Source organism: Rousettus aegyptiacus, unplaced genomic scaffold (genome assembly GCF_014176215.1).
Source record: "Rousettus aegyptiacus isolate mRouAeg1 unplaced genomic scaffold, mRouAeg1.p scaffold_m13_p_2, whole genome shotgun sequence".
Taxonomy (NCBI): Eukaryota; Metazoa; Chordata; class Mammalia; order Chiroptera; family Pteropodidae; genus Rousettus; species Rousettus aegyptiacus.
Window position 1 is genome coordinate 105,381,034 of NW_023416295.1, and position 288,358 is coordinate 105,669,391.

The 288,358-nt window shown below is 31.7% G+C and overlaps 2 protein-coding genes and 1 pseudogene across 14 annotated transcripts; 2 read left to right on the forward strand and 1 right to left on the reverse strand.

Annotated features, from left to right (window-relative positions):
* Positions 1-10,204: 10,204 nt before the first annotated feature.
* On the reverse strand, positions 10,205-199,112 carry LRRIQ1 (leucine rich repeats and IQ motif containing 1). Of its 10 annotated transcripts, none has more exons than XM_036236955.1 (27): positions 199,047-199,112; positions 195,577-195,721; positions 194,336-194,447; positions 190,615-190,706; positions 188,674-188,791; positions 187,948-188,171; positions 184,542-184,616; positions 178,367-179,998; positions 172,121-172,273; positions 170,036-170,186; positions 153,504-153,697; positions 152,845-152,972; positions 147,852-147,925; positions 143,332-143,425; positions 130,987-131,169; positions 128,262-128,708; positions 123,430-123,640; positions 116,970-117,089; positions 100,447-100,536; positions 99,679-99,800; positions 99,056-99,151; positions 98,705-98,787; positions 91,492-91,593; positions 39,480-39,612; positions 37,058-37,118; positions 29,594-29,714; positions 10,205-10,756 (listed from the first exon to the last, which is right to left on the reverse strand). In XM_036236955.1, the coding sequence occupies exons 2-27, from the start codon at positions 195,718-195,720 to the stop codon at positions 10,614-10,616; spliced, it is 5,103 nt and encodes a 1,700-aa protein (XP_036092848.1). In that variant the 5' UTR covers position 195,721; positions 199,047-199,112; the 3' UTR covers positions 10,205-10,613. The 10 variants fall into 10 exon arrangements, with proteins under 10 accessions (XP_036092848.1, XP_036092847.1, XP_036092849.1 ...); XM_036236954.1 differs by having other exon boundaries at positions 91,465-91,593; XM_036236957.1 differs by lacking the exon at positions 10,205-10,756 and adding an exon at positions 21,106-23,923 and having other exon boundaries at positions 91,465-91,593.
* A 3,614-nt stretch (positions 199,113-202,726) lies between these two features.
* On the forward strand, positions 202,727-217,773 carry TSPAN19 (tetraspanin 19). 4 transcript variants are annotated; one of them, XM_036237025.1, is made up of 10 exons: positions 202,727-202,939; positions 205,440-205,532; positions 205,617-205,689; positions 207,137-207,235; positions 209,295-209,419; positions 210,673-210,747; positions 213,178-213,288; positions 215,219-215,362; positions 216,281-216,364; positions 217,581-217,773. In XM_036237025.1, the coding sequence occupies exons 2-10, from the start codon at positions 205,467-205,469 to the stop codon at positions 217,647-217,649; spliced, it is 846 nt and encodes a 281-aa protein (XP_036092918.1). In that variant the 5' UTR covers positions 202,727-202,939; positions 205,440-205,466; the 3' UTR covers positions 217,650-217,773. The 4 variants fall into 4 exon arrangements, with proteins under 4 accessions (XP_036092918.1, XP_015999171.2, XP_015999201.2 ...); XM_016143685.2 differs by lacking the exon at positions 213,178-213,288; XM_016143715.2 differs by lacking the exon at positions 207,137-207,235.
* Positions 217,774-226,545: 8,772 nt separating this feature from the next.
* LOC118614644 lies at positions 226,546-226,664 on the forward strand (annotated as a pseudogene).
* The last annotated feature ends 61,694 nt before the right edge of the window (positions 226,665-288,358 follow it).

Sequence of the window (288,358 nt, forward strand, 5' to 3'; positions counted from 1 at the left end):
CCACTCTCCAGACCTTTTGAAGAAAGCGAGGTTTCAGACTGACTGCAAGAGGTATCTAGCGGATACGTTAAATGCCAGGCAGCGGTCCAGTCTCTTCTTAAGATCTTGTTTTACAGTGAAAATTTATTAACCTTTCTGGATTTTTATGCCTTGTTTGTTAAACAGAGCTACTACTTGCAGGGTGGAGCCCATCGCATTCTAAGATATCTGCTTAAAAAGAATCTTCAGGATATCAGTGCATTACGTCATTTTCAGCTGCCAACAGATGCCTCAAATGGACTTTTAAAGTCAGAACAATTAAACACTTTTCGCCCTCACAGCTCATTCTCTGAGATCACGAAACCTCATGCACGCGAAATTTATTAATAAAGTTCAAATATAACAAGCAGTTAGAACATTTATTGATATTTTACTAAATAAGTAAGCTACCAAAAGGAGAAAATGGTTTTAAGTATTTTATTTATATTAGATTCTTAGTGAGATTTCAACCACTTATGCAATATCAAAAACATAATAAACTCAGTTCTTAAGCAAGATTTTAATTTTAAAAGGAACTTGTTTGGGGGAAAATCTCTGTAATTCAGTTATTTATATAGAATCAAAATATTTCCAATAAAATTCATTAATCATTTAGATTAATGTAATGAAATTATTTCTTTTACACTGTATTTGATTCACATGTACTACTTTGGGAGAGAGGAGTTTGCAGTCATTCTTTTACTACATTAAGAATTGTTCAATAATTTAATTGAATTAAGCAAAAGCTAAGAAACTATTCTGCTTTGAGTAAGAATGCCCTTTGATCTTGTATTTTTTCTAATGTTAATGAAGTTTGAATACTGTCTTAAAGTTTAAAAAGAAATATAAACCTTGGCAAAATAAATAAAGAAAAAAACTATTGGCATAATTTTTATTTTTCATGAAGTAAAATAGATCTATGAGCAATGTCTTATTTGAGCTATAGATGATTCTTTGAGTATGTCTGATTGCTTGATTACAATTGAGGCACAGTCTATAGGATATGAGCTTGTCTAAAATATCTCATGCAATTTTTTAGCTCTAGATGTGACCACTGTGGAATCCTATAAATCATTTTTTTAAATGTCCTTCAAGTATTAGTCATTAATGGAGACCTTAATTCTTTTCAACATTTTCACCAAATATTCAAATATGATATTGAACTTACAAAAGTTTTACAAAGTATGCATTCTTAGGAGAGCTAGTCAAAGCTTTAGAATACAAGAAAAATTGGGAGGCAAATGTTTTTGGAGAAGGTAGAATGATGGAGTTGAACCGATGAAGACAAACATAAAGTTGCAAATTAAGATTAAAAACTAAAAATAGATAAGGGGAAAAAAGCTTATGAGGTTCCATACATTAAAAATCTGAGAATATTTTTAAGTATATATCATGCCTAAGTTGCTAAAATGCTAAAATAAAATTAACTTAAATTGCATAACAAAAGCAGACTAATGACACATCAAGAAAGATCAGATCCTCACTATACAGTGTATTGTAGCAGAAGTCTAGGCAACTGAGACGTACTTTGGAAACTACTTTTACAGAGAGAACTTAATAACTTTTAGCTTTTCTAGTGTGCAGTGGGTGAGTCAAAGAGCATTTGGAAACCATGTCATAAAAGAATGGTTAAAGGAATTAGCCATTGTTAGTTAAGAGAAGACATGTAAAAGAGTGGTTAAATTTGTTCATTGTATCCCTAGTGGTGGAACTAAGTGGATTGGCTTCAGCTGGAAAACCAAGTGTTTATGTAAAAATTCATCTCTTTAACAAAAAGTTCTCTATGATTAAAGTAGGCTAATCATCAAGGCTGCATGCTCCTGGACAAGAGATATTACAGACATAAATCTGTGTTGTTCAAGTCTCTTCCAAATCAAAGCTTCCAGATGATGTCCTTAATGCTTACAACAGCATCACATATCTGAAATTTCCTTCACACAAAAATTACAGTGTTATTAATTTCTAAATTATGATTAATTTTCTCTAAGTAGAAAAAATAACTTTCTAAAATCATATTTTGCGTTAATTATGAATTGAAATTAAAGGCTACACTTAGAACGAAAGTGCTTTCTGTCAAATAACTGTAGTATCATTCTGGCCTGACTATATTTTTATTATCTAGATAAACTTTTTGATTATCCATGAATAGCAGGTTTGGCTAACCAGTTACACACAAATTCTATGAAAATATTTATGTATACATATCTATTTCATGCATAACATCAAAAAGGTAGTAAAGGTATGGCTGTATGATTCTGATAAAGGTATAAAACCATTCTATGACTTATTAACATCTTCTATACAATGGGCTTGAAATAGTACCTGTCTGAAAGAATGGGAGTAAATATAAAGACAATTAATGTATCTAAAGCATTCAGGACAGTGCCTGGCCATATTATAAGCACTATAACAGTGTTGACTATTATCATGATTTTTTAAAAATTCAGAACAGAGTATGAACATACTAAAAATAAAATAATGGTGCTATGAAATGAAAAGTGACTTTAAAAATAGAAAATTCAACTGTTTAAGAAAATATATAAGTATCATTATTTAAGGGACAGAAAGAGGAGAAAGGATCACATACAGGGAACAAATCTCCATAAGGATTCTATGTCCTGAGGTATGTGTACTAGTTTAAAGTAAGTGTGCCTGCCCCAAACCACTATTGTTAGTCTGTAAACATAGATATTACCCCTAATCATTTTTTTTTTAAAAAAACTTTTGTGACTTGGGAGACCGAGGTCCTACTCCCAGTCCTGTTATTAATACATCAGTCTATGTAACCTAAAACAAAGTTACATACTATGATCTCAATTTCTCTTGTTAAAATATTCTCATTGTAATCAATGTATTGAAAAAAGACTATATTGAAGTTATTAGAAATATGATTCTTAAAATTAAACTGTGGTTTCTAGGAGGCTATTATGAACTGAATGTAAGAATTCTCTCAAAATTTATGTGTTGAAACTTTAATTCCCTATGTGAGGGCATTTGGAGGTGTGGTCTTTGGGAGGTAATTAGGGTGACATTAGGCTCCTCATGAGAGTGAAGTCCTCGTGATGAGATTAATGCCCTTATAAATAGATGAAGAGAAATGGGGTATCTCTCTCTACCATGTGAGAATAAGGCTAGAAGATGGCCATTTGTAAACCAGGAAGAAAGCCCTCACCAAGAAATTGATCATTTTGGAACCCTGATTTTGGAATTCAAGTTTCCAGAACTGTGGGGAAACAAATATTTGCTGTTTAAGTAACCCAACCTATGGTATTCCATCAGAACAGCCCAAACAAAGACAAAGATCTTTCAATTTTTTATTCTAATATACTCCAAATAAGTAATATTAGGAATGTGCTTTTTCCGGCCATTACTAGACTTAGAAGACTTAGCATAATCTTCCTGAAAGCCTAATAGAACTCACTCTTGGGGTGGACCAGCTTGTTTAGGAAATCACTGTATCACTATCCTTTTGAGGAAAACATTTACACAGATCTGCCAATGTCTATACTTGGAAGCAGCTTTACTCAGATTTAAGATGTATCAACATATATAAATCAACTTGCAACAGACTCTGAAAGACTAATACCTCTGTAAGTCATTCATTTTTTTCTCTTACTTAACATTAAAATAATAATAATAATAATAATAATAATAATAATAATAAAACAAGTAAACAAATAAAATACAAATGCAAAATCAGTGTACCCATTAATCAGGGACTTTGGTGTAAGTAACTTCACTGTTATTTCATATTTTAATCAAATCAGTATTTTCCCTGATCATGTCTATTTTCATTTAGACATAATTATTTGTAATAGCATTATCTAATAACACTATTACTTCCTATTTTTTAAAACCATCACATAGCAGTATTACACCTACAGACCACACTTATAGCCTAAAAGTCTACAGGCTGGACAGGACTCAGGGTACTTTATCCAATCCTACTTCCCAGTCACATTTCCCACTACTTCTGGGTCTCTTTCACCAGCTCTCTTCCTTTTGTCCAGTAATCCAATCCCCTGATTGTTCTATTCTCCATTCCCTGGACATGTCCCTGTTATCAATTCCAGGTATTTATCTAGGCTGTATTCTTCACCTAAAATTCTTTCCTCAACATCTACTAATTCAGGTCAGTTAAATAGACATGAAAACACCCTTTCCTTGGCCATTCTCATTTGAAACTAATACTTTCCATGCCCTGAACATTTTTTTTATCCCCTTTAGGATGCTAAAATAAAGTTCCTTATAGTGATAGTTATTGAGTCTAGGTTAATTCCTATCTTTTAAAAGATTTCAAAGATAATTTTTTTATCATGAAAAAATATTGAATAAAGATTAAGAAATTAAATCAAGCAATGAATATCCTTCTGTCTTCCCAGAGAGAAAATGAGTCGATATTTTTCTTCGGAGAGAAAAGGATGAGAAGTGGGGAGTATGACAGAAACAGGGAATGTGAGCCTGACTAGCCAATTACTTGGCATCTACTCTGGGACCTGGTAGTGGAAACATTTTATGAGTTTATTTTAAAGTATAAAGCATTGCTTACAGAGTTCTGGTGTTGACATTTCAGCCTATTTTCTAGAAATATATCTTTTACTGCTGTATGTGAAAAATTAAGTTAACATGCTGTTAGAAATGTGCCATTTACATTTCCAAAGTATTCTGCACATTTTCAGTGAAGGATGCTCGATATGTATGCATTTGAAGCATTGAATTCCACTGTCATTTCAAGGAAAATTTAGAGAATCTATTTTGAAGATCTTTTACAAATATTTTTCCATCCTTTTATGGAAATATTTCTTAAATAAAGTATGCAGAATTGATCCAATTTGGGAGTTAATTTTGGAAGACTGGTCTAGAAAGAGTTTCTGTGTCAAGTCACTATTGAGTCCTTATGATACACCCAAGGTACTGAGCTTGGCACTTTCCATATATTTTGTTATTTGATGTCATAGCACTCTATGAGTTACGATCTTAATTTAATGGTAAGCAAATAGGTCCATAGATGCTGGTTGTCCTAGATGATATATCAGTGAAGATTAGAATACAGGACAGTTAGATTACAAAAAGCATGTTCTTTTCACTTTCTCCCACATACCTTATATCAAAATATGTACTGAGTACAACAAAATTGCTATGCTGACTTCTCCCTTTGTTCTATACATTATATTGACTTATTCTAAACACTAGTTTCATTTTGAAGTTAAAAGAAAGTACACATGCAGTCTAAAAATAAAATAAAGTCCATGGTTAGTCCAAATCTGAATGGGCCAGAGGGATGAGAAACAGAACCACTCTTATTATCTCTTCTTGTAATTTTCTGTTGATGCATGAACTTTGTAGAGAAATCTTGAAACCAATAATGTGGGAGAAAACCTCAAATCTACATCAAAGAGCAAAGCAGTAATCTTAGCATTTATTTATTCATTTTGGAATATGCATAATTCATTATTATTAATAGTGACACATTTATAGATATCAATCAGAAATCATCTTATTTTTATACCTTTTTATTTTTCTTCCAGATGTAATTTTAAGGAATAGTGTAGCTGAAGTTTTCTCATATAAGATAATGTCTTTATAACTCCATTTGATAAAAATAGTATTGGATATATTGAGTTAAATAAAATATATTAATTTTATCGATTTCTTTTTACATTTTGTGATGTGGCAACCAGAAAATTTTAAATTACACATGTGGCTGTCATTACATTTGTATTTTACAATGTTGATCTAGATCAATTCTCTGAGGATCATAAAAGAAGTTTGAACATTTCTGTTACAGGCTTTAGGAGACATTTTTCAGAAATTCGAATGACATATTTATTTAAATTTTTTTTTTTTTTTTTTTTTTTTTTTTTTTACTCACCTGGTTACCACTGGTAGATGCAGTCAGGCCTCCAGAAGGATAGCATAGGCTTAAAGTGTTTTCTCACCTTTGCTCTTGCAATGTAAAAGTGATTATATCAACGCCTTCTAAAATGTGGAGATGCTATGCAGATTATACTCAGTCATGGTAAAAATAAGCCTTGAAATAAAAGGAAAGCTTTACCTGTTGTAATGTTAATTTAATTGGTTCACTTTTCTCAAAAGCTTCATAGAAAGGACTTGTCTTTTTGTAGCACCTTGGCTAGTTATTGTCCAAAAGCAAAGATGACAAGTACCAGAGAAAACCTCACCTAACCTCTCAATACAAAGCAGACATTACCATTTGTGAAACTCTGTCATGCTGCTTCATTCATTCTTTTTTACTGAGTTCTAAAGAGTCCCCATGATCCCTTTATACAGGTGGCCAATTCACATCCACTAGAGAGGGCTCTTGCCCTAAAGTGCAGGCAGGGATATAAGTTATAAATGAAAAGTCACATGAAAACTTTCACCTCAATTTCTGATTCGGGTAAAATTCTGGCTCCTAGGAAAATGAGATGAACTACATGATATTTGGAGGTGAAGGAAGAGTGGGGGTCAGGCTGTACTCCATAAAGCATGTATCAGTTATATGTTTTTAGAAGTTATAAATACGCCATATTTGTTATTTTCAACTGTATAATGTTCATACATGCAACTGTTATTGGCTTTTATGTTTTATGTCTTAGATTAAAACTGAATTTATAATATAATAGGATACCAAATATAATATGGCTCCCATTAAAAGACTCCCATCAATGTCATTGTTCAAAACAGCTATTCATATGTAAAGGCTGATATAACATAGACTACAAGGTGGGTGCTAATTCTATTTCTTACTACTAGTAACATAAAAGATTTCAACCTGACTTTATAAGATGGTTATTAAAACCAAATTAAATAAATATATGTACACATATATTTCACTAATGCAGAGTGAAATTAAATTATGCCATCTTAAAATCTAGATTCAACCATAATGAAGGTCCTTTTTCCTTTTTATATCGTAACATTCACTATGTTAAACAGAATCAAAGTTCCCTTTTCTTATAAAGTAGGATTTTTGTGCCCTATTTGCTGTAGTCACTATCTTTTATCTACTTTCTTACCAATTATTTTCTGCATCAATACACCTTACCTCAGTTATCTCACAGAATAGCCTACAGATCACTGCTATCCAATAGAAATACAATGTTAAATATACATGTAATTTAAATTTTTCTAGCACATTTAAGAAAATAAAAAAAATAGATAAAATTATTTCATATTTATTTAAGCCAAAATACTACCGTTTTAACATAATTGATATAAATTAGGCAATTTTTTCTTTTTTTATGCTAAATGTTTGAAATCTGCTGTTTTACACTTCATGTCTTAATTCAGACTAATCGTATTTAAAAATACCTTGTAGCTACATGAGGCTAGTGGCTAATATTTTGGACAGCATAGATATAGGTGATAGTTATTCATCTGCTGGAAAGAGAATTTCTCTAAATCTCACAATCATCGGTGATAAAAAATTTATCACCTAGGTAAGCAAAAATATGATGGTAAATAGTGAATTTTATTCCATACTGAAATGGACAGTAGAATTAGGTGTCTTATTAGTGATTAGTTAGAAATTAGCCTTAACAATCATGATTCTTTAGAATGTTTAGGGGTCTTCTTCCCTAAATTAAAGTATATTTAATAGATAACTCACTTTCCTCTAGTACAGTCATGAATACCATAAATCCAGATAGCGAATATATTTCTCGCCTCTAAGATAATGGAGACTGCATCCAGTAGACAAGATGATAACAAAGGAAATATAACAATAAGGGAGAACTAGATCTTATATATTTAATTTTACTATTCTAAACTTTAGATCAATGCTATTCATATTTTTAGGAAAATGAGAGAAAATACGAGTAAGTTATGAAATAAGAGAAATTCATGGCAATGACCGATTCCATAGCTAAACATAATAATCAAGAACTATAAGAAACAAAGCTTATTATGTTGATAATATAAGGATTTAAAATTAGACAAGATTCCTTAAAACACTGTTATTTATTGTTCATTTGCAATTTCAGTTTCAAAACCTTTCAGTCCCTGTTTTTGCCTTCCAACATATTCATCTAACATATTCTTAAATGCATTCTCTCTTGTTTTCTTCAAAAAATAAAAACCAAAAACTAATTTCCAAGAGTCTTGGTGTATTCTTTCTTTTGCCTTTAAGGCAGAACAATTCCTATAATTGTGCTTTGGCTTTTGTTACATTATTCTGATCCCACTCTCCCTTTTTTAAAGTGAGTGTTGTGCCTCTAAGTAATTTATGAGCATGATACCAAATTAGGGTTTAGACAGCTTCCGAGAACACTAATAATATCTCTTATAATGCGCTATGTGCACGAAGATCTTGTTGGCAGATCAAACCTTGGGAAGGTGATATCTCCATAAACCTATAAGTGTTAACTCCCAAATTAAGACATTCTGGAATTTCCAAACACCTAACACTTGTATCAGTGTTTTTGTGATTAGTGATTCACTTTACCATTCTTATTAGAAGTGACTGATGATGATTACTTGTGATAACACTGGGGGAGGAGGACAGGTAGGAAGGTGAAGATTGAGTGGTGAAGAGGTTGGAAGTAGGACATAGGGTGCAGGAAAGGACAAATGTCATTTTAGGCCTTTTATTTGAATAGTAGCATTGCTTAGGTCCATCACTGCTAATCCATAATTTAGTTAACTAAGTGACAGTTAAGGCTCATATTTTTACCTCCCCAAATCTTAAAGACAAATATTTGTCTTAATGTCTCCCCCAAGACACAGGGGAAAGACTCTCTCTTGGTTTGATTTCTTTCAAGTTTTATTAAATTTTTAAAATTAAAAATACTTAAATAAAATTTGTAATTATTCAATTTTAAAATTTACCTTTTTAATTTTTATAAACACAAATAAACTGATATTAAAATGATACATTTGAACTCTAAAAGATTTTTTTTAACTGATAATTTTAAGGCTGGACACAATAAATAACACTACAAAGAACTTCCAATATAACACCATAATTAGGAAATTTTTATTGACATAAATATCAATCATTACCTAAAATTTAAAGACCATCAACATTCATCATCTTCCTCAACATTAATATTATGAAACAATTATACACATCACAGTATACAGAAACTATAGATTAAATTATTTTTAGGCACTAAAACAGTTTAATCATAAGCATCTCACTTCTCCTACTAGCCTTTCTGCTTCATTGATTTGAGCATAGGAACCATAAAACCCCATCAATATCAGCTTTAATGTGGCTTTCTCCTGGAGGGTTCACAATAAGCCGAGATAAAATATTTTTCATCATTACATTATGTTGGTTTGTGGATGCCGTTAGTAACAGGATGACATAACAACACGCTTATAAAGCAAATACACATGGAGCTTACATTCCAAAGCTCAATTTCTAGGCCACAACATATGAATCTATGTTTTCTTTATTGATTGAAAGTTTAAGGCTCATTAACATTTCTATCTCAATCAAGCTAAAAGAGATTTACAGGTTTGAAATGCAGTAGAGCTCCACAAGTAGATGGGGGAACATAAACTAAATAAATGCATCTCTAAATCTGCTTAGTCATTTTTAGATAAAATATTTCTATAAAGAGTAGAAAAAACAAAAGGGAAAAAAACCACTAAAGCTCACTGGATTCTATTACACAGCAACACACTGCAAAGTCACTGGAGAATTTAGATTTGTGAATAAAAGCTCCAGACTCAGGAGAGTAAAAGATCCTAAGGAATATTAAAGGTAAATGCAGCATTTCACACATTGTATTTACTATGATATACAGAATAGTAATTCCACAATAGTAAGAGCTTAATAAAATGTGTCTGTTATTTTAGACATTATGCTAATATTACAAAATTATAAGGTTGAACCTTGAAAATATTTTAAAATAATTCTAACGCACCTTAATACATTAAAACGAGAGTAATTTTGAATCAGTAGAACAATGTTAGTGATCTAGAATTAGGCATGTAATTTTTATAAATGATAAAAAGAACTCTACCTGAATGAGATATTGCATATAGAATATCCAATTCATTAAATTGATACTCAAATTTATATTTTATTTTAATATAAATGGAATGTGTATTTTCTTAACATTAATCTTTTCAAGATGACTTAAAGTAAAATAAATGAAGGCCATTTTCATTGACTATTCTGAATTACTTTACATATTAATTTATCTTTGAAATCTAATTATAATAATCTGGTCAAACAAAATGTATTGATATATTAATTATCAATACTATAAAGTGTCAATATAATGTTTTCATATTCTCCTAGTGTATAGTATTAGAATTCGTTATTCAGGACAAAAAACCATTTTTAATACATGTGTCATAAAATTTTAAACAAAAGAAGAAATTGAATATGCAAATTCCATTCAAATATTTCAAGAATTAATTCTGGAAGCCCTTCCACATGAACACAGGAACAACAGCAAAATTTCTGTTTTACAAATGGGATATAAGATAATTTCACCATAAAACAAAATTGTGAAATATGGATAATAATACAAATGAATATACAGAGCTCCAAAACCTTCTATCCAATTGGTAACATGACCAGATATCCACAGATCTCTTGAAAAGAAATCATGTGCCATATGCTGAAGCTTGAAGAATTAGTTTGGAATGTTTGCCTTCTTTTTGCCACTTCCCCATCCACCACTGAGTTGTACAGGATTGTCACGGAATGATATACGTTCTTTCTTAGAAGGTCCTGTATTTGTTATCATTGGAGCAAGTATTCCTTTAATTGAAAAACCTAGACAGTGATATCAAATGTACATTTTCATTTATTAACTTGATCCAAGTAAACTTAAACTTTAAAGTAAAAATATATTTGTCAATAACTTGCATTTTAGAACTATAGATCTTTGAGTTTAAAAAAGTATATCGAGTTTCCTTTTTGTTTCCAAAATAATATAATCAAAGTTTTGTGTAAATAATATTTAGGTTAAATTAAAGGAACTGACTAAAAAAAATAAATAGATACAGCAGTTTCCTTCCATCTACAATTCAAATATCTCTAGTATTTCAAGACAATGAGGTGATATATCTTCTTAGTATTTAGATATCTATTTTTTAAAAAATATTTTCATAGTTTAAATTTTGTAATTACTTAACATTTTCATAAATAATGAACATGTTAAAATTAGTGTTAGAAATAGTCCAATTAAATTAAAAACTTCAAAAAAATATTCTAGGTAAAATGGAAAGCATATTAGATCTAGAATCTAAAGATATTTATGGTTCTAGTTGGGCTCCATAAAACACTGCTTTGTGACTCTGGACAAATCACAGCCTTTCTGAATCTAAGTTTTACAAATGAGAGAAATAACCTGCGCATTACATGGTTGTTGTGAAGATTGCCTTTCTGATTATACTGCACTGTTGGTAAGATATGAGAGAGTGCTTTGTAAACAGGTGCTATAAAACGGAATAAATTATTATTTATATTCAACGAATTGGAATTTCTCCAGAGAAAAGTAACAAAAATTGTTAGAGGTTACAAATAGCAGTTGACAGAATGGTATAGTGGATTAGAAATGTTTTACTCGGCAAGACCCCAAGATGCTGTATCGAAATACTATTAAAGAATTATAATCATCTGCTTTAAATCTCCTGAGGATTAAGCAAGCACACAGGGCTGTGCGTGGGGAAAGGGTTTGAAAGCAGCAGAGTGAGGCATTCCAGAGCTCCCTCCGTACTGGCTTGAGGCAAAGGTTCAAGCCACGTGACTCACCATTGTGATGCTTTTGTGCTTTAAATGAGTTTAGAGGAAAAAATATCTAATTCTTTTTTTTTTTTTTTGGAATTAATTCTTTTCTAAATAAATTTTTAAATATTTAAAAAATATACATTCAAATAGATTAGGAAACATTAAACTCTGTGGAAATTGGTCTGTAATTTCAAATTTGGTGCAACATGATGGTGAATACTGATTTTAAAAGCCCATTTTATATTTAAAAGCTCTTCTAAACAGACTATTGCTTTTTGGTTTTTAATCTTAAAACTGTTAAGGGAAACAAAATCCAAAGGAGTTAATGAGCCTCTATAAAGGGAACATATTTAACTTTTAGTCTACAAAGAGAACAGTACTGAAAGGCAGGGAAAAAATTAAAAGCTATTGTTTTAGGAAAGGTATGCTAGATGGAAAGAGGCTAATGCCTATGGCTGTAGGGACAAATCCATAATGGAGTTAGAGACAGAACATAGCTCAGGAGTTTAGAGACCTTCACAGCTGGCACTCGTGAAGACAATCTCAGTAGAGAGAGGAACAGCTAGGAGATGCCAAGTGGAGTTGGCTTTCATGTGTCGGCCACACTTAGCCTGCATTAGCTACTCCCTGTATGTCAGTCAGTAGTCCTTTGTGAAACTAAGAACTCTTTCAAGCAACAGAAATATTACTGGTGCACAATAGCAAGAATTTCTTAATGATAAAGTAGTAGCCTAAAAAACATAAAAAAGGCATGCTAAAAGCTTATCTACTTTCTGTTTACTAGTTGGAAATATATATTTTTTCCAAATAACAGAATAGAATGTCTACTTTTGTCTCAAAACAAAACAAAACAAAACAGTAACAGTAAACTCTCATTTTGCCCCAGTTGTAAAAATTCTTTGATGAATAAACTATATCCTGAATAGCAAGGATATATTTAAGAGAATGTATTATTTAGGGAGAATACTGGGGCTGGAGGAACAGGGGAACAGGGAGGTCTGAGAAATGAAGAGCTAACAGGATACCTTCAGAATTCGGATATATATATAATATATATATATATATATAATTTTTTTTTTTAAAATAGAGATTAATAACAGAGTAAGAGAATTTCCACAAATGGCTAACACAAAAAATGTTTGGTCCAATAGAGAAAACTAAGTCGAGTTTCTGGCAAGTATTATTCAAGGTAATAAGTGGAAATAAGTATGTATTTTAAAATATAATTCAATAACATAGTTCATTATTGGTTAATATTTTTGATGAAAGAATCGTAATAGTTTAAAGCTGTATTATTTAATGGCTTTATTCTTAATAGTAGCATTTTATCAAAGATGACAAATAATATTAAGAAGGGTGGCATTTCCTGTACAAAGCATTGAAATATTTATAGGTAATTTCATATATTTCTCAAATAATTATTTCAAAATGAAATAAGTTGAATTACAATGAAAATATAGCTTTTTTTTTTTTAAAGACTAAGTCCTAATTCTTTACAGTGTCTCTGCATTCTAAGGATTTTTCCATTCACCACAAATTTACATTATGGTACAATTTTTTATTTTAATTTTTCTTAAGATTGTTGTTTTCTTTATTATTTTGAAGCTGCTGTTGAATCCTCAAGTCTTTTTTAACTTACCCAAAATGTAACCCTACATTTAAAAGGCAGTTTGTAAATATTTCATTGTTTAGTGTAATTCCTTCAGCAAATAATAATTACAATTTGAAAAACATATTGTGATAGTACAAGACAGCTTTATAGCAATTTTGAAGTTTATTTTCAGTGAAATAAAAATACTGTAGAAAATTAGTCTTTAAAATTACATAAACACTTATGTGCATATTTTTTTAAAAATAATATTTTAGATGTCCTTAAAAGCTTGTCTTTTATTGTTTTACTATGTATAAACAATTTGAGCCATAATCAATATAGCTTATTTTCTCATTACATTCAGTGTGATTCTTTTTGTTATCATATAAATTCTTGAACCACCAGATATATAGAAAATTAATTGAGGAATAAAACAACACATCTATGAAGGAACCACATATTGGCATTCATTGCAAAGCTATTACTTTGTCCTATGATTACTCTAGAAATGAAAAAAAAAAGCAATTTAATACAGTCAATATATAATTATTCTAAAATTACTTACCCACGTGAAAATACAATAGTGAGTGAATCTTGCTTCACAAAACTGACATTAGAGCTAGACCTACTGATGGGTTTCTGGAATAAAAAAATTATGACTAAAGGACATTTAACAGTTTTTTTCTTTTTTTCTGCAACATTCTTTTTATAGATTTTATGTTTCCTTAACAATAGTCTGCTGAATATTTGCAGGTGATCATACAAATCAACCAATTGTCTCTTACATATATGCTGAAAGTATGTCTTGATAAATATGTTGTATCTTTCAAAAAGTCACTTCTTTGCCACATAATCTCTGTTCTGCTAAAGATTTGTTCTGGTTCTATAAATTCTTTTTTTTTGTTGTTAAATCCTTGGTTCTTTAACAAATGTCAAGGTCTATATATGCTGTGTTTTGATAAGTAATTCAATATGTAAAATGCTTTGAATGACTCTCCTGGTATGAATAAAAAAAAAACAACTTCGTTAAACAGGTCAAAATAGAAATTTCATGATGTATAGTAATACGTCACTGGATTTTCATTGATACACTCAACACTATGTGTCTGGATATAGAAATCATTTCAAAGCCCTTCCCATATTGTATTGCTTAACAGCAGATACAGCATAAGTAAAGCATGGAGAAAAAAATTTAACATTTTAATGAAAGTGACCAGAACAAATTTTTAGCAGCAAAGCGTTTACATCAATTTAAAGTGCTATGAATGAGTTACACTTGGCAAGTTTGAAGTTGAGGTAGATATTACAGCGTTCAAATAATAGTTGCTTTTAAAGGCCATTGCTATATCTAATCTTGAATTATAGTGATCATTTATAGTGACTTTCAGGTAGATAGTTTAAAAACTTAACACTGAAAATGAAAATAAAACAAATAATAAACAGATTGCTTATATCATATTCAAATTTCCTCAATGTAACATGGTTATTTTGCTTGTTTTTGAAATTGTTTTCAAGATTTTTCAGTCACTAAAAGTTTTTTTTATCTTACTTATATAAAAAATAATAAAATAACTTTCTCGAAATCTCAACTAAACATTTACAGTTATTATTCTTACACAATATTTAAGAGACATGTAAATAAAAAAGGTTTTATACGTTTGTCAGTCACAAAAATATCTACAGTATTTGTTATTGTTGCTAAAAATCACAATGCTTGTTATTTCTTTTTAGATCAATATGTGTGACATACGATTAGCTTTGTCTATGTACATTTATTTTGAAAAGAGTTCTTAATGACAAAAGCTAATACATGGAGAATTTTATTTTGGTAGATATTGTATAGATTTTTACTTTTATATTTTGTTTATTTCTTGATATAACAGCTGCTATTCATATTTGGTCTATGATCTTTGAAGCCTCCTTATAATATGAACTGCTTTTCCAAGATTTTGTTATTTTTAACACACTACTGTTTTTATTTCTTTTTAAAGATGCTTTGTGGCTATGTACACACAGACAAGGATGGCTAGAATGTGGTGCTAAAAACAGTCTCGTTTCTATAAATTCTGTGATTTTTACACTAATATTGTTCAACATTTTTTTCCTAAATAAAAATTTTTTTGAGTGGTTTATTTTTGGTTGTAAAATCTAAATAGATTTTGTGTTTTTTTTTTTTTCCTCCTAGAATTAGATTTGCCTTCTGTAATGTGGCCCTTAAATTAACTAAAACTTTTCATTCTATGTAACTCTGGTTACTGCGGTTTTCTAGTTTCTCACAAAACTAGTAGATACTTACTGGGTACAGTAGTCCCCCTTTACCCACGGGGGATATGTTCCAAGACCCTCAGTGGATGCCTGAAATAGCAGATAGTACTGAACCCTGTACTTACTATGGTTTTTTATTTTTTTTTTCTTTTTCATGTACATACATACCTTTTCATGCAAAGGAAGTACTTATGACTTCTCTTTGGAGTATCTGATTTGTCAGCATCACTACTCTTGTACTTTGGGGCCATTACTAAGTCAAATACGGGTTACTTGAACACAGGCACTGAGATACCACCACAGCTGATCTGATAACCAAGACGGCTACTAAGTGATTAATGGGAAGGTGGTGTATACAGTGTGGATACTGGATACTCTGGACAAAGGGCATGATTCATGTCCTCAGCAGGACAGAGAGTGAGATTTCATCATGCTACTTAGAATGGTTTGCAATTTAAAACTTATGAGTTGTTTATTTCTGGAATTTTCCATTTAATATTTTATATCCATTTAACATGATAAATATTATTTATGAAATAGAAAAACTATCTCTCTTTACTTGATTGCTGTGAGAAGTTAGTGACGTAGTATAAGCTAAATGCTTAGCTCAATTCCTGTTTCATGTCTGGTACTAGTAACCTAATTAGAACAACATTTAAAAAATAAATAAAACTTCTGAATTGTTTATTTCTGGAATTTTTATTTAATATTTTCAGACGGTGGTTGATCACTGGTAACTGAAACCATGGGAAGCAAAACTGTGAATGAAGGGGAACTACTGTATTTAAACTTCTAAGTTGATTAGGCGATAAAAAGTGTAACTTAATAAGAAGTTAAGAATGAAATTTAACAATCTATGAGATACCTAGGTATCCATTTTCTACAGAATACAGTTGGTTTTAAAATCAGGTCATATATCCCCTTATTCTTGTCAATTAAGGGAAGATCTGTTCCTAACTTCTCCAATATATATCTTTTTAAGTTCTCTTTAGGACGCTATTCATTTTCATTACATTTATAATTAAATGTCCACAAGGATTTGTAATTAAAGAATAATGACATAAATGATGCTAATAATAGAGAGTGTGTTTTACCCTTAATTGACAGGCATGGTCTTTTGAAACAACCCAGTTCTTATATAACATCATATTTTAATTTCTAATGGTCTTTACTTATCCCCATTTTCCCATGTTAATTTTGCCAAAGTAAATGTTTAGCAAAAATATGCATTTTAAGTAAATTCTTAAATGTTTACCACTGAGTTTACCACTGGGCAGTTATTCTTTGGAATTTAAACATTGAAAACCTGAATTAGATTTTCAAAATCTCTTGGGGTCTTTGAAAGCTTTAATTAAAAATCTTTTATTTATACATTCATTCAACATGTGTTTATTTAGTGTCCATTATGCAGCAGGCACCGTTCTCTACTGCCTTTCAATGGAGCTTCCTTGTCATTTTTCTTCCATGTGCCAAAGAATATTAGTAACTATCACACTGTAGTTGCTTTACATTTGATTATTCTCATAATCCCATCTTTACAGTCCTCATATGGAACTGGTATAAAATAAATACTTATTTTCGCATTCCCAGATAGTGAAGATTTGTGGATAGGTTTCCCAAAATCTTTTCATGGAAACTTTCATTATCCCTTTTCATGCTTATTAGTTCTTAGTAGGGAGACATTTGGCAACAATAAACATGACTAGCCTGAGGAGTTATTATATTATTGCACTTCAGTTTCCTTCATTTGACAAATGCATTTCACATTTGACCATACCCATTTATTTTCGCACCATGTTAGCTAGTATAAAAAATTGATTTGAAAGCAACAACAATACCACTCCCCCCCCCCAAAAAAAAAAGTCAAAGTAAAACAGTTCATGTAAGAGAGAAAATGATCATGAAAGAAAAGGGTAAGAACTGAAATATTATAGTTAGAAACATAATGCTTTAATGTTATCAATAAAGCATACATGGAAATGGATCCTGTCCTCAAAAATTTTTAAATTTTTTAAATAAAGAATAAATGTAGCTGACATATGTGCAACTAGTTCTCTCACACAAATACAGTTGAAATTTGTCTTTCTTGATAATGTGAAGTATTGGTGAAACTAACTACTGTTTTAGATTTATAAACATTATCTTGTGGTTACTAATAAGAATTATATTTAATTGTGTCTGGAATCATTGTTGACTGTTTCATTAAACTATCTCAGAGCCTGGAAATAGGCAGTATCAAACTGTTAAAGGACATTTAATCAGCAGCTATATTATGTGTCTACTCTGTACTAGGCTTTTAATATATGTCTATTACTTGGTTCCACCCTCCATGTAAATATACTTTCAATATAATAGTAATTAATTTTGACTATCCAGTTCTGGTTGTAGGAGTATTTTAATAGTTAAAGTGTTAATGTGTTTGTTTAATTAATCATCAAAATTTGGGGACAAAATATAAAGACCTACAAATCTGTACTCTTGAAGCTCCTGTCAAAAACCTTGAGACAGAGAAAAATCAGAGTTAATCTCTTAAGCGCTGATAAAAAGAGCCTTAAAGTTTAAAAACTGAGATTATTAGAGACCAATTCTTGTTGAAAATTAAAAAATTAGTTCTATGCTCTAACTTCTTTATTGATGTTACTTTAAATCAAACACTTCAGATTAAAAAAAAAGAATCAAACAAATCAGATTTCATTATACATAGAACAAAGTTTAACTGTGCCACAATTGTTTATAAAATCTTATCTTTTTTTAAAAAATTCTTTCTTTTTTTTAGGCGAGGCAACCATTGCTTGACCTCACAGATTGCAAGAAGCTTGTCAGCTTAAAATCCCTTATTTATTTATTTTTATTTTTTACACCTACAGCACCTGGTCTAGGTGGTCTCCCATCCAGGTACTAACCAGGCCCAGCCCTGCTTAGCTTCTGAGATCAGACAGAATCTGGCATGCTCAGGGTGGCATGGCTGTAGACACAAAGTCTTATCTTTACCTTTACTTTTATCAGGGGACAACCATCATGTCTAGAGTGAGATTAAATTTTAAATCTCTTAAATAGGAAATCAGATAGGCCATTTTTACTTCTTTTATAATGAAGTTTTGCAGTAATTGGCATACATAGTATTATCACAGAATTATTTTATTAGAAGATTTTGTAGGCAGAAGACCACCATTTATAAAATGCCAGTTAATCAAAAGTATGCCAGTTAATTAAAGTTTAGCATCAACAAAATTTTTGCTTGAACACAACTATGTTACTTTTTTCCCGCAAATCTGTTAAAAGAGTATTATGTGCCATGGCCCATATTTTCTCATCACCCATTTGTTCTTCAGTTCTCTGCCAACGTCAATTCACTCATAATTTTTCCGAAAATTCACATTTAAGGAGTAGCAAGAATTTAGGAGTCCACTATGTCCCAAGCCCTGCCTCAGCACTTGATATCCACCATCTCTTTTAATTCTTCTTACAAGTCTGCAAGATACATATCACCCTCATTTTCAAAATGTGGAAATTGAGGCAAGGCAGTTAAATTATTTGTCCAAAGGAAGTGATAGTAATGCAATTGAAATTTGACTTTCACTTGACTAAGAATTCAATATCTTGTATAGTATTCAGAAATAAAGTATGCCATAAATTTAATAGTACCATAAAGAAAATAATTAGATAGAAAATGTGACATGCATATCTGTTTTTGCATGGCTTGGAATGGAAAAGAATTGTCTATTACTTGGAAATAAGGCCTATGAAACTAAAAATGAGTAAAATGTATCAATAGAAACTAATACTATCCTTAATTTCTGTAAGCAAAGAAACACAATAGAAAGGTATTTCTATATTCATATTCATATCTATATTTACCTATATCTACGATATAGGTTGTGATCTCATAACTCCTAATATGATTTTTAAAATTTAAGAATTTATTTTAGCAAAAGTTTTTTTCAGATTTTCTTATTCTTTACTTAGGTCACTGTTTTTCTGTTTACCTTTCAAGATCTTTGTAAACTAGGTGTTACTACAATTTCTGATGCTGTTCAAAGAATACTTTCATATTTGATTGATTTGGGTTGAACATGAACATATACTTTAATAAAGTAATTTTATTAAGTAGTGTCTCCTTTGAACTTTGCAAAAATAAACACGAAATACTAGAGATAGTATATGAGGAAATATATCCAAAATACATAATTACCTAGATTTTCTAAAGGCCAAGTAAAACCAATATGCAACTTAATTAGTGGATAACTAAAACAAAACTCAGTTTATTCTTTTTGTATAGAGTTTGTCTATACTGAAAAATATGATTAAACATAATTTTTACTCAACTTTTGACAACTCTATGAAAGAAAATTAAGTTAAATGTAAAATGTTTCTAACCATCAGTGAGGAAATTATTGATTTATAAATTTAAGTTAAAGAATATAAAGGATCAATAGAAAATAGCAAAGCTGCTAAAACTGTCAAAATGCTAGAGATCTTGGAGCCTTGAAAATGAGAAATTTCCAAAGAAAATAAAAAATTAGGAGTGAAGTGGCAGAAGACTTAGAGAGCATCTAAATGACAAAATGTGGAGGAAAATCCACCAATGAAGTATCAGCATTATATTTATAAATAAAAATAAAATAGAATTTATAGCTGTAAAACTATTACTTATGATATTTTAAGTTTGAAAACCATGCTTATAACTAAATGTAAATGGTAATGTGGCAAAAATAAGAAGGTAAAGTTGTATGTGTGGTCTGTCTATCTATCCACTATCTATCATCTATCATCTATTTATCTATATCTATCATCTTTTTTGTGGGGCTGGTATTTTTTGTAAAATTATAAATATATGATTCAAGTAAGAAATTTGGTAGTATGGCTGCCAGGGGACAATAAGGGGTGAATATTTCCACATTCATTGTGTTGAAAAATATTCACCCTAAATGGCTTTGAACAATAGGAGCTGGTCCATTACCAGAGCTATGATTCCTTAAAAGATACCAGGGCTCTTAGTGTTGAGAGCACTGTATGGTACACAAATGGGCAGTCTATTTCAAATATTCTTAGAAATAGTAACTGTAGTTACTCAGACTGTCACTTACTAAAGGTAAGTTCCTAAGGAGGATGGCCTAGAGTAAGCCATGTGCTTAAATTCAGAGGGGTCTCCTTGGAGAATAAACAGTTTTTCTTACCCAATCAAATTTTCTTACTGTAGGAGTGGAAAGAGCCAGCTGGTAGCAATGGATGTGGGTCCTCCCACATTAAAAATTAACTCTGCAATTAATTAACATATCTTTGCATTGGATGGGGTTTACTGCTGATACTTTCAGAGAGAAAAACCCAAACTATTTCACATAAGAGATATTACTTATATTTTTGAAACACCAAGATAATTTTGAAAATAAATTTAAACTCTAAATAATAATTTGCAACCTTTACAATATTAAGTGTGATTATATGGTACAGAGCTAACCTATATTTTTTTAAAGTTTAGAATTTTGACATTTGTTGAATTTGAAATTATCTCTACAATATAAAATAGCACCTAATATATATTAAGTGCTCAACAAATGTTCATTGAATAAAACAGCCACAAATACCTTCAAAGGTACGATTTGAGGCTGGGTTTAAAGTATTATTAATCTTAACCTCAAAAAGAAAACCCCTTTGTTTCCTTTCAGTTTGGTCCCATAAATATACTAGAGTTCTCTTCAAAACAAGCATTGCTTTCTTCAAGAGGGGCTGCAGGCCTGGTTCTCTAATTAATATTCTGTATGAGAATAATCAGATTTAAAAACAAGGCCATCTTTTACACAGTCCTATAAGTTGAAAAACTGAAATTTCTCTTAAAGAAGATAGTTGTTTAATATCTTGTTCCTTTGTTTTTTTCTGTAATAACATTTTATATTTGTACAAAACTTCATAGTCTTTACTAATTACTTTCAGGATTACTGAAAGTAATTAATTCTTTATTAAATTACCTTTTACCTATATGTCTATACCTAGCTTCCTCTTTAATATCTTAAATATTAAATTTATAAGAAAATTCCTTTCTAAAAGTAAATATCTAGGTAGAAACTATGCTAAATATCATTTCCAAATGCCACCCTATGAAATGTTGACTGTGTTCTCAGTAGGAAATTGCTTTCTTTTTCTTTTTTAAAAATATATTGGGACATTAAGATATCAACTACTAAGTGTTTATAGTAGAATATTCTTAAGCCAAATTATTTCAGTGGGACTATGACTTTCAGAATCACTTCAAGTTTTTAAAAAGTTGACTCGATTTTATAAAATAGCTGTCATTTCTTACAGATGGTGAAATTTTCTAATCTTTATGTGGAAAGCATTTAAAGGAAATATTTCTTTTTACCCCATGTCAGTTGACTGTACTTAGCTAAAGTAATTAGAAATAATTTTAAAAACATTTAAAATCAGGATCATTTAGAAGTATTTTGGCTAGGAGAAAATTTTCACTTACAAACATGATTTTCATACTATAATACATAAGAAATAATAGTTTTTGTTGCTTTTTAATTGGGAAATTGTTATGCATAAATTTTATTGTTCTAGTTGTAGAATATGGGATTTTAAAGCTATAAGAACTCTTGGATCTCCTTTAAATTTGTTTTGCTTTCTTTACACTTTTTCTCACAAGAACACAAAATGTATATCTATATATTCACTTAATTTCCACCATAATATTTTCTAAATTGGCAAACCAATCCTGAACTATCTCATCCAAGCACACAAAAACATAAGTGTGAGAAATGGATTTAAATTCAAAACTGGCCTACTCCAAATTTCTTTCCACTATCCAGGCTGTCTTTGACTTACTAAATTTATAAAGGAGTTGTAAGTGACTTAACCAAGATCATAAACAAGCTGGTGAGCAATCAAGTCAGAACCAGAAATTGATTCCAAAATCTTTTAAGACATATTCTTACCAATACCACACTCTCACTGTGTTTAAAAATACAAATCTCTCTTACTTCTCTACTTCAAAACTCTAGTTTATTGAGGGCTATACTATAATTTATTAAAAGTCATTCCCTAGTTAATTGTTTCCTCGTAGATGACATGGCTCTATAGGTTGGAAGTAGCATATAAAACAGAAGAAAGAGAAACAGAATGATGGAACAAGGCATTTTCTAAAAATCTGAGGTTTTTCTTTTATGCTTTTCCTCAAATTTTCCCAGCTGTGATTTTTTTCTTTGCATTTTCTCTCACTCAATCACATTTCCTAGCTTAAAGATGCCATGAGTAAAATAGTACTAAGCCTTAAGTTGATCCAAGCTGTGAATATCTTCTAAATAGAAGTGAATCCAATTTACTATTATAAAGATGTTTTTCATACATATACCTATAATTTATATATATATATATATTCATAGAAATTTAGTGCATGCATATATGTCAGTTATCAATTGCCTTTTAGCAATAATACACTCTTCATTACATGTTTTATGATAAAATAATTCCTTTAAGCATTTCTCCTTTAAAGTGAGAAAAAATGTTATGCTTTCTCAGTAGAGGGTGCTGAAGGGACACTGCCAGAGGAAGCTTTGCAATTTCTGTCATAAGTTGGGCAGGGGTTGGCCTTGTGGGTTTGAGGATGTCTCTGATGCAGCCTGCTTGAGCTCCATGCCAGAATGTGATCCCTATGCAAACTGCAGCTTCCACCTGTGCTATCCTTTCCACAAGGAAATCAAAGCCTGCTGTATCTTCTTCCCTACCAGGGCCCACTCACACCGCACGCCTATGCTATTGATTGCTCATCACCTGTTCCCCATTCCCGCACCGCCTAGAGTTGCCTATTGTTTGCCTCATAACTCCTTATTACCTCTGGTCTGGTCAAAGTAGGGCACTTCTGTGCTATCTGGTGGCTAAACCACACCTTCTCCAACGAGAGGTCTGAACCCCTTTCAAGTTCGTTCTTTCTTCGGTGCTCTCGCTCAGCCCTACGGTACCATAGTTTCCTTATATTTTTATAGGTGCTCCTTTGATATAGATAATAATACTTATACTTTGCCTGTATTACTTGCTAAAAAATAGCTATCTACTGATTGGACCCAGACTGTCACAGCCTATATTTACGTCTATTATAAACTCCAAGAAGGCTGGAAGTATGCTGTTGTTCTTGGCTTTGTGTAGGCTGGATCCATGGAAATTTGCATCTCATGACTGGGTTGTTTGAAAGACTCACCTGGAAAGAAACCGTTACTATTTGGATACACTGTACTCTTTAATAATAATACCAGGGTTTTGGACAGGTCAGGTGCTCTTAGAAGCTTCGGCAGACACTATTGAATGTCTACTAAGCAATCAGTCTGGTATTCCTCTTCTTTGTCAGTACAGCTTGTCTTCCACTATAAAGCATGAAAATGTAACACATTTCTTTCCAATTTCTTACTCAGCTAAAGGATGGTCATAGTCTTTCATTTATCCATTAATTCATTTATCAAATATACATAAGAGGGCCTACCACATGACAGTTAGTTGTTCTCGGTACCTAAGGTACTTCATTAAATTCCCTGCTCTCCTGGAACATTACATCCTAGCACTGGCGAAGGAAAATAAATAATAAACATAAAAAAAACTAGTTGTGATCAACAGACTCTGAAAGGAAGTCTGTTTAGCATTTCTGAGAGAGATTTTCCTCCCCGAGAGGCCAAGCCCTTTAACAGCTCATCTTCATGTTCGTTGAATGCCTTAAAAGAATGTTATGTATAATATCTTACAAACTTTCTTTAATATCTGTAACTATATATCAGCCTGAATCTCATAAATACAGTTTGGAGACAAAGCCATAGAATGTTAATGGAAATGTTTTCTCTTGTTCTGGAGAGGACAATAGTCATTGAAAAATAAGATGATATGAATATACGCCATAGAGAAAAGCGACAATGACTGATAATATTCATTGATTCTATTCATTTAAATGCCTTCTATACTCTAAGCACATACAGTTTGTCTTCATACATTCTTCTTCTTTTTTAAGAAATCCAAATTATAATAGTGTTGTTTTACTCCATCTTTACATTGAGATAGAAGCAAAACATTTACGGTGCAGAAAAATTCAATGGGAAGCAAGTAACATCTTTACAGTAGGAATCAGAAGACCTAGGTTGGAGTCTCAACTCTACAGCTTTCTGTCTCCTTAACTCAAGGCAATTTACATTTGTAAAATTAAATTCTAAATCCTACCTATTTCAAAGTAAATCTCAGGTAATAGCTGGCAAGAAACCTCCCTTCTGAGCTTTTCTTTTCCCCTTTTTTTCTTTTCTCCCCTCTATTTTTTAATTAAGACGATTTTTTTTTTTTTAGAGCAGTTTCAGGTTTACAGCAAAACTGAAGGGAAAGTAGTTTCCCCACCTGCACCTGCCCCCACTCATGCATAGATTCCCTCGTTATCCCCATCCTCTACCAGAGAGGAACCTTCGTACAATTGAGGAAACTAAACTGATGCGATATAACCACCAAAAGTCCATAGTTTACATTACCATTTACTCTTGCTTTTGTACAGTCTATGGGTTTGGAATAACGTACAATGAATGACATGTATTCATCATTATGGTATTATACAGAATATTTTCGGTGACCTAAAAAGCCTTTGTGCTCAACTCTAGTAATCTCACCTCACTCCAAACCCTGGCAACCACTGATATTTTTACTGTTTCCATAGTTTTCTCTTTTAAAGAATGTCACTTGAAATCATATGGTAAGTCGCCTTTTCAGATTGATGTCTTTCTCCTCGTAATATGCATTTAAGTTTCCTCTATCTTTTATGGCTCGGTAGCTCATTCTTTCTGGTACTAAATCATATTCTATTATCTGAATGTACTATAGATTATTTAGCCATTTACTTACTAAAGGATATCCTGGTTGCTTCTAAGATTCAGCAATTATGATTAAAGCTGCTATAACATCCACGTGCAGGTTTTTGTGTGGACATAAGTTTCCAACTCCTGACATTATGCAATGTTTCCATATATTGATAAGAGCTATAAACATTACTTTGTCAACATATTGGAAGCATTGCATAATGTTAGGATTGAATCAGAATACTGTTCTTCAACTGATCTTAGGCTTTCAAAAACACTAACATATTTTCAGAAATTTTTGTTAGTTATGCATTATAAGTTAGAAAGTCCACTTCTTCCTCCACTTTACTTTCAAACTTACCTAAAACTAGGCTTCATTTTAATCCAACTTTATTTTGCATTACTTAGTATGTGGAAGCTCTGGACTGATTCTTCAATGTTTCACAAATACATATTCATATTTTACCCTTTGCCTTTGTTTAGATGATTTTCTTTTCTTATTTAAATCTCAAGTGTTATTATAGGTACAAAAAAGAAGCCTTCCTTAGTCCTTTTAACTACATTAGCTGCTTCATTTCTTTAATATTTTTTCCTGTATTCAGAAAATTCAGTATTATATTAAAAGGACTTACATTTCATGAAAATTCAGATATGCTCAAAGAAGTTGACTTTGGGATGATTATCTACTATTAAAGAAAGATTCTGAATTCTTAATTCCTGGCTAACTTTGAAAATGGAGTATGTCCTGGAAAGTGCAGCGATGGTTAGAAGGAGTCAACTCGAAACTTAAACGAGGTAAAGAGTAAGTAGTGATCATTCAGTATATGGCTCATGAATGAATGAATGAATGAATGAGCGAATCAGGACTATATTAATTATGTCCTACTGTTACCAACTAAGTTATATACTTTAGTCCATAGAAAAATAAAAAGCAATACAACATTGGGTTTGGAACAAGAAAAGATGAGTGCAAATTGCTGCCTTCCCTTAAGATTTTTGTGCCAAAGGCATATTAATTAAACTCTCTGAGTTGTATTTATATTAGCTGTCAAAGAAAAATAATCACTATAGATAATAAAAGTTAATGAAAAGAAATTCGTAAAGCTATAAATCCTATAGCAATAAAATTATTATTATTATTGTAATATAGCCTTTATTTTAAGCATTAAATAAGAAAATTAATTGAGGAAATCAGAGTCATTTAAAAAATTTCAAATACCTTTTTCTAAATATTGTTTAAATGAGGAAGCATCTTGGCATATTCATTTTACAAATGGCGATTTTTAAATAATAATGTGACTTATTACATCTCTCTTGAAACCATAAGGTAAATTAGAAAACTAGGTAGCAGAAGATTGCCGTGGCTTCTGTAAGAGAGCAGTAAGAACTAAAAGTAAAGAGACAGAAAATTTAGGAAATTCTCTAAGTAGAGACAAGATATATTACTTAAGATGGCTGGCATGCTGAAAGTATGTTGGTTCTGGTATTATTTGACACACAGATAAGGAAGACAATTCTACCTTGAAATTGTTTAAAATTATGCAACAGCAACAACAAAAAAACACAACAATAACAAACAATATAAATAACAAGTATTATTCTTTAAGCCCTTACTACATTTTAGGCAATATATTACATATTTTGCGTATATTTTTACTCATTTCCTTTTCCCTAAAACTCTATGAGATAAATATTTTTATTCTAATTTTTCAGATAGTAAATTCATTCTTAGAGGATAAATAATTTACCCAAGGTTATGCAAGTTATTGAGATTTTAAACCTGAGTTTATCTGATTTTAAAGAATACATGTTACAAACATTATAGCAACATTGAAAGAGAACTATCTAGAAAAGTTCAAAGGCTGAAAGAGTTTTATAGCTGCAGCCCATAAACTACTCTCTAGATTTGGCTTGCAAGGCTAAAAGAAACTTAAGCTTTAATAAGGTGACAAGTTTTTGAGAGAGACAGAGAAAGCTGGGGGAAAAAAAGAGCTTTCAAAATACCAAAATTGTAAGTGGTTGGCCCAGGGCCAAGGAGGCCCAGGACCTAACAACTTTGAAGGATAAAAGAATTTTATTAAAAAAATAAGCTATGCCAAGTTTGTTTTTAGTCAAGCGACTATTAAGAATAGGTTTCTTATAATCTGAGCTAGTTAGTCCATGTGCCTAGATTCTAGAGACTTCAATATCTTACCTCAATTGAATCTTTACAGCTATATGTAGGTCGAAATTATAAAGAACATTTTTATTAAGCTCTTATGATGTGCCAAGTATTGTTCAAATGCTCAACATTTGATCCTGAAGACAGTTCTACAAGGTAGGTACTTCCAATATCTTTCCCACTTTAAGGATAAGGAAATTAAATCATGATTTATGTGCAGGCAAATTTATGTCAGAGCTCACACTCTTTTCTATTATATTATACTGATGTTACAGTAAACTAGTAACTACAATAATTAAGTAAGTAATATTCTGTTATTTAATAAAAACTATTTTCTAAAATGGCTTGTCTTAAATTGTCACTTAGTAAACATTTTAGGGATCAGTAGTGTTTGCCATAATGTCACTTATTGATAACTACTGGAATTACAGTGAGAATAGCCTTATTTCACTTTCTTAGAGAATATATTAAGAAATGAATTCTATGTAATAATCTCATATACTCTAAAATCTATGATTCATTGTTATATAAGTAAAAGATAAATACTGTGTATTTCAAGATTGTTGCTGATTTATTGAGCTCTTTATATTTTAACATTCAGATGATACATTATGAATAGAAACTTTGATATTCTGTAAAGTCATAAGGCAATATTTTTTGTTTTTGTTTGGTTTGTTTCTTTTAACCTACACTGCTCCAAAGTGATATATGAGCCTGCAATATGCAATGTTTAAAATGCATATAGTATTATTCGTTATTATGCATGATACATAATATATGTTTGATTCCTTCTGAAATGTAATATATATTTGAAAAATGGATGTAATTTATGTGTTAATAATGCAAAAAAATTATATTAGATGAATAAACCTAAACTATTTATTTCTTAACCATATTGACTTGAGCAACCTTTTAGTGTCCAAATTGTATAATTAGCTAAGAAAATTCAAGTACTCCAAAAACTTTTAAGTCTGATAAATATTTTTACATTAGACATAGTAAAATTATTATTTAAAAAGCAAATTAAAATTTGTCAAAATGAACTTGCATGATAAATAAATTTAAATGACTAAGATCTAATAATGCCAATTACCTGGGTGAAAGGTGAAAGTCAAAGAATAACTTTGAAGTGTTTATTTATCTAGATCATTGAATTTTTACATTAATTCAAATATTGACTTTGTATATACATAAATAAAATATCAATAAGTAGAAAACCTTTTTTCAAGAATAACTTAATGCTTATAATGAAGTGTAATCTAATGTATTGACTTTTGAGGTTCACTATACTTTGGGGAAATTAACAAAATATGATATCAAATAAAACATCTTTTCTACTAATATACCATAATATTTTAGGAGACATTTCAAGACCCTTGAGGTATAAGTAAAGTGAAGAGTTTGAAAAAATTAGGACCTGTTACCTCCAGAGACCACAGATGTATTTTTTAAATGTTTATACTTTTTTAGCGCTGACTGCAATGCAATTCTTATTGAAACCATAAAGGCAATAGATGAGTGTGACAGGTTCACAAGTGTAAAAAGCCATCATTAAAAAACATAAACTGTCATCTATTTAATGAAAATAGTTTTTTAAAGCATGGTTTTGACAGAATAATATTATCATCTAAAATCTATTTTTAAAAAGTTTTCTTTAAAAATTAACTTTACCTACAACTTCTATTAAATCAATGACAGAAGTCCAAAATATGCTACTTTGATATATAAACCCAACTTTTTATAATTAGCCTAAAAATTCTTTTAGAACTAAATGATCAAAGAATTCAATATGATCCAACAGGGGGTGGGAGAGTGGAGCATTGAGTCACAGAATATAATTAAAATAAAAACTGATGCTGTTAATTTTAGAAATAATTTAATTTTGTTTATATCAAAAGAAGACATTTAAGGAAAAAACATTGCAATACACATTTTTGGACAGTTCTGGTTGCTGGCATTCTACCCCCCTGTATGTAAAAGAATGCTCGTTGGCATTAGGTTCCATCAATTCATTTGTGATTTCTAAATTAATTCTGAAGGAAACCACAACTTACTTGAAGATCCCGCTGAGTGTCTGTGTGCCTGATTTTTTTTTTCTCTCTTCACAGACAAAGCACTTCCACTGGTCATGGAAAAAAGTTCTAAATCCGTGTCTTCTCTGCTTACAAGTCGTGCCTGGGAGCAATGGGAGAGAATGTATACAATCATGAAACAAAATATGGCATTTTCTGAATGTAGCTCACATTACCCCAAATAAACAAACAGGCTCTGTCAAACAACCTTCTTCAAAATGATACCACAATCCTTTATTGCTGCCCAGGCAGAACAAATGCACTATGTCAAAGCATTTTTTGCAAATAAGAGCCGATTTTGAAATTGAGGTTTGCTATTTGAGTCTGTACAACAAAAGAAAACATTTTAGTACAGTAATTTTGATGAAAATCAATCTTAAAGGCAACTGATGAAACTTTATACAGCTTAACATCACTTATTTGCCAAGAACATTATTTAATTCTTAATTGAATGTTGGAAATGCCATATAACATTATTTTCTACTTATAGTTTACCATGTATAAGTATTAGTTTTCTCAATAAAATTCCGTGAAATATTTTTCATACCACAATTGTATACCATAGTCACAAAAGATCTATACATTCTCATTATAATAATTATTGATGTAAAAATACTGTATATTACATCTCATTTGGGGGATATTGGTAAATATGTAGAAATTTCAAGATATATTATTTTAAGGACACAAAGATTAGATAATTTATTTTACCTAAAAATACCATCTGATTTTATTATTATATTAGGCCTAAACTAAGAGTTAAAAGAATAACTTCTTGCCTATAAAATATCGTTTTACATAATGTCTAATACCATTAAGTAATGATCTATCAGGGTTCAGCCCTGAAGTGGGGGAAAATGACATAATGGAAAGCAAAGCAGACTTATAGTCGTTGGGGTTTAACCCAAACCACAGGATGTTTAAAAAAATCCCGTGAGAAAGCATTGTCCTTAATTTTTGATGTGAGAAAAATTTCAATAGAGCGAAATAATGCCATAAACTCATCACTGTGGTTAAAAAAGCTGTCCCATATGATGAGCTAGAAAAACTCATGAAACAGGAATCTAAAGATGATCCTCTTTCAAATTCAGATGTTTGCCCTTCTTTGCATCCCCCTTCCTACTCTTAAGTGCATGAACTTATCATTGTTAAGTAAGCAATTTGCTATTACTGGACTCAAGATAAAAACCATTTTGTAATGTCAGTCACCTTTTCATGTACCTAGCTAAGTGATAAATTGCGCTGGCAAAAAAATTCTCAGTAGAAAACTGTTGAAAATGAAATAAGGAACAACTGGCTCCCAATTGTGATTAGTTTGAAAAGTGCTACACATTTTTTCTGAGTTTTATTTCAATGAGTATACAAGAGTAGGTGTCTAATGTTCCCGTTAGAATAGCTTCATCAATACTAAGACTTAAAAAGAACCAGCCAAGAATAACAAAGCAACACCACAATTTTGGTGAGACCAGTTATAAAATAAAGAAAAACATGTTAATCGCATAGGGGATCTGCCTGGGGCTAAAGAGGATTTAAGTATAAGTCTCAAGATTTTAAAATCAGGTATTTGATTCAATTCAATGACATAATTTCACTATGCCTAAATAGGAAGTAAAAATCCTACCCTCTCCAAAAAAGACAATACCTACATGTCAAGAAAATATTTGTGAACATATGCTTTCCAAAAATCTTGTTATCATCTAAGCCATTAACCTCCAAAAGATAGTTTCTTACAAAATAGAAAACAATTAATGTCAGTTACTAATTAGGCGAGATTACAATAGGAATTCAAATTTAGAAGTGAAATTTAACAGTGATCCCACCTAGCTGGTTAAATGTAAACCTAGAAATTTTATAAAGTGTCTAGTTATAGGCCCATTAGTACATATGACATAGACACATATGCATTAATATTCAGACTCTATTTTTGAAAACACTGGCTTTCAAAATGAACATCATTCCTTCTCTTACTGTTAACGATAGAGACACCATAAAGAAAATACACGTGTTCTATATCATGCAAAATGAATATACTTAAAAACAATATAACAGACCACAATTTCTAACACTAATTTTACCAAAAATATGTTTAATTCTAAAACACTGTAATATTAAACCTTTTGTATGGTTATAACACAAACAAGTTCAAGTTAATGTCAGGTTAAAAACTTTCTTATGTACAATTCAATCGTAGATATTTATTAAATAGTAATTTTGCAAAACTGCTTTAGGTGTTTGTTTCTTTAATACCCCATATCTACAAGGTTTATAATACTTTTTCTCCATATTTTCACAATGAAATGAGGGGTACGAATTTTGGAACTTGGCTTCTAAACATTAGGATCCTGATTCACATCCAACCCAAGTGACTTAATTAAAAATAGAGAATCTCTCATTTAATAAAGAACAGGGAGTTTCTTTTTGTTTTCACAAACAAGTTTTTATTAAATATTTATTTGTAAAATTTTGTATTTTTAGAAGTTAAGGCATACTAAGGCACATATAAAATAAATAGGTATTTCTACATATAGGTTTTCAAAGAATTTTAAAGTATTTCTAGACACGTGAGTGATTTGAAACCATTTTTTATTTTTGGTTGCAGAAAGCTGAGTTACAGATAGCTCTCCATTTATAATACATTATCATCATTGCACAAACCTCTTTTCTTATATAAGGTAGAGGCTTTGTTATATAACGTATGTGGGTACATGCAAGGCACTTTAAATGTTTTATAGAGCTATAATTTATATAAAGTGAAATGCACAGAGCTTAAATGTAAAGTTCAACCATTTAATTATTTTTTTAAATTTCAAAATAATTTAAAACTCCCATAGAAACTGCAAATTTGGTATTGAGAATTCTCTGTATACCCTCTACCCAATTTGTCCTAATGATATCTTATATATCCAAAGTGAGATTAATAAAACTAGGAAATTGACTTTGGTGCAATACCATTACTAAAGCACAGACCTTATTAAGACTTCACCAGTTTTCACATGTACAATTTTTTTGCATACTTCTATGACATTTTATCGCATGCATAAATTCATATAACTACTATCGTAATCAGAATACAGATCTGTTCCATCTTCTCAAGAAACTCCCTTGCTCTCATTTTAAAATCATACTCTTTCCACCACAAATTAACCACTGGAAGCAACTAACATGTACTCCATTACTATAATTATATGATTTTGAGTATATTATGTAAATGAAATCATACAGTATATAATCTTTTGAGATTGTCTTCTTTTCACTCAGCATAATGCTCTTGAGATCCATCAAAATCTTTGGATATAACAAAAGTTTGTTTATTCCTTTTTATTATTTTTTTGTGTATATATATATATTTTATCTTTTCACTTACTGAATGAGATTTAAGTTGTTTACAATTTTTGGCCATTACAATTAAAACCAGTATTAATATTTATGCATAGGTTTTTGATTAAACTTAATTTCTTTATGGAAAATGCTCAGAGTAGAATTGTTGAATTGTATGTTAATTGGTATTTAATGTTATCAGAAATTGACTACTTTTTTTCCAGTGCTTGTACCACTCTCAGTAACAATGTATGAAAGATTCAGTTGATCCACATATTCATCTGCACTTGATATTGTGATTATTTTATTTTATTTGTTGCCAGAATGACTGTACCAGGTTCTACTCTCACCACCCACACATAAATGTTTCCACATTGTTGACAGCACTTGCATTAACCCACTTGTCTAATTTTTGCCATTCTGATGAGTAGAGTTATGCAACTTCTAACTTTTAATTTTTATTCTTCTGGTCATATAATGGAGAATCTCTTTATTTACATTTATGCAATTCGGCATCATCCTTGCAAATTGTCTATGTATATTCTTTTCCTATTGTATTTATATTTCTTTTTTGTTGAGTTATCTGACTTTCTATTGTTTGTTTGTAGAAGTTTTTATATTTAGATATTAATCTACTGCTAGTTTAAGGCACTGAAAATAGTTTGTCCATGTCTATAATTTGTTAACTTTTTCTATAAAGTTCTTCATAGAAAGGAATATTTAATTTAACACAGTCAATCAATTTTTTGCCATATAATTTGAACTATTTATATCTTCTTAAAGAAGACTTTTTTCGCTGCTAAGTTGCAAAGATATTCTTTTTTATTTGATCAGTTTTATAACTTTACCTTTCACATTTGAGCCTTCAAACTGTCTGAATCCCATTTGACTACTCTAGAGGGTGTAAATGGTCAAAATGTAGGCCTGATATTTTTTAATGCTAGTTTACTGAATGCTGTTAACAAAATGATCTGACCTTTCCTATCTTTATTATACATTACATTACAATATAGTCATAGATCTATTCTCGAACTTACTATTCACATCCATTGGTCTATTTACGCATGCCTGTGGCAGCACCATAAAGTTTACTTTAGCTTTGTATTGTCTTTATATCTCATGACATCAGCTGCTCCACTTTTTCAAAGCTACTTATATAATCTTGGGTTTTTATTTATCAACACACATATTGCAATGAGATTTCTCAAGTTCCTAAAAAAACCCAGCTGTTCAGAATTGCTTTTAATTTATATATTTGAATACAATTGACGCACTGTATACATTTAGTTGTTGTATCCATGGATGGTGAACACACTGAGTATAGTGATTATTATGATATCCACTCAGATCACTTTTAACAACTGAATCAGATTACTCTTTCTGCTGGGAAAATTGAAACCTGGTAGCTCTCAGCTGAATCCCTCTCTGGAAATTGTCCTTTGCTGAAAAGAGCTGCTTTGCCCAAGTCACATTCTCTCCTGAACCAATGAAGGAGAGTAAAATACTGGTCCTCTTGCCTCAACCTGGAGCAACTCATAAGGGCCTTACCACCACCAGATCTCACAACCTCTGCTGCAGCTCTATTGCAGTTCACCTTTCCTGCCCTGCACTATTCTGTTTCTTTCTTTTTCCTTTTTACACCTACAGCATCTGGTCTTCCTAGGTCAACTCCCATCCAAGTACTAACCAGGTCTGATCCTGCTTAGCTTCCAAGATCAGATGGGATCCAGCATGTTCTCTATCCTGCTTCTTTTATCTCTCAAAGGAGTTGTTCCTGAAAGTCTCCAGCAATAAATGTCCTATACTTAAATATCAAAATTTCAGAGTGTGTTTCCTGGGGAACCTGAACTATCACTGTCTCTGTAGGAAAATCCTAAAGTATTGGAGGATAAGTTTAATCAGCAATACGATAATCCAGATCAATAACACACCTAATATATATTTGGAAATAAGTAACATGGCATTTTATTTTCATTTTCTCATTCTTTTAAGTTACATAATATGCTTTGATCTTATTTGGAAGACAAATATGTTATCAAAACTCACAGTTGAATGTTTGATCATCTTTTATTCTGTCCTCACTCCTGAAAGCTAGTGAAGTAGATTATATATATATATATATATATATATATATATATATATATATATATATATATAAAATGTTAAGAAATAATTCCATTGTCTTTTGGTATGCAGTTTCTGATCTGATGTCAGCTGTCAATCTATCGTTTGTAGATAATCCTTCAATTCACTAATTGTCTTTTATGGTATCCATTCCAGAGTTTATTTCAATGATAATATCTATCATTGATACTATTCAATGATAATATCTCACACACACACACACACACATATTATAAACTCTGGAAATAATATATATATATATATATATATATATATATATATATAATAGAGTCCCATGCATATTAATCTGTCCTCTAATTAAAATTTAATTATTTTTGCTTTATAATTTTTGTCCTTTTATTATGGATATTATTTTATGTCTTTGAAGATTGTATAGTAGAGGTAGTTGCAACTTTAAAAAATTTATTTTTCTCTTTCTTGTGGCCCTTCCCAATCATGCAATTATCTGTGTCCAGTCCCCAAGCACAAGTTGGGTGCTTTTATTCCCTAACACTCTGCAAGATTTCTACTAAGAGCCTTCAGTTAGCCCAGTATCCTTTTGGCATAAGTCCTTGCTTAATCTCTTCTCCTGTCTCCATCCCCTTTCTGCACACACACACGCACAAAATCTGTGGGTTTATGTTCTACCATTTAATGTGTTTTTGTGTTCAGTTGTGCATCTTCAATATAAAAAAAAGCATTTATCATTGTTATGCATTTGTCATATATTTATATGTAGTATAATATAGTGGTATTTGGAAGAAGGTGATTAATGTCAGAGCATTAGTCTCAAAGAACTATTTCGATTAATAATCTACCCAATCTCTTTTCATTCATTTTTAAGAGTACAATAATACTGCTTCCTTTATCCTGGCATTCTTTGGCACTTTTATATTCCCCATTCTTGCTCCAAAAAAGTGGCCATTCAACAACAGGTGGGAAAGTGTTAGTCAGTAATATGTATACTGTTAATAGAATGAAGTACCAATTTTCCTGTGGCAATTCCCATGCCACTCTGCCAGAGAAGTATCTATTAAAATGAAAGGAAATATTTGCAGAGTGATTATTTCAAATCTATATTCTCTAAATATTTTCAAAAACACATCAATTTTCACTATTCCTCTAATTTTGCTCCTCTTTCAGGAAAACTCCTTAAATGAGCTGTTCATGAGAATGATGAATGTAACTATTCTGGATAACATTAAAAAGCACATTATCTTTTCATACTAAATGCTGCATGGCAAACTAAATTATAATCAGTTTTCTTGGTGAATATAGAATCTGACCAAGGAGTGTTAGTTGGTTGATACAAATGGAGAGTGTCATAAAGTTAGAATCACCTGATGCATCCATTTTCACTTGCCAACTAGGCCACACACCTCTGTCATTGGTCAGGGTACCCTTTTCTCTGAAAATTTCTGGAAACATACTGAAATTTTCTTGTTTTGTGGGCTTCATTTCTCTAGATTCCATAGTGGCCTTCTCTTGTTAACACAGTCTTCCTTCTAACAGCATATAGCACAATCGAGTTTAGCAATAAACATAGTTATACTGTCTAGAGCCTACGCTCTAGTCACCATGTTAAGAACTGGTTTTCCTAAATCTCTGATAATTTATACTTTATTATTTAGAGTGGTTGAGTTCACAATTACTTGTTAATTTTTATCTAGTTTAGTTTTCTGAGTTGTGAGGGTACTTTGCTGTTTCACTCAAGTACTCTAAAAAGTAATTTCATCATGCAATTTCCTGTCTAGAATAATATTATTTTGAATACTATAGAAAGATAATATTTAAAAATCTGCTATGTGGAAATAATATTTTATAGTTATATTACAAGTGGAGAAAACATGTTATTACTTAATACATAGTATTTTGATATTATCCCAAATAATTACGGTTGTGATATTTTCATAATTGACACTAATTTATAGACATATTTTAAAGCGCCATTTATTGAGTACTGGTATCAACAATGGTTTCTGTAACTTTAAATACATTTCTTACCACAAGCTGAACTCTTCCACCATTAAGTACATCTGGATCTAACTCAGGTAAGAAATGGTTGCTGCATAGTGACAAAAACAGAAATCATATTATTACATAAATTTAGAGGAAGAATATGAAAAAAATGCTAAATAAAAGATTTGTGAAAAATCAATAGTTTACAAAATGGGAATAATAGTTTTCTTAAATTTGGTTACATGCAAATACATATAAAAATTTATATCTTTCCATAGTCATTTTATAATTATTTTTAACATAAAATTTAAATTTCTTTTTAACACTTTAATGCTACCCCTTTTGCCAAACATAAACACATACAATATGCAAAAAATTTGAAAGTACCAATAACAGCTAAATTATAAAAAATTATAAAAAGTAAATATTTTATTTACATTTGCTTATGCATATTTTACTTATTTAAGGCAAAGCTTTTTATTTTTAAAATAGCTCTAATGTGTTTAATACATTATACTAATGCTCACAATTAACTTCTGTTTAAAATTAGAACATTAATATTTGGCTTTTCAAGAACTTCCATTCTTGAAAACAATATTTCATAAAATTTCGTAAAATATGAAGGACTACCTAGGTAGTCCTTTATATTTTTTCAAAAACTTCCATTCTTGAAAACAATATTTCGTAAAATTTCATAAAATATAAAGGACTACCTAGTCCTTTCAAAAGAGAAAATCCATCAATGATTGCTGTTGTATTATATATTTAAATATAACTTATTTAGGAATAAGGGATATCATTAAATGTGTAAGCATATCTAAAGTATATCCTAAAACATTTTGCTTTTATTTTTCACATTATCTATACTAATGTTTTAAAATCTCTAAACCAGACCTCTTATACCTGGTTAATATAAGTAGTAAGCTGTGGGTTACATTATATTTGTTTATGGTTCTAAGGATTGCATTTAATGAATTACACTAAATCGATTAATACTAACATAAGGCATTAATTAGAATATTCAGTAAAATAAAAATTCTCAAATGTCGATACCTTCATTCCTACTTTCTCTGCTTACAACGAAATAGAACATAATCAATCCAGATTATAAAATATTTTAATTTTACTTTCAATTTTCACTTTCTTTTCCATATTAAAAAAAGATTTATAAAATTGACCAACTATGAAGGTTTAAATTTATATGTATTATAAAAAATGTTTCTTTTTATATACTTTAACTTGCTGTTAAATTACTTTTTAATTCTCATAATTATAGAATTTTGTTTGTTCATGACTCATTTAAATAGTTATTATCCACAATGCCTAGAAAAATTTCCAAAGTGTCATCTACATTCAGATTCAATAATGGTTTACATATTTAATAAATGCTTAAAATAGCACATTTTTTACTGTTTTGTGAATATATGTAGCTAAAATGAAAGTTTTAAAATTTATGTTAAAAATATTATCTCTGGGCTTTTTCTTTTTTATAACTTTCATTCAGTAGTTACACACATATATGTTTTATATTACATTATCAGCTGAATTTTGTTCCTTCAAAATTCATATATAGAAATCCTAACCCTCAGAATTAAAATCTCAGAATGTGACTGTATTTGGAGATAGGGTCTTAAAAAAGATAAATTAAAGTAAAATGAGGTCTCATGTGTGGGCCCTAATTCAATAAGACCCATATCCTTACAAGAAGAGATTAGAACACAGACAACACAGATGGAGGGATCATCTTATACGGACATACTGAGAAGGTGGCCATCTGCAAGCTAAGGAGAAAGACTTCAAAAGAAGCCAACCTTGCTGACTCTTTGATCTGGGACTTGTAAACTCCAGAACTGTGAGAAAACAAATCTCTGCAGTTTAAACCAACCAATCTGTGTTATTGTTATTGCAGATCTAGCAAACTAGTACCTACATTAATGTAACTAAAATTACTTGACCTTGTTGTTGCTAAATAAAACATTTAATATGTTCAGCCTTGTGAGTTTGCCTCTATATTGAGATAGATAAAATATTATCATCTCACTATGAAAAAGAGGAAACTGAGCACTGAGATACTATTAAATTACTTACATGAAAGGTAAAGTGGCAGCATTAGAGTTGAATTATATTTTTAACTGCCAAACATAAATGACAACAAAAATAACAAAAAATAAAATACAATCTCCAATACATTTGATATTTACAAACAGTTAATGAATACCATGCATTTTATTTTATAAAGTAGAATTATTTGTATAGTTCATCTGTTGTTCTTAAGCATTAAAGAAAGAGTTCTCAAACATTTTAGAGTAAAAATATAAAGAATGATTAAATTTATTCTATATGAGAGGCCTTTTAATGAATTGGCATTTTGGTTATAAAGTCATATTTATTTTAGCACAATTAATCTAGGTTTCACTTTTCAAGATATGTTTACAGTACAAAAATCTAATTAAAAAAATGACCTCACCATTCCATATTTCTGGAACTAGTTGTTTCATGAACTCCAACCTGTGTGTGAAGCCATTGGTATGTATATTCTTTACTCCTTTCTAATTTTTCATGTGCCATGGTGTCTTTGTAGGTAAATTCTTTTTCCTTACCTGGGGAAAAAATATGAAAATTGTATTTGGTATTTAAGGAGATCAAATTTTGTCAATGCAGTTCAGCCTATCACAAGAAAAAAAAAATGGCTAAGTCATGGGAGCTAAATCTGTAAAAAATGTCAGTAATTTACAGATCATTTTTCCTGCTTGAGTCAAACCCACCTATTTTGAAAATCAAAGGAAATGTTTTAATGCAACCAATATTTTATGAGTTGTTTTTTATTTTTATAATTATAAAATTAAAATAATTTTTTTTTGATAGACAGTTGAAATGTAGTGCAAAAAGAATATTTCTCCAATATAGTACCTTTTCAGGTTTACTTTAAAGGGCAATTGTTCTTATACTAACTTTATTTATTTTTTAAATTAGATTTTATAAATGTAGAATTTATAAATTATATTGAGGGTATGTTAATTTTAATTTTACATAAAACTAAGTGTGGTTTGTATAAGATAATATACTTTTTAAAGCTAGGAATACATTTATATTAGTATTAGGAAACCTGTGCTTATGCCATAACAGTTATTTCAAAGATAGAAAGGAGGAAGCATAACATGCTTTCCATAAAGATGTTTATGAAAAATATGCAAGAAAAGAAATAAAAGAATAAAAGAAGGTAAAATTTTAAAAGAAAAGAAATAGCAAAAATAAATAAAAAGGAAAACCTAATCCTTACATTCAAATGTAAAATTTGTTCTTTATATGTGTATATTTGTATTTTTTTAATCTGCAGGCATTACAGCTACATCAATGTTGTGCATTTAAGAGTTACATTGAAGATCTGTTGTTTTAGAGTCTTTCTCAATGAAATTGATCTTATAGGCTGTTCTTATTTTGGTGCCATCATTATGTTTAAGGACTTATTAACTTTATAGGGTTGATTGACAATACATCAGGGAAAAGTACCTCTTGAAAATGGTACTCATGGTACAAGAATGCTATAATTTAAAACCTGATACTTAAAATGTCAGTTTATTAAATTGAACTATTCTTTCACCATAGATCTTTGTACGTAGAAAATCACCTTATATTTGCAAATTGATCGGAAAACAAATGAAGCATGGTGCAAAGCCTATTTTGAATAGTTGATGCATGTGCACACATACACATCCATACACAAGCTTAGCATTTGTCATTCTATTTTGAGAACGATATATATATCATGTCTTTTTTTTTCCCTTAAAAGTTGCTCTTATAATTAGTGAAATGACTCTAGTTTTCAATCAAAGATGATATTGGAGCCAGTTTCCAGAAAAACTAAAAATCAGAATGTTTACTTCTCTAAATTCTATGTTACTTACTAAGGTTAACTTTCTGTTACTTCTCATGGCACCTAATGTTTCTAAAACAGCCACACCCTTTCCATCCTGAGCTTAAGCCAACCCACCCATAGTTGTTATATTGGAGGAACAATTACTTCATATGCAAGGGCTGACCACTGAACACATGAGCAAACACCATCTAGATAAATGACCTTATACGAAACTGTAAAAGGCACTCAGATAGGGAAGAGATTTGGCATTGCCATACCCATCCACTATACGGAGTTCAGTCTCTTCTCCAGCAAAGTACCAGCCTTTTATCTGCCTTTCTTGGCCGATCAGTCCAGATGTTGAACCCATGAATGCAGTGAAAGAAAATAGGATTCAACTGAACTCAGAGCTGGAGACTTACCTACTCTTAGCATGTAGAGAATCTCTGTAACTAGTGCACTTTTAGCTAAAAATAAAAATTATCTCTGTATCTTTCCGTTTTTTTAAAATAGTGATGCTCGAGTTAGTCACACTTTGCAGTACTCATTTTGCAAAGTTTTCCTCAACTCTACAATAACAATCCATAAATCTTAAGGTTTTACATCAGAACTCAGCCACAGTTCTAGACAACAATCCCTGAGTAAAATGAGAGAATTCACTGTAAAGGTCCAATTCATATTAACCATTTTAACACTTAGGTATAGATTGGCATACTGGCATGAGCTCGTGTAAGAAACAGCAAATGCAGTGACGAAATTGGCTGGTTGTACATGAAGATACTGCAATTCAAATGCTGGAGAAGGTGATTCTGTTTTGGCTAAACCATTTCAGGATCACGCCTGTCACCGAGAAGGAAAAAGTAAGATTTACTCTTTTAAGTTTGCAGAAGTCCTGCTTTTAGCATCTTGAGGAAGAAGAAAAATGGTGACCTGGATTACTTAACAAATCCTTATCAGTATCTAGGCAGGCTGTCCAATAAATCTTGTCTTTCAGTTTAGAAGAAGCGTCATTCTGCCCTCAGAAAGTAAAACACTTTACCTACTGTGCTTTCTACTTCTCTAGGTCTTGCTTCCTTAATTTCTTGTATCATCAACCTAAGAAAAAGGTTTTCCTTTGATTCTTGCTGTCTCCTAATTATTGCTGTCTATATAGTCTTCTTTAATTTGAAACACAAATTTGTGTGATTCTATTTAAACTAATTGTTAAACTTTTTATTATAAAAATAATTCTCATTATTGACAATTTAGAAAATACAGAAAAGTAAAAAGTTAAAAATAATACACAAAAATCCCATTATCTAAGGACAGCCATTGGATAACATTTTAAAGGCATTTCTTTGTAGTTATTTTTTCATAGAATTGTTTTGCTTTGCTTTTTTTTTTTTTTACACAAAATTGCATGTATTTTACATATCCTACTTTTCAGTTAGTACTATAACAAATGAATTTCAGGTATTGTGAATCTTATCCCAAACATAAATTTAATGGTTATACATGATGATGTACTGATTTGTCACATGACAGATTTTTAATTAGTCCACTTAATTTATAATTTCAGGTGAAATTAAAGATAACATATCTAAAAATATAAATATTTTGAGGAACTCAATATAATCTCTATTGTCAAATAGTTTTAAAAGCTTTCATCAATTTACCACATACTATATACAGTTACTCATTTCACTGAGGTCCTACATCATCATTGGAATATTACATACTTTAAAGCTATTGATAATTTTACAAAGATATTGTATAATATGGTTTTAATTTACATGTCTTATGGCTAGTGAGATTTAACATTATTTCACATGATCATTTATTAATTATAGGTCATATAACATAAAATATCTTTTTCTCTTCAATTATCTGCTGAATCATAGTATTTCCTTTTTTATTTTCAAATGACCATTCATAATCCTTTATCTGTTTTCACTGGCGCACATATTTTCTCCTGCTAATTGTTTGATTTTAGTGTCTACTAGGCAAACGAATGTATCTACTTGCTAAATATATTCTAAACTGCAAGCCCTTCCCACCTCCCCAATAGTTTATAAATTTGTGCCTCCCAATTCGATAAACTCATATAAAATGAGATATAAGATTTCAGGAACAAATTTTATACTCTTGTAATATGTTATCTTTCACACTAAAACATATTGCCTAATAGCTGTTTTTTTTTTAAAACAAGGTCAATTCTCTGTCTCTATTTATTTACTTTCTATTCTCTCCTTAATTTATTGCAATCTGATTTTGTGAAATCAAAATTGTCCTTACCAAGGAGTCTTTAAACTGTCCTCTCTAACAAACACTTTTATTCTTTATCTTCATTGACTTCTCTGCTGAATTCAACTACACAGGCCATTTCCTTGTCTTAAAACTCTCTTCTCTTCAAGACTTTGCAACACCATTTTTTAGGTACTCCTTTTCATGGTCCTTTAAAGATTCCTTTAAATGCTGCTGCTCCTTGTTCTGCAAGTATCTAGGAGTCCATCCCTTCTACTCGATACCTGGCACTGTGCTGGCTTCTAACGATAGTCAGCTAGACAGACACCGTATATGACTTTATGGGGCTGACAGCCTAGAGGACTAGGTATCATCAACCTTTATCTTATTTATGTTCTCATATCCAGCTGAACTTCAGAGTCACAACGTGTTTAATATTATCATTCCACTAAGTCTGTTTTTCCTCCTGAATTCCCAAGTCATCCAGATAAGATATTCTGGAGTCAATCTTGACTGTTCACTTCTTAAGTACCAATATCTAATCAGAAACTAAGTCTAATCCACCTGATAGGTATCTCACTAATATCTGGTCCCTTTCCATTTCACTGCACCCATTTCTTCAGGCTTACTTTTGAAACAGTAGTGAGCAGATGCGTGTAGTGACTGACATATGTGTAAAGGTACCTTTCTTATCTATCACAATAGAAGAGGCACCACTCCTCCTAAGCCCAATGCCCTCAATGTGCTCTGGATCCCAAGCATCCCATATAATTTAGGCTCTCTTGCCATTAGTATTTTCTTTTCTTCTGTATTTCCAGCATCTGTCAAAATGACTTTATACCTTTCCCTCTGGCTCCTCTTCTCTTTTCTTCTCAAATCAGATAAAGTTTTTGAAATAGTAGACAAAGCCAAGTCTCTGTTGACTTATAAACATTTGTGCTTCAGCCCACTACAATATGGCTTCCTCCCTACAGCATTTCACTAGAACTGTTCACAACGAGATAACTAACATGGTTAAATCTTTGGTACTGTTTGAAGTTATTATCCTATAGACTCCTCTGTAATATTATATACTGTTGTCCACTCCTTCCTTCTTCAAAGGTTTATTTCCTTTGCATTTTGTTTCAAAGCACTATCCATGTTTTTCTCTGACCTTTTCTTAACCTTAGACTTCTTCAAGGGCTCCTTTTCCCCTGCTATCCCTTGTAATTTCAGGATTCTTCTCTGGGGATCTATCCTAGCCCCATCTTATTCTTAGGTTATACTCTTCCTGAATGAGAATATTTATTCGTGTTTTTAAGTCACTTTCCTTATCTACTTATGAAACATATCCATCCACAGTCTCTCCATTTAGGTCTCCCACAGATAATTTAAACTGAGTACATAAAAAGGCTGAACTCATGTATTACCCCATCTTTTCCAAGTTCTTATCATGTTACCACTACCAGTGGTGTACAACTCAAAAACTAGAGTGCTATATTGAACTATCATTCTTTACCTTCTAACTGCATGCATATTTACCTTCCAAATTCTTTCAACCTGTCAAATCTCCTGTATTATCATTGTCACTATTTTAATTTAGGCCACCATCATTTCTTATAAATTACTCTTGACAGCCCCTCACTGGTCTTTTTGTTTTTGGTCTTGACCCTATGTGTATTGCAAATGGTCTTGCTAAACTACGAATCCAATATTACTACTTTATAAGTTAAATGTCATTATCCAGTGCCTTTGAATAATATCTAAAAATTTTTTCATAACACTTAAACCTTGCATATACCTTCAGACACATCTGTTAGGTTTCTGCATCAATTACTCAGATACATTATAATTACTCAAAATGACCTGTTGCCTATAGATCTTATACTTAGGATTATCTGCTTTACTAGTGATGTCCTTGCTTCAGGTTTTCAGGTCTTAGTTAATAAATTACACTCTTTGGGGTAAGCCCCTGAGCTTCCAACACTGGGATCCTATAGCGACCCCATGATAGCACCTATTATATTATATTTTACTATTCATGTATCTGTTTTGCCTATTAGAATATAAGTTATCTAAGTAGTGCATAGTAGGATGACACTCAACAAATATTGGTGAAATAAAGTACTTGTCATAGTCGCTTAAAGTTCTCTCAGTGTCCTGAGAAACGCAGAGATGGAATTGAGACTTTTAGCATGTAGACAAACCTGTGCATTAGGAAGTATAACACATATCTAAACATGATTAACTTAATTATTACAATAGAAACATCAGCTCTGAAAGTCTGAAGTAGATTAGAATAAAAATTGACAACTAAAAGTATCGAATAAAAAAACAAACAAAAAACTACTCTGTCATATAAGGCTACTTTATAAAATGTTCATAATGTATGTAATCCTAGAGAAAAGTAGTTCAGCTTTAAGAAATTCACTAAAAGAAATAATGTCTTTTTAAAAAGTTAATGGAAATATTATTTCTCTCTTCCTGAAAAGCAAAATAAGTGTTTAGTAAACCCATATGCTTCAAATAAATCAGTTTTCTAAATTTTCAATATAATATAATATCCTCTACAGAGGAAGATTAAGATTCAATTGTCATTTGGGGCACATAAAAAGAAGCTAATTATTTATATTTTTTATACATATGGTAATTTTCCCATGACTATTTTATTTTCCCTTAATGGCTTCTCTCTGTAATATAATAATAAAATACTCTTGCTTTTATGGATGGAGATGAGTTCATTTCTTTACCAAAAGCTTTTGGAGGACATGGTTGCATGCCGAGCAAAATGCTTCATGTGATGGAAATATTTTTGGTAACTTTGATAAATGGCTGATTCTATGGATCTCGTGCTGAAAATGGTAAAGATATTATTTACATTATAAAGTTTAAGTGGTCTGTATGTGTTTATTAAAAGAAGTAATTGCATCATACCTCACAAATAAAGCACAAAAAATTGGAGTTTGGCACAAATGTTACACTAACAGAATTTTAAATTCATTAACATCTGTATAAATACTTGTTGATAGGCTGTTTATGGCTTCTTCCTTAACCAATCCAATCTGTTGGTGGAATGTTGACAGCACTGGCATGAAACCAATAAGTCTCTAAGAGCCACTTGTGTGTGACAAGCAACATCCTCATTCTTTTAAAATATATTTAAATATATATGCAATTGATCACTAAGGAAAAATGACCTCATGGATAAAGAGGAGGATTGTTAGTACAAAAGTTTAAAAGCAGAAATTTTGGGAAAAAAGCCAAAGCTATATGTAAGGGTGAAAGGCTAACTGAAGCACTAGTCACTCCTTTACATATTTCACTATATTTTATGGCAAAGAGGGTAAAAAAAAAAAAAAGTACTAGAATGAAAAATACTTGCTTCGTGTCTGACATTTGACTTAATTTTCAAAATTCATCTGTTTTGGGGGTTGGATAGTACATCAAATATGTGGATGTCCTTTATGAAAGCAGAGAAAAACAAAAGTGAATTATTAAATTATATCTTTTAAAATACATGAATTTTGCAGACACAATTTTCAATATTATAATATTGCTATATTTTTGTGAATCTATGGAATAACAGAAACATCCTTTTACAAAGTGAACGTGGATGTGCTTATAAACCAATTATAATGTGTTCTGTATTCAATTTATATACAATACTATCTAAAAGTACATGTTTTACCATTTGTATTGTTCAGTGGATCTCTATCTCTTTATTATATCTTTATAGTGGAGTATCAAATACTACATAAAAAGTGGTTCTTTGGTCTCTTCTCTGAGAGGTACGTAACTAAAGAAAATCACATGTTGGTAAAGTCATATAGATATTAATGTATAATGTGTCTTCATGTTTGCTATTAAGCAGGGCTAGGACTAGGGTAAGTCAAGTTGAATAAGTGAGATACTTGCCTTAGACACGAAATTTAAGGTGGTGACAAAAAAACTGCATTTTAATGAATTATTTAAAAATCAAAATTGATGCTAATATCTATGATAAACATAATGTCAAAGTTTTAAATGATTGGGACTGTAATAGTGCTATGCCAAGCTACATTGAAGCCTGAGGTGAAAGAAAAATATCTGTGTCATGGTATTGGCAGATTTAGTCATTTCTAAGTAACACTAATATGTGTCAATAGGATATTTTTTAAAATTAAATTTATTAGGGTGATTGACATTGGTTAATAAAATCATATAGGTTTCAAGTATATAATTCAATGAAACACCACATGTGTATTGCATTGTGTGTTCACCAAAGTTAAATTTCTTTCTGTCACCATATATTTGACTCCCTGTATCCTTATCTACTCCTTCCTCCCTCTGGTAACCACTGTTGTCCATATCCATGAGTCTCTGTTTGTTTCGTTCATTTGTTGCTTTCAGTTTTATATCCCGCATATAAATGAAATCATATGGTTTTCAACTTTCTCTGACTTATTTCTCTTAGTGTGATAATCTCAAAATTCGTCCATGTTGTCACAAATGGCAGTATTTCATCTTTTCTTATGGCTGAGTAATATTCCATTGTATATATGTACCACATCTTCTTTAGCCAATCATTTATAGAGGATAACTTTGGTTGTTTCCATGTCTTGGTTACCATGAATAGTGCTGCAATGAACATCAGGGTGCATATATCTTTACAAATAAATGTTTTCAAATTTTTGGGGTACTATGATAAGTCATATGATAATTCTATTCTTAAGTTTTTGAGGAACCTCCATAATGTTTCTCATAGCAGCTATACCAATTTGCCACCAGCAGTGTATTAGGGCTCCTTTTTCCTCACAATTTCTCCAACAGTTGTTATTACTTGTCCTGTTGGTAGCCATTCTAACAGATATGAGGTGGTATCTCATCGTGGTTTTATTTTACATTTCTGGAAAACCCTAAAGACTGCACTCAAACACTATTAGAAACAATAAAAAAAATACAGTAAAGTTTCAAGATACAAAATCAATGTACAAAAATTCATAGTGTTCCTACACACTAACAATGACTTTTCAGAAAAATAAATGAAAAAAAAATTTCTTTTGCAATTGCAACAAAAACAATGAAATACCTAGGAATAAACCTAATGAAGCATGTGAAGAATCTATACACTGAAAACTATAAGACTTTATTAAAAGAAATGGAAAGCTATTCCACGTTCATGGATTGAAAGAATCAACATAGTTAAAATGATCTTATTATGCAAAGCAATATACAGAATTGATGCAATCCTCATGAAAATCCCAAAGGCATTTTTATTAAAGGAATAGAACAAAAAGCCATCAGATTTGTACGGAAACAAACAACCCCAACTAGTCAAAGTAATCCTGAGGAACAAAAACAAGTCTGGAGGTATCATTCTTCCTGACTTCAAATTATATTATAAAGTGACAATAATCAAAACAGCATGGTATTGGCAGAAAAACAGACACACAACCAATGGAACAGAACTGGGAGCCAAGAAATAAACCTTCGTATACATGGGCAAATAATTTTCAACGAAGGAACCAAGTGCATACAATGGAGAAAAGCCTCCTCAAATAAATGGTGCTGGGAAAATTGGAAAGCTACATGTGCAAAAAAAAATGAAACTAGACTGGCATTTGTTACCATACACAAAAAGTAACTCAAAATGGATCAAAGATCTAAATATAATACAGAAACGATAAAGTGCACAGAAGAAAACATAGGTACTAAATGCATCGATCTCAATTTTAGAGAAGATTTTATGAATTTGACCTCAAAGCAAAGGAAGTACAAGCAAAAAAAAAAAAAAATGACTGGGACTGTATCAAACTAAAAATCTTCTTCACAGTGAAAGAGTGAAAGAAACCATCAACAAGGCAAACTGACAACCAACTGAATGCAAGAAGATATTTGCAAATAGCACCTTTGATGGGGGGCTATCAAAATTATACAAAGAACTCAAACAACTCAACAATAATAATAATAAAAAAAACCCAAACAATCCAATTAAAAAATGGATGGAGGACCTGAACAGATACTTCTTCCAAAAAGAAATACGAATAGCCAACAGATGTATGAAAAGATGCTCAATTTCATTAGTTATTAGGATATTGTTTTTAAAACTACCATTGTCTAAGATTGCTTTCTACTGTTTCCTATGAATTCGGCACACTTAATTTTTCATTAGAAAAAGCCTTGAAATTGTGATATAGGAAAAATTAAGGATAATTTAATTCAGTCTTTAAAGGAGATGTTTCACTTTAGTCATCTTTCCAGATGCCTAGTAACTGCACATAGTGAAGTTGGCTTTTTCAATTACTAGCTGTGTCATGCTGGACAAATTATTTACCTCATCTCTGCCTCAGTTTTCTCCTCTTAAATGTATTTAATAATAATATAAAATAATAGACCACAGGTAATACTTAATATATTGTCATGATTTAATAACTGTACCCATTTTGCTATTTTTTAAATTTTATTATTCATAGTCTTAATGCTATCTTAGTTGCCACAGGCAAAACTTAACTACCCTGAAGGCGAGACTATATGTAAACTACCCTGAAGGTGAGACTATATGTAAAGTCTCTATATCCAGGTTGAGAACAAGGTTCCAAGGGGTCACTGGCAGGAGGGGCAGATTCCAAGATTAACCACAAAACTAGACAGCACAATATTCTGGGGGTGAATCCAGGAAGTCCTCATCACCAGAATTCTAAATATGTAACAAGTATTTCTTTTAGTGTATTTATTTCACAATATATAAGGATTTTATTGTCTTTAATAAAAAAAAATAATTTCCAAAAGAAGGGTACACAGTCCTAATTGATTTGAAGTTATTTCAAATAATTTTTAGCAATTGCTCAGTAATAACCATGACAGAGGTTCCAGCGACATGATTCTCTCCTGTTTCACTCTTTCAATTTAATTATTCTTGGAAAATATTCCTCTATTCAACTTAGACTCCCTCAGGGAGTGTTAATATAGTGGGTCATCCAAATGAGGGCCCACTTGATAGAATAATGTCCGATGATAAAAGTAGGATGGCTTTCAAAATAGCATGGTCACAGTGGCCATGTACATTCTACTACCACCTATTTTTGTATGTTATTTGGTATAGTTTTAGATTGCAGGTCCCTGACATATCTAAAAGTTTCTACTTTTTGGTAAAAAGACATCCTTAATTCTACTCATTCATGTTTATTTATTAATTGAATGCTAAATAAATGGTTCATTTCCTTTACTAGTTTTATTTCAAAAGAAGCCAATAAATGGTATTATGTTGATACATTAATATAGAGGCTTGTAGAGCAATTAAACATTTAAAAATATTGTAATCATTATTTGTAAGACAGAAATGCTCATAGCATATATGCCTATACATTCATAATGCACTCCTCAATGTCAATTAATTTTCTGCATCTGATGATTTCTATATCTGTTGAATGTAAAAATACAAATATGCTTCTGTTACAGAGATAACAGCAAATGAAATACTAAATAAATATTAAAATATTGCTTGCATTATAAAAAGTAATAAATAAATATAAGTAAAATAACTTTCTTTCACAATTTGAGTGACAACATATTAGAGACTAATATACTTGGTCCTAAACCTATTTTTTTCCATAGCTAATAATTTAAGCACGTACTCCCATAGCCTGATGAAGATGTAAGAGCTTTCTAATACTCCAAAATTTTAATCTTTTATTATATTATTTTTAGAAAGAGAATTTTACTTTATGTAGCACAACTTCATTAGTCAATGAATCAGGGCCTCCATTCATTAATTTCACTTTTAATTAAAAAGATAGGTTCAAAATATTACTGATCTTCTCACACACAAATAGAGAAAGAAATCAAGGTACAGCATTATAGGTCTTCACTACAAAGTTAATTTTGAACTTTAAACTATTTACGTAAATATATTTTTCTTTTAATTAATTTATTTTTTAAATTTAAGTACAGTTGGCATACTTTTTTTTCTTTTCTTTTTTTTTCTTCTTCTTCTTTCTAGATTACAATGTAGAATAGTCTAGATCAGTCTAGATTACACAGTGGATCACAGACTGGTAAGTCTGTGCTGATATTCTGCAGAAGACTGAGTTTGGAGCAGGGTGACTGGCACAGTCTTAGAGAAGTAGTTGCTGAATGCCATATGCTCAGGAGGTACACACAGGGCATCAAGCTGGGGGACAATTGGCTGATGTCGAGTGTCTTCCAAACTCTGGCCGGAGATGCACTCAGCTGATGGGTATGGGATTCTACTTGTTTTAGGCAGGTTCCTGCCATGTCACTGAAGTCCTTAGAAAGGGTTTATCAATCCTTTAGTACACCAAACACATCATCCTGAAATTCTCACATACTTATTTCATTTGGCTGCAAAAAATGAAGCCATGTCTTCTGTACCTAATATCTGAGTTACAGTTACAATGTCGCCAGGGCCACCTCATTTAATGCTCACAAGTTATACAATAATTATTAGGCATTGCATGTGCACTGGCACATTGCAATGAATAATGAGAGAAATCTGATATCCAGGGTACCTGGGATGAATGTAGGGCAGCTGCCTGGTCAGCTAAGACACATGCCATTCCTGTAAACTTCTGGCCTTTTCACCTGTGTGACTCTGTCAAAGACTGAGCTCCTGCCCCATCTTTGTGCTGTGTCATTTCATTGGCTCCTTACAAACACCCACGTAGGGGGGCCCTATTTTGGCAGACAAAGATCCTGGAGTCCAGAGAGGTTAAGTAACTTGCTCCAGGTTGCACAGCCACTTAAGCCAAAGTTCATTCTCTTCATGCTGCACTTCAGGGCTTCTGAGTCTGATGCCATAAAATTTTCACAATATTCTCTTGCTGCAGTTTTAAGTTATATCATTTGTCATCCTACCCTGTTTTCATTACTGATATTAGCTATTTGTAATTTCTCATTTTATTTTCTTAATCAGACTTGTCAGTATTCATTACATTTCTTTTAAAAATTTTAGCTTTATTGATGCTAAAATTTTTACTTTTACTTTTTTTACTATTTTCTTTTCATTAACTATTGCTCTTATGCTATAATATAGTTATTTTGTAATTGCTCATTTTTTTTTAATTTCATTATGATTCCTTGACTCAGATTTTTTTCGGTGATTCTTAATTTCCAATAAAAATAAAGATTTCCTAGGTATCTTAGTATTATCCACTTATAGTTTATCAGCATTATATTTAGAAAACACACTAAACATGATTTTAATCTTTAAGAAATTTTTGAGACCTTATTTAAGCCAGTATATGTCAAGTTTTGTAAATGTCCTGTATGTACTTGAAGATAATGTGCATTTATTTTCTAGTTGTTAAATGGTCTATATATGTCTTTTAAGCAAATTTTATTAAATTGGTTTATAAAATGATGTCTTTACTGATTTTTTTTGAATGCTTGTTCTATAAATTATTAAGAAATGTGTCTTAAAATTCTTCCACTGTGATTTGGAAGTTTTGACTTCTCCTTGGTACTTCTGGAGTCTTGCCTTACATTATTTTTAAAAAGTTTAGTTAATAACAATTCATTTTTAAATGTAGTTTTAAGTTTAAAACAAAATTAGGTGGAAGGTAGAGAACTTTTTCATGTACTTCCTGCCCTGACAAAAGCAAAGCCTCCCTCGTTATTAACATAGCCCCCTTCCCATCCGGTGGTACATTTGTTATATTAGGGTTCACTTTTTGTACTGTACGCCCTATGGGTTTGGACAAATATAAAATGGCATGTATCATTTTGATATCATACAAAACAACCCTAGCAATACTGATTTTTTTTTTATTGTCTCCATAGTCTTATCTCTATTTTTTAGAATGTCATATACTTAGAATCAAACAGTACATAGCCTTTTCAGATTGGCTTCTTTCATTTAGTAATATGCATTTAGGTTTTTTTCTATGTCTTTTCAATCTTTTCAATGGCTTGGTAGCTCATTTGTTTTTAGCACTAAATAATATTCCATTGTCCAGATATGCCAAGTTTATCCATTCAACTACTGAAGGACGTCTTGGTTGCTTCCAAATTTTGTTGATTATGAATAAAACTGCTATAAACATCTGTGTGCAGGTTTCTGTCTGGACATAAATTTTCAACTCATTTGAGTAAATATTAAAGAGTGTGTTTGCTGGATCATTTTGTAAGAGTATATTTAATTTTATAAGAAACCTCCAAATTGTCTTTCAAAATGGTAAAACCATTTTGCATTCCTACCAGCAAAATGAGAGTTCTTTGGTTCCATATCCTCACCAGCATTTTATATTTCAGTGTTCTGGATTTAGGCTGTCTACTAGGTGTGCAGTGGTATCTCATTGTTGAAAAATGCATTTCCTTGATTAAATAGAATGTGGAGAATCTTTTGTTTATTTGCAATCTGTAACTCTTCTTTGGTGAAGTATCTGTTAAGGTCTTTGGCCCATTTTTTTAAATCGGGTTTCTCATTTTCTTTTTGTTGAGACCTAAGTATTCTTTGTATGTCTTGGATAGCAGTTCTTTATCAAATAAGCATTGCAAACATTTTCTCTCAGTCTGTGGCTTGTCGTTTCATTCTCTTAACATTGTCTTTAGCAAAACAGAAAGTCTTAATTTTATGGAAGCCCCGCTTATCAACTGTTTCTTTCATGCATTGTACCTCTGTGTTATATCTAAAAAGCCAAAATTATATGCAAACTTATCTAGGCTTTCCCCTATACTATCTTTTGGAGGTTTAGAGTTTTTCATTTTACATTTAGGTCTGTCATCCATCTTGAGTTAATTTTTGTGAATGGTATAAGCCTGTGTCTAGATTCATTTTTTTGTATGTGGATGTCCACTTGTTCTAGCACCATTTATTGAAAAGACTGTCTTTGCTCCATTGTATTGCTTATGTTTCTTTATCAAAGATCAGTTGACCATATTTGTGTGGGTCATATTTCTGGACTGTCTATTCCGTTCCATTGATCTATTGTCTGTTCTGCCAATACCACACTGTCTTGGCTGCTGTAGCTTTATAGTAAGACTTGAAGTTGAACAGTTCTTTGTATATTTTTAAAAAATCTACAAACAGTTGTTTTCTGCTAACTCAGTTATTTAACCATTTACATGTATTGTAAATGCCGATATAGTTGAGTGCATATATCATCTTGCTTTGAGCTTTCTATTTGCCTAAGTACATCATGTTCTTTTTCTTTATTAGCTTCATTTTGGATTGAACATTTCTTTTCTTTCTATTGTTTTATTTCTATTAGTATGGAAATAATAATGTTCATACATATTTAATTTAGCTTTGCCTAGAATTATAACATATGTAGTTAACATAATCTAAAATCAACCAAACTTTCCTTCCTCCTATGAAATATATTATAAAACATTTTAACTCAATTTAGCTTCATTTTATCATATATATATATATTCTTCGTATTTTACTTACATTTAATTTCACCAGACATTATTATTGCTATCCATACAGTCAATTTATGATTGATTTTACCAACATATTTTTTCTTTACACTTTTTTAATCTTCTTGTGACATAGATATTTCATCTGGGATTTTCTTGTGAAAAGGACTGTCCATTTAAATAAATTTCTTTAATGAGATTCTGATAGCAACCTCAGTTTTGGTTAACATGAAAATGTATTTTGTCCTTATTCTGGTGAATTCCAGTTTGGCTGTAATTTACATTCACATAACTTTCAGATCATTGAAGATATTCTAATTGCTTCTGTTTTCTATTGTTGCTTTTCAGACATTAGCTGTCAGTCTAACTGCAACTTTGTTGAAATAATGTCTCCTTTTCTTCTCACTACTTTAAGATTTTCTTTTTTCTGTTTTATACAATTTTACTCTGATAAGTTTAGCTGTGGATTTCTTTTAAAAATTATACTGCATATGATTTACTAGACTTTGTGAATTTATGAATTAATGTCTTTCATCCAATTTAGGAAAAATTTCACTCATTACCTTATTAGATATTGCCATAACTCATTCTATCTTGTCTATCCTCCTGGAACTCTAATACACATAATTTAAACCTTCTCTAACTTTATATATTTTTCATTTCTTAAAATTGTTATCTCTTTGCTTCTCGGCAATAGATTCTAGATAATATATTATAACACATTTCAAAGTTATGCTTTCTTCAGCTTTGTCTGATCCTCATATAAACCCATATGATAGATTTTAATTGCAATTATTTAATTTATAAAATTTATATTGCATTTTCTCAAATGTGTTCTCTTATAGATATTTCCAAGATAGCTTTTATTCCTTAAAGTATATTTATCTTATCACCAGTGTCTCATAACAATTAATATAAATTAATCATATATTTTTTCCAGTATCTATTATTTCTTATGGACTGACTCAGGGTGTCTTATTCCATTATAAATAAAAACGTATTTTTCCAGAGATGATATGTTTTCAATTCTGCCACATATATAGAGTTACCATCAGTTTAGAATAGCATGTTACATTAAATTCATATCTTAAGTTTGCTTTTTAAATATATTCCTAATTTGTGTTGGTTTCCTCAGAAGAATTTATCTACCCCTCTTTATTTCCCCAAATGGAAGTTTTGTATCATTTGTTAGCCCTTCAATTATTTAATTTCTTTCAAAGTTTACTCCTCTATCCCAGTATCATGAAACTCACTTAGCCTTTCTTTGCTCAAAAGTATTTCTGCACTTTACATTTGACCATTTCTTTTACCTGTTGTTTTCCTTCTTTGTACTCTCCTAAAGTCAAGGGATCATATACAATTGAAGGATTCTCAGTTTAAATAGAAAATTAGTAACCAGAGTTGGCTTTCAATGTATTTCACAATTTTGGAAAAAAACATTATTAAAACATTATCTATCTTTTTTGAATGGCACACATTTAATATAGGTTGGTGTTGTGGAGAGAGAACTAATTTAAGGAGCAGAAAAAAGTCACTACCACTTTAAATCTTAGTTTCATCAGTTGTAAAATGAGAATAATACGTAACTTGCCAAATTGTGAGGCAAACTAATGTAATCATTTGAGACTATAAGTAAAAATATATATATATTATTTTCTTGTTTCTGGTGTATACAAACCTCAAACATGGTAATTTTGATTTTTGAGGCAAGGTCTGTGTGATTTCAAAACATTTTTCTTTCTCTGCTATGAAAAATGAAATGTTTTCTAGAATAAAGTTTGTGTGTGCTAACTCTCATTAACAGCTGTCTTAAAGTCATACCCTATAGACAAACAAATTAAATACATTATTATAGTCTAAAATATTGTGCGTTCCTTAAAACTACTATAGTTTTTATTATTTTTTTTAGCAATAATTACATAACCATGATTACTAACAGCATTCCTCAATGCAAATTAACCAAAAAGATGGGATAAAATATACACAAGCTTGAAGAACAGGTCATAAAGCAAGAATGAGTCATTATATAGTTACATGTACCCATTTGTCTGTATCAAGAACTCTGTAGATTTGAGATTTGATCCCACTTTCAGGTAGAAAGTTAGCCTGATGTCTTTTATGCATTTTGGCAGGAGAAAGAAGACTCCTAGGTCAGGGACAAAGGGCTTTATTATTCACAGCACCACAAGCAGCATAAACGTAGGTATATTTGTGTTGGTTCTCTTTGCCCCTCAGTTTCCACGGGGGCTAGGAGGAGTCTAGGTGGATAATGAGCTCATGGCAGGTTTCTGTCTCAAGCTTAGGGAGCACAAATACTATAGTGCCATCATTCTAGGTTATTCAGAAATGCAAGAGAATTATCTCGCAACACTAATACCAGGTCAATTTTGAATGCAAACCAATGATCTATCTTTCCTTTCCTTCTATTAGAATTCAGACTAAAGTAACCCGATAGAGGTAGTTAATTTAATCAAAACATTATGCCGTATTTAGTGTCTATGATTTTGACTGTTCAATTTATATATATATAAAAAATCTCTTTAAAAAGTTGTTTAACTAATTTAAAAACATACTAAAAAACAATGAAGCCAATCATTTACATTTAAATTTAAAAAGAGAAAACAAACAAGGAAAGGAAAAAAATCAACCAATCCTATATTTAGGTCAAGATATGCCATTTTATAATTCTATTGTAGCATAGAAACACATGTAGCTAAAAATTATTTTAGTTTTTCAGTGAGTACAGATAAGAAGTATCCTTTAAATAGCCACAAAATTCATTTATTCTCCAAATACTAGAAAAAAGTTATTCTTTAGAAAGCATTTACTATTGACAAAGTACAGAGTTAGAGAATACTGTGGGTTTTGACCAATTCATGTATAATTTCCTTATGTATGGCTACAATGTTTAATGTACTTATTCATTCCCAGAATTTAACAACTAAGTAAGTTTAGTAGAAATTTGAAAATACCTCTGTGATTAAATATGAAAATTTTTATTTAAAAATTATTCCTTATTTTCTAAAAGTTATTCACAAGAGAAAAAGAAATTCTGTGTTATTAATTACAGCTGGTATATTAAGAACATTTTAAATGTCATTCGTTTCCAAATTCAGAAATATGACATTAAGGAAAATTTTGTGGGAAAAATTGCTTCCTGACAAAGTGGGCTTTGGAATCAGCCAGATGAGGATTCAAATCCATACTTCTTTTATATTAGTTTAAAACCTTAGTTGCATTCTTCAAAAATATGGGTACGATTACATTTTTCTTACAAGGATGGTGTAAAGATCAAATGAAATCTATAAAGTCACTAGAGAGTACTCTGGTTGCTCAACAAATAGTATAGTATTCTATCATCTTTTCTCCTGAGGTAATTACCTCAAAATATTGATATTAGACATCAACTTTTCAATATACTAGTGCTCCTTATCATATTGTTTAAGTACTAGCCTACGACTAGGGAATTTGTCTTTATGTATTTACTATAGCTACCTTCATAGATAAATATACAAATGAAAATATATTTCTTTCATTAAAAATAATACACAAAATTAATCTTTTTATCTTCAAATGAAAAAACTGAGATTCAGAAAAGTTAAAGATTTACCCAGGGTGCAGCAACTAGCAAGTGACAAATCAGAAGTCTTCTAAGTCTTCTTATACTTGTGACCTTTACTTTATTGCTAATACTGAGGCTACCGGTGAGTTTAGACCACAGATGAGTGCTTTCCATGTTTACAGGAGTCAGGAATACCTGGTAATATATTCTTTTGAGTTATATAACCAGAGGACAGAAATATAAATATATATATATTTGTTTACACCTACAGTATCTTGTTTTTCTAGGCGGTCTCCCATCCAAATACTAACCAGGTTTGACCCTGCTAAGCTTCCAAGATCAGATGGGATTGGGCTTGTTCAGGATGGCATGGCTGTAGACCAAAAATAATTTTTTAAGTCTCTACAGAAAAATGCTAGTACTTTAGGTCATGTGAGTTCTGAGTAAATCTTAGCTTTATAATATTAGGTAACTAAAATAGAATGTGCTGTCTTTGAAGTTTAATAGCTAATTATATAGATAATGCATACTAACAGTAGACCAGGTTCACTAATTTTTTCTTCAATTAATCTATTTTTATGTTTAATCCATCTACTGAGTTTGAATATTAATTATAGTTCATTTTTATGATTATTAATCACATTTCATTTTTAGAATTGCTATCCAGTTTTCTCAAAGCTTCCTTATTTCACTAACTTCTTATTGTTTCATTATATTTTCAAATACATATTTATGTATGTAAATACATAATGTATAATGTTTTTCATTAAACTAAAGATGCTTATTTTTTATTCTATAGCTGATAAGTCAACTACCTTCATGATTCAATGTATTGATTTTACATTTATTTTGTTGTTGTCGATTCTCACTACAGTGGCTTTTTGTCCAAGGTAATTTTATTATTGTTTTAGTTAATGTTCTTCAGATTTATATTAATGGGAATTTTTGATATATAAATTTAAACTATCCAACTCAGAAAGATTTTTGACTGCTTCTGCTAGGTACTTGAAGGGTACATTCCCACTTACCCTGGAGAGAGAACTCCTAAGCAATCACTTGCTACACCCTATATATTTGTGTTTTCTTTCTTATAATTTTTATAGATTTGTTTTTCTTTTATTTTTAATAAAAATATATTTAAGGTATACAACCTGATGATTTGATATACACATACACAGTGAAATGATTACTATAGACAAGTGAATTAACATACCATATCCTCATGCACTTACTTTGTGTGTGTGATGAGAACACACGGAATCTACTCTCTTAGCAAATTTTCAGTATTCAATACAGTGTTACTAACTATAGTCATCATGCTGTACATTAGATCTCTAGACTTGCTCATCTTTAAATGTGTGTTTTATTGACATTTCTGACTTTCGGGGCATTCTCTACCTTTGTTGCTAGGGCGGGATGAAGAGGCAGGGTATAGAAGATTTTTAGAGCAGTAAAAACTATTCTGTATGATACTATGATGTCATCATACATTTTTTTCAAACCCATGAAAATAAGTGGATACCAACAATAAACCACAATGTCAACTATGGGCTTTGAGTGATGACATGTCAATGTAGGTCATGGATTGTGATGCACCATTATGGTAAAGAACGTTTATAGCAAGTGAGGCTGTGCATGTATGACATAGATAGGGACTCTGTATCTTCTGCTCAATTTTGCTATGAACCTAATCCATTTTAAAAAATAAAGCCTATTTCAAATATATATATTTTTAACTTCAGTACTTTAGGTGCTCTCTGCATAAATATTTCGTTCACCACACTGCCGGAAATAGAAATCTCTTTAACAATTACTGTGGAAGCAGAAGCTCAATATCCCGAAGCCAACAGGTGATAAATTTTGGTGAGAGTATGTCTGATATGACTGGTGGGATATTTGGAAGTAGAGATTCTAGCAGCAGTAACAGCTGCAGTTTTCTTCTGAGGACATATATGCTCAGCAATGGTCCACACGCTTCTGTACATTATCTCACAAGGACTCTGAGAGGTGCATGATAATATTGCCGTTTTAAAGATAATAATGCTTCAGCTCAGAGAGATTACGTATAATATCACATAGTAAGTGGTAGGGCTCAGAATTTAAAATTAGTCTGAAACTCCCACTAGAATATTTCTTAACTATATTATTATATTTTTTAAATCTTCCTACCAGAAAAGAAAGTCCAGGTTCCAATTTATCTACCTTCATATGTAGAATTTGAGAGCTAAGAATTACTTTTAAATTTTCCTAGCAAAAGTTAATTTTTGATATAGTCACTATATATATATTCCTACTGTGCATATCTTTCTGAGACTGGATAGTATTAGGAGAAATACTTTTATAATTCTTAATAACTGATAGCATAGAATTTTGTTCTTTAGCTTTTCAAGATTTCTCTTAATTCTTTGAACACTGTACTTTATCTTAACTCATTTTTTATTTTTCTTGACTTTACTTATATTGTCTCTTTTTCTCTTCTATATTTTCCTCAATACTCACATTATGGTAAGAATACAGACATCTCTGACTACAGTTAAAGAAGTTTAAGTTTAATTTATAAAAGTATTCTCGGAGGGGTGATTTCATTCACGGAGTAATGTCAGGGCTATCCGGAGAGTGTTGATATTCAGTGTGTCCCCTCACTATTGAATCTAGCTATTTGCTTTTTCTTAGCTTCATTGTAAACCCCAAGCTAGCCTTCTTGGACATGAGCTACTTCACTTTCAGGAAGCATGCTCTGGGTGAGGGAATACTTTTGAATTAATTGTCTGTTTATCTTTTACTGGGATTTTACTTATTTAATTCTTTTTTTTTAATTTAAATATAGTTGGTATATAATCTTATATTGGTTATATTAGTTTCAGGTGTACAATATAGTGATTTAACATTTTTATGCCTTGCCATGTGATCTGTTACCATGCATATTGATCACAATATTGATTATATTCCTCTTCTCCTTTTCACACATCCCCAACTCCCGCCCTTCTTGTAACAATGCCTTTAGTCTCTGTCATATATCTGTTTTGTTTTGTTCTGTTTTATTTTGTTTCATTTTTAGATTCTACATATACATGAAACCATTTGGTATTTGTCTTTCTCTACCTGACTTATTTCACTTAATATAATACCCTCTAGATCCGTCCATGTTATTGAAAATGGCAAGAATTCATTCTTTTTTATTGCTGTATAATATTCCATTGGAGATCTCTCTCTCTCTCTCTCCCCCCCTCATCTATCTATCTATCTATCTATCTATCTATCTATCTATCTATCTATCTATCTATCTATCTATCTATTATAATCTTTCTATCTATCAATCATCTTTCTATCATCTATCATCTATCACATCTTCTTTATCCATTCATATAGTGATGAACACCTAGATTGCTTCCATATCTTTGCTAATTGTAAATAATGCTGCAGTGAACATAGGGGTGTATATACCTTTTCCAATTGGTGTTTTCATAACTTGATCTTTCAGTCTCACAAATTTTGTGCCTGTTCTTGCTCAGATTAGATATTCTCTGCCTTGTTCTGTCTCTAGTAAGGCATCAATCAGTTCAGAATAAGGTTTGCAAAACTGAAGAGGTGAACTTGATGGGTCTTACTTTTTCATCTTTAAAATTTGGGGCTCACAATAATTCTTTTGCCTTACTCTCTCTCAGATTTGAATTATATTAAAAGACTGATGTGTTTCCTTCTGTTAACAAACATTTGACCCCCTTTACCTCTATCTACCTTTGGGTTGTAAACACACAATGCAATACACATATGATGTATTATTGGATCATACACTTGAAATCTATTTGGTTTTATTAACCAATGTTATCCCAATGATTTTTATTAAAAAAGACTGATGTGTAATAGGACTGTTAAAGCTTTAGGACATGGTATTGACCAATTAGAAAGGACACTGGCTTTAAACTAGAGCAGAGTTCTGGAGGGCCCCTATGGCACAGGACATTAATCTTTTAGTTTCCGAATATCATAGACTTAGGAGGGGATTTCCACAGGAAATAGCTGATAAGAACTAATTCTAGTCATACTTAAATATGCCAGTCCTATATCAGTTCTATTTAAATGCTCTCCAAATTTTAGATCACTATATTATTTTAGAGTATCTATGATGATTGATCTTGATTTTGCTGGAAAATGACAGTTGAAGGTTTTCATATAATGTGTCAACTACCACCTGGTTGACAGCAACTTCTAAGATTCTATCAATTATAAGATACATTCTGAGATCAGAGAAGATAAAATGAGTAACTTGAACTCAATGAAATGCTAAATAAGTTATCAATATTTTTATTAGCACACTGTATTCTATAATATGAAATATAATTATCCATTAACAGTCAATCTTAGATCATTAAATTAGCCTACCCCAAACATGATTTATTTAGTATGATTTTAGATTGTTACTCTAATATAACTTTGATACATTTTGTATGAATTGCTTACATTTTTATTGATTGACTACTATTGTCAAAAATCAGTCTAAGAGCTGAGGATCTAGCAGTGAATCAACAGAGTCCCAAACTTCAGCAGCATGCAAAATAAAGACATTTCAGCAATAGTTACTAAACATATACTTCTGCACATGATTAAGTACCAAGGAAAAGTAAGTAGAAAGTCCTAGGTTCAATGGGAGTGTGTAAAAATGAAATTATTCTTTTGCAAAGTCTAATCAGGTATACTGTTTTTAAAATGTGCTTTGTGAAGCCCTATGAAGCCTTGTAGATACATCTCAGTAGCTCGAATGGGAAGTAGCCAGCAGATCAGACCAACTTCCTAAACCAGAGCAGATGTACTCTTAGCTGTTTTACATACTATATTAAATTTTGGGTAATATTTCATTTAAAGAAAGAGGTTTTATGCTAAAATATAAAATTTGAAAATCATTCATCTGACGGATAAAGCATAATCTCAGCATGAAAATGTTTAAATTAAATTTCCAATTCTGCCGCCCATTTATAATTTGACTTCAAATAACCAAACCACGTCTAAACACATGACTGACAAACAAATGATTCCAAATGATTCTGATCCTAGCTTTCAGTTAAACTGTGTAGAAAGCTATGCAAGTTATTCTATTTGGGCTGCTGTGCATGGAACAGCCTTCATCCAATATTACAATTATAAGAATTGTGGAACTATCCTGTATCCATTATGTGTAAGGGATATTCATGTTTTTCCCATCTTTGGGAGGCATATACAAAATGATATCATCATCATCATAATGATTGCATCATGTGCTGGGAGTTGTGACATGCTTTTCACATTACATTAATTTTCATTAAATTCTTAAATGGGATACTCTCATTTTTAAGGTGAGAAAATGGAGGTTCAAAGAATTAAGAAGTTTGCCTTAGTGGCAACGATGAAGCTATGATTAAAAGCCAGTAGTCTGCCTTCTCTAAGCCTTATCTTCACTACACTACGTCATGCTACCTCTCTACATCAACTTTCAATACCCTAGACAGGGTTAGATTGGGGAGAGGGGTAGGGTGTAAATGGTGTGTTTTCTAAAGTAGGTAAAAGTATACAGGTAAAAAATTATTACATTTGTAAACTTTAAAAATGTACTAAACCTGCTTAAAAATAAAGGAGCATTTGTTATAAAACTAATAAATCAAACTAATAAAATTTCTCCTTATTTGAAAAAAGAAGTTTCTGTGTATTTCACAAGTTGTAAAATGCTATTAATCAGACAGATGTATGTACACAAAATAACATAGTTTTACACCGTAGCAGGGAAGACAGCATGTGTAACTTAGACTAAGGGAGCTGAGGAATCTGTACAAGCAGACCAACCTTCCTGGCTAAGAACCAGGAGTTACGCTTGTTACACAGAACTCTCAAGGGTACCATGCAATCAGAGGTCACAATCGAGGCAACAGAAGCAATGTCACCATATCAGAGAATGGGCCAATTCAGATCTGGTCTCTGACAGTCACTGAGGTCAAGGCTTGCGGCAAATAATTGTATTAAACAGGAATATTCCCTGCACACTTTTAGAATTGTCATCTGAACAAACAAGTCCAGGTCATCTGTAGGTTAAATCTGAGTTCTTTTTTTCTGGTACTTAGAACTTACTTTCTAGTCTTAATCCCTTAGTTTTTAAACTTACAACTGCAATTTTCTTTTGATCAGGTAAATGTTCAATAAATTTTTTTTATTTTCTGACCTTAACAACAAACTTCATTTAAATGCATGCATTTGTCATTTAATTCCATTTTATTATTTGTTCTCAAGTATAATTTTAAAATTACAATTTAATACAATTTAAAAATTTTATCTTTAATGTATAAAGTGCATTATATTTAAAACAGCAAGAAAATAGTCTTGAATTCAAATTAAATAATCAGAAATTTTATCAATTTATTACCATTTATATATCATTGCATATACCTTATAGAAAAGCAATTAAATTCAGAATAGTAATTGTGGGTTCAAGATATAAAATTACAATAAGCAATTAATATGAACAAAAGGTATATTTATAAAAAAGTAGCTGAAACATGCATTTAAATCAAATAGTAATAAAATGTATGTGAAATAGTGTTACATTCAAGTTTATATGAGATACATAATGTATAATATTCACATTTTTCTCAAGGGAATCTGGAATTTATGAATTCTTACCACCACCTTTTAAGAAAACTCAGATCACATTTGGAAATCTATTTTTAATTTTAGTCCATGTTTTTCATTTAATGGTGAATGTTTAAAACATCTTTAGTTACACTGCTATTTTAGTGTTTGCTTAATTTAAATAAAAATCGTTGAGATTATTTTTAGTATAAATTTTATTTCTTTACATATTTTCCATAAATCATGCTTGAGAAATTATAGAGCTCTTTTCTGTTCACATAGATTCCAAGAAGAAAATCACGTTTAATGCTTGATTTTATTTTATATTAATTTATATTTCACTCTTAAAAGTTATTATATTTAGTATTAAATTATACATACACACACAATTCCATAATAGTTACAAATGAAGCACACAATAAGCCACATGATAAAACTGTAAGACTAAAACTGGCAATAGTTCAACATTAAACTGAATAAGAGTAAAACTTATTGGTAATTAATACATTACCAATAGAAAAGTGTGCTCCTTATGAGTGATATGACACACACATTCTAAATGGGATCTAAGATAATACTTTTATCCTGCTTAATAAACTCTAAAGCTTTTGGTTGCTTATTTTAAAATTATTCTTCAGAATATATGAGATCAAAACTGAGAATTTATATTGTTTGATAAATTATATGATCCCTGTGAGAAGTGTAAATCTCAGCTTAGTTTAAACAGCTCAGATTAACTGTCAATTTTAGAGACTTTTCTCAATATTTACTTTTTTAAAATTATATTTTTAAATTTAGTGCTGATATATTTTTAATTCATAAGTTTATTAATTGTACAAGGAGAAAAAGTATCAAATGTATGTTAAACATTAAAACTGTTATTTTAAGGAAACACTTCTTGACCTCATTAAAACAATTAACATTTCATAACATTATATTTCACATCTAAATTATGGAAAAGCCAAAAAAATTATCAAAATAAACTACAGTCAATTACATTTTTAGATCAGCAAAATGCACTTGTAAGAGTCTTCCTTCCCTTAATCCAATTGCCAAAGGCATTTTACCAGCTCAGATAGGTGGTTAGAAACATTCTTGTCATACTTTCTGAAATGTATAGGTGGTTTTTTAATTGTTGCTGTTATTCTTTCATGATTTTAGTCTTTCTGTAGCTATAAATACTAATAAAGACAAATTAAACTCTCACACACATACATACACACATTCACATATATACGTAAACAAGTAATTGGAGTTAATTTTTAAAATCCATTATTCTCAAATTATTCTGGCGAGTTACTGAAATAGTATTATTTGTGATTTATTTACTTAATTTTTTGTTTTATGATCTGAATTACCTTAGAGGAATAGAAATGAGGAATTTATTGCAAGTTAATCTTTTAGAGACACCTGGTGATCATCCTAATGGGCAATAAAAATCAATGATTTTGGTAGTTTTAAACATGATGAACAAATAAAAGATAATACATTTTATTTTCATTTTTTAATATTTAAGATACATGATTCTACTTTGAAAGGAAGAATTTTAGTCAAACTGTCACTCACTTCTTTACTTCTACGGCATTTGACTTGTTTCTAAAATTATCTGAGTTTCACACTCTAAGACCTGGGTCACAACCTTATTTAGGGACAGGAAATAGTTATCAGGTCACTGAGTGGTCAAATGAAAAAGGATTTGAAATGCTTCAGCACTTAGGACTCTATTCATTGAAATGATTGACTCTTATGTTGTTGAAAGGTTGAACTTTCTTTACTGGAATAAGTCAGCTTATGCCTGTATAATTACAGCCATTTAAAAAATCTACAGAGTATATAAACAGATTATGAGTATAAGTGAACAGCCTTATACATCTACAAAAAAAAGTGATCTTTAGGATATGCATAGATGTTTCAGTTAACTACTTATCTAAGTCCAAGACAATATAACTCCTTTGGCAGTTAGGCACAATAAAACAGGTAAAAGCAAAGGGAATTTAAACATTATTTCAGTATGCTATTTTTCTTTTTTTGTAGACTCAAAACTTGTCATGCTAATTTAGCCATACATTTTGCTATCATATGGATAATAACATATGAAAATTCCTATACATCAATGATTAACCCAAGCCCATGATAGATTTTTTCCTGTTTTTATATTCACCTGATATTATTTCAAGTGAATACAATCTACTTATGATGATGAAAATAAGCAAAATAGGGGGAAGTTGGGGCAAAATGAGTAAATATTTTATTTGAGTCATTTAGCACTAGATCAGTTTCCCTAGAGTCCACAGGCATTACTAAAAATCAAAATTATCACTTTGTACAGTCTCCAAGGCATGTGAGTGTCAAGGATTTTATGCAAAGAGAAATGTATGGTTGGAAACAAATATTTAAAAAATGTACGAAAAGTGATAGAAGAGAATTAAGCCAAAGTATTGTTTGAACAACTCACTTTCCAATGTTCGCAAGGCTAATAGGATGTTATGAGAACTGCACCAAATAAAGGTATCCCATATTTACATAACTTTTCTATATGATCACTAAAACTGAAGAAATAGATGTTTTATTCCACAAATGTTAAAGGAAGCAATCCTACTGATGGACAGAAAGCTGGAAAATTAGGCACAGATTTTATTTTTAAGTTTTATTTTATAATAAGAAACTGGGCCATTAAAACTCTGTAACCAAAGCTGGAGTGCGTGCACTGCAAGGCCCCTGCAGTCTTTTACAACTTTTCAGAGGCCTCGGTTGTGAACTGGGTTTGCACTCTGCCAGCAGAGCCGCTCTGACCCATGGAGAGCACTCCTTCAGATCAACACTGCCTCGGGCCTTTCTGCTTTCTCCAAGAAGTCTTACATTTCAGGCATCAAGTTGAATTTCTTCTGGAGATGATTAACCCAAACCCATGACAGATTTTTTCCAAGATATCCAACTCCTTATGTTTATTTTATCCTGGTTCTTTTTTGGATATACTGGACACAAGTAACTTACTCATTTTACATGTTAAAGGGTTGGTGAAGAGCCATTAATTCCCTTAAAAAATGAAAAAAATATTTCAATGTGCCAGGCTCTTTTGTGTGAGTTAATATCAACTATATATCTTAAAATTTTAAGAAAGATGTTTCTCCTCTATTGTAGAATTTTTTAAAGCATTTCATCACATTTCAAGATAAGGATCTTATCCTTTTTGGGAAATGCATTTTCGTGGTGTATTAAAAATCACAATGTTAGAAGGATCAGTTACTGTTTCCATAAGCCCAGTTTGTAGGGGGTTTCAACTAACCTAAATCTTGGCACACACAATTTTAGTTAATAGTCAAATAAAAATACATAAAAGGTTCTATTGTCCTTATATACAAACTCCTGTCATCGTTTTTATTTCGACAGCATTTTCTTCTTATCATAGGCGAGACAAGTTGCAGAGAAATTATTCAGGTGTTGCTACATCTTTCCTAAAATAAAATATTTCAAGCTCAGGGTAACTGGATGACTTTTTTGGAGATAACTGTTAGTATTTTTTGAACATGAACATTTTTTCTTCTTTGAAGGAACAGTGCAAAAGGGTAAGATTTTTATAGGTTTATTTGGAGAATATATTTAATTTACTTAGGACCCAAGGTTTCAAATGCAGTAGGATTTTTTATTATAAATATTCAAGTTATTTTTCAAAATATTTTAAATATTAAAATACTCAAATATATAAATTACTAACACATAGCAATGGAAAGCTTATTCATAATAGATTTGAACATTTCCTCTTCTAAAATTAGCAGAAATACATCAAAGGAAAACATTAAATTTAAGGCACATTTTAAATGTAAAGTCTCATTTTCAATATAGTATCTGCTAAGACATTAAAGAAAAATGTGTGAATTCCAATTTAACACTGTATGCCAAGAATAAGCACTCATTTTATCAGATGGAAGTCTGCACATATGTACATGTGCAGATACATGAGAATGGACACGAAGCACAACATGAGATTGGAAAGCAACTTCGAGGTACATGCCACCACAAACAAAATTCCATTTGAACACAGGCGTGTCATTTATCAGTGACAATTCTGAGAATCCTGCAACATTGGGTTTGATGTAAACTTTGACTTTAGCATTTAGGTGATGATAAATGTTGACTATGATAAATGGTTTAATTTCTTAAAATTAAGTCTAAATATTACTTGTAATAGTAATTCATTTAGCTAACTTGCAAATAGTATTTGATATATCTTTTTGATTTAAATATGAAGCTTTTTTGCTTCCTATACAATTGAAGGTCACTGGTACAAAGAATCATATATTTTAGAAAATGTCAAGGGATAATTTTATTTCTATATAATATTGATAAACACTGCAAAATTGTTAAAAATGATGAATTCTAGAATCACAAGAATTATATAAAATCAATTCACTGTTCCAGCTTAGTAATTCTGGAAGTATTAGTATTATTTCTATTTTTGAATAAAATTCAAAAATAAATTTTATCTTATAAAACATATCAATATCTAAATCAAAATATTTTATCTCTAAGTGGGGGATAAAAACTAAGTTAATTTTTATAATTAGATTTATTACTGGAATGTTTAAAGATATCAGTTTCTCCTTTAATTCATGCTTCAATGGGCTACCTAGGTTCAAGACCTTATATACAGTGAAGAAAAGAAATGAAAGGAGATAGCATATACACTGGGGGCTGTAGGTTAATGCCAGAAGTGTGACTGATTGATTGATTGACATCACTTTTAGAAATCTGGATTAAAGCTGCCCATCAAATTTGTTCAGCTAAAATTTAGAGTAGAATGGATCATTGACCAGGATCTGTATCTTGTCAAGTCATCCAGATATATGCATTAATCTTTATCTGGAAAATCCCTTTGAATAAATAAAAATGATTGACTGAGAATAATAATTTTCTCAACACACATACACCATATTTTAAAATATATTTCAAAAAGTATCCAGTTACTATAATCAAATTCTAATTTGTACAAATTTAATTGTAAATGGCTACTATTCCTGATAATAGCAACAGCTAAAATGTATTGAGCTTACTATGCGTTAGGTACTATTCCCAGCACTTTACAAGTACTTATTCATTTACTCATCTGCGCAACCTATACATTATTTTAATGTAACCTATACATTATTAATAATATCTTATTTTATTCCATTTACCAATTTTATAAATGAGAGAACAGATACAAAAAGGCTAAGTAAAGGCAGAGTTGGGATTTAAACCTAGGTAGTCTGACTCCATAGCTCACTCTCTTAACTGTTAGGTTGAGAATCTTTTTATTTATTTATTTTTTTAATTTAAAATAATGATCTTGAAAAGTCTTGCAGAAGGTAGTGAAGCTTTAGGAAAACACATGGGATCTCACAGTTCTATTAAACTACTATAAAATCTTAGTGGAAAATAGAAATAATTTAACTTTCTGAGAAGCATAAAAACATATATTAACTTTAATATATTACTCATCTCTACCAAAAAATGTTTTAAAAACTATGAAACCTTAAAATGAAGGGACACTGTTTATAATGATGAAGTTTTTCAAGATCCAAAACCTCACAGCTGGTTGAGCTTAAGTAGGAAATGATTAAATGAATTCCCAAGTTTGCTAAATAGATCTAAGGGGTAGTTGAGACAGTGGGACCTAAAGCTTGAATGTGAACATTGAATGGGTTGTAAGTTTAAGTTGGGAATAGGCCAATATCTGACTTTGAGTAATAGCAATTGGCAGAAGGAGTGTTTCTGAGAATCCAAAGATTTTTTTTTTTTTTTTAGAAAAGGTCAGAACTGTTTATTAATTCAACAAATACTTATTGAGTGCCTAGTATGGATGAATCTAATACTGTTGGTAGGTTCTGGGGATGGGAGGAAACAGAAATATAACTAAGATTTGACCCCTGACCTTGGAAAGATTTATAGTCAGAGGAAGATAGAAACATTCAGTCTTAGGACAGTATTAAAGAGATATGGACAAAGGCTGGTGGGAGGCTTGGTAGTATTAGGAATGACTTACAGATGAAATCACATTTATCTGAGTAATAAAGGATAAGTAGAAGTTGAAATTGAAAAGGTGAAGAAAAGCACTAGAGATAAAGGAAATAGTATAAAAATATAAAGGGAAGGACATTTAGGGGGAAAGAACAAGCAGGCCATTATAGTTGGGAATATACTGAAGTAGTTCAATATGGTTAGGGAATACTTTGGGGCTGGGGAGAAATGGTACAAGGTGGTGCTGGAAAATGTAGGTTGGGAACAGTAAGTAAAGGGCATTGTATGTTTAAGTCTTTGTTGTTTGTACTAGAGAAAACAGAAAGACATTGCAAGATTTTAAACAGGGGTGTTCTGTATGCAGAATTATAGTTTAGAAAGACACTGCAGTGCAGGTATAAATGATAGATAGCATTTGCAAGATTGAGAGGTGTGTGGGTATTAGAAAAGAGGCTATTGAAATATTTCATGGCAAGTTATAGTGCAGGCAGTGGCTCATGTGGGAATAGTGCTTATATTTAGCAAATGAGAAAAGAGAATTAAGAATGATTCTGATTTTTCTAGGTTAAGTGAGTGAATGGCTAATAATACTATTAATAAAAACAGAAAATCAAAGATCTAGGCAGAGTGGAATAATGTAAGCACTTCATGTTAGACATGTGGAGTTCGAAGTGCCTAGGAAAAAAATCTAAGGGAGAAGGACAGAGATAGAGATGGAGTTGTCATTGCTTGTAAACATAAGTTACATGAGAGAATTAGGTGTTATGTCATGATCTTTTTATCATGCCATCAGAATAGATCCAATTTGGACTTCTATAATGTTTTCTTTTACACTGTCTCCTCAATTGGACTCAAGGATAGTTTCTTAAAGACAGAGATTATGTCTTATTCATCTTTGTATCCCTAGATCTAGTATAAGGTTTGGCAAAGTAAACATGTGCTGTATGAGCAAATAAATATGTGGATAGAATACAGAATAAGGTCAGAGACAAAATTCTACAGAATGCTTATATTTAAGTAACAGGAATAGGCAGAGAAGACAACCAAAAAGGAATAGCCAGATAAATAGGAGAATCAGAAGACAGTAGAAATAAAGATGTAAAGGGAGAAGATAAATTCTAGGGAGAGAAATTTCTGAAGAAAGGGCAAGTAGAATGAGGGCAGAAAAAAGATTCTTTAGCAATTAAGAGGTTAACACTGAATACTGTAATGAATGTAATTTTAGTATAATGATGGGATATGACCAGCGTATACTGTATAACTTTACAAAAGAATTGTACATGAGATTATAAATTTCAGTTTATTAGTTTGTCTCTTACTAGGCTGAAGATCTGAAGTAGGAATTGTTTTCTTAGTTGTGCCTCCAGTCTCAAATACAATGAAGGAAAATAGAAGCTCAAAAATGCTTTTTGAAGGAATTAAAGATGTAGAAAGAACAGAAGTTATGGAATAGAGACACTGATTAGACTGCCTAAGGAGCTGATAAAGAAAAAGAGAGAGATGGGGTAGTAGCTTGAAAAGGAGGTAGAATCATAATTTCAATGGCAGAGATGCAGCTTACTCAAATGTTGATTTTAAGAAGTTAGTAGAGTCTAGCAGACAAATTTAAGAAACAAAAGACAGGGGATAACTAAACATGCAAAATATCACAGGATCAAGCAGAATAATATCTAAAGCAAAGATGAAATTTTTAGCTTTGAAAAAGTAGTATGTCATTTACTAAGAGTGAAAGTTATAGTGAATTTGGAATGTTAATAGAAACAAACAAAAAAAATGATTGCTGCCTTATAATGAGCACTATACTAAGCGGTGATTTCACTCCTCACAACTAGTCTATGGAACAGGCATTATTCTTCTCATAATAGGTGAGGAGTAAGTTAAACATTTCCAATTTATACTCTTAAAGATAACCACATTTAGCCTTAGTAGTCATTTTTAGTCATTTCTTCTACTATTGGCGTATATCTTGATATCTTTATTTTTGGAATTTTTAAATATTATCTATTGATGTCACAATATGAAAGATAAAGATTTGGCCCTTTTATTTTTTTAAATTAAAAAAATATTGAGTTTATTGGAGTAAAATTGGTTAATACAATTATATAATTCTCAGGTGTACATTATAATTCGACATCTGTATATTCTATTGTGTGTTTACCACCCAAAGTCCAGTTTCCTTCAGCTACCATATATTTGATCGCCTTTACCAACTTCACTCTCCCCCAATCTCCCTATATTTGACCCCCTTTATCCCGTCTACCTCCTCCCTCCTCCCCACCCCACTGGTAACCACTAGTCTATAATCTTCTGGTAACCACTATAGTACATGTCTATGAGTCTCTGTTTGTTTGTCCTGCTCATTTGTTACTTTTAGGTTGATATCCCATATATAAATGATAAGATTTGGCCCCTTTATAACACCTCTACCACATATGCATATGACTCTTATCACTTCCTAAACAATTCATAATTTTTGGTTAGATCATGAATTAGTGTTTACCTTCTTATGACTATGAAAGTATCACTTACAATTGAGCCCCATAGGGTACTGGAAGGGAAGGGTTAATAGCTTGTTCTATGATTTTCCTCTGGCTGAAGGTAGGTATGAAGATTTGATCCTCAGGTCAAGAAATTGTTAGAATTTAACCTATACTGAATCCAAGAATGCAGCTGTACCAGACCTAATTGGTGAGATTGTTTATTGAGCAATAAGTAACCAAAATCAATGAAATGCAACTGAACAAGAGAATAGGAGCTAGTTATCTCCCTTTAAGTGGACTGGGTTATTAGCTGGTCATGTATCTGAGGAGACTATATGACTAAGTGATTACAAAAGCTGCTGAGATTTCCAGAGACAGCTTCCTTGAACTGAGATTGTCCCCACATTTACATTCTCATCTCCCATGCCCATGCATTTCTGAAATACAGAATACTAGGACACCAGATGCTGTGTCCTGGAACACATGGCTGCTAATAGAAAAAAGTGCCACAGAAGTTACTGATTACGTTTCCTTTTTATATAACTTGTTTTCTCACATTTTGTCATCTTACTTTTTATGTTTAATTAGTTTTCTAGGTACTATCATTAGTCTCCAAATTCTCTGTTAGCAGGACACATCTACCATACATTCATATGCATTAATATTCTATATACAAATCTATAGGTCACCCCAAAACTTTCTTCCTAGAGTATAACTCCTATCGGTTATGTTCCAGCACATCAGACAATCAGAATTTTTTTTTTCTCAGAAAGATTGTTTATGATGTTGTCTGTCATCACAGAGTGCCAATTCTCTAAGCGCGTGTGAGCTGTCATCCTGGGATTCCCCTTTACCATCATTGTAAAGATTCCTTTGTCTCTTTTCCTTGCTAGATCTCATGTATTCCTTTTGCATAGCTGACTTTTTCACTTTTGCGGAGTGGTTCCTCCATTAGCTTCCTGAGTAAGGTTGCAATGGAGATAAATTAAGACGGTATATTTTCAAGTTTTAAAATTTTATTAATGGTTTGTTTGCCTGTTTACAAAATCGTGGGTTGAAATAACTTTTCTTAAAAATGTTGCATATACTGTTCTATTATCTTCTAGGTTCTAAGATTAATGTTGGAAAATTCACTGTCTTTCAGATAACTGATTCATTGCAAGTGATCTGTTTTTCTTTTTGGAGCACTTTTAGGCTTTTTCTATTGTCCCTGGTTTTGACATTTTTCTAAGATGTGCCTGCCACAAAGATGGGTAAATTTTTACTAATTTTGCTAACATTTAAAGGGCTTTCTTGATCTAAAAACTGATATTCCTTAACTTGGGGGAATTTTTTGGAATGTTTCTCTGATATGATAATTTCCTTCAATCTGTGTGTTGTTCTTTTTCTGGATCTTTTATTATTTATCAAGGGTTGAACCTCCTGCACTAAGTCTCTCCTCTTGGTGTTCTTTCATGTTTTCTATCACTCTGTATTTCTTCTCTAGTTTCTGGGAAATTTCTTTACTATTATCTTCTAACTTTGTCTTCTGCCAAGTTTTTATGTCTGTTACCATGTTTATATTTTCAAAGAGATATTTTTTGGATCTCTGAACTTTCTCATTTCATGGATGCAATCTTCACTTATGTCTTTAAGAATTTCCATGGTTTTTTTTGAAGTTTTTTCACCTGATATGGTCTATGTCTTTCAAGTTGATTATTATGTTACTTTTCTCTCCTACTTTTCACACTGTAGATTTCCTTTAGGTATTTAAGAATCTTCATTTGTGTGCTTACATTTTAGAGTTGTGGTCTATGAAGTTGATAGGAAACTACACAAGTGGGTGAGGCCTATTATCTTAGAGCCTCACCTTAAGGTGACCTACCTGAGTTTTATATTGAAAATACCTGATGTCAATGTTTAGATGTTTCCTCTTAGAATGATAAGAATCTCCAGAAAGACTTTTCCAATCTCTTTCCTGGCATTTAAAGACATGGTGCTATCGACTGAATGTCTGTGTCTCTCTAAAGTTCCTAAGTTGAAACTCTAACTCCCAATGTGATGATATTTGGAGATGGGCTTTTGGGGAGGTAATTATGGTTAGATTAGGTCATTAGGTTGGGGCCCTCATGATGAGATTAGAGGCCCTAAAGGAAGAGAAAGGTAGATATCTCTTTCCCTGTGCATACACCTAGAAAAGGTCATGTGCATACACAGCAAGAAGGCGGCTCTCTCTAAGCTACAAAGAGAGCTGTTACCAGAAACTAAATCAGCTGGTGAATTGATCATGGACTCCCCAGCCTTCAGAAGTGTGAAAAATAAATTCATATTTTTTTAAGCCATCCAGCCTATGGCATTTTGTTATGGCCACTCAGATTGACTAAAAAACATGATTATCAGCATTCAGAGAGCTGAGCAGAAGAGCTTGGGACTTTAAGATTTATTGTGTGTATCTATACTTACTCTTCTTAGTTTTAGCAAGGTGCCAAGATTCTCAAATAAGTCTGGTGGTTTTTGAGTTCAGAGACTCTGTTTTAGCCTATCTAAAGAATTAAATTCAAGAATCTTTCTTTCTTTTCTTTTTTCTTCTCTTCTCTTCTTCTTTTTTCTTCTTTTGTTTTGTTTTGTTTTGTTTTGTTTTGTTTTGTTTTCTTTTCTTTTCTCTCTCTCTCGCGCATGCTCTCTCTCTCTCCCCCCTCCCCTTTCTCTCTCTCTCTCTTCCTTCCTTCCTTCCTTCTTTCCTTCCTTCCTTCCTTCCTTCCTTCCTTCCTTCCTTCCTTCCTTCCTTCCTTCCTTCCTTTTTCCTTCCTTTTACTTATTTTTATTATGGTGACATTAGTTAATGAAATCCAGTAAGTTTCAGATGTACAATTCAACAGTAAGGAAAAAAATTCAAGGGTAACACAGACTTACTTATTTTGATATCCTATTCACTATCAATTCTTGGAACTCTGAGTTTGAGATAGTTCTCATATTTCACTGCTGGTTTAAGCTTTTGCTTCATCATTACTACTTATATTTTAATGTTCTAGACTAAAAAAATTCTATTGTAGCTGTCCCTTCCTAATCTTTCCATTTGTTACAATGTGTCAATAATATCTCCACTGAAGTTTTGGTGAGGGTTTTCATATACATCATCTTTATCTGGAAGCCCTTAGGTTATCATTTTGTTTTCAAAATATCATAAGATTGGTGTTCTCAATTACAGTTGAGAAAACCAAGACATGGATCATACAGTGAGTGTCTGTACAAGATTTAAACCTAAAGTCTTCTTAGTCCAAATCCATTGTTACTTCTTTATGTCATTTGGCCTTCTTTAGATAGAAGACTAGATAGATAGTTCGCAATAATGACCTTCATATAAAGTTTCGTAATAATTCTCTGACACCTTGATAGGATCATTGGCTGTCCCAGAAGTATAGAAAGTGTCCTTGGTAGCCAGTATGCAGGACTCTAATGCAGGTGGGTAGAGACGTTTCTATCAGAGGCAAGGACAACATAGATAAAGCAAGGGTACTATGGATTTCTCCTGGAACCACTGATCTTTCCCAATTTCTCTGTGTCCTCTTCATTTTCCTTGTGGCTGTACAGAGAAGCAGCAGGTAGGGAGCTGGGTGGCAGAAGTGCCTTGTTTTCATTTTTGAAAGAGAAAGTTTTCCTGGACACTTTCATGGAGGAACTTATTTTCTCTTGGCACTTTGAATGTGTCATCACATTCATTCGAAACATGGGCTGCCATAAGAAAATACCACAGACTGGTTACTTAAAAATAAGAAATTTATTTCCTCATAGTTCAAAAGCTTGGAGTCTGAGATCAAGGTGCTTGTTAACAAGTTTAGTCTCTTCTGAGGCCTTATTCCTTCGTCACTTTCGTCTTGTATCCACATTTGGCTCTTTTTCCTCTGTGAACATGCTTTCTTGGTGTCTCTTCCTCTTCTTATAAAGATACCAGTCCTAGTGGATCAGGAACCCACTTATCTGACCTCATTTAACCTTAATTACCTCCTTAAAAGCCTTATCTTCAAATATAGTCACATTAAGATTTATGGCTTCAACCTATTAATTTTGTTGGGGGGGGCACTATCAATAACAATTGTCTTTTGTATTTCATGGTTTCTATTAAGCAGTTGCTTTATTATTGTTGCTCCTTTGATGAAAATATAATTTTTTTTCACTATGGTTCTTATTAAATTTTTTCTCTTGTGTTTGGTTTTTAGCAATTTTTTTCTGATGTGTTATGGTACTAGTTTTCTTTGTATGTATTTACTTTGTAGTTCGTGGAGTTTCTGAATCCATAACTTGAGGTTTTTCCTTACTTTTGGTAAATTCTCAACCATTAACTCTTCAAATATTATTTAAACTCTTCATTCTTTCTTGGTCTATAAATACATACATGCTAGACATTTTTCTGTATCTTTTCTTTTCTGCATTTTCTATTCTCTTTTATTTCAGCTTCAATTTGGATATTTCTTTCAGAGCTATTTTCCAGACTAGTAATTCTCTCTTCAGTTCTGTAGTTAAATCCACACACTGACTTCTTAATTTCAGTCATCGTGCTTCTAAGTTATACACTTTCCATTTGGACATGTTTATAGGTCTAACATTTTGTTGAAATTCTAAATTTCTTCTTCTATATGCCCTAAATTATTATATACATTTCCTTTAAACTCTCAATTATCTGAAATTTGTTGGTTCTATTTCTATTGTCTATTATTTTTTTGTGGTGTTCAATGATGTTGTCTCATCTCCTTCTATGCCTATTTATTATTTTATTGCTTGTCAACTATAGTATAGGAAGAATTATAGAGATAATTTGAAGCTTGTTATATTTTTTTGGAGATGGTGTATGTTTATTCTCGGCAAGAGATTTGTAGAAAGTCTATTTCAGTTCACCTAAAATGGTGACATCAAAGCTTTACTCAGCTTCTCAGCAATCTGGATTTCCTTCTTGACTCATAATTCTTTACTTACTTAGTTCTTCAATGAATTAAAGTAGATTTTAAAAAATAAAATTTCTAACTTTTGTAGTTGTCCTCTGTAGAAGAGTGGTCTGAATTAAACAGTCCTCTACTATAAGAAGAAAAAGTCTCCTTTTATTTTTTAATGAAAAATAAGCTAATAAAATCTCACAGGCTACATATCATGGTTCATTGTTAAAAACTCAGCTCTGTAAAAATCCTTTTCTGTTTTTAACAACTATATATATATATACACACATATATATACACACACACACACGTACATGAAATATAAAGTATATATAGAGTATATAGCTATATCAATTATATATTATATATTTATGCATAATATATGAAAATCATACATACATAGTTATATATGACTTATATGAATATATAAATATACACTTTGGAGTAGAATATGTACATTCTACTATGGCTGAATTTGGGGGAAATTAGAAAATTTAAATTATAACCGATGTGGATAAAGAAGAGTTTAATAATGTACTCTTTAACCCTAGATTGTCATTCCCTGAATCCCCCTTATCGAGAGGTAATTTTTAAAAAATTATAGTTTGTTTTATCCTTCAGTGGACTAAATTCCCTAACAACACATTTTTTTTTTCTGTAGAAACTTTAAATGACTCCAAACTTCATATTACTAAATGGCATGATAGTGTCTAAATATATTTAAAAAGTTATAATTATATGCATGTCATATACACTTATTTTCTTCCCCATTCAAATATCTATTGAGTACCAACTCTGTCCCTGTCTGTAGTCTAGGTGCTGAGAATATAAGAATGAATAAGAATATAATGTTTCTCCTTTCAAAAGTCTATTGGTGAAAACACAACTTATAAGTAATAGTTTAAGTTAATATATAAGACAATAGCAGATAAAAACCATGAATGCAGCAGGTGTCATGACAGAGAGTGGCTGGGTAGAGAGGAAAGGGCTCCTTTAGGATTTATTGTAAGGGAGAGCTCTCTCGTGGGGCTAGAAATGCACAGTAAACAATGAGAAGAGCCATTTGTGTCAAACATAGATGGCTGAGTTTCTAGGTAAAAAGATGCGGTACGAAAGCCCCAAAGTAAGAAAATGCTTACAATATCTGAGGAAGTTGAAAGAAGAAAATGCCTTCATATACCCTATGGTATTTCCTATGCCAGGTGGGCCAAGATATATAGATTTTGCTCTAATGCAATAAGAGGCCGTCCAAAGATTTTAGATATAGTTATATAAAAGGTTACCATTAAATTAAAAAAAAAAAAAAGAAATTAAAATATAGCTCCTGATCTTCAATAATTTCTAAGTTGGGCCTCCAACTTATTTTTCAATTTTATTTAGTTTTGCTACTGATGCTTTCCCTGGGTTCATCTCTATTAGTCATGCTGAAACATACAAAAAAAAAAATGATGTGGATTCAGGCAGAAACATGGCATAGTGACAGATGTCCCCAGATCTCTCCCCTTGAAACAACAAGCTAAAAAATTAAAAACACCCAAACAGCACACCAGCACGTCTGAGAGTGAGATCTGTGCATAAGAGTTACCACAGGTCAGAACCCAGGGTGTCAGGTGGTGGAGTGGGAGAAACAAAGAAGCTGCTCTTGCAGCCACTGGAGCTTCTTGCAGGAGGAGGGGGAGGGGTGAAGGTATGGGAACTTCCCTGGACAGCCTTGACAGGGGCTGCTGTGAGCCCCCACATGGGACATAAGGGCTCAGTCATCAGGGCAGAAGACAGAGAAGCAAGATAAGACCGCAGGGAAACAACAGTTGATTTTTACTGGCCCCGGTTGCAAAACTGAGTTTAAGCCGCAGCCCCCAACTCCCAAGCCAGAGGGCTCCTCCCCTCATGCCCTTTGAGACCGATCACCATGGAGCCCCAGGGGAATCTGAGCAAATGCTGCCAAGACTGCCACTGACACTGACAGGGACTGAAACTGAGGGTAGCAAGCAAGATTAAATATTTACAAGAAATTTTTTCAAAAAGGTATTTCAAGGCTTTATATAAAGCAGGGATCCAAGAGGCTTAGACATCACCTATTGGAAACCAAAAGAAAAGCACCTTCTTTATTTGCAACAGGCTAAAGAGAGACCTTTATATTACAGACCTTCTTTCTGGAAAAACAGCAGAATATACTTCCATTAATGCCCAGGTGGAGGAATAGTCCATTAAACACCATGAACAACCAAGGTGACAAGGCATCTCAGAAAGAAAGAGAAAAATCTCCAGAAAATAAGCGTACAGACATAGAAATATGCAACTTAAATGACAGACTTCGGGTTGGTGCTTCTGAAAAAACTCAATGAATTCTGAAATGAGTCATATCAACAATTTCAGGAATTAAAAAAAACAACTAGATGAGCAGAGCAAGGAGATAGAAACCCTCAAAAAGAATAGAACAGATGTTCTGGAAATAAAAAACACACACACACACACACACTGTAAGAGTTGAAAAATAAAATAGCAAGCTTGGAAAATAGAGTCAACCAAATAGAGGAAAGGATCAGTGATATCAAGGACAGACCTAAAAATAAATCAGAAAGAAGAGAGAAGCCAAAGAATGAAAAATAAAGAAAGAGAACTTGCTGATACCATCAGGAGAGAAAATAAGAATAATGGACATTATCAAAGGCAAAGAAAAAGAGCAGGGACTAAAAAGCATTTTCAGACAAATAGTGGATGAAAATTTCCCAAATTTAAGGAATGAGCTGGAGCTTGGAATTCAAGAGGTCAACAGAACACCCAATTATCTCAACTCAAAAAGGCCTTCACCAAGACACATTATATTAAAGTTATCAAAAATCAATGACAAAGATAGAATTATCAAGGCAGCCAGGGAGAAAAAAAATGGTAACTTATAAAAGTAAACCCATTAGGTTATCCTCAGACTTCTCAGTGCAAACCTTACAAGCAAGAAAGGAATGGAATCAAATATTTAAACTTCTAAGTGAAAGGAACTACCAGTCTCAAACAATGTATCCAGCTAAGCTCTCCTTTAGATATGAAAGAGAAATTAACTTTTCCAGAAATACAAAAACTGAGGGAATTCTCCACTATAAGGCCTGCAGTACAGGAAATAATGAAAGGGGTCAGTTCATCTAAAACAAAATGACAAAAAAAAAAAAAAAAAAGAAAGAAAAACATAATTAGGAGTAAAGTGACTATCAGGCAATTAGAAACAGAAGGGTGCAAATCTTACTAAGAATAGGGTATTATAAGCTTAAATAAGAGAATTGTTGTAACAAGATAGTAATGAACATTCAGCATACATAGGAACAAATTGAGATAACAATGACTGAAAAGGGGGTGATTTAAAGATCCAAATTTGCAAAGGGGAATGGAGATAAGGCACCTGCAGAAGAAAATGGATGAGCGTATATATATAACTATCCCTTTCATATTCGTAATGGTAACTACACACCAAAGATTCAGAACTGAAGTATATAACATAAAACAAGAAGAATCAGAGGGAAAACCCACAAAACCCAACCAAAACAAACAAACAAACAAACAAAATCCCCCAGAAACATAAGAACAAGGAAGCAATGGAAACACCAAGCTACCAGAAAGGAAAAGATAAAATGGCTATAAGAAGGCCTCATATTTCAATAATCACCCTAAATGTAAATGGACTGAACTCACTAATCAAAAGGTACAGAGTTGCAGAATGGATCGAAAAACAAAACCCAACATATGTTGCCTCCAGGAAACACATCTCAGCTCCAAAGACAAATATAGACTCAAAGTGAAAGGGTGGAGAATGATATTTCGAGCATATGGCATTCAGAGAAAGTAGGAGTAGCCATACTAATACCAGATGAAATAGACTTCAAAATAAAAAAAGGGAAAGAAAGATACTGAGTGACACTTACTAATCATAAAGGGAATCATGCACCAAGAAGACATTACACTTGTTAATATTTATGCTCCCAATCGGGGAGCCCCAAATATGTAAAGCAATTGCTAGCAGAACTAAAGGGAGAAACAGACCAAAATATTATAATTGTAGGGGACTTAACTACCCCCACTGTGGTAGATGGACAGATCATCCAAACAGAAAATCAATAAGGAAATAACATCCTTAAATGACACATTAGTTCAACTGGACATAATTATTTACAGAGCCTTCCATCCCCAAATAGCTGCTTATACATTCTTCTCTAGTGCACATAGAACATTCTCAAGAATTGACTACATAATGGGACACAGAGAAAGCCTCAACAAATATAAAAGGGTTGAAATCATACCAACCATATTCTCTGAGCATAATACTTAGAATTGGACATCAACTGCCAAAAGAAATCAGGAAGAACCACAAATATATGGATATTAAACAACATGCTACTGAAGAATGACTGGATCAGAGAAGAAATAAAAAAAGAGAGAGATGAAGAGATGCATAGAAACAAATGATAATGATAGCAAAAGCAGTCATAAGAGGAAAGTTCATATCATTATAGGCCTACCTCCAAAATCAAGAATAAGCCCAAATAAACAACCTAATGCTTCATCGAAAAAGAAGAACAAATGGGGCCTAAAGACAGCAGAAGGAAAGAAATAATCAAAATTAGAGCAGAAATAAATAAAATTGAAAAGAAAAACACCATAGAAAAAATAAATGCAACAAAGAGCTGGTTCTTTGAGAAAATTAATAAAATTGACAACCTCCTGGCTAGACTCACTAAAGAAAAAAGAGAAAGGACACAAATAAACAAAATCAGGGATGAAAGAGGGGAAATTATGACTGATATTGCAGAAATACAAAAGAGCATACAAGAATATTATGAAAAAGCATATAATACTAATTTAATAACCTAGAAGAAATGGACCAGTACTTAGAAAAATATAACTTTCCTAGACTGAATCAAGAAGATCTGGACAATCTAAATAGACCAATCAGCAGTATGGAAATCGAAACAATCATCAAAAACCTACCAGAAAGTAAAAGTCCAGGACCAGATGGCTTCACCAGTGAATTCTACCAAATGTTCAAAGAAAATTGAATACCTATTCTCCTCAAACTCTTCCAAAAAAATTGAAGAGGAGGTAATACTTCCCAACTCATTTTATGGGGCCAATATTATTCTGATACTAAAACCTTGTAAAGATAACACAAAAAAAGAAAACTATAGATGATATCTCTCATGAACACAGATGCTAAAATCCTAAATAAAATACTAGCAAACCAAATACAGCAACATATTAAAAAGATTATACACCACTATCAACGGGGCTTCATCCCAGGGGCACAGGGATGGTTCAACATACACAAATCTATTAGTGTGATACAGCATATAAACAAATTAAAAAATAAGAATCATATAATCATATCAATAGATGCAGAAAAAGCATTCAACAAGATACATCATCCATTTATGATCAAAATGCTTAACAAAACTGGTACAGAAGGAAAGTACCTTAACATAATAAAGGCCATCTATGACAAACCCTCAGCCAACATTATACTTAATGGTGAAAAATTAAATCCTTCCCTCTAAGATCAGGAACAAGGCAAGGCTGTCCACTATCATCATTGTTATTCAATATAGCATTGGAGGTCCTAGCAAGTGCCATCAGGTGACAGAAAGATATAAAAAGCATCCAAATAGAAAATGAAGAAGTCAAACTGTCACTTTTTGTGGATGACATGATTCTCTATATAGAAAATCCTAAAGATTCCACAAGAACACTACTAGAAACAATAAGCAAATACAATAAGGTTTCTGGATACAAAATCAACATTCAAAAATCCATAGCGTTCCTGTACTTTAGTAATGAAGTGTCAGGAAAAGTAAAAAATAATTCCTTTAGTAATTGCAAAAAAAAAAAAAAGAATAAAATACCTAGGAATAAATTTAACAAAACATGTGAAGGACCTATATAATGAAAACCATAAGACCTTATTAAAAGAAATCGAAGAAGCTACAAAGAAATGGAAAGACATTCCATGTTCTTGGATTGGAAGAATCAACGTAGTTAAAAATATCATATTATCTAAAGCATTATACAGATTTAATGCAAGCCACATCAAAAACTCATCAGAGTTTTTTAAAGAAATAGAACCAAAAAACATTAGATTTTTATGGAAGCACCAAAGACCCTGAATTGCCAAAGCAATCCTGAGAAAAAAGAACGAGGCTGCAGGCCTCAGTCTGCCCAACTTCAAACTGTACTATAAAGTGACAGTAGTGAAAATGGCATGGTATTGCAGAAAAACAGACGCACGGACCAGTGGAATTGAATTGAGAGTCTAGAAGTAAACCCATATTTATATGGGCAAATAATTTTTGACAAAAAGTGAAAAAGGAGAAAGGAAAGCCTATTCAATAAATGGTGCTGGGAAAACTGAAAAGCCACCTGCAAAAGAATGAAACTAGACTGTTGTCTATCACCACACACCAATATTAACTCAAAATAGATTAAGGACCTGAATATAAGACAAAAATCAATAATATGCATAGAAGAAAACATAGGAACTAAACTCAAGAACCTTGTACTTAAAGAAGATTTTATGAATTTGTTCTCAAAAGCAAAGGAATTAAAAGCTAAAATAAATGATTGGGACTACATCAAACTAAAAAGCTTCTGGTCAGCAAAATAAATAGTCAACAAGGTAAAGAGAACCATCTGAATGGGAAAATATATTTGCAAGCAATGCTTTAGATAAGGGCCTAATATCCAATATATACAAAGAACTCATATGACTCAATAACAACAAACAACAAATGATCCAATCAAAAAATGGGCAGAGAACCTGAACAGACACTTCTCCCTAGAGTACATACAAATGGCCAACAAACATATGAAAAGATGCTCAACATCACTAGCTATTAGGGAAATGCAAATCAAAACCACAATGAGATATCATCTCACAACTGTTGGAATAGCTATAATCAACAGGGCAAGTAATAACAAATTTTGGAGAGGATGCAGAGAAAAAGGAACCCTCATGTACTGCAAATTGAGACTGCAAATTGGTTTAGCCACAATGGAAAACGGTACGGAGGTTCCTCAAAAAACTAAGAATTGACCTAACATATGATCCAGCAATCCCTCTGCTGAGTATTTACTCCAAAGACTTGAAAACCCATATCCAAAAAGATACTTATACACTGATGTTCATAGTACCATTATTCACAGTGGCCAGGACATGGAAGCAACCAAAGTATCCTATGAGAGATGATTGGCTAAATAAGCTGTGGTACATATATACAATGGAATATTACTCAGTCATAATTAGAGATGAAATACTACCATTTGTGGCAATATGGCTGGACCTCGAGATAATCATGCTAATCGAAATAAGCCAGATAGAAAAAGTTGAAAATCACATGATATCAGTTACATGTGGGATATACACCTAAAAGCAACAAATGAACAGAACAAACAGAGACTCATGGACATGGACTATAGACTAGTGGTTACCAGAGGACTATAGAGTAGTGGTTATTAGTGAGGGAGGGGAGGAGGGGAGAGGTAGACAGGGTAAAGGGGTTTAAATATATGAGGTATGGGGAGGATGAAGTGGGTAAAGGGTATCAAATGAATGGTACCTAAGGGAAGCTAGACTTTGTGTGGTAAACACACAATAGAATATACAGATGTCAAATTATAATGTACACCTAAGAATTATATAATCGTATTAACCAATGTTATCCCAATAAACTTATAAAAAAAAAAGTTCATACAAAAATTAGACTACAAAATTTTGCTAGTTGTTCTTTAAGTTATTGTTAATACAGATTTTATGTTTTCTAAGAAAAATGAAGTTTTGTATCCCACCTCAAAAGGTCGTTGTGAGAATTCCATTAGTTAATGTAGATAAAGCACTGGGAACATTGACTTATACAAATGGTAAGTGTAGTCAAGAGTAAAGAGTTATTAATTATATCATATCACATTACATTATTTATAGATAAAAGCTTATTCAGTATACTGTAGGAACACAGTGAGTGGTGTTCCAAGCTAGAATCAGAGAAGTTTCCTTAAGTGATTAATGCCTGAAATAACAAGAAATAGCCAAGTGAAGAGATTTTCTGCAATGCTTAGGTCAACGAGCCAAATTTTTCAAAGGAAGCAGCATATTCAAATACATAAAAACACGTTTCATTTCCACTTATATTTGAAGCTATTTAAGGGTAATGTCCTGTTTTTATTTCTTCATTACAAACATTTATTAAGCATTGATTATGCATTAGGCGCTAAGGACCATAGATATTAAGGAGATACACGCAGCTTAAAATTTAGTGGGAAAATAGTAATACCAAGTTATAATGATTATTGGCAACTGAAGTATCAATGAACAGATCATATTTTATAAGTATACATATCCATGTCTACTTTGACTAATATTGGGTTTTGCTCAATAAAAATGCTTATGACCATCTCTTCTTAAGAGCATGTCTTTGGTTGTTTGCATGTCTGTGGCATTTAGTCTATCAGCTCTTTATATCTAGTTATGTTGGCACTATTAGCAAGTACTCTACACAGCTGTGGAAGTACAAGACCTATTTCAAAACAATTTATATAATATGACTCTCTGCTCTAAGCTGGTATTTTATTTTTTGGAGGGGGTGAGAGAATTTTAATGTATTCACCAAATTAAATGGAAGGATAAAAACACACTGTAGATAGAACTTAAGACAATTTAGAATCATAAACAAAATGTGAGGTAGACTAGTGAAATTCACCAAATTTTATTTAAGAATATTTTACAGTATAAAGTAACACAGGTGCCTCCTTTTCTAAAAATTACAAAAAAGCAATTGTATAAATTATGACCAAAAAAATACAATTCTCATTCTAATTTTAGTTTATATTCAGTATTAACCTGTGTGAACTTCATACATGGTAAGGTTCAACAGGTCTACAGGTCTATAGGAGAAAACTGGAGAAGAAAATGCTTATAATCATACAGAAAAAAATACCACAAAAGAAGGTGATTTAATTAGAAATGCTCCTATGTAAAAATTAAGAAATTAAGGGTCTTTTAATGCCTTTAGTACTTGAAAGTTTAATACAAAAATATTTGAACATCTATGATGTATATGGACCTATGGTAAGTGTAAATGCTTAGTTTTATGAGGAAAAATAGAAGCATGTTAGTGATGACAACTGTGATGATAACACTAACTGGGAATTAAGAAACTTGACTTTAAAATCAAGTAAAATTATCCTAGAGAATGGAAGAACTAAGGTTCTCTGAGAAGGTTGTTGGGCCAGATCCAGTTATTTTCCTGGCTTGTCTAGCTTCTTTCCTTGGCCAAAGCCAGAAGTCTGAATTTGGCATTAGGAAGAGTAAATTAATAAATTTTAGCATATTAAAGCAGAAAAGTCATTTAACTTATGTATAAATAAAAAGAGGAATAAATGAAATCAAAATGTGGTGTTAACTTTTGGCTGTGTGGAAAGGTTCTCATCTATCTGAAAATTAAAATAGGTGTTTGAAAATATGGTTACTCTTTACATAGAGCCTAATGGATTTTGTACTTAATTATGCTAGGTAATCGTAATAATAATTAATATTTATAATGAAGTAGTAGCTAATTATCGGGCACAGATCAGATATCTATCACCATGTTGGCACTAACCTGTTTCTTAATTTATATTAATGAAAGCTATGAGAAAGAGATAAAAAATTGGTTATAGTCTCCTAGAGTTTTATCTAATTTAAAAATTAGTCTTTATTTCTTTTTAAAATATTTTAATTCTAAGTTTGTATACATTTCAGGATTACCTAAGAACCTTTTTCTTCATTTCTGCATTTTGTTTGATTTTTGCTAGCTTTGTTTTGATAGAGAAATTATCCCCATTTCACTTTAGCCACTTACTCTCTATGTGACTTTGGACAAGTCATTTATCAAACTCTGTAAACCAGTTTCCTCATTTGTAAAATGCTGACAGTCATACTACATTTTTTTTAGAGTTTCTGAGAAGATTAAATAAAGAAGTAAAACTTTTGCATAATACTTAGCAAGAAATACAATAAATACTACCAATTGCAAACAAGAGAAAAAAATAAAGCTATACTTTGAAAATGATTGACCATTGCTAATGATAAGTTTTGAGCACTTAGTATGTATTTATACTGTGTGTTGCAAGCATTTCACAAGTAGTATCTCATGTAATCCCAAACAACTAGGTACTATTAGTATTCAATTTCACAAGTGAAACATGATGTTAAACAGAGAAGTTAAATAACATCTCAAGGTCATGAGGCTAATAAATGGTGGAATTAAGCTTCAAACTTAGACTAACTCCACACTTATATTAAGCTATGCTTCTTTTTCTTCTTCTTCTTCTTCTTCTTTTTTTTTTTTTTTTTTTTTTTTTTGGTATGCTTCTTCTTATACCAGTGATAGCTATAGAAGAGAATGGCAGGGTAGGAAGATCTTTAAGGTAATAAATAAGTGATAAGATCAGATATTGAAACCCAAATAGGGATTATGGGTGATCAGGATAAACTAAGACAGGTAGCTGACACTAAATAAATATAAATATTAAAAATAAACAAATAAATCAAGTAAACCAAAGTTGAATCTGTAAAGCCCCAAGGCACTTAATTGTGTATCATAGAAAGAACTCACTAATATCTGACACACTGCATATGTATGAGGTACAGCTGAAAATAGGTATGGTCAAAGGTTCCTTCTGCCTTGATTGAGTTAAAGGTCTAAATACAGCAGCTAGAAAAATATTGCCAACATTATCACAATGGTAAAATATAAGGATATTTTGTAACACATAGTCTTTAAAAAGAGTGTAATTATTTACTTTATATCATTTAACTTAATTTGATATTCATATTATTTATCCTAGACCAAGCGTATATCTACCATCTTCTTTTTCCTGCTAGTACAATTTATGGAGGAGAGAGGCAGATAAGGGTAAAGGTGGTCAAATATATTGTGGCAAAAGGAAATTTAACTTCGGGTGGTAAACAAACAATGCAATATACATATGATGTATTATTAAATTGTACACTTGAAACATATAATTTTATTAACCAATGTCACTCTAATATATTTAATTAAAAAAAAGAATAATCAAGAAATCTCAAATAGACAATATTGCAAAGTGAAAAAAATGTTTTTCAATTTAATTTAAAACATCAGATAATGTTATTGTTATTATAAAATAAATGGTCATGATAGAAAGAAATTGTCAAATACTATAATCTGACTTCCAGAAAACCAAGGAAATTATTAGATAGTGCCAGCATGCCTTCGTGCTGACATACTATTCCACATAGAATCATTCAATCTAAACCTCCAGCAAAATTTAATTCTGATTGCCCTCATTTATGGGAGAGTAAGATGCCCAAATACTAATTTTATTTGAATTTTTAAGAAAAAAAAAGTCCTTCTAATATTCTGTAATTAGATTGCGATGGTTGTGTAACTGTAAATATATAGAAATTTACTGAATTGTACAAAAATGGGTGGATTTTATACTGTGTCCATTTTATCTCAAAAAACTGGTTTAAAAATGCATCCTCTACTGGGAAGTTGGGGTTAGTCAGGCTGCTAATTTGGAAGTTTGACTGACCTTTGTGGTCACTCAGAAAATAAGAGTCTAGGAGGTGGGTGAGGCCAGAGTAGCGGTTAAAGATAACATGGGGTTCAACCTGGCCAGCACTGATCAAATTATCTTTGCCTCATTCTTTTCCCCTTAAAGTGGGGGTGGGGCAGAAATAAACACATTAATAAGGGAAATAAAGTTCTGCCATGTACAACATTTTGCCAAGCTCATTTTTTTTAAAGCCTTAAAATAACTATTAGTCACTAGAATCTCTAGTATATACATAAAGGCCATTCGGTGAAATAGTGACATTAATGAAATGCAATATGTACTTGGAGTTGAAAAAACGGTAAACTAAACGCATTTCATGTGGAAAAGGAAACAAAAATACACATCATATCATATAGCAATATTTCAAGTTCTATGAGCCACTTTATCACTATTTAAACTATTCTTAGTATTTTTATATTAATACACATATTAATAAATATACCATACACACATATATACTATTCTTGGTGTAACCGATCTTCACATTTCATAGTATAAGAGAAAATGTAATAGAATGTGTTAGGATAGATTTTTCCATTTTGATTATGAAGTACATGCTAATTTAAATGGCAAAAATGCCCCAATTATCTTTCTTCCTAGGCATCTCCTTTCTAAAGTAACAATGCGTCTATTTAACAGGTAATATCTGTGAAATTGATATTGATTTTAGCAGAATTCCTACTTTTCCTTTTAAAATAGTGAATGATGAAATTAAGACTGTAACAAGAAAATGAATCTTGATTAAAACTGAAGCCTTATTTTATATTGGAAACATTTTAATTCTATTAAAATACTAATCCATAAATATTTTAAAAATAATATTGTTTTTTAACACCATCAATGGCCACCAAATCTATAAAATGTTGTACTATGGAAAATTTTAAATATTAAAAAAAATAAAGGTAAGACAAACCTCCATACACCATTATTTATTGATCCAACAATTTAAATAATTTGCCACACATTCTTTACCTGTCTTCCTATGTATATATTTATTGCTATATGTTAAAGAAAATTCTAGACCCCATGTCTTCCAGCTATAAATACTTAAAAGGAATCTGTGGAAAAGTATAAAATTGGTGGTTATTAACTTTTTCTTTAGTTCGAGATATTACTGAATAGAAATGTAAAACATCTATTTTCAGTGATGCTATGACAATACATAAATTTTAAGATTTATTTAAAATGTAAAAGACAATACTAAAAATTCTAAATGGTTCACTTCTATTCAAATATATTTGACTCTATTATTAGAAATTATAATCCAAAAGTAAAATTATGATCATTTTAATATCAAAAAGAAAGTAATGGCAAACTGTTTTGGGTCATGTTTGCTACTCTGTTAAATTAAAGTATTTCTGTTTAATAAAACACAAGTCCATAATTTTTATGAATGCTAAAATCAGAAATATAATCAGCCATTTAGATGTGCCAGTACTCCACCCAAAAAGTGTGTTGGACAAGCTTCAAATACAGTAAATTCTTTAAAACTCTAGAATTTAATTTTGAATTTTAGTGCAATTTGTATATATTAGCAGTACAGTAAATATATTAGAATATCATTTCAACATGTGATCACCTACATTGATATTGGCTAATATTATCCATCAGTGTAAAATTTAAATAAACTTAGTAACACTAATGATTTAGTATTATAAAACTTTTGCAAAAAAATACAAAGAATCATAAACATTGACACAAATACTAACTACGTAGCTAATGAATCAATACACTAAATTAGTATTTTAGCTCTAATCATCATATTTCTATATTTAATTATATTTTATATATAATTTTAATACATGTACATTAGGACTATTGAGGATTTAAAAAAATTGTTTTAAATACAATTTTCCATCTTTATCTTTTTTACCTTCCTACCTTACCTTTTTTACGTATCTTTTTTACCATACCTTCAAAGTAACTATCTCTTCTGGGTTGTGTCTTCTTTGACAATTTTGTAACAGAAACTTTATTTTCATTGCTTTTGAATAATGCTAGGCGCACAGTGGGATCTAGACCAAAGAGCAAGATAAGACAAAAGTTCAGCTCTGGCTCACTACTTCTCTGAAATAGCTATATATTTTTTATAATATTAAAAAATGATACCCACCCTATAAAACTGTGATATTGATGATCATATTTTTAAAAGACTCATAACATGAAAAGATAATGAAGTATTTATTATTTTTGGTTATCACATAGCCACTACTTAATACAAAAATAAAAATACTGATAATGTGAAAATATCTACATTTAAATTTTCCAGTTTTGACATTATATTTTTATTTGGGGAGTTGCTGCACTATTTATTATTTTAGCTTCTTTATTAAATTCCTGATATTTCTGCTGAAATAAAGTAAAATTTCCATGAATGTATAATAGGTATAAGCTATTATTACAGGAAAAACCTTATACCCTACTTTTTTCTCCTCTAAGCTCTGAGGAACTTGGATAGATGAGATGGAAGCAAGATAACTAACCCACTCCTAATGGGATGAGCAAGATAAAAATGATTATGTCATTAATCAAAGATGTATCAATCTATATATTTTTATATTCAAGAGACTTCTAAATCTATTAATTTTATAAAATAAATAGTATGATTATAAATGCAAGGCTCTATAATCTTTTATTGGTAATGAATGGTTCTCTAGAATGTCCATTCTAGTTGAATTAAGATGAAATGTTGTTGCTTGTTGATGAATTGTGAGAAAAGAAAATAGTTAAGTAAGTAACAAAGAGTAGAATAAAAAGTGGAAAGTTATGCATTTATAGTAAGTTAACTTAGTTCTACACCTGAAACTAATGAACTGGTTTATGTTAATTATACCTCAATAAAAAAATAATAGATTGCCATAAAACCACAATTTAGGTCAGCATACACTTTACATTTTCTTAATATCATACATCATCTTGCAAGAAGAGACTTTAAGACTCTGATTAAGATCTAGTGTAATAGAATTGCACATGCAAAATGAAAAAAATAAGATTTTAAATACCATAAAGTCCAAAATACGTATTTAAACTAAATGCCAAGATACCATTTTTTAGAATGTAAATTAGAAGAGCAGAATAGTATTTACAGTTATTCTCATGCATGAGCAAAATGAAGATTTCTATTAGTTTACTAGTAATAATTTATCATTACTAAGCATGATTTACATGCTTCAGGATATATTTCTCAAGATCAGGAAAAATGTACGTCAATATTTGGGCACTTCTCATAATTATATGTTTCCTAAGGTATAATAAGAGTTGAGTGTTTTAATATGTATTTAATATGAGTTATCAATAAGAATAATAAAAACCTTATGTATATATAATAGAATAAAACATATAAGTCATTTCCAAAAAACATACTAACATGTCAAAAAGAACATTATTACTCAGGGAGGATATATTACATGGGTTATATACTGTAATGATACCTTATTATAACCTGATAATTTTTCCTCACACTCATGATTTACTTTTCTATTTAAATATGTATTTCCTGAGCAAAGACATTACAATTAAACAGATGTGGGTTAGATCCAAGCTCCAACTTATTCTAGTTCTATGACTCTGGACACATTTCTTTCACCTTCTGCCTCCTCCTCTGTCCAATAGAAATAATACCGACTTTGAAATATTACTGTGAGATTTAATGAGATAATGTATATAAAGTATCGAGACTTGTTCTTACATAAGCCCAGGTGCTCAACTAATGGCAGCTGGGTAAACACACAATTACAACATAAGCAATAATAATATTTACAATTTACATTCTTAGAAAAACCTTTAAATCCTTCATAGAATATGGTGAAATATATTGGAAATAGACTAATGAATCCATAATTGATTTTGTTTTATTCAATATACCACATGGGATAAAATCTATGTATCTTTTATCAGTTCTTTAGTACTCCTTGGGTAAATAACAATCTATGGACTGATTTCTTAATATGTAAAATATGGATAATAATGGCATTTTACTTATACTATTATCAAGATTAAATAAGCTAATACATATAAAATATTTAAGAGTTGTCTAGCTCAATTTACTCAATAATATAATTTTATTCATCGAGAACACATAAAAATGCTAGATTTTTCAATACCCTTTTATTTCAAAACACTCTGATTATACCACCTTAAATTGATTTAAAACAAATTAATTCAAATTGCAAAGGGATAATGATAAGCAAGAAACCTAGTAATTCTAGATGGGAAAAAAAAAATAACTTGATTTTGATAGTACCTGGAAATACCACCACGAATAAGATACTATTCTCATCATCAAAAACTACACAACTAAGTAAGAAAGCCTAGAGAGAAGGATATTGTAAGGATACAATCTCCTGTGACATCTTTTTCTTACATGGTAAAGTCAGGTTTGTACATTTAAAACAGCTCCGCTGAGATCATTAGTAACACATCTATCTCGCTGTTTTCTTAAGTCTTTGTATCTCCTAGTATGACTTGCTCAGTATCTGGGGAATAGATTTTAAATACATCTTTATAAAATATTTAAAGAAACTGAGTCAACTGAGTTTCTATTATGCAAGTGGTTCTGTACTCAATACTTTATGTCCATGATCTCATTTAAGTAACATAGTTTTATTTAGGAATTAGAATATCCTGAAAATTATTTCCTCCCCTATATAATCCCTTTTCAGTTTCTGTAACCCTAATCTTAGCTCACTGTTTTTTTTTTTTTTTTTTGCTCTCATTAACTTCATACAGGAAAATCTGGTTATTATCCATTTGCTACATGTACCCAAAACAACGGTGCTGTAAAATAAGTTTTATCTTAAGTTTGGATGAGTAGTTATGTTTCATCATCTCCTGAAGAGTATTATTTACTAATTTAAATTTGCCTTTCCAAATATAAACATGTACCTAAATGACTATAATACACATACATAATCATATACATACACACAGTCAAATGTATTTAATGACTTTTATACAATTTATTACTGATTTGATTAACATTTATTTATTGAATATCTGCTACAGGCATGGTATTAGGTTCTGGGAATTCAGTTGGGTAACAAGTAGAGGCCCTCAGCAATCTTACTATTCAAATGGGTTTTCTTATTGCTTTGTTGAGAGCACAACAAAGTAATATTCAATCAAAATTTTTGTAAATTCTTTCTTGAAATTACTTAACAAAAGAAATCATCAAAAAACTCATTTTACCATAGTTTTCTCTATATCATTTGTCTTTGATCTCTCCTCTGTAACATTCCCTAGTTACTTTATCATTTGGCAACATAATTTCTTTGCTGTAGCCCATGAACTGCTTTAATTCACATTAAAAAGTTAGCCTTTCTAATTTTCTAGCTATCTTAATTCTTGGCTATAATTTAATGTTACCAACATAGTCTCATGCTATTTTCTTCATTGAAATAAAATTAACAAATACTGAATGCTTAACATGTATTCGACAGTGTACTAGGTGTTACAAAGAGCTGCAAAATGATTCTTCTCCCTAGCTGTGACTCTACATTTATAGCTCAATTAACTTTGTTTGCATCATCCTATTCTTTTGTCTAATTATGAAATTTGAAATGCATAAATATGATAAATGTTGGAAAGCCATATTATGTCTTCATCCTTTTATTCTTTGCCCTTAAGCCTCTTACCATCTGTTCTCCACCAAAATACCTATACTCAGAACTCATCCTCTCTGAAGAATGTTCAACATCAAAACCGGTCACTCACTCTCCTTGTTCACCTGGGTTATCTCAGTCTTACTTTGGTGCATGACAAAGTAACAACAACAAAAATTAGACCAGTCATAACTCTTTTGTGCTTACGCCCATCATAAGGGAAAGAGCAACAACTTATTAGGAATAACGACAATCAGAACCCAAACCCAAATTGAGTCAATCATAATAACCCCTCACAATTTTATATTTTCTTATGTGGCTTCCAATCAATTTCCCCAACTCCCTCCTCCTCCTGCTTCTTCCCTTTAAAGCAGATGGGCTCATTTATCCCAGTAGAAGTCATCAATACTGAGTCTCTCATGATAGCTCCCCACACCACATGTTTGCACAGCCCCTTTCTTCTTCATTAATCAGCATTCTCAGTGGGATTCTTCCTCTATCTGCAACTTTCTTAAAGTAACTGACACCATGCCTTTTGCTCTATTTTCACTCTCATAATAAATCAAATATTGTAGGCTCATTTATCCCTTGGCTAATAAATATATATTCAAGATACAAAAAAGAAATACCATTATTTGTTACCGAGCAACTTGTTCTAAGGTTTTTTTTATGGCAGAAATATGAATTAAAATTTCCATACTCCGTAAATTTATGCCCACCTCCTTGAGGATTACTGCTTTGTTAGACTGTAGGATGTAAATGGTTCCATTTAATTAAAAGTTTCTATTTTCTGAAGCCCTCATCTGCCACCTTCCGTACCCCTACAGATGGGATTTGTCTCTAGCAATTTTAGGAACAATGTTGCCCTCTGGTGGCTTGAAAATTTCAAGCTGGCCAATTGTCCAATATTTGTTTCAACAGATTTTAAGTATTTAAATTCTGTTAACTCATTAGTGAGTAAAGTTTTAAAATTATGGCCAGAATTTTAGGCATATTCAAATAAGTTAATAGCATATCACAGACTGAATTATAAAACTGGAAAAGTACTAGAAAATGCTTTAATCTATAAGAAGAAAACCCAAGATACAGAGTCTTTAATAATTTCCTTACAGATACAAAATGACATAAGTGCTACATCATCAAGCTGGTAGCATCATAATTGGAGAAGATTCAAGTTTTTTTCTTTTTCATGTTTTTCATCTTTAATCTTACCTTGAATATTTCTATTTTGCATTGTGAAGGGGGAGTAGAAAAACAAGTGAGAAGAGTTTAAAGGTTATCATTAAGTTTTAAATTTCAGAATTCAAATTTTTAAAATGGCCTTTATCTTATCAATCTAACAGTATTTTGATAAAACACAAAGCAAAACAAAAGCTTAACAGAGAGATATAGACCCTCACACAGTAGTAAGAATGCAATTGGGTTTATCATCATGTAATTAGAGTAAGTACCCCCATAAAAATTATACAATCACCATTTTAGATTTTTACCTAAAAGGTCATGCTTAATGACTACATGTCAAGATGTTAAATTTAAGACATGGTTGTTAACTTGGATGTCTGAGTGTGTAATTTTTTATTTGTTACCCTATCATGCCCCCTTGTGACAGATAAAAAGAGGTTTAATTTTTGTCTGATAATAGTTATGTCCACTTTTTGGCCATTAATGCAATGATTTTTATGTATGAACATATATTCCTTATCAAAACTTTTGCTAAAACATATTATTTACTATGCTCATTTATTAAAAATGTACTCAGCCTAAAAAAAAATCACTAAGTTACAAGAATTAGCAAGAAAGATATATATTTCCAGAGACTGATTCTAACAAAATAAACTTTTTCTTAGCTGCTCTATCAGAGACTATGCACACACTTTAAATATCTAAAAAATAAAATAATATATAATATAAATGTAATATAAATATTAAACATAAATAATAATTTTGAACATTGGCTGAATCAGTTCTTAGTCACTTTTGATATTTGAACTTAACCCACAAAACAGCTATTTAAATAATGTTTGTCAATACTGCTGAAGGTGAATAGAAATATACATTGAAACAATAAAACAGTTTATTAAATGTACTGTACTAGATTCCACTTCCCTAGGACTGAGAGTCTGACTAGTGTTAAGGGCTTGGGTTACTATTTCTCTGGGTAATCACCTCATAGTATTTAGTTCACAGAACCCTGACGAACTTTAACAGGAGTTTACAAAATAAGAGTGTGGGAGGCATAAAGCAAGCAGATCAACAGAGGAAATATTTATATTTTCCTTAAAAATGCTTAAAACTTCAATACTTTATACCTGACAAACTTTTAGTATACAACAAGTATTAGTTATCTCAAAAAGATAAAAGATAAAATGAAGATATCATTAATATAACACCAAAAAAGGAAAGTTGAACATTTGTGAATACAAAAATGGATGATCAGTTCTTTATCAAATGCTGTGCTAATAAAGATCAGTTATTCCTTAGAAACCAACAGTAATTTGGTTAGTTCTACTTGTTTTTTAAAATTAAATATTTATACAGTATATATTTCTTAGAATTCTATTAAGCTAATGATTAAAAATAATAAATAGAAAAATTAATAAATATAAAAATTACCTTCTGAATGCTTCTCTGTATGTTTACCTCAGCTAGAACTGGAGGATAAGTGTAGAGTCTATGCTCTTCTCAGGACTAACAGTACTTTTATGGAAACATTTCACTGACATTAAGATTTTTATAAAAGAAACTGATGAGCTAGAAAAACTCAAAACGGTTTAAAAAAGTCATGTTACACATTTAAAGCCTATGAGTTCATGAGGAAATATTTATAAAGTTATGAGTAAAAGCACTTATATGCAATATGCAAAAAACTTAAGTAGTTATAATTAAAAAGTCATAATAACCTATTATTTGCCCTAACACCTATTACCTACTCCACATATTAAGTAATTATACCAAAATGATTAAAAAGAAAGGCAAATAATTTGAAGAATAGCTTGGCAAGTGGGATAGGAAAAAAAATGCCTTTGAAAATTTTGAAGTTCTGCGTAATTATGAAAGGAAATATATCATGGTGTTCCTTTTCCAAAGTGTCAAGTTGTAAAGTCTTCTATGCTAATATTCATGGAACTGATGCATTTATATAGTTTACTGAATAAACAATCAATTTAGAAACACACAAAGAAATAAACACATGAAGCAGGTGCTCTTTAAAATCAACTTTTGCCAAAATGAAGCAGTTTAGAGATAAACTACAGCACAATATTCAGTGCATGATAGAATAATCAATAGCAAAGCGGATAAGAAATAGGAGAAAGGTGAAAATAGCATTTAAGAGTATAACAAATCATTTCATGTGATAACATAATTTTCTCTAAGTTTTCTTCATTTCTTTTTGGAATTATTACCTTAGACATTCATATCTGTGCATTTCATCTCTGTTCTTATTAAATATAATTTGATAAAAATATTTTAAAATAATTTATCTTCATTATCAAATATAGATATTCAAAGAACATTGATTACATACCTAATTTTTTCCTTAGTTTCTTTGATTTCATATTCTGTGCTCTCTTCAGCATTTGCTGAGCAGTAGAAATATCCTTAAAGCCCCTATTAAAAGATTAAATTTAATAAAGGCAAAACAAATATCCAGATCACAATTATATATGCATATCCATATAAACATACATACCTGAATCATATCATATTAAAACAAATTTAGATTCCTATTTAAGAATCTGTAATTTAACAGATTCATAGTTTCTTAAAAACTAAAAAAGATATTCTTGAAGTCTTGAAAACTATTTGCCTTGGACATTTAAAATTCTCCTAATTTAAAAAAGTCTGCAAATATTTTAGTGTAAAGTAGACCACATACCATTCTTCTGAAATTTTTTCCTCTTTTTCAGATTTTAGCAAATTCTTTCTGCTGGTCTTTGATTCAGGTGTCTGAGATGTAGTTCTATTTTCTGATCTGGCAATAGAAAAAATTGCACAACTGAATCAATACAAGTATATCAGCGCTTTTTAAACTGCAAGCTATTTATGTTGTCTCAAACTTGAAAGTAAAATCTATTTAAGTTACAGAAAAGCTTTATCTTGAAAAGCAATAAATGTCTGCCATTAATTTAAAATGTTTACATTTCAATTACTTGAAGCATATTTCAATCCTTTTGTCGAAAGAAATGCAGCCCTGGAATTTTTATTATAAGCCTTATCTTTACATATAGTAGTATCTAGAAGTCTACTTGTTTACAATTAATTACATTATTTTACTGACACTTAAGTTTTGTAGTTACTTGAATGAGTCAATCTTATATATTTTTCTTACACTCAAAATTCCAGAAAAATCATTATATTTTAACACTAAATTTTCTTCCACCTTCTAAACAAGTAAATTTGCTCCTATTTTTATTATTTTAGTAACTTCTACAAGGAGTATAATATTCTTTATAAGCATGTCATCCACAGGTCGATCCTCTAAAGAGTAATTTAGCTTACCTGCTATTAAACTGCATGTGTTCCGATGAAAACATATTTTCTTTCTCATTACACATCCATGCTTGAGCTGGCTGACTTGGTAAATTAAGTGCAGTATCACCATAGTTTAAAGTTGCAGAGAACTTAGAAGAAAAAAAAAATGTACATAAATGTAAAAATAAATTGTATTACTTTACATCTATAGTATCAAGTAGCATTCTATGGGAAACTCATATAAAAATAGAGAATTATAATAAAATGAAATATATGGAAAACATATAAATGTCTTTTGTTGTAGTGATAAGGAGTATGCTTTTTGGTATAGTTTGCATATACAAAATGATTAATTAAAAAGATCTTCAAAAAATCTCAGGAAACAAAAACATCAAAGATTATCAAATAAATAGCAGATATTGCAGTTCATTGACCTCTGACTGAGAATCTTCAGCTGTTGCCCTCTTAATGCATATTTTTATATTTTTAAAGTGCTTTCAACTAGTGATTTTAGTCTACTGCCAAATATGCAGCTGAAGTGTATCATTTTTTTTTTTTTTTTTGCTACTGTGAAATAGAGTGTTGAAAGAAATCCAAAATAAAGAAAAAAATTAGGAGTAAATGAAAGAAAAGCTACATGAATAATTACATTTGGGGAAGAGGAGGAAGTCAGAGGCTTCTAGAAGTAATTATGTTTTTCAAGTCAATAAATTGTATTATTAATCACTGCAGCATAGCATAACCTTAAAAAAATGAGCAAAGATCGAGCACTAAGAGGTTTCCATGACATGTTACCTTTGGCCAGTGCAGCTGGTTTGGGAGAAGCAGTGTTTGTGAAGGGAAGCGGGTGGAATCTAAAGCTAGCCATTCTTTTTCTAAGGCAGCCTGCACAAATAATAACATTAATGTACATAATTTAGTTTGCATAACTCTTATAAAGTCTTTTAATTCTCTTATATACTATAAAAATTAAGAAAGTATGTCATAATTTTTGTATACAGGAAAATTTGTTACTTAGTATTATGAGATGTTGTGCATCTGTTTAATCATTCTAAAAAATGGGATAAGAATTTTTTATCCCCAGTGGCATAAAGTGAGAATTCAAGTACTCAAGTGCTCTAAAAAATAAGGGGTGCAGATTGTTCAGTGTACATAATCATTTGATAATTATGACTCGGAAACAACTCTAGATGTAACTGAGGGCAATAATCTATTAGCACTTTATAATATAAATTATAGTATTTTCCATTAAACCTCACTATTGAAAATTTATAGTAGTTTAACACATTAGTACCGAGTTTTCTATTAAACTATCTGTAAGCCAGCTTTTATTTATTTTTTTCCAATATTTAACAAATTTTCTTAATAGATAAAAAAAAAGAATGTTGTGGTAATATGAAAAACATGATTCTTGATGTTCTATTCTCTAATTCAAGCATTTGAATGATAAAAATATGAATATAAATTTTGAAAAGACCCTATTTTAAATTCCTTCACTCTTTATCTTAAAACATCTTTTTCCTACTTACGTAATTTCCAAATTATTTTAACTTTATACAATGGAACAATACTAGTTATGCTCGTTTGTATAATTTAGGATAAACTTATCTAAATTTTATTTGTTTGAATTATCTAACATGGTTTAGAATAAATTTCCATGGTTCTATAATATTTTTTGAATATTTACCAAAAAAAGGTGATCAAAATACCAATGAACTTATTGTTTCAAAGGTTCTAAAATGATCAAACATATTCATGATTTAAAAACTAGAATGACTATATTCTGAGGAGACTTCAATGCAATTTTCCTTTATACCATTTCAATGTTTCTTGACTATTGCTTGAAAGACCATTGTGAAGGCAAGACTAAGATAAGACATCCTGACTACAGGCTAGCTGCGCAGCAATAGACTTTTACTTATGTCCTTTAGTTAGGAAATCAATTCATGTTATTTGAATATACATGTAAATAGGACACCTAACTTAGCTGTCCAGTTCCTTCTAGGCAGATATTATTAACATATATATCACAGTTATATACCAGCTATATCTGGTTTAAGAATGTATATCTGGTTTAAAAATGCTACTTGATGCAAAAGTGCAAACAGGAGTCAAATCTCCGATTTTTTAATTCTTTCTTTTGTATGACAAATAAAGGAAAATCTAGATCTATCTCAGGAAGGACTAAGGCCTACACGCATATCATCTATCAAATTAGCATTTATTTTTTCTTTATTAAAATTTATTTTTCAATTAAAGTTGACATACAATATTATATTAGTTTCAGGTGTACAACATAGTGATTACCTTATGAAGTGATTCCCCGGATAAGTCCATTCCCCATTCGATGCCATATATAGTTATTACAATATTATTGACTATATTCTCTATGTTGTACTTTACATTCCCGTGACTATTTTTATAATTGGCAATTTGTTCTCTTTTTTTTCCCAGGTTTATTGAAATATAATAGATAATTAGTTGTGCATATTTACACTGAACAAGTCAATAACTTTTTTTTTCCAATTTTAGTTGGCATACAATAATATATTAGTTTCAATTGTACAGTAGTATTCTTACTGTGGTGAAAATTGCTAAAGTAAAGAAAAGATGTGACGATGTAGAGACGATATTATAAAAGGTAATGTGCCAGAGGATTCTGGGAAGATGGCAGAACAGAAAGCATCAGGAACCTGTCATTCAATCCAGACAACAATTGCATTAGCAGAATCTGTGTGATGTATTTTGGAACTCTGGAGTCTATTGAAGGCTTATAACTTTCAGGGGAAGAATTGGATGGTAAATTGTGGTTAATTTTGGTCAATTTCAGCTCTTAGCACAGTAGCAGCTATTTATCTTCCACTCCCAACCCTCAGGCAGGCAGCTGCTCATGTGTTCCTGCAGTAACTTGCACCAGTTTGTAGGAGTCAGGATAAACAATGAGGACTCTGTCCTGCAAATATTAGGGATTTGTGCTCTAATTGCTGATTGCTGCTTCTGATCACAGAAGTGCAAAGAGGTGCAAAAAGCCTTTGTTCTTGCATCTCCTCTATTGTTGTAAGGCCCTACCCTATCAGCTAAGTGATTTCCAGGGGATTTAAGGGGTTAGTATCCTTCTCTCTGCCCCCTTCATTTTTTCTCTTTTTCTTCTTTTGAGATGCAGACATTAAAGACTAGGGTATTCATTAAAAATCTTCTAGAAACATAAAGAGAGTGTTTAATATAAAATCCTAAAGAAACTTTTAGTAATTATATAATCCCAGCAAAATAATGTACCTAATGATTTATATGAACTCATGCTTATTAATATCAAGTATATTTGGCAGTACATAGCATGTTGAGGGGAAAAAAATCTCAAAATGTCAGGAGAAATTGGCTGAGATTATAAATATACTACTGTTTTAAAAATGCATATTAATATATCATGCTTACCAGTGGATATTTACACAAACATCAGTTACTGCTTAAGAAAACCTTTTGTTCAGATATTTAATTTACAACTGAGGATTTGGAAAGCTTTCTGGTTACTGGAATACTATTATCAAACATATATTATAAATGAACTTGAACTTAGATAAATTTGGAACTGTATGTTAACAATTAAGCATTTGATCAAGCATACATATATTTAGCTTTTGAACATTTAAAGACATCCTTATTCTGGAATTCAACTTTGAGAAACCAGAAAATAAGGCTATCAGAAAGAGGATCTGTAAATAACATACACGTTTATTTGTATATGTAGATGCAAAATTTTTCATAACATCTAGTGTAATCCTTTCATTTGACACATAACACTTGGATCAGACTTGCTGTAAGCCATAAGTCAGAACTGAACAAGTCCTGGAAATTCTAAAAGCCATGACTTGATTTTTTTTCTACTCCCTTCATGACCTCCTACCCTGCCACAACCCTTTCCTCTTTTTCCCAACTTGACTCTTGCTATCCCCACCAAAATTCTTTCAATTACTTCCTGATAACTTTTGTAGCATTTCAAAATCCTTGCAGTTTGGAAACTTACCTCAGTCAGAGTTCCAAATATCACTTTCTACACCTTCTCCTTCATCACCAGTGCAAAAGCATAGCTGCTTTTATTGTTGGAGATCCAGACACGTCTCTTTTCATTAAGCCAAATATATCATTTTCCTTTAGTATTTTTTGTTACCTATACTTTAAATGTTCGTTGTTTGTTTATTTCCCCACAATGTACAATAAGATGTAATACTCTGAAGTTAATTTGAGATAGAGATCAAACATGAACTCCGGAGCTGAAAGTTGCCCAGCTTAATGCATTTTGCCTCCTTTTCAAAAATCATTACTACATACTTATTGAATCTGACTATGATCTGAAACAAAAAACAAATCCAAATTTGGCTGTTGTGGTTTTCTGTATTTATGATATATTAATTTTACCCATCTTTTCTGGGTTTAGGGACTCATAAGAGAATTGGTTGTTTAAATTTAAAGGCAAGTTTATTGGTTCTTTATATGTTGGCTCCTAATGGGCATATGTAAAAGAAAACAAACTGTTAAATTAAGTCAATAAACAGTATCAATGGAAACTTAATTTATAATTTAGAAGGTACAAAATAAAAGTACCAGTATAGATCACATTTCCGCATCAAACCTAATACACCTATTATTTAGATATTTATTATGTTATTATAGATATTTCATGACAAAGTGGCAAAAAATTCCCCACAAAGAAAATCGAGACCTAGGCTCATTGAAACTTCTGCTAAAATAATTCTTTTAAAAAAGATTAAACAGTGTGGACTCAAGGACCAAGAAAATGTCTTATTCATCACTGTTTCAGAAATTCATTATGAGTAGTATATAATAGATGCTTAATGGTGGGAGACAATTCTCAATGGGTCTCCCACATTTCAGCATGCTTTGTAACAGCTTTTATTTCAACCTTTCCAAGGATCTTTGTAGAGCTCGCAGTCTGGGAAGATTAGAGCTAGTGTTTCACCCTAAGTTAGAAGGCACGATGTTACCTAGACCTATAGAGTGTGGGGCACACTGAGTCAACTGATGGGGTTTGGACATGGTTCACTGTGGAGGAAGGAGTTAAAATTATGTTCTGGGTGGGGTACTTTAGGCCAATTCAGTGTTCTGCTGTTGCTTCCATATCTGAATATAGAGTAGAAATTGACCTGTTAGCATATTTTACTTTTCTGTCTCATAAGTGCCAGAGGGGATTATCCCAATAAGGGAATGTTATAGGTAGAGAAAAGAGAAGTACTACTATGATAAACTCTCTTGTAATTTGTCACCTGTGGGACAACCACTGAGTTAGCATTTAGTGCATCTCTATCATCTGAAGTCCAAAGCTTTCACTATATAAATGAAATCCTGTTGGTCATATGTGAGCTATATCTGAATTTAAAAATCCTTAGTTTTGACTGTTCTGATCATGGTGAGTAATTATCACATATCTCTGCATTCAGAGGTTGGTTGATAAATCTGAACGATAAATCTGAGGCCTGTTCATCAAGCAGTTTCTTGGGACTTGACCACGTGGGAGAATGTACAACACTCAGTCTCCTTAGTAGCCAAGGAAAAATTGTTTCTTCAGTTTACCACGAAAAAAGCATCCCAACGTCTTATCAGACATTTTCAATAATGGAGATAATACCAGTCTCTGTGATTAATGATTTTGCCAATTGAAACCTCTGGCCTCCATTTGGACCATCCCTTGTGATTTTGGACTTGTGGCCTTTCTGACACTGATACCAGGTATGTTCTTCTTGAAAATCAGCTATTACCTTCCTACTGGACTATTCTAGACACTAAACGACTGACCCATGGAGGTCCTGTGACTTTCTGGCCTTATATTCCCAGTTTGGGGTGAAACGACTGAGATTCAATGACTAAAAGGGATGAAGAGCTCCTAAAACCTCACTGATCAAAAGGAATAGCCAGTCTGGTCCTAGAGGCATTTCAACTTCACGTGAAAAGAGTAGAAGCTATGCTTCTAAGGGAAACTTTATCTCTACTCCATGGTCTGATCCAAAGCTTCTGAGTTGGAAAAGCCTCAGTTCACTCCAGTTCCCCTAAATGCCTGGGTCTGGTTCAGGGATGATTCAGTTAAGCCGAAACTCAACTGAATCTTTTGCTGTGCCAAGAGCCTCACAATTTGATCTGCTATGTGGAAAACTACAGACTTATTGACTAAAGACACTCTATTTTGGGCCTCTACACCAGGGAAACAAATCAGAGCTGCAGATAGAACTGTTCTGATTACTCATATGGATGTCGATGGCAAGGTCATTCCCTAATGAGACAAATAGAATCAGGTCACTGACTGAGCTTGCTTCTGTTTCTGAGGTGGAGGCTACCAATGCATGCTGAACTTGTGACTTCTATAAAATTTACCTATTTGTCTTATGGTGAAGGAAGTCCCATTGGATCTTTGCCTCTACCTGCTCTTGGAAAATTGACTATATTACACCTTAATACTTACCACTGTTGATATCTTTTCAGCTTATGTATCAGCAGACTTTGGCCTTTGAAGCTTGTCTACATTTTTTTTTTTTCAGTTTTCTGTATCACAAGAGTCTGACAATTATGTACATTTTATCACAAAAGCTACTCAACAATGAGCTAATAGTCTAACCCTACCACCCTCACTCCCTTCTGTCCACACAACTTAATAAGGTAGTTTGATTGATTAATGTGGCTCTCCCCAGAAAGAGATCAACCCTTGCAGCTAATTCCTAAGTAATGATTAGAAAGAATGCATGAAAGGTAATGCAGACCTATTTTAACAACTCGGAAGTCTATCCTGATCATTCCTGTATATGATGCATATTTATTTTCCCTAACAGCAAGCCTCAGGGCAGCATGATTGACACACCCTCAGGGTAGAGCCTGACTCTTCCATACAAAATGTCTAGGTGTGAACAGAGAATGATTAGAAAAAAAGTGAAGTTTTAACTAAATGAAATGAAACACATTAATTTTGAAGAGGTAGATGGAAAGCAACCACTTAGTACCTTTGAAGGGAATACCTTAGGTTCTGAGAGGTATAGAGGAAGAAAGGAACATTAATAATCTTTTGTCCTTCAGACATATCCCTGAAGCCTTCTTCTGCGAGAAAAATGCCCCTTAGGGCTCTCCCAGACTACAGCAATCACCTTAAATTTAATTTATTGCTGAGTCTGTCATACCCTTCCAGGAAGTTGTACACCATAATTTGATAGTTATTTCCTTTAACTTTACTGAGAAATCTATAATGACAGCAGGGAACAGAGTGCGGATCCCGCTCCTCTCATGTAAATAAATCATCTCTGTATGTTTTTTCCACCCCTATTCTCAGTCAACCCATGGAGTGGACAAATGCCGCCTGGAATGTGTCCTGCCCATAAATTGCCTTCTAGTGTTTAAGGAAACCCCACTATGGCTCTGGATAGTATTTAAGTCAGCCTCAACTCACTGGCCAGGGTTGTTTTCAATGGTAGAATTCCCTTAAACTTCCTCCTCGAGGGCCAAGAAGGAGCCTTTGTAAGAGCTAATATTTGTAGCTATACCTGGATTAAAGCCCCAAGTCTAGTGGAAAGGTAAATACAGAAACTTAAAGGAAAAATCACTTAGGCTATTAATAGTAACCTTAATTAACTGTATCATGAGGATACCTAATGGTTTTTGTCCTAGCCCCAGCCAGATTATTCAGAGTAGACACTGGAGTGGGCACTTACGGGAAAATTTGCCATGTAGAAACAAGGGGTAGATAATGTTTGGAGACAATTTTCCACTGGCCTCTAACATTTCTACAGGACTTATGACAAATTTCCTTCTGGATTATCTTTTCAAAGATAGTAATACAGCTAACAGATATTGAAGATGAAGATTGTCTTTTAGTGTTTCTCTCTGAGGTAGAAGTCAAAATTTATCTGTTCTTTGGTATAATAAAAATAATAACTTTCCCTGGAACATAGGATGGGCAGGTTTGCCAGCAGCCCTTTATAAAATATGGGATTTCCTAAACTCAGGATTCTTAGGGGGGAAATTCTTCAGATTACTCCCTGTGGAAATTGGGAGCTAAGGTGAACTGATATGAACACGAACCTCCTGCAGCCTGATATGACAAGCAATAAATGTCTCATATCTTCTACCAGCATCCATGAAAGTGTGGCAATTTAACTTGTTAGATTGCATGAAGGATAAAAATCTCAGATCCTTCATTGTTTTTGATACTTAAAAATTTAAGGCAAACTATGCTTAATAAAACTAAAATGAATTGATTCTTGTTTATTAGTGTCCCCTTGGTTAACCATTTGTTAAATGTAATCACATATGAGAGAGGTCAAAAACAATACAAAAATTTCATGGCAGATTGATCTAGACTTTTCATCCAGCCTAGTTTATTCAGATAATTTTATATTATTTTTTATAGAAATTATAATTTACTGCAAATATCCAAATATATTTCTGACATTTCCTAAACTTGGGTCTATGTTATATCTGTCTATATACATATCCCAGTCCAAGTATGGCGCCTGCCATATTATAAGCATTAAGTATTTGGTTGTTTGGAAGGGGAAAAATAGGTTTGAATAGATATTATATGACTATGCTGTGAGACATTTTAAATAAAAGAGAAGTATGGACTTAGTCAAAAAGCAAATATTTTTATTACCTAATTGATAAAATGTAAGTCTTGGTTAGATAAATCTTATCCTTGTAAACAGAAAAGTTAGAGAGCAATAATAAACTATGAGGACACTCTGGCAATTTGATTATGTTGTCTGAAGTTGTAAGATGATTTCAAGATAAAGTGGCAGCAATGGAAAAGGGGTCAAAAAATGTCAAAGGAAGGCAAAGCATCAATACCTTCCTAACTGGTACTTGACTTTAATTCTCAGTTCCCCTAAACTACGACATTGCAAGCAAAGTCGTGCATTTAAAACAAAAAATATTTAACTCTGCTCAAACTCAATAATAATTTTCTATCACATTTGAAATAAAATCCAGAGTTCTTGACATTATATTCTAGGCTTTATGTGGACTGATCCGTAACTATTTTTCCATTTCTTATCTCTGTTTTTTTTTTTTTCACTACTAATCATTTCTATGTATTGTATATTTTCTGTTCTTTTAATATAGTAAGGGAGTTTCTGTCTCATGGCTTCCATACTTGTCTTATACTAAGCCCAGAGAAGTATTACCCTATGGCTATTCCTTCACTTTATTTTCACATCTCTATTAAAATATTATACCATATTCAGGACTTCCCTGATCTTCCAATCAGATTGTATGCTCTCTCCCTTAACCTTCCTTATTTTTATAGTAATTCTCAATATCTTACAATGTTCTGTATATTTATATATTCACCTCAAGTTAAATGTAAGCTCTGTGAGACTAGGAATATTATCTTTCTTGTTCAAAGTGGTAAAAACAATGCCTGGAACATTTACAATAATCATTGACTTGAAATAGTCATTTATAAAAAATTCATTTTGTTTTAGCTTTAATTAGAATTAAGATCCTACTGAGAACATCTATAAATATCAGATTTAAAAAGAGCTAAAGGCACTCAAGAGCAATCAAAGCAGTCAGAAGTTAAAGAGCCAAGATCCCAGAGCATAAAGTTGCATGCTAATGTAAACCCTATATTTCCCTCCACATTTTCCTTCAGGGAAATTCCCAATTTTGTTAATAAGAAAGGGAAGCCAAGCAGAAATCTGAGGCTTGCTTACAGCACTTTCACTGAGATGAAGAGACAGAGGTTTAAGTGTAGGAATGCCAAGGTAGTTAGGAAGGAAGGAACAAGATCCCCAAGAGTAGAGAACCACAGAAATGTGAGCTTAGTCATATATAAAATTTCCCTTCATGTATTTGCCAATTCAAAGTAGTACATATGTAGGAGAGAGACCTAGAATTAAAGTACAATAGCAACAGCTGGGGTGCTAAAAAGCTAAGAAGAAATCTTTTCAGTCACTTGATGCTTCTTAGAAAGGGGTTAGAATTCAGGGACAGGCAAGGTGAAGGTGACCTAGTAAATATCTCACTTTCAGTGAGACACCATATTGGCTCAACCTTAAGAGAAACCAGAAATAGACCACCTTAACAAAGCTTGAAAATAAGCTTCAAAAGGATCTCTGCCTATATAATATCTGCTTATCAGAATAAAGTTAAATCCCCTTTAGAAAGAAAATATCTTCCAGGGTCTTTACACATTTTGCATATGTGTCTGATACTTGATCAAAGATTAAATGCTAAGAAAGAGAACTGACTGACTCAAAATACAAGAGATAAAAGGTCAAAGGAAATAAACTCACAAGTGATTCAGATATTACAATTAATTGAGAAAGATTTTAAAATATCATATCAGTATGTTTAGGCTTCTGGTTAACATGGTGAAGTAGGTAGACACTGTGCTTGCCCCCACCCACAACCACCTCAAAATTACAACTAAACTACAGAACAACCATTCTTGAAAATTGCTTGAAATCTAGCTGAACAGAAGTCCTATAAATAAAGATATACAGAAGAAGCCACATAGAGAATAGTAGGTGGGGTGGAGACGCAGAATGGGCTAGTATCACACCAGGTGTGGTGGTTAAAAATTGGGAGGAATATTTTGTCCGCAACGGACTCCCTGAGAAGTGAAGGGTCCCAGCCCCACACCAGACTCCCCAACCCAGGATGCCAGTTCCAGGAGGAGAAGGCCCCATAACTTCTGTCTGTAGAAACCAATGGAGATTGTAACTGAGTGAAACCAAGGGCTGATGCAGTACCAGGCACTCGTCCTAAAGTGCCTGCACACAGACTTTTACTCACTGATGGACTCAATTGTTTTGAGCTCCTACACTGAAGCAGCAGCTCAAAAGGTGCCAGGTACATACAGGGAGAAAGTGAATTGCCTGGCTTCGGGGTGAGGGCTAGAGGAGCAGCTTTCTTCTAGACAGAAGTGCTGGCAGAAGCCATTGTTCTTTTGTTGATCACTCCTACCATCCAGTCTGCACACTCAGGCAGGTGCCATATCTGAGTCTCTATCAACCTGGCTAACACTGGTCGTCTTGCCTGGTTATTTCCTGAGATCCTGCCCCAACAAACTGATGGGCCCACATGAGCTGCTTCTAGTGGCTTTTCCATAGAAATGGAAAAAGGTTCACAAACCCAAAAAAAAGCAGCATATGGCCTTGGTGTGCCTCATACCTCTTGCTAAAATCCCCAAGCCTAGCATTAGCAGCAGCTGGCCTTGGTTCACAGCTTAGCTTCTCCCAGGTAGCTCCAAGCCAAAAACAGGTGACAACCATCTAAAGATCACTTTGTAACTCATACCAAGTGGCTCTGGGCAGGGTACAGGAAGAGGCTTACCTTTACCTGCAATAGAGCCCATCCCAAAAGGCCCCAAAGCCAACATACTTGGTGGCCAACTTCCACCCATACCAGAGTACCACCTTAAAAAATGACACACTCAAAGGGCAGACTCAGCAGGCATCAGAGCCCTGTTAAAGCAAATCCCGATCCATAGTATTGGCCTCTACACAACAGCTCTTCCACTGTAGTCACAGCCAGTCCAATCAGCCTGAAGGCAAATCCTTCCATTTCTGTGCCAACAGCAATCAAGATTCAACCTCTACAGGAGAGCACACAAACCCACACAAAGGCCATACCTGAGTACCAGGCTCAGGTGACCAGGGAGACGGAGCCACTGGGCCCCACAGGACACCTACTACATGAGGTCAGTCTACTAAGACTGGAAGACATAATAGTTCTAACTATTTACAGGGAGACAGCCAAAATGAGGAGGCAAAGAAACATGTCCTGAATCAAAGAACAGAACAAAGCTCCAGACAAAGAACTGAACAGAATGGAGACAAGCAATCTACCAGTGCAAAGTTAAAAACACTGGTTATAAGGATGATCAATGAACTTAAAGGAAGAGTAGATGAACTCAGTGAGAACTTTAACAAAGAGATAATAAATATAAAAATGGAAATAGAAAACATAAAAAGAAGAACCAGTCAGAAATGAATACAATAACTGAAATGAAGACCACCTTAACAAGAATCGACAGATTAGATAAAGCAGAGGATTGAATCAGCAATTTAGAAGATAAAGTAGCATAAAACACCCACCTAATCAGAACAGAAACAAGAAAAGAATCCAAAAAACAGGAGGATAATGTAAGGGGACTCTGAGACAACATCAAGTACACCAACATTTGTATCATAGGGATACCAGAAGAAGAAGAGAAAGCAAGAAATTGAAAACTATTTTAAGAAATAATGATGGAAAACTTCCCTAACTTGGTGAAGGAAGTAGACATAGAAGCCTAGGAAGCACAGAGTCCCAAACAAGATGAATCCAGAGGCCCAAATCAAGGCACATCATAATTAAAATGGCAAAGGTTAAAAACAAAGAGAGAATCTTAAAAGCAACAAGAAAAAGACAGTTACCTATAAAGGAGCTCCCATAAAACTGTCAGATGATTTAACAGAAACTGCAGGCCAGGAGGGATTGGCATGAAATATTCAAAGTAAGAACCTACAACCTAGGTTCAGAGAAAGAACTTTCCAGACAGGAAAAGCTAAATGAATTCATCACCACCAAGCCAGTATTACAAGAAATGTTAAAGGGACTACTTTAAGAAGAAGAAAAGGGAAAAACCCACAGATTTAAATAATAAAACAGCAATAACCATGTACTTATCATTAATCATGTTAAATGTAAATGGCTTAAATGCTCCAATCAAAAGACCCAGGGTAGCTGAATGGATAAGAAAACAAGACTCATACATATGCTGTTTACAAGAGGCACTTCATATTGAAAGACACACACAGACTGAAAGTAAAGGGAGAAAGATCTTTCATGAAAATGGAAATGAAAAAAAGAAAGCTAGGGTAGCAAAACTTACATCAGATAAAATATACTTTAAAACAGAAGCTATAATAAGAGACAAAGAAGGACCCAGTAATTCAACAACTGTGTATTTATCCAAAAAAATAAAACAAAACACTAATCCAAAAGACATATGTGTCCATATGTTCATTTCAGCATTACTTACAACAGCCAAGATTTATTACTAAATTTTCAAGAGAATCTATCTATGGAAGCCAGAAGTTAATTAAATGATATCTTTAAACACAAAAATCCTACCTTAAAGTCTATACCAATAAAAGATATACTTTAAAATTTTAAGTAAAAGAATTTTTCAAGCAATTGAAAATTAACCTAAACTAAATAAATACTAAAGTCCTTCGGGCAAAGAAAAATGATCCCAGATGGAAGTATGTTAATGCAGGAAGAAATGAAGTTCAAGGAAAAAAGATAATCACAAACTAATGAGCTAGCAAAAAAAGAAAAAAAAAAACAAAAAAAAATGTGATTAATTAAAAAAAAGGAAAAAAAGAAGCAAGAAAAGAAATATAGAACATATAGGACAAATAGAAAACAAGTAGATGACACATATAAACCTAATTATACTCAAGTAAGATAAAATAGTTTGACAGCATTAATAAAAGAAAAATACCATCAGAATAAAATATAAAAATAAGCAGAACCCAACCATATAATCCTATGAGAGTCAACTTTAAATAAATAAAAAAAAAAAAACAAACACAGAAATGTTGAATGAGACTGGCTACTAAAATAGATATTATAAAATCACCAACCAAAAGAAAGTTGTTGTAATTATACAAATATCAGAGGAAGCAGCTATTAATGCAGTTAGTTAAAGAGGAAAACTAGAGTTAAAAAGGAAAATGTTATGATAAAAGTTTCAATTATACAATGATTTAAGTATCTTAAATGTGTATGCCCTGCTAACGTAGCCTCAAAATGTGAAGCAAAATTTTATAGGATTGATAGTTGATTTAGAGGAATCCACAGTCATAGTAGAAAATTTTAGCATTGTTCTGTCAATTACTGATAGAATCCCCTTCCCCAATCAATCATTAAGAATACAGAAGACTTAAAAAACTCAATTAATAAACGTGAAGTAATTAAGATTTTAGTAACAATATATTTAACACCCATAGAACTCACATGAAACATTTTAAGTATACATGAAACATTTTTAAGTATACACGAAACATTTTTCCAAAGAGATTATGTGCTTAGACAATTTTTTAAATAATATTTTTTAAGGAATAAACAACACCAATCTTATATCAAACTCTTCCAGAAAATAGAAACGGAAGAAACACTTCCCAATCAAATATACAAGGCCAACATAACATTGATACCAAAATCTGCAGTGTTTTACAAGAAAGAAAATTTATAGGTTCACTTTTTCTTTAATATAAATGCAAAATCTTAAAATATTAGCAATTAAAATTCAGAGATATATAAAAAGGATGATACCTTATAGCTAAATTGGTTTATTCTAGGAATGCCATGTTTAATTTTTAATAAATAAATGTTATATGCATAACAATTATTTGATAATATTGAAATCACATATAGAATGATCATCATAATCATTACCTCTTGAAATGGTAAGAAGATGCTAAGGAAGGTAACTTCCTTAATCAAATACATTTTCTACAAGAACTATATTAAACATTTTACTTAGTGATGGTATATTGAAAGCTTTCACATTAAGAGTAGGAGCTAGAAAAAGATGTCTGCTAATAGTAGTATCCTGGCCCATTTTACTGGAGGTAGTAGTCAAGACAATAAGGCAATAAGACATAAAGTCAAGGCATAAGAATTGGAATAAAAGAAATAAAACTGTCATTATTCTCAGATGGCATGATTGTATATAAAGAATATTCAAAAATTTTAAAAGATAAACTACTAAAATTAATAAGTGATTTCAAACAAATGGCTAAATACAAGGTTAACATACAAAAAATAAATATATCAGAAAATATCAAATACCTAGAAATAAACCTAACTAAAAATGTACAAGACTACTATGAAGAAAGCTACAGAGCATTGTGGAATCTTAAATGGCTTAGATAAATGGTAGGATATTATGTGTTCATGGATTTAAAAATATAATATTTTAAAAAATCAGGTCTCTCAAATTGATTTATAGATTCATTGCAATCTCAGACAAAATCCTAATATTTATTGTACAAATTGACAGGATGATTCTAAAATTTGTACAGAAACGAAAATGGTCAACAGAGCAGTAGTAGCTCTTTCTTGAAGAGAAAGAACAAAATTGGAGCATTTGTAAGACTAGATATCAAAATTTATTATAAATTCTACAGTTATTCATATATATACAATGGATTGTTACTCAGCCATTAAAAAAAATGAAATCCTACCATTTGCAATGACATAGAGGTTATTATGTGCCTAGAGGTTATTATGCTGAGTGAAATAAATCAGACAGAGAAAGATAAATACCATATGATTTCACTTATATGCGTTATCTAAGGAACAAAAAGAACAAACTAATCAAAAACAGACTCACAAATATAGTGGACAATTTTGGTGATGGACAGAAGGGAGGGGGGGTTGGGAGGCTGGGAGAATGGGGTGAAGGGTTAAAGAAGTACAAATTACTAGTGATAGTTGGGCATGGGGAGCATGGCAGAGGGAATGCAGTTAGCATTAATATGATAGCTAAGTGGAAGGCCAGGAGAGGGAGGGAGAAATTGGGGGGATCATTTTATGAACATTATAGATGTCTAATTAATGTACTGTATACTTGAAACTAAATAAATAAATTATAAAAAAATTCTACATTTATTAGTGATGTAAGGATAAACAACTGAACAATGAGAAAAATTAAAAGAACCCACATACACAGTTACCTGAGTCTAAACAAAACTTCAACTGCAATTCACTGTGAAAAGTATGGTCTGTAAAACAAACAGTTCTGAATCAATGATATAACTGAATGTGTGTGTATGTGGGGATCTTGATTACTACCTCACACTATCCACAACAATTAATTCCATATATATCATAGACTTAAGTGCTGAAAGCTAAGATCATAAAGTTTCTAGAATATGATCTAGGAGTAGGCAAATATGTATGTTACGACAATTAGAAATTTTGTATTTTAAATTAGAAACATTCTGTTCATCAAAATTAACCATAAAGAGAATAAAAGTAAGCTTCGGAATTTAGAGAAAATATTTGCAAGGGAAAATGGAGTAGTATTTAGCATATATAAAGAACTTCTACAAATCAATAAGAAAAAAGAGGTACAACTCTACTAAAAAAATGCACAAACACTTGATCATGTCACAAAAGTGGATATTTAAATGCCAGTAAGTATATGAAAAGGTATTTGACATTAGAGTTATGAAAAAAATGCAAATTAAAACAAGATAGCATCATAAACCTACTAGAATAGGGGTAAAGACATAAAGATACAAAGTGTTGGTGAGGATAGAGCTGCTCTAAAACTCTCCTATTCTGCTGACAGAACTTTAAATTGATACAATCACTTTGGAATACCATTAGGCACTATCTACTAAACAGGAAAATGTTATGATCCAGAAATTCTATTTCCAAAACAAATATGACTACACACATCAAAAGACATATACAAGAATGTTCATGACACCTTTAGTCATAATAGACAATACTAGAAATAATTCAACAAGAAATAATCTACAAATAGTAGAATACCACTTTTAAAAAGTGGTATGTTCAAAAGAGCATCATATATACAGCTACACTTAGCCACATATATAAATTTCACAGACATAATATTATATTTAGGAAGAGTACATACTGTATGATTCTACTTATAGGAAGTTCAAAAATAGGCAAAACTAATCTATGATAAGGGAGGTATGAAGGCATGAGGAAGTCTTCTGGAGATGTTCGTATGTTCTATATCTTAATCTGACTGGTGGTTATGTGGGTGTTAACTGTCTAGAGAAGAGGGAACACATGAGCAAACTAAGGATGTAAAAGGCAAGTGTTTTACACAGTAAAATGTTGCTCAATTTGGTTGAAGAACATGGAAGCCACAGGGAGAAGTGGTAGATATTTCTGTATAGTTTGCTGCCCTATTGTGGAATACTCAAATAACAAATTAAGAATGTTTTTCTCACATTTTTAGGCAACAAAGAACTACTAAAGGTTGTTGAACAGGGCATAAATAAGGTCATAGTTATATTTAATGAAGAATATTTGATAAATAAAGTGGTAAATCTAGATGAAGTATACACAGAGGAACTTGTAAATATTCTAAAACCATGTTTACACACTGTACAAGCTTGTAAGGTGAATGAAGATGTTAAGCAAGTAGAATACTTTTTTAGGTGTTACTTGAAAAAAGTCTGTAATAGTGTCCAGAGGATAAAAATCTTAAAAACTGTTTTATCTCCAAAATAGTTCACTAAAAGTATTTTAAAGACCAATATTCATATGTTGTAGTTGGTACTTACTTCATGAAATGTAAAATCCTCTAAATCTATTTCTTCATATTCTTCTTCAGATTCTTCATTCTTAATAGCCTCTAGAGCTGTTGTCAGTTTCTTTCGCAAAAAAAAGCCCTTCCAAACTGCCTAAACAAAAATTTAAAGCATGTTATACAAGGTTATAGATCAAACTCCAAACCAGATTCTCTGTATTATCCCATTAGGAAGATAAAACATCTTAGATCTTAGTTTAATGGCTCAGTAATCTGTTTTTTGAACTTTATGTGACACTTAGAACTTCAAGGTAAATTAAACAACTGCATGTGTCTAAAGTTCTGAATCTCAGGAGATTTTCCTTGTAGTAAGCAGAAAAGAATCTTTAAAACTCCCTCAACTGCACATGTAGGTCAACCAATCAATTATCTGATAATTCCTCCAGGACTCATTTTAAACTAAGAAGAAAGAAATACAAAGAAAAACCAATTTTGCTAATTTTCAAATAATTATGTATAAAATAAACTAACACACATTTAGGAAAATTTCACCATACATAAATGGCCACATTAGAGAAGTAGTATCCTGGCCCATAACAATGAACTAATTTCATTTTAATATAAACTAAGCACAAAATCATAGAATTAAAAATATTCAGATTCTTCAATAACCCTGGAATAGGGAAAGCTTTCCTAACTATAACCCCAAGAATATTACAGTTTAAAACCAAAAAGTATCTTTATATACTGGAGTGAGTTCCAGGATATATTAAGTGAAAATAACAAGGTAGAAAGAGTGGGATTTTTTCCCTTCCTATTTAAATTTTTCTTTCATAGATAAATGCATGTAATTATTTATCTATAAAAGATTATACATAAATATTTAATATATAAATTATCTAAACATTTCTAAATGTGTATGTATATGTGGTTTCTAATATTTAAAAAGTAAAAGTATAACTCATAAATTAGTTATAAAAACATTAACTATAGAGGCAGCAAACAGGGTGGAAGTTACAGCAATAGAAGCCAGACTTCTCTGACTATACTTTGCTTAGTTTGACTTTGGAACTGTGCACATGCTTAAGATAACTGTAAAATAAATAAATATAAAAAAATAAATTCCTGAAAAAATATAAAAATATGTTTCATGCTGTGAGCATAACCACACAGAAGTTATTTAAAGTGACTTTAAAATCGATTTATTTGACTATATCCTTAGTGAGATATACAGAAGACAAATTTAACTATAAAATATATCTTAAATGTTTTCAGTAGTCATAACGTTAGTAATATTGTTGATATTGTTAATCTGAAATATATATTGAGAAGTAGAATATACAAACAGAATATGGACAGACCATATATGACAACAAGTCACCCACCGCCCCTGCAGCAATCACCTAGGAAGCCAAACCACAAACTCTGCAACAATTAACCACGAATGACCAAGATCTGGTCAAAGACTGCCAGCTTTCCCATTTTTTTTTGGCCCTAGTTCTAACCAACTAGAAACAGCTGAATATGCTTTCCAAACCAATCACATAAGACATCCCAGTTCTAGTTGCTTGCCTTCCATCTCCTCTATGCCAACAACCTTCAATTAGAGCATATTTAAAACCTCCTCTTATTTTGTTCCCCACTACAACAGTTTCCCACTTGCTTCTCTTCTTTTGAGTCTATGCCAAAGGCAAGTGATACTGGCTACCTCCACTATTATAGCACACCTTGAATAAATAGCCTGTTTTCTTCACATTTGTATGGTCCTTCTTTATTTCCATTATGTATGTGCATGTAACACACATACAAACACATATATACACACATATATATGGGAGGGGGAGTGAGAGAGAAGAAAAAGAGCAATTACGCTAATGTTATTAGGAACACGGACTTTCCATGGGTGGGGGAGGGGGTATGCAAATATAAAATAAGTAAAAATTCTACAGTCCTGTTTTTAATTTAAAAATATTAGCATAAACCCATGGTATATATGTTTTTCTTTAAAAAAATGTATTAAGATCAGTATGTTGAAAGGAATCTGAAAACAATGACCATACAAGTAGCAACAACAAATGCTCCTAAAATTATAAAGCTCTGCTAAAATCCAGATTGTAGTCTTTAAATATTATTTCAACTATTGAATCAAGAATATTTGGAGTAATGACTGAATCCAGGCCTGAGGCAAAATATATATAAAATGAATCTGGAACATGATATCACATTAGAAAGCAAGGAAAGTTTCAAAGACTACTGAATTGTGTTTAAAAAGTTAACTTGAAGAGACTATCATTGGCCAAGTAAGGGGCAATCTGAGCATCAGAAAGAATTATAACCGCAATGGAATTAAATATATCATATATTTAAAAAATTTATGTGTACATTATGGAAGAACACATGGTGACCTCTGGAGGATGCTAGCAAAACTCATTAATCTACAAACTAGTAAGTAAAGGGAGAGCATTAAGCATTTCATCTGCCTTTCCAATGTAAACTGTGCCCAAGAATAACTAGTTGATTAGACACAGTTTCTCTTTATAGATATATTTTAGTTAGCAAATGAAGAAATATATATAGAGTATTGACATTTTGCAAATCATTAAAGAGAACTGATCTAGGCAGTGTTTACCAATGGCCGCTAACATTCCTAAAAGAGAGGCAACCGGACATTATGTGTCTCTTCTCATGCAAATCAACATCTGCAAAGTATTCTCAATTAAAAAACCAAAGCCAAATCATATCTGTTAGATCTTACTGTCAGTTTTCATAAAACAAGAGGACGAGAAACATATTAAGTGATGCCATAGATATGCATTTGCCAAAATTTAGAAGGCATAAAACTTTACAGGACAAAAGACCTGATTTCCTAAATAAATAAATTGCAAGCAAAAAAAAAAGAGAGAAGGGATTATTGTATACTTAAAGACAAGTAACATATAAACCCATTGAAAAGTGATGACCGTGTCCATATTTTGATTAAGAAGAATCTGTAAACAAACATTTATGAAATAGTAGAGAAATTTAAATATCATTTGATATTTGGTAATACTGAAAAACAGTTGTCAGTTTTTAGGTTGGCAATGTACTGAAGTTATATTTAAAACAATAGATCTTATAGAAATGTATGCTCGTTACTTTATAAAAGTAATGATAAGATATCTGGGATTTGTTTCAGATAATGTAGCAATGAGAAAGGAGAGGTGGGTTGGTTATAGAAGACGTCGAGAGTAGGTACAGATCTGTGGAGAAAAAGGTATAAAGGGAATTCTTCAATCTAGGCCTTCAATGACAAAGATTTATTCATTAATACTTACAATGGATCCAGCTCAGTTCATTAGGGATAGAACTTCTACAAAGATCTAGACTATAAAACATAGTGTGTGTTTTCTGGTGTGATACATATAGATATCTCTCTCATGAATTTGTGTCAGGAATTTAAGTCCAGCCATCTCTACTCAGTTTGAGAAAGAAATGTGTTGTAAGTAATGTTCAGATTCTTCTTCTAACTTATTTATTTCTGTCAAGGCTTCAATTTTTCTCCCAGTAATCCATTTATGATTAATTCATCTTCCCTTTACATATTCGAATCAATTCCCTGGACAGACAACTATATCAATATTAGACATATCTGACACTTTTTTATTCTCTAGCTACTATCAACTTACACTCTAAAACATACCATATACTTATTCCACGTTAAAAACCTTCACACATCTCTAAGCATGTTCCTTCTATAATTTCTTAATATTTTGGTTCTTATGGTAGCCTAGTTCACTACAACTTATTTATTATTCCAGTAATATGAAATCCTATGTCCTTTTTCTTCCAGTGTTCTTTATACCTGGAATTCCATTCTCTTACATATTAATATTGAGCACTATCTCTTTCTCAAAGTGTATCTTATGGCTTTTATTTTAGGGTAAGCTAAGTGCTATAACAAAAATATCCAAAAATGTATATTAACTCAGAAATAATAGTTTATTTCTTGACCACATAACAAGTGTTGAGAGGGTAAACAAGACAATGAGGCAAGCACTTTAAAATAAAGTGATTCAGGTATCCAGGCTTTGCAGACTGCAGTCCCAACAGACAGCTTCTTAGGATGCCTCAGAAGCTGTCTTCATTTCAGCCAAACAGAAAGGGGAGAGAATAGAGGAATGTCTGTGGGAAGTTTTCTGAGCCAGATATGAAAGTGGTTCACATAGCTTTCACTCATGTTCTATTGACTGGAACTCAGAAGAAAGGCCATGCTAAAGTGTAAGGGAAGCTGGCTGTATGCTAAGAAGAGGAGAATATGAGTTTGGGGAGAGCAGTATCACCACATCATTTATAAAATCGTCAGTTTGTTCTAAATCCCAGGTTGTTTCTATTATATCATGCTCTGCTCTCCAAGATGGTTAGGAAGTCTAGAATTCATGTTTTAAAATGAATAGTTTACAAAACTTGATGATTGTACTCAGGAAAAGAGAAAATGAAGTTGTCCTGACTGATGATGTAACACAAAAGAGATTTGTTTTAAGTTGCGAAGAAAAGCTAAATTATGCTTGCTTTTGCTGCAGATATAAAGTAGTTCAAAATGTTCAAGAGAATATTAAATAGAGATATCAGCCACTGCACTAGCCTATTTCATAAAGTAATGACTTTCTCTTTATTGAATGAAGTAAAGCAAAAGTTCTATATTCTTTTACTATTGATGGCTAAAAAATGTATTGCTCATCAATTGATGATGAAAGGGAATTTGGACTGCATGAAATATTCATTCATCATGTAGCAGAATAATATTTTGAGACAATAACTGAGGTTTCTTTCTTTATCTCACAAGTTCCTTGAATCTATTCCCCCCCCTCCCGCCCCACTCCCACAGGCATTCAGGTATTAGTAAGAGCTTCGTCTGTAAGAGCTCCTTGGGAGTACAGTCCAGACAAATTAAGTCAACCAAAATACTGAATATATTCATGAGAATCACAGCAAAGATAATTTTCTTGAAAACTTCCACTTTAATAACAAAAGCCAGCAACTTAATTTTAAGGCTATTCTTCTAGTTGCTTAGGCCAATACCTTGGAGTTATACCAGATTCCTCCGTATCTCTCATATAACCCATTCCCATGAACTGATAACATCGGCTCTACCTTCTAAGTATATATATGCATGCCATCAAGATAAGTCAACATATATCCTGGAATGTGATTTTCTTCTACAGCAACACTCTGGTCCGCGCTGCCATTATCTCTTGTTTCGATTACTGCAATAGTCTCCTAATTGATTTTGCTGCTTCTATTCCTGCCTTCCTACAATATAATCACAACATAAAGTAAACTTGATCACGTAAGTCCACTGCTCAGATTCCTGAAATAGCTTCCCATGTCATTCAGAGTAAAAGCCAAAATCGTTATAATAACTTAAGATTTATAAGCCTTACTCTTCTCCCTTTTACCACTCTTCAGTCACACTGGTTTCTTACTATTCTTTAAACATTGTATCATGCTCCTAAATCAGTGTCTTTGAATCTGATATTCCTCTGCCTGAAATAAACTTTCCCCAGATATCCAATGACTTAATCTCTCACTGCAATGTCACCTTTTCCGGTATTCCATACCCATCCTATTTAAATGATAAACTTTCCTTTGATACTCCTATCCAACTTTTCCTGCTTTACATTTTTTCCTTAGTACTATCATTATCTAGCATAGTTATTTATTAATTGTATATCTTAACAGAATGTAAGTAATAAGGTTTTTATGCCAAACAAAAAACATTGCTGAATGAATGAAGGGAAACACTTGATTTTTGTTTAGTTACTATCATTTAATTCAGTACCATGGATTTCCACAGGCCTTATTTGATGTATTTATTTAGTTTATGTCTGCCTCTTCAACCAGAATGTAAACTCCACAAAGACTAAGATCTTGTATTTTTTTGCTCATAATTATGTTTCCTGAGCTTAGAACAGTGCTTAACAAATAGTAGGCTCTAAAAACTATTTGATGAGTGAATAAAAAAAGGATAAACATGATCAGGTTGAATTTCATTTTGAAATCTGGCATTGGTGAGGTTGAATCAAATCTATTAACTACTTGCTTTCTGAATTTTTAAGTTAACTGTGTATTTGAAGGAATTCAACAATTATTTAAGTATATTTTAGAACATGTTTCTAAAAATAGCTCTATAGATTAGGCCAAGTGAAACATGCTTTGACTAATCAAATGTTAACATATGTGACAACCGATACATGTGAGCAGAGGCTTCATATATGCTTATATGGTTCATCTTGGCCCTTAGTCATGAGAATAGTATCTTCAAATTACAGATTACTCCTTCAGCCTAAATACTAAGCAGAGGCACAGCCAACTTGCAGCCTACATGTCACATGAGTAAGAAATAAATTCATTCCTTGTAAAACACTAAGATTGGGGGATTATCTATTATACAGAATAACCAAGTGAAGATGACTAATATATCTCTTTTGCCTATTTCACCAAAAGGTAAAATTAACCTGAATAAGAATAGCAGCCTTTTCCCTCTGTTCTTGGATATTCACAGTATTTTCTCCATTTTCCTTCTTTAAAATAGTTGGATTCTTGATGCAGGAATTCGGCCAGGATCTCAGGGGTCCTGTTGCAGCAGTATGTAGCTTTGTAGAGAAATGAATCTGTCTGCGTACAGTGTAACCACGCCAGTATGCTTGGATTACCGTTGCTGCCACACTATTAAGAGAAGAAAAAATTTTTAGTGCTCACAAATACAGTGGAAGATAAGAGGTCCTCATGAGCCACATTTGTAAACATGGATTGCATGAAGTATAATTTAAAAACAAGACTACATCTTTTGCTTAACTATAGTCATAGAAGTAAAGAGAATATGGAAACCTTTAACTATGTAGGACAGAAATTGGCCAGTAATTTAGGGAGAAACGTGAGTACAAGAGATTTTTGTTTGTTTCTTTTAAGGAAGGAGATATTATTTAGATTTTGTATGATACTGAGGATGTCAATCCAGTATGAGAGAGGGCAAAAGTAATGATGCAGAAGAGAGGAAACAAATGTAGAAGCCAAAGTTGAGCTGGCAAGAGAGGATGGGATCCTGTTCAGAGGAGAGAGGTCAAACTCGGAAAGGAGGGAACCATCAAGTCTTTTACAAGCTTCACTGTCCTCTCTGTCCACAGTATTACAAGGCCTAGAGTTAATTCTAACATTTTCCTAGCCTACATATTTGCCAATTTTAGGCACTGAATCAATCCATGTTGTGCTTTTTCCACATCCCCCTAGGCTGCCCAACAACATTAGCAAAATTTGAATTGTAAGTGCATTCTCAGTGTGTTTAATTATTTAACTCCTATTAAGTGGATATGTTTTCCTCCCCACACAGATTATTGTAGGAATGTTGTCAAGGTACTGAGTATAGTGAAAATGCTAACTATTCGGTGTTAATTTCTCTTCAAATTCTTCAGTGTACTTTAAAAGACATATGATGGAGAAATTATTCTTGTATAGTTTCTTTCTCCAGTGCTCCCTTAAAACAGTTTTCGATAATTTTATAATTGCCAGACATAGTATTTTTTTCTTCCTTGTAATAGTGAGTTTAAGGCGAAGTAGAATTAAGTGATAAACTCTGCCAGACATGACTAAATGTTTTTTTCCTCATAGTTACGTATTTGCGGAAAATTAGAAAGAAATGATGTAACTATTTTCTCTGGTTATTTTGCATTATTGTATTACTACTTATCCTCACCATTATCATCAACTGCAGTAGCAGCAGAATTTTACCTGAAGCCTATAAAAAGAAGTCTTCAATCAATTTTGCTACAAATAGAAAATTAAAGTTAATGAGTAAAATTTCTGGCATAAGATAAACTACTTACACTATTAATACTTGGAAAAAATAATCACTGTTAAAGAGAAAACCACAGTCCAAAATGGCATCACGTCTCCTAAAAACTCATGAAACCAAAATTAGATTTAATACCTGATCTAACTGCAGTTTCAGCATTTCCCAGAAACATAATCTTGACCAATCAGTCTGGAATTTTCCGGTCAAGTCACCAGTAAGGTAATTTGCCATGTGGGTCCTCTCCATCCCCCAGAGAAAGAAGCAGCAATCTGCATAATAAAAATCCTTCCCATTCTCTTCCCCAAAAGAAAAGATGTCCAGGTGGAATGATCTTTACTTTTTTTGTTACTAGTTTCCTTTGCCCCACTTTTCTTTCTATAAAAACCTTCCATTTTATAGAACCCCATTGGAATGCCCTGCCCTTCTAGTTGTAATTGGCGTACTCTCCAATTCATAAATTTCTTAATAATGCCAATAAGATCTTCAAATTTACTTGGTTCAATTTTGTTTTTTTAACATCATGCTCCAATGAATCATTTCCTCCTACTAGTGTGAACTTTGCATATTTTGCTATGGATTTAATTCACAGTCAATCATAAATTCATTCCTTTATCCTGTGAATATAAATGAGTGAGGAAATTTTAAAGCACTATAATAGGTACTTCAAGTGATAAAGAAAAAGAATCTGAAAACATGCTTGCCAAGTATACCTGGTAAAGAATGAGGACTTTAAAGAAAACACTTAACCTGAGACAGCATCTTATATCTCTCTACAGATACATACACGTTTCACTGACTATAATTGTGAATTTTTTCTAAAGCTGACTAGTCATTAAATGTTTGAATTCCTCAGCCCAGTATCATCAAAATTTCCAGTCTACGGCCATGCTGCCCTGAACAAGCCTGATCCTGTCTGATCTTGGGAGTTAAACAGGGTCAAGCCTGGTTAGTACTTGGAGGGGAGACCTAGGATGACCAGGTGCTGCTGTAGGCATAAAAAATTAAAAAAATAATAAAAATAAAGGATTGTAAGTTGACAAGGTCCTTGCAATCTGTGAGGTCAACCAAGGGTTGCTTCACCTGAAAAAAAAATTTTTTTTTTTTCCCAAAGGAGGGGAGGAAGGCAGATGAGGAGTATTTTCCTCAGTGACACTAACACAGGACCGCTTTCACTACATTAAAAGCAATGAAAGCAGGTAAAGAGGGTAACTTTAGGGCTTCCTGAATGTAGGATACTCTCCGTGATGAGAAAAACAACTCCTAATACTATCATCATCATCATCATCATCATCATCATCAATTTTTTAGCAAAAATCATAATGACAAAATTGTCCTTAGTATAAGAACACATGTAAATCACTTAAGAAACACCTCTATAACTGACAGTAAATCTTCCTGAATCACTGAATGGCAAGTTTCAGCAAGTAAGTATACATTTTATTTTCTCTTTACTCTTTAGGTCTTTGGTTTGTCTATGTTTTCAGTTCTTCATCCTTCTTTATTATCATTTGGCTATTTTATTTACCATGGATTAAGAAGTTCTACATATTGTTTATGTGAAATTTCAGTAGGCAACGTCTGGAGTGTTTAGAGTTAATGGGATTCAGGATATGTGTGAGGGCACAAAAAATAATATTCCTCCCACCTTCTAAATTCTTTTACCCAATCTAATAATTTAATTGAACAGAGACAGATTAACGAGAGAAAATGTCCAAGTTTATTGTGGATGTACATTCAGCAGTGACATAAGATATGAGACCCAAAGAAGTTTTGGGCAGTGGAGGTTCATATGCCATCTGGAGCTAAGGAGAAAGGGGAGGGATGTGGTTTGGGACTTCAAAGGGCAGGAAGGCAATTCACATGGAGATGGAAAAGCAAATGTTTAGTAAATAAATGTTTGCTGGGCCATCTATAACGACAGGGACACTTCGAACAAGAGGGTCAGAAGTTCTTTCTGAGTCTTTTTATTCCTTAATAACCGGCTTAAACTCAGTATCCCAAAGGCATATTTTGGGGGTGGCAAAACTTTAGTCCCCCTCACATGCTACCCCAAAATTTGGTACCCTGGTATATTGAATATTTTAATCAGAAGGAATATGAGGGAAAAAAATATGCAGTAAGGCTTTCCGACTTTCCTGAGAAGGGGATCATAAGATCCTCATGTGAGAGAGGCCCTCCCTGTACTCAGAGGGGAAAAAAAGTACTTTTATCTAAAGATTAAGGACAAGAGAAATATGAATAAAGGAGCCAGTGCTAAATTCCCCCCAGCTTACTATTCTTAGCTCATATCCTTTGTCATATCATATTTTTTCAAGACCTTCCATTCTTCATCAAATTTAATAAAAAAATGTTCAGGTTTAACTATTTCTTTGGATTTTCAATTTTCATGCAGGCTCTCATCACAGAAAACTTATATTAAGTAAATTTGCATGTTTCTCTCATTAATCTATCTTTTTTACAGGAGTTCTAGCTAAATATTTTTTTCTCCCTATAGAGGAAAAGCAATAAATTAAATGAATTGGTAAAATATAAATCAGGAAATGTTAAAGACCTTTTCAGTAATTTTTTAAAATTGTGTTAGGAAATACATGTTAGTTTCAGCATATCAAACTGTTTGAATATAACCCCTAGAAAAAAAAAATTCACCATTCACACAATTGAAAGAATAAAAATTTGGAAAAGAGATTAGCTACTTGATATCCTGTATGCTGCCCAGCTCAGCACCTGTTATTGGAGAAGCTGAATTTGACCATTTGAAATTTTGTTGGCTTGACACTGAAGCCAAAAGTAAAAAGAAAAGAAAAAGCTTATAGGCCAAAGTAAAAACAAATCTTTGCTGGTGATGACAGATGAGATGAGATGATAGATAGATAGATAGATAGATAGATAGATAGACAGATAGATAGATAGATAGATGATAGATAGATAGATAATTAAATAAAGCAAGCAAGCCAACCATTTCCTTTTTAAAAATATTTACTGGTTGGAAGAGGGCTTATGTGATTAATCTCAAAGAAAACTACCTCACCTTACATAGTTGTTATATCAAAGAAAGTTATAGCACATAAATTAAATACTTGCATAGATGCTTATTAAATGTTTGCTAGATCAAGAGGCAAATAAATAGCACATGAAAAGATATATTTTAAAAAATAAAAATTATCTGATTATTTAGAAGTATTTTTCATATTATTTTGAGAATTATGTAGTGTTTTTTTCTCCTTAAAATTCATTTAAATTATTTAGAGATTAAAAGGCAGAAAAATAATTTTATATTTACTCACTTTAAATTAAATAATACTAGTCAATTAAACAATACTGTCAATCAAATTAATCTGTACTATAATTAATAATTTGTGCACATCATAAAACATATTTATGACAATATGAAATATAATAATAATTTAAATCCTTTACCAAGCATTTATTTGGTAACATTCTTATATTACATATAAAAATAAAAAATATATACAACTATATAAATGACATAAATCTTACATTTTTTCGCAATGTTTAATATTTGGATGATTCCTTAGTAGAGAATTTGTTATTACTGTTTCCATCAATGGGATTCTTTCGGTGGAGATACTGCTTGCCTTGTTTTCTCTTTTGTTGTCAACTACTTTTTCCTGATTTCTTCCTTCCGTATCCTCACATAAGGAGGGGTTGGTTAATGGAGAATGACTAGAACCAGAGTTCATCCATTTCTCAGAAATATCTGGTGAGTCTGGTTTACATTCATTTGGACAAGGTGGGAGGGCTCTATTTGGCAGTATGTTATCACTGTCTGTAGGAGCCAAATGATTTTGTTGGGCTTCTGATTCATCTTTCTTGGTGATACTTCCATCCCAGTGTTCATGTGCATATCGGTATTCATTACTAAGTGTAATCAATTTCTTAAAATAATGGCAGAGATTTTCTGCAGCATCCAAGGTGAGTATGTTTCTGAAAAAATGATGAGGACATTTAATGATAAATACATAACCAAATATTAAAACTTGAGTATGTTTTGAAATTTTCTTTGTGTGGTCTGGCATGAACATAAAAGTTTATTACCACATTCATTAAAAAATTACTTCTGTTTTTTAGATAAAAGTTAATCTCATTTTTATAAAATCTGATAATATTTGTTCAGTTAATTTAGATCTGTCAATCTAGACAAAATGTCTAGAAGTTTTAGAGCCATTTTTATTCCAGGTATTTTAAAAAATTATTTAATTAATTAATTTTTATGGTGAAGAGTCAAAAACCTACAGTGGGAAAGGAAAGCCTCTTCAATAAATGGCGCTGGGAAAACTGGAAAGCTATCTGTAAAAGTATTCTAGGTATTTTTGGTACAAATGAATGAGAAAAATCCATGCCTTTACTACCATAAACCTGAGATATCATAGCTGCCTAAATTTGAAATTATTTACGAAACAAAGTTAAAAGTACCTTCTACACTGAGACTTGCCATGCAAAATATTTGTATTGGACTTTTAAACAAAGAACTTATATTATGAGAAAGTTTCCATTCTCATTTTTCTCTGGAAAAAAAATTTATGGCAAAGAAGATTCAAATATTTAAAGCATAAATGGTTATAATTCTCTTGAACAATTGTTGGATTTCTAGCTTATTGAGGTTATAGTTTGTGTAATTAATCAAACTGCCAGATTTATGCTCTCAATAGCAAATGTAAGGGACTTTGTATGAGCTTTATTCTTGGCTACATTTTATTTATCTTCCTTTATTTCTATTTTATTATTTTTAATTTTACTTACTTTAAATACATTTTTTCTTACTATATTTAATATATAGCCATAAACTGCCTTAATTTTTTTGAAATAATGTAAGATATAAATATAAAACTGTATCTATACCATACAAAATGAAAGCTGTATTTCCTAAGATGTAGAAATAATTAGATAGTCCCTGTTACAAAGTATTATTAGATGTTAGCATGAGCTCCTCCAATATATTTTTGATATTTTATATTTTATTAATTTTGTTGGCTAATAATGCAGCAAGTTTTGATTTAATATGGAATAACAAATGTTTATGGCTAGATGTTAAAATTTATCACCATTTATGATTAAACATATAAAATATAGTATATATTCCATTTTCAATGCTAAAAGGAAAAAGTTGCAATGACAATAAGTTATCCAAACGAACTGAGAAATCTAAATTTTAACATGAGGGATTGCAATGGTCCCCTCTACATCAAAAATTGTACATTAACATGTTAATTATACATTAACATACAAGAAGATATAAGTTTAGATTTGCACAAAGATAAATGTAAATAACCTTAGTTTTTATTAAAAGTAAACATTAATTACCTATAACAACTGGGATTATTTTTAAAGCAGTGAGATTTATTTTTAATCTGAATAGACAATATTCAAAAGCATTTAAATAGAAAAAACAACATATAGATCAGAATGTATGAGAGTACAAATAGCAATACTTTAAGCATATAATTTAGTAATTAAGTTTAGATATTTGGAAGCACATATTATTGTTCCAGATATAAAGGAGTGCCATCATAAGCAAAATATGAATCCTTTTTCTTTTTCATTTGCATTTTCTAGAGGAATGCAAATTAGAAAATACAGTTACAGAAAGATCAGTTATAATTCATTCACACTAATGCAATCAGAATTTAGAATGGGGAATGGGAAGTCCGCTTTCTTTGATATTTCATTAGGACTGTACTCTCAGCTTCTGTCCTCTGACTATGAACATATGTTGACTACTTTTCTTCACCATGCTCCCATAATACCTTAATGTATTAATAAATGTGTAATATGACATCTTATATTATTATCTAATAAATATTATCTGTATTATAAGACTTGCTCCACTGTAACTATTTATTCATCTAATTTTCTCTTATGTTAATCTGTGAATTCTTTGAGGGTAAAGTCCAGATTAATACTAATGATTGTGAGTCTGTTCACAATAATTGTTGAATAAATTGATGACTGATTAATTGAATGACTAAATGAATGTTTACATCTTGTTTTGAAGCTATCCTCATACTTTATTTTATCTAAAATTTATTTTTTAATTTCGTTCAAAAAAAGATGATGCCCAGACTTTCTTTTAAAAGAAAGAACATCCCTAAAACACACTGTTCTAACTCAAAAAATATAATTGTATTAATCAGAATATTTTTAATCATTTGTGTAAATTTCATTATATATTTTAATTACGGCAAGGAGAAGATAACAGTTATACCCTTTTCCAGTAATATAGTTTTCAATTAGTAAGTTGAATTCTCTAATTTGAGACTGACAAAGTACCAGGAAACGTCTCAATTCTAGTTCATAGTGTTGTTCTTCAGTGCAGCTTTCTGAACAAGAGTTTAGCATTTCACCATTGAGGATTCTTAGAGCAGGTAATATTTTAAGCAGAGAATGCCTATTAAAAAGATGAAAAAAAAATCTTGAGAAGGAGAGTTTATATCTAAATTAACCATATGCCTATAACTTAAACAATATAAGCACAGAGTATATCTCAGAAATTATTGGTTTTGTAGAAAAAAATTATACCGTTAAATAAGTTTTAAAATTTTATGGTATCATGTCATGTACAAAATAAGTTTTACAGTTTTTAACCTATATTTAACTTTTTTTTCTAAAAAGCATTTGGAAACTTGGGCTAGAAGTAAATAAAAGGCCACATTACAAGATACACTCTTAAAAAAAATAACTAAAATAATCTTACTAAAAGTTACTATTTATTTGAGAAATACTGGTGAATTCTGATTGTTTCTCTTAGTAAAGTATAGTGAGAGTAGGGTTAAAACAAGAGATGTGCAGATTACACTGTTTTTCCTAATCTTAAAAATCAAAAATTGTTACATTGCCTTGACATTGCTAAGGATTATAACAACAAAAATCTTCAGAATATGAGCAAAAGTCTGTATTGATTTAAATAACTAACAATGTTAAAAATCATGTCAAACGGCAAGAATTGTTCACCAAGCCCAGCCATTTAGAAGTACTCTCCAAGACTTTCATGAGGAGAGTGCAGGCCTCTTTTCACAAGGCCACTATTGATGGTCACAGGGGTAAAATGGACATTTTGAATGAGTAAAACTCCTTAGTTAAAAACTCACGGTTACTATGAGAAAAAATACAAAACTTTGATAAAACATTAAAAAAAAATCTAAATAAATGAAAAGATGTCCCATGAAGATATTATCATACATAGAAGATTCAATATTGTCATTAAGTGAGCTCTTCCCAGTTTGATCTATAGATTCAACACAATCCCAATAGAAATATCAGTAAGATATTTTATGGATATCGACAACTGATTCTAAAGTTTATATGGAGAGGCAAGTGATCCAGAACAGTTAACTCAATGTTGAAGGGGAACAGTGAAGTTTGTGGATGAACACTACCTGACTTCAAGATTTACTATCAAGGTACAGTAATCAAGACAGTGTGGTAGTACTGGGAAAAGAATAAAGAAATAGATCAATAGAACAAAAGAAAGAACCTAGAAATAGACCCATACAAATATAGTCACTAATCTTTGACAGAGAAGTAAATGCATACAATTTAGAAAAGAAAAATGATGTTGGAATGACCAAATATTCACATGCCCCCCCCCAAAAAAAAATTTTAGACAAAGACATTTCATTCTTCTCAAAAATTAACACAAAAGGGATCACAGACCTAAAAGCAAAATGTAAAACTTAAAACACCCAGAAGATAATATAGAAAAATCTAGATGACCTTGGGTATGGTAAAGATGTTTTAGATACAACACCAAAGACATAATTCATGAAATGATTGATAAGCCAAATTTCATTGATTTTGAATATTTTTTTCTCTGAGAAAGACACTGTCAAGAGAATGAGATGATAAGCCACACACTGGGAAAAAATATTTGCAAAAGATTCATTCAATAAAAGACCATTATCCAAAATATAGGAAGAACTCTTAAAATTCACCAATAAAAAAAAATGTGCAAAGGCCTTAAAAGACGCTTCACCAAAGAAGATATGAAGATGGCAAATAAGCATATGAACAATGTTCAATATCATGTCATTAGGGAATTGCTATTTAAAACAGTATTGAGATAGCACTACTTACCATTAGAATGACCAAAATCTAAAACATTAATAACAGTAAATGCTTGTGAGGATGTGGAGAAAGAGGAATTCTCATTAAGTGCTGGTGAAAATTCAAATGGTATAATCACTTTGGAAAACAGTTTGGTGGTTCCTTACAAAACGAAACATACTTCTACCATTTGATCCAGCAATCAGATTCCTTGGTATTTACCCAAATGAATGAAAAACTTATGTCAACACAGTGCTTATAGCAGCTTTATTTGTATTTGCTAAAGCTTGAAAGCAACCAAGAGTTTCTTTCATAGGTGAATGCATGAACTGTGATACATTGTAAAATGGAATATTATTTAGCACTAAAAAAAAAAAAAGATCTATCAAACTATGAATAGATGAAGGAAACTTAAATGCATATTACTGAGTGAAAGAAGCCAATCTAAAAAGGCTACATTGTGATTCCAACTATGTTACATTCTGGAAAAAAGTAAAACTATAAGTAAAAAAGATTAGTGGTTGCCAGGGTGCCCGGGGTTAAGAGTGAGGGATGAATAGGTGAAGTTCAGAAGGTTTTAAGGGCAGTGAAACTATTCTGTATCATACTACATTGTGGAGATATGTCATTATTCATTTATCAAACTTATAACATAGAATACCGAGTGAATCCTAATGTAAACTATAGACTTGGGGTGATAATGAAGTGTCAGTGCAGGTTCATGGATTGTAAAAAGTGTACCACTTTGGTGTGGGATGTTGATAGTGGAGAAGACTGTGTGTTTATGGGGATAAAAGAATATGTGGGAACTTTCTGTACTTTCTCAATTTTGCTGTTGACTTAAAATTGCTCTAAAAATAAAGTCTGTTAATTAAAAAACAAAACAGTTCCTAAACATTAAATGAAGAATGACAAGGTAAGATTACTAAAATGCTAAGGTTCAAGAAGAACTCCAGTGACAGCCCTAATAATTGTTATTTCTTCTACCTAATTGTATAGTCAGGATTGATATATCCATTTGTAGAAACACAGCTGTAAAATATAATTTTAATATATATTATTAATAAGTGGTTCATTAAGGCAAAAATGCCTAGGGCCAACAAAAGTCATAATGCATTCCTGTGCATAGTTATAATCTTGGTAGTTTTGACAGTGAATAAATTACAAGAGAGGTATAAATACTGGCTCTCCCTGAAAGCTAAAAACAGGAACACTACAGTTTTTCATTTTCTGGCAAAAGAGATGATTAACACCCTACCTACCTTCCTTCCCCTAGAAATAATGCATTTTTAAACCAATATTTAAATAAAAATAGAGAAAAATAATTAGATTTGGATCTTCAGAGTAATTATCACATGTTTTAAATATTAACAAGCAGATAAAAATCTAATGTTTGCTAACAAGGAGTTTGAGCTAATTAAGAAAGTTTGGGTCCAGATATTTTTTAACATTTTTAGTAGGCTTGTAGCTACCAGTGTTTGGTAAAAACTACTACATTTACTACAAAGGGAGAAATAAATGACATATATTGTGCTTCTGGTTGGATTCATTTTAAGAAATGATTCAAAAGTAGAATGCTACATTAAGACAATCGTTATTCATCACAAGGTGAAAAGGTAATTAGAAGTATTTATTACAGAGGTACAATATTAAATACAATGTGAAATCTTTGACCGAGGGACTCCTCAAAGTAAGGAAAGGCAACTCTCTGAAAGTGAAGCTGGTGATAATAAAAATATAATGTAGAGATTAAATATTGTATCCATATTCCACCCTACTGAACTGTTTATTACATTACCTATGAAGCTACATTGTATTTTAAATCTTCACTCAAGTATCCAGTCAAATTTTCATCCAGACATGACTATAATGTTAAAATAACTTATTTAGTCATAATTATAAAATGTCAAATATGAAATAATGATGTTTTTAAGATGTGATAATAAAGAGTAATGAAATAATGATGGCCTTAATGGACCATTTTATTAATAAAAAATATATATTAAAATTATATTTTACAATTGTATTTGTACAAATGGATATATCAATCCTGACTATACAGTTAGGTAGAAAGAGTTACTATTATTAGGGCTGTCCCTGGAATTTTCCTTCTTGAACCTTAGCATTTTAGTAGTCTTATCTTGCCATCCTTCATTTAATGTTTAGGAACTGTTTTGTTTTGTTTTGTTTTTAATTAACAAACTTTATTTTTAGGGCAACCTGACAACCCCCTCCACTATTAACATCCCACACCAAAGTGGTACACCTTTTACAATCAATAAACCTGCATTGACACATCATTATCACCCATAGTCCATAGTTTGCATTAGGGTTTACTTGGTGGTCTATGTTATAGGTTTGACAAATGCATAATGACATATGTCCACCATGTAGTATTATATAGAATAGTTTCACTGCCCTTAAAATCCTCAGTACTTCCACCTATTCATCTCTCCCTCATAACCCCTGGCAACCACTAATCTTTTTTCTCCACAATTTTAAGACTGCATTTTTTATCCAACTTTTTTTTAAAGACATTCTATTCCTGTTCCTCTTTCTTTAAATTTCCTAAATTATAGAAGAATAAACATAAGACTTCAATAATATGATGGATATAACCCTTGAGAATAACCAACAATTCTAATTCTTTGAGTACCAAACAAATTTCTGTCTTGGTCTCCAAAGTAAACCTGATAAGCAGAAGGAATGAGGTGTGTCAATGATAGGCTCTAGTCCATACCTTAAAAAGAAAATTAATAAAGAAGATTTTCTTATTATACGTTGAATCTCTTAGGAGTTAGGTAAAGCTGATTTTTTTTTCCTTCCAGGATATAATCATTTCTGGTTAAACAATAACAGTAAGCTGCTGGACATATAAAATTTTTCACCAGGATCCTAGACCCACAGTGAAAGTGCAGATGCAGTAACACTGATAAGATCCTCTTGAGTAGCCACCTTTCAGGTCTCATTTTAGCTATATGAGGAGGTGTCAAGAAAAGAAAGGCAATACTCATGCCGCTAACATGAGAATCACAGAGTCTAACATATCTATTCTTTATCTTAGTTCTCTAAATCCATTGGGATGGGAATTCAAGGCTAGGCCCTATGTGTGGCTCCAGTCCTGCAGGGTAGAGTTTCTGAAAGATTGTTCTTGAATTGCTGCATCAGTGGTACCTGGAATGCTTTTTAAAACACAGAATCTTTAGTTACACCAAAGATATGTACTGGCGGGTTTCAGGGCATCTATATTTTTAAAATATAACCTTTCTTGTACACCTTAAAGAAAAACAACCACAAACATGTTATGCTGTGATCAAAGATGCTCAGATTTAAATGAAAAAAACTGGGAAATTCTAAATCATTTGAAAATGATCTCTAATATTCAAGTAAAATTTAGCTTTTTAGAAACATACAGAATAACTTATATATCAATAACATCAGAAGAATTTGTTAAATTAAGAGATATCATGGGCCCGGGTAGTTATGTTCCAATAGTCCGTTCACTGATTAACATTGCCACTGGTTTTATATAAATGGTCTGAAAGTTTTTCAGAAAATTATTTCCATAACACTGAAATTAGAGAGTACCAGGTTTTTTTTTTTCTTCTTTTACATAGAGAAAACCAGTTTTCTACTCAGAAACAACCAATGGCAAAATAAATATGCATTTTAATCACATAAGCTAATATAATCCTAGGGGAAAAATTATAAAAATTAGCTTTAATTGATTAAAGAAGAGATCATTATTTTATCACGAGTATATTTTATTTATAAATATTTATGCTCCAGACAGATGAAATAATTTTTAAAAATAAGTTAAAAGGTAATCCAAGACATTAGATTTATTTCTAGGTGTTGCAAATGGCATTATGTGTAAACTAACCTGATGTTAACTGACACTGAATCAGCAAAGGGCAAAATAACTTTATCAGTAATTTTTATCATCATTTTGGACATAGTTATTGATATAGATTTTATTAAGTATGCCATTTTAGCTACAGGTAATAATTCGAGAAAATTTGGCTCAACAGGGCTTGAATTTTTACTTTTGGAATATTTCGATATTATATTGATCATCTTTACATTAAAAAAAATATCACAAGTGCTTTATTTTAGTCCAAATATTTTGAACTTCTTTTGGACTTAAAATTTTAATTTGCTTGGGAACTTCAAAAGTGTGACAATATCTTGAATTTGTGATCGATATAATAAATATCTAGAGTGGACCTAGTATTTAATTTTTTTCTTTAACTTTTTTTTAAAGGAACAGTTCTTAGATCCATATAAGTTAGTAATACATGAATTGGCTTTAATTAAGTTCAAATGCTGCCTTATAAGTGTCTATGATGAACATATTAGAAAGTGCTGTAATCAGTTGATTCATGCTGGAAATGAAGTTGAAGAATACTGTGGATCTCAACATTAGTTTTTCCAGCTGGGCTCCTCCTAGTCAAGGGCTGAATCAATATTTCATTTAGTGAAAACTTCCTGGTGAATATTCTGTCACTTAAGAAGCTCTATTAATCATTAATGAATGAAACATATTCCCAAAGGAAATTCCAAACTGGGTCTGTGTTTTAAGTTTTAAAAAGAGGTTTTTTTTTTTTTTAGTACATCAGTTTTGTCCGTGTTATCACTGGCTAGACATGAAAGTAAAAAGTCAATTGGGAAATTCTACAACTAATCCCTTTGTTGGTATCAAGGGTTATATAAAGTTCATTGGAAAGCACTGCTTAAAGTTTGAGCTGATCCTTTCATTAACAAATCCACATTTTATAGATTATAAGATATTAAACCCTTTAGATAAATGAATCTCTTCTTAAAATCATGAAAGCTGTTTTAGGCCAACCAATCTAAGTAAATTTCATAAATAACAGTTTCAAGTTGGTATTTCTCTAGTCCAGAAAAGTTCATTTAAATATAACTAAATTATGTGTACATTTATAGTACAAATACTACCTGTTTTATTTCAATATTGATAATCTATAATTAAATGTTTTCTTTAGGACTATAAAGTATATATAGTTAGTAAGTTTAAAATGTGAATGCCTTTATATATTTATAATAGATTTATATAAATATATTTACCATGAGAATGTTTTAGTCACCAAAATAAGTGTGTATGTTCCATATGAATAAAAATTAAAAATAAATTCAAAACTCTTTCAGGACATAGGTTCTAACTGCAACTGGCAATACAGCAACTGTTCAGGTGGAAACTAATATGAGATCAGCAAGAGAATTTATATCTTATTTGCCCAATGCCTAATTGAAAAACCATTGCCCCTAAACAACTTGCTATGAATAATGGGCATGACTACGTATTTTTATTTGTCATCATACACTTGGTCTATATAGTTATCTTGGAAAATAAAGATAGCTCACTAAAAACAACCCATCAGATATTTTTATTATAAAAAAAACATCCTGCCAAGCAGAGTCTGTTGGACATAATTACACTCTTGTTTTTGTGTAGGAAATTTCACCTTACAATCTGGAACCTAGAAATGAGGACCCAAAACTTGAGGATTAGTGTTTTAAATCCCAATGTAAAAGCAGCACAGCCTCAGAACATGAGCTAGTGGGAACCTTCACTGCTTCAATTCCAAATGACGAGAGTCCTTCAGCCAGCTGGTGAAAGGTCTGGAAACGTGGTTTGGTAGCCTTCTCACATACACACACACATTTTTTAAACATTTAAATTCCTGATACCCTTGTGACTTGATATTAACTAACAGTTGATATTTCCCATAGTATTTTGTCCTGAAATTAGTTTCTCATGAAAGTTGGAGTATCTGATAAACATTGTGATTACCTAGAAGTCTGAGGACTCTAGTTTTAGAATTCCCAATATTGATAATTACTGCAAATCAACAATAATATAAATTGTAAATTAATAGGAAATAATATTTTTACTTACTAACATAAAAATGAATAAATTCTATAGAAAAATTAGGGGGCTGAAATATGCATTGTTTCAAGCTTTTTACAAATTATAATATAATTATTACTGTATTATTTTAACAAATAACTTCAAGTGCCTACTACAAACATAGCACACAAGGTTATATATACACATCTCTATATATACATATATATTTTATATATTTATAATAGATCGATATCAATATGTAAATCTAGCTGTATAGTAAAAGGATCTGTACAATAATCTGGGGCCACTTCTACTACTTAATTTTGCCCTTTTCAATGTCTGAACACTTTGATAACATTTAATTTGGCCACTTTCCCCTAGTCTCATCACTTTGCTACTAAAACACTTCCTCAAACACTGTTTTTCTTGGCACATGACTATTAAAAATTTCTCTATAGCTCTTTAAAAATAGTGGCTAATATTTATCAGGTGTGGGATTTGTTAGTTAATATAAAATGCTTTCATGTAGTAATATGTCTAGTCCTCACAAGGACTGTTAGTGTACTCTGATACTCATGTTCTTCTCTAAGTTTCCCAGCCTCCTTTGCAGTGAGTTTGGCCATATGACTTGTTATGGCTAATAAAATATGAAAGAAGTGATCACTGCCACTTTCGAGGGCAGAGTGGATAAATGTCAGCTGTGTTTTCCTGTGGTCTTCTTCCCTCTCTCCTACCACAATCTACTACTTTAAAAAATCAAGTTACATTGAAGTTACATGACACAAAGCCACAAAATGTAAGAAGCATGAGGTTCTGAGTTTGCTTAGATTGGGCCAAACTCACATCAGATGCAATACAAACAACAACAAAAAAACTATTGTGTTAAGTCACATAGATTTCTGTGTCTGTTGTTGTGTAGCACAACCTAATGACCTGTGCAAGGCAAACAGGAAGTGTGGAACTAGATATGCATCTGAGCAGTTTACTTATAAGGCCTATATATATATCTACTATGCTATAGTCCCTCTCCATGACCACGGGATAAAGGAGACTTTTTATCCTAGCATACAAGGCTGGTAAAATCTGGTGGTAATACATTATGTGAAATAATAGAGCATAGTGTTTAAATTCCAGGGCTCAGAACTTAAATCTCTTCTCTGACACTTACTTACATCATAGCTGGGCATATTACAAGGTATCTGAGCTTTAGTAACTACCTCTGTAAAATGAGAATGATAATTACAGAACTTAACTCTGGGTTGTAATAAAGTAAAGTAATATGTACAGGTACCTAGCTCACCCTCTAAACATACTGTTTAAAGATAGTACTTGATTTCTTATATCTTTCCAGTGGTACTTCCCAGTATACATACTTTACACCTGAATAGATTAGCCTTCTAAAAGAGCCTGACCTCATATTTCACATTCCTTCCTCTATCCCATTAAATTCTCATAACTGCCCCATAAGATAGGGACTAATATTATCCTCATTTTACCAGTGATGATTCGGAGACATAGGAAAGTTAAGGAGTACACAATATGGAAAAAGGATAGAATGTCCTTGTTTAAAAACTGTGACTTCAAAAATTTAGTATGCATCAAATCACCCAAAGGCTTGTTAAAACACAGACTGGGCATCATTGCCTAGTTTATGATTAAATGGATTTGGACAGTGTCCAAGATTTTGCATTACTAACAGGTTTTCAGGTGATGATGTAGTCTCTGGTCTGGGGATACACCTCTGAGAATCACTGTACTGGAGTATACTCTCCTTTATGCTACACATTTTAAATTGTACTTGGAAACATATTTCTTAAGTAGAAGGTGACAAGATCTGTTCTAAAACATATAAATACATACCAGGTTCCCCGCCCCCCCCCCAAAAAAAAAACAAAACAGCACAACATTAGAAATTGATGTAAAAACTGAGCTTTAAAGAAAAAGAAAGAAAAATAGATTTTCTGGAAAAGATGATAACTCAGCTGTGATACACAAGTTATCGAGTAGCAAATTACACAGATATTTGAGTTGGTATAAAAATGTTTCTATTTCCTTAACCAAAGACCAGTTAACAAATTCAGAAAACCAGCACATATGATAAGAGTGTCAGAGGTTTACAGTGGCCTCAGACAAGGGAGGGAACAGAGACTATTCTCTAGACACACTTATTCTGTCCTACGGGTAGACTGAATCAGATAGAAATTTTAAACATAACCAGATCACTGAGTCCTATGTTAGATATCTTATGTTCCTTTGGAAGTCATCGGAACCAGGGTTGTCCTGACTATGGTCACAAATCACAGGGAAAACAAATCAGAGCAAGGAATCAACTACTTCTGCCTTAAAATCAAATGTCACGACAACCCTTTTGTAAATCACTCATTCCTCCTTGTCTATATTTTATTCATAAATATTATATTTTTCCTATGTGATCAAATTCATAGGACTTGCTGACTTGATCTAAACCCTGAGGATCCTGAAATAGGTTTTCCTTCATGAACTTTAGTAAATGTTTGCCTTTCATTACACTTGAGCATGCTGCCAACTCACCCTGCTAATTATGCTACAAGCCTTGTCTATTCTTGGCTCATTCTGCCTTGATGTACCCCATAACTTGATATGACACGAATGCCAAATGTACAATAAATCATGTTAAACCATTTAGCAAATACATGCTGCTGGACATTAAGAGACAGGAGTTTGGGCCAGAATCATTACCAGAAAACCCCAAAGAGGATATATGCAAGTCTTCCACTATTCTGGGATGTAGTTCTCCTGGACCTGGGTAAATGAGGAATGATCTGAGGATGTGTGAGAGAAAACCATATAAGTACAAGGGAAACAACCAGTGGGAAGCAAAAGGCAGAAAAATCACAGGAATCCACATAGGGCTAGAATTAATTCTCATCAGTCAAAGTTGAAAGAATACATAAGAAGTGTCGGAGAGAATACTTAGAAAGTCAGTACCATGGTAGTGTGGCTAAATAGCACTAGACTAAAAGTTTCCTTCAGAACTTAAAAGTTAGCTTTGAAAGTATCTCATTAATTCCAAGTAATTTAGCTGCTGCATGTCAGAAACAAAATAGATACTATTTAAACAAACAAAAAAAAAAATTAAGAAATCAACAATATAAAATTAAAAATGTCTAGAATATAACTAAAATTGACTAGTCATGCAAGGAGTAGGAAAATATGACCCAGAATAAAAATAAATAATAATAATAATAAAAATAATAATAATAATTGACCTCAAAATAATAGAGATGATAGAACTAGCAGAATTTAAAAATGGCTATTATAAGTATTCTCCATATGTTAAAGATGATTCAGGAAAACATGAGCATAATTAAAAGAAATATTTCAAATGTTAAAAAAGGCATAAATGAAATTCTAGAGATGAAAAACACAATATCTGAAATTTGAACTGAAAAATAGTCTGGATGCGATTACAGAGTAGATGGACGAGAAGATTCACAGAGAACTTGAAGACAACAGTAATTATTAAGAGTGAAGTACAAAAGAAGAAAAAAGTGTAGTATATATAAGAACAGAGTAATAGCAACTATTGGATATAACAAGTGGTATAACATTGGTGAGACTGGAGTCCTAGTAGTATAAAATAGGAAGGGGGCAGAAAAAATATTTGAACAATAATAGCCAAAAAATTTCCATCGGATCTGAAGGATTCAATTAATCATAAGCAGAGTAACTCTATATAAAACCACACCAAAACATATAATAATCAAATTGCTGAAAACAACTGATAAAGAGAAAGTCTTAAAAATATCAGAGATAGAGAAATGAAGATAAAAATGGAAGTAGTAACACAATAGGTTAGAAACAACAAAAGTCATAAAGACAGTAGAGAGAGATTTTTAAAGCACTAGGAGAGGGGACTGACAGAAAAGGCACATGAAGGAATTTTCTGAGGTGATAAAAATGTTCAATATCTTGCTTGTCCTAGATTTTACACAATATCCATACTCATAAACAAAACTGATAGAGTTTACTATATGTAAATTATCTCAAAAGGAATTAATAATAAAAAGGATGCTAGGCAATTTGGGGAAAACGGTGAATGATATGAGTTTCAGATTAGAAAAAGTTTTAAAGAAAACAGTTTATTTAAAAATTACAAAATATTTTTCTTCATTTACGTCTAGTCACTGCAGTATTCCAAAGAGAGGTATGTATTCACACATGCTTATAATATATACTTCAACAGACATCAAATTTCTCTTTTAAGAAATTGAAAGCAAAATTAAATTATTGGTAGAAAGTAATTTTAAGTAGCAAGCCCTGTGATTAAGATGACTCATAAAAAGTAATTCCCAGCAAATGTCTTTTCTGTATACAAAACCCAAGTTAACATCATACTAAAATTGTCACATGATCAATGATATGAATTAGAATTATCATTTCAAATTTGCAGTAGTTCCTACCTGTGCAAAGAAATTATTTTAGGTCGAATGTATTTTTAAACTATTTTCATAAAACCTTTTTACTTTTGAATAACTTTTTAAAATTATTTTTTAACTTTTCCCAAGCAATTAGTATACACAGAACAATTTTAATCAAACTGTTTTCCGCAACTTTAATAAAGTATGTATATACGGTGTAATAATGTTTCTTTACCTCCAATTTATTTCTTGAAGGAAAGGATTTCCAGTGAGAGTCAATTCACGCAGAGAATAGCATGCATCAAACCACTTTATGGCATTTGTAAGATCTACAAAAAATAATAAGAATCATTATAAAAAACATCTTAGATGGAAGTAATCTTAGATCAATAATTATTTTATTTAATTAACAATTAAAGAAAATAAACAAAAAATTATTCTGCAGAAAACAATATGCTTTTGAAAGGAGACTGTATTAAAAACAGACTCCGCTGTCAGAATATATATTTATACTATTTAACAGCTATGTGAACTTACGTAAATCATATAACTGATTTATGATTCAGTTTCATACCTATCTCATGGGGTATGAATTAAATAAAATAATATGTGTAAAAGGCTTAAAACAGTTCATGTCAGACTGTAAACACAAAACCTGAAAAAGTATGATCTAAAGTAATATAATAAGTGGTAAAATCGAACATATACTTAAACAGATACGTGGACCTATTAAACTTTCAAAAGTGAAAATAGTCAATCTAGAGTATATTACAGAATAATTTATGTTGGAAACATATTCTAGATTGACCTACTATTACATAGAAAACAATCATAAAACTGGATGATATGTATGAAACACCCGTTTTTAAGTCTAACTCTCAGAGAAGGGAAACACACATGGTGAGCCTACATCGCAATGGTTTTCTTCCTAAAAGCATCGTACCACTTCAGAGTAGGAAAGTGGAGACCAAGCAAAGAGGTTGTTTTGTTGAGTAAGGAGCAAAGATTTGAGCTGAAGCTGCAATTTATGTAAAAAGTACTGAAAAGTACTGTGTGTGTGTATGTTGGTAGGGAGGAAGTTGAAGAAATTTATGTGAAGATTAACCTCAGGTCCTTAGATAAGGGCTAGGTGTTACATAACCAAGGCAAGAATGAAAAACCTAGCAGAGATCACTTTTGTAGGGCTAAGAAGTGAATGATGACACTAACGTTCATGCAGCAATGAAGGACACTGAAGTTTCAGCCCAGCGAGGATGAGATCTAATTGAGTCTCTCGGAGATTTAGCTCGAATCCGAAGGACAGAATTAGGAGAGCAGACAATGCCCTGGGGTAGGAGCATGCACTACGAGTTGAGGGGGAGTAGATACGGGTAAAAAGGGGTAAAATATATGGTGATGGAAGAAAATTTAACTTCAGGTGGTGAACACCCAATGCAATATACATATGACATAGTATTGAATTGTACACTTGAAACCTATATAATTTTCTTAACCAATGTCACCCCAATACATTTAATAATAATTAAAAAAAAAGAGTTGAAAACTAAAATGGCCTTTCCTACTAAAGAATAAAATTAAGGCTGACGGAAACAAAATTATCCATCAATACTTTAACTGTCTGCCAGAATTAAACATCCTTTAAAAAGAAGACAATGATGTCCAGACTTAGTAAACTATATTATGTACAATGTTCACCATATAGTTAAAAATCATTAGACACATAAAAAAATATATATATAATTTATCAAGAGAAAAGCAGTTAATAGAAACAAATCCAAACTAGCCAAATGTAAATCAATTTTTTGACAAAGACACCAAAGTATTTTAATGATGAAAAAAGCTTGGTCAACAAATGTTGTTGGAGCAACTAGATATCCATATAAAACCTGAACTTATCCCGTATTTTATAGCATTCCTAAAAAATTAATCTGACATGGATCACGAGACCAAAGGTAAAAAATAAAAGTACAAAACTTCTATAAGAAGGCAAAAGGCATAGAAAATCATCTTCTCAATGTGCAGGTGGGAAGATATCACAAAGGACAATAATTATTTAAATAATAAGTTAAATTTTATCAAAATTTAAAGCATCTGTTTATCTAAAGATACCATTAATAAAATTAATAGGTAAAAAAGGCTGAGAGAAAATATTTAGAACACGTATCTGACAAAAAATTTTTATCCAGAAAATATAAAGAATTTATATACATCTATAAGAAAAAAGCAAATATGACATTTAAAAAATGGTAAAACACTTGAATAGACACAAAAGAATATACAGAAATCATTAATAAATGTGTGTAAAGAGACACAATATCATTATTGATCAGGAAAATTCAAACTAGAACCATAACAAGATAACACAATAAAATACTAAACATCCTCTAGAATGGAACAATTGAAACCTTTGAACATAGCTTGTGGAGGTGTAAAATGTTACAACTACGTTGGAAAACAGTTTTATCAGTTTCTTATAAAGTTAAACAGACACCTACTCTTTATCCAGCAATTACACCCTTACATATTAACCCAAGAGAACTGAAGACATTATGTCCACAAAAAGACTTGTAGAAAAATTTCCATAAAAACTTTATAATCATAGTATCCTCAAACTGCAAACAATTAAAATATCAACCAACAGGAGAATAGATAAACAAATTGTCACATATTCTATATTCAAACAGTGGACAACTGTCGGGAGCCATTACAAGGCACTGAAGCAGCTGCTAAATCTGCTTAAACAATGGTTTTAGGAAGCAGGGTTTTAAGTTAATCATTACTGACCTGGGTGAGGATATTTGCCTCCTAAAGAAACCCTTTTAAGAGGGTGGAATGTTTTACAGCCCAGAAAGCAAGAATGTTTGTACCCTGAGGGAAGGGTGTATAAGAACTTATGTAAATGTCAGCATTCCTATGGTAATGTACTCTGTGCTTAGGTATAAATAGCTGGGTTAAATAAACTCTGAGGCTGCAGCATTGACTGTATGCTCTCCCGAAGAACTTTCCTGTCTTCTTTTATTCCCCTTAGGCTTCACCCCCCTCTTTTAGGTGCTGCTCGATCTTAGCCAGCAGGCTCCAGCAGACAACACTTAGCAAAAAAAAAAAAAAAGAACAGATTACTGATGTAAACAACATGGTGGAATATCACGTTAATAATACTCGGCAAAGAAAACTAGAGGCAAAAGAGAATGTACTTTTTGATCCCATTAATAAGATGTAGAACAGTCAAAATTAACTATGGTGACAAATTAAAAGTATAGTTAGTTGTCTCTATGAAGGGACCGGCTGGGAATGGTGATGGGGAAATTTTGGAGGGATTAGTCAACCAAATCAATTCGTCATTCTTTAATTTATTTTTAATTGGCATCTATTCTATACCTACTAGGAGTCAAGTTAGACAAGTTTGTTTACTCATCTTCACTATGATACTCATTTCATAGTTAAAAGACACAAATTTTAAATTAAAATATAATTATGACATTTGCTCAGGTCTACCAGAAAAATATGTGAGGAATATAATTTTAAAAATAGAAAGAATTTGAATTAAATTATTTCACTATGTCTTCGAAGAAGTTAAAAACACACAGCCTCAAAATGCCAGAATGGAACTTAAAAAACAGCAAATAGAAGGATACTCTGACCTTCCTTCCTTCAGAAAAAGGAGGATATGAAAAGCAGGATATGAAATTCTTATGTGAAAAAATGCCCTCCCAATAGCAGGAAGAGACATTCTAATCACAAGGACTGGAAGTAGAGGCTAAGAGATAAGCATACAAATTTGTTAAACTAGCTCTTATTTCCTAGTTACTTCTCCATCCAATTAACTATCTTAGCCCAAGCACCCTTGTCTTATCATGTTTTCACAATTTACTACTCTTTGGCAACTCACTACATAAGTGTTTAATCATTTATTTGTTTGTTTGTTTGTTTGCTTGCTTATTTAATTGAAGAAATGATTTAAATTTATTTTTCCCCTGTCTACCCCTCTCCTCACCCCCTACCCTCTGGTAACCACTAATCTGTTGTCCGTGTGCATGAGTCTCGGTTTGTTTGTCTTGTTTATATGTTGCTTTTAGGTTTATATCCCACATATAAGTGATATCATGTGATTTTCACCTTTTACAGTCTGGCTTATTTTGTTTTGTATGATTATCTCAAGGTTCATCCATGTTGTTGTAAATGGCAGTATTTCGTTTCTTCTTATGGTTGAGTAATATTCCATTGTGTCGATGTACCACAGCTTCTTTAGCCAGCCATCTATCGTAGGACACTTTGGTTGCTTTCATGTCCTGAGCACTGTGAATAATGCTGCTATGAACATCAGTGTGCAAATATCTTTTCAGATATGAGTTTTCAAATCTTTGGGGTAATACCCAGTACACGGATTGCTGGATCATATCATAGATCAATTCTTAGTTTTTTGAGGAACCCCCATTAAGTGTTTAATTCTTACTGCTTTTTGGGATCTTCATTTTTCTTGTGGTAATGCCAATGTACACACACACAAAAAAACAATTAACTTTTATTCTTTTCTTCTTCTGTTTGTCATATGTCAGTTTAATTTTTAGGCCCACACTGAGACCTTAAGTTAGAGGAAAACATTTTTCTTTTTTATGCCTTATTTTGTGTGTGTATATGTGTATGTGTATAACTTGTACACTCCATTAACACATCCATCAAAAACAACTCCTTATCATATTTGGAACGGAAACTCGAAAGCTTATTTTTTAAAATTACATATTATTTAGAACTTACCAGAAAGGCAATTGTTGCTGACATCTAGTTTTTCCAAAGAAACAAAATGAAAAAGTGGTATTATTTTTGTCAAGCTGAAAACAAAACAAAACAAAAAAATAGAATTCGTAAAAATTTTAAATTGCTATGTCCTTAACATTATTGAATTTACTATATAATTATACATTTATATAACATAATTTATAACAATATGTAATTGAACATAACTAAATATAATTATAATAACATTCATCAACAGTACTTATTAAAATTATGTTTTTAATAATTATAAAATTTTAAGTATTCTATAATGGAAAATTTATCATCATTTCTAAAAAGAAATTATCATGAAATAACTAATTTCAATCACGAATATCATGGATTTTAATGTGTACTTGGTATTTAATAAAAATAAGTATTTTGTTATTGTTTTGTTTTGTCTTTGTATAAGGCAAAATTTAGAGAGAATTTATATTATTTACATATTTTTTTTCCTGCATCAGACACAGAACTTAAAACATTAGGATGTAAAATCATAAAAATATTTATTTTCACTTTTTGACAGGATAGCAAATTAGAGTCATTAGTTTTGTTTTTTAATTTAAGAAATGTTATGTTTACTAGATTGAAAGTAATTATAAGAAAGTATCTAAAGTTACATTGGGTCATTTCTAAATTGGAAATACAATCAATACAAATCCAAGAAACACAGTAATAGAAAATGTTTTATATAAGTAGAATAGATGAATCTTGCAGAATTAGATTTACATTTAAAATCAATCTTCATTAATTCATGCATATTCCAATTCTAATAATAATAAACTTTATTCCTACTTTAGCAAGTTTCTATCATTTTTAAAGATAAATTTATCATTAAAAACCTATACTAAAGCAAGGAACATAAACAATATTCAAAATATTCACATCATTGGAAACAAAAGCTATAAAGGAAAAAGTAACTTTAGGTTGAATTGCATTTCTAACTAAGACAAGTTTACACTTACTATGAACATAATATCACATTACTCTGGATATTTGGAAATAAAAATTAAGCCAGATAATCTAAATCTTTAAATAAGACAAAATTTCCTTTGTGTAAAATATATTTATATCACAAATACAAAAGTTTTCTGAACTAATTTACCCTATAAATGTTGGAATTTCATAACTGTTCAAAATATGTTTCAACTAAAGGAGAATTTTTGGTTTAAAAAAATTATGCATTAATTTCCAGTTCTTTTACTTTCTTTCCTTTAAAAAAAAAAAAATACTGTCCCTCCAGTTATCCTGGCAAAGATTTTTACATCTTTATTTCTAACAGCTCCCTGCCATGAAAAAAAAAAAAATACTATTATTCTAAGGTCAGAAGCTTACATACTGTGACTGGAGGCCTCATGGGTCTGGCACAAGACTAACCCTGATATTGTCCTTGTTGTCTCTCTTATACTATCCTATTCTGTATTATCAGAGAAAAACAAGATATTACTGATGAAAAATATAGACTAAATAATAGGCTGGAACATCTATCTGAATGTAGGCAATCCTAGGTACAATATTACTATTCATACTGAAATTACTCAACACTATTTCTTAAAATCAATTCCAAGAGGAAAAATCAAAGGTAATAAAAGAAAAAGTGAAAAAACATTGGCTACTACATTTATACATACACTTCATTATCTGTACACACACTCCTTAACAGTAAAATTTACTGAAATGTCACATGTACACAGAAAAAGAGAAAGAAAAGAAACAAGAAGAAGAAAAAAAACTTAGAACATTTTCTATGTATACTTAATGGATTTAAGCCTTAATATTATGACATACCCTATTCAGGTATGTTCTAGATCATTACACAATTAAACAATTAAAGTTCTTCAAGTGAATATATAATTCTAATAAATATACTTATTAACAAGAATATTATTATTTGTTTTCTATCTTTAAAATATTTCTTACACTAAGTTTTTGTCCTTCTACTAAAAGGATTTGGAAAGTTTGATTAGTTTTTATCTTTCTTTTTCAGAATATCTCATGTTTTCAATCAATAAGTTGTGTCAACATATAAGTAACGTATAAGTTATATGACATCAAGTAAAAATAACCAATAAATTTTAGAGTTAAAAACAAAAATCCCCTGTGCAAATATCAATTTCAGTAAAGAAATATTTTTCACCAATCACGTTCTTTTTTTTTTTTTTTTTTTTGGAAATGTTAATCAAGAAAACTGGCTATTCATTCATTTTTATGACTATTCATTAGGATGGTAGAAACCTAATAGTAGAATCTTACAAAAAAAAAAAAAAAAACTTCCAGAACTTTTCCTTTTTACTGACATTCTCTGATATATTTTTTTCTAAGAAAATTCAAACCAGAAAGACAAAGGACATTAGTGAAAACCTAATACCATTTGACCTTGTCACATTAGCCCTGGGCATAAAAAAGATATAAATTTCAAAGAAGACAAAAAGCAAAAGATTTGCACAATGAGCAGCCAATGGCTAAAGTTTCCACTTTCTGCTCCTACTTTGAGTCTCACTGGAAATAGAAAGGCTTATGAAGCTGGAGAGTCTTCCAATTAGAACGCCTCTGAGTCAAACTTAAAAGAGTCACATGTCCTAATGAAAATGTAAAACAGAAGTCAGGATGAAACAAGTATTTCAAACAATATGTACTAAGTATCATTCTTTATATGTATTTCATTTGTTGGGAAAAAAAGCATATGGATACATAATTTGTTCCTTGTGATGACAATATCTATCAAAAATTAAAAAGAAAAATATATACAATTTAAAAGACATACCAGCCACAAATCCAAATATTACATTTATAAAATTCTTCTCATGTTTACAAAATGTGTTCATATACATTTTCCTTTTGGATCATCATTAAAATCCCATAAAATAGGTAAGGTAGGGAATAAATACTACCTTATTTTTTATGCATGGGGGAAAAAAAAGCGAGGTTCAGTGAGAGTTAGTTGTTCAGTGAGGTTCAGTGAGAGTTAGTTGTTCAATGTCAACTGACAGATATATTATAGATTCAGAATTCAAACCTAGATCTGCTGACATTGGGTTTTACTGAAACTGATATGGTTCTGAAAAAGTCAATGCACATATAAGATTAATGTAAGATGGGTAGTTTTTACAATTAACAGTATTAGCTTATTGTGAAAAATCTTAGGTTGAAAATTATTTTTCACTATGACTTTAGAAGATAATTTTATACTATATATATCTAACCATATTGATCACATGTCCCTGATTCCTTCAGACCTTCTCCCTTCATCCTCTCAGAAATGGTAGAAGGCTACATGTGCAAAGAGCTTTGAGAGACCCACAAAAACTATATTCAAATATGTGATAGTATTATTAAAAAATCCAAACAGCACATATTATATAATAATTTTACCTCTTTTTTATATAGTTAAGTTTAAAAGATTAAGTTCTTTTATTCTTAAGAATTTTTTGAGGGTAAGAACATATGTTACTCAGTTTTACAGCCCCCAAAATAGCCCACACCACCTCAATGTCCAAATTTCATAAAGTTAAGCAAACAAAATTCTAAATAAGTATTATTTGGTTTTAGCATCTCATTTATTGTTATAATATGTAAAAAATTTAGTAAACTAGTTTATATAATTTCTAGTCATAGAAACTTATCACCTCTAGTCATATCAGATTGATTAGGGCAAATGTCTCAGCTAGTATTAATTTTAACTTCTAAGAGTAGAATATTTCTTTGATGATTTAAATTGTCCAAGAAAATTTAAAGGCATTATTTGTCAAAAAATTTTTGATTTAAATATTTCTAATCTTTTAAAATATTATATTTATCAATGTGGCTTGAGATCCATTTCAATGATATATGCTAGATATGTCAATTACTGAGTAACTTATTGCATATAACCAAAGCATCGCTAAGTTTTCTATTAAAATTTTTTTTCTTACCTGGAAATATTGTGAAAAGATCAAATGGGTTTGTAGATAGCCCGAATTACCTAAACAGTATTGTCTGAATGATTTGGATCTAGAATAAATGTCCTTTTAAAGTCAAATCTCCTTTTATATTTTGATCTGATTAAAACAATTTGAGGAAATTTTTGAATACAGATTCAGTTTTTGATTTGTTACATAGTGAAACAGTTTAATAGGTGGAAGTTAAATCATTTGAGACATCCATACTCAAAGGATGAGCAAGCACTATTGTGGCAGAGATTAAGAGAAAACTTTATTTTTTTGGAGGAAAAATAGATACATATATTAACATTGTGGTGTCCTTGTTCATTTGTTTTGCAAGAATTAACTCCAAGAAGAAATTTCTTGTTAAAGGTGGTTTCCTTTCTCCTACTCCATGTGCCTTTCATGAACAAATTAATCATATTAGAGTGAATAGGTCTCAATGAAATATTAAGCAGAGGGAGACATACACACATTGTGCTCCTGTTTTGGTTTCAGACAGTTATTCTCTGCAAAGATCCAGATGTTTAGTGGTTTCGAATGGATCTTCTGTGGCAGGTACACATCACAAATTAATGTTAAGGTATTTTTTTAAGTGTTACTTTATATCCTTAGGGAAATCAAATTTACATCAATCTTAACAGTTACAAAAAGACACGCAAATAGAGAGCAGATTAAAAATTGTTCTTTCAGGAGTTAATAAGTACCATTTGAGAGAATGAGATATCCTTCTGAATTAAATTAACTACCTCCTGTATTTTTCAAGGACTATGCTCTTTACAAACATAAACAAACCTGCTCTGAGAGATTTCTGCAAGTAGGTCTTTAAGAAGAAACAAAAAAGTAGGGTAAGTGACAATTAAAAGTCTACTAAAATTCAAGGGTATGTCAATACCCTTTTAGATTCTATAAAGTTACATTTATAACTTATTATTATGCATTTTCATTAAATTACTGGAAAAAAACTAACAGCTTTTCTTCTACTTGTTATAAAAATCACACATTTAAGTAATCATTCACTGCAGTTATTATTTAAGCAAAGTTTTTATTTTTACCTGTTTTGAGAGAGAGTCAGGTTTTGTAGTAAAGGCAACCAATATGAAGAAAATGCTTCCACAGTTGAAATGCTGTTATCATCCAAGTACAGTTCTCTTAGTAGAACATGATTCTCCAAGGATGGAAGCTATATTTAAATTTAGGTCATTAGCTTATATTAAGCAAAATATTTTTATCATTTAACTAAATTTAAAAATATAAATCCTACCAAAACAATGAATATATTCTGATAAACTATATCATAAATCAAAGTATAATGTTTTAAGGATTTTAGTATGAATAGAGTTTCTAAGAATCTCACAATTAGAAATTTATTTTATAAAAGGTACTTCATGAAAAATATCAATTAGAATTTCATGATAGAGAATTTAGTCCAATTTACATACTGAAATATAACTGAAAAGTTATGATTTATTATATTTTGGTATTATAAAAAAACTAATGTTAAATTATATTTCTTTAGAAAATATTCTATAACAAACATTCTTTAAATACAGAAAAGTATGTAATAGTTTAAAGTAAACAAAATCAGATATAGCAGATAAGCAAAAGAGAACAAAGAAATTAATCAAAATTGCTTTTAAAATGTGTGGTTGATATTTCTACCATAAGAAAATGTTGCATTAATTACAGGAACCAATCAATTCAAAGCAATTACCTCACTTAGATAATTTCCTTGTAACTTCAGTATTTGGAGCAATCCACAATTTTCAATACCCTCAACTTCAGTAAGATGATTATGTGAGCAATCCAAATATATAATGGTAGGAGTATCACAAAGACCTTTTGTGCTAATTAACTGGTTGTGGTCCACAACTAGTTGCTGAAGATTTTTCAGATATTCTAAACCACCTGAAAGAAAAAATTTCCATTATCACTTGTATCATAATTTTTCTAGACTCTAAAGTTTCAGATTTTTATCTTATTTTTTCTAAAAAATTATACATTTATACTTCCCAACATTTCTAATTACCAGTGAAGACTTAGATCAAATTCTTGGTGAAAAATGTGTAAATGTAAAATGTACTATTATTTAAACTTGTACCTGGGAGATATATTTTTAATTGACATAATTATATATCAATTAAAAATTGAACAAAATACAAAAAGTCATACATTGGGCACTGAACTATTTTATTTTCAAATTACAATAGAACAAAGGATAAATAAAAGGACCACTTTTTTTAAAAAAAAATAGTTTTTAAGTGTTTCAAGAGTTTGAATTTTAAATCTTTGCTTAAGTTTGAATATAAAACATTAGAATGTCATTTTCCTACCATTGAGACACCTACCTTAGATTCTCAAATAAGGTAAGTACAACCATATTAACATCAATGAAGCAATGATAAATGTACCTAAGTGTTCATCGATAGACAAATGGATAAAGATGATGTGGTCCATATATATAATGGAATATTAGTCATAAAAAAGAATAAAATCTCGCCATTTAAAACAACATGCATGGACCAGGAGGAAAGCAGTATGTAAGTGAAATAAGTCAGACAAAGAAAGACAAATACCATAAGATTTCACTTATGTGCAGAATATAAAAAAATAAAATATACAAACAAAAGAGAAACAAACTCATAAAGAGAACATTTTGAGGGTTGCCAGATGGAAGGGGGTTGCGGGATGAGTGAAAGAGGGGAAGGGGTTAAGTAGTACATATTGGTAGTTACAAAATAGTCATGAGGGTATAAAGTATAGCATAAGGAATAGAGTCAACGATATTGTAATAACTATGTATGGTGGCAGATGGGTACAATATTTATGGGAGTAATCACTTCATAAATTATATAAATGTCTAATCACTGTGCTGTACACCTGAAACTAATGTAATATTGTATGCCAACTATAATTGAAAAATAAAAAAATCAGATAAGTTATAGAATAAGTATATAATAAACATACTTCATAGAGACATATTTAAAAATTTATGTCAAAATTGCAGTATCTCTAAAAGTTTGAGTCAAAACAACAATGTTATGAATGGTTATTTCTCATAAAAAGAAAATGTTTTTATGCCCCAAATTAAATTTTCTTATGATGAGAAATAATTCACGAAATGTCTAAGAGTAGTAGGAAAATGCATAGAAGACCCACAGAAGAAAAGAGAGACTGAAATTTAATTTCAGGTAGTAATCTTACATTTTTAAGTTCTGTCTAGAATGGGTGTACTAGTATTTTCCTGTGATGTAAATTAGTGATTATGACTTAGGGAAAATTGTTATCTGATGTTATTTGGGGAGTGAATTGTTCTGCACTATGAGATAACTGACTAAGGTGAAATAACAGATCAATGATATATTATCAATTTCAAGGGAATATAAATAATGTATCACATGTAATAGTAAATATATATTAGCCACAATGTAATTTAAAGTCTGCTAAAATAAAAAACACTTTGGAGTTTAGTGTGCCTTGTGATCATATCTAATGAACATTAATTAACCAACTGAAGCAGATAAATGCATTCTAGGCAGAAGAAAATACTAATTAATATTAATTTGTAGCTGTGTAATATAAATGCCCTTTATCAAATATTTAAATGTCTTAAGCAATCTACTTTTATAAGTTAAATATTTTAAAAGCCATGCACATTGCTCTTAAGCTTATCAGAGCTCATCAGAAATAGAATTTTCTATTAACTCATCTAGAGTAAAAAATAGATTTGTGAAAATTTTCAAAGGTCACCCCCCAAAAAAAAAATCAAAAATGAAATATTAGGTAAAAGATTTGCCATCATAAACTGAAAAATAAAAGCGGATAAAGTAAGAAAGCAATTGAGAGAGGAAGAGAGGAAAAGGCTAATAGAATTCTGAGATGATGATAGTGGTTAGTAAAAATAAAAATAATATATAACTTACAATTATCAAAGGCATTTTTATTTACATTAAATTATTTGTGGTCAACAGTGTGAACCAGAGTGGGCAAAAGAGTACAAACAATCCACTGCGTTGGCAATGATGCAGCAGCTTTTGCTAGAGGTATTAATGGAGTAATCAATTTAGAAGCCACAGTGCAGTGAAAGTAGAGATCATGAATGTAGACTATTTTTTAGATATAAGCTAATGTGGAGAAGATCCTTCAAAGTCCTTAAAATGGCCCACAAAACTCTATCTCTGAACTCATCCCCTACTATTGTCCCCTTCTCTTGGCTACTGTAACATGTTGAGCTCCTTGCTGTTCCTTGAACATGCCACACATGCTTCTACCTTAGGGCTGTCTGTATATGTAAGAAACAGTAAGTGAAAGGTGACATATTAGGCTAAGAAGAATAACATGAAGCTCATCAACTAATTTCAAATATTAAGACAACATGATTTTCAATCAATATGCAGTGAAGTTATGATTAGTCTATTCTACAATCTGTTAGAGAGTCCAATCTGCTTAAATTACCATGATTTCAGCTTCAGATACAGAGGTATATTTGACTGAGCATTTCTACTTCTAGGAATTCATTATATAGTGATATACACAAAACTATAAAATAATAGATTCTTTGCCATATTATTTAAAAACAAATAAATGGAGATAAATGTATATCAGCAAGGAAATAGATAATAAATTATGAAGTATTTACAAAATGAACATATATAATGTTCAATATGTAGTAGTCTGACAGAGAAGACTGTCCATTATATATTACTGTATGTAAAAGTTACATACATAGGCTTTTAACTATTGAGTATACTTGAATCTAAATCTACACATCTATAATTGTTCCATGTAAAACAAGATCTTCACTGATTTGTAAGCAACTATGATCAACTCCTATGAAATAGGAAAGATGAAAACAGAAATAAAATTTCACTGCTAACATTTTATACTTTTTTATTTTCAACTTTTTAAAATGAGAATGTATTGTGTAATAGTTTAAAAAAAACAATATATTTGAAAAGATGTCAGAATAAGTAATGAATAGAACTATTATTCTGTATGTAATCCTGACCACCCCTACCAACAAATGGTTGTTAAATTAAAGAAAACTTGGGAAAATTTGATTTTGTAATCCATCAAAAGGGTTTGTTATATAGCCAAAATGGAGGAACTCTGTACACAGATGTGAGGTCATACTTCTTAGATTTTAAGATGAATGTTTTAAAGGAAATTCATTCAGTGAAATGGTAAAAAGAAGATTCAGTAATATCTCTCTAACACTGGCCTAAATACAACAAGGGTGGATATGCATTAAAAAACAACACATATTTATTATATGACCTAAAAATTAGCCTAATGAGAAAAATAAAAAGAAATCATCTAAAAAATATGTGGAACAGAGGTCTGCCAACAACCATGTGAGTGAGCTTGGAAGTAGATCTTTCATCCTCACTGAGCCTTGAGACAAAGACAGTCCTGGTTAACAGCTTGACTGCAGCCTCATGAGAGACCCTCAGCCAAAACCACCCAGCTAAGCCACTCCCAGATTCCTGATCCACAAAAATATGAGGTAACAAATGCTTGTGGTTTTAAATTCTAAGTTTTAGGGCATTTTGCTTCACAACAATACAGAACGAATATAGTAAATGTTCTAGTCTGAAGAAAACATGAGAAAGAAGAAAATACACTTAAAATGCTTTGGGCTATGGAAGAATTTAAAGAAGTTTAATGTAAGAATTCAAAAATATTAAAACAACAAATATAGGTAAACAAATGGGCCAAAATGGACCATGACAGAATAAATAATTTAGATATATTTATAGAACAGAGACCTAAAGATTGAATTGCCTGCAAAGCAGAGAGAATCACACTGAGAATAAAATGTGAAGATAAAAAGATGTGTATTAAATTAATTAAATATTAATGGACGTGGCAGATAGACAAAAGTCAACCAAATATGAGTCATCTATGACTGAAAAATAGATTCAAACCAAAAAAGTTTTCAAATATATAAAAGCCAAAATTTTCCAGAAATTAAAGAATAACTAATCTGTAGTTTGAAAAAGACATTACATTCTAAGACAAATTTATGTGGATTTATTGACAAAAAGATGTTTCTTGGTTAAGTTAGTCATCAAGGACAAAGGAAATGTTATTCAGGTATCTAGACAGAAATCAGTTATGAGGAGAGAAAAATCAAGTTAGCTTCTAGGTTTACTACAATATCATATATGCAATGGAGCAATGTCCACGAAGTACCAAGTAATAGTGTGAATTAAAAATAGAATGCAACTGGCAGATATTCTAAATTCAGGAAATGTAGTATCCATCTTTGAAATATAAGATGTAAAAAGAGCTAATAAACTATGCAATTCAGACAAACAAAAGATGTAAGAAGCACTTATTATACAAAGGACAGGTACTGACCCATTTTCATACAAATCTAATGCTGCTAAAGGACGTATAGAGCCATAAGTCTTCCTGTGAATAATAAACATTATGAAGAGAAAAATAATTAGAGACAGTATAAGTATTCTAATTTGTTCTATTTTCATGGAAATAGAAAAATTGTATAGACAATCTCAGCTCAAGTATCTCTTACATGATGAGTACAGCTTGAATTTTTAAAAAATTATATGTAAAAATATTCAGAATGTATTATTAAATTAATAAAGTAAATTACAAAATGATATCACAATAGCAGTTTTTAAAATGGATATAAAATCTGAAAAGTTCATCGACACTGGATATATCTGAATGGTAAGATTATTGATTATTATTTTATTATTTTATGTAATTTTTGACAATAAGCATGTACTAACTGTATAAGTTAAAGTTACTCAGAAAAAATATAAAATTCTATTTCCAGAAGTTTCAGGTAGATATAGCCTTATCAACTATATCACTGAAAATAATTTAAAAGTTATTACATTTAAAAAAATGATTCCAAATGAGTTATTTAGAAAGTAAAGAATTCACAGCTCAAAATCTAAATAAATACAGCAAGCAAAGAGAAGTAAACAGAATAGTAGAGCCAGTTTCCAAGTATGGGAAATTTGTTAAATCTGATGAGTATTAAGATCAATGTCTATAGCCTCACAGTTTGAGACAAAACTCAAAATTCACCTATAGTAGACAAGAATAACAGACAATTCCACATAAATATGGAAGCTGAATCAACTATATCCAACTAGAGGATAGAAAATTAAACTTTCTCAAATCTCAGTATTCAGCAAAGGTGGGGGGAGGGATAGCCCCTTTAAAGTAATAAACATAAGTTGACTCTCCTATAGATTTACAGCTCAAATTTACTTTATGATCATAAAACTTCCTTCCAAAATGCAGTACCAATGTTCTACATTCCTTATGTTCCCTGGCATCTGCAAAATTTTCTCTAAAGAACAAACTTTCATCCCATACTTAAGAATAATCACAAAGTTTAAGTTCCAAGGGAAATTAATAAGTGGAAAAAAAAGTCACGTGAAATACACAATGAAATAATATGCCATAAGTAAGAGTTAGAAGAAACAACAATTTCCAGAAAAACCAGACCCACATAGACATTAGAATCAGTTTAAATTAAAAACTCAATTACTGGGAGTAATAGCAACTTAGAATTTGTCAATTGGAATATAGATATATAGAAATTATCTAAGGACAGCAAAGAGAGACCGATGATAGAATATAGAAAATATAAAAGCTAGCATCAGAAGATCTAATATATTTCAGAAGGAGAGTACAAAATGAGTAAGAAAAAAACATTTGAAGAGATAATGGCTGACGGGTAGCTAGAAAAAATGAAAGCGTGCAAGCCACATATTCAATAATTGCATTTAACCCCAAGCAGGATGACTAGATGACTAAGAAAAGAAATCCATGCCGAGACACACCAAAGTAAAAGTGCATAACAGCAATAACAAACACAAAATTCTTGAAAAAAGGCACAGAAAATGCCCTTAAAAGTTCCAGAAATGTAACTGACAGCTGACTTTTAATAACAACGGTGAAAGTTTAAAAGTAATGGAATATCCACATATTACTGAAAAAATAGACTTCAATTTAGAAACATACACCTAGTTAAATTATGATTCAAATATGAATGTTAAACAAAGATATTTATGCACAAACAAAATCTGGCAGAATTTTCCGCCAACTAGTTCTATTATTAGAGAAAATTTTATTTTATTTTATTTTTATTATTATTATTTTATTTTTTAGGCGAAGCAACCCTTGGTTGACCTTACAGATTGCAAGGACCTTGTCAGTTCACAATCCCTTATTTGTTTGTTTGTTTGTTTGTTTACACCTACAGCACCTGGTCTTCCTAGGTGGTCTCCTATGCAAGTACTAACCAGGCCGATCCTGCTTAGCTTCTGAGATAAGACAGGATCTGACTTGTTTAGGGTAGTAAGGCCATAGACTAGAGAAAATTTTAAAGGATCAATATCAGGATCTTAAATAAAAGGAGAATAAAGGGCATAAAAACAATAAATATGGGCAAATATAATTACACTTTGCCTGTATAAAATCACCACATATATTCCTTGAAGAGTTCAATAAAAACACATTTAAAATCCTGAGCAACAAACACACATAAGTTAGAAAAGTTGAAGTACAGATATGAACTGATGAGATAAACTGATCACATTTTATAATTTCTATGATGGTCACTAAAATAATATGTAGCTAAAATAGATTGAGATAAAAGAGACAATGAGGGGGTAAAAACTATACCAATCAAGCTAAGATGGGGGTGGGTGGATAAAAAATGTACCGGAGGTTTTCTGTTAACAGTAATGATGAACAAGGTAATGAGAAACAATTATTCTGTTGATAACTAGAAAAAAAAAATAAAATAGAATTATATATGCTCAAGATATTAAAGAACTAAAATAATATTACAGAATAAGAGGGTAAGTTCTAGAAAAAGTGAGATGACCCCATCATTAATTCTGGGAAAGTATAGCTTGTAGCACTAGGGGGTCAAAATGTGGTCTCCAGGGCTCTCTTCAGAGCAGCCGGCCTAATGAATTCCTATTTTGTTTTTGGTTGAGACTTCTATGTCCTACACAATAATTCAAATATAGAATGGATCCCAAGACACCGAAGCCTAGCTTTAAATAATCTCAAAACAATGTATATATGAATTTAGCTGCACAGAGAGATAACTAGTGTTTATGGTTCCAAACAACGAAAAGCCTCTGGAGGAAAATAACATCATGGCCTCAAATTTTGTTTTTTCCAACTTCAAAATAATAAAAAATTAAAGCAAGAAGATTACACCATAAGAACAAAAACCAAGAAAATCAACAGAAAACAGAAGCCATCCACAGGGAATCCAGATAATGAAGTTATGAGACACAGAAATTAACAAAATTTTTTCGAACACATTAAATAAAATACAAGTTAAAATTAAAAATTTACATATTATATATAAAATGTTAATGCTAAAAGAAGCAGCAACAAAATCCTAAAACTGAAAAACTATTATAATTATAAACAAGACTGTCAAGGATTGGACATTCTGTTAGACACAACTGAAGAGAGATTTAGTGAATTAATTAGTCACAATAAAACATCCAGAGTGATGCACAGAGATGCAAAAGAAATATTAAATAATTATAAGAGTATAATTATAAGTAAAAGAAAATTATAGGATATAAAAAAATTATAGGATATTATATAGAATTTTCTATACAGATGTATATTTAGATATAATATATATAAAATATATATCTATAGATCTCTTTATATATTTACAGATATATATAAAAAAATGATGTCTCAAGTTTTCAGCACTGAATAAAGATTGCCAAACCACAGATTTAAGAAGCATAATGGATTGAATTAGGGTGAATACTAAGGTGAATTCACAAGTAGAAACATCAGAGTAAAGTGATGAAAACAATAGACAAAAAAAAAAGTTCAAAAGGGAAAAAGCAAATTGTTCCATGGATCAACAATTAGGTTGATAAGTATCAATCTAAGTAATAAAAGAGCTGGAATACAATAGAATATAGTCACAACGCAGAGAATGCATGCCAAATGGTATATTTCAAAATATATACACACATATGTATGTGTGTGTATTTACATTAAAACTGTACTTAACAAAATAAAATTTGCAAGAATTCATCTCCAGAAGACCTACACTAGAAGGGATAGCATAGATAAATGATGAAATAAAAACAATGCAAGAAAATGATGTCCTCTTAATCAAAATTTCTGATATTTCTTCCATTCCCATCCAAAACGACAACAAAAAAAAAAAAAACAAAAACAAATAGCCAAAAAATATTTAAGGGCCTCTTTCAAAGGACTTAAATATAATAAAGTAATGTTTATATATTCTTGAGTTTACTGCTTCAATATATTCTTTATTAGCTCTTTAAAAGTTTCCTAGGTCCAACAGAACAAAACTAAAGCCAAGTATGTTTATCCCTCAAAGGGCCCTTGCCCATGGCAAAATTAGCATTTGGATATACTTTCTACAAATATCTATTTCAAAGAATTCTTTCCACAGAAATGAGCCAATGGGCTAATAAAGCATTCCTATCAGGGGGGTTGGTGGGGGGGCGGGGGACTCTCCTGTAAGAAACAGGCCAACCAAAGATGTTAAATTAGGCTGAAGGTTTTTACTAAATACATGTTTTGTAAGCATCAAGTTCCTTTAGCTGCACAATGATTTATATGTTTGACAGTTCCATACATACATGCTAATTTGCATTTGAGATTTTTAACTTTAATGTAAAAGTCCTTCAGGACCATGCATGTTGTACAGAAACAAGGATACTGAAACAGGTATCAGGAAACTTGGCATCTAGCCTCACCTCTGCCAGGAGTTAGATGAAAACTATATGAGTCTGTGTTTTCATAAACTAAGAAGCCTAGACTGGCAGATCTGTAAAATCCCTTTCAGCTTTGTACTAGGCATTGTATTGCATTTCAAAGCTAGAGTAAGCTAGCACCATCTAGTGGAATCCAAACGCATAAGGAATGCAGTTAGTATTAATGTATTATTTAGGTAGAGAACCAGCCAGAGGAAAGAGCAATTAGGGGGATCGTTTTATAAACTATATAAATGTCTAAACAATATATCGTATACGTGAAACTAATAAAATTTTTTTCTAAAAAAGAATTTACTAAGTACATAATAGTAAAAAAAAATTTGACATGTAAGATACCCAGAACTTTATGTTATTTTACTTCATAATTTTTCTAATGTTCTAAAGACACCATTTGGTAGCAAGAATTAACCCAGGGACATTTCCTCTATGAGCTATCACATAGTAATGAAGCTATGTGAAAATGTTGAATTCTTTCTGTATCTTTCATACTTATTACACTAGCATTACTTTTCCAGAAAGTAGTATGATCTAAAAATAAAGTAGCAGAAAAAAACCTCTTAGTATCTCTATCTATTTACAATGATATTTTCTCGGAATGTTTTACTTTAAGTTTATAAAGAAATTAATTGCTGACATTTAAAAAATATTTTTTCCAGATTAAAGTTTTCCTAAAATAGCAGAGACAGAGAAGTATAATAAATAGGAAAATAAAAATAATTATTTGTTCTTACATGTTAATATCGTACTTATTTTCATGTTTACCAGTATTCAATAAATGAAATATAGCAATTTACCAAATTTCTTTTTCTCTACATAAATATATAACTAAGATAATTTTGGAGAAAGTCAGAATAGTCAATTGTTTTGTCTATTGATGCATTCTCAGCAATATTCCAGTGCTATGTTCTAGTGCTCAAAAAATTTGATTATTAATAAATTTTGTCATACGCCATGAATTTTTTCAAATTGTTGTTTCAAAATATTTCTTACAGAAAATCAATAAAATTCAATATAAACATGGGAGGAAGAAAGAAAACTAGATTATAAATTATAAATCACCTATTTTTCATTTGCTCTGGCTATTAATTAAAAAAGTAAATCAAAATTACTAACTCAAAATATGGAAGGTTTCCCACAGATTAGTTTTTTAAGCTTTAATGATCATTGTTGCAGTGTCCATTTGAGAAATATTTTTCCACATTACTTGTAGCAAACAAAATGTTTTACCAATTTTGTCTGAAATTTACTTATGAGGAATCTTAGGCAAAAAAAAAGCATAAAATATAATAATGATATCATAACAAACCATAACATTTAAATTGTAATCCATCCAGATTAAACTGTGTTATAACAGATAGTCATGTAAGTTAAAGAAAAAAATCATAAAGCATTTTAAATTAATAAAAAGTATAATAAAATCTCTTGTTTGATTAAAGTAAATCCATCTGTAAAATCATCAACCTAAAGTGAACTTAATGGATGTAAAGCAATTGTTTTATGAATTCAAAATATGTAAGAGTAACTCCAGACTAAGTCAAATATTTTATAATCAAAAACTTGCTACCTAAATAAGAACCAATTATAGAAAATAATATAAAAATATACACAGTATTCTTTAAATTACTATAAAATTTATATGAACCTATATACTCCAGTATAATAGTTTATTTATTTTACTACATTTGGCCAGAGAATAATTTTACCTCAATATATAGTACACCTTAAAGGTAATATTTTGAATTATATTTTTAATTTATATTTCAGTTATGATTAATCATAAAAAAATTCCCTTTCCTTGGCCATAGCACACAATATGTTTATATCTTAAAGGCAATAACAAAAATATATTAACTTTGTAACTTTCGTTTACAGTATTAAATTTTAAACTATTACTTTAAAAAAGTATATTTCACATTGTGTTTCTATTTCGACATTTAAACAATTTATAATTAGGATGGAAAACATTCAGCATAAATAATTTCAAATGAATTGCCTTAAAGAAATTGACATAGTTGCTATTTTCATTCATTTAAATCAAATAAAAATGCACAGTTTTTTAATAAAAATAATTAGAGCTAACATTACATATTAACTACTGAAATAACTATAGCTTAGTAAAAATTAGAAACAAATTAAGCTAGTAACTACACATGTAAAACATGTGGTATTGCTTCCAATTTTATTTCACCTCTTTAAGAAATATAGCATGGAATAGTAACTTATTAACTTATAAACACAAATCTATCTTTGTGCCCTTCATAAGAGTTCTTAGCATCAATTTATCATTGAAAGACAAAATCTATGTTTTTCACTTAGCTTAACCAGAATCTCTGTAAGCAGTTCCTGAAGATGAAAAACAGACTCCAACTGGTTTTCAGAAAATCTACTTTCTCATGTATACTCTTCTCACACTCAATAAATACAGTATTTTCATTGTACTGAACAGACAGCAAAGATGTCTTTTACCTTGTTTGCTCTGTACTACATAGAGATACCCCAGGTACATCAATTAATTCGATGGCAGTTTTCACATAAATCTTGCAGATAGCCTATCCCAGGAAATCCACTGGCTACAAAAAATCCCATACAGCGCTGCTGGCAATGAAAATGAAGTGAATGAGAGTTCAAGCATTTCATCTTACAAACAGCCTTTTTCTTTTTCTTTTTTTTTAAAGCTTGCTTCAGTGTGTGCCAATATAGTAACATATATTATCGATGCACTTGCCTTCATTCCAACAACAACAAAATTATTTCTATAGGTATTTGAAACTAAAATTCTAAAATAAAAAATGTGTATCAAAAGTATCAGTATTTCCATATGGGAAAAGTCAATGTAGACACATTGGCAAATAAATACATTATATTTTCAAAAGTATGTTTTGAAATGTTTGCAAAACAAAATCTTGCTTTGTACAAGCAACTGTATTTTTCCCATATTAAAAAGAAAATGAGAGTTGATTGTGACTACCGAGACCCTACTCTCCTCATACTTCCTCCAGATTCATAAAGAGCAAAAAATAAAAATAAAATAAAAAGTAAAAACTACACACAAATTATCCTTCCAGTGTACCTGGAAAATAAATTACAAGATGATTTTTTTTTTTTCTAAGTGGGGCAGTAAGTATACAGAACCAACACAACAATCTAGGCTGAGTCCACACTCATACAGAGGGAATCCTACGAAAATTGAATGGATAAGTAAGAAGTAGAGATACCTCAGTGGTGGAAAAATCCATGTATTGTTAATAAGACCTCTCTTCAGAGAGAAGCATCATCCTGAGTGGGATGACAGTGCTGAGATCAAGTATGTAAAATGAATTAATAAGTGCAAATGGCCATGGTCCATGTGACAAAAAAACATTTAAGCTTGGAATAAAAATAAAACCTAAATTTATGCTGTATACAAGCACACACCTAAAACAGTGATTCAGAAAGATTAAATTGTTTTTAACTGGCCAAGTAGGCAAATGCAAACAAACAAACATGTCAGACAAGGTAGAACTTAGTCTCAAAAGCATTGAGACAGAAAAAGGGAACTTATAACTTTCAAGGCTAAAATTCACAATGAAGATACAGTTAAAAATATCTGTAAAACAATATAGAGCAACATTCACAAAGCAAAAATCAAAGAATATACAAAAAGAAACAGGCTGATAAACAAACAAATTTATCTCCCTCAGTCTAAGGTAGACCAAGTAGACAAAGAACACCTTAAACAAATGATCACTAAGGTAGAGCTTAAAGATGAAAATACGAACTCTATATCCTAATAAAAAAACACAATAACCTCCTTTTCATATACATATAAAACATTCCTGAAAGCTACATATTAGAAAATCACAGTAGATTCCAATAAGCAGAAATGGCACAAAATAATTCTTTGACTATAATGCGATAAAACTAGAAAGAATAACAACAAAAAGGTCTTTCCATATGGAAATTTTAAATATTAGCTAAAAGATAAAATACATCCTAAAATTATAGGTCTGATGAAAATACATATATATCAGACATTATGGACTAAACAGTATTCAGAGGAAAATTTATAGACTTAAGTATTTATGTCAATAACAGTGAAAAAGGATAAAAACTAAAGAAATTAAATATTTAATTCAAAAATAAAAAAGAACAACATAACAAACAGAAGAAAAGCAGAAGAAACTGATGTTAAACTGTATTAGTAGTAGTTCAAACTGGTAGAACCCATATAAAGGGCATCTGGCACAATCTTTCTAAATTACGAATATCTTTTGCTCAAACAATCTAGATTGTGGGAAATTAACCTAAAAATATGTCTGATAAAGTGTGAAATGATGTAGGTATCAGGGTAGTCATTATGGCGATATGGAAGATTGGAAATCATCCAATGTCCATTAACCAGTGACCAGTGAAATAAACTTTGGCCCATCCACACAATCAGACACTATAAAGCTATGGAAAAAAAATTCTATGAACTCCATGATATGTTAAGTGAAAAAAAGCAAGATAAAGCAGAGTACTTAAAATATTCTATATTTTGTGAAAGAAAGGATCTGCATATATACATATATTTTTAGCTATATTTGTGCATGTATGTATATTAATATACACACATATGTACACATGTGATACACAAATACATATATATGTTATATAGAAATATATACAAAATCAGCTATATATAAAAGTAGATGAGAAAACAGAGTGGAAAAGACAGGGATAAAAACACAATTTCTTTGAGTATGTCTTTTTTTAAAAAAAATATAGTTTGACTTTGGGAACATCTGTTTTACATATAAAAAACTGAATCAAATGGGAAAAGCAAACTATATCTTAAATTCATAACATAATCACAAAGATAAAATAGTTCAGGTGTCACTTTGGAGAACAAAAGAAAAGACAAAAAGAAATGCAAAGAAATCTTAAAATTAACTTAGTATTTTATATTTAGTAATATTGGTATTATTGTTTTGAAGTTATTATATAAATATTATGAGAGAATAGTTATATTAATGTTATCAACCAAGGATTATAGTGAAAGAGAAAGGGTATACAACTATAAAGTTTTAAAAATAAATTTGAATTGGGGATAACCATATCTCTAATCAAATTCTCAGGACAGGACAATTTGAGTATCAAAATGTATAATAAGGTAACAGACTTAAATATTCTATATCATAAAAATTTCTGAGTTCATAAGAATACTAAGAAAGGGAGAAAGGGTAGAGACAGAGTAGGGAGAGAGACGAGGAGAAAACAAGCAAACTAAGCAAACTAAATAAAGGAAAAAAATTCATTTAGCACCACTGAAAGTAATGAGAGCCAGAGAGCCACTAAGACACTACTATAAAAATTTGTCAGCACAAAGGTAGGCACTTATCCCCGTCTTTTCGCTACAAACTATTTCAAGATAACCAAATAGTTTATGTTAAATAAAGAATTCTATCTTTAAAAATATGCAAGGAATGATCAAATTAGAAAACTTACTTTTTGCATGTCCCATTGCATTAACTGATTCAGGCCACATTAATCAATGGATGAAAACACTATGTAAAAGATTGGTGGAGAACTTTATAATGGAGGACTTAGGCTATCCAGATACTTAACTGTACCAGATACTTAACTGTAACATCATTAACAGCAAGAAAACATGGTATGACTCCTAATGTAGGGCAAAATGACGCCCAGAGTGCCACCAATGAAATGTCCTGCAGGAATGACTGAATCTGGATCTAATCAAGTCTATTGAGATAATGCCCATTTACAGGAAATGCAGGGCTTAGTAAAACAATTTCAGTGACAAATAAATGGACAAATTCAGAATGCAGGACCTTGTATAGGACAATTAACATATATTCTGTAACAAATCAGTGGCATGGGGGAAAAAAGCAGGAGGACTGCTACAAATTAGAGATGTTAAAGACCTGTATAAAAATAATATGTACTATGATTCAAACAAACACAGAAAATTTTGTGAAAATAAGAAAAAAGATTATAGATTATCACTTGATACAAAGAATCACTATTAATTTTATTAGGTATCACAATGCATTATGGTTAAATAAGGAAGGGTCATATTAAAAATTGTCTCCTGAAGTATGAAAGAATAAAATTATATAATTTGGAAATTAAAGAGAAAATACAATCAAAATCAAGAAAAAGTAACCATGAAGTAAATGTGAATATGATTATATGGAATCTTCATGTGTTTATTTTGTAAATTTTTGAAATTTTCAACAAAGAAAAATTAAAAAAAAAACAACCATAAGTAAACAAAAAAAACTAATCTCAAGGAGACCTAAATAGAACTAGGCCTAAGCACATCTACTTCTACTACCTATCTATTCCCATCCGCTCTCTGATATTTCAGTCCACATCGCATTTCCTAATGATTGTAGGACAGAGGTTGTGGAAAAAGTGGCACCATTGTGGGTCCAAAATTTTAAGCCATTAGTATCGTACCAGAGTAAAGTTGTTACCTAGTTCCTGATTTTTTGGCAATCCTCGATGTAACCATGATGTAAGCCTCTATTAAGTTCCTTAGAGTTTCATAAATTAAATAATAAAAAATAACAGAGAAGTTTAATCCAGGTAGAAAAAATATAATAAGAACTTTATTTTAGAATTATCGTACTGGAAACAGTATAGAAGTAAGTTGAAGCTGAATTTCAGTGGATAGAAGAGAGAAGTTAAGTAGTAAGAAATGAGAGTAAGAACAGAACGCTCTTTCACAAAACTTGACAGCAAAGTGTAAGACAAATGAGGCAATGGTAGAAGTAAATGGAAGCAGAAAAAAATCTGACATAAGACAGGTGATAAATGATGGAGTAAGGTACAAGAGGAGACTGATAGGTATATTTATAGAAATAGAAATACTGGCCTTAAACAAGAAAAGACAGTCTCATTGCTGGATTATATGGATTACAAAGTCTGAGGGTGGAAACAGATGTAGATATACAGTTAAACAGATGTACAAACAGAGGGATGGAGAAGATCTGAGAGATTTAAACTGATGAATTATTTATTTTAGGCGGTGTTAGTAGCCTTACCTAAAGAAAGAATGGTTAGTGCAAATGATGTATGTAGGCAAGGAGAATAGTGATGAAAGGCTTTACCAGGAAACAGCTCTGACAGTTGCTGAGAAGTGTAGAGAGCATACGATCCCCAAAAATATCATGGCAACAAACTGGGATATTATATTACCCATACAGCTCAGGTCACTACAGGTTATAAGAAAAGTAACAGTGAGGTGAATATACTAATAGAAGGAACTACTAACTACCCATCTACCAATGGTAAGAGCATATTCTTTACATAGACATTAAAAACAATTTATTTTCTTGATAAATCAGGATAAAGAATAAATATGTATGTTCTGAAAAATAAATAAATAAATTAGTGATGGTGGCCCATTCTTAAAATAAATAAATAAATATAATCATGAAAAATAAATATCTATATATGCAAATTCCATGGCTCTCACCAATTCGAGTGATTTTATTATGTGAAAGTTCAAGATTTTGGATATTAGTGCAGCCATCCAAACCATGAAAAGAAGTCAGTTGATTTTTATTAAGAAGAACAATAGAGAGATTTTCCAAATTTTCACAGTTGATAGTCTCAATATTATTTTCCTAAAACAAAGAACAAATGTAATTAATGTTATTTCAATGGCTTATTAATAAAACATTTAAAACTGGCAAAAAGAGGACGGACAAGATATAATCTCTAAATGAGTATCTAAATCTCTAAATATTAAGATAACTATGCAAAATGTTATACTATCTAGATGAAAATATTAAGTAACCTAAAAATTAACTATTATATTTATTGTTTTTTAAAATATAGAAAATACAGTGGATCATATAACAAAATATTTGAATCTAAATGAGCAAGAGTAAATATTTAGTCATAATTCTTATTAAAACTGTACTTTTAAAGAAGCCAAACACTAAAAAAACTTGGAATCTCCCCATTACCTCTCCTCAGTCCCTTCCTCTCTAAAAAAATACTAACATGATGAGTTAAGTATATCTCATGTATAGGTTTATAATTTTACTACACATACATATCTCTGCAATGCATAATATTGGTCTCAGTGTCAACATCATGTGTCAAGAATGCAACAGCAATTCTTTTTTTTTTTTAAACTTCAGAAAGATAAATTGGCTTTTAAGAATCCTAAGGGTGTAGTTCATAGCACCTCTCTCAAAAATATTTATGAGTATAGCCTCTGTCTAACGGAGGAACTTAATAAACAACATAGGAAACCCACAAAGTTTTAAAAGAAAATATATTGGTGGAAGCACTACCAGTGTGAACAGAATAGTAGCAGTGTGAACAGAAAAGAATATAACTCAAAATAAAGAGCACCCTATAGGAACATGCCCACTCCCCAAGCCTTCTACAGAAAAGAAATGGGCTGAAATTCTCAGCTGCAACACAAGGCACTTTTAGAAAAAAAGAAGCATTCTTTGAGGATAGAGTTGAAAGCCCAGTGGGCAGAATCAAGAGACAGAGAGAACCATTACCATGGAGCAAAACTGAGCCCTTATTAAGAATTTGATGATATGTGTTCAGCTATGGCTCAGAGACTGCTATGAGTTTCTCATTTTCTCCCATTTTGAATGAGATTGACTACTATTGTATGTGGGTGTGGGGGGGTGTGTGGTAGTGGGGAGATAACTTTTCATCTTACTTCACATATTTCTGAGTTGAGAAAACTATCTGAGCAAATCATTTCCTCTTGGATCTGATTTAGATGAGAAGATTCTGTATTTCAAATTTGAATCTGATGCCATAAGTTGATGGGACTTTGACATCTTTGGCACATGGGAGTATTTTGCGTGTGGGAAGGATATGGACTCATTAGGAGCCAGAAGGTAGGTGGTAGACTGTTACTTTGAAAGCCCCCAATAAACCTCACAACCCAATATTCACACATCCAGACAATCCCCATCCACATGAACTTAGGGCTTGCTTGACCGATAGAACATTAGCTAGCATGATGGCAGTAGGTGCTTGATAAGTGTTTGGATATTGGAGGTTATCTTTTTGCAATGCTCACTCCTGGGATTCAGCTACCCTGTAAAGAAGGCTAAGAAAGAGAGAAAGAGAGAGAGAGACTGAAATTCCAACCCCTGAAGGTACCAATCATATAAAAGAAGACATTTTAGACATTCTGGCCCCTGATACAAATTATATAAGAGACCCAGCCAATACAATATGAAGCAGAAGAAATACCCAGACAAGCCTGATCTCAGTTCATGGCCTCCAGAACCATAAGCAAATAAAATAGTTGTAGTTTTAATTTACTAAGTAATCTGGTCATTAGTAATGCAGCAAAAAGTAACAAAAACAATCACCTGCAAATAGAGATAACTAATTTCTGGGTCATGCCACCTAATCATCTTCCCTCTATGGTTCTCATAAATTTTGGCTCTTAATCTCTTTAGATCATAAATTACATGTTATTTTAGTAAATGTTTCTTCAAAATAGTCTTTTATGAATGTAAAGAATTCATTTTATATTTCATAATAAGATAAATATTGAGAATAGAAAACATACCTGTACATCAATGTATTTCAATTTTTTGCAGTTACTCAGGCTATTCAAAGAAGTTAATCCACAGCGTCGAAGAGACAAAAACTGAAGATTTGTACACTCTGCCAGTGTGGAAAGACTACAACCTGGCAAATCTTGAAACATAACTGTTGTTACCTACAGAATTGAAGAAAATTAGAGTGTATAACATTATCTAACAATAATGAATATGAACTATATTAGCCTTGCAAAATTATTTTTAAAAAGTCATCTAAAATAATGCTATATATTGAAACCCACATTTATTAACAACTCAATTTCATTTAAATTATCTGGACTCTTTTGTTCCCCACATAGAAACGCAAAATAACACAATAATTTCCATTATCAATTCAAGTTCAAAAGGAATATGCATAGAAGTAGTAACACTATAACTTTATTAGCTCACTCCCAGGTTCTTCCCCAAATTCACTTTCCTTGTTTTGGATGTCCTTGGCATTATTTTCAGGATTGCACTATATAAATGTTTAAGATCTGTGTCTGACAGTATCCTAGGGATACCTGGATAGCAAAAGGAGCCACAACAGATCAGGAAATAGATTTTATGTCCAACCTGCCATGCTTCAACTGAATAGCTTAACTATCTTCTGGAAAAGAAGAAAGTCTGACCGAGAAGAGATATTATAGAACTTGTGATAAGTAGAACCTTGCAATAATAATTGAACCATGTATTACAAACAACATTTCATTGGAAGTCTTCTATATTATAAAGATATAAATCATTCCTTAGGCCCGAATAATGTAACATACCCAAGCATATAGTATCATGGTAAAACAAATCATGAATAATATTTTTTATGTATTTTTCAAATATTTGAAGACCATACATGTACATTTCATATTATTGAGATATTTCCATAGAGTCAATATTTGATAAACCTTTTTTCTTAAGATCTTTTCTATCTTGTTTGTTTAAGTCTTTTAAACTAAAGAAAATGCAAAGTCGAAGAATGTACTAAACTTCATGTGATATATAGTGAGGACTGAACTTATTATTCTACAAGAATATGTCAGATAGAAATATTTTTGGATTACTGAAAAGCAGTCCACTTACTAAATTCGAGAATTTTCACTTAAGTAAAAGGACGGAGGAATAACATAATATGTTGGTTCTTCACTAAATTTGAGTCTATGCACTGAAATAACTACATAAATCACTTTATAGTGAGAATACTTTGGTATTGCTCTGTGAAAAATCCTAATGCCAGATTTCTCATGTTCTGAATAACATTTAAAATTATTAGCTTTATAAAAAGATTCTCATATACATTATGCTCAAAATAAAAATTAAAAAACTATTCGATTGAAATGGAAAGTATTATTGCTTCAGAGAAAGCTGGAAAAAATATAAAATTTTTAAGTGCAGTAACTCCTCTTGATATGGAACACTTCCTGTGCATTATATTAAACAAATGGGAAAACTATATGTTCATAAATACATAAAGAAGTGATAAAGTCTACTCCTTGCTTAAGTAGCAAAAACAATATTTATTTTAAAAATTTTGGTTGAATAAAAGTTCCTAGTTTCATAATTTTAGGAATTTCTAAATTATCCATAATCTAAATTATCTTTTTATTGGTGAAAATATTGTTCAAGAATAAAGGTGAAATACACACATTCCCATTCAAACAAAAAGTGAGAGAATATGTCAGTACCTATAGCATATATTTTAGGTAAATACACACATTCCCATTCAAACAAAAAGTGAGAGAATATGTCAGTACCTATAGCATATATTTTAGGTAGACGGGAAGTGGTAATAGATGGGAGACCCAGGAGGAAAATAAGAAAGAAGTCCAAAATAAGTGCAAGTCAGAAATCATACCATATAATATCACTTACACTTGGAAGCTAAAAAACAAAGTAAACATAAACAAACTCATACATACAGAGAACAATTGGTGGTCATCGGATGGAGTGACAGGTGACAAAGGTGAAAGGGATTAAGTACAAATTGCCAGTTACTAAAATAGTCATGGAGATGTAAGGTATAGCATAAGAAATATAGTCAATAATATTGTAATAATTATGCATGGTGTCAGATGGGTACTAAATGAGGTGACCACTTCATAGGCTATATAAATGTCTAATCACTATGCTGTACACCTGAAACTATGATATTGTATGTTCACTATAATTGAAAAATAAATTTAAAATAATTTTTGAAACAAATATTTTTATATTTTTTAGAAAGGAAAATATTTATCAATTTGTGACAAGGTAACTGCTGGGTAATGTCTATTTAATTTAGCCACAAAGAAATACTATAAATTCTGTAATTGGAAAACGCTCTACACTGAAAAATAAACATGCTTTTTAGAATTGAGCAGTTAAAAATTGAAAACTCTACAACTGAAGCTTTAAAGTAGCAAATGTTACTCTGCCTTATAATTTATATTATTCTGCCTGATTTAATAATATGTGGTTAAAATGAAATATATAAACACAAGTTCTAGTTATTATAATATGGTAATTTGCTAGTTTAATTATAGTACAGGAGTGACAACTGCTGCAGTGTCCTTGTTAGTGGTATCTACTTTTGAATATGAGGCATTTCATAACATTTTCTTCTCCTTTTTCTTAAACATTTAAAAAATTTATGATATAGCAATTATTATCTACCCTACCCTAGATTAATCCAAACATGTGAGAATGATATGTTTTACATGAATCATTTATTGGACATGCATGACAAGAATCACATAAGTAACACTCCAAAAATTAAGATCAGCGTAGAATTAGTTCTCATTGTTGTTCATCACTATATGGTCAACCTAAAAAAGAACAACTGGAGCATAGTAAATGTTCACTAAGTGTTTCTTAAATAAATACCCAAACTTCCCTAGACCTGTGGTAACGCTAAATAAATACTTATAGTATTCGTAGTTTCTTTTCATTATAAAGGGTAATATAAAAATGTTTGAAAATCACATTTTCTGACTCCCTTGACTTGAAAATGAATGGTTCCATCTGTAGATGCTTCAATCTCTATAGTATTTTAATTAAAGATCATGAATCATTTTTCCACTTACTGATCTTTCTCCAACTCTTTGGCAGCTCATGGTACATATTATACATATACATTTTTTTTGAGGATTTACTCTCAGTTATTCTTGAGTTCAACCCAAGAAGTGTCAGTCATCTATGGTAAACCGAAATTACACAAGTAATGAAAGCAATGACTCTATATTTTGCTTTTTGCGGAACATCTGTTTAGTGACACATCTCAAATCTATCAATCCTGAAGAAGTAATCTTTAAAAAGTCAGCTACAAAGACTGAATCTAAGGTATGCTTAGTGGCCTAAGTGAAAGAGAAGCTAACTTCGAGTAAGTCATGTACTATCACAACACTAATTTGCCTTGCATAAAGTTAAGTGAGACATTCTGATCTTAAAGTTAATCTGCAGCTAAAATGTTATTGTTTGTGCCATGTAATAAAGCCATATCAAAAAATCCTTACACTTAGTACTCTTTTTGTGGTTGTTATTTAAAGTAAGTTACTATTAGGAGTAAAATACCAACGATAAAAGAAATTAGTTAAAACAGTAAAACTAGGAAAAATTAAAATATATTTGTTGTCAGTAATCATTGCTCTTCAGTCATCTCCCTCTGAGATATTATTGCATATAGAGGATGGTCCAGAATTTTCAACTTAGTAATTTCTTTGATGAAACAGTCTATTAAGCAGCCCTCAAAAATCAATTTGCCTTTTACTTCAGATGTTTGAGATCTATGTTTGACGACTATATCGGGAGCACTATAGTCTTCATATATTGTATTTTAAAATTCTTCCAGTTTATAGAAGACAAAAAAGGCTCAGAAAGGTCAATACCCTTACATAAGTGGACACAGCTAGTAAATGGCAGAAAGAAAATTAGTACCCTGATCTCACAGGGCTTGTTAGTATTTTATTAAATTACACTCAAATAATTTTATTTTCATTTCTTTATTAGTCAATACACTCTATTGAAATTATGAAGCTAGTAATAATATGCAGATAAGATTAACATTCAGTTAGATTTATCCATCCATTTATCCATTCTCCCACTCATCCATTCCACAGTTAACTAATGAAAACCACTATCTGCCTGACGGTACATAAAAAAGTATGCACAAAAGGCAGAACTGATTTGTGTCCTGAAGATTCAAAGAGATTAATATAAGCAAAATTAATTCATTACTGGGTGAAATTTCAGAAGCGTGAACTTTTCTTTTGTAAAGGTCCTCTCCAGAAAGCCTTTCCAAAGATGGCAAGGGGTGATCAAGATAAGAACAAAGACGTGAAACTGAAAGATTAGAAAATCAAAGCAATAAAGTGAGTAGCAGTAGCAGTAGTGAACGAAGACACCACAACAGGCCATCTGCTAAAGTCATTGTAAGATGGTATTTTATAACATTTCGGCATTTATATTGCACAATGACATATAATTTTCATCTGTATACTGTATATTTGATGCTTCAAAAAAATTAACTGTTTGAAAAAATAGTTGCTTTGAGTGGTGGTCAGAGGATAACAGGGTCCTTTGAACACTGCTACTCCAATTAGTCTATGGGCCAACAATAACAGCATCAGCAAGGGGCATTATAAAAATTTAGAGCATTGGGGTTGATCATCAGACCTAATGACTCAGAATCAATATTTTAACAAATCCTCAGGCGATCTGTATTACATATTACAGTTTGTGAGGTCATATACTAAGAAATAAAAGAAAGGCTTAATTCTCACTTTATGTAAAGTGACAAGAGTTCCACAGAAGGAACTGAGTGGGCAGAAGAAAGACCAAGGAGAAAGAAGTTCACACATCTTAATGTCCTCAGTGCTCCTTCATTGGACAAAACAGAGACCTGCAACTAAGGAGGGGAGCACTACTTTCTCCCTAACATCAGTTTTACTTTTGAAACAAGTACACTGTAGACATGAAGCTGCCACTCATGCTTAGCCCAAATAGATATTCTCAAAGAAAATAACTTTACATAAAGTAGTAGCTAATGTTATCACTTTAGAAAGCCTGCAGCAACATCATTGGGAAAGTAGAAAAAGAATGATTCCAGATATAAAGGAGCCAAAGAGAAAAAAGCAATAGAAGAGCTAATGAGAGATTCGATGTGTAGCTCTACAGATCTGATGAATATGGCAAATACACTGCCTAAGAAACAGAGGATGCTTCAGAGTACTTCTTTCTACTGTTCTTTTACATTTCAGAGATCTTTTTGAATTGTATTATCTTCTCACAGAATATTCTGAAATCTTATTTACAGTAATCATTAAGACCTGTAATAATGTATTTATCTGGGTATTTGTTTAATGCCTTTTCCTCTACCACGGTAAGCTCCATAAGGGCAAAAACTCAGTTTTACATCTTTCCCTTTGGTGCAACATTAAATATTGGTTGATCATATTGCGCAGATGAATATTTGCTGAGTGAATGAATAAAATAATGCATTTTTAATGAATATTTCCTTTCCTAGGCATCTGCCTATATTGAGAAACTAAACTTTATTAAATACATTTGAATTTCAAGACCTAGCTACATATGTTTTTTAATCATAAGTCCTTTCTAATATTCCACTACTTGAAATATTCTTCCCTGTTTTTCTACACATTTACTAGTTTATGTCTGAATTTTAATTGAAACTACGAAACAGAAAATTAGTCACATTTGACAACAACTATATTAAATTTCAAGCATGTATCCACCATGCTTTTATGTAGCATATGACTAAATTATGGAAATTCTAGAGTCTTCTATTGCTAAAAGCTCTTTCATGGCACTTTTACAGGGAAATTCACTTCATTCCGAAAGGAGCCATCAGGTGGTGCTGTGGCCCAAGACTAAAGCAAACTCCTAACTGACTGACTGACTCAGTCGGGAGTTTTCTATTCTAATTCAACCCTGCATTCTCAAATGATGCCAGTCTTAAAAACTTAGTAATGACTATAGGGCCCTTCAACACAGCCTTCAGGATATAAACCAAAGCTTTTCATAGTGCTTCACTGAGGGAGAAGATGTCCTTAACAATTTAAATTAAAGAGATCTTTTAAATATATCTCCCTCTCAAATGGGGGCAATATTTCATTAGCAACTTCACTGCTTAAGAGACAGAATTCTTGAATATAAAATGTGCCTTCTACTAATATTTAAAAAGTTACATTTTAGAGAAGCAATTGCAATTAAATATGAAAAAGTATTATAAAATTACAAAATACCTGTTGTAAATTATTCCAAGGGCCACACTGAAGAATTTCTAGTGTATTCAAAGGGGGCATAGTGTTGACTGGGCATTTTACAAGTCTCTTTCTCTTAACAATCTTCTTTTGTTGATTTTGCTTGAAAATTTCAAACCAGGGTTTAAATGATTTTATCCAAGCTAGTCTCTTTTCTTCAATAGAAGATAGAAGTGTTGGCTCAGGTACAGAACAGGTCATAAAATTTTCACATTCAGCTCTATGACATTCTTCTGGAACTTCTTTAATCTGAGACTTCAGAGAGTTTAATTCTTTAAAAACCAAGGAGCTTTTTGCATTATACCCACCCAAGTCTTTGCAAGGAGCATGTCTACCCAAAATATAATTTTGCTTGTTTATTTTGCATTCTGCATTTATCACAGCATCACTGGCATTAAAAATCACATTATTGTTTAGAGCATTGCCTTTTGGGTTCTCTTCAGTTTCTTTAGATTTTAAAGCAATTTCTTTTTCTTGTAGTATTAAATTTTCCCCTATATCTTTGGAGTTTTCTAATATTAATGGTAGTAGTTTTTGTTTCATTGAAATCACTGAAATGTTATTCTCTCCATATAATATTCCATTTTGTTCTGATCTCTCTTCTTTTTCTACATTTTGTATCTTACTCTGTTGATTCTCTTTGATTTTTTCCTGTGCTTCATTGCTTTTTACCTCATTAATTTCTTGATTATGTCCTAATATTATTATTTGGGTTTCTTTTATCATATTGTCCTTTATGACAGGTTTCAAAGATTCTTCTTTTTGTATTAGAGACTTTAATTCTTGCAACTGAAACCCTTTTTTCATGTTTTCCTTTGATTCTGGATTTTCCAATTCAGTTTTTTGGTCTATATTTTCATATTTTCTTTCTTGCTTGCCCAATTTTTCTGAACATTGTTGTTTTGCTAGATTTTCATTTTTTTCATCCGTTTTAATTTCTGCCAAAACTGCTTGATTTGATGTAGATTCTTCTAATTGCACTTGTATTGATTCATTTAATACGAGCTGTCTATCTACATTTTCTCTCTTATTCACTTCTTTAACTAGCCAAAGGGAAACATCTTCCAACTTCTTTGACTTTTCATCCCCTAGATTTGGGGCTATATCATTTTTATTCTTTGATGTATCTTTGACATTTAAATGTTTGGCATTATGTTCTCCCTTTTTTAATGCTTCACTTATTATTAGCTGTTTTCTTCCATCTTCTCTTAATCTTAATTTCTCTTTATTTAGTAGTTGCTCTTTTTCTTGTCTTAGGATGTTCTTTTTTTCTTCGTATTCTTTTTCTCTCCTTTTCCTTTCCTCTTGCTTCCACCTTTTTATCTCTTCTTCTATCCTTTGTTCCTCTTCTAATCTTTTTCGTTTTTCTTCTTCCATCTGGCGTATTTTTGCTTCCTTTTCTTTCCACTCTAGTGCTTTCCTTTTCTTATTGTCTATTTGTTCTTTTATAATTGGACCATATTTTTGGTAGACCTTAAACGCTCTATATTTAGCTTGAATTTTTACAGCTGCTTCATGTTGCAGTTTTAACAAACGCATTTTTTCTTTTTTCTGTAGGTCTTTAAATCTTGTTCTTTCTTCTTCCATTTGTAAATGTAAGTTTCTAATAAACTCCTAAAATAAAGATAAATAGTAGTAGCATAAATTAAATGTGTGTCGTTTTTAAAATATGATCTAAAATGTAGACTGAAAAAAAATACTATAACTGAAATCATAATAAAGTTACAATAAAATTCACTTAGGACAACTAGTCATTTATTTTAAGAGCTAATAAATTTTAAATAATATTTAGGAGCTTCTATACAATTAAGTAAGTTAGTATTCTAATATTATGGCTATACTAATACACTGAGATTAAATGGAGGAATTCCTTGAGGTTAGAAAGTATATGAAATAAAAACCACACAGAGAAAAAGTTAGAGAAACCACAAGCCAAAATTTGTATAGGAGAAAAAAACTTCAACTTTCTAAGATGAGAGTTCTGATAAAGGAGATACTCAGAGTTAGCACAGGGAATACAGAAGCAGGGAATTATTTTGTGAGACTTATGATACCAGGAAGGTAAGGCAAAACATATGTGTATGCAATATGAAGAACTAGCCTAGTCATACTACTTATCTTTTCTCAACTATTAGGAGAACTGATAAGCATATATTGAATTAAATGAGATAACATGGAAGTAGGTGAGGAAATATCATTGGCACTAGAATCCTAAAACAAAAGTAAACAGATGAACAAAATTCAGCAAACATTTGAGTAAAACTCATATATATGATGTGAGGCAATGAAAATACTTTAATAAGGAGAAGTAAGAAGCAATTTCTGAACAAAAAGAGTTACTAACCTAAATAAAAATTTAAATAAAGAAAAAATTAGAAAAAAACCCATTAAATAGAAATAAGCTCATACAAAAATAAAATGTAAAAGTTCAGATTAAAAAAAGACTCAAAAAGTCAAAGTAGAATAGCTAAACAGGTGATTGCCTAAAATCTCCTTCAAAATTAGGTGTTTTCCCAAAACAACATACAACATAACAGTAACACAAAATATACCACAGAGATGCCGAGGAGTAAAGGAGATCAACACAGATGTTCCAAGATTACTAGCAGTTCCAGAATAAAGAACTGAGAAAAATTAAAGGAGATGGAAGAATATTTTTCATTTCCCGCCCCCCCCCCCACAAAAGGGCATAAGATTAAGAGCTGAGTTAACACACACACAAACACACAGAATATACTCATATAAATGGTTATAATAGTTCAGAACCCCAAGAAATGTAAGGTCTCTGAAGGCAGTTTATATTTTCTATTTGATTCACTGCTGTATCTTGAGCACTTAGAGTAGTGCCTGGAACACATTAGAAAACCAGTAAATATGTAAGAAGTGAAAAACCCTAAAGCTTCAAGAGAATGCAAGGAATGAATATTAAATCTGCAATCATCGCATAGGTAAAAAGATTAAATATGTGATGGGGTTATTTCTTTAAATTGTTACAACTAAATGATAATAAATCTAGATGTAAACTCTAGGAAATTAATTATTCAGTTTTAATCCATTTCCCATTTAGAAAAAGAAAAAGTACAGCTTGCTGTCAACATTAATTTAACGTCCCGTGTAGGAATGCTACATTTTCTAGGCTTTGACACTTTCAGTGATCAATAATTACTATATTTTGCAAATGGCAATACCACTACTAAAAACAGAATACTATAAATAGAATGATGTCATTGGTTTCCAAACTATCAGTATACTAGAACAGTGTGAAAATAATAAAAGTGAGATATTTCACGGCTAACTTCAGGGGTAAAATCAGAACCGTAATCAGCAAATTATCTCAGGGTAAATGCTGTAGCCGCAAGCGCTGCTGGTGAATATTCTTGGAGCAAATGGGAAATCGGTTAAAAGCAAAATTAAAATGTTTTAAGGATGCAAAGACTGAGAAAATTTGCCATTCGAAAATGTTTCTTGCCAAAGTGTTTAGGTATATACTATAGGAAGTGAAAACTGAGTCCATAAAGTAGGAGAAAGCTCAGGATTCAAAGAACACCAATGATCAAAAGACCACTAGCACTTAAATTTTTATTCTACGGAAAGCATCATTTCACTTAAGAAGTCAACTGCTAAGTTTACTTTTGCTCCTTTTTATGTAATGTGCTTTTTTACTCTGGCTGCTTTTAAGACACTTTCCCCCTTGTCTTTAATTTCAATAGTTTACTATTAAATTTAAAGGTGTGATTTTCATTGTATTGATTTTACTTGAAGGTCGTTAATCATCTTTGAGTGTTTAGAGTGATTTTTTTCTAAATAATCTGAAACCATGTTAACTATTACTCTTCTGACACATTGCTTCTGCTTCATTCTCTCTCCTTTCCTTTCGAGATTACTATATTATACATTTTTTATCTTTATGCTATATATCACCTATTTCTTTTCTGATTTTCCAACTTCTGTACTCTCTGTGCTTTAATTTGGATATTTTCTAGACCTTACTAGATTCACTAATGTTCCGTGTCAAATCTACTGTCAAACATCCACTTGATTCATCCAATATGAACTTTTAATTTTATATACTGAACTTTTCAACTCTAAAATGTATACTTGATAGCTTATTATAGATTCTAATTTGCTTTTCATATCACCTATCTGAGAACTATTTTGCTATTGCATTACAATTTTATCTATTTTAATGATTCTCCTAACTCCAACATTTGGGTTCCCTGAAGGTGAAATTCGATTCGAATTTGACCTCAAAGGCAAGGAGAGTAAAAGCTAAATTAAATGAATAGGACTACATCAAACTAAAAAGTTTCTGCTCAGCAAAAGAAATTGTCAACAAGGTAAAGAGACAGCCATCTAAATGGGAAAATATATTTTCAAGCAATGCTTTAGATAAGGGTCTAATATCCAAAATATACAAAAAAATCATACAACTCAATAACAAAAAAAAACCAAATGATCCAATCAAAAAATGGGCAAAGGACCTGAACAGACACTTCTCCCAAGAGGACATGCAAATGGCCAACACATACATGAAAAGATGCTCAACATCACTAGCTATTAGGGATATGCAAATCAAAACCACAATGAGGTGCCATCTCACACCTGTTGGAATAGCTATAATCAACAGGACAAGTAGTAGCAAATGTTGGAGAGGTTGCACAGAAAATGGAACTCTCATTTACTGCTGGTGGGCTTGCAAATTGGTTCAGACACTATGGAAAACAGTACTGAGGTTCCTCAAAAAACTAAGAATTGATCTAGCATTCCTTCTATTGGGTATTTACCCCAAAGATTTGAAAACCATAACCAAAAAGATATTTGCACACCAATAGCAGCATTATTCACAGTGGTCAGAACATTAAAGCAACTGAGGTGTCCTGCAATAGATGACTGGCTAAAGAAGCTGTGGTACATAGATACAATGGCATATTACTCAGCCATAAGAAGAGATGAAATACTATCATTCACAACAACATGGACGGACCTTGAGAAAAACATTCTAAGCGAAATAAACCAGGCTGAAAAAGTTGAAAATCACATGATATCACTTATAGTTGGGATATAAACCTAAAAGCAACAAACCAACAAAAGAAACAAACAGAGACTCATGGACATGGACTATAGACTAGTGGTTACCAGAGGGTAGGGGATGGGGGAGGAGAGGAGAGGTAGATGGCATAAAGGAGGTCAAATATAGGATTTAGGGGGAGGGTGAAGTGGGTAAAAGGGATCAAATATATGATAGCTGAAGGCGACTGGACTTCGGGTCCAGTTGAATATACAATATATAGATATCAAATTATAATGTACACCTGAAAATTATATAATTGAATTAACCAATGTTACCCCAATAACTTAAGGCAACTGGTCTTTGGGTCCAGTTGAATATATAATATATAGATATCAAATTATAATGTACACCTGAAAATTATATAATTGAATTAACCAATGTAACCCCAATAAACTTAATTTTAAAAAAATTAAAAAAATAAAGATAGGCAGTAGGGACAATCATATTATATTGTACAATTATATCAAATCAACATGTTGTACATTTTAAACTTATACAATATTATATGTTAAAAATATTTCAAAAAATTATGGCCAGTAGAAACCTACCTTTTCCGGTATATGTTTATATAAATAATGACTTAACAGGAAATACAAAGAAAAATAGTATATTAAGATGAATAGTAAGATTATGAGAAATTTCATCTACTTTATGCTTATAATTACTTAAAATAATTTTATATAAAAACTGTGGGGTAAACAAAAGTTAAAATTTAATAAATATGTCAGAATCATCTCAAGTTCAAAGGGGTTATTTAGCACATACAATGAACTGTGTTCAAGAAATACAGTAAATTTTTATAATAATTTTCAATCATATGTTCATAATTATGTTTCCTCAAACATTAAAATAAATTTTAGAATTATAATTTTATAGAGACATATTCATTCATTAACCAGTTTATTTTCATTTTCTGGACATTCTATTTCAAGAAGAGTCTCTCATGATTAATGAATATTTAAAGCTTTAGTAAATTAATTCCTACACTAGCTAGGCAATATTATTTTAAAATGTCCATTTCAAGCATAGTAATTTATTTCAAATGAAGAATAATTATTGTACTGAGTAAAAGCAACAAATAGATACCTCATGCTGTTTGAATTTCTCTTTCCACATTTTCTCTTCTTTATGGAGTTCATCATTCATCTTGTCCTGTTCTTGCTGAATACATGGCAAAATTAAAATATTATATTGAAATATCAAAAATATTCTATTCATTACATATAATTCTCACAACATATATTTGTAAATAATGGTTAAACTAAATCACCCAATGGTCCTCAGTTATTAAAACTGGGATAACAACTTTAATCACAACCTAAACTGTCATATTTATAGGATTTTCATTTTTAACACATAAAGATGTCTGTAACCTTGGAAAGTGTTTTATCTATTTGAGTATGTTTATTCACATAATAAAGAGCATCAGCTATAAATATTGTTGGGCAATGCAAAAATTACAAATACTGTTTGTAAGATGGGCTTTGCATTACAATATTTTTCTCTCCACATAATCCCATTTGATTCACACATATATCAGTTCAGTGGGTAATGATTTTCTTTTAATAACTCTTTATTAGCACGTATTTTGTTAAAGTTCTGTAGAATAAACAAAAATCAGTAAAATATAATCCCTTTACTCTAAAACTTTACCTTTAATATGGGAACACTATCACAAGTTCACATATTACCCCAAATGTAGCAGAATAAATTCATCACAAGAGAAGACTATAAAGGACCGCAGTAGGAATAGGTGTTATAATTAGAAGATCATGATGGATTTTATGCTGAAGATTGTATTTGAAAAGACTAGGCTTTCGAGAGTCTAAACTGACATTTTAGAGGTTTATTAAATATTTTTGAACTAACAAAATGATTATAGCTCTCCTTTCAGGGAAAGCATAATGTTACATTAGAGTTAGAGACAGAAAGCCATGGAGACTCTAAGGAAATCAGTAAAGTAGGTATTAGAGAAGTGTATGTGAAGATCGATGAGGGATTTCTGTAGATAGCATGGCAAGGAAAGAACAGATACAAAGACAATATAAACATGAAATTGCCACAATTTGCTAGTTGACTGCATATAAAGGAAGTGGGAAATTTTCTTTGGACATTATCTTATATGAGCTCTGGCAAATTTTGAGGGGATTTAAGAAGGGAAATAGCATTTTCTTAAATAAATATCCTCCTGAATGGACTACAGTAGATGAATTTGCGGACGACTAAAAGCAGGGAGATCAATACAGTAAATATTCCAAGTTAGAACTATGAACTATGAAGAAGCAGGAGATAGATGGATGAAAAGATAGAGAATACAACTGTTAAAAGGAAGAGACTAATAAAAGAGAAGAAAGAGTCAAAAATGGTTCTCACTTTTCTAGCTTGGACTATGATGATAGTGTGGCTCATCAAAATAAAAAAAATACCTGAGGAGGAGCACGATTCAGAAAAAAAAATAATGCATTCAGTTTTAGATACATTAAGTTCTGAGTGTTAAGTATCTGTAAAAGAGTTATGCAGTTTACTTTTTTTGTTATAAATATAGATTTGGTTCCGAACAGACAAGGCTATGATGAGATTATCAAGATTAAAGTATATGGAATAAGAAAAGAAAGAGCAAAAGATGAAAGCCTTTGGATTGTATTCAAGGAAAGAAAAAAAAGAAGCTTAAACGGACATCAAGGAGGGAGTTCCAAACATGTAAGAAAGAGAATCAAGGTAGTGTGGCCCCACAGAAGTCAAGGGAAAGAGAAATGGTCGACGATCAAATTTTTACTGGCATAAAATGCTACAGAAGCCAAAATAAGAACTGAAAAAAGAACTGGTGAGTATGGTAACTTAGAAAACATTGGTTATTTTTGTCAAGATCAGTTTCACTCAATGTAGTAAACACCTAGCAGGTTTATGATTAAATGATACATAAGAAAATGGATATAGCAAAAATGACTACTCTTTTAAGAAGCTTGATTATGATAAGTACAGCTAAAGAGCTTGCTAAAGTGAAACATGAACAAAGGTGATATCATGGTTGTTCCTTTGTTTCGTTTCTAGGATGTTTATAAACAATAAAAAAGGAAGAAGTTGATAGGGGTGTTCTTGCACATAGGCAAAAGCAGGGATAAATTGGAAAATGATAGAATACAAAGCGAGGAGGAAAAGCTAGCCTTTGGTAGAAGGAAGAAACTTCTATTATTGAGATATTGAGATAGAAGCAAAGGCAAAAAAATAAAAAGGTGATTATAGAGGATAACGCTAACTATACATGGGATTAGAAAGAAGAGAAAGCTCATAATTGATGCAAAAATGTTGTGTGATCATATACTAATAATGAAGAGGGAGCAGTTGGGTGGAACTCTTATGGAAAAAGATTTACAATAGTGCTTTTGGAGAGTAGAAGAGGATACTGACAAAGGACACAAACAAGAACTACTGAAAGGAAGTGAATCATATATTTAGAACATCATTATAAAATTATGGAGTGGCCCCACCGGAAAGCTTTTAAACCCCAATGCATAACAAAGCACACATTTAGGAATCACGAAGCCAACTAATGTCATTTTTTAAAATTATCATTTTATGATGGAAATGATCACATTGATCTGGTCTGTGGGAAGGAAAATATAACTAAAGAAAAGCTAAGGATTTTGTTTACTACTAGAAAAAGACATGGCCAAGTGGTTCTACGATATAATTATCTTTAACTTGTTTATTTTCTATATAATTAGGAAATGCAACGTACTCAACATGGAGGGCTAGAATACCCTGAACTGCGTAGGTGACCATAAGCTAACGTTCTCTATATCGAACACTTAGATCTAGCAAGTTCTGAGCAACAGTTAAGTCAATTTTAGTGATCTAAGACACAGAAGTTGGTCCTGCCTGCTACCTGGACATTCTGAAGTTCCTGAGAGCCCCCAAACAGGGTCGTAAAAAATCATCAGTTTTGCAATATGACACTACCATCACCTGAGGGTGTAGAGCTCCTGGGGTGGTGTTGGGGGGGGGGGAATCAAAACAGCACAAAACTCCTCCACACCAAAAAATTTCTAGTTCAAGGAATTAGCTCAATTCTGGAGATGAAGTGTAAACTATCATCCACAAGGTTGAACCTCTTTAACCAAATGATTTTTACATAATTGCTATATGTTAGAACACATTGCGTGATTTAAGAAAATTCTGTTGCCTTTTCCTATTATTAGAAGGATATAAAAAAGCAATAGTTTATGCTATAAATGTCAGCTTTTCTAGGACTATGTTTGAAACTTCATAGACTATAGACATTCCCACAATCCAAAGCAGTATCTGAAATACCAATGAATTTCAATAAAAACTAACCAAAAACATCATGTGAAATATTGATCCATAGTAAATTGCTTCAGGAGTAAGTAAAAGCCATAGAACAGAGTTCAATCTACCCTATAATCCAAAACATCAATACTCTTCAGCAGTAGCTGTAATTCAAAAATATATTTGAAAAACGAAAAAAACTTACCTTCCGAATACTGTCTAATTTTTTCTTTTCAACTTCAAATTGTTTCATCCAGTGACATCTCTTTTCTTCTTCTTCTTGAAATTGCTTTTCTTCTCTATCCCTTTGAGCTTTGATGGTTTCTTTCTCTTGGTCTTCTAGTTCTTTTTGTTTGTCTTGCCAAGCCTCAAAAGATTGCCTTAATTTTTCTTCTACTTTACAGTATTCAAAATTTATTTCCCCATCATCTGCATTCATGAAGAAAAATCATATTATTATTTTAAGATCAAATCTGTCAAAAGTGATCCAGTGTAAAGTATAAAAGTAATTTTTAAATGAAGAAATAATTTCACATATTACCAAAGTAAAAGTCATAAACTACAAGAAAATACAGTCTTTAACACACATGCGAATTCCATTAGAGTCAATAAAAAAGCACATAACTTGCCTTAAACTAGTCCACAAAAATTAATATAAAAATGTGTGTGTATGTGTGTGTGTGTGTGTGTGCCTGTGTGTAGGTAAGGAATACTTAGGGGATATTTAATAGATTTGAGGCCGGGTATATCTGTGTATATCCAGCTATAGTATGGAAAATTATAAATATATTTAAATCAAGTTAATTTAGGAGGCACAAAGAAAACTATGAGAAGCTATAATTTCAAATATTGCAATTGTACTTTTCTAACTGTCCGAAGAAAAAAACTCAATTTCGAGCTATGATACGATAAAAATTATCAAAAATAACACCTGAAAAAACATGTTCATCCACAGGCAAGTGATGAGAACCAAGCTCTGGTACAGAATCAGGACTTCCATGATGGGTTTTACTTCTCAGAAATTCTTCTTTTTCTATTTCAGATAATATCTAAGAGGTTAAAAAAGAGTACCAATGATTAAAGAAACCACAATAGAGAGTAAAGCTATCATTTTAACAATATATTAAATATTTACACATACATATCTAGAACTTTACTTCAAAACTCTCTAATGCAGTTCTACAGTACATTAGTATATACTGCCTTTATGGTAAGTAAAAATGTTTATCTCAAGCAAGCCTACTGTATTTTATCCTCATGTTTTTCAGAACTCTAACCGCTCTATAATATTAATCTACAATATCCAATTAAACTCCTTGATAATCATTTAAAAATATTTCTACTAATATTTGTTTTCCACCTAATATATTTCTATCTTATTTATAGTTATTGCTCACATATACAATTGCTAATATATTCAATATGTTTAAAAAACAGAACTATTCTCTAACCTGAATTATACATGTCATAATTTTGATGAGTATTTTTCCATAATTAGATTTCCATCATAATCTAGTTGGAAAGAAATAGGCTCTCTAGTCCAATGAAATAGCAGTAAGATGATTCAAAACTAATATTTTGTTTTAGTGTTACCAAAAGAGTGTCATAGACATACATAAAAGTGATTTTCATATTATTTTAGACATCTTAGGCAGCAGGAATAGAATTAGATAAAAAAAAAAAGAATTTGGTAAAATGAAAGTTAAAAATGAATCCAAGATGCTGAAATTATAGAAGAGATTTTTTTTTGTAAATGTATTTGAAGGGTATTAATCAAAAATGTTAGCTAGCTCTTTTACTATTTTTAATTAAATTTATTAGGGTGACATTGGCTAACAAAATTATATAGGTTTCAAATGTATAATTAAATAATACATCATTACTTGCACTGTATTTGCATTGTGTTCACCACCCAAAATCAAATCTCTTTCCATCACCATATCTACCTCCCCCTTTCCTTATCTACCTCCCCCTTCCTACCTTTCCCTCCTTTAACCAATAAACTGTTGTCTGTGTTTATGAGTTTTTGTTTGTCTTGTTCATTTGTTGCTTTCAATTTTATATCCTAAATATGAGTGAAATCATATAGTCCTTAATCTTTTTCACCTGACTTATTTTGTTTAACATGATTATCTCAAGATCTATCCATGCTGTCTCTCCTTTACTCTTATTTTTTAGGGATATTTAATTCTATCTTTTGAAGAAAACTAAGGCAAGATGTTCCATGCTTAAAGTTTCTTCAGAGTATTCAATGTCTCTGCTGGAACATAGTACATTCCTAAGCAAGGTAATAAATAGGAGGAAAACATCACGTAATACAGTTCTATTTTATCTACCACACATTAAATTTCTAAGTATTAATGCTTCAAATCACTATTGCTAATATTTTTAAAGATTGAAATTTCAGTGGTTTTGTATATATGCCAAAAAAATAAAACCAAAAATAATATGCTTAAACATAATTATTATTTTTTTTAATTTTAAATTATAGCTGACACACAATATATCATTTTATATTAGTTTCAGGTGTACAGCATAGTGGTTAAATAGTTATATAATTTATGAAGCAATTTACCTAATTAGTCTAGTACCCATCTGGCACTATAAATAGTTATTACAATATTATTGACTATGTTCTCTATGCTATGCTTTACATCACTATGACTATTTCATAACTATCAATTTGTACTTCTTAATCCCAACAACTTTACACCCAGTCAGTCGGTCCCCCAATCCTTTTCCCATTTGGCATCCATCAGCTTGTTCTCTGTAAATTAATTTTTAAATCAGTGAACTACCATCCTATATAAAAGGGAAAGGTAAAATTCTTGCTGTAATATTGAGTACTTTCAGTCAAGTGTTGAACATATACCTTCATTAATTGGTCTGGATTTTCTTTAGATTCAGTTGGTAATTCTATCCTTAAATGCATATGATTATTAGAAACTGCTCCATAATTATAGCCTAGAGAAATAAAAAAATATTACAATTTTAAATATTAGAGTAGGGCATAACATGCTAAAATCCTGAATCTTTTCATTATCCTTTAATCTCAAATTTTATTATAGTATATTCTTGATCAGTAACTCAAAATGACAGAAAAATAATGAATAAATAATAGAAGAAATTTATAAACTTTATTCTAAAAAAAGTAACACATTTTGAAAGCACTCTAATTCTTTATCACCTTTCATATTTTAGACTGAAGTTTATCTTCCATCGTACACAGAATAATACTTTGATGGTGCAATGAAATTTTGATTAGAAATCGGCAAAAGTTTATTTTACCTACTACAAACAAGCAATATAATCATATTGAGAATACTTTAATAAAAGTATAAGTTTAAAATATTGTAATTACTAAAATGTGATTAAAGTGAATTTTCATTCTTGATTTTATAAGTTTTTTGTTGAACTTTCTCAGGTGTTTTTTTTTATCATCTGTGAAGATATAGTTATGTTTATTTATTCATTTAATTTGTTATATCATGTTAATGTTTCCTAATAGTAAACTATTTTTTAAAGATGACCATTCTACTGATTAACTGACCATTTACATCTATTTTGTCAGACATTATAGATGTTCTTCAATAGCTGTTCATAACCTTTCCTGTATGCTTTCCTATGTGAGAGGCTGAAAGGCGAAAATAATAATAATGGTAATAATAGCATTCTCCAGATTCCTTTAAAGCTAGGTTTCTAAGGGTGATTTAGGTTCTATCAATTATATATTTGTATGTCTTTATTTTCATAAAAATATTATGTGTGAAGAGAGGCAGGGAGCTATATTTTAATATTTTTTTTTTGACCCAGACCATGATAGAGGAAGATTTGGTTTGAGATAGATGTGTATAGTAGAGGATAAATGTCTCTGAATTTCTTAATTATGTCAGACAGCAGGACCTGCCCAGTTCTACAATGTATATGTGTATATATTTTGTCTGACATTAAATCTGCAGTCTGCTTCTTCAGTTATATTAACCATTTGTTATTATATTGGCTAGTCTCCAATGATGTCTCTTCTATACTTCCTGGTATGTACACCTGTGTAGTTCCCTCCTGCACAGAACATAGGTTAACCCTGTGTAACCTTATTAAGGTGTGGTAGAAATGAGGCTGCATAACTTCTGAAAATAGGTTAAAAGCAGCCTTAAAAAGTTCCATCTTAGTCTCTTGGTATTTTGTTCATGGTATGTTCCTTTTCAATACCCAGGTGCCATGCAAGCTATGAGGAGAAATCACATATAGGTATCTCCAGTTGACAGCACCAGCTGAACTTCCAACCAACAACTGTATCAACTGTCAGCCATCTGAGTGAGCCATCTTGGAATTACAATCCAGTAATGACTTCAGGTGACAGCAGCCTTAATCAACATCTGACTCTAAATGCATCAGATAAACAAGCAATAACTGCTCAGCTAAGCCCAGCCAACCCACAGAACTATAAAATATAACAAATCGTTATTTTAAACGACTGCTTATTTTGGAGCAAAAAATAACCAGAACATCTACTTTACCCATAAAAACACGCAAACAAATACCTCCTCAAACCTTACTGCTTAAAGTAGCTAAAATGGCTTCTGATAACTACAACTGAGCTCTTTAATCAATACATCTATAGTCATAAATGAAATTAGCTTCTGGCTTATTTTGTATGTATTATACTTGTACAGTTTTATTATTAAAATATGAAGCATTTTATAAATATTATATAATCTGTAGAATTTCTGCTCCTTGATGGATTTTAAGAATTTAATTGCAAAATTATTCCTAATTTCTAACTACATTTGAAAAGAAATCCCTTCCTACCTTCTTGTCATATTATTGATTTAATAATGTTTTCCATTTATCTTATACAATTTTGATAATTTGAATTTTCTTGGAAAATTATTCTATTTATTAAGACTATTACATATATTTGACTAGAACTATATATGAGTTCTCATAATTTTCTAAACAACTGCTGTAGTTATAGTTATATAACATTTTGTGTAACTAATTTTTCCTTTGATTTTTTCATAATTAAGCTAGATAACTGTCAAAATATTTGTATTTTACTTGTATAAGTCTTAATTAAAAAATAAACAAACCATTACCCCCTCCCCCCGCCCCATAACTCAACTATAGATAATCACTGCCAAATTTGGAGCATCTTCATATAGAGTAAGTCTTTACATATCCATTCACACAGATGCTCAGGACAAAATTCTTCAAGCCACCTTCCTTTCTCCCTTTCATGCTAATCCACCAATAAATCCTTTTGGTTCTTCTATCTTAAAAATGGTTTCTCGACTATGACCATTTTCATCATTTCTACCCCAATTACTCTCATCTTTAACCATACTATTAAAAGTTTTGTAGTAGACTCTTATAAAAATATTATGTGTGAAGAGAGGCAGGGAGCTATATTTTAATTTTTTACCATATATATTTTATATTTTACCACCTCAATGCACCTTGTCTACACAGTTACCGATAAGACTGTCTCAAACTGTAAGTCCTTAGTCAAAAACCTTGATATATGGAGAAAAGAATTCAAAGTCCACGCCATGGCTTATAAGAACCCTATGTGGTTCAACCCCTTGTTTTCTTTGATACAACTACAAAAGCTAACTGTTCTTCAAACACATTAAGCCTACTCAGTGTGCCTTGACCCTTACAATTCTCTCTTTCTGGAATATTGGCTCTCTGAATAGCCTTGCGGCTCATCTTCTCAATCATTAAGATATCCATGAGGTTTACTTTCTCAGTTATTGCTCAAATATCACCTCAGAGGGACCTTCCCTCATTACCCTATCTAAAATAGCAATCTCCAAACTCTACCCCCTTATCTTGATTTTTTTCCCTCTTAGCAACTATCTCTATTGAAATGTTACATATTTATTTAGTTGTTTATTGTCTGTCTTCTCGTATTGAAACATTAGAACAGGAAAGTAGAACTTTTGCCTATTTTGTTCTCTTCTGTCTTTTCAGTGGCTAGAACAAATCCTTTTACACAGTAATACCTGTTGAATAAATATCTATGGATATCCACATTATAATTTATGCTAACACTTGCACAAATGATCTTGAATTTTATAACAATTTTAATAATATATTATGACTATTTCTTATGTCATTAAATAATTGTCTAAGCTACCTTTTTAAATGAGTATACTATTGAATACAACAAAGTCCTGTTGAACATTTAAGTTGTTGCCATTTTTCCTTATAAACTAAGCTATGATTAATTCTAGTTAAATCTCTGATCATTCTTTTATTATTAGAATAATTCCAAAAAGTAAATTTGCTCAGTTGAAGAAAATAAAGATCATTATGCTTCTTAAATAAATTTTATTTTTCTCTAAAAAAATAATCCCATGATTAGTTTTCTTTTCTTTGATGTGAACAGAATGTCTGGTTTTTATTAGGATTGGTGGCTAATATTTATTGGAGACATAATGCAGGTAGTGAGGAAAATAAATAAATGAACTAAATTGAACATTCTATAAAAATTATATTAGAGATAAATGTATGTATCTGCATAAAATAAAAACTTCAAGAAGTTAAATTTTTCATACTTACATAAAATGTATATGCCAAACTATACTTACTCAAAACAGCAATATCTTCAAAGTCTTGAAGAATGAGCTCTTCAGCAGTTTTACTCTTATTCTTTATAATGGTAATGTAGTGAAGAACTGATTCAGGTAATTCGCCTAAATCCTAAAAATTTCAATAATGAAAGAAACTATAAAATTGTTTATCAAAACTATGTCAAATATTCCTTCCTTCAGTCCACACCAAACATTTGAACAAAATGTGTAAATGAAGTTAAAGGGTTCCATAGAAAGAACATAGTTCAAACAAATATATTTGGTTAAAATTTTCTTTTCATTTTCAAGGTGTCATGAATTATATCATGATTATTTTTGGATTTCATAATCAAATGAAGAATCTAGGGGGTTTCTGTATCACTTAAAGTGGATAAAAAGATATAATAGTGTAAAAACATTAATTTTTCCTAAAGTAACTTATAGGTTATTGAAATTCTAATTAAAATGCAAAATGTAATTATGTTTTGAAACTACAAATGAGTTTTTTTTAAACAAAACTTAGTTGACAATATTTTGAAACAATAAAACAACTAAAAGAATTGAACCCATTTAATATTTATAAATATAAAAACTGCAATAGAGCAAAAATTTAAATAATGGCAAAGAAAAGATAGCCTGGATAGATCATATGTATAACAAATATATATAAAACATGACAAATCAATTGAGAAAAGGTGGATTATTCAACAAGTGACACTGGGAACATTAGTTTATTCAAGAAAATTTCAAATTAGATCTTTATTTTATAACATATCTGAAAGTAAATTCCCATTGGATTAAAGACTTTGATGTAAAAGAATAAATCCATGAACGTGTTTTCTAAGCATATAAACATTGGGGAGAATACACAAATGAAAAAGATAACATGTTTGATTCCAAAAAAGTAACTATTTCTATAGGTCTAAAGTTTTAACATAAATTTTGCTTTTCATCCATCTATAATCACATTAGAATACTTATGATTAAATTTAAAAAGCAGAATTCAAATATATATATATGTACATAATATAGTATAATCCCAGTTTTACCAAAAAATGCACATGTATATATGTGGAATTATAAGTGATTTTTATCTTCAACATACTTTTTGTATTTAAATATATATCAATATACATTTTTTAAAGTTGATACTAAGGATAAACATGAAATAATTGTATAAAACACATTGAGGATGTAATCTCTCTCCTGAAAAGCTTACTCTAATTAAAAGTCTCAAAAGTCCAACATTTAACACTTACTGTATCACTATCATCACTCTGGGTTTCTGATTTTGAATCACTACCACCATCATCTTTTTCCAAGGAAGAAATGCTGATTTTATCCAGTTCAGCTTCTATTTCTTCTTCGAGTTTTGCATCATCATCATTGTTATCTTCCATCATCCTTCATAATAAAACACAGAACTATTTAAAAGATATTGAAGAAGTCAATAAAATATATGGGTTCTTAAATGTCATACCAATTCAACATTGTTCTACATAAACATGTTTCAGTTTAACAAACTTTTATCACATCTTATTATGGTTGTACCATATATTAAAAAAAAAACATTGCTCTCTCTCCATTAATTCATTATTTCTTTAATGTTTTACTACAAAATGATTCCAATAATAGCCTTTTAATTCTCTAAGGGAAAAGTTACTTGGAATGGGCTAGCTGACCTTCCCAAACCAAACTTCACAGTAAAACTCATCCTTGTGGAAATGATTTATGACAAAATACCTTTGAATAGCTTGAATATTCAGAGATTAAAATATTCATAAGAAAACAATCTAAGTCTATGTATGGGGAAACATTTAGCTTGTTTCTATTCATTAACTCATAGTTGTTCATCTTATCAGAGATAGCCGCATGTTTTTCCAATAATAATATGTAATAATGGATATGTAGCATATAAAATATTTATTTCATTTAAATCATTAATGCTGATAATGAATATGGGTCAATCAGTACATTACAGCTAATCTTTGCATCATCATCATCATCATAACCACCATTATTGGTTTCCATGTAGTGAGTACCTGTGACAAGCTAGGCCCCAGAAGCCATTTGCATGATGGATAATCTTCAGAATGATTTAACAGGTTGAAGGCCATTATAGTCATTGTATAGATGAGAGAACTGAGATTTGAAGAGGTTACTTAACTCTCCATACTCATTATGCTCATAAGTAACAGGGGCAAGACCCTGATTTAGATATCTTGAATCTAAATGCTGTGCTCTTCACTATCAAATGGTCTCCAAGCTGTCAAGCTATTCATTTGTCCAGCGATCCTTCTGAACATCTCTTTGTCCAATAGTCTTCGAATTGCAGATTATAACACATTAATGGATCAAGAAATAATTCAGTAGCTCTTGATTATCAAGTTTTAATAATAAGATAGGAAAAGTTAGAATAGGCTGGAAAAGAAACTACCAGGTGCATTCACAGCAGTGCAAGGTGTTAAAAATACATTGATTAACCGAGACAACCTATTTTCACAGTTTATAGTCTAGTTAACAAAAAAAAAAAAAATTAAACATCCTCATTTTTCTATTTCTTTTCCTTCAATCTCTTCTTACCCGTCTTACCAGGGAAGAGGCTTCTTTTCCTAAAAAAGGGTTATTCTCTACTTTTGCTCTGAATTTCACAAATGCTCACCTACTGAACTGTGCTCCACCTACTATTCCTTCTGTTTACTGACTTGCCGTACATTTTATTCCACCGGCCCCCTCTCCGCATGAACACAATGAGTTTACTCCCATCCCTCCCCCCAAAAAACTTCTGTGCCTGCCTTTCTTCTAATTATAGATATCACATTTCTTTGTTTTACAAATAAATGACTTAATTAGACTGATCTACATGTATTTCCCTAGTATTTATCCCAGAAAAATGAAAACTTATATTCACACCAAAAACTGTACGAAAATGTTCACAACAGTTTTATTCATAAGAGTACCAACCTGGAAATAACCAAACTGTCCCTCAAAAAGTGAAAGGTTAAAGCAACTCTAGTACATGCATACCATGGAATAATACCAAGCAATATAAAGAATAAACTATTAATACATGCCACAATACTGATTAATCTCCAGAAACTATGCTGAGTAATCAAAGCATGACAAACTATATGATTCCATTTCTATAATATTTTTAACTGACACAGTTTTATAAATGGAGAACAGATTAGTAATTGCCAGCAGGTGGAGTAGATTCGGTTGGGGAAAAAGTAGTTATGGTGATAAAAAGGTAACAAGAGAGATTCTTGTAGTGTTGGAAATGGTTAGTATCTTGATTGTGGTAGATTAGTGAGCATACTCAGATAATAAAAATTATGTAGAGCATATATACACAAATGAATACAAGTAAAATTGAGGAAATCTGAAGCAGATAATATCAATATCCTGGTCATGATATTATACTGGTTTACAAAATATTATCATTAAGAGATACTAGACAGTATAAAAGGATATTTCTGTATTATATGTGACTTTACAATTATATCAATAAAATTCAATTAAAGATATTCTAAGTACTAAGAAAACAGGTAAATAAATTATAATGGATCCACAGAATGAAATGACATACAAATCCTTTAAAAAAAAAAGTTCCTTTACTGTACTTTTCTGGAAAGGTAGCCAAGAAGAAATAATTGAAAAAAAAGTGGCTGAAAAATATGTAGAGTGACATTGCTTTTATGTAATCACACACATATACACACATACTTTTTTTAGACATAGAAACTTTCTTGAAAACATTAAAGAACTTTTAATTTTCATTTCATACCTTTATGTGGAATCATTTTTAAATAAGGAATATGTACTACTTTTATAATTTTAAAATCTAGTTCAAAAATACTCATTGTTATCCACAACCTCCTTTCTCCAAAGAAAAGCAAAACAACACTACCAGGGAAAAATGCTTACCCGTAATCTAACTTAAAGTGCAATCGAAAGCTTTATTATGTAGAAATTAGTTTTTGTTTGTTTGTTTGTTTGTTTGTTTAAGGTAGCTATAAAGCAGAATGCACTGTATACAAAACTTTATGTAGGAGGAAAGGCAGGAGAATAGGGTATAGGTAAGAGTCACTTGCATTATATGACCCTCTACGCTCATCTACTGGCTCTTTAGATCAGCTCTGTCCAATTACACATTCAAGCACATATGGAATTTAAAATTTTCTAGTAATTGTTTTTAAAGTAAAGAGAAACAGGTGAAATTCATTTTAATGTTTTATTTAACTCATTTTATCCAAAATATTTCAACACATAATTATCAATAAAAATTAAGATCAATGTAAAAAGTGGGAAATCTTAAGGAACTCCACTCTTCGACTATAGTTTTCCAACTATAAAGGGAGCGAAATATACTTTCAAAGGCAACAAAATTATATGAGTAAAGGGAGCGAGAAAGAAAAGGGAACCAAAGGAAGGAGAAGGAGAGGGAGGAAAGGAACTGCCACTTAGAGCCGGTAAAAAAATTATCGAAGATACCCTAGAAAGTCAGATTAGACCTTCAAGTTTTCTGTGAGCTACCAAAATTTTCAAGTTCAAGAGAGCCTTGAGCTTCACGGACTCGCGCAGCCACCCTTTCGGCACGCGGCCACCCTCCTCCTTTGCCCTAAACCCTGGCCTTGGCAGAGGGGAACCGGCTCAGTCTGTGTTCCCACAGCATCCCCTTCCCTCCTACACCACGAACCCCGGCCTTGAGGGGTCTCGGCTCACCCACCAGTAGCTAAATTTCTCCTCGTGGTTGGAAGACAGCGCCCAGAGGCTCCAAACAAAGTGTAACCATGGCAACAGCCAATCCCAAAGATGGATCAACTTTTCCTTACCGGTGCCCCAGTAGGACAAACTACCTCCAATCGAAATTAGAACTAACGCTGCATCCCAGGAGCTGGATACGGAAGTTAGGTAGATTCTAATATTTTGATAATTTTGGAAAGTATTTAATAAATAAACTGTATTTTGTTACAAATATTCAAGTAGAGATAGCCTCATCTTTAAATTGTTTGTGATCTATCTATATTTATTACTTGGATCTAATGAATGTTGAGTTGCTTATGTAAATTGTTCATTCCGCAAAAACTTAATTCTGAATAGTGATTTGTGGGGTCTGGAAATATAAAAGAGAAGCCATAAATCGTTTGTCTTCCATGATAACAGTTTTTTTTTTTTTTAAGAAAAAAATCAATTGTCAATGTCAAACACCTCTAAATTAATGGATATATGGGGCAAGAAATTAGAAAAAAAACATTTTCTGGAACGTTTTACTATAAAATTTTGGCGGTGACACTCACTATTTTAATACGAAATTTGAAATATAAGCGTTTACCATGTTATTTAATTTTAACTTAAAAATAGATCAAAGTTTATTTTTTTGTGGAGCAAATATATAGTGTACAAAATATGAAATTTTATTTTAGTTAGTAACAGATATTTCTCATTTTAATTTAAGTTTGCAAAGAAAGCATTAAATTCCAAGAGGAGGTGGTTAAGCATAATTGTAAAAGATATCTGACATACAATAAGCTAAAAGCAAACATTTCATGGAACTTTTGAAAGGACATAGACTATTTCCTGGTAACAGTAAACTTATATTGCATCAATATAGGAACAATATAAAGTTAGAAATCAGTAGACTTTTGATATTGAAAAAAACATGTTAGTTTCCCGTTCAAGAAAGATAATGATCTTCAAAAATAAACTACGCCTGGTTTTAGATCTAATTAAACTTAGGATATTTTCATCAAAGTGCATCCTAAAATGCTCCCCGCTTTTTTTAGTTTAGTTTTGTTGCTGGTTTATAAACTATTCAAACTCTTCAGTTAAAATGGTTAGACTACCATAGGTTGAAATCCACATGTAAAGTCTTAAGATTAATTTTGTTTGTAATTATGAAACCATTTGGACTTCTAAAAAAATATAGAATCCATTATTAATTAATAAATTAATTTCTAAATCCAATTTTAAATAGCTTAATTAATAATCAGCTAATTTGAAAATGATGTCTAGATTGTTTTCCTTCTTAAAGCTTACCCTGTCAAACAAATATTCATGTTATTTTTTACTTTGGATGAAAACTGATAACTCTATCAATTAGCTATACCTTAGTAATCGTTAATTTATATCACTAATTATGGAACAAAATACAATACTCATTTAAAGTAGTTATAGATTATAAAGCAATTAAATTGAAATTACTATATAATGATGGAATGCTTAGCAAAATTTATTTAATTGCAACCTTCCTAGAAATTATAGCCTAAAATTGAGTGTTAGTTTGCCCATAATCTTTTGACCTGAGTACTTTTTCTTTTTTAATAAATTACATTCTTTTCATTAAATTTTGTTCTTATTTTGAAAATCATTCACAGGTCTGGTTGGTTTATAACCTATTGGCCTAACACAACATATTTCCCTAAGAAGCACATGGTATTTATTGAGGGAATGAAAGGATGAAAGAATTATTTGTTCCTCAGATATCTGACAAGAATAAGATTTGTTTAAAAATATTAATTGATGGTTGACTTTAGATTAATAGTATTCTTCAACAGATGGCTTATTCTTCATATGGCAAGTGATGTAATTTAAATATTCTGGCATCATAGTATTCAAATAGCTGCATAGCAAATATTTGCTTTTTTTTTTTTCATTTTCTTAAGGGCGATTATTAAGCCCTAAGATTTTTAATATGCAACTCAATGTGTTGGATTCTTAGATATTTGCTTCTCTTTTCTTACTCAAAGACTCTCCTAAACCTTCAAATTTCCTCTCTAACCCCCCATGTTCCGTCTCCCTGCAGCTGTTATGACCACCTACTTCAGATTCCATCACTTTCCCACAGGTCGCATCCCATTTCCCATCCTCATGCTCACCTCCCTTGTATAATTTTCATATTTCTATATGAAGATGTAGTATAATGAAGTTAATAGCTAACATTCTGTCAGGCACTGAGCTAAGTGCTTTACAAACACAATTTCATTTAATTTTCACAACCTGCTTTTGAGTTGTGTGCTATTATAGTGGATATTTATAGTCAATGACCCATATGGTTTGTATCTCTGGTTTTGATTCTCAGCTCTGCCACATTACGACTAGGTGATCTCAAGTAAGTTTTTTTTTTTTTTTTTTTTTTTTTTTACCTTCCTGAGTCTCCCTCTCCATTGGTAGTTTTGGGAGTAATATCATAATAGTGCCAAATTTGCAAAATTTTGATGGTCAAGGGTATCGATATAAGCAACACATTTTCGGACTTGGGATGATGCTGATAGCTTATATATTTAAGCTCTATGGACTTGGGTTTAAGTTCTCTTTACCTCTTTCTAACATCCCAATGCTGGCAATCCTACTTCCTATTTTACCTCTCATATCCTGAAGCTGTTCTACAGCAATCTTTCAGTTTAGACCACATTTATTACGAATTAGGGCATTAGCGTTGAAAATTATCTCTCTGTCTTAGGTTTCTTTTCTAATTTGACTTCTGTGCTGGCGACCGAATTATGCTTTCCTGTTACCTTTGGAAAATAAAAGCAAATTCTTAGTAAAGCATACGTGATCTTTCACAATCTTTACTGAGAGTCTTCTCTAGACTTATCTTTAATTTCTTGCTACTCTCACCCATGCTCCCATGCATTTCACTGAAAAGTTTGTGAACACAATGTCGAAAATTTTCTACCTCTACCTCATTTTTATCTGACCGAGACCTTCCTAATCATCCATCAAAGATCATCTCGAATTTATCTCCTCTGTGAAACTTCTCAGTTACCTTGAGCGCCTGTCCCTCAACCCCAATACGTAATTCAGAGTTGCCCACAGGTTTTAATATTTGACTCATTGACAGTTTGTCTTATTTATTCAGTTTTGTGTTTTCATCTCCTAGCACTTCGAAGGAACTTAAAAACAATAAAAAAGTAATTAGAGTATTATTTAACTAGTGAAAATAACACCTAGAAGTGAATATTGTAAATCATCCTTCTCTATAGCATTTATACGATTAAAAAATACCTCTGTTGTTGGACCATTCATTAACTAATCAGGAAATGAAAAAAAAAGAAATACCACATCAGGACTTTATTTAAGTTAAAGACAAATTATTTGTCTATTGTCAAAGAAAAAATGTAGATATTCCATGCGACAAATTTTTACATAGGCACTTCACTAATTTGTTGTCTTCGTGTTAGCATATCTACATTTTCAATGTTGTTTTTTCCAGTATGTGGGGCTTATGGAAGAAAAGATCAGCACATGACCATCTCTTCTTAACTGTTCTGTGCAAACATGGCTATGGACTTCCTTGACTTGTTGCTTAGATGCCTCGTTTGTTGTGTTCTTATTCTAACTTGAATTGCTTGCCATAGTTTGAATGTTTGTGCTCCCCACCCACAAATTTACATTGGAATTCTTACACTCAATATGATGGCATTAGAAAATGAGAATTGTAGGAGGTGATTAGGAGAGCGTATTCCTTATGAATGAGATTAGTACTCTTATAAATGAGATTCCAGATTGCTCCCCAACTACTTTTTTCACGTGAAGATATAACAAGAAGTTTGAAACCTGGAAGAGGGATCTTACCCAGCCATACTGGCACTCTGATGTTGATTTCCGGCCTCCAGAACTGTGAGATATATATTTCTATTGTTTATAAGCTACCTTGTCTGTGGTATTTTGTTATAGCAGCCCACATGGACTAAAATGCAGCTCTTTTGAAGTTCTTCAAAAGAACTTCATGAATATCTTCTTCACTAAGTTGGTTGACTTTGAGTACTGAATTCTCACTTTTTTACCTCTGTAATATAACACTACTTTAGAAATTTCTTCCTCTATTGGTTTCTATGAGATCATACTTTATCTTCTCATTTTGCAAAAGTCTGCTTAAAAATTAAAAAAAACCCACCTTCCTAATAATGCCATTCTCTGCCATCAAACCTCTGCTCATTTTTATCTACAATCAATTCCTCTGCTCTTTCAGTCATTCCCATGACATCATGATCTCTCTGTGGATGACTCCTAAGTCTGCGTAGCTTATGTTATCTGTTTGTGCTTAACCACAAAGACATTTTCTACCAATTCAAATTCTATTAACAGAGTATTAAATTTATGAAATTTATGAATTTCTTAAAACAATTTTTCTATTTTCAGTGATTATCATTATTCTTTTATTTTCCCATCCTATGGGAATCCTTCTGATTCTCACTGATTATTTTCCCTAGTAAAGCAAATGAACACTGTATCTAGGCCCTCTCTTTCTCCCTCTAATTATCTTTTATAATGCCCTTTCCTAACTGTTGAGCATTTTGTTTGACTCTCCCCATCCTAATTCACTCCTTTCCTTCATCTTGGGCACAGTTACCTTCACTTCCAGCTGTGTAGTGCCTAATGACTAAGTCTGTGAAATGAAATATGTGCAGAAGAAAAATGTGCCACTTCCACCTCAATTGGTAGAAAGATACTTGCCTGCGTTTATTCATCTCTTCTTGTCTGCTGGCCATAAAGGATGATACCTTGAGCAAATTTAGGAGCAATCTGTTGCTGGAGCAATCCTCAGGTTCCTAAGATGATTTCCTAGAAGAGAACCAACTATGCACCTTGGGCTAAAGGAAACATAAACTTCAGTTTATTTTTAGATTTGGGTCTTTTGAGAAAATATTTTAGTTTTGACTCTAACATGCTACTTATTACCAAATCAATAGTCAAAGACATGCCTTCAACATTTCACACCAGATTTATGCACAGTAATCACATTCATTTGTCCCCCCAGAAAGACCAAGACTTTGGGCTTAAGTTCTTATTCAGCCTCTAAGTAAGGATCACATTTCTGAAATAAATAGAATTGAAACTTTAATTCTATTTATTTCAGAATATATATATATATATATATATATATATATATAGAGAGAGAGAGAGAGAGAGAGAGAGAGAGAGAGAGAGAGAGAGAGAGACCTAGAGCATCTTGGAGAGAAACTGAAATAAAAATCAAGTGCCTTTTCTAGTTGAGTGTTTTGTCCAAACAGGCTAAGCACTGAAGGAATCCAAAAATAAAACTAGAGGACAGAAATTAGAGAAACCAAATGACAGCAGGAGAGTTCAAAGCAGAGGATGGAAGAAAAAACCTGGAGAGAACCCTTAAAGTGGGAAGAAGAACCTTAGGAGTTTTTAGGAGAAATGTGACCTCAGGTCAAACTAGGGAGGGAAGTGCATGAACTCTAACCTTGGTATCACCTATTTCTCCACTTTCCAATGCATCCTTCATTTCAACAAATAGATTGGTTTCTTCATAACTAGTAAAAATAGCTTCAAATTAGCGATATTAAATCCTTCATCACTTTAAATATTCACTGCATGTCTTCAAACATTGTAAACTACAATACTTTTTTTTTTTTTTATGGTGCTAGCTAGAATTAAAACAATGAAGGAAAAAAGAAAATCCAGAAACATACCCAGGAATATTTAAAACTTTGATATCTAATAAGAACCAAAAATCGATGGGATAGTGACCTTTTCATAGACGTTTTGGGGAAAAAATTGGCTCTCTGGAAAATATTTAGTTAAAACAACCTCAGTTACACTGTATATAACATAAATTATAAACTAAATAATTTTATTCATTCAACAGTTGTCTGTTAAGTACCTACTATGCGCTATTCTCTGGCATTATAATGGTATACGAGACCTACTCTCTTCACTTAAAGACCTCAGAGACTATGTAGGAAGAAAGACAAGTCAAGGAGAAAATAAGCCAAACTTGAAGTTAGTCAAGGCGAGATCGCAAGGAGGAGCTGATGAGTAGGGAAATGCAGAAGTGAAGAAATACTTTCCTGCAAGGAGAAAGATGTGTTAAGACTGGAAACTGTATAAAATATTTTATTTTCTGAAAACTGTAAGCTATTAACATGTTATACCAATGACCTGTTGGTCTCAGCTGTCTACCCAAAATGTGTAGATAAAGACAGATACGGTTTCAAGATATCTTCATTATATCCTTACGTTCAAAAGGGCAAAGAGGGATGTTATTACTGACCATTGGTATGAGAAGAAAAATATACAAATAAACGATATTAGAACTTAAAATTGTTACTGTGGCAAGTGTTTATAGTAAAAGTTGTGCTTATCTTTTCAGAATCATCAATATCTGAGAAGGAAAAGAATGTTAAGGAAAAGTAAATCTTTAATTTTTAAATACTTTCTTAATCTCATGAATGGAGCTTTCTTGGTAAGAATCTTTAAAATTATTTAGTAAAGAAAATGAAATCTTTTTTTGTCAATTACTAAAACTCACATTGACTCTTGTTTGTAGGTTCTTGGACTTTTACTGTTGGGATTTGCTGCATGGCTTTTACTAGATAGAAATAATTTTTTCACTGCTCTAGGTATGTCCGAATTTTTTTCTCTCTGAATGAAACAAGATATTCCATTTTAAATAACCGCATACATGATTTTTTCAGCAGGTGGCACTATTTCTCTAAAATTCAATTATCCTTTGAAGGTCTCTATCAATTGATTTTTAAAACATCTTATAAATAATAGGACTTAAATCCATGACCATAAAGGAAAGAGAATTTTGAGAGAGAAAGCTAGGAACTTTGGACAAAAGGAATGATAGAAATGGAATATTTTGATTATTCTTCTAACTTTGGATCTTTATGGATCTATGAACTTGAAAAGATGATGGAAATTAACATAGTTTCACTGCCCACGTTAAATAATCTCCTTTAAACCTCAGTTATCATCTACTCTTACTATAACATGGTTAGAAATGAAATATTATATTCCCTATGGTAACAACTTGTGTCCATCAATGGATAAATGAATGAAGATGTGGCACATGAATATTATTCAGCCAAGAGAAAGAAGGAAATCTTGCCTTTTGTGACACCATGGATGAACCGTGAAAGCATTATGCTGAGATAAATCAGAAGGAAAAAAAGACAAATACTGCATGATATCATTTATATGTGAATCTTAAAAAAAACTTATTAAAACAGAATAGAATGGTGGTTATCAGGGGCTGGGAATTGGGGGAATGGAAATATGTCGTTTAATGGTACAGACATAATTAGTAGAGACATAAGTTCTGGCAATCACATACACAACATAATAATTATAATCAACGTTACTGTATTATAGACTTCGAAGTTACTAAGAGATTAAATCTTTACTATTCTCAACCAAAAATAAATGATAAATATGTGGCATGATAAAGGTGTTAGTTAACACTTCTGTAGTAATCATGTTACAAATATGTAAAAAGACCAAGCCAACACATTGTACACTTTAAGCTTATAAGATGTTTTATGTCAATCATATCTCAATAAAAATATTTCCCATGGAATTTCGAATCTGGGGTTAGTCTCACCCCAGGGAGCCAAGATTGTGAAACAAAGGAACTATCAGCAGTGTTTTATCTTATGAATTGAGACACATCAGAAATTAGTCTGGTGGAAAAAGTAAGAGGAATCAGCTTCAGAGAGAGACAGAGATAAGAGAGAGACATCATTCACCTCTGATTTTTGCAAGACCCAAATGCATCTCCATACTTTTCTGTGTGGCTGTTCAGATAGTTTTGCGTGTCCCCAGTGTTTATTAATAAAATATTTGATATGTGTTATATATTTTATTTTTATAATATTTAGTTCAATATATATTTAAAATATTCTCCAAATATTAATAAAGAAATAGAATATATTTAACTTTATTTTAAAAACTTTCGATCTTTACATTGCCCTTATTTTACCATATTGTAGTATGATGCGGTCCCTGTGGACTGAAGCTTGATAGCCTAAGGGTTATTTTCATGTAAATATCCTTGGTTGGCAGGAAGGAAGCCACATTCTGAGTGCTCAATAGCCATATTTGTCTACTGGGTATTGGCTACTTTGTTGGACAGCGCAGATATAGAACTCTTCCATTATTTCAGTAAGTCCTACCGAAAAGCACTGTTAATCATTAAATACACAGCAAAAGTGGAGCCAACCTATATCTCAATGAGTATCAAGAAAAAATATGTTTATAGGAAAAAGACAGCAGAACAGAAAGGTTTAATATGTAATAAAGTATTAAATGATTTAGCTAAACTTCAACTATACTTAAGTGCCTCGTACCTTTATTCTCTTTTGTTTGTATACTTTGCTTGTAGAAAAGTACTCATGACATCTGAATTCATTAGTGGTTTGCTCAGAATAAATGGGCATGTGAAACTTTCTATGTCTGCTTTCCTTCCCCTCAATAATGCAATAGTAGCTTCTACTTATGTAGTGTTGACTCTGTGCCAGGCAAAGGGGTAAGTAAGCACTTTTCATACAATATCTAAGTTAATAATATAGTAATTAGGGTGGAGCAAGTCATTTTTTTTCTTGTTTCCCCTCTATTTTGGACTTTATAGATAATTCTCATTAACTTGATGTTCTTGCTTGTGAAAAACCTCTGCAAAGGTAGTCCAAAACTTATCCTTTAAGATTTTTAAAATCATGTCTTTAAATCACTTAGTGAAATCTTAATTAAGATTTCAGGATGTGCAACTGAAAATAACCAGTTTGAGGCAAGAAACATCAGGTCCTCCCCTCTTCTTTATCTTTCAATTAATTTACTTCTTTTAAATTATTCTGTCCTCACCTCTCCATTAACAATAGCACCATGCCACCTAAAGTCCTCATCTATCCTCTTCCACTATAATAGCCTTCAATAGCCTGTGCTCTGATCTCCTTTCGCAGCCATCTTCCAAATGCCACTGAAGTAATTAATTCAAAAGGTGAGCTTAACCATGCAACATTAAAAGTGTTTCTCTGACTCACCATTGCCATTATTTCTTCATATGATAAATATTTATAGAGCATGTTCTATATGCTAAGAACTATCCCATGAGCTGAGGATTCAGTAGTGTATAAGAAAGGTAAAGGTCCTGTCCTCATAGAGTTTAATTCCAGTAAAAAATGACTGGACAACACCATTAAAAGTGCCCTTAATTTGGCATCTGCAAACCTTTCCAGTCCTACCTGCCTCAAACTGTAAGCACCAGCAAAGTGGAGCTTCCTACACACTCTGTGCTTTTCTGTGTCTTGGAGTGCTTCTACCATTCCCATGGAGATATTTCCAATTATTGTTTAAAGCCTAAACTCAGGTGTTACCTTCTCTGATAATCTTGCTATCTATACCCTCCAGACGCCTTACTCTACTAGGGTAGGTGCTCTTGTACTCAATGGTGTGCCGCTAGATGGACAGAGCGCCTTGATTTATGGTATTTGCTGATTTATGTGGTTAAAATACTCCCACAAGGGCTGATTTCACATACCAATGTGAATGAAGTTGGCTTACAAATTTTGTGAAAAATTAATGATTGATTGGCTTTTATGAGCCAGAGCAATCTGCTTCTAACACGGTACTGGCTCTACTGTTCTATCATAGGAACTAAGGCATATTTAATATATTTATTCTTCTATTTTTTTAAACAAATATTTGTTGATCACTTAGTGTTCTACAGTATGTACCATAGCACTAAGAATTTAACAGTTGGTTGAATATATGTATAATTCTCCAGCACAGAGAGCTCAGTATAGGTATGAAGAGAATAAAATATAGCTTTGATGGGTCCCTACTAGCAATAAATGTAGGGTAACTTAACCTGTATGTTAGATACTTAATTTTATTTTGTTGAATGAATGAATGGATGAATAAATACATAAGTATTTGGATGTACACCAGTCATAGAAGAGTTTGCATTAGAAAAATTGTCTTCTTTTATAAAGGGAATGAAAATAAAGGTAAAGAGATCTTCTGAGATCGAAGAAATTCTCCATCATGTCATTAAAAAAAGAAAAGTTGTTGCTAAGAGTAAGTAAGAGGGTCTAGAATGAGGTTGAAAAAAGAGAAAGAGAATTTCAGTGTTTTGACAACAGCTGCTTAGGGGAAACTTGGGTGGCTGCATTTATTATTAAATAGAAAATAAATATCAAATGATGTTTTTTTATGATTTCCGCAGATGAAAAAAATCACTTGATAGTATATATTTTTCGAATTTTGATCGGAGCTGGATCAGCTGTTGTTCTTCTTTGTCTCTTGGGTTATTTGGGAATTCACTATGAAATCAGATGGCTCCTAATTCTGGTATGTATTTCACTTTAGTAGCCCAAACATGTATCTTTGATTGTGAGTGTACAAGTCACACAAATGAGCTGAATGATTTATCTTATCATAACACTGTAGTGTAGTGTGCCCTTGGGCAAAAGGCAAATGGAACAGTAGAATTTTCTTGAGGAATTTTGTATAAATTGAATCTGTACCTACCTCAGCACTTGTACACTTTGATATTCATTTTTAGCACAGAGTCAATAAGAATTTGTCTCCTACAATGAGCTACAATGAACCAAACTTGAGAATCTAAAGATTAAAATTAGAATGAAGTATATTAAAATCAATGAGCAATGTAGCTTTGCAAGGAAAAGGAAACATGTCCCGTAATCAGCACATTTTCTCCTTGTGGGCATGCCATGCAGGAAGCCAACTTATAAGTGAGATCACAATTTATTATTTAAAACAGAGAAATGTAACTGCTGAGAGGGGCAGACTCTGGCATCTGGCAAGTGCTCCCTCTCTCTCTCCCAAAGCATGTAACATGAAAGGATAAATTATAATCAGGAATGTAGACCTGAACGGTGAGCCATTTCCTATAGAGTTGGTATGTATGGATCACAATTCACACACTTAGATGTAATATAGTTTTTAACTTCTCTTTAAATCTGATTAATTTTACTTTTACAGGCACTCTCCTAGCAAGCAGATAAGAAATTCAACTACAGTCATGTGTCTTGTCAGGAAGAATGCAGAAATACTTAGCTTTTATATATTACCGAAAGTCTGGGGATCACTCCGGACAATGGTTTTTGGTCTACACTGCTCAAGGGAACTGACTATTTGAATTTCCTTCTTTGACAGTTTTAGATCTGAATGAAGATGTTATCAACAATTCCATTAGTCTATGAGGGTTTTGTGAAATATTATCACTTCTTTCTTTCTTATTCTTATCCAAATGTCCATGGATATTTTTTTCTTTTTCTTTTTCTCTCTCTCTTTTTTTTTTTTTTTTTTTTTAAAAAATTCAGCCAGAGGAAAGAGCTATTAGGGGGATCATTTTATAAACTATTTAAATGTCTAACCAATGTACTGTATACTTGAAACTAATAATAAAATAAAATTAAAAAATAATTTTCACACATGTGTGAGGGCAGGAAACTTCAGCAATGCCTATGTATATTTTAATACTGAATAGTTCATATGATGTACATTTTCCCATCATTGTAGTTAGCATCTAAAAATATATTCGAAGCATAGTTACCATCTCCATTTTTCTTTTGTTTTAGTATGCAGTACAGTTAATAGGGGCTTTTGGTGTTCAGGTTGCACTTTCAGCACTCATCTTCACTAAGAAAGAGAAGGTAAGGGAAAATCATCTTTTTATTTGAAATCTAAAAAATTTTGGATACCTTAGATTATTGAGACCCCTGAGCCTATATTAAAAGCTAAAGGTAAATAACTTTGGAGGGAAAAAAGAGTCAATGGAAGTACTAGAATTCTATATAAGAAGGGCCTAAGATTAGATTGCAAGGGTGTGTTCAGGAATTTGTCTTTAACAACTCTATTTTCAGAAGATTGAGAATATTGTAAATAACAAAGAATGTGGAGGTAGAAGAGTTAATGCAAGGGTGGAAAACCCAAAATTGGCCTCCCAGTTCCCCCTCCCCCACCTACCACTGCTGAAACCAATGTTTTTATAAAGAAATATTTTTAGAATTGTACTAATTTGAAATTTAGCAATTTCATTTAAGTAAGATGGACTGAAGATGTATTTTGCTTAGGTATAATCATGAGGGATATAGATAAATTAATTAGAACAAGATTTATATTTATCAAGGTTAAGTTCAAAATCGCACATAATAAATTGCCTAAAAAACTTTTTAGTAACAAATCTTACCTGTTACAACCTACAATTACTTTTAATATTTCAAGAAACTTCAGTGTTTCAGTGTAGGCAGGGCCTATCTTTATTATCGTGATTGTCTGATAGTGAAAAGAGCATAGATTTAAAGTAGTACAGATAGACATCTGACTAGAGATCAACAAGCTACTTAATAGCCCTAAGCCTGTGTCTTCATCTGTAAAGTATGGTAATACTTACCTACCTCACAACTTATACTTACCTAACTGACAACTTATAAAATTCCTGTCATAAAGTAGTTATTTAAGAGCTCTCTTCCTTCCATTTAATTTAGAAGGAGCCCTCGATTAGTTCTTATGCTTCCTAGCATTCAAATTCTCTCTATATGTAGACTCCTAAATAATGGCCAGACTTCAACAAAATCTCTCTTATATAATGCCACTGACTTCCCACGTTATTTGCTCTCTTGTGCTTGGCATCTACCCTAGATATCTAACCACTCATGGTGTATTGTTAATGGCCTGGCATTTGTAGCTAAAAGTTCTTCTCTCCACATCCAAAATTGTGTGTGTGTGTGCATGTGTGCGTGCACACACATACATATGGGTTTAGTGGGCCAGTCCTATAAAGCTGCTTTAGGAGCAAAGTACCACATCTCTACCCATCATCCTCTAACTTTGTTCCTCATGATTGAACCTAAATAGAACACCTAAGGACCCTTAACACATAAATATAGTTCATCTGTGTCACCAATATGTACTTAAAGTATTATTCACATACTTCATATTCATATTCACATTTCTCTATTTCAAGAGTAATAAGAATCATTTAATAATAATTACTATGTGCCAGAGACTATGATAAGAACTTTCTAGGCATTATACTATGGATCTTCACAACACCTAGAAATATGTCGTTAGTCTTACTTTCTAGACCAGGAAACAAGCTTTTAGAGGAGAAATACTTGCCTAAATCAATCATGGCCAAATGACAGAGCCTACACTCGAACCCTTATTAGCTGATCCCAAACATAACAGCTTTGTTTACATCAATTTATCTTCTACATTCAAACTGCATTAAGCTCTTATGAGCCTCTAAATCTTTTAAACCATTAATAGGGCCTAATTCAGTGTTGGAGATGCACTAGGGCTTTAACGGATATTTGTCAAATTGACTATATGTTAGGGAGTTTTATTTATATAGTGGTCACACAAATTGTGAACTCATTTTTACTCTTAAATACCAAGGTATGATTCATATGAACCTCCAAAATAATGCTTAGAGGGTAAATGAAAACATAAGTCAGCCCTCTCCCCACAGCAATTGAAAAAAGAAAAGCATCATTTTCTATTCTAACTAAAAATTAATTTATGGAATAAGTTAAATAGATAAAGATCTAAATAACACTTTATGGTATTCTAATCTTAAATGTATTAAAGCATAGATATATAAATACCTGCGTAAGAGTTTAACTTGTACAGATGTTTTCATTAGTGTAGTATTCCCACCAATTATTTAGTTTACATTATTCAAAAGCAACATAATGGAACAAAAATTATTATACTAGAATTTAAATGAACTGTATTTAAAACTCAACACCTCTTCCTTATTCATGTAAACAAAAATAATTAAATTTTCCAAGTATTTGTCTCCGTGTTCAAATATAGAAATAGTTAAAATGGGATAGTATCTAACTTTTTGGCGCTTTTTAGGACAAAATTCGGAATTAGTTATGAAAGTCATATAAACTTTTGAATGCTTTAAGTAGGACCAAATGCATCAATACTCACTGAGATTGCTAAAAATAATTAAGAGGGGAAAAAGGCACTTAGTAATAAGCAGAAAACAGCAAACTGACTGAAAACTCTTTTACAAAAAGCTATAAGGAAAGTTTCTATCAAAATTTCACTTTTAATACAATTTTCAACAGGTCCTCCAAGTTTGGCATGATGAAATTGATTTAGTCATTTCTCAGTATGGATCTAAAGATATGCCTGAAGACATACCAAAGTGGACTGTTCTGAATGTTTTACAGAAAACAGTAAGACAAAATTAGCATAAACTGAAAATTAGATATCAAAGATGAGCACTGCAGAGTAGAGGGGGTGACAGGGAATGACGGAGGATCAAGGCAAAGGAATGAGAAGTTCTTGTATTTCTTCCAAACAGGGTTTAATTGCATTGCCCTCACTTACAGATCTTGAGTTTTATCTTCCTTTCGTAATGTATATCTCCTTTTCTGGGTTAATTGATGTGCATTTTAACCTTGTTTCACCTATAAAAGTGTTGGTGGTTTTCTGCCAAGTGGGGTCATTTCCCCTCCTGCATCCCGGGGAGGTAAGTCTGAGTGCAGTCCTTGCTGGCAGCAGAGTAGCGTGCTGGTTCCCATTGAGCCTGAATGGCAGGATTGCCACGCAGTAGCTTTGTGACCCTGGACAAGTAGTTTTCTTAATTTCACATTTCATATCAGCAAAATGGGCAGAGTAATCTCTACCTCTGATTGGCAGGAATAAATGAAGTAATATGTGAAGTATTTAGAAAGCCTTGGATCTGCAACATAGTAAGGAACTAATACTTACTAGCTAATGTTGTTAAGATTGTTATTTAACAGTTCAGATTTTTGGGAGTGGGGAAAGGTCTTGGTATGGTCAGTCAAATAATTTGCAGGAATAGATCAGCACCTGGTACGTAATAAGTGCCTGATAAAGAAAATAGCAAACATTTACATAGCACCAAGCCCCTTGCCATATATTAACTCATTTAATCCTCCTAGCCAATGAGGTCAGAACTATTTTTCTTATTTTATAGATGAGGGACAGAGAAATTTAGTAACTAGCCTGTATCATCCAGTGAATAAGTAAATAGTAAGCCAAGATTTTACTCTTAACTGTTATACTATAGGTCTCACATAAAAAGTTATTATTTTTAGTACATTTAATTACAGAATCACATTTTAAGAGATTGAAATGTAATTATAAGTGCTTTTACTCTGCATATTTTTTCTCTGCCGTATCTGATCTGTACATGTATTGCATTTTCAGATGGCATTATGTCCCATATTAGAGTATTGACCCTTCATATGATCATAAACTGATAAACAGGAAAACATTTCTATGTATGACATTACTATAATTAATGAGGATCCATCATACAGTTCCTAACCATGAATATAATTAACATAGTATATGCAGGTTTGTGTTGAACCAACTTTCAATATCCAAAATCTAATGTACTATTTTAGTCATTCTACGTTTCTAAGATTGTGCCAGGATTATTGGTACATGTCGTGAAGCAGGCAGTACTGATGTTATAACTTTCAATAACAGGTTTAGAAAACAATGAAATAGTCACTTCAACTTGTTCCTGTTTTCTAGGTAACATATATATAAACTGATTCTTTCAAATCCTCCCAACTCAATAGGATTAAAATTGAGACATTTCATATCTATGACTATTTTGTGGTTATTTATAGCAATTTTCCACACAATGAAAATTGAAAGTTAACATCTTATATTAATCCCGACAGTAGAAATAACCCTGAATCTTTTTATGTATGTTAAACACAGATGGCAGCACATTTGGAATAAATATAAAGATAACTGCTATAGTTAAGAGGAAGATGTGGCTAAAGTGGTGTTCTCTTCTATGTTCTGGCCCTAAACATAGTTTGTAGCTTTAGTAAGTCAAGTGTCTATCTTTCATCCTGGGCTCCTATAAGATAAATTCAGATATAACAATTTCCTCCAAGCATAGCCTGCTTATATAAATAGAGATCTTTTTGTCTGGTTTACAGTAGCGACAACAAAGTAATAGATTAAACCAACAAAAATGTACTTATTTGTCAAATTCACTACATTTCAATGGAGAATAAATTAATAAATTCATCATAAAACACTTTAATATGCATGGAACTTATAAAATTAACTTTATTTTGAATATTCTATAGTACAATTCATGGAATCTTTTTCTAGTTACAGTGTTGTGGCCAACACAATTACACAGATTGGATAAAGAATAAGAGTAAAGAAAATGCAGAACAGGTGCCATGTTCTTGCACGAATTCTACGTTAAGTAAGTGGTTTTGTGATGAGCCACTGAATGCAACTTACCTACAGGTAAAGATAAATCAAGGCTGCTGCAAATATTTACAATTCCCTCTTTTTTTTTTGCAAGTCGATTTAGAATTCTGAGCAAATTTTATATACAAACAAGGTTATTTGTGGTAATTAGGTTCTTAAGGGACTTCACTAAGCCAAACCAATAATTCAGTAAATCGTAATATTATTTCAGGTATGTAATAAACTTTTTGGGAGTATGTGATCTAAGTGCCCCTAGAACTGATACCGTCAATCTTTCTTTCCAACTCTCCTTTCCAAATCTTTGCAGAGGGAGGAGGCAATTTTGACAAATCTCTGGTGTGAAAGATTGGTAAAAGAGCTACAATATCAGGATTAAAGAGGTATATGGATTAACAAAAACTAAAGGGAGGGGGCTCCAGCAATGACAAAAGTGTTCAGATAAATGTGGCAGAAGCAACAGTATAGGTTCATCTGGAGCAACTGCAATTTATAGGTATGGGATGTTGATAAACTAGGGATTTCCATCTGATAATAGTTTGTATAGTTTATATACTCTCATTCTCATTTTAAGATGTATCTTTCAATTGCATCATGTATTCATAAATAAATAGAGCATTATTTTTTTTTGTTTCTTTTTGGGGAGTACTAATTATTTTAAGCAGTAGTATATGCGCTGCTGAATGACAATAGTCCATAGAAAATCAAATCCTTCTCAAAACAATAAATTTCTGATTTCAATTGCATGCCATCATCTTAACAACTTTAAAAGTAGCAACTGAAGTGTCTTGGTATTATATGAAGCTCTCTTGACTAAAAAGTACAGTCTCCAGTTAGACATTGCCTTACTTTTTAGATTTGGGCAAATTCTTAATCTCTATGTCTCTTCTTTGTAGTGGAATTATATATAAAACCATGTCCATCTCCAAGTCAACCTAAGTGACTTCTTCTCCTTAGGGCTGTGAAACTAAAATCAACACATGGTTTCAAGTTAATGCTTTAACATTAATTGGAATTAACTTTGGACTTTTGGTTTTAGAGGTAAGCTTTTGTTCCTATGTTTAAATATAAAAAAATAAAGGAGTATAAACTATACAGAATAAAATGAAGAACAACCAGGTGGAATCCTAATCAGACAAGTTAATCTAGCAGGAGCCAGGGCCTTGAGACTATTCACACCAGCTGGAGGTGATAGCCCTAAATCAGCCAAGTGGGTAGAACCTGTTAATAAGTGATCATCCTGGTAGGTAGTGATTTCATGGCTTTGTGGTAAAAAAAAAAAAAAAAAAATCTTCCTATCTTGTCAGTGAGAGCACCATGTTGGGAAGCCTGCAAGTTAGCAAATTTCTGAAATCTAGGCAGATATTTGACATTGTTAAATCTACTCTAGACTCATTCATTTATCCATTCAGTAAATTTGGAGGGGGAACATCTACTATGTATCAGGTACTATACTAGATGTCAGAGATACAGTAGGAAGCAAAATAGATATATTCCATGACCTGAAGGGTAACAACTACAGAGCTGAGATTCAGATGCAGGATTTTATTTTCTAGTCTTAGTGAAGACTGAGAGCAAATGAAGGCTATGGATAGATTATTTCAGTGTGGACTAAAACATCAGAACAAATATAGAATGCATAGTTTGGCCAAAGTAGGATACTGAATTTAATTTTATGTTGATCCACTGAGCCACTGACCTACCTTTCCATAAATTCTCTTAACTGGTAACAGTTTTAGTCTCAGATGGTGAATAATAGTAAACAAAGACATTCTTATAAGCATTAATATAGTTCTTTTGAAATGTTTAATCTCTATTGTATTCATGCTTAGATGTTTACAACAAGACTGAGGGGATGATATCTATGCTTCATTTTGTCATCTACGTGTTGCACAACACTTTTCACGATACTTTGCCAAAAAGAGGCAGTTTTGTAAGACTGATGATATAGTTAGATGATGAACAGAAAACAGATCAGCAGTTCAAGGCAGCTAGCCCAATAATAGCCAATGTAAGTCAAACTGAAAAACTCGATTTTTTAGTCCCCTCTATAAATGAACTTGGTGACAACCGGGGTTCGCTAGAATACTCTGCATATTTCTTATTCACGACCGTATGTGCCTTACTCTGAAATGTACTCACTCTATTTGGTTCCTTTTCCCTTTACAGTATGCATTATGGTGACTGTATACTGTTAACTTTACAAATTATTCTTATTAATTACATTTTGATCTCTTATTATTTCTTTTTCTTCCAGGTTTTGCAAGTCTCATTAAGTATCTCTTTCTTCAGACATATCAAGAATAAAATATATACAGAAATATGATCTTTGGATTTTAATTTGCCCAGAAGATTTGAGTTAATTCTCAAAACAATTGCATTGTTATTTTTTTGCAAAGAAATTGTGAATTTTATAAATACAGTTTAGGACTTAATGAAATCATTGGTTATATGAAACACAAAATTATTGAAATTATAATAAATCACTCCATAAAATTTTTATTAATTTGGTTTTCCAAAATATCAAAAGTTTCAAAATATCAAAAAATTCTATGGTTTAGAACTTACCTTGACTTATTTTATGAATCCGAAGGCTATCGCCACATATATTAAATTCAAAATGTGGTGAAGTGCCACTATGTTTTGAATTTCTTATGTAGAAAAAATACTTATGATGTTCAGAAAATACTAATTATGTAAGCAATTATAACATACCTTACATTTAACATTTTTAAGAAAATGACACTGATTTATAAGAGATTTAAAAGAAAGTTTGAAAATTTTTATGGCATGTACTTCTATACTGAATTAATCATTTATTTCTCACTTCTGATAATACTTATGAGTGGATAATAAACTTAATATTTTAGAGATTTGAGTAAACTCTAGTGACAATAATAAAATATTAAAATGAAAATGAATTTTTTAATTATGGCAAAAAATATCTGTTCTAAATGATCACTGATTCTCCATACTCTACTTCCTTCTTGTTTTCTTCTTTTTTCCTGTAAATTTTGTTCAGTTTGTGTATGCACAATTCTCTGAAGGATACAAAAGTAACCTACTTGTCCTATTTTCCTAACAACGATATTGTGAGAACAGAAAAAAATATTATTTGAAACATGAAAACTACTATACAGATGTGAAGTATTATTATATCATTGTTGTTCTTTATAGCAAAAGACTGTCTTGACCTTGAGAAAATGAAGAAAGGACAGATGAACAGAAGATCCTGCAATGCTCTTACTCCTATGGATGGCTAACTCTCATTTACCAATTTGATCATCTCTTTTTATCTATCTGTTCAGTACACTGAAGATTTCAGAGACCTATAAGCTTTTATTTTTTTTAAGTCAGACCAAAAGAAAATAGGATAAGCATTTTTTCAAAAGCGACCTGTAAATAGACATGACTCCTATTCTTTAAAATTCTCTTGGGATTTAAAGCTCTTTTTTAAATTCATATTTTCTCTAAAACATGCCACAAGAACACACTGATAGCAAAAATCTTTTCCCGACTTGGGAGTTGAAAATGAAATTATGGGTAATCAAATAAATTTTATAGATTGTGATTACATTTGTTTATTCTCGTATCAAAGAACACAAAAAGTTCTCTGGAGACCAGATTGCCTCTTTTTAGTTAATACAGTTCATTCACAAAATGTGTGTACCACTGACTGAATTTATCACCTTTATGATTCTAGAGAATGTTGTCTTGAAGGATGTTGCTTTACACTTTGAAAGAAAGATGTTATGTAAGATAGAGTAGATACCAATCATGTCCCTCTCTTTAAGCTTTTTTTTCCCTGTTCATTTTATCTTATTTTATTTTATTTTTTTCTGAGATAGAAAACTTAGTAAATTCTAAAAATCAATCTGGATCAGAAGTGAACCATTCAATTTAGGTTAAGATTTAGGGCCATGCTTAATCCTGATTTCCCCTTCGAATAGTCAAGTTACTTTCAAACACATTTAACTTGCTTCAGGCTCTTCATTTTAGTTATGTTTCAAAAATTCGGGGCAATTTTGTGATGGTACCATGTAAGTGGAATATTTTCAAATTCTTTTAGAGAAGGGTATATGTGTTTAGTCAACAAGCATTTATGGAGCACCTACTGTGTGTCAGGATCATTGCTGGCTATTGGGATATGAAGATGACATGGGGCTGGCTTCAGGGGCATACAACCTGGCCTTAGAAACCACACTTGATTTAATTCTTGGCAGTTGCCATCTTGGAATTTTAATAGTTTTTGAGCAAGGGATGTCTCATTTTGCATTGGGCTCTGTAAATCAGGCAGTTAGTCAACATCGTACCAGTAGTTAAACTTGGAGTCAATCACACAGCCCGACATATAAATAAGTTTTATGGATGTGATATTTTTATGGATATCTAGAAAGAACATGCCTAAGGATCAGAGAGCACTTCAAAAAAGAGCCATTGATAAGTAGAGGGCCAGGGAAGGGAGGGAGCAATTGGGGGGATCATTTTATATGAACATTATAGATGTCTAAAGAATATACTGTATACTTGAAACTAATTTAAATAAATATATTTATAAAAAAGAGCCATTCATTTAACAACTTATTCAGCAACTGCTATGTGTTGAGCACTTTTCTAGATGCTAGAGAAATAATAAATAAAACAAAATGAAAACAAAATTGCTCTCAGGGAGGTTACATTCGCATCAGGGAGACCAAACAACAAACAACAAAACTAATACAGCAGATGGCGAGAAAGAGCTACAAAGAAAAAATTAAGTCAGGAAGTAGAATAAGAAGTGTTGGAGAATTAAGAGGATCACAGTTTTAAATAGGATATGCAAAGAAAGCCTCACAGAGAAAATGACTTTTGAGTAAAGAAACAAAGGAGATGAGAAAATAAGGGGAAAGGACACGGCAAGCAAGAGGAAACAGCAAGTAGGAAGGAAGAGCCTGATAGGAAAGTGAACATGTTAAGGAAAGGCAAAGAAGCGGGTGTGGCTAAAGTGACTGTGGGGTTGCGGGACACTGGGAGGGTGGGAGGCTGCGTGAAATGTTTTGAGGTGGGAGAGGTTCTATAGGGGCTTGTCAGCCACTCTTGGGGCTTTAGTTTTATTGAGTAAAATGAGAAGCAGTTGGCAAGTTTTGTACAAGTGACATGATTAGGCTTGTATTTTAGTAGGAGCAATCTCGCTGCCATACGGAAAAGACACATGTGGAAGCAGGGAGAACAGATTGTTTTTTTTGTTGTTGTTTAATAATCCAGATAAGAGATTATAGTAGGTTTGGCCAGAGATTAGAGGTGGAGTTGGTGAGAAGTGATCAGATTCTATCTACATTTTGTGATGGAGTCACCAAAATTTATCTATAGTTTGGTGTAGAGATATAAGAGAAAAGGAGTTGAATATGACTTGAGTAACTGGAAAGATGGAATCCCCACTTATGGATATGGAACAGACTTGAAGAAGCAAGGTATTTTAAGTCAACATGTAACATTTCAAAATGATTTGGAAATGATTTGGTATGTGTCTGCATGTTCCACAAGTCTTCAAGAAACTCAAGGCTGGGAATATTTCGAGTTGTCCTTGCAATTCCGAAGACTTGCTTGACCATGTAGGTGGCCAATGAACTTTATGCCATCAGATAAAACCCAATTGCCTTCTTAAGTTGTGTGATGATGTCTATAGTCAATGGTTTTGATTCATTAGGCTATCATAAATGTAATCTTGTTTGATAATTAGTAGCTGCGAGTTCAATTAGTCACTGCCACCCACATTTCCTTTACTCCAAGAACTTAAATGAGGAGTGCTGACAGAACAAAAACTTCTTTAAAAGTATTTCATTGAAATAAATTTTTGAAAGAATACTATGATAGATACACTGTCAGACAACCTTAAGTGTTTATTTAATGTCTGCAACATTTGTTTAATATTTGTATACTTCTATTTTCTTTTTCTGATCTTAGGGGAGTAATTTTTCAGGGACAGAAGAGTTCCTGGCAGAAGGAAATAATAAAAGTCTAATGTTTCACTGCCATGAGATAGAGCTGCAAAAGAAGAAAAAACACACTATTTTATACTACCTTTTCTGTTTCATCGTTGAGCCTATTATTTTTCCTCTCCATTTCTTTTTTTATTTTTGAAGTCACCTATTACATGAAAAAGTCTAATGACATATTTCCAGTATATTTGTGAGTATATATTGAACAACAATGAGTTTTTAACACTCATTTACTGATAATAAAAGCAAGGAGAGCAGAGCCATTTCTTAACAAATTAAATTATACAGATTAAGCCTTTGCTAGTATTCTAAATATTTGAAACAAAGTTAAAGGGAATATTTTTGTTCAAGAACATTCGTAATGTGAAAACAAAGTGTAGAATCATTGTTGAAAATTATTAAAGGTTATTACTAATTGTATTCAAGTGCAGTAGATTTTCTCCTGAATGTCTGAAAAGGTTTATGGAATGAATCATGCAGAATTGCTAATTTCCCTAATTAATAGCTCATTGCAGTTGCATATTGTGTTTCACGGGAAAAGTGTAAAAGATACTGGACAATAAAATATGTCTTTAGGAATTTCTACAGTTTTTTAAGAAAATACAAACGTTTGTTTAATATGAATTTAAATGACATTTAAAATTTTATATGTTAGTGGAATTAGAAAGAAGATATGTAAAAAATAATCAGTCATTTCATGATTAATTTTCTAGGGTATAAACATGTTAAAGTGTGGGTAAGTCAAATTCTATAACCGATATCCCAATATAAGTGGTTTACAATTTATTCATTTATTTTATTGTATTTCACTCAGGAGGGAATGCTAATTTTTTTTCACTCTAAAATGTACATTAATGCTATTGAAATACCAGAGAACAGAAAGTATTAGGAAATATTTAAACAACAAAATCAGAAATTTACACATTGTATTAAGTATAACACTATCTAATGTGTCCAAGTACTAGTAAATAAAAAATGATTAGAGTGTCATGGACCACAAGTTTAAGCCAATTGAGACTATGAGAATTTCTTCTGCGTTAAAAAACAAAAAAAACAAAACAAAAAACGGTATGTTCTAAAAGGTCTAGAATAATTCTTTAAGAAAATTTGGGAAACATCACCAACACCCTCAAAATGAATTGTAAACAAAACAGTTACAACATCGAGGTTATTTTTCAAGTCTGTATGATATAAAGATACTGAGTTTCAGTGTTTACATTTGTGTCTGTTGATATTTGACTTTTTGGTATAAAATTTTTCTTTTAAGTCCAGTCTCAACTATTATTAGCTACCTAAAACCATGCGTTTATTAGTAATTCTTAATAAACACAAGAAATAGATTACCCTGCAATCCATTATGCCAATTTCTTATAAATTTACATTATATCTTTATAGTAGCATATATTTATCCATATTCCTTAAAAATATTACCAACATCATTTTTCCATTTTTTAGTCTTAGTCTATTTCAAAAGAAATCAACCTTTTTTCTGCAATATCTCTGATATTTTTGTTTAATCTATACACATTAAACCAGATGTGGATTTACCATCGGAAAATTTAGTTTTTAGGTTTTTTTTTTTTTTTTACCATCAGAAACATTATCTGTATTTATTTTCTCTAATTAAACCTATGAGTCCCAATATTATAATCCTAACTGGGTAGACATTTTCTTCTAGGTTTCTATGGGGAGATTCATGTGTCGGCAAGAAGATAAAAAAGAGTCCTCTCATTTTCTGGGTATCCATGTCTCTTAAGCCCTCTACCATCACTGCTCCATAAAATCTTGATGTAGAGTTTAGCTAAGATTCACTCAATTCACTTGGGCCATTCACTTTGAAAGACTTAAAGAATGTCTTGCATTAGACTTTTGAATGTGAGGATGTTTGGCAAGTTATTTGTTTTCATCCTGAGGCCTCATCTAGTCTATGTGTTGGTCAGCTTTGAGCACTGTGATTTAGTGTCTCCACTGTATCACAAGCATGCATCAAATAATTTATTAAAGAAAACACAGATGCCGTTTTCATTTGAGATCTCATACTCAGAAAATACAAGGCAATAACTTTTTCCTTATAAAGAACATTTTCTTGGAAATCCTCTTTAGGAAAAGAGTTAGCACAGTAAGCCTGAACCTGCCTAGATGTAGAAAATCCTGCTTGTGAGGTTGACTCTTGGCTTGCACCTGGAAACTTGGCTGATAAACAGTTCCCTATTGATGTAAAAAGAGTCCTTAAGTGATACAAGAGTGGCTCATTGTGCCTGAACTGTTTATACAAACAGTTTGGTTTATGCCGAACATCCATTTTCCCTTTGGGATTCTAGAGTTTATATATGTGCTAGACAGAGGGTACCTATGTGACCAGATCCCAGTAAAAACTTTGGACACTGGGACCCTGATGAATTACATAATGTGATGTGTGCAGTGTGACTCCACTGGAAAAAGACTCTCAAAAGCTGGCTCCTGGTTTCTTCCGCACTTATGTAACTTTTCCCTTTGTTGATTTTGCTTAATATCCTTTCACTAATTTAAAAACTGGCCATGAGTAAAATTATATGCTGAGTCTTGTGAGTCCTTCCAGTGAATCACTGAATCTGGATTAGTCTTGGTGTCCCTCAATATAATCTCCTCTCTCGAAGGGAGAATTCTGTTTCCAGTCAAGTGTTTGAGATGCAGGAATGATGCTGTCATGACACAGAAATTTATTAATTTCACCCAAAATATAACTGATATCATTACTAGCTTATAACTATTTTTCAGTTGCCAGGCCTATTTCATTCCACCATAAAATCTGTCACTAAATCAGTTTGAGTCCACTGGATTTTCAAATAAGATTACGTATTCCTCTCCATATCTTTGCTCATTCTGTTTCTGTTACATTAAATGACTCCTCCGACTCACTCACTGGCAGAAGCCGTATGTCCTTTAAAGACCACCGAGAGATAGGAAAGTGAAGTGGTTAATTCATGGTATTAGAGTAAGATAATCTGGCCTGAAGTCATGCCAATTATTAGTTATAAACAAATAACTTTAGCAAATTATTTTTTTCCATAGCTCAGTTTCCTTATTTAAAAAATGTATGTAATACAAAGTAAACCTACAAAGTAGGTACTGCTATGTTAGGATTAAATGATTAAGTATTTGTGAAGTGTTTGAAACTATACATAATACATTGTAAATGACATTATTTATCTATTTATAAAATACATATATTATACTGGCTTTATAATTGCTCCGAAGAATATATTACACTGGCTTCCTAAATCACTCTGAGAAATATATACATTATGCACCAACAGAGATCCATGGAATGGGGTGACAGAGTAGACTTTGAGAGGCAGTAGTGTTTTCAAATCTTGGTAAGCCACTGAACTGGACTCTTAGTCTCCTTGAGCAATGAATATATTGGGATAAGTTGTTCTGTGCCTGATTTTAGGATTTTTTTTTTTTTTTTGTGGTGGGAGCACTAATTTAAAATGTTTAGAATAATTTTATGTGAAAATCTGCCTACCATGACCAATAACTTCTAAATAAATTGTGAACAAAACAGTCACAGACAGCATTAGGGAGTTTGCTTTACAAGTCTGCAGGATATTGAATACATAATGAGTTTAAGCATTTACTTTTGGGTCTGCAAGTATTTGAGCTTATAAATGTTTTCTTTTAAATCCAGTGAACTAGGGTAGTTGGGCCTCTTGGCCTGCTGAACTCAGAAGACTGAAGGTGAGACTGGAAAAATATTTTGGCATCAGCCCACACTTTCTGACACTCTGCATATGAGTGTATCACAAAAACAGCTTTTTTACCTTTGTATTTCTCTCATCTATTGACACCTCCACTTCCTTACTGCTTACACCCAACTTCTGTCTTTATCTCCTTTTTGATTTAGTAAGATTAGCAATTTATTAGTAATTTTTTTTGACAACCAATCTTATCTCTCCCTTAATCTCAGCAGCCAAGGTTGTCCTGTTTCTGGTGTAGCTGGAATTTGCTGGAGAAAATATTACAGATGTACAGAACACTATAAAATCATGATCACTGACATTAAATCAGCACTTAATATTTCCTGGCAATGCTAATGTTTTTCTGGTAAGGTCTCTCACTCACGGTGAATAAGTATGCAGGATATTATGGAGTAGAGAACAATTGGGGAAATATACTTTCAGTAGCTATAAAAATGATCAAAAATAATAAATATGCAAATACATGTTTACTATTTATGGATTTAGCAAAAGCCCATCTTAATCCTTAGACCAGTATGTTATGGCAGAAAAGACACAGGGTTAGGAATTAAATTACCTGAAGTTGAGCTCTGGATTCATTTCATATATATTTTGAAGTTATATAATCACTTGAGCCTCAGCACCAACTTCCTACCCAACTAACCTGACTCAGCTGACTTTGACAGCAAGCAAAATATCTTGTAAGCAGTCTGTTACTATTATGAAATGAGGTGCAGAAGGGATTTCACATAAGGCTGCCTTCATATGATATTGTAACACATATTTTTCTCCCTCATCCTCCAACTATAAGCAGTGATTTTTGAGAAGCTTGCGAAAAATAGCCCTCTTTACAAGTTTTTCATGAAATTGTCTCCCCAAAGTTCCAAGCACTCTCTAAAGCTGTTCTGGAACCCTAGCTATGTCATACTGGAGAAAATATATTATATAGATATAGATATAGATATAGATATAGATATAGATATAGATATAGATATAGATATAGATGATATAGATATAGATAGATATAGATGATAATGGATATAGATATAGATGATATAGATAGATATAGATATAGATAGATAGATATAGATAGATAGATTTTTTTTTCTTTAACTTCCATTGTGTTAAACAGCATTTTCTTAGTTTTTCGAAGACCCTAAAATTTCATTAGGGTGTTATTCCATTTCAGTCCAATTAATCTGAAACTTACTGGTCATATTGCAATTCAATTCTGATATTAACTACCTGAAGATAGGAAAATTCTTACATAGTACAGTTCTTAAATAGTACAGTTCCTCGAAAGCTGATGCCAGTCACACACTTCAGTGTCATTAGTGACCACCGTACTTCTGGCTGACTGGCTATAAATTTGGAGGCTTCCACAACCCTCTCAGATTCAATAATTTGCTAGAATGATTCATAAGTTAGGAAAGTACTGAAGATTCTGGGAAGAATGGTGGAGTGAGAGATGTCTCCAGATCTCTTCCTTTGAAACAATAAGCTGAACATCTAAAACTCAACAAAAGCCTGTGGCCGTGCTACCCTGAACAAACCCAATCCCATCTGACTTTGGAAGCTAAGCAGGATTGGGCCTGGTTAGTACTTGGATGGGAGACTACCTAGGAAGACCAGGTGCTGTAGGTGTAAAAAATAATACTAATAAAAAATATTAGGAATTGTAAGCTGACCAGGTTCTTGCAATCTGTGAGGTCAACCAAGGGTCGCCTTGCCTAAACAAAAAATAAATAAATAAATAAATAAATAAGAACAACGAATAAAATATAAAACTCAACAAGAAAACATCTATACTGCACATCGGCATGTCTGAGCATGGAATCTGTGCTTAAGAACTACCATAGGTCAGAATTCCGGATGAAAGGTGGTGGACTGGGAGAAATAAAGAAGCTGCCTCTGCAGCTTCCAGAGATCCCTGCACAAGGGGGAGGAGGGGAGAAGATGTGACTTCCCTGAATAGCCCTGCCTGGAAGTGCCAGGACTCTTATGCAGCCGGCAGCAGGGCATAGTCATCAGGGCAGAAAGCAGAGAAGTGGGACAGGAATGCAGAGGAACAACAGTTGATTTTTGCTGGATGCGGTTGCAAAACAAGGTTGAGTTGCAGCCTCTAACACCCAACCCAGAGGATCTCTCTTCCCATACCCTCTGAGACCCATCACTGCAGAGCCCCAGGGAATCTGAGCAAACACTGCCAAGACTTTGCTGATACTGACAGGGACTGAACTGAGAGTAGCGAGTGTGATCAAATATCTACAAGAAAATTTAAAAAGCGGTATTAAGACTTTATATAAAGCAGGGATCTAAGAGGCTCAGATGCCACCTACTGGAAACGAAAAGAAAAGAGCCTTCTTTGCAACAGGCTAAAGAGAGACCTTTATGTCATAAATCTTCCTGGAAAAACAGAAGAATACACTTCCATTAATGCCCAGGTGGAGAAATAGTCCATTAAACACCATGAACAACCAAAGTGACGAGGCATCTCAGAAAGAAACAGAAAAATCTCCAGAAAATAAGCATACAGACATAGAAATATTCAACTTAAACGACAGAGAATTCAGGATTGTACTTTTGAAAAACTCAGTGAATTCTGAAACTAGTCATGTCAACAATTTTAGGAAATGAAAAAACAACTAGATGAACAGAACAAGGATATTAAAACCCTCAAAAATAACCAATTAGAATTTCTGGAGAGAAGGGAACACCCTGCAAGAGTTGCAAATGAAATAGCAAGCTTGGGAAATAGAGCCGATTAAATGGAGGAAAGGCTGAGTGGTATCAAAGGCAGAAATCTAGGAATAAAGCAGAAGGAAGAAGAGAGAAACTGAAAATGAAAAATAATGAAAGAGAAATTCAAGAACTAGCTGATACCATCAGGAGAGGAAACAAAAGAATAATGGGCATTATCAAATGTGAGAAAAAGGAGCAGAGACTAGAAACCATTTTCAGACAAATAGTAGACAAGAATTTCCCAAATCTAAGAAATGAGTTGGAGCTTAGAATTTGAGAAGTCAACAGAACACCCAATTATCTCAACCTAAAAATACTTCATTAAGACACATTGTATTAAAGTTATCAAAAATCAATGACAAAGGCAGAATTCAGATGGAAGCAAGGGAGAAAAAAAACCCCAGTAAGTTATAAAGGTAAACCAGTTAGATTATCCTCAGACTTCTCAGTGTAAACCTTACAAGCCAGAAAGGAATAGAATCAAATATTTTAACTATTAAGCGAAAGGAACTACCAGCCTAGAATAATGTACCCAGCTAAGCTATTCTTTAAATATGAAGGAGAAATTAGACCTTTCCCGACATACTAATATTGAGGGAATTCTGCACTACGAGGCCTGCACTACAAAAAATTCTCAAAGGTATCGACTCATCTAAAACAAAATGACAAAAAAATATCATAATTAAGAGTAAAATGACTATCAGGCAAAAAGAAGCAGAGGAGTGCAACTCTTACCAAGAACAAGGTATTATAAGCTTGAATAATAAGAAGAAAATTGCTATAGCAAGATAGTAATGAATATTCAGCATACGTAGGGACTAATGGATATAACAATAACTGAAAATGGGGAGATTCAAAGATCCAAATTCGCAAAGGGGAATGGAGATAAGGCACGCATATAAAAAAAAGGAAGACTGTATGTGTGTGTGTGTGTGTGTGTGTGTGTGTATAACTATCTCTTTCATATTCGTAATGGTAACCACACACTAAAGATTCAGAACTGAAGTATGTAACATAAAACAAGAAGATGCAGAGAGAAAACCCACAAAAGTCAATCAAAATAAAGAAAACAGAAGCACAAGGACAAGGGAGCAATGGAAACACCAAGCTACCAGAAAGCAAAAGATAAAACGGCTATAAGAAGACCTCATATTTTAGTAATCACCCTAAATGTAAATGGACTGAACTCACCAATAAAAAGGCACAGAGGTGTAGAATGAATCAAAAAAAAACCAAAACTCAAACAAATGCTGCCTCCAGGAGATGCATCTCAGCTCCAAAGACAAAGATAGACTTAAAGTGAAGGGGTTGAGAATGATATTTCAAGCAAATGGCATTCAGAGAAAAGTAGGAGTAGTGGTACTAATATCAGATGAAATAGACTTCAAAGTAAAAAAGGTAAAGAAAGATACTGAGGGACACTTCATAATGATAAAGGGAATCATGCGCCAGGAAGACATAACACTTATTAATATCTATGCTCCCAATCAGGGAGCCCCAAAATATGGAAAGCAATTACAGAACTGAAGGGAGAAACAGACCAAAACACTATCATAGTAGGGGTCCTAAATATCCCACTGTCGCTTATGGACAGATCATCCAAACAGAAAATCAATGAGGAAATAACATTCTTAAATGACATATTAGACCAACTGGACATAATTTATAGAACCTTCCATCCCAAAACAGCTACTTATGCATTCTTCTCTAGTGCACATGGAATGTTCTCAAGAATCGACCACATGCTGGGACACAGAGATAGCCTCAACAAATCTAAGAGGGTTGGAATTATACCAACTATATTCTCTGATCATATTGCTTTGAAACTAGAGATCAATCACAGAAAGAAATCAGGAAGAACCACAAATACATGGAAATTAAATAACATGCTACTGAAGAATAACTGGGTTAGAGAAGAAACAAAAAGAGAGATTAAGAGATACATAGAAATGAATGATAATGATAGGACAATATATCAGAACTTTCGGGACATGGCAAAAGCGGTATAAGAGAAAAGTTCGTATCATTACAGGCCTATCTCCAAAACAAGAACAATTCCAAATAAACAACCTAACACTTCATCTTAAAAAACTAGAAAGGGAAGAACAAATGAAGCCTGAAGTCAGCAAAAAGAAGAAATCAAAATTAGAGCAGAAATATATGAAATTGAAAACAGCGACAACAACTACAAAACAAGAGAGAAAATAAATACAATAAAGAGCTGGTTCTTTGAAGTTAATACAATTGACAAATCCCCGGCTAGACTCACTAAAAAAAAAAGAGAAAGGACACAAATAAACAAAATCAGGAATGAAAGAGGGGAAATTACGACTGACATTGCAGAAATACAAAGAATTATACAAAAAATATTACGAAAAATTACATAACACCAAATATAATAATCTAGAAGAAATGGACCTGTTTTTAGAAAAATACAATCTTCCTATCTGAATAAAGAAGATCTGGAAAATCTCAATAGACCGAACAGCAGTACGGAAATTGAAACAATCGTCAAAAACTTACCCAAAAGTAAAAATCCAGGACCAGATGGCTTCACCAGTGAATTCTACCAAACGTTAAAAGGAGATTTAATACCTCTTCCCTTCAAACTCTTCCAAATAATTGAAGAGGAGTCAACACTTCCCAACACATTTTATGAGGCCAATATTACTCTGATATCAAAACCTGGTAAAGATAACACACACAAAAAAATTACAGACCAATATCTCACCATGAACACAGATTCGAAAATCCTAAATACGATACTAGCTAACCAAATACAGAACATATTAAAAAAGATTATATACCACAATCAAATAGACTTCATCCCAGAGGCACAGGGATGGTTTAACATACACAAATCAATTAATGTGATACATCACATAAACAAATTAAAAAATAAGAATCATATGATCATATCAATAGATGCAGAAAAAGCCTTCCGCAAGATACAGCATCCATTTATGATCAAAACACTTAACAAAATCAGTACGGAAGGAAAGTACTTTAACATAATAAGGGCCATCTATGACAAATCCTCGGCCAACATTATACTTAATGGTAAAAAACTAAAAACCTTCCCTCTAAGATCAGGAACAAGGCAAGGCTGCCCACTGTTACTACTCTTATTCAATATAAAACATCGGAGGTCCTAGCAAGAGAAATCAGACAAGAGAAAGATAAAAAAGCATCCGAATATGGAAACAAAGAAATCAAACTGTCACTATTTGTGGGTGACATGATTCTCTATATAGAAAATCCTAAAAACTCCACAAGAACACTACTAGAAACAATAGGCAAACACAATAATATTTCTGGATACAAAATCAATATTCAAATATCCATAGCTTTCCTATACTCTAATAATGAAGTGTCAGAAAAAGAAGTAGAAAAAAATAATTCTTTTTGCAATTGCAGCAAAAAGAATACAGTACCTAGAAATAAATTTAACTATACATGTGAAGGACATATAATGAATACTATAAGACCCTATTAAAAGAAATCAAAGAAGATACTAAGAAATGGAAATATATTCCACGTTCTTCGATTGGAAGAATCAACATAGTTAAAATGACCATGTTTCCTAAAGCATTATATAGATTTAATGCAATCCCCATCAAAATCCCATCTGCATTTTTTAAAGAAATATAACAAAAAATCATTAGATTTGTATGGAAGCACAAAAGACCCCGAATTGCCAAACTCACCCCAAGAAAAAGGAATGATGCTGGAGGCATCACTCTGCCTGACTTCAATTATACTAAAGCTACAGTAATCAAAATGGCATGGTATTGACAGCAAAACAGATACATGGACCAGTGGAACAGAATTGAGAGTCCAGAAGTAAACCCATATTTAATGTGATACATCACATAAACAAATTAAAATATATTATATGGGCATATAATTTTTTACAAAGAAGCCAAAATTATACAGTGGAGAAAAGAAAGTTTCTTCAATAAATGGTCCTGGGAAAGCTGGAAGGCCACCTGCAAAAGAATGAAACTAGATTGTTGTCTATCACCACACACCAAAATTAACTCAAAATGGATTAAGGACATGAATATAAGACCTGAAACATTAAAATACATAGAAGAAAACATAGGAACTAAACTCAAGGACCTTGGACTTAAAGAGGATTTTATGAATTTGACCTCAAAGGCAAAGGGAGTAAAAGCTATAATATATGAATGAGACTACATCAAACTAAAAAGCTTCTGCTCAGCAAAAGAAATTGTCAACAAGGTAAAGAGAGAACCATCCAAATGTGAAAATACATTTGCAAGCAACACCTCCGATAAGGGCCTAATATCCAAAATATACAATGAACTCATACAACTCAATAACAACAACAACAAAAAAAACAAACTAGCCAATCAAAAAATGGCCAGAGGACCTGAACAGACACTTCTCCCTAGAGGACATACAAATGGCCAACAAATATATGAAAAGATGCTCAACATCACTACCTATTAGGGAAATGCAAATCAAAACTACAATGAGATATCATCTCACACCTGTTAGAATAGGTATAAACAACAGGACAAGTGATAGCAAATTTTGGAGAGGATGTGGAGAAAATGGAACGCTCATACACTGTTGGTGGGACTGCGAATTGGTTCAATCACTATGGAAAACAGTATGGAGGTTCCTCAAAAAATTAAGACTTGATCTATGATATGATCCAACAATCCCTTGATTGGGTATATACTCCAAAGACTTGAAAACTCATATCCATAAAGATATTTGTCCACCGATGTTCATAATAGCATTATTCACAGTTGCCAGGACATGGAAGCAACCAAAGTGTTCTACATTAGATGATTGAGTAGAGAAGCTGTGGTACATAGATACAATGGAATATTACTCAGCCATAAGAAGAGATAAAATACTACCATTTGCCACAAACTGGTTGGACCTCGAGATAATCATGCTAAGCAAAATAAACCAGACAGAAAAAGTTGAAAATCACATGATATTACTTATATGTGGAATATGAACCTAAAAGCAACCAATGAGCAGGACAAACAAACAGAGCACTATAGACTAGTGATTACTAGTGGAGTGGGGGAGTAGAAGAAAGGTAGATGAGGTAAAGGGGGTCAAATATAGGGTTTAGGGGGAGGGCGAAGTGGGTAAAGGGGATCAAATATATGGTAGCTGAAGGAAACTGGACTTTGGGTGGTAAACACACAATAAAATATACAGATGTCAAATGATAATGTATACCTGAAAATTATATAATTGTATTAACCAATGTTACCCCAATAAACTTAATTAAAAATTAAAAAAAAGAAAAAAGAAAAGTTGGAGATAAACTTTCATAATTTGCAGATGATCATCTACTTAAAAAAAAAACTAAAGAATGAATGAAAATACTTTTAAAACTACTAAGACATAATTTCCTAGGTTCAAAATATATATGATTTGCTTCACCAATAATAAGTAAAACAAATCTAGTAAAAATGAGATACTGTTTATATCAATATTTATATGAAGTATATTTCAAATAAAATAATTCAGGTTGAGCAGAACTCTACAGAGAAAACAAATCTTTTTTAAAATGGGCATAGATGATAACATAAAAAATAAAAAAGATTACATACTCTTGGCTAAAATAATATTATAATTACACCAATTGTTCACAATTTAATTCATCCATCTAATACAGTTTCAATAAAAATTCCAGATTAATATTTGAAGAATAAAATTAGCTTGCTTCAAAATTTATATGCAAGAATAAAGGTTTATGAATACCTAAGTCAAACATACAACAGAAAAAAAGATGATTGAGGAAATAATTCCTTCTATATACCAAAAATATGAAACCAAAATAAGAACAGATAGTTGTAGGATCCCAAACTCTATATACAAAGGTGAAAGTCAGATGGAATAAAATACTAATAATGAAGAGAAATGTATGAAGTTAATAAAATGAAATAAAAGAGAATATCTTAGTGTTAAGAGTATAAACCATATGGCAAAAAAATTTGAATACATCAAAAGTAAGACTTTCTCATCAACGGAGGACTCTATAGACAAAGGTAGCAGACAAATAACAGTTGGCAGAAGATATATGTAATGTTTAAAATTAACAAAGTTTTTAACTATATAGAAACTTACAAGCTTACAATTAAAAAAAAAATTCCAGTGAAAAAATGGGCAAGGATATGTTCAGGCAATTTACAGAAAAGGAAACCCAAGGGCCATCGTATATGGAAATGTCCAAACTCATTAGAAGAAAGCAAGAAGACAGAGAGAGGAAGTGAGGACGGGAAGAGGGAGAGAGAGAGGCACACTTAAACAGTAGTAAGATATATTATGTCATCATACTGACCTGCTAAAAAGTAGAAGGCTGAATAACAGCAAAATTTGTGGAGATATGTATAAATATATATATATATATATATATATATATATATATATATATATATATATATAATCTTATACATGCAAAGAGGACATTAGCAGGACATTCATTTCAGCATTGATTGGGGATCTGGAGAGTTGGAGGCAAGATAAGTGTCACTTAGGAGTTGATAGGCAAAAGTGGTGGATGCACACACTAGAGTGCTATGCAGCATATGCAGCAGTTAGAAATAATGCATTAAATCAATATCTCAGTATTACTGGATTCAGTAATTCATTTTATAAGAAATATTGACACTTAGAAAAATTCTACCTACACTAACAATTTTCAAAAGACACATTATTTTTTTAATTTTAAAATAATGGATAAATAACTGAAAAGTAATTATGATCAAATAATATGTATTTCAATATGTAAATACTTGTACATGACTACAAGAAAAGACATAACAAAGTAGTCAGAGGCTTGCAACTACTGTAAATGTGACAGATACAAATCCTGATAACAGTGTTGTATTGGCAACTCAAATATAGCAAATTAACTATAATAATAATAAACATAAACAATACATATAGCACTGATATGAGAGATAATTTTACAAAATGGTGACCAAATCATGGTAAATTCTAAGCAATGCAAAGTATAGTCTTTGTTTGACTATATTTATTTATACAAAAACATTTATTTTCTGAGCTTATATAATTCAAAGCAAGGGATATTCAAAATAGGATTTATATTTATATAAATCCTATTTATACAAAAACATTTATACAAAATATTTATATATTTATACAAAAACATTTATTTTCTGAGCTCAGATAATTCAAAGCAAGGGATATTCAAAATAGGACCAAGTCTTTGTGAATTGTCTCTATATTATATGGCATCTGTTATTCCTGGACCCTGCCCAATAAAAGCCAGTATAGTCTTCTAAATCACTATGAAAATATTCCCACAGGTTTTCAAAGTAGTTCCTAGAAGTCAAAGCAGCCCCACTGAGAATTGTGGGTGAAACATTAAAACCAAATGTCGAATCAGAAAAATAAATAGAATAGGTGTAAAAGAATAATATTTATATAGACCACAAGTAGACACTCATACATAACAACAACAGCAACAAAAAAAAAACACAATGGCATGGGTGGAAATGAGATTGGGGATGAAGAGTGAAATGACAGTATAAATATGTGTGTGTGTGTGTGTGTGTTACTGTTAAAATGTATAGCTGAAATTTATTAAATTTATTAACTAATATCACCATAAAAAACAAATTAATTAATTAATTAAAGAATGAAATTAATCGATAAATTAAAGAAGAGACATCAACAAATTTGCCAAATAAGTTCATACAGTACTTTATAAAAATTAGTTCATAATAACAGCAATATGGTCATTGTAGAGAGTAAAAAATTAGCGATATTTCCATTTATTCAACCTGAAGCAAAATGAAAAATAGGATGCTAAAATATAGAAGTGTAATATATAAAATACTCACTGTTATGGATGCAATTGTATCCCTTTCTCAAAATGTTTACATCGAAGCCCTAATCTGAGATGTGATTATGCTTGGAGATAGGACCTTTAAAGAATTAAGGTGTAATAAGGTTACAAGTGTGGGGCCCGAATCCAATGTCAGTCCATTCGTGTGTTGCTATAACAAAATACCATAAGCTGGGTGGCTTACAAACAATAGAAATTTATTTCCAACAGTTCTGGAGGCTGGGAAGTCCAAGATCAAGGTGCCAGCAGACTTAGTTTCTAATATATATATATTTTAATTGTTTATTGGGGTATCATTGGTTAATACAATCATATAGTTTTCAGGCGTACATTATTATTTGACATCTGTATATTTTATAATGTGCCAGTGTCTAATAAAAGAATGCTTTCTGGTTCATAGATAGCGCCCTTTGTTGTGTCCTCACATGGTGGAAGGGACAAGGGAACTCTGGGATCTCTTTTATGAGGATTCCACCCTCCTAATTTTGTCGCTAACCCAAAATCCCACTTCCTTATACTATTATTTCAGGAGTTAGGACTTCAATATATGAATTTCAGTGGAGACACAAACATTCAACCTTTACCATCCAAGATCACTGGTAACCTTATAAAAGAGAGATACCAGGGAAGCATGCACACAGAGGCAAGTCCATGTGAGGATGCAGGGAGGTGGCCATCCGCAAGCCAAGGAGATAGACTTCAGGAGAACTTCCAGCCTCTAGAACTGAGAGAAAATAAATTTCTGTTTTTTAAGCCACTCAAATTTAGTTTGCAGCCCTCGCAAATTGATACAGTCATTATTAATCTGTGATGTTTTACAGGGAGAAGGAAGCCCATTGCCTCTATGGCATGAACTATTTCTTCCTGAGGACCCAAGAGACAAAGTGTTGCATTTGGGAGCAGCTGCGCAGGTGCTGGTTTTGCATATAATGGAGTGAGAGCACTCAAACTGACTGCCAGGGGCTGTCAGACGCTAAATATATATATTTTTTTTTGATTCAAAGTTTGAACAATAAATTAAAATAAAAATCTACTATACAATTACTTGTAACATCTAAGCGCCAAAGAAACATGACACCTTTTTCAGAACAGGCAATAGACTTTGAAATGGTTAACTTTCTTTTTTCAAATGTTTGAACTTCAGGGTCTGGATTAATGTTAGAAACTTTATTATTCGAAAGTCACATGCTTTACAGAAGTCACATGCATTTTCATCAGCAGAAAAAAATCTCTGTAAGTTAGCTATTATACTTTTCTCAGATTCTTATGCATCTTTTTCATCTGTATTTTATCTTTTGCTAAGTTTCTTTTAGTATGTTACTCTCAGTAAGGGAAAGAGAGCAAAATGTCACAAGCAACACATTCTTTATGGGTTCCTATTACTACTGACAAGACATTGAGAATTATTTTCAATTGTCTTTTCATTAAGCTCAGAATAATATCTTGGGGTCTCTGTCCAGGGCCCTTCCCGGGCTGAACTCCCAAACTGAGTTTCATTTAGATTTACTATTGCTTTACATGAAAACTCAGTATCTGACATTAAAGGATGTGTGAAAGAATAAACTCCCAAATATTTTTTCTCAGAACAATTATTGATTATGCTGTGCATGATCTCACAGTTTTCAATATAAGTAAAGGAGGTTGGAAAACAGCTACAGACGGTCAGCAACTTTACAATGCGTGGATGCAGGCTGATTGGGTTTTGACATACTATGGTAGAGACTAACATTTGCACCTGCAATTCTTCTCTACTTCTTCCATATGCGACTTAGTTGGACTAGTGTCCACCCACCTAAGACTAAATGTCCTCACCTTTCTTGAAGCCAAAGTGGCGGTATAACTAATTCCTGGTCAATGATCATAAATAGAAGTGATGTTTTCAACAATGAGGCCATCCCATAAAAATGAAAATTTATGTCCTCCCTACTCCATTTTCCCCTTTATAGGAGTAAAAGTGAAGATATTTACGCTTTCAAGCTTCATTCTCATCATCATCATTCTCGTCATAATATCATTCTCTTCACAATAAACTATTAAGTGCATTAAAACCTACATGGAAAATTACATGGCACAGTGTCTTATTTATTTACATGATATGTGCTTAACACTGGTCCTTATGTTTACATATGAATTTTTTTTCTTTCTGATTGAAGATATATAACCAGAGTTTCTTAATAGAGTATATTGAGCCTGTTCGTGTGCTCTATAAAATCTTCCCTCTCACACTTTTATTACTAAGTTTTCCAAATTTTTTTAAAAAATTATATTTAAAAAAAATCTTATGGTTTTGTATTAGGCATGATTATATTATCTTATCCCACACATGTGATCTCATAATTCTATTCATATTAAGCTATCCTAGGACTTCCAGAAAAGGTATTTCCCCTGAAAATACATTTCTGTAGCTTTCTTAAAATGAGCATGCTAATAGTTAACAGAATCCTTGATCTTGTTTTTAATTGTGATAGTAACAGAGGAAGGTGTTTGTGATTCCAGAACTACTTTTAATATCACAGCAGAATAAATTATAAAATGATGGAGACAAAGGAATAAAATGATCACACCTCTTCTAAATGTACATAATTTAAATTCAGCTTTACACTAACCTCTGGAAAACACTCCTTTATGTTACTATAGTTTCTCCCTTGATTTTCTCTGTTTGTTTCCTTTGCTCCTTACTTTTCTTCCCCTAATAATCTGTAATTATGATTGCAACACACCCTGAAAACTTCAGTTATCTGGACCAATAATCCTGTGTTTCATTTTGCTTAAATCCTTCTACACACTGTTGCGGGACAGCAAAGTCACATAAAAACTGTGCTTTTCTGTTGCTAAGGGCAACACTACAGATGGCAAAAACTGGCTATTGAATGTCACATGTTACACACTCAAACACATGATGGTTTGAAACAGCTTAAACCATTCAAGGGCAGTTTGCCTCTAAGTATTAGGATTTTATGTGCCATGTGATTACGTGACCTTTAAAATACTGTGCTGAATCCAGTTAAATAAAATAATTTCCTTTCTTCTTATTATGAAATCAATTAATTGCCTTTATGACCAGGCTAAATTTTATTTCAAAGACATTAAGAAATATATGAAATATATAAAGTCCAAGGTCACGTATAAGAAAATGTGGTCAAGTTTATATTACATTTGAATTTCTAATTTCTGTATCTCTGCATAGTCCATTGTGCACGCTGTCTTTCTCTTGATTTTACTTCAAGTAAATGTGTTTCAACTTTGTGGATTTCACATATCTTTTAAAGATATTTATTACTTAAGGTCCATAAATAGATTTATAAAAATGTAATATAGATAAGTAGATGAAATTTATAATACAAGTATACAAAATGATGTAAAATCTTTTTTCAGTGTTAAAAAATTATCTTATGGATCTGCGATTTCCAGTGCTTGGCTTTGTTTGAATTTTCTTCTTTCTCAACAGCTGTCAGTCATTTTGGTGAATAAAATTGAACAGTTTATCTTGAAAAAAATCTGAATGTGATTTTAGTGCAATGAAAGTTGAATCTCAAGTCTCTATAATCAAAGAGAATTGAAAAGCTGAAGTAATTATTCAACAAATTAAAGTAAGAGTGATGAAGCACATTACTTAATCTAACTCACTAAGATATTATTTTTCACATTGCTATTACAGATATGAATTGATAATGCTATTAAAAATTGAATTATCTGAAACCTCTAAATATTTTGGAGCACAAAATGATTTTGGCTTTTGGGTGTCATTCATCTACATCTATATAATCTCTGTGTTCTCCATGTCTTCGTGAAGTAAAAAGAAGATGGATTTAACTCAGAAATTAGGATTTGAATTCCTTTTATTCCACTGATGGCAAAATGACATTGGACCCTGCTTAACTTCTCTGAGTCTCAGTTTTCTCATATGTAAAATAAGAAGAACAATAATACATGAGTTTGAAACACATATAAATATATTTTTAAATTATACATTTTCGCATAAATATGTGCTATTGTTAGGTACTGGTTTACTGTTTTTGAATTTACTAACACGGTGCCCATTCAGAAAAAAAAATGGTATCAGGTCAAAATGAAAAAATAAAGCAAATAAACAAGAAACCATAAATTAACAACAATATTATCTAGTTTTGAAATAAAAATATTGCCTAATAGTATAATTTGAAATATTATCTAACAAATAAATGTGCACATTTATTTTATTTGATTCTTTATATAATTGAAGGATCTATCTTAAAATATAACCAAAAAAGACATCTAAAATAAGGATGGAATACATTTCTCAATTATCTATGGGGAATAATCATCATTCAGAATTCTCTTAAAAGATACATTTTATTTTACCTTACATACCCATGTATTGTTTTCCATAAGTCTTTTACTAAAATTAAGAAAATTGAACTATTTAATGACATTCATTTTACTAATCGTTATGTGCTTACTTCAGGTAATTAAATTAAAAGTAATGGAAATAAAATAGATATTTAAATATTTAATTTAGTTATTCAGATAGGGAATCGTATTTCTGAGAGATATAATTCCCAGGAAATCATCCAGCCCTATCACATGCTGCAAATATTATTAATTATGTATTATAAATAAGATAATCTGAACAAGACTGTGAAATAACTTGGTTCAAGGTAAAACATGAAAGAAATAGAATTATAATTTATATTTTTATAATTTGCATAACATGTCAATGAATCATTGATTTATTTTATAGGATATTTTTTCCTTAAAAATAATTTAGATGATTCTAACTTGTTTCTATTATTTAGCCCCTTTGTTATTTTAACTAATTTATCTATAATGTCATTGAATTTCACTATATTTTTCTTAAGAAATGCTCTTGCTTTCTCTAAAAGAAGATGAAATACAGATTTTAATCGAGAATCTGAGTTTTAGACCCCTGGATCCTATGGAGCCACTAAACTTAGTGTAAGCTGTGGAAGTTTGAAGACCTTACCACACTCTCTTTGATAATTACTCTAGAGATTCTTGCTTCTGCCAGCCACCCTGTCAACTTTTGCCGTTCCTGTTCTATCTCACATTAACCAGACATGAATTTTAGCCCCTTTAATAGTTTGCACAAGCAGTCCACTTGGACTACGTATTTTCCGGACTCCACTGTACTCAACTGGAGATTTGGGAGGAGTTGTTGTGGGGACAGGTGGCAGTCTTCCATGCCACCCCACTTCATGCACATACACATTCTTCCCTCCGTACTCTTAGCCTGGCCCCTATTTCTTATTCCTAAAGTTCCCTCCCTCCCAGAGTGCTTAATTCTTCTTCAGTCCTAAAAAACAAGTCGGTTCCTTTTGGCTCCTACACTCAAATTTTCATTCTGAAACCCATCAAGGAATTCAGAGACTGGGGCCACGGGTTCATATGATTACACTATTTCAAAAGTATTTTCACTGCATCCAGACATTAAAACAAACATAAAAAACAAATAAACATAAAAACAAACAAACAAAAAACTTGCTCATGAGGACTGAATGGCAGGAAGAAAAGTGCCAATTTCAGTCTGAGACACAATAGAACCTAGAAAAAAGCACACACAGAGATACTGAATAATTTGGCAATGGTTAACTGATACTGATGTTAGGCTTCACTGAGGGTCTGAGGGGAAGAGGTTAGCCCCTGGCATTTCTCCTCTAGATAAAGAGAATGCTCTGGGCTTCGCCACCCTGAGATTTGTCTCAATAATCGTACCTCCACTTCAATCCCCAAACTCCCTTCTTTCTCCAATCCGGGTTGTGGAAGGTTGGCCATCAACAGTTGTTGGCTGATGCTCATACTTAATTATGGCAATGGGAACATATCAGATCTGGTCTGTGTCCTGGCTGGGTTAAATTGCCACTAAATAATTCAGACTTAACTATATTTTTGTTTTTAAATTTGATTCAGGTTTTCCTTGAACTTATCACCCACTCACCAATGTCTTTTATCTGATTGAACTGATCCTTAAAAGAATAGGTTGATGGGACAACAACAAAAACAAAAATGGCTAATAATATGCAAGATAAAATGGCAATTTAAAAAAAATAAATTTAACTCCTTGTTGAATTGTACTCAAATTAAATTTTCTGCATTAATGGATTTCCTTATGTCAATTAAGATAAAAATAAGCATAAAGCAATTGTAAAACTAATAGCATCAGTATTAATAATGTGATTATTAGTCAACCTCCAGTGGTGATGACTTTATCCTCTCTCTTCTGTTTTCCCTCAGGATCAAATTTTGTTTTGACCAACTGTCCCTCAATGTTTTTTCTAAAGGTCGGTGTTACTATTTAATTGCACATTTATCTAAACTGGTATATTTTAATGTTGCAGAACTATCCTCTGCTATTGAGATTATAAAGAAATATACAATAGGCTTTTTGGCTTGCAAAAATAAAATATGCTTTGGAAAATAAAATTTAATTGCAGAAATAAGTGAGATGAGAGACCAACAGGTAAGTACTGTATCCATAAGATAAATCATGCTTTAATTTGTATTTTTTTCAGGCCACAAAATGTTTATTGACTCTCTTGTTTTTTGCAAGGCCTTCTGCATAATACTTTAGATATAATGCTGAAAATTACAGACATGGCTTTGCCCTTCTGAAAAGCAACACATATTAAACAATAATTGCAAGAATAGAGTAGTGATTAAAATTATCATAAATCCTTCAGAGAAAAAGTATTATATGTTGTAAGCCTCAGCAAAAAAAAAAAATCATTACCTAGTCTGGAGAGTTAAGAAATGTGCTGTAAAGAAGTTACAGCTAAGTTAGTAATTGTAAGAAGAGTAGGTTGTGAGTACAGAGAAGCAATACAGAGGAAAAAGCATAAAAGAAAGTTCAGGTTAAGTTTAGGGCATTTGAGGATGATAGTGAGCAGAGTTGAGGGTGAGGAAGTAGTGAGAGATGATGATGAAGAATATCTAAATCTTGCAGGACATTGTAGTCCATATAAAAAAAATCGTATTTTATCCTAAGTGCAGTAAAAATTTATTGACAGAATTTTAAGCGAGAGAGTAAGTATTGTGATCAAATTTGTCTTTTAAGAGAGAATGAATGATATTTTAGGTAGTGGGGGAAGCTTTTCACAGTCTAGGTTGCGCAAGAATAAGACATGGTCTGGGATGGGGCAGTGTTTATAGAGGTAAGTAAGGGAATTTAATTGTATTTATAAAGTAGAACTGAGAGTAGTTGCCTATGGGCTGAGTATATTAAGTAAAGGAGAAGAAAGTACCAGCAAAGTCTCTCGGATTTCTGTCAGGAGGAGTAGGTAGAATAATGGAAGAATAAACTAATCTTTCCTGGAAACCAGGAAAGATTCGCGTGAGCTGGAGTAACCAGGTAAGGCTTATACAGGGTACGGATCAGAAAGAAACATAGGTTTTAGATGGAGAAGAGAGGGAGGAGCTATTAAGGAAGGATTCTTAACACATATATGGTAAAGGTGGAGACATTATTGGTGTTTAGGATGGTGATACTTATTGATATTATGGGCAGAGAAATTAAAATTCTTAAATGTTAATATCTTCATTCTGTAGGAGAAAGAAGAACCATTTACAGTTTGGACAAATGATGTATTGGCTATATTCCTCTTGAAATGAAACACAGGACACATCAGAATTGAAAATAGCTGGAGACAAGCATACTGATTGTAAAACTATGGTAAAATAAATAAGCGAAAGACAAAGTCTTCAATATAAAAATGGACTAAAGACGTGAATTGGTAATTTCAAAAAAATAAAACTATAAATACCTGGTAAACATGAAAAAATGACTATCAAGAATTAAATATAGCTGAGAATAAAATAAGATACTATTTTAAATTCTAATAGTAAAAATTTTTTAAATGATGTTCTCTTTTTTTGAAGGGCGACAAAACATACTCATACACTGCCAGAAGTGGGTTTGGAAAGAAATTTGGCAAGATAGTTTTTAAAGTTTTGATAATTCATAATATTTAACTATTTCTATCTGTTGGCATTTGTCTCTAGGAAATAATCAGAGATTCACACAAACATGTTCATACATATATTTCCATATCAGCATTATTTATAATAAAAAGAAACTAGTAATGAAATAAATATGCAATTATGTGAGTTAAATACATAAATTTTGGTGTATTTGTGAGAAAGTAATATACATAATTAAAAATCATGTTTTCAAAGGAACACGAGAAGCAACTAGAAGCATATACAACAAAATATGAATAGTTTTTAACTAGCTCACCATAGAAGCAGCAAATTGTTTTTAAAATGTGTTGAAATGTTCTAATTTCTCATTTTTTTTTAATAAGTGGGGAAAGGACAACAACAAATTTTATTTTTAAAAGGTATTGCAATAGTTTAATACAATATCATTGAACTAGGCTGGCAATAATGAGACTAGAAAAAGAAAGAGGTATGAGAAAATTTTTTGAAGGAAAAACTAACAAAATTCAGCAACTGTTATACTAGACTAAGAGAATAATGAATCAGATTTAGCATCTGGATGATGAGAAAATAATAGAGCTATGATTAAAACAGGAAAGTTATATGACTCTGGGAAGAAGGTGAAAAATTCAGTGTTGGAAATGTTTAAAGAAAAATATTCAGTATCCTGTAGGAGAATTAAGATTATAGTTTAGGGAAAAGGTCAGGTGGATAAATTCACAGAAGAAAAGAACATAGAGAAAGAGTAGAAGACAAGACTGAACCTAAGGTCCTACTAGGCCAAAGCTTGCTTTTAGCAATAATAAAGATAATAGGATTTGTATTTAAAGTCAGTAACTATAAGACTAATGTCTTTTGACAGTGGCATATATGCTCACTGGAAGAGATTATAAATCAACTTGTTTAAAGATATTTACCTTAGTTATGTCTGGGCACTGTGGCTTTAGTGAGTACACATGCCAGATGTAATTTGCATTATGTAGGTATTAAAGACAAATCTTGTGATGTTGCTGGCTTATGTTTTAGAAAAATAGAGAACATTCTTTTGATTTAAGAAAATTTTCTACATTGTGCTTCTTAATGGTTACTTATTTAACTGCTTTGATTTTGATTAACTTATTTCAGAAACTAATATCTTATGACTACATCAAAGATATGAAGACTATTAATTGAAGATAATTTGCTAGCTACTAGTTCAATGCAGGAATGATCATAAAACCTATTTCTAGAACTTGTTTTCATAGTAATTCATCATTCTTTATTGAAATAATTTCTGATAATATATATGTAAAATATCCAAGCAATGCTGTGATTTTAAAGGAAAACCATTTTGTTTAAAATTATTTTCAATATAAGTAGCATATTATTCATTAGCAGAGTAATTATAAAAGAAAGAGCTTTTCTTCCTCCACTTGACTATAAGGGCTGAACAGTCTATTTTTCCTGTTCTTATTAAAGATTGATAGTGAGTTGCTCAATAAATAATTGTTGAGAGTGTTGAATCCTGTCTATGAGACCACCAAAGAACCAATAAATAATAATTGAGTAAATGAGTATATCTTTTATCATCTTTATTATCTCAATAAGAGGTACATAAAAAAAAGCTGTGAGATTTTCATATTATTTAAATTTTATGATGTGCAAGGCATGAGACATGATAATAAAGGATCATATCCCCACCTCAAACTTGACTTTTATTCTAAAATTTTATTTTTTAATTTATCAAGCTTAAAAGAAATAAAGAATTTTATAATGAATAAACATCTAGAGTCTGCGATTAACTTTTTATTATACTTGCTGGTTGCATAATTATCCATCCTACTATTCATTTATTTATTTTATTTCTTAATGTGTTTTTACAAATAACTTGCATATATTAGTACATTTGAACAATGTTTAAGCATGTATAACATTATCTAGAGCTCATACAGGATTGCTGTTTCTCTTGAGATAAAATTTACATACAATGAAATGAAAAAATCTAAAGTGTACTATTCAATAAGTTTAGGAACCATTCATAGTACATACATTTGTGCAACACTAAATGCCTATCAAAATAGAGATTATAATAAACCCAGAAATTTGCTTTATTCTCCTTCTCAGTTATTTCTTGTTCCCACCACTCCCGAAACAGCACTAGTTTTTTTTTCATGAAATTTCTTTTCCTATTCTAGAATTTCATATAGATCATACCATATGTACTCTTTGGTATAAGATTCCTATCACTCACTACTATGTGTTTAAGATTCCTTCATAACGTTGCATTCCTTTTTGTCGCTGAGTAGTATTCCATCGCATGAATAGGCCACAGTTTACTTATTTGTTCTCCTTATGGTGGGTATGTAGGCTGTTTCTAGTGTTGAACTATTATGACTAAGCTGTTATGAACAGTTTTGTATTTTTTTCTGTGTGAACATGTTTTTATTTCTCTTGAATAAATTCAGGACCATAGGATAAGTGTATGCTTGATTTTATAGATATGACCAGACCTTTTTTCAAAGTGGTTGTACCATTTTCTGCTCTCACTAATGATTTTGAGAGCTCAGTTTGGCCTACATTCTCACCCACATTTCATGTTGTCATTTTTTTTTTTTAATGTTAAACATTCTGACAGATGCAAGATTTTTTTAATGACATCTATATTTTTAGATTTTTCTTTTATAGGTAACAGAAAAACTGTTTCATTCTTGTCAAAAAGAAGTCCAAAACACACGTAATCTTATAAACAAATGATTACTTTTTCTCTCCCTTTATGCCCCCATCTGCAGATTAGCACAGAAAATATTAGAGATTCTTGCTTTAAGAATCACAAAGGGGCATAGGACAAAGAGCTCTAAGTAAAACTGCCCTTCTTCAGTTTTCAGACTCCATCAAGAGTCAAGAGAGCCCAGAAGAGTTGCATGCTCTATTTAAAACAATCCCTGATTGACCTCAATATCATCATTGTCCAGCAAAAGAAGGGTACCCAAGAACTGTGCATACTCCTGGTAAAAGCTTCCTTCTTCCTTTTCCTGAACACTATCCACAGCCTCCATTATCTCCCTGGAGATGATCAGAACTCACTTTGATATGCCATAAACGTAGGATTACTTCCGTCACAAGTTGGTGTGGACATGCATGCCATTCCCTCTCTCCTGAATTCAAGTCCCCATATGGCAGTGGAGCAACTATAAGACATAACACGTATTTTGTTTGTTTGTTGTTTGAATCCTGCCTCCATAATGGCAGATATAATTTCTCAGTTATTTGGCTATTGCCATACTTTAGTGCCTAGAGTACTTGACTCATGGTATGTGCATAATAAGTATTTGTTGAATGACTACATTTCCTTTAACAATAAAATTTCATGTCTTGGGATGGGAAAAAACCTTTGAATCTTATATATAAATGAGAAAAACCAAACAAACAAGTTATCAAGGAATCTACCTTAGAACACACAAGTTATTCGGCAGCTGTATTAAAACTCTGTCTAAGTCTCCTGGCTAATTCAATCATAATTTCAAAGAGTTTCCTTAGACATTTATTCTCCTGCCATACATAGAGCTCGCTTCTCTAACATGTTTGTAGGGATAATGAGAATGTTATTAGGATATTAAAGTAAGATTCTTCTTGCTTTTACTTCTGGGAAATTCTTTTCAGTGTCCCATGCTATTAACTTATTTAATCATCACAATGAACTTAAGAAGTAGGCATTATTAATACCAGTCAGGTTCTTATAGAAGAGAAAAATGAAACTAGAAATTTTAAGTAAGTTGGAATTTGAAGCTAGAAAACAGAGCTCCAAAATCTATTCTTTTAACTATTATATTATTCTGCTACTCGAATACCAAAGTAAGACAGACTATGTTGAAGAATTTTAAAATAGATATAACCAAAACCCAGTATAAGAACCTTGAACCTCCTTACTCACCTGGGCACACAAACGCAAAAGGATTGAGGGACTATATCCTGACTAGAACCTTTCCCAGAAGGTGCAGTAAGGTGTTGCCTCTTTAAGGCAGAGAGAGAGAGAGAGAGTTCCATGGTTTGCTCAGAAAACTTGATATATGACCCCTAAGATTAGGAAAGCATAGTGAATTTGTTACAGACTCTCAGGGGCGAGTCTAAATGGCAGAGACGGACAGGACAGCTGATCCGAAGGCAGGAGTAAAAGGATTTGCCACTAGTTAGGATCAACTTTCCCTCTTACTATTTATAGGAGCAAAGGATGTGTGTTTCTTGAGAGATATATGTTGACTGCATGTAAAAGAAAGCTAGCATGCAGATAATCTTAGACTTTAGCCAGTGGGATAGATTTAGAGCGGCAAAAGAACCTCAGCATTAAGTGGTAGACGTTACTATATTCTTAGTGGTTGAAAGATTAAGCAAGTAGCCACAAAAGAGAAGCATTTACTAAGATTGAGGGAACTGCGTATGAACAAGGGAGCCTTGAAGAATGCACAAACACAACTAAAAAGAAAGTTGATTGACAACTTTAAATACCTGATATGCACAGTAAAAATGAAGACAGGATACAAGAATACCAGCCAAGTAAGAGCTAGATTTTTTCTTTCACACTCCTGCCTCCCTCTGTTCCAACTCTGAGCAATCAAAGCTGTAATTAAAAAGAGATTTGAAAGCTTGAGACAAAAGGAGATTGGCTATAACCCTGAATGAAATTGACAGTTTTGACTAGTACATAGGACCAAAATGTTCTAAATATTGAACTGATGCTCTTTTGTGATTTAAAGAGGACAAGGTAATTTTAATTACCTAAGAATAAGGTGTAAAGTCATGGAACTACCCACATTTTCACTTAGAGTCAAGAAATAACTCTGGCATGGATGCAAAAATAAATATACTTTCTGATTACATTTCATGACACCCACTTGTTCAATGTACTGCTTAGTTACAAGAAGAACCTCTAATATCCAGTTTACTGAGATCATGATTCAGTTATTTGGCCCGATCATGTGGTGGAGATTTTTCTTGGCACCGAAGTTTCAGAGAAGATTGAAAGATTATTTTTTTCCTTTTTTTTTTTACCTTTACAGTAAAAATACAAACCTGCTATTTTCTTCTTTTCTTCTGATTCAAAGAGAGCATTATGCTTAGGCATTTGTGGACTGACACCATATTTCTTAAGTAATTTTCGAATTATGTGTTCTTAGTGGTTAGGATTTTTCTAAAACGTAAAGCAGTTATCAGCCTCTGCTCAAGGATTTTTTTTCCTCTATAAATATACTATCTTTGGAAAATTGAGATAAAATTTAATACTATTAATGAGATATTAGATAATAAACATGATTTGCTTCAAAATATATTTTAAATCAGACAATTTTGTCAACAAAATTTCAGCAGAAAATTGTTCTGATTTTGTTAAATTCATCTCTTTACGTATGAAGTAAAAGTTGAGAAAATTCTAAATATAATCAATATGTCTAAGTTGGTTCTGAAAGTAAACCTATGAAATATAGGTAGATGATAGATAGATGATAGATAGATAGATAGATAGATAGATAGATAGATAGATAGATAGATAAATGGATAAGAGACAGATACAGAGATTTTAAGTTACTGATGACAAGCCTTGATAAAGAAAGACCATTTAGACTAGGTTTGATACGATTAACAAGAACTGCTAGGAGATGGGAAAGAAATCTTAAAATTTATAACCTCCCTTCACAAATTAAGGCTGCTCTATTTGTTCTTCCATCTTCCTAGGATGGATTATAACTTAATCCCTACTCTATTTCTCTAACTCTCTCTAAGGTGGAAAAGGTCATGACCTGGGTCAGCATTCTTTTCACATTACATCTCTGTCAGGCATGTCAATTTAGAAAGAAAGAATGCCTGTACCCAGAAGAATCGTCCGTTGTGGAATCAAATAAGATTAGCAAGTACTGGTGTTTGTTATGTGGGTGACAATAGGATTCCTAGCTTTTCTTCTATATCTTCTCCACACAATCAGTGAATGTTATTCTCCATTTTTTAAAATTAAAAATACATGGATAATACTGGGTAGTATTAGTTTTACCACATAAGTAGATCATGGAGAGTTGAAATATCCTGTTTAGAAATTACAGAAATACTTTTAGGAGATCATTCAACACTATCTCCAAAGATTACAATCATCAATACGCTGGATGTATCAATATTTACCTAGAAGAACAGTGAATGTGGTAGCTAGTTTGCAAAGATAGCACAAAATAATTCTACTCATTTCTCCTACCCGCACCTCCTCCGATGAAGAGATGGAGGTTGTGTACCTCTCATTGAATATGGGCTGCGCTTGTCACTGTTTTGACCAAGAGAATGAGAAGGAAGTGATGTTCTAGGACGTGTAAACTCCAGAATTTAAAAAGCTTTCTCTTCTTCCTCTTAAAGCACTGATGCCGACATTAAAGAAGTTTAGGCAGATCTGCTGGAGGGAGGGAGGCTAAATAGAGGAACAATAAAAAAGCCAGACATTTGACTAACTGTGTGAAAACTTTAAGCAAGACCAGTAGAGAAAGTGCACATCTGAGCCCCACTAACCCACAGAATTTGAACTATTATGAAATGATTGTTGTATTAAGCCACTATTTTGACTGGTTTATCACACAGAAATAAGTAGCTAAAACAAATAAAAATCCCCTAAATTTTGTTTTCTTTCAGATGTATTTAATTTAAAGTGTTCTTTCAGTCAAACAAATAAACAAATCTACTTCTGCTGAGGCCTTACGTATTAATTACTTTGTAAATAGGATCTTGACTTTTTATCTCACATGTAACATGGCATCTCCCTAAAGCATATCACATTAAAAATCTCATTCCCTCTACATTATAACAAAATAGACTATAATATCCCCTTTTTCCGTAGGGGAAAATGACTAAATTAAGTAACTAAACATTCACTCCAGTTACTCATGTTGCTGTAAAACAGGGCCATGTTTTTCTATCATGAGAAAAAATAATCAGGAATTATCTGGATTTTCAATTATCCAGGTTTTGAAGATTAAAATTTCTTATATAAAATGTCACTGCTCTGAGTATATCAAGCTATGTTGCAGAAGATGAAAGTGGAGATGAATGAAGAGGAGAGGCAACTTTCAACATATTTTTTTGAAAACTTAAGAGCTCTTTGTCTACAGAAGAAACTCTAAACCTAGATCTGCCACTCATCAAATGAGTGATATCAAGTAGCTTACTTAACTTCTCTGAAAGTACTTCAATGATGATATTCATTTATTCCATTTTCATTTATTTTTTTCAATCATTTACTAGTGAACTTTTATTGTATTTAACTTATTATTTAATGTATTAAAGTTACAAATGAAATAAACTCAACAACAAAAACAACAAATAAAATAATAATTTTTTCTGTAGTTCTCAGATTCTTATTCTGTTTAAAAGTTCAGCAAATTTTAGCTATCACTTTTCAAGGCACCTTTAATTAGTATTTGGGAACAGTTACAAACTTAGTCAGTTAATTAAACTCAATCATTTCAACCAGTATTTATAATTGCAATATATTTTATTTGTCTCATAGACACTAAAATGATCTACTTTTATAAGCAAAATCTTCCAGGCTGTTAATTAATTCTCATGACTATAAAAACCCTAATAAATTTATTAATATACTGAAATCTAATTTCTCTTAATAGTAAAATGCCAATGAAAATTACCAATCTAAATCAAATATTTAAACACACCATAAAAATCATGTTGTACAACCTGAATATATATATTTTTCTGTCAATCATACTTCAATAAAGCTGAATAAAATAAATAAAATAAATCAATAAATTGGTAGTTCCAAAATAGTCATGGGGATGTGAAATACAGAATAAAGAATATAGTCAATAATATCATAATAACTATGTATAGTGCCAGATGAGTGCTAGACTAATCAAGGGGATCACTTCATAAATTATATAAATGTCTAGATAATATGCTGTGCACTGAAACTAATATAAAATAATATTGAATGTCAACTCTAATTAAAAAAATTAAAATTAAAAAAATGATGAAGCAGAGATTCTAATTAGAAGACTAAAAGTCTAGTCTAGCTGGAAGGTAATGAGGGCCTGGGCTAAGGTGATAGTAATATGAATGGAAAGGAACAAACAGATTTGAATAGCATTTCTCAAGCCACTAGTTCTAATAAAAGATGTAAGACAAAAAATGTTTCTTGTTCATTTAATTTTAGAAATGTTAGGTTAACTCACTATAAGCAAATGCCTTAAATATAGGATTTTTAAGAGCTTACTGTCTTAATGTGGATTAAGAATCTCCTAGAGAGAGAGAGACAACAGCATTGTCCAAAGTGCTTGAAGCAGAGATTTTTTTTAATGGAACAACTATTAAAGTGAGTTTTTGTGGAAAAAATAGTTGTAAAACACCAAGTCCAAGACATGATAAATATGAAGGATTTTGGAGTGTACATATCAATATGGGGGAAAAAAAGGTAAAAATTAACTCTTAAAATTCACAAGTCTAAGTGTAGGAAAGAGTTGATTAATTTTAATATCTCAATTATAGACTAAAAATTACAGTCATGTATCCCATTAGTATCAATAACAAGAATCTGGTGGATGTCCTAGCTGAAATTTCTTCTTATGATCCCATTTCAACCAGTAAGAAGGTCTCTCTTAAGGTGTTTGAGAAAACATCATTTTTTCTTAAATAGATAAGATTTAAAATTGAATATAGAATGTGTGAGAGTTAAAATCTTACTATTAATATTTGTTTATATACTGATATTTTATATACATGTGTCATTTAAGAATATTTGGCCTATTAAAATAACAGTTCAGACTTATAATTATAATTTAAAATGTGTAATTGACTACTGAACTTTTTTGTGTATCTACAAGGAGCCTGGCTCTGTGCAATAAAAATACAAACATGAATATATCATGATTGTCAGTATAATAGGGCTAATAACTTCTTACAGGGAACAGAAATGTGTGGAATAAGTTCTAGAATATAATTTAGGTCTAAAACTTTAAAATTTTTATTCCCTTTGATCTTCCAATACAAACAGAAATTCAAAATGGAAAGACAAGCAACATATTAATTTTATTTCTGTTATAACCTTGAAATTGTCAAGAGATAACAGTTTTTAAAAAGGCTGCTTGCTTTGCATAAGTACCCCTGCATAGTTTTGTAATATTTGGTGAAATGCTCCATGTGCTACAATATAATTACTGTATAAAACTATATTTCTATTTAAAAACTCTTTTAACTTGTAGAACGGCCTCCATATAGGTATGAAAAAAAATGAATGGATAAATTGGAACATTTTAATGATATCAAAACTCCTCAGACTTCACCTTCATAAGCCAGAAAATCAGTTTTCATTACTTTTATGAAATCTGAAGGAAAAAATTGTTGGGGATATATGAGGTGGGATTAAACATTGAGAGAATTTGCCCTATTTTTAGAGTTTCACAATGGAGTCTGCAGACTACTTGCTTCCAAATCCTCAAGGATCTTTGTTTTTAAAAAAACAAATTCAGAGGCCTATCTAGTCCTAGAGAATGAGAAATTTTGAAGCAGGTCTTGAAAATCTATATTTTAACAAGATCTTCATGTTGGTCCTTACACAGCTCAAAGTGTGTGGGTCACATATTCTAATCCTGTCACTTTATTTTGCAGATAAGAAAACTGAGACACCAAGAGGTTTAAGTGACTTGTTAAGTAATCTAATAAAGTTCTTCCTTAAAAAAACAAAATGAAACAAAAACAAAAACAAAAAAAACAAAAAAAGGAAAAGTATTTTTAACTAGATTCTAAAGTGTAAAGAAGGAAAAGAAAAGAGGTTCAAGGAAGATAGAGAACATTTTTCACAGCCTGTTTTTTTCATGTTTAGATCTATGATGAGTATATTCATTTTTTTTCATCCTCCTTGGAAAATTCCTTCAGCTATTCACTATTGACCCAGAATTTTAAATTCTGTTAACCGAAAGTCAGCTTCAAATCAATTTGACAAATAAGACAAGCAAAGTCACAATAACTATTTTCTCAGCATGTTTCACCTTAGGCTGAAGATACAATCAAAATAGAGTAGAAGGGGGAAAAACACTGACAAACAACTGACTATAGTTAAAATCACCTGTCTCATGGATAGTCTGAGTGACAGATTATACAATATTAAAATTATACTAACACTAGTAGTTTTAGTTCATAATTTCTATCTTAAAATAGACATTTTTTTTTTTTTAGAAATAATCACATAATTGAAAAAAACATTTTTATCTTTAAAACATTAGTCTATAAAATCACCATCAACAACAAATGACACATTAGGTCCTATTTTAGTTTGTACTATCTTTATTTTTGTTTAATAAGAAATACACTTCACTAGTAAGTACACAATTGGTGTATAATAATTGTCTAAGCCATAAACCATGCATCAAGAAAATTTTAAATAGTTTCTAAATTTGTATAAATGAAAAATATTTTTAATATTGCTAATATATTTATTCTTACATTTCTACTGTTAATTTATGAAAGGCTAGGAATATTTTATAGCTACATATGTGTATGTTTTACTACCAATGATCTGTTCCTTTCTAGGAAAATAGAATTTTAAAAGTCTCGTCCTCTCAAAAACAATCTCCTGAGAATATGTCGCCAGTTATTTGTGATATTTTCTTCAAGAGAAATGAAGAAAACAAAAACACATTTTAAAGTTAGCTTGGGGGTAACTTGTGACTTGGACAAAGAATGTAGGTGTTAGCAATATTCAGTCTGGATCAGGGTTTCATGCAACATTGCTGGAAGAAATTAATTTTTATTGGATGTTGAATTCTTGATGAAGTTTTAGCTTGTCAAGAGTTGTAAGCTTATAAATATATGTATATGGTAAAATCTTATTCAATTAAGCCTCATAATGCTCTAGGTATTTTACTGTTCTAAAAAAGAGATCTCTTGAACATGTTGTTTCCTGTACCTACAGGCCAATCCTCAAAGTGTACATTCATAACTAAACATTAGTTAATTTTGGAATAAATTCTGTGGCATTTACAAGTTTAACATGTATTACATCCTGTACAACACAGCTTTTCTGTTGACATATTTTTGAAGTATAATGGAATTAAGAGCTTTTTATGTTTTTTTTCTTCTTAATTTAAAAATATGAAGGAATCTGACATTAAATAAGATTGCCAATGGAAATAAACTCGAAGAGCAGTTGATGTATAGGTACTTTCGAAGGGCCAATGTAATGATCTAGTATACTTAATATTATGTATTCATGTAAATATTTTATATTTAAGGCCTAATTTATTTAGAAATTATTTATTTATATCCCTTGAAATAAAAGTGTGTAACTGCAATTAAATAACAAAGCAATAGTTTAAATCTTTTTATACTACCTAGTTATTTAACTATGAGATTTAACAACGGGCTACTCAGGGCATTGAGCCATAAATCATAACTAAATATGGAAGGGTATTTGTCACAAATATTTCAAAAAGAATAACTATGTTATAATCTTTATTAGAATAGATATTACATCATGCTAGGAATACTTCCCTTATCTAATATTGTAAAACCAAAACCTATTGAGGAAGTCCTAAAGAAGTATTACTACTATATACATTCATTAAGAGATGGATATATTTCACACACTGTGTTAATATAGTAAAACATTTTTGTTTGTTTGTTTGTCTTAATTTCACAGCAGCCATGCAAGTTAGCTACGTCACAGATGAAAACTTGTGCTAAAAGAGGTAAAAATAAATAACTTATTGTAAATGGCATTGTCGATATGAAGCAAATCTAAAACTTGAACCTGAATCTAATTCTAAGTTTTATAAAAGAAAAATGTAACTTTAAAATATAGGCATTAATTTTTAAGGCAATCGATTTTAAATATAGACATCAAAAATTTTTATGTGTATATCTCTAAGAAAAGACCATTATTACACCAATTGGGCATTATGTTGAATATGAAAGTAAATCATAGTTTTAGTCACAGCTTAGCAGCAAGTCAGCATAATCTAACAGTAGCTAGAATGCTATGTTAGAACATACCCATTAGAGTCTGACAAGCTAAACTTAAATCCCAGCCTCACTGTTTACTAGCCGTGTCCTTAAGCAAATTACTAGTGTCTAGGTACCTCAATTTCATTGTCTGTTAGACAAACACATTAGGAATACCAGTCCTCATATAGAGGGTTAAGTGAATTCATGTATGTTAAGTTCAGTGCCTATGGATTTTAAGTGGGGTATGTGTGTGAGCTGCTGTCCTATCACACAGACCATTTGTTCATAATCATAACATTATAGAGATGGATAGCAAGTGCCAGTCAGATTAGGAAAAAAGGCAAAGGAAATTTGGAGTTGGAAAAAAGAAAAATATGAACATTCAGCTAATCAATGGGATAAAGAATGAGCAATGACTTATAAAAGTAGTAAAGAGAGTTGATTATTGTTCATATTTAATCTAGCAGAAATTCATTTATTTGATAAGTATTTACAGAATGAATTTTGCATGTCAGGCACTGAGTGAGATGAAAGAAACTAGAGTGAGGGAAAGAGGCACTCTTTCAAAAAAAAAAAAAAAAAAAAGGAAAGAAGAAAGAGAAAGAAAGAAAGAAAAAGAAAGAAAGAAAGAAAGAAAGAAAGAAAGAAAGAAAGAAAGAAAGAAGAAAGAAAGGAAAAGGAAAAGGAAAGGAAAGGAAAGGAAAGGAAAGGAAAGGAAAGGAAAGGAAAGGAAAGGAAAGGAAAGGAAAGGAAAGGAAAGGAAAGGAAGGAAAAGAAAGGAAAAGGAAAGAAAAGAAAAGAAAGTCCTGCCATATGTGATAATATGAACTGAACCTGGAAGATTTTATTCTAAATGAAATAAATAGTCTCAGAAGGACAAAACCTGTGTGATTCCATTTGTATGAAGCATGTAGAATAGTCAAACTCATATAAACAAAGAGTAGAATGATGATTTCCAGGGACTGGAGGAAGGGGATATGGAGAGTTGCCGTACAAAGGGTATAAGTTCTAGAATAAGTTCTAAAGGTCTGCTGTATGACATTGATGCACATAGTGAACAATACTGTGTCTGTAGTTAAATTTAGTTAAGAGGGTAGTGCTCATGTTGGGTTATTGCCATACTTAAAAAAAATTTAAAGGGTGGCATAATTTTTACCCTTTTAAGGCTTACAGTCCAGGCTTCTATCAATAACAAAATTAGTCTTAAATCATAAAACTTTTCTTAGTGCAGCTACAAAATTGAGATTCATTGGAGTCTCCACCATCTGTTCAGCATAAAGAGTTAATATCTATTGATGTCACTTATTATGCAGTACTATATAAAGAAAAAATATCTTCTGAAAAGGCCTGAATCTCATTAATGTAATAGAAATTTACATGAATATAAATTACCCAAAAGATTTAAGAGAGTGAGAAATAGTAAAATGTTTGTGCAAAATGTGAATTTAGTAATTAGAAATTGATAGGAACCTTAAAGAGTATCATAAATGGTATGATCAAATGACGAGAATGTCACTTTACTTTCATTCTGACTTTAAAATATTTAATTTCCTATATCTTTTCTTATACTGTAAAACTGGATATATAATTATGATCATTTCAAAAATTTATATAGAAAAAATCAAGCTGTATTAGTGGATATTTTTAATTTAAGCAGTTAGTAACTAAGAAGGGAAAGCCAACAGAAATTTACCCTAACTGGTAGAAATGACAAGGTAGAAGTTGAAACTGTCACATTGGATCAGGAAGACAATAGAAGAATTAGTTTCATTGTCGGTTCTTGTTTGGTTTTTAAATTGTGCAAGTCTGGCAGAGACTGTCATGCTCATCAAACATCCAGGTGTTCCCTTATATTTCACAGACCTCACATGTTTAACTGAATGAAGGTGGTGATTTATTAGCAATTTGTTGTGAAGGAAAGTGACAGTCACTATCTGAGCTGTCAGGTAGCCCCCTGGAAAAGCTGCATTCATAAGAGATGGAGGAGAAACCTTCATCACAGATTAGGGCTGTTGTAGTTGATCTTCCATTTACCTAAGATGGTATATTAAACTCTACCCTATTATAATTCCCTCTAGGATGGGAAAGATCATGACCTGGGTAAACATTTCTTTCACATCACATTTCAGGTATGTAAATTCAGAGAGGAAGAATGCCTGTAATCATGAAAGGTATCAGTTGAGATGTCTTAAAATGCAACTAGAGCCATCTTGCTATGTCTTACGCAGGTTATATAATTGTCACAGTATCACCCACGGTCAGAGCATAGTACCTTTCATCTGTCTGTGGGCATCTAGCCTCTAATTTGCCCAGAGAGATGAAAGGCCACAGCCTAACCAAGACCCACATATCATTTCAAGATCTGAACCAATCCTGATTCCTAAAACATACACTAGATAGATTAATGTAATATTATGATTTACTTAGAAGAGTGATTCCCAGTCATGGCTGCACAGTAGAATGAGCTGAAAAGCAAACAGTACTAGTCAGAGGCTGTGGAAATGAGATCTTAGCATTAGTAGTAGTTTCAAGAAAACTTCCCATTTTAATGGGATGCCATTACTGAGAATGGATGGCTTAGACTACTCATAGCACTTAATGGGAGCTAAGAACAATCTTACAAACAACTGGGCTAACATTTTGGAAGGAAAGTTATAAATAATTAGCTGCAATCACAATGTCCAATATAGTATACTGATTTTTAAAAAATCTTTTATTTAATACTATTTATTTACCCAGAGAAATACTTTTTTAAAAAAAATCCAAATAAAATGTTCCTTATCATTTCTTTCTCATTAATAATTCCTACTACAATTTGTCTAATTGTATTGTTCTTAATTTTTGTGGGTTTTTTTTTTTTGTATTTTATGTTCTCTAATCTTATGCACATAAATTAAAATGATATTAATGCTTCATAGGACATCTGATTTGTGGATGAAAGACATGTTTGTGGGCTTGTCTAGGAAAGTCATCACCATTTTCCCTTTTTGAGAAATATTTTTTCATAAGTAAAATTTTAGAAAAAAATTGAGTTTATAATTAGTGAGCTATATATATATATATATATGTAGGATTATGTGTACTACATTAAATAATAAAAAATACTGATTTTCACTGTAATCCACATCATTTTTATCTTAAGATTTGTAGAACTACCCCACTTAAAAGCTGACAAAAAGTTATGTCTAAACAGACAATGTAAAATGTAAAGCAGGTATCTGTTAAAATATTATTGTGCAAGTTCTGTTAAATTAAAAGGATAATTGAAAAGTTTTCATTTAACTCTTTATTTATATTGGGTAATTTAATTTATGTGGAAACTTAAAAATTAACATAAGCAAAATTATAAAATGTGTATTTTAAGAGTACAGTTTATAATAGAAAAAAAAAACTACTTTAGCTACAGCCCAATATTAAATTAGGAAAACTAAAAACTAAAGCATATTTGAACAAAAATAACTCTGATTATCTTAAATCTTAATGCCAGGCTCCATTTTATCTTTAAGAGTCATGAAATTAACATTTTAAAAATTTGTTTTATGTTTAATTAACTGTCAGAAGTATTTTCTGGCTATAAAATGCAAGTAATTTTATAGTTAGGTATATAAGAAGATTTCGGTGTTTTGATGAACTCTTATTTTAAATAATAGATTTCTCAGAATAATTAAAATTAATTGAAATTTAAATTTTATCACATAAAGATGAGATTATTCTAACAATGTGAGAACATTTCCACTCTGTATGTGTATGTGCGTGCATGTGTAAGTATGTGGATTGTTTATTAATACGTTATTTCTCTGTCCTATCTCCATCAAGTTATTCATTTCTTGGAACCAAAATGTCTTTCTATTTGATTTTGTACTTACAAGTTGCATCTGATAATTATTTAAGCCATATGAAAAATTCCCAGAAATGCAGTTTCTTAAAAAAAAGTTTTGAAATCATTACTTTCAAGATGCTATCACATAGCATAGCAGTAGAATCAGACTTACATTTATTAACTATGTTATAGACTGTCAAAAAATTTACATATTTCATGTAAAAGGCAACTTATCTTCCTATCTAAATTGTCGTATTCTAAATAGGACAATTTATAATCTGTGCCATCTTGACATATCTCAAAGATTTAAAACCACTCTCTATAAAATGTATTTTTTAAAAAAACATATATATTTATAAAATTGCTCTATTATTTGAATTCTAAGGACAGAAAAAAGTTGTTTTGCACAGATCGTTTTTGCCTCCATCAGACAAATATAGAAGTATTATATTATGACCCTAAGATCCTAGAGGACAAGGACTCTTTATTTATTTTTTTTAGTTTCAGTATCTATTATGATTTACAGTTGTCCCCAAAGTGCTTATGGTACGAAGAAAGGGAGGGAAGAAGAGAGGAGACAGAAAAAGGAAAGTAAGATATGAGAGGGAAGGAAGAAAGGAAGGAAGGAAGGAAGGAAGGAAGGAAGGAAGGAAGGAAGGAAGGAAGGAAGGAAGGAAGGAAGGAAGGAAGGAAGAAAGGAAGGCGGGCAGGCAGGCAGGCACTTACTTATTTTTCTACATATATCTATGCTTCCTCCAGGCCTAAAATATCATTCATACTCATCTTTAACTATTGATATCTCATTCATTGCTCAATATCAAGTTCAAATTTGAGTAATTCTATAATTTCTCTGACTACTCTCAAGGGAATATAATTGTTTCTTACACCTCTTGTCTGGCTAGATAAAAAAAACAGTAAGATAGCAACTATAGATAGTATTCCTTAAAAACAGTTCAGTGTACAGCATAAGAAGACAATTAATAAATATGATATTAATAGATGAATAAAGAAATTAATTTCTATTACTATAAATGACTTTTGTAATATCAAGCATATACTAAGCTGAAAAAGGAGGTATGTTTTAGAGGAAAGTAAACCATACCATAAGACTGTTCGAACATTTCAATCATTTAGATCTTAATTTTGTTTCACATAAATGCTTTATAATAGGATATGTATATTAAACTTATTTTACCCAACTATGGCTTTCTTAATTCTTTTTAACTGTTGATTGAACTTTTTAAACCTGTACAAATTTGCCCAGAAGCATAATTTATATTTTAAAAGAAATGTGTACCAGATTTGTTGGTTTGGGTTTTATCTAAATTAAAATTGATAAAAGAAAAATATATTTATAAAATGAACAAATAATATCAGCACAATCTGACAAAGGCAATATCGCTCCATTTTAAATCTGCATTAAATTTACTACAGTGATATTTTTCATTTTCTCATGTGGTCAATCACCTGTAATGTAATATTATACAATATAAATTGTAGAACATGGATCTAGTTGTTTTATTTTATAAACACTAACTTCTTCATCAATGACTTTTAACTCAAATTACTAAAGAGTGACCCCATTTTTAAAATAAAAATTATAGTTATATTTGTCAGTCCTTTGAGGCTATATTAGGATGGATGTTTATATGTTCACTGCATTTCTGACGCCTCTGGCTATTTCCAGCAACTGAGTATAGACACAACACGTTTGGCTGCTGAAAAAATACAACACTAAGTTAAGGTGCCAACGGTGGGTCATTTAAATATTCTCAGAGAGCTTGGTTACAAATAATTGTGGCAAAAAAATACTAGATAGTATCATTAATAAGTCCATTCTTTTCAGGAACTGTAAAATATCTGCTCCTCACCACCTGTGCCTGGCTACTTATCAATTACCTACTTTGCTCTCATCAAACATCATTCACAGGGTTTTATTTCTAATGGACAGTATGGACTTCTACCAGAGCAGCATCTATGTATTTGCAGCAATGTATATGGAGAATAATGTTGAATATATGAGAAAACTGTACACTTGCTAATACTTACTAAAGGCTGGTAACAAAATGTAATTTTGTAATACCAATATCGCTATCCTCTTTTTAAATACTATTTGAAAATGTCTGTGTATAGATCACCCTCACTGTCCAGTTTTAAGCAGTAATAGCGTTGGGGATGGGACCATAAATTAGTATCTAAATTTAGAACACAAGGTCAGGAACACATAGTATGTAGTGATTTTTTTTGAAATTGGGTAGGGGTGAAGAGAATTATATGCAAATGCAGGAGATTTTAGTGATCATGATAATAACACAGTAAAGGACACAAAATCATAGAATCCAGATGCTGTTTAGTACTAATGCTGATCGGTAAAACTACCTTTTTAGCACAGTCCTCTATTTTCATTTCCATCCACATGTCCACAATCATAGAGCAGTGCTTTCAATCCCAAGAACCAAGGTAAGGGTAAAACAATGAACTAACGCTTGCTCTTCTTTTATTGTTGATTCATTTACGTCCTCTGGTGGATAAAAGTAGGTCGAAAGTCAAAATTGCTACCAGTTTTATAAATAAATTTCTACACTAAACCAGCTTAGGATAAATCACCTCTTAAAGTTTATTCTAGAGCTAACTCCTCTGTTTTTGTCCTTTTGTGCTTGTTGACATTATTATCTAACTAACATTTTAATGTCACTTACTTTGTTTTCTAAATCAACTTTATTATTTGTATTAAAATTAGTGTAATATTTGGAACATGAGGATTTTTTCCAAATTTAAAAATATGAGGGCACTAAAGAATTCTTCCTTAAAATTTATCTTTACCATCCCCACTCTGGACAAATCACCATAATAATTAGAGAAACCTCTGGCCTAGAATTAAATTTTGTAATTTAGTTATGAAATTTTACCAGTATGATTATAAAAACATTTTCAGTGGCAAATAAATTATCCTAGTATTAATAAATTGTTCAAATATTGTCAGGCAACCGATATGGGACCATTTCTCAAAAGGACAAGATACATAAACCTGGACCAATATGTTAATTCAGTGAGATAATAGAAATGTAATACAGTGGAATATTAGCCAATAAACAGAGAGAATTAAGATCAACTTTTATTGTAAAATTACTGTTTTTTCTATATTGCCTTCTACACCTGAAATAATAAGAATCTAGGCAATTAAAGTGTCACTCTAATTTTCTTATGAATAGAAAGAATAATATGTACCTTTTAGAGAAACAACTGCTTTGTCAGATTGAGTACTCCACCATTTTAAAAATATATGCATTTCGTGGAGTACCTAGCAGTTACTTCACCAGGAAACAATAATACATAATTCTTCCTCTTTTGAAGTTGTGATTAAAAGAAAATGTTGATAGTCTTAAAAGTGGTTCCAGATGAAGATATAATAAAAGAGTTAACTGTCTCTAACATATTACTCTCTGAGGTATACTTCCTGTTTTAAAGAATAACCTTAATGTGTTAAGATAATTTTTTTCTATGTGCCTAAGTGAAAATTCTGAATTAGTGTAAGCTAAGAGAATCTGGAAAACTAGTTTTTGTTAAAAAACAAATGATAAGTGTAGATACTTAAAATTCATTTTCATTGGCACAAACAAAATACCACCACCACGACAACGTAAAATGGTCAATAAACTCATGTTAATTAATTAACATTTATTTAACAACTACTATATACCAACACTCTGAGAGATAATGGAAATATAAACAAATATTAAGTTCCTGATTCTCAAGATGTTCCAATCAGTTAGATATAGGGAAGACAGCAAATACATAAAATATGATGTTACAAATGCAAAAGGAAAACTTTTGAATGCAATTTCAAAGGTACAATAGGACTAGATAACTCTGTGGCCTCTGGGAAAGCTTCACGGAATGTAAATATAAGAAAGTTTTAAAGGTCAAGCAAAGTTGTGATGATATTTTAGGCATGGAAAACAGCGTGAAAAAAGATTCAGAAGCATAAAAAATTAAAAAACTCTAAGAGGTTCCACATTGTTGAATCAAAAAGTAGTACAGTCCTTGAAAAAGCAAGATGGTTGATTTTAGAAAAGCAAGCTATGCAAGCGGAACATGAGAGGTAAAGGCTAAGGCTTGAGTTATGAAAGGCCTTGTAGTCAGTGGTACAGGGAGAGTGCACTGGAGGGCACAGACCGACATAATTAAATGTCTAACCCAGAAATGCCAGGTTGGTAGCAGTGCGGGGAATTTGGTTTATAACTGCTTATTCTTGAGGGATTTTAAGGCAAAGAAGACATCGTACAATCAAAATTTTAGAATGTTAAAAATATGGAACTTATTGAGCGATATTATAGTGAATATAAACTGTTCAGTTTTAGAAAAGAGACATTTTCATTCTATTTCATCTATGAAATTTTTGCTTACATTTGGCTGCTTATGAAAATTAGTATTTTGTACTCTGTGTTTTTATCTCATCCTCACTTACTAGTTGATGATTTCTATTTTTAAGCAAGGACCATGTCTTATATTTTAATCTTGTTATACAATACACTGTCTGAGTTATGGGGTTTAATAACTTTAAGAAAATGAATGAATGAAAGAATTGATAAAAGTTCTAGTCAGCTGCCAGTATGGAGCAGTTGAATCTGTCTCCTTATGTTCTTTGGAAAAGCATGTTCAGAATTTGACCAAGTAGTAATTTTTTACTTAGTGTCAAAACCCTCTACTGCTTTTGTATTTATTCTATATCATCCCCTTGTATTTACAGGTAGGCAAAGAACTAATGCTTATGAATTTTTAAATATTTTTTATGGAAACGAATGAGATTAGACATGAAATTGTTCACTACATTAGCATATATGTATTTGTAGAAGAGAAAGAAGTAGACTTTTAGATAACATAGGAATGAATTTCACATAATTAGGTTTACACCATTAGGCATATATTCATGGTGTATGTTCTGTCCGGGGGGAAAAAAGTGCTAGCACCAATGAAAGAAGACTGAGAATAAAACAGGTGTGCAGAGGTCTGTTTTCATTAAAATGAAGAAGCTATTTTATCTCTTCTTTTCATAAGAACTATATAAGGTGTCACCTATCAGAAGGTGGTCCTAAGCCCAGACTTTGATCTGCCTGCTGGAAGATCAGACTAACAATTTACCTAATGTAACATCACAGGAGATATTTCCTTTTGAATAGCAAATAGCAAAATAATTAGACTTTAACTTTGAACTTCTATATTTGATCAATAATAATGAAAAGAGGCTTATTGATACTTTTTCTATTATTACTTCTTTTTCCTTCTACAATGATTAGGAATGAAAGAATAGAAAATAAACAAAATCTAAACACATATAGATTCAATTTTAATAGAAAAACTTTTTAGAAAAAAAAATCTGGCATTTTCTATTTATTAACAGAATCATTTCTTTATTTACACCACAATTTTATGAAGTGCTCACTGTGAGTCCTACATTGTCCTTCATGCTTGAGATATATCATCAGGCAATACAAAGATTCTTAGCTTTATTGATTTTAAGAAAAAAAATAAACATAATAAATAACTAAATAATTTTAATTTATTAGACTGCAACAACTGCTATGGAATAACAACAATTAGAGCAGGATAAGGATACTTGAGAGTGCCAGTGTTGAGGAGTGAGATGCAATTTAAAAGAGTATAGTCAAGGATACTTAAGTTGAGTTGAGGAGGACATTTCATTTGCAGATATTTGGAGTGAGAGTGTTCCAGGCAGGAGTAGCAGCCATTGCAAAGTCTTTACTAAAGGTGGAGCATGCCTGGGGCGTGGCCAGGAAGAACACAAGATAGCAGGAGCTGAGTGAGCAAAGGGGACAGACAAAAGAGAATCGCATATAAGCTTGTGCTTATGCAGTGTGTTAAGAAATGGAAAGCAGATCTCGGAATATCTTGTAGGATATTTTATAAAATTTGACTCTACCCTAAATGAAATTGGGAGCTATTCCATTTTATTAAGCACAGGAGTGACAGGATATGACTTTCATTTTCAAAGTACTATTTTGGCTGCTATTAGAAATAAAGTTTAGAGGGATAGGGTCAGAATTAGGTCACATAGAAAGCTATGTAGATGAGAGATAAATGGTGGTTCAGACCAGGAAAGAAGAGGGAGAGATTATAGAAGTAGTCAGTTTCTGCATGTATTTGGAAGATTTATCAATATTTCAATTTTATTTGATTTAATTTTTTTGTATAAAAACTCAGAGATGGCAGTCTTAAACTGGTCATGCAATGCTAAAGCACGCCTTCAAAATGTTGCATTACCGTTCCTTTTAAGTATATTTGTATTAGCGCACATGTAGATGGTGAGCTGCTTGAGGACAGGTGCAAAGTTTATATTTCACTCTGCTTTAAAGCTATGAAGTACTTAGTAAATATTCTTGAATTAGGATTCTTAAATTAAACGAAGATTTTGGAAAGCTTTATGAAAATTTCCAATTTTATTTATTTTGTTTATTAAATCTGATTGAAAAAATATACATGACATTTAAGGATATGTTTTAGGACAATAGGTACTCATAATTATTTTAATAAAATAGTGTGATTATAAAGGTTAACTCACTTAATTCCTTTATCAATCATATTATTATGGTGAGAAAATTTAATATTCTTTGTATTTTTGATGCAAATATGCAATCAAGAAATAAACACTACCAGTAAAAGAGAAATCTGAAAAAAGAGAAAGAGTGAAATATTAGTTTAAATCTAAATTTGCTCCATGAAAGAGATGCGAATTTAAATTAATGAGATATTCTTGAGAATAATTAACACAGTATGCTTGGATATAGTGCTTTTCATAAAGACATGAAAATTGTTGCAATAAATATAATTACCTTTGGTATTTATAGCTTTTAAAGTTTATGTTAATCTTTAGTATAAAATGAACAGAATTGTCCAATAACCTCTATGATTTCAGGTACATAGTAAGACAAACTAAATAATATAGCTCCCAAATCTGACAACAGATTGAAAATACATACCTTGCTTTTAGCATCTTCAGAGGGAAATATTTATTTTAATATTGATCTTGGAGATTTTGTTCATTTTGTCCTAAAGTAAAAATATTTGACACAAATTATTTTTTGAATTTATAAAGTAAAAATTTATTTAATTACATCAGCCTAATTTTTATGTTTTGTTACTTTGATCTAAAGCCAATAGTATTAGTAAAGATAACTAATTTAAGAAATTGGAGAAAGTAGAGAATTATGCAGAAAGTAGTTCGACATAAGATGTTTAATCAAAAGAGAAGCAAACCACATTTTGCCAATGTAGCTCAGTTTACGGGTATCTTTACATTAATTTTTAAATTTTAATGTACTTGAAACCAGAGTTTTTTTAGTAAAGAAAAAAAAAAGCACAACATTAATCATTATAAATGCTAGATTGAAGATATTTAGGGCATGGGACAAAATCATTAGTGATGTGTTTGTAGAACATATTGCATAAGTAGTTTAGTTTAAAAATACTTTGGAAGCATCTGTTCTTTCAAAATCTGACTTCATTGAATAGTTTTATAATTTTTTTTCTTAAAAAAAATCACCTTTAATAGCCTCCATAGAATAGATTATAGTATTATACAAATGACAAAACTATTTCAACAGGATTTTCTTGGGATTTTTTGTTTTTGTTTATTTGTTTTTGGCCTGTCGAATTTGAAAGCAAAAAAAATTGAGAAGTTTCGTAGGTAAAGATATTTTGATCTTTGACTATTTCACTACCTAGCGGAAAAAATTTCAAGTGGAACCACACAAAAAGTTTCAAAATTCTTAACTTTTTAAAAATTAAAGTATATATAGACTTCAAAATAAAATCTGAAATACCCATTGATTCCATTTTATTATGAAAAATGTTTAATGTACATCTACATCTGGTAACCCACTAATTCATTAAGCTTATATAATCTTGTACCCTTACCTATAATAATACTTTCATCTAGGAATAGATCAATTTAATTTCAGGACTCCGCCTTTGTCAGGTAACCTTTCCTTATAACTTCTCATCTTCGCTAAGAATCAGAGTCATCCACAAGAGAAATACCCAGATTTTTGGGTCTGTACTTCTCTAATTGCATAGAACATCTTTTATGACTGCGGATATTTTTATATCTAAGACAGCCTGTAGTTCTGCTTGCCAACATAAAACTTGTTTCACAAATTTTTCAGCAGCTGGTATAATAATGAGACAGTTTTTATGTAAATTAGTGATCTTCCTAATTTTTTAATGTATTTATTTAAATTAGTTTCAAGTATACAGTGCATCGGTTAGACATCTATAAGGTTCGTAAAACAATCCCCCCATCTGCTCCCTCCCTCCCCTGGCCCTCCACCTAGCCATCATATTAACAATAACTGCATTCCCTCTGCCATGCTCCCTAATCCTGTGACCAACTATTAACTAATAATTTGTATTTCTTTAACTCTTCACCTCATTACCCCAGCTCCCTAAACCCATTCCCTTCTGTCCATCACCAAATTGTCCACTATATTTGTGGGTCTATTTTTGGTTAGTTATTTTTTCCCTTAGATTCCTCATATAAATGAAATCATATGGTATTTATCTTTCTCTGTCTGACTTATTTCACTCAGCATAAGAATCTCTAGGCCCATCCATGACATTGCAAATTTACTCGGCCATTTTTTTAAACGACCGAGTAATATTCTATTGTATATATGAACCGTACTTCTTTATCCAATCATCTGTCCATGAGCATTCAGAGTGCTTCCATATCTTGGCTATTGTACGTTGTGCTGCCATGAATATTAGAGCATATAGATCTTTACCAATTATTGTTTGTTTGTTTTTTGTTTTTTGAGAAATACCCAGAAGTTCAAGTGCTGGGTCAAAAGGTATATCATTTTTAATGTTTTGAGAACCTTTTGTACTGTTTTCTATAGCGTCTGTACCAATTTGCAATCTCACCAACAATGTATGAGGGTTCCCTTTTCTCCACATCCTCACCAACACTTGTTTTTTGATTTATTGATGATAGCCATTCTCACAGATGTGACTTGTTATCTCATTGTGGTTTTATTTGCATTTCTCTGATGATTAGCGATCTTAAGCATCTTTTCATATGTTTATTAGCCATCCGTATTTTCTCTTTGAAGAAGTATCTGTTCAGGTCTTCTGCCTATTTTTTAATTGGATTGTTTGTTTATTTTTGTTATTGGGTTGTATAAGTTCTTTATACCTAATGAATTTTTAACTACAAAATTAAAATTTTTAGTTTTTGAGTAAATGTTTTTAAATGGTAAAATGCTTTATTAAATCTATTTATTTATCTTCTCATTATATTAGGTTTTTGATATTAAAAAATAGTTCGATGAAGTAGAAAAAAGTTTTCTACTAGAACTATGGTTTTTAAAAGTGTGATATATTAAAAGGTACATTTTACTTTTACTTTTAGCTAATATTGTTATAAAATATATACTTTTACTATTTAAATATAGGGAGGTTGAAATATGTTTGTCCTACCACTTTATATCTGCATCAATCATTTCTTTAGAAAGCTTTTCATAATTTAGAAATGCTACTTTTGATGCTGTAGCTAATTATTTTTTTAATTGCCTGAGCCAATCTTTTTCAAACCACAAATTAAGCAGCTATTAAATGTATCCAGTTATTTATAGAATGCAAGTTAATTTATTATTATTTCATGAAATGACCATTCTTTTGAGAGTAAAGGATAATACTTATTGTTTTATGACTGTATTTATCTGTTTATGGACCTGTTTTTCCAAATTTATGCCCTAGCGCATAGTAATGTCCTCAAGAATGAAGGGTAAAATTGTACTCGAACTTAACTACTAAACAGGGAATGAGTTTATTAATATATTTGTATTTTCTCTGAACAACATATATCTTTCTGTAAACCACAGTCAGTTGTGTCTTTGAGTTCAGTTATTTCTAAGTAATCGGATGTAACTTTTGCCTTAAGAAATTTAATGGTATAGCAAGATTTATCTATGATTCAACATCATAGACATTTCAAATATGCATTGGGCATGTTGTGAAACACCAATATTCTAACTTAAAGCACATAGAAACATTTTATTTTCATCAATTTAAATAATGAAATAAATTTTTAATATTCAAATATGAGGCTTTAAAGAAAAACATGGATTTGACAGATATTTTTGATAGATATTTTTTTAAATCTACACTTTGACTACAGACTTAGATATGGAATAAGATATAGCTTGCACAGAGCAGTGTGTGTTAGAGTTGAAAAACAAAACGTTATTATTTTATTATTTACATTATCATTTGTTTTTCCCTTTGTTCCCAGATTCAAGGTCCACTTCTCAAACAAATATTTTTTCCTCATCCCTCTGAAATCTTGAATATAGAAGAGTGACTAGCACAATTCAGATTCTCCATCATATTTATTGATTAAATAAGTGAGAATAATAATTGTTTTTTTTCTTTCATTGCACTAACAACGTATTCTTTATAGTGCTGCAAGTTCAGGTCAGAGCAAGTAAGCAAAAAAAAAAAAAAAAAAAAAAAAAATCCAAATAGAAAAGAAAAATGTTAAATTGTTTCAGTTTTTAGATGACATGATCTTATATACAGAAAACACTAAAGGTTCCACCAAAAAACTATAAGAACTAATAAATTAATTCTATAAAGTTGCAGGATACAGTTGACTTTTAATTTTAGTTATGTTGTTTTTATGTAAAGAAATGTATATTTTTTACAGCCGTATGAGGTCAATATCTCTGATAGATAATAGATGCAAAATCTTCAACAAAATACTATCAAACTGAATCCTTCAGTAAAATAAAAGCATCATACACTATAATCAAGTGTGATTTATGGCTGGGACACAAGGATGTTTCAATGTACAAAAATCAATAAAAGTGTTACATTACATTAACAAAATGAAGGATAAAAATCATATGATTATATCAATAGATTTAGAAAAAGTTTTAGACAAAATTCAATACTGTTCATGATAAAAACTCTTAGCAAATTAGGTGTATGAAGAACATACCTCCACATAATAAAAGCCATATATGACAAATCAGCAGCTCTCATTATATTTCATGTAAAAAGCTGAAAGCTATTCTACTAAGATCAGGAAAAAGACACAGATGCTCTCTCTTACCGTTTCTATCTAATATAGTACTAGAAAGTCAGGTCAGAATAAGTAAGCAAGCAAGTAAAAAGACATCCAAATAGAAAAGAGAAATGTTAAATTGTTTCTGTTTTTAGATGACATGATTTTATATACAGAAAATGCTAAAGGTTTCACTAAAAATACTATTAAAATTAATAAATCAATTCTATAAAGTTGCAGGATACAAAATCAATATATAAAAATTAGTTACAATTACATACCCTAACAATGAACTATCAAAAAAAAAAAATAAGAAAGCAATTCAATTTATAATAGCATCAAAAAGGATATAATACTTAGAAATAAATTTAACCAAGGAGTTGAAAATATGTACATTGAGAAACTGATAAAAATAATGGAAAAGGCATAAATAAGTGAAAAGATATTCCATGTTCATGGATTTAGAATTAATATTGTTAAAATATCCACACTATCCAATGCATTCTTTAGGATAAATTATTGCTAGTTCCTTTTTGGTACTTAGGAAGATTGATATAAAATCCTAGTTTAAAAGCTGCCCACACCTTGCAAACATTTTTTTTTTTAAGAGAGAAAGAGGTCAGCGCTCAGCAAGCCTATATAAGTCCTGTTCCAAGCACAATGATATTTACTTTCTACAGTAAAACTTAATAGAAATGAAATGACTAATAATTTGCCTTCTTCGTTATTGATGACTCAGAGACTGGCTGAGTCTGTGCCTACAGATAAAAGGTCTTTAAAACGTGCCATTGGGCAAGAGTGAAATTGTCAAGGACTGAGAAGTTGAGATACCTAGGAGATAGCTAGACAGAAATATGTAAGTGTGAAATTCTAGAGAGAAATCTAGCCACAGAAATATTTTAGATTGCTTAAATGATTGGATTGTTTAGGTTATTGTTCATAATATTCAGCCCTTTCCCAACCTTATGGGAGAAATATACTTCCATGTCCCATTACATGAGGCTTCATCAAGTGATTTTTTGGCTGGTAGAATGTGGGTAGTTGTGATAGTGGGCCATTTTTAATTCTGGCCTTAAGCGGCATCAAGTTTCTATTGACCATTTTTGAGTTCCTGCCTCTTGCTGTAAAAACAACAACAACAAAAACAAAACAAAACTAAACTAAAAACAAAAAAGACATACTTTGGAAGTTAATGATCTAAGGTGAGTGAGAGAAATGTGGAGCAGCCCTGAATGAAGCTCAAAACCAATAGAGCCGGGCCAATCTAGATAAGGTAATTCCCCACCATCCTGCAGAAATGTAATGAAGATAATAATTATAGTTTTAAACTACTGAATTTGGGAATGATTTGCTTTTGTAACATTATTGTTGCAATGACTGACTTATTCAGTGCTCCTCATTTTACTCTTGACTTAGCACTATCCCCCAATAGAATCTCTGCAGTCTCTCCCATTACTCCTGTCATGCTATTATTTGGAATTAGGACTTTTATCATACCTTTCATAATCAGAAATTGATAGAGTTATGCAGATAAGTGGAGAAGGATCATTAAATAGTGGTTACCCAGTGTTATCAGAATATATATGATGAAAAAAAGAATACAATGCAAGAATCTACTTAGCTGGGTGAAGAGTATAGTGTTCAAGTATTACTCACAAGAAAAGCATGTGCAAATAACTAAGAAATTACAATATGACAATTAAACTCAGGGTAAAAGCATGTGGAAATAATAAAAGAGAAAAATTGCTGGTAGAGCCTTTATTATTAGACTGTTGATTCTGACTCACTCCGAATTCTCATGTTTTACAAATATACCCAAATTCTTTATAAGCACAACATCAAAGTAACTTACATTATTAAATATGATTGCACACTGTTCTTTTTTTTTAATATGCTATTATGTCTCCCTCTGCTTTTAAGTTCTGCAAATTAGTTTGGGTTAAGTCCAAAAGAGCACCAATACTTACGCATTATTAAATTTAAAAAGCCCCAAAATCAATTTCTAAGTATTTGAATATTATTTTCAAAGGAAATATGATCTTGGCTCTATTTCCTACAATAAACAAAACTATTCTAAGAAATTTTCGACAGAACTTGTAAATGTAATTGGACTATGGTATACCAACTTAGAATTTAAATTGCCCTATGTTTATTACAGAGTAGTTTAAACAAGTTTTTTCCAAGTAAAAACCTGGAACACTTAAACTCTGTTATATTTAGAACTTTCATTATAAGGTACTTGATATAACAGAACTACTGTGTTCCTTAGAAGTTATGTCTTCAAAAATATTTTCTGCTTCCAGCTTCCTAGCCATAATTTGATTGTCTTAAATTCTCTGTTGTAGTTAAGGGCAATATCAATTACCCAATTATTTGAGCTTAGGCTAATAATGAGCTCTTACTGTCTTTCAAGAAGCTGAATCTAATTAATTATAAAATCTTTTTAAATTGTCCTTATATGTGTTTTTCAGAGGTGTTCTTTTCGTTCCTGATATTGTGATATCTCAGACCTTTAGCATCTCTCCTTAAAATACCACAAAGACCACTACGGTGCTTGCTTATGCTTAGGAGTCAGCAAATGTTTTCTGTAAAAAATGAATGAATGAATAAATGAATAAATGATTACTCCTCCAAAAAAATTCCCATGATTTCTCATTTTTATGGCATTAAGCCATGAATCTTTAGCAGTGCAACCAAGTGGATCTCCAGGAAATTAATTAACTTTGTAATCTCATCCCTTACTATATCAAACACAGACCTGATTTCCTTCTCGTAAAATTCACTTTCTCAAGCACATGCTTTTGTTAAAAACATTCTCTTAAACTGAAATATCTTAATCTCATATATCTTACCCTAAATTTTCTATTTGCAAGAATCTCAATTTGCTTTCAAGGCCCACTTCAATTCCATAGCATAATACTAAAAGCGTAGACTCTGATGTCAGGTCTCCTTGGAAAATGTTATTCGATTTCCTATAAACTAAGCATATACCTACCATATTCCTACCTACCCCTAGGAATTTATCCAAGAGGAAAAAAAATGTCAATGAAAAGAAGTATAAAAAATGTTTATTGCAGATGTATTTGTAATGGCACAAACTGGAAATAGCCCAGATATCCATCAATAGGAATATGAATAATCATTGTGTATTTATATTCATACAAAAGAACACTACCTAGTAATACAAAAGAATCAGATACTCTTACAACATCGATTAATTTTAAATGTATTACTCTGAGTGAAAAGAAAACTTAATAAAAGAGCACTAAAGTATGATTTCATTTATATGAAGCTTTTGAAAGGAAAAACTAAGCAAACTATAGTTATTGAAATGTAATATGAGTAAAAATAAATGCTTGCTGTAAGCAACTGAGATTCTTGAGTGGTTAGTGTATATCAAGGCTGATTAACACAATCATAACTAAAAATCAGATTTTTATGTATAAAATAATATTATGCACAATGTAGGTTTGAAGTTTGGTTGAAATAAAAATTAGTATTTGAAAAAAATCCAAAATTAATAAAGAGAAAGAAGAAAACCTAAATAGGCAAAATTTTTGGAGGCTCTTGGAAAAACTGTGAAAGAATTGCCTCTGAAAAATTACGAGGCCCAGATGGTTTTACAAGCTAATTCATTTCAATCTTTCAAAGAAGAGATAATGCCAAAGAAATACATTGTGCAACAATTTAGTACAACATAAAATCTTCCCAATTCATGTTGTTAAATCAGCATAGTCATAATAACAATACCTAATGAAAATATTACACACAAAAAAACTATTTAAAAAACTAATTATGAATAGATATCCTTGCTATGTGATAAATTGGCTGCTGTCCCTTTGAGACCCATTACTTTTCTCTTAGGTGGTATGACATTTTAGAGAATCCTCTTTCTTGTAGACTCTTAGGGTTTGGCAATAAGAGGAATGCACATGTGTTATAAGACAAATGAATTAGAAGCCACTACCCTCAGAAGTTTACCCAGCTAGATGCAGTAGCTTCTTGGAATTCTCTGGGACCTTGAGAATCTCCACCTGCTGCATTGCTTGAGGCTGAAGTTATTAGGGAATATGTCTCTGATTCTCTAGCTGTATCCTTCTAGACCCTTATTTCCTTGCCTCAATCCTTCCACATTTTTAATTGTCTATTTCCTATACGAAATATCTTATTCCTATAACATGTATAATGGTTCAACTCTGCTGACCAAACCATGACTAATAAAAATATTCATACTAGAGTGGTTCTAGAGGAACAGAATCTTAAGGTATTGATTCTAGAATTTGGATATATTTATAGACTTGATCAAAGAGATTCTGATAGTCTCTCTAATATGAGCAAAGAGACTAAGGAACAATGACAACATTGAGTGTGAGAAATTTAAATTAAGAGTATGCTCGATCGATAGAGGTTACAAATTTACAATCTTTGAACCTCAGATATATATATATTTGATCTAGATTTCTATTGTTTCTTACCCTTATTTAGTTGCCCCTTCCTCACTACAACAAGCTTCACCCACTTTTTCTCTTATTCTCTTACAGCAGTGGTCCCCAACTTTTTTGACTCCTGGATTGGGTGCTTCTATGAGAATCTAATGTTCCATGACCTAAGGTGGAGCTGAATTGAGGAGCTGCTGCAAATACGGATGATTTGCTGTCTTGTTGAGGCTCACCTCCTGCTGTGTGGCCTGATTCCTAACAGGCCACCTGCCTTTACTAGTCTGCAGCTTAGGGGTTCAGGATCCCTGTTCTAGAGAGATTGTCTTCTAGATAATTTCTGTTGTATGAGGAACCCAAAGATAAACAAAGGCAAAGTTACTCACTGTAATAGAAGATTGTTTTAATGAAACTTTACTTAATCACACTTCCAGTTAGTGGATAGTTGGGGGCATCAAAAACTTTTCCAGAGGTTTTAATTCTCTATGTGTTATGATTTTGTATGTGCTTTTCAATGAAGGAATATTGGATTTGAGAAGGGTAAGCCACATAGCAGCACATAGGTATTTATTTAATAGTTATCAATCTGCCCATATAATATACCCTTATTAGCTTTTGGTTTAGGATTAGCATCTGCTACTAAAGAGGAAATAAACAATTGTTAAAAAAAAATTAGCTATAGAACTGGGAGAACCCCAGGCCCAAGATTCTCTGCCCTGGCAGATTCCTGTGCCCCAAACATGGAATGGAAATAGTAGTAACTCACAGCACACTAACAGATCATGTTATACAGACACAGTGATCTGCATAGACTGATAACCCAATAATCAAAAAACACCTCAGTGACATCCTAGTTTGCATGGTGACAGGGAATGCTTGAGTTAGGCCAGACTCAGTGTTCGCAGGAACCAAGGTAAAATAAGAACCGTCATTCAGACAGAGGGTACCAACATAATCAATTGGCCAATCCTTCACAGTTTGGGAACTCTGGCAAATGTCCCTAGATTCCTTCAGCAGCTGCTATGGGTGCTGTTTAGAACATACCAAGTCACTGTATTTTAAAGGCAATTCCACATTCTTGGTAATATGCCATCCCACCCTAACACTACAGTGGCTGCTCTTCCTATGCACTCAATCTGCTCTGTCTACTGAAGGGTCAGTTGCTAGGGCTTATGCCTGGCTAGGACATCAGCTTCCTGATTGCTGGGGGATGTTAGTGCCTTACAAGCCAGATGTGGAAAATGAGAAAGAATATCTTAGGCTCTTGCAGTTGAACCCAAATGCCTTTCTACATATCTTGACCCTACAAGGGCTATTCATGATTCATCTACTCTTCCATTGTAAGGGAAGTTTTTACCATGATATATTGTTCCTTAAAGCTGCCTGGTCAAATCTGATTCTATGCACACATTCTCGAACAGAATATTCTGGTCAAAGTCAGTGTTTCCAACTGTGTTCTGTTACAAGGAGAACAGATTATTATAGAACTTATGAAAATTAACTATATTGCCATGAAAATAAGAGTACTAAGAGTTTCTGAATTCTGGAGGGATCATGTAAGAAGAAAACATAATTTTTTTTATCTTTGTTCTCAAATATATGTTACCAAATTGCTGATAGCTTAAAAGAAAAAACGTTTTTTTATTAATTATAAAAATTTTAAATTACAGTTGGCATATGATATGTTAGTTTCAGGTGTACAACATAGTGATTCAACATTTACATAACTTACAAAGTGATCACCTGATAAATCTAGTAAAAGGTTTTCTTAAATCTGAAAAAGCAAAACATATAAGAACCCAGAATATTTCAAATAAAGTCAAAAATTATAATTATCTTCATTAGTTCATTTAATCACATGTAATTTATTCTTTTTAATCTTGATCTTTTATTAACAACTTTATGAATCCAACAATTTCCCATTAAAGTTTTGTAAATTCTTATTTAATTCAGTAGTACGATCCTAATTGTCAGAAACCTATACTTTTCAGAGTCTTTTCTGTGAATCTCTCTTAAGATGAAGCACTTTTCCAGAAACATTTAGCAAAAGTATCAGAGTACAACAAGAACTGTATATAAATAAAAAAAAGACTTAAAAATGACCATGATTAAAGATCTGATGAAAGTTTGTTATTTAATTTAATTGACAAAGAAACTTGGTTATTTCTGTGACATCCTTTTTAAAATAATAACTAGAATTATGACTGATAGCATTATATAAGGATACAACAATTTTTTTAGAAATTTTATATAATGTCTGGAATATTTATATTAATAATATATGTCTATACGAATATAATCTAAAGAAAGTTTAGCATCATTTCTTATTTGATAATGCTTCTCATATAATTTAACTTATCAAATAAGCCAAATTAGTTTAACATCTTTTATAAGGAAAGAGAACAAATCTGAGATGTTCCAGGGACCCTCTGAAAAATCCCAAAGTTAGTTTGTGGTCAAAAAGACTTCATTTAGAATTTGACTTAGGGGAAGCTTGTAAAAAATACCAGAAGATTTAAAAATACCTGATTCACTAGGATAATAGCTCACTGGAAAAGAATACTCAGTTATCTATACAGCCAAAGTGACAAAGGCAAGTACAGAAAGTTACAGAGATGTAAAAAAGGAAAAACTTAGCTCTTCTAAAAGAGTCAGTTTTCTTGAGTAGTCAAAGACATGATAAAGACATGAAATACAGAAAATTATTCTGATAGAACACAAGATCTTTATTTTGTTAAGCAAATTACTTAAAAAGTAAAGAAAACCCATTGATAGTGTTATCAAGAGCAGACCAACAGTCCAAGTAAACTTTGTCCTTTTAGCAGATAAAAGATAATAAATTAGGTTTTAGTTTTACCTAAGTATACTATTAATATTAAAACTTATTTTTCTTTAAGCCAATTAAACAGAGCTCTTTCACAAATAAATTTTGACAATACCTTCCAAATGTTGAAAAATAACATGTATATAGAAAACTCTTAGCCATGAATCGGGTACAATAATATAAAACTTACTAGTTTTTAAATAACTGTTGAAATAAATTGCATCTTTGGCAGACAGAACAAGTTAATATTACTTGTTCAAACAGCTAAAGCTTTTTAGTAATATTTGTAGAGAACACTTAAATTTTCTATTTGCCCTTGACAGGTAATCTTATAGAGGCTGTGGACCAGATTTGGGGCAAGGAAGCTTCTATAGCAGTCTGTAATTTAAAAAGCCTCTTCTCTCTTCCTCCTCCTTCCCTTTTTTTCAGTCTCTGTGGGCAATATTTTAGTTATCTCTTGGAATATTTACATTTCAAAGACATGATGAAATTTACATCCTTAAGGAACAGAGAGAAAATGCAAATTTTCTCCTAGGAGTTTTAGGGTATATTTCTTCGTAGAGATATATCCTAGATCAAAAGTCAAGAATATTCAATATTTTAAATTGTCCTTTGTATTAAGGATTGGGCAGCATAGAGTGCTTGTCATTTCATTGTCAATCACCTCTTCATTGTTCTCCTCACTTTCTCAGGGATTCTATCTCTTAACATCTCAATTAGAGTTTTGTCACAAGTGCTGGGACTTTAATCCATGGCAGTTTGTGCCCTCCTAATTTTGCAAAATGGTTTATTAAGGTCTCTAACTTATTTTTTTCTCTCATCTTTTTGTTAACATGAAGCTGGAAGAGCAGTGGACAACCACACATCCATCCCTGACCTTAGTTCTTCCAGTCTTTTAACTTGAGCTTCAGCCTCTAGTTGGGCATCAGGGACCAGGAAGACTGCCAATAGTAGAGGCCACCCCACTGTGGCAGTCATTCATTTCCCTTCTTTGCCACTGTGTGCTATGCGCAGTGCTTCAAACAAAGGCATTAAACCAGCTTCGTATTTCTCGGGCATCCATGTACTCACATGGAGGTCCACAAGCATCTAATATACACACAATCCCCTCCCCCTTCATAGAGCTTGATGGCCAACCCAGGATTTCTCCTTTGGGTGCTTCTTTCCACATCCCTCCCTGATCCCCCTTTATTTTTTTCAATCTCCCGTATGGCTCACTAATTGTTAATTCCTATCCTTGGTCCTTCCTCAGCTGAAATCTGAAACTGGCACCCACCCATGGAGGGGCAAGGAGAGATGGAAGAAAGAGAGACAGACTATTCCAGGTTGTTAGATGGCAGTTTTAATAAGCAAGGAAACTTATACAAGATGCTTGTTTTGGGCAGTCACTGCTTGTTTTGGGCAGTGAGTAGAACTATGCACCCACCTACCAGAATCGTATTTTCTGTTTAGAAAAAAAAAGTGCAGCTAGCTGCCAGTGTTAATTTAATCTTACATAAACACAGTCTTTGAAGTCTAAGCAAATCTGACTGGTTTTCAATATGAAAATAAAATATAAAAACTGTTCTTGGAGTTATTTCTAAACAGAACTTGTTTCTAATCCTAATGCAACAGAAGTGTATACATAAATCGGATTTCATCAAATGAATCTTTGGCTAACAACTGTTCAAGAATGATGTTACCATCGTAGATAGGAATGCTATGTTTTCTAAGACTTGACAATTTCAGCAATTGAGAATTACTATATTTTGTAAATGTAAATACTACTGCTGTAAACAAAAGGCTGTAAATAGAATGATGTCATTTGTTTTCAAAGACTATCGATATAATAGAGTGATAAGAAAATAGTAATAGAAGCAAGGCATTTTGTGGAGTACCTTGGGGTAAGGTTAGGACCATAATCTGCAAGTTATCTTGGGGTAAACTCTGCAGCTGCAAACACAGCCAGCGAGTATTCCTGGGGCAAATGGGAAATGCATTAAAAGTTTATAAGAATGTCTTAATGGGATTCAGTCAGGTATACAGTCCAGATGATCTCAACAGTACATTGCTCTCTCAAGGTTGTAACCTTTAAATGGTTTAGGCTGTAGGAACAGTGGATGGAACATACTTTCCAAGGATATGAGAGAGTTAAAGAGGCTTTGAGTGCCTAGGTCCAGCTCACAGGTTAACTAACATTTATGTCCTAATGGTGACCACTTCCAACACCCAGTTCCTAGAATACAGTGTAACTATACAACCTGTAGAATGTCTTCTCATACCATGTTTTGTAGGGATGCTTCTATTAGCTTATATTTTTGGCTACCTAAAATGTTTTTTGTCTTTTGCCCCTTTTTTCACTGGGAGAAATTTCTTTTATTCCATGTGATCATTATGGAACTATCACTCTCATTTTTAGAGCCATATTAATTGATTCAGGTTTAAGAACATGACACAGCATAACCAAAAAAGTTCCCTGGGAAGTATAGGGGCAAGACAAAAACAAAAACAAATAAAACACATATTTTATTATTTTTTAAATCTAGTTAGAGTAAGATTATGCAATTATAGGGGTCTTAAAAGTCTAGGCTGCATATTAAAGATTTAAAATCCATAATTAATAAAATTAGCCCAATAAATAAAATATATACACTCTTTTGAGTCCAACATAAATGATTTTTAAAAGATTGAACAGATCCTAGGCCACAAAAGACACCTCAAGAATTTCAAATGAATTGATATTTTAAAGATCAAGTTATCTGACTAAATGTCAACATCAATAAAATTTAAAATTATGCTTATAAATTATGCAAGTAAGAATTGAAATTATTTAAAATGTGTATGTAATTAATTTAAAAATAGAATGAAAATTCATTGTTTGTAACTAAAACTGTACTTATAAGAGAAATATATAAATAACATGAGAAAATAAATTTATATAAAAGCAAAATTGCATCACCAACGATAACAAAATTTGATTCCTTAGAAGGACTAATAGGCAAATGTTTAGCAAAACTGATTAGAAAAAAGAAAAAGGGCTGAAGCAAACAATGTTATAGAGAAGTACATATATCTACAAGTGTAATCTAAGATTTAAAATTTTAAAAAATGGTACTAACACATCGATTGCAACATATTAAAAATTAAATGAAATAAACAATTTAAAGAAATTACCAAAATTTACTCAATGAAAAATTCTTAATGGAAAAATTAAATAATAATAAAGTATCTTTATTTACTATACATTCCTACTTTGTTTAATTTCCCAGTCAACTAATAAATAATTTTTATCTTCACAAAGAATATTTGAGAGACTAAACTAGGAGTGTAAACCATGGATCTCATTTTATAATGCTAGAACAACCTTGATAAACAAACTTCATAAGGGAAACGTAAGCAAGTTACAAATCAATTTATTTGTTTATATAGATGAAGAAATTCTAAATAAAATATGAAAAAGTTGAATCCATCAATTTATATAAAATAGAAGGATATCATAGTCAAGTGGGATTTATTCCAGGAATGAAACATAGTTAAACAACAGAACTATCTCTCAATATAAATTTTATAAAACAAATTTCAATTTAAAACCAAAAGCTTGCCTTTAGAGAGTAAGAAAAGCATTCGTTATATCTGTTTTTCTCTCTGTTCCTCAAACATGCTGAGTGAACTCTTCTTAGGGTTTTTTACTGACCGACATTTTTGCTGGGAATGCACCCACCTCTCAACATCCACAAGGAAAACTGCAAGTCCTTCAAATCATTGCTCCAATAAAATCTCAATGACATCTATCGTGATCACTCTGTTAAAAATTGAAGTCTACCCTCTTTTCCATGATGCTCTCAAAACCCACTCAGCCTATTTTAGTTTCTTTTTATTTTATAGCACTTTTCACTTTCTAACATATTATGTGATTTAATTTTTTATTATGTTTATTGTGTTTGCCTTCTCTCACCCCACCCTACTATTTCTTTTATAAGAAGGTTACACATTCTATGGTGGCAGGGATCTTTCTCTGTTTTGGTTACTATTGTATCTCAAACACCTAGAAGTGTTTCTGTTTTCTGTCAGTGCCCAATAAATATTTGTTGAACAAAATAATTCATGATTAAAAATTCAGTAAATTACTCTGATACCCAAACCTGGTAAAGATAACACACACACACAAAAAAAAACTATGGACCAATATCTCTCATGAACACAGATGCAAAAATCATAAATACGACACTAGTGAACTGAATACAGCAACATATTAAAAAGATTATACACCACGATCAAGTGGGCTTCATCCCAGGGGCACAGGGATGGCTCAACATATGCAAATCAATTAATGTGATACACCACGTAAACAAATTAAAAAATAAGAATCATATGATCATATCAATAGATGCAGAAAAAGCCCTCCACAGGATACAGCACCCATTTCTGATCAAAACGCTTAACAAAATTGGTATAGAAGGAAAGTACCTTATAATAAAGGCCATCTATGACAAACCCTCAGGCAAAATTATACTTAATGGTAAAAAACTAAAAACCTTCCCTCTAAGATCAGAACAAGGCAAGGCTGTCCACTATTGCCACTCTTATTCAATATAACATTGACGGTCCTAGCAAGCACAATCGGACAAGAGAAAGATATAAAAGCATCCAAATAGGAAATGAAGAAATCAAACTGTCACTATTTGCAGATAACATGATTCTCTATATAGAAAACCCTAAAAACTCCATAAGAAACAATACAAAACTACGAGAAACAATAAGCAAATACAGTAAAGACTCTGGATACAAAATCAATGTTCAAAAATCTATAGCATTCCTATACTCTAATATAAAGTGTCAGAAAAAGAAGTAGAAAAAAATAATTTGTTTTGCAATTGTAACAAAAAGAATAAAATATCTAGTTATAAATCTAATGAAACAAGTGAAGAGCCTATATAATCGAAACTATAAGATCCTATTAAAAGAAATTTAAGAAGATACAAAGAAATGGAAGGATATTTCAAGTTCTTGGATTGGAAGAATCAGCCTAGTTAAAATGACCTCATTACCTAAGGCATTGTATAGATTTAATGCAGTACCGAACAAAATCCCATAGGTGTTTTTTTTTTTTTTAAAGAAATAGAACAAAAAATTATCAGATTTTTATGGAAGCATAAAAGACACTGAATTGCCAAAGCCATCCTGAGAAAAAGGAACGAGGCTGGAGGCATCACTCTGCTTGACTTCAGATCATACTATAAAGCAACAATAATCAAAATGGCATGGTATCAGCAGAAAACAAACACACAGACCAGTGGAACAGATTCGAGAGTCCACAAATAAACTTACGTTTATATGAACAAATAATTTTTGACATGAAAGCCAAAAACGTACAGTGGAGAAAAAAGAGTTTCTTCAATAAATGGTTATGGGAAAATTGGAAAGCCACCTGCAAAAGAATGAAACTGGACTGTTGTCTATCACCACACACCAAAATTAACTTAAAATAGACTAAGGACCTGAACATAAGACCTGAAACAATAAAGTACATAAAAGAAAACATAGAAGCTAAACTCATGTACCTTGGACTTAAAGAGGATTTTATGAATTTGACCTCGAAGTCAAGGGAAATAAAAGCTAAAATAAATGAGATTACATCAAAGTAAAAAGCTTCTGCTCACCAAAAGAAACTGTCAACAAGGTAAAGAGAGAACCATCCAAATGGGAAAATATATTTGCAAGCAATGGCTCCAATAAGGGCCTAATATCCAAAATATACAAAAAAATCATACAACTCAATAACAACAGAAAAACAAATAATCCAGTCAGAAAATGGGCAGAGGACCTAAACAGACAAGAAGATACACAAATGGCCAACAAACATATGAATAGATACTCATCATTGCTAGCTGTTAGGGAAATACAAATGGAATACCATCTCACACTTGTTAGAATAGCTGTTATCAACAGGACAATGAATAATAAGTGTTGGAGAGGGTGTGGAGAAAAAGGAACCCTCCCCCACTGCTGGTGGGACTGCAAATTGGTAGAGCCACTATGGAAAACAGTATGAAGGTGCTTCAAAAAACTAAGAATTGATCTGCCATATGAACCAGCAATCCCTCTACTGGATATTTACTGCAAAGACTTGAAAATTCATATGACAAAAGATATTTGCACATCGATGTTCACAGCAGCATTATTCACAGTGGCCAGGACATGGAAGCAACTGAAGTGTCCTATGATAGATGATTGTCTAAAGAAGCTGTGATACATATATACAATGGAATATTTCTCAGCTATAAGAGATGAAATACTGCTATTTGCGACAACATGGATGGACCTTGACATAATCATGCTAAGTGAAATAAGCCAGACAGAAAAAGTTGAAAACCACATGATATCACTTAATATGTGGGATATAAACCTAAAAGCAACAACAACAACAACAACAAAACAGGAAGCATAAACAGACTCATTGACATGGACAACAGACTACTGGTTACCAGAGAAAGGGGGAGGGTGAGGTAGATGGAGTAAAAGGGGTCAAATATGTGGTTACAGAAAGAAATCTAACTATGGGAGGTGAACCCATAATGTAAGTATATATATATGCCTTACTTTTAGATTGTATGCCTGAAACTTACTGGATTTCATTAACCAATGTCACCCCCTGAAAAAAATTAATTTTTTAAAACAATCAGGTAGATACTGTGCCAAAGAGGGCTTCTCACTCCATGTTGTTCCTTGTTTTACTCCTAATGTAAGGATCACCATAACAGTATCCATACTCCAGCAATGAGCTTTTCTGATACTACAGTGAAAAACATTTCATCTTCAACAATTATGGAAAGTGTTATTATCCAAACGGGTCTCTCTTTTCCAAGATTACAACTGCCTAAGAGCTAGACTTATGAAGTTATATAGGTGTTGATCAACTTCCAGTATCTTTATTCATCATTTCACTTGGATTTCCATTTCTTCACATTCTAAAATTTGCTCTATTGCTTTCTCTTTCTTATTATTATGATATAAAGTCATTATAAATCCCTAGCAAGTAAAATAGCCAGAGATTAATACCAATGACAATATAATCAGAGCAGACATAAAAAGACACCTGGAATCCACCATAAACAGGCAAAACTGTGCTTTAAAGAGTGTTTCACTATTCAGTTAATAAAATGATGAATGCTGTAAGCCCAGTCACAGAAGGATAATCACAAACTGGCTTTCCTGGACAGGCATAGCAACTTGCTGATCACCCCTATCACTTTAGATAGTTAGCAAAGGGAAATAGATCTCTCTCCTTCCACTCTGGTGGTAGGAAACCAGGAAGGCAAAGAAAGAGAAGGAAGGAGGGCGTGATGTGTAGGTGTCAAGGCACAAAGCCAGACCTGGGGAAAACCAGAGGGAAATCACAGGTGATTGTGCCCGGGAATACACGGCATAATCCATCACTCAGCACGTGGAACTACCTAGCACTTCTGAAGCCTATTTTAGAGATGGCCAAGTGATGCAGCTCAGAGATGTGAAAGTAAGAACCATATTTTTAAGTTAATCAAATATAAAACATATACTTATGGAAAAAATGGAAAACTTACTGAAATAGGATTGTCTCAGAAAATGTAAAAATTATGGTTGGCAATTCCATGAGATACCAAATTTTTCAGTCAAACAGATTATGGTGTGTATGAACTTTGCTGATAGTCGATGTTCATTTAGTTCATTCATGGATTTACTTAATTACTATATATAGAAACATGTATGTTACTATGTGTTGTATGTAGTACCATCTTTTACTCAGTTCTAAGATTTAGGTCTCACACAAAGTAGAATGAAAGTGGGGTGAAATAGAGATGTCCAATGTGTTTTTGAGACTAGTTCAGGCAAGAAGCTTGAGGGGACTCTTGAAAGACAAGGAATTTAGCCTGGATCTTAAAGGCTAAGTAGGGTTTTGATAGACAAAGTAGGCGGCAACAGGATGTTTAGGAAGAAACAGCACGAAGGATGACACAATGGTGTGACATGTGTGTTCAGGTATAAGTAGACCAGTAAGGTTGAACAGTGGGTATGTGCAAGGGGGAGATGGAAGCTAAAAACAGAAAAGCAAGGTATGGGTATCAGGTTAGATCTTTGGAACTTACCCTCTAGGCAGTGGAAGCAGTTGAAAGTTTGTGCAAGAGGACCCGTGTTTTAGGAGAGTAAGTATACATCAGCATGAAGGATCAATTATAGGAGAGATCAAGGGCAGTGAGAGCACTTAGGAGGTTATTGTGATATCTGTGATAGACAGACTGAAAGACAAAATAGATTCAATTAGCTATCTCTTGTATATGGAGTTTGAGGGAGAATGTGTCTCAAAATTTGATGTGCTTGTGCATTACTGGTCTTGTTAAAACTGAGATTCTCATTCAGGGGTCTGATGGGGACTAAGATTCTGTGTTTCTAACAAACTACTGGTCCATGAATCATACTTTGAGTAGCAAGGTTTGGGACAGCTCCAGGTATACCATCTTTGTGAGGCTGGCTTTATGTTATATTAAATATATTTGGATCAAGGGAAGATACAGACTCCATGATCAGACACATTCAATATGAGGCACCCTGGCCAAGAGTTAGAAAGTGGATTGTTGTTTTAGAAGGTTGGAATGAAGCTTGAATTAACTGGAAATCCCTAGAGGAAGAAGAAAAGGAGAAAAGTACCGGGTGAAGATTTCCCAGGGAAAAACAGTGTTTACAAAAGGACAAAAAACAGAGTGCTATGGGAGATGTGGAACAAAAAGAACACTTAAAACTTACTTCTCGATGGAACTGATAAATGTGCCTTTACTTATTTATTTTTACATATGAGAAATATATTTTGGTCACTCGAATGACCTAATGTCCTAAAGTTATAACACTCATGCGAATCTGTACCAGCCTAACTTCAAAAAGATATAAAACTCTGCTCCTTCACAGCTGACCCCAACCTGCTGGTGATGTCACCAAATTACATCTTTATGCATTGTGTGTCCAAAAATGAACTAACAATTGTTTTCTTAAAATACATTAGTCTCTTAAGCCAAGTAGAAAACAACAAGTAGAGCTACAAACCAAAGTCACACTAGTATTAGCTGTTATAACTGTCCATGAGGAGTGTTAGCAGAGATTATTTCTCCAAAAGGCTTTGAGTCTCTGCCCAGCGTCCTTCATTCCAACCTGCAGGAGGCACTGTGTGAAGGGCAGGCGTAGTGGTAAAGAACTCTCAGCGTTGGTTTATCCTGGAATGTCTTAAGTTCTCCCCCATTTTCGGATACTTTTGCCTGATGTAGGGTTTTTGGTTAATAGCTTTTGTCCTTTAGCACTTTGAATACATTCATCCACTGCCTCCCTGGTCTCCAGTTTCTGATGAGAAATCTCCTCATAATCTTATTGGCAAAAAGATCATGAAGGCCACCCCCTCTCAGCTTTATAGATGTTAATAATATAACATATGAACAGAACATTTTCTTATATCGTGATAACAGTTAAGTTGCAGCATCATTTTGAAGAAAAGGAATTGAATATTTTAAGTGTAGACACTCTAAGGTCTTTAAAAAGACAAAATTTGTTACAGATTTTCAAATTATAAATGAAAAGGCCATTGAAGCATCACATACATTTTAATTTCTAATAAATATCCATCTTTCTCACATAAATGAAAAGCCATTAGAGTCCTTTTTTTGATGGAATTACAAAAACTCCCATATAAGACTCTGGTTGGCCTGAGGTTTTTCTCCATAGAGTCCAGGAAGCTGATTTGTTAACCTGTTGGACTTGACTAGTTAGCTTTTTTCCTCCTTTTTTTGTTGTTGTTTAGCTTATTTTTCCTGTCTTTATTCCTTCTTTTTCTCATTTTTTCTTTTCCATTATTCTCCTTTTTCTTATTTTTCTTAGTTCTCTTTTCTCATTGTTCTTTTTTTTTTACTTTTTCATTTTCTTTTCCTCTTTATTTTGTTCTTTTCTCATATTTTTCTTCTCTTTTTTCTTATTTTTTAAACATTTTTAAGTTAGTATTGTTAGCATTGTTAATACATTTAGTAGAGTTAGTATTGGTATTGTTAGTATAGTTAGCATTGTTTATTAGTATTATTTATTAGCACAGTTAGTAAGCATAGTTAGCATTGTTAGTATTAGTAGCAGTTAGCCTAGTATAGTTAGTATTGTTTATTAGCATAGTAAGCATAGTTAGCAGTTAGTATTAGCATAGGTAGTAGAGTTAGTATCGTTTTCTAGCATAGTTTGCATCGATAGTAGTGTGAGTGAGTGCGGTCAGTATGCCACCATGTTACATGACCTTGCAACCATCTCTACTGACGAGGAGCCCCACATTGGGTGCTACCAGCTCTTGAACACCATTGGCAAGGGAAGCTTTGCCAAGGTAAAGTTGGCCCAGTACATTCAAAGTCATTAATAGACCTTTCCGAAAAGTCCATGCCATGAAAACCCTGAACCACCCCAATATCATTGTAAAACTATTTGAGGTGATTGACACCAAAAACACACTCTTCCTCATTATGGAGCATGTGGATAGAGGGGGCTTGTTTGACTAACTTGAGGACTGTGGCCATTTGAGAGAGCACAAGACCCAAGGTGTCTTCCGACAGCTGATGTCAGCAGTACATTATTGCCACCAGAGGGGAATCATCCACAGGGACCTGAAGCCATGGAACGTTCTCCTAGATGCTATCCAGAACATC

What these genes read in the sequence shown, in the direction of transcription:
- LRRIQ1 (XM_036236954.1), bottom strand. Translation starts at nt 195,720, where the DNA reads ATGATGGAAGATAACAATGATGATGATGCAAAACTCGAAGAAGAAATA. An exon ending in ATCCAGACCAATTAATGAAG is followed by an intron (nt 188,792 to 190,614) that starts GTATATGTTCAA and finishes TTAACCTCTTAG; the next exon opens with ATATTATCTGAAATAGAAAA. An exon ending in GGATGAACATGTTTTTTCAG is followed by an intron (nt 188,172 to 188,673) that starts GTGTTATTTTTG and finishes TCATGAATGCAG; the next exon opens with ATGATGGGGAAATAAATTTT.
- TSPAN19 (XM_036237025.1), top strand. Translation starts at nt 205,467, where the DNA reads ATGTTAAGGAAAAGTAAATCTTTAATTTTTAAATACTTTCTTAATCTC. An exon ending in TGAATGTTTTACAGAAAACA is followed by an intron (nt 213,289 to 215,218) that starts GTAAGACAAAAT and finishes ATCTTTTTCTAG; the next exon opens with TTACAGTGTTGTGGCCAACA. An exon ending in TTGGACTTTTGGTTTTAGAG is followed by an intron (nt 216,365 to 217,580) that starts GTAAGCTTTTGT and finishes TTTTTCTTCCAG; the next exon opens with GTTTTGCAAGTCTCATTAAG.